At 41.0% G+C, this 288358-nt stretch overlaps 3 protein-coding genes, 1 long non-coding RNA gene and 2 pseudogenes across 10 annotated transcripts; 3 read left to right on the top strand and 3 right to left on the bottom strand.

The window, feature by feature from the left end:
- Positions 1-62542: 62542 nt before the first annotated feature.
- Positions 62543-67359, bottom strand: HMGB1 (high mobility group box 1). Of its 2 annotated transcripts, none has more exons than XM_081129732.1 (5): positions 67190-67359; positions 65246-65409; positions 64887-65032; positions 64244-64418; positions 62543-63177 (listed from the first exon to the last, which is right to left on the bottom strand). In XM_081129732.1, exons 2-5 carry the CDS (start codon positions 65393-65395, stop codon positions 63001-63003), a joined length of 648 nt encoding a protein of 215 aa, XP_080985858.1. In that variant the 5' UTR covers positions 65396-65409; positions 67190-67359; the 3' UTR covers positions 62543-63000. The 2 variants fall into 2 exon arrangements, with proteins under 2 accessions (XP_080985858.1, XP_080985859.1); XM_081129733.1 differs by lacking the exon at positions 67190-67359 and adding an exon at positions 66095-66419.
- Positions 67360-70782: 3423 nt separating this feature from the next.
- Positions 70783-178135, bottom strand: LOC308553664. Its single transcript, XR_013998265.1, has 3 exons — positions 177587-178135; positions 176038-176159; positions 70783-70858 (listed from the first exon to the last, which is right to left on the bottom strand). It is a non-coding gene; the product is annotated as an uncharacterized lncRNA (long non-coding RNA).
- LOC308553557 (NADH dehydrogenase [ubiquinone] 1 alpha subcomplex subunit 8 pseudogene) lies at positions 104009-119042 on the top strand (annotated as a pseudogene). Its single transcript has 2 exons — positions 104009-104488; positions 118709-119042. The product of its transcript is annotated as an NADH dehydrogenase [ubiquinone] 1 alpha subcomplex subunit 8 pseudogene (transcript).
- Positions 178136-178286: 151 nt separating the features above from the next.
- On the top strand, positions 178287-209862 carry USPL1 (ubiquitin specific peptidase like 1). Of its 4 annotated transcripts, none has more exons than XM_081130111.1 (10): positions 178287-178426; positions 181192-181297; positions 181757-181886; positions 182443-182571; positions 187994-188639; positions 191772-191885; positions 196680-196809; positions 200061-200186; positions 205850-206007; positions 207804-209862. In XM_081130111.1, exons 3-10 carry the CDS (start codon positions 181824-181826, stop codon positions 209678-209680), a joined length of 3243 nt encoding a protein of 1080 aa, XP_080986237.1. In that variant the 5' UTR covers positions 178287-178426; positions 181192-181297; positions 181757-181823; the 3' UTR covers positions 209681-209862. The 4 variants fall into 4 exon arrangements, with proteins under 4 accessions (XP_080986237.1, XP_080986235.1, XP_080986238.1 ...); XM_081130109.1 differs by having other exon boundaries at positions 181757-181922; XM_081130112.1 differs by lacking the exon at positions 181192-181297 and having other exon boundaries at positions 178316-178426.
- Positions 209863-211324: 1462 nt separating this feature from the next.
- On the bottom strand, positions 211325-211650 carry LOC308553799 (transcription elongation factor A protein-like 8 pseudogene; annotated as a pseudogene). Its single transcript has one exon. The product of its transcript is annotated as a transcription elongation factor A protein-like 8 pseudogene (transcript).
- A 47620-nt stretch (positions 211651-259270) lies between these two features.
- On the top strand, positions 259271-286824 carry ALOX5AP (arachidonate 5-lipoxygenase activating protein). Its single transcript, XM_081128472.1, has 5 exons — positions 259271-259523; positions 266290-266389; positions 271788-271858; positions 275940-276021; positions 286354-286824. The coding sequence occupies exons 1-5, from the start codon at positions 259454-259456 to the stop codon at positions 286514-286516; spliced, it is 486 nt and encodes a 161-aa protein (XP_080984598.1). The 5' UTR covers positions 259271-259453; the 3' UTR covers positions 286517-286824.
- The last annotated feature ends 1534 nt before the right edge of the window (positions 286825-288358 follow it).

Below are 288358 nucleotides of genomic sequence, written 5' to 3'. Positions count from 1 at the left end.
TAGCCAGATCATCCTACAGTGAAGCTCCGAGTCAGCCAGCCCTGCTTTGAGCTCGGAGCTCCCAGTTAGCTTTGGGGTCCTCAGTTCTTTATCATGAAGACAGATATAAAACAAACAAAAGGAAAAGCAACCTGGAGTCTATGCAGGGAGAAGAAAACTTCCCCCAAAATAATTAATGTCCTCAGAGACAACAGACAACCCATGCGAAAAGAATGTAATGGTATTTTAAAAAGAAACCTACAGAAAGTAACAACAAGAGCCTGTGGGAATTAAAAACATGAGCGCACAGATGACAAATTAGAGAGGCTGGAGAAAAAAGTTAATGGGAAATATCCCAGAAACTAGAGCAAAAAGACAGAGATAGATAATGAAAGAGAAAAGTAGTCTGACATTTAAATAATAGAAGGCACCCCAGAAAGAGAGAATACAGAAAGAGAAAGCAACAAAATTATTCAAGACGTTTTCCCAGAACAGAAGGACATGAGTTTCCCAAATGAAAGGGGCCACCAACACCCAACACAGTAGGTGAAATTAGACCAAGGACAAACACTGGGAAATTTCTAAACACTGGGTACCACAGGGACCAAGTGAAGATCCTATGGGTTACCATAAAGACAAAATAGGTCAATTATAAGGATCAGGAAATACACTGACTGCAGACTTTTAAAAGCAAAAAGGCAATGAACAGAGGCTCCCATTTGGGGTAAGCCGGCAAACATACTCTCCCCCTGGACTCTCCACTGACTGCCCTTATAACACCTGAACAGAGTGATATAGCAGCCGTTTTAGGGAGATAGTAGCAGGCAGATTGAGGAAGAAGACCAGGATCCAAAGTACCACCAAGCCAGCAGTGTGAGTATCATTTTTTCCTGTGGAATACCCAGCCTGACTCAAGGCAGTGTGACAGTGATGGCAGCAACAGCCCAAGGTGCCTAAAACATGGAATATTATTCAGCACTAAAAAGGAGCAAATTATTGATTCACACTATAGAATGGGTCACTCTTGGGTGCATTTTGCTAAATGAAATAAGCCAGATCGAAAAGACTATTATATGGTCACATTTATTTAACATTCTGGAAAAGGCCATAATATAGGAGCAAATCAGTGATTGCCCAGGGGACAGGAGACAGGAGACAGGAGACAGGAAGGGGCTAATTACAAAGGGACAGCATGAGAGAATTTTTGTGATAGAATTATTCTGTATCATGACTGTAATGATGCATACATAACTCTATGCATTTGTCAAAACCTATAAACCATGGAGAATGAAATTTGCTGTGTGTACATTAAAATAAACAGACAAGGATGTGAGGAGACCCAAAAAGGAACATAACTATAACAAATTAACTTAAGTGTATCACAAATGAAAACTATAACCATACCAAAAGGGAAGAAATGAACTTTGGAACTTTGAAAACACTATTTTAAAAGGATATGGGAAGGCTTAAGACAAAAAGAACTCTACACAAACACTGTAATTAGTAAATTTGTTTCTCAGAAGGCTATGGATTAGCAATTCTCAAATCACTTTATGTATATACTACAGTTGAACAAAACAGCAGATTCAGTGTAGATAATGAGGGCCAGGCCTCTGGCGGTCAGAAAAAGAAGTTACAAATGGGGAAGGCTAGAATGAACCCTGTGGTGTTGGGTGGAATCAGAGATACCAGTGTGAACCCATATTTTAAAAATATGTTTACAGATTGATAAAGAAGTAAATATAAAATGTATATATAATATACATGGGTTATTATACATACATATATTTCCTAGCACTGTCTGCTGAGATGGCCTAGAAGAAATGACACGCCAATCACCAAATGTTGGCTTATAAATACTCTGATCCATTACAGGGAATCAAGGCTCTTTTGGAGAAGCTGGGAAAGGGAAAATATAAGATAAGCCTGGAGGTTCTTGTGATGTGAGAAGCTAAGAAAGTGCTCAGAAATGATGGAGGCACAGGATTGAAAGGACACAGGAACCCAAACTGAAAAAGCTCCCAATGGCCAAAGTTAGAACAATGTGGCCTACAGCATAAATGACAATATAATTACATTGGAGCCCATGGGATAAAATAAATACCCATGAGTCCATACTGATATAAGTAAATAATGAAAGAAGGAGAGAAAGAAAGGGGGGGGAAGGGTAAGTTTTTCCTTACAGAAAAATCCCAATTAACAAATATAGGAAAAAATGAAGAAAGTACAGAATCACCATTAAACACCACAAAAGTAATTATTACAAGCAAGATTCACCAATGGGTGCTATAATTGGTGGGCAAAGTTTGAGGAGAAACAGGCTATTTGCATAAGTTAAGTCTCTCCCTCAAGATATTTATTAACTAAAAAAAGGAAAACAGTAACTACAGCAGAGAAATGCAGCCTCTTAGTCCAGTGATCAAGGTTAGCATCATCAGTAATAAGAATTATTGACATAATGAATCGCTTGATATTGTACACTGAGAGGGAAGGGCACATCCCTTCTGTGGTATTCTTGCTGAAATCCATGAGAAACCAACAAGCAAACCCAAATGGAGAGACAGCCTAACTGACTGGCATTTTTCAATAGTGACAAAATCATGATGGACAAAGGAAGACTGAGAGTTGGTCACAGATCAGAAAAGACAAGGAGAAATGACAACCAAATGCAATGTGAAATCCTGGATTAGACCCTGGGGCAGAAAAAGGACATTAGAGGAAAAACTGATAAACTCCACATAAACCTATTTTAGTTCATAGTATTGTACCAAAGTGACTTCTTGATTTTGTTCAATGGACTGTGATTATATAAGATGTCGATATTAGGGGAAGCTGGGTGAGGAATAGATAGAAATCCTCTGTACAATTTTTACTTCTCTGTAAGTCTAAACTTATTGCAAAATACAAAGCTTTTTCAAAGTACATACTATATTAAAATAAGTCATCTGACATCTTACGCTGACCTGTCACCACTAACGTGTAAGGGTTATTCAGTAACGATGCAGACTTACAAATGGAAACAGCAACGCTGAGTTGGTGCCTGGGCCAGCAGCACGGCTGCTTCTCTCCCCGCTCCTCTTCTACAGCAGCCAACAGGTTTGGCTCGAATTCCAAGGCCTTGGACTTCACTGGACTAGAAAAGGGAAGAGAAAAGGGAAGCCAATAGCCACAGGGATGGAAGCTGCTTTCCTATGCTCTTCTAAGCTGCTTTCGCCTCTGGCCCTGCGGAGCTCAGTCCTCTGAGGAAGCCACCCACTCTTTTATTGTGCCCAAAAGATTACAGGGTGATGTAGTCTGGGCTGGAACTATACCACCAGTTTGTACCTTCAGAATTCTAAAACTGATCCCCATGTTTACAAATCTGAGCTTACCTGTCACATTTGTGAGGAAATAACTATGTAGCTGCCAGGCAGTAGCAAGACTGTTCATGTTCAGAAGCTCCTCATGTAGGAGCAGGTTAGGTCCTGAAAGGCGGTTAGCACTTAAGCACATAGTCTGTCAGCCAGTTGCTGAGGATGATTTAGGCCTGCAGTCCAAAGATGGGCTCCGACCAAAGAGCAGCGTTTGAAAATCAAGCATATGCTCCTCCTCCTAACCAGTGTGTGTTCTCTCAGATGTATTTCCCCCACACATTGAAAATGCACTGAGAGAGAGAGTATCTGCAAGTATTGTAAGACTCTCCTTAGCAGCTTCATATCCACCACCCCACTGTACTTTGAAGTCAGGCAAATTCAAAGGGGCCCTGCACAGAGAAAATATCCATGGCTTGGAGCTACCATTTCATCACTCTAGCCTCTAAGTCTTCAAAGAAACCTTTGGCATGCTCCTGAAGGAGGCTGGTAGAGCCTTTGCTGATGCGGCACCTCCAAGCCATGACCCTTCAAATCCTTTCATTTTTGTCCATTCCTTGACCTGGCTGATTACTGTTGACTATAGAGCAAGGCAGCTTTTATACATGACACATGGCCTTTTGTCTTTTAGAACCTTGCCTAATGTGGAAGGATGGTCCATTCATTATTTTATTACTGTTGTCCATTTTTTAAAAATTATACCTTGTCTGTGACTGAATATATTAGTAAACCCTTTCATGGACAGGATGGAGTTGAAAATGTTAGTAAACTACCCCAGCTCACAATGAGCAGAGTAAGAACAGTGTGGGCCCATGTGGCCAGGAACCCTGCTGGGTTAGTGGTGGCGAGTACAGCTTTGCAGACAACCACGACGTTCTCAAAGCTGGGCATCTGTACCTCCCAGAAAGAGCAAGAAGGAGATTCTAAAGTTGGTGCTTGGTACACTGTTTCCAGAATCAACCAAGCAGGAGGTTGATACAATTATCTGGAGGGTTTGGGTGGAAATATACTTATCTACATAATTTTAAGAAAGAATCAAAGATTGGTCCAGAAATTTAAAAAATGGATTACACTGGTGAAGCACTTATTGTGAGTTGGGCACACGTATTTTCTCATTGAATTCTTAGAACAACTGTAAGATATAGATACAGGGGTGGGCAGAAGTAGGTTAAATTACCAGCCATCATTACCTAAAAGATAAATCATAAGTAAGGATCTGAAATAATAACAATAATAATAAGAAGACAAATTATACAATAATGAATAAATAATAATATAAAAATAAACTTTCGTGTACTTACAACTGTAAACCTACTTGTGCGCACCCCTGTATCATCCTGTTAGATTACATTACCCACAGATAGGTAAAGTAACTTGTCCAAAGTCACATAGCTAATCTGGGGCAAAGCCGGGATTCAAACCTGGGTCTCTGACTGCAGAACTCTTAATCTCCAAGCTAAACTTTTTAAAAATATATATGTTTTTATTGATTTTTAGGGAGCGAGGAAGGGAGAGGAATAGAGAAATAGGAACATCAATGAGAGAGAAACATCATCGATTGCCTGCCTCCTGCACTCCCTCTAAGCCTGCAACCCGGGCACATGCCCTGACCGGGAATCAAACTGTGACTTCTTGGTTCCTAGGAGGGCACTAAACCACTGTGCCACACCAGCTGGTCTTCAAGCTAAACTTTTAAGGCAACTACCTCAGCCTCCGGTTAACTCTGACTGTGGAGAAATAAGTATGCTTCTATACTCAAAGCTTTGTGTGACTTTTTCCTTCACAGTACTCTCATCCAAGGGCTGGCAAGGAGAACCTGTGTCTGCCTTGGAACACTCCCACTGTGAGGTCTCCTTCGTATGACAGCCCAGAGCCCCTCTTTCCTGACCCCACATCTTAAGAATCCCCACAACTGTGCTAGCCAGTTTGGTTGTGTGGTTAGACCACTGGCCTGAGAACTGAAGAGTCCTAGGTTTGATTCTAGCCAAGGGCATGTACCTTGGTTGCAGGCTCAGTCCCCAGCCCCTGTCAAGATACGTGTGGGAGGCAACCAATCTATGTCTCTCTCACACATCAATGTTTCTCTCTCTCTCTCTCTCTCTCTCTAAACAATGGAAAAATTATCCTTGGGTGAGGATTTAAAAAAAGAAAAAAAGAATCCCCACAACTGAAAGCTGATGGAAGCTGATGGTGGCTGACTGGGCTTATACAGTGGCTCTCAACCAAGGGTGATTTTGTACCACAGGGGACATTTGGCAATGTTTGAAGATTTTTTTTGATTACCACAATTTGGGGATGGAGAGCAATCAGGGATGCTATTAAACATTCTACAATGCACAGAGGTGCTCACTCCCTCACCCCAGTCTGGTCCAAAATGTCAATAATGTTGAAGCTGAGAAACCCTGAGCTAGGCCCTGAGAGAGTAGCTCAGTTGGTTAGAGCATTGTCCCTATACACCAAAGTTGCAGGTTCAATCCCGTCAAGGCACATATAAGAATCAACAAATTAATGCATAGATAAGTGAAACAATAAATCGTTCTCTCTCTTTCTAAAATCAATCAACAAAAAAATTAACAACAAAAACCCTGAGCTAAAGAAATCAGTAATGCTCTTGAGCTGTCTGCAGCCTGACCTGGGAGGAAGAATCCTAGCCGTCAAGGAAAAGGTATTAGATGGGATGGGATATCTCATCTGAGAGGGGAGATGCTGCTGCTTGCATTTGGACACTTTCCATCCAGCTAATTAGCATCTTTATGGATTGCCTGAACTGACAGACTCCTTTCCCCCTTTAAACAGCATGTTTGCAAGCCTTTCCACTTCAAAATACAGTCCTGACAAGCTAAGCAAGTGATTCAACAAGGTGACTCTTTCTGCTGTGCAGCATAAAGGAGGGTGGCATAATTTAGGGACATCAAGAGGGTGGTATGGTGAGAGTGAAGAGTCAGGTTGATAAGGTTAAAGGGGCATTGGCAGGTAAGGACAGAAGAGAACATTCCATCAGAGGGAGAGACAGGAATCTCTTTTAAGGAACCCTGTGGGTCCCACTCCCTAACTATCTGAGCAGGCAATGAGATCACACTGCTAGCATGGAGATAAGGAGGGGGACCAGCACCAGAAATACAGTGGGCACCACTCCAGAAACTGAACAAGATAGGTGTCACATTTACCTCACGAAAAGTGTAAGGTCTGAGCTGTGATCACCTTGAAGGAACCCGCTCTGGGGGCCCACAGAGACCTGGTTTTGAGTCCCAGCTTTGAAAGGATTCCACCCTGTGACTGTAGGCAGAACACCATCTCTCTGAACCTCAGTTTTTCACCTGTAGAACAGGACTGATTGTAACAACCACTCGGCAGGGGCTCCTGAGCCTTAAGGGTGTGACTGGGGAACCAAGCCACTTCCCTGCCCCTCCTCCTCCTCCCTTTACTGTGAGCACAGAGCAGGAGACTGGTTTCCCTGACAGCCTGGACTGGAGAAGGACACGCCTGAGGGGTTGAGTCAGAGCCCAACAGAGGCTTCTTATTAAATGGAATTTACCATGACCAATCATTCCATGATGTCCAAGGCTTACCAGCTTGCCTCAAACAAGTATTTCTGATTCAAGAACCCCAAAAAGGGACTCCTTGGATATACTTAGTATGCCCAAAGAGTCACCAAATTAGCAGATTGAAGCTAATGAGAACAAATCTCCAGGTATCCCAGTTACACATTCATGGTCATTTGCTTTTGTAAACTTGGCAGTGGTAACATACTATGCCTTTAATTGCTTAAGACTGCTGCTGTTTGGGTGACTTTGAAGTGGCCATGGGCATTTTGGGGATCTGAACCATGAGGAATCTGAGTTAGAGATATCTTTCCTGTGAGTTAGGATATAATGATAAATTTATAGTTAAGTGACTGCTGGCTGTTCTGTAGGGGAGGATTCCTATGGCCCACTGTGCCCACAGATTGGCATGGAGATGTGAGAACTCAGACCCAGAGGCCAGGTCACAGTATGAATGCATCCTGCACCTGAGGTATTATGGGCCAGGGCAGGGGACACAAGATGGGAAACAGAGCCAGAACAGACCAGTCAGAAGCTAGTCCAGGGAACCTTTTCCAATCATCAACCTTGGACAATTCTAGACACACTTACAATTGATAACTGGTCAAGATGAAAGTTCTCTCAAGAATATGAGACCATCAAAATTATGTGCCCCAAAATGCAGGATAAAAGGATTTTAGAAGTGTGCTAAGCAGGTAATAATTTTTTTTCTGAATTTTGTGAAACTTCAATACATAATTTTGTATATACAATGGTACCTTGGTTTTCCAGCGTCTCTGTTGAGGAACATTTAGGTTTCCGAATGCCGTAACCCCGGAAGCAAATGCTTCCGTTTCCGAACACGCCACACAGGGTCTGCTGAGGGCAAGATCCTGAGGCGGAACTGTCGGCTGTGGATCCCTCGGTTTTCAAACTTTTCAGACCTCGAACGGTCTTCCGGAGCGGATCACATTAAAAAACCTAGGTACCACTGTATAACTTATATCCTCTTCAAAAGGGCCTTCAAATTATATAAGCTTCAGGTTCTACAAAACCAGGATCCATCCCTTTAAGTCACATACTTTTATCTTTTTGAAGACAGAAGAATGGGGGAAAGGTGAGGAAGGAGACAAGTAAGCTCCCTAACTCAATTTCCTGAAATAATTATATTTCAGTGGCACAGTGAACCTAGAAAATTGGAAATTCTTTATGTATTTGTTCTTTCTGAAAGAGTTAAATGAAATATGAATTTCAGGTTTCAGACTCTGCAGGTGGCTTTTCTCGGAAGGCTGAGTCCATATTGCATAGTGTTTTGGGAAAGTACTTTTTCTATAATGTAAAATAAAACACACCTAGATTTTTTAAAAATGTTGTGAGTTTCTGCTAAGGCCTTTTATCTGTACTTTATCCCTCCCCTCTAGCAAAGATTCCCCTCCATTCACTCCCACTATTTTCTCTTCTATGCTAAAATCAAAGCAACTCTACTTGACAACTACTTTTGAAAGCATGGAGTACACTATATAAGTTGGAGAAAGTGAAAAAAACTCTTTCTAAATTCAAACGGCTGAACAAGGAAACATTCAGGTAGGCAGAGTCCTCCCACTTTCTGTTCTTAACCACAGAAGGACTTACAGGAGCCAAATGCTGAATGTTGGTTTTCGTTTTCGTGAAAACTCCAGAAGGACCCACAAGCTCAGTGTCTTTTGCACCCCTCACCCCATGGAACTTGATCGACCCAGACGCGTGGATTTCATAAAGAGACAATTTGCTTTCTGCTGATTTCAGAGTTCTGTCTCGCGTTTCCCAAGCCCCAGGGCCCAGTGCCAACTGACCTGCCCCTCCCTCAGCTCAAAGCCCCCAGGGCGCTGCAGCCCGGGGGCCCTCCAGGTTTGCAAACTCGGGCTCCTCTAGCAAGTTGGCAGCAGCACAAACCAGAGAATGGTTGCTGGCTCTTTTCCTTTCCTTGGAAAGCTCTTAGCAACATTAAGACACCCCACCCACTGGTATAACTTCTATGGCAGTCCCGGTTGTTTTACAAAAATAGAGCTCGTGTCTTTAAAACCTACATGTTCGCCCGGGAAGTCAGCATTAGTTAATGACTGCCAGGCGGTTTCTGTGTCTCCGCACCACGTGACGGGGACACGTGACTTGGAGCGGCTGCCGCTCTCCTTTGTATCTGAAGAAAAAGATCAAGCTTATTATTGCACTGAAAGCCTGCGCAGCCTGTCCGTGCAACGTGATTCAGGGCGAGTCACACCTCGCGCTGCGGCGCTGGGCCCTGCCCCCAGCGTCCAGCCTCCAACCTCCCCTTGGCCCGTGCAAGGAGCTGTTTTCTAAGCAACAGAAAACAAACATAGTTTCCTGTTTTCGAAAGTGAGAGTCCATTTCCCCCTTGGAAAATGTATGTTGACACCGAAAAATAAGAGAGTCGGTTTCTCCCAGCGGAGTTGGCCCTCTTGTTGGGATTAGGTAGGACTACTGAACAAACACAGATAAAGAAGGAAAGAGTGAATAACTCCACTCTCTTTTCCAGCTGAAGATTCAGGATTGATTAGACCCTTTCTCCCTCCCTGGAAAAAGTCTGCGAAATATGCTCTTTCCTACTTACAAAAAATGGAAACTAAAAATGACATTTTTAAATTTAAATTTTAAGGTGCATGTGCAGTTTGTTGGGGGTTTTTTTTCACCTAAGATTTCTAAAACATGAACAGTTAAATTTTGACTCAGCACATCCTGCAAAGGAGAGAGCAGAAGGATTGGGTGGGAAGAGCTGGGTGTCCCTTTGCAGGTTTGGGTGGTTTTGTGGATATGTAAATATGTGCAGATTTGCCTCAAAAAGCCCCCCCTTACTATGCATATTTCAATACGGTCTGTAGTTGTTCCCCCATACCCCCTCCCGCATTCAGGAGAAGCCTGGAACTTTTTTTTTTTTTTTTAATGTATCTTTATTGATTTCAGAGAGAGGAAAGGAGAGGGAGAGAGAGAGAGAGAAATATCAATGATGAAAGAGTCACTCATCGGCTGCCTTCTGCACGCCCCCGACTGGGGAACGGAAATCGAACCCCGATGGCCTGGATCCTAGGTGGATGCTCAACCACTGAGCCACTCCCAGCCAGGCTGGAACATTTTTTTGTTTTTGTTTTTGTTTGCTGTCTCCTTTCTCTAAGGTAGTATTCAGTGATGGCTCAGTTACAGGAGAAAGACAAGGGAAGAACAGCGCTGGTTATCTCTGCCCAAGGCCTCCTTTAAACAGAACTGCCAAGGGCTTCTCCATAGCAGTCACTTCCCAGCAGTGCCTGTCGCCTCTAGTAGAGAACAAGTAGGTGAGCCCATTCTCCAACCCAGGCCGGATTTCAACTGGTTATTCAGTTATTCCACAAATCTTGACGGAGTGCCTCCTCTGCCTGGCACTATTCCAGGTGAATGAGGGTGGGACCCCTGCTGCCACCAGAAGAGCCTCACTGTAGAGAAAGCAAGTGGTCTCCAAGAGGCCACGCACAGGAGGCCTGGCCAGGAGACTGGGATGGGGTCCTGCAACTTGAGACTCCCTTCTGCATCATGGCCATTGCTCAGATGATGGGGCCCTTGTCTCCAGGGCACTACAGCCTAATTAATTTGCGAGCTGATGCTTTGGAAACAAGAGGTACATCCTTGCTAGCAGATACAGGTGGGAACTTGTTTCTTAGAGACCTCTTAGGTCAGCACTGAGGAGTCAGCGCTCCCAGCTGCTGATCATGCACGACAAGAGTATGTAGCAAGCTGGGCTCCTGGCTCCCGGCAGCCTGACTAAAAATACATCAGAGCTCTTCAGAAGTGACCTCTGTGTAAGCTGTGACAAAGACATTGCACGACAGAGTTCCAGTCAGAGCATCAGCACCCTCCACTTCCCTGCTTCTCCAACAGCCCTCCTTCAGAGGACTCCTGAGCAACTCTGGCCAGAGCTGCCCAAAAGACTAGCCTCTCCTAGTGCCAGAGGGGCAAAGTGTGGCTTCAGGCAGCCTTCCAAAGGACAGGATGCCAATTTGCTTATATTCCTCAATGAGAGACAGGCGTGGGCCTTCTCTACTTTCACAGGGCCTAATGTGGATCAGAGAGAGAGTGTATGTTCTGAAATCAATGGTGCTTCTGACAGACTGGCCAGGATTGAGGAAGGGAGAGGCTGAGGGAAAGGAAGCAGCCATCACATTCTTAATAAAATCCTCATTAATGGACATTAATGAAGACTTCATTGATGGACATTCAGTAGACACTCTTCTCTCTAGAACTGTGTGCCACAACAAAGGAAAAGGAAGATGGCAAGCTGAAACAAAATTCGGAAACGCAGGCACAATGGTCTGATGGCTGAGAATGGTCCTTTATACAAGGCCCTCAGAGAAGATCCTTGATATCCATGTCTGATAAACAGGACAAATATCAGAACTTAGCTACCCAAATGTGGCCTCCAGTCATCCCCAACCCTGACCTGTGCATCGGCAGAAGGGGCAGCTCATGCTATAGGCAGGGAGGATATGGGCTCTGGCCCTGGGAACTCAGGGTATTTGAAACCACATTTCTTCTCCCAGCCTATCTCAACAACTTCCCATAGTCTCTGGTTTCCTGAGAGCAGCAGTAATTGCCATCTCCCCTCTATCGATGGGGAACCAAAGGCAGAAACTTGGTAACTCCCCGAGCATCAAGTCCTCAGACAATTAAAGAAGAACATTCATGCCTTCTCCAAGCTGGCCTCTTGCAAAGACCTGCACTACCAAGAGTGTCAGAGTGGTGTAGCCGCTATGGAAAACAATATGGCAGTTCCTCAAAAAATTAAACATAGAATGGGATCCAGCAATTTCACTTCTGGGAATATGCACACAAGAACTGTAAGCAGGGACCCAAACAGATATCTGTATATCCATGTTCATAGCAGCCAAAGGTGGAAGAAACCCAAGTGTCCATGGGTGAGTGAATAAACAAAATGGGATCTATACATACAATAGAATCTTTTTAGCCTTAAAAAAGCAGGTCAAATTTTTTTCAATACAAGGCTTTCATTGGGTCTTCAAAATATCACAAATAGGTCTTATCCAACATCTTGCCCTTTCTGTAGCTGGATAACTTAGATATTTATTATTAGCCCACTGAACTGTTCCTTTTTCAAAAACATGGATACCAGCCAAAATTTATCTGATATCCTGTTTTTTAGGGTTGTGTCTTGCTAAATGAAAGCAGGTGAATTTGATACAAGTTAATTGTCATTACGTTCAAGAATTAACTCATCTTGCCCTTGCCGGCCTGCTCAGTGGTTAGAGTGTCACCCCACAGACCTATGGGTCTCGGGTTTGATTTCTGGTCAAGGGCACATAACTGGGTTGCAGGTTCAGTCCCGGCCCCTGTAGGGGATGCGTGCGGAAGGCAACCAATCAATGTGTCTCTCTCACATCAGTGTTTCTCTCCCCCTCCCTCCCTTCCACTCTCTCTCTAAAAAAAAAAAAAAAAAAAAAAAATCAATGGAAAAGATATCCTCAGGTGAGGATTAACAACAACAAAAAAGAATTATCTTTCTGGGCTTGCAATACTGAACCCAGAAGATGTTTTTTTCACCCAAGAAATTTCAGATTTCCACAAGAGACCCATTTTCCTGGATAAGGACATTGATGAGGAAGTGAGCATATACAGACTTCATCTTGTAAGCCCAGTGTACTACCCTTGACCATGTTCTGTATATGACTAGAGATAGCTCCAACAGTAGCCAGTTCCTTTTTATTTCCCCACCATTTGTGAACCCAGAGCCTCTTCTTTTCCTGTTCAAAGAGACTGAGTTCTACATTGATGTGTTGAAGTCCTTCCATAGGGTTCCTCTGGGGCCCTTCACAATAACTGTGCATCCCTTCAGAGTGAGGTTTACATTTTCTGGAATGTCCACACACTGACTGATGAGAATGGTCTTCATTCTCATGGTAGATGTGGCAAAAAGAGAGGAAAGAAATTCTGACACGTGCTACCACACAGATGAACTTGAGGACATTGTGCTAAGTAAAATAAGCCAGTCACAAAAGGACAAATAATGTGCAATTCCACCTACATGAGGTTCCTAGAGTCAAATTCATAGAAGTAGAAAGTAGAATGGTGGGTGCCAGGGGTCAGGGAGAGGGGAAATGGTGAATTAGCATTTAATGGGGACAGGATTTCAGTTTGGGAAGGTCTGGAAGAAGTTCTGGAGATGGATGATGGTGGTTTACAACAGTGCAAATGTACTTAATGCCACCGAGCTGTACATTTAAAAATAATATTAAAATGGTAAATTTTATGTGATGTATATTTACCACTATAAGACACTTTTTTAAGCATGTCAGACGATCACATGGACATTTTTGGTTTCAAGTAACCCCAAACACCCTTTGCCCTAGAAGTCATGTCCTGTGTAGCAGCAGGGTTCCTGGGAATTACCCACCAATCCTATCCCTTCTGATGGATGTCCAAGGAGATGAAATTAAAAAGTGGCCATGTGGTCTGTGACACCTTTTCTCTTGGCCTTTAGCTTTTGTTCTGTGATGCCTGAAGCACAGAGAGGTGAGAACTCAGTCTTCATCAGGCTATTCTCACCTTCACCAGCCCTCCAGTCCCCTGATCTGATTCCCTAGCAAAAGAAATGGTAGCATATAAAAGTAAAATAAAGGATTAAACTCCACCTGCCTGACCTGTTTCCATTGCCTCCCATGGAAAATGTTACAGATTTGCAATAAATTGTGCCTGCACTTGTAAGTTTTCTGTTGCCTATTAATAGATTTTGCAGAAGGTCATGGGAAATGCCTGATGCAGTGTTAGCACCAGAGCTGGACTTCAAGGAATATGAGGAACCATGAGAGAAGAGATTGTACACAGCAAGTTGCAAATGTTCTCTGCCTGGGCTTTAGGACTTAACATACAATAGAACAGTGTGTGTTACCAGAAACCATAAAGAATATTCTGTACTTATATAAAGGGCTCATACTGTCAACTGATGATCATTGACACCAATTCAACGCCAATAGGAATCACCAATTTGGCGTGTGATGAAGAAAGAAACTTTATTCAGTGCAAATAGCTCAATTGTGATACAGCATGGCTGTGACACCACACGGCTATTAGGAGGCACTGGAGCAAGGTAGCCCTGGGGCCAGGAGGCCCTGGGGCCATTTCCCTCTCCTGCTAGACAGCTCTGCTCTGTGCCAGTCTGCTCTGCCCTGTGCTCGGCTGCTCGCAAGGTATCATCCATGTTTCAGCTCCAGCTGGGCAAACAGTCTTCAGTGGAAAGGGAAAGTGCTCTCCCAGAACCAGAAGGGGACTGACTTACATAGACAGAAGTCCCTGCCCCTGGTCCTTGATTGTCCATCCTCATGCAAATTTGATTGGTCCAAAAGGCACTGTCCTGATTAGTCAGAATGGAGACTCAGATTGGTTGGTGAAGATGCTGATGGGGATAAAGCTACACAGTTCCGATTGGAAGGGGAAAGCCTCAGTCCTATTGGCTGAAATAAAATATCAGAAACTCCTTTTTTAAAATATATCTTTATTGATTTCAGAGAGAGGAAGGAAGAGAGAGAGAGATAGAAACATCAATGATGAGAGAGTCATTGATCCGCTGCCTCTTGCACACCCCATAGCTGGTATGGAGCCCACAACCCCGGCATGTGCCCTGACCGGGAATCAAACCACAATCTCCTGGATCATAGGTTGATGCTCATCTGCTGAGCCACCCTGGCCGGGCAGGAACTCCTTTATAAGGACTGGCTCAGGTGGAAGAAATACAGTGCAGGCAGGTAGTTCAGTGAAGAAAGCAGGCAGCTTATGCAGACTTCTTCGTGAAGTGTAGTTTGTGTGAGAGGTCCCTGTATAGAAATGGCCGCTAAGTTCTGTTGTTTTTGTTTAGCCCAGTTAGCCACCAGGAACCCTTCTTAGTAGATATCATCCTTCTCAGGGTCCAGAGTACTGAATAATTCTAAGTAAACAGGGTCATTTGAGCAGCTAGAAAAGAAAGATAACTCTTACTTGGAAAAGCCACCAGCCTCCTTGAAAGAAGTTAAGCTGGTGGTTAGGATGGCCTCAAATTATTGTCTATGTTAAGAGCTGACAGTCGCCATGAGTAATCCATACACCCAAAAACAGGTCAGGTATGGGAGTCTGCTGTGACTCTCCAGCAAACTTGACCCCTGCCTCCTCCTTCATTGAGTCAGGCCTGTGCGGAGCCCACAATGAAGAAACCTCAGGTAGGCTGAAAAATCATTAGGAAAGACCTACTAATGACAAAGCCATAAGGAGACTACAAACTTCTCTCAACTACCTGCCTCATTTTGTGGTTATGCTTACTTAGCTCCATGCTTGTCATTAACAAATGTTTGGCTCATTGAGCATGGTTATTATTATTATTATTATTGTGATTCTGGATTCTCACAAATAAAGCAATCATATTTTCCAAGTCCCAAGATAGGAACTTCTGGTGTAAGATTTATACTCAGGCAGAGAGCAAGATATATTCTTTTGATCCAAGGCTGTCTGGAAAATTCCAGGTTGTGTACAGCCCTTCTCATGGCTTCACTATGGACAGACAACTCTGGCTTAACTATGAAACTTACCCAAGTTCCCATATCTTTTTGGTTTCTACAAGAGTGGTGTTCATCCAGCTAATACAAGTCCTAGTTGTATTCAATTCGATGCGCAAACACAGTGAGCACCTAGATGTAAAATATTACATCTAGTTGAGTGCTGTGCAGAATAGAAAAGTGAAAAGGAGACAGCCCTTTCCTCATGGAGATGAGGGAATGGGAAGGACTGCCCTCATGTTGAGCACAGGGGACTCGAGGGAACTCAGATTCACCCGTGTTAACCTTATAGAGCCTTTATGGCTGTGATGACATTTAAGGTATTTATACTTGATTAGGGCCCAGAAGGTGATGAGTAAGCATGGAGTGAAAGCTTCTCACTGGAAGATGGTTGAATATGGAAAGACAAATATAATTCCAGAGATGAAGAAAGAAAGGCATCCCAGGATGAGGGAACCACACAGATGAACCATGCAGAGGCATGAAATGCCTCCTACCTTAAATTCCCTCTGTCTCTTGCAGGTGTGGGCTTTCCAAGTTGGTAGTCTTGGGACCACAGCACCCATCGTAGTTTCTTTTCTAAGACTCAAATTTGCAACCTAGAGGAAGTAGGAAACCAGTCCTTGGAATTCTGAAATGTGGCCTTGACTTGCCTTGTCCCTCACCTGGAGTAAAGGGAGACAGGCCATCTGGTGTAGCTGCAGGGTAGAAAGTGACAGGTGCTAGAGCTACACATGAGTGGGGACCAATTTCAAAGGGCCTCATAGGCCACGCCAACAAGTTGCCATGTGTCTCATAAGTATAGAATTGTCTGTACCTTGTCAACTTGTTCCATTTCCAACTTGATGCAGGAGGGCTGTCTTAAAGCCAGAACAGACATCGTGGAAAGTGGCGATTTGCTAACCATTCTTGCCCTCCCCCACTGTGAATGAGTGGGGAGGCAGTGGGGGACATATGAGTACTAAAACTTCAAATAAATGATGGCTGTACTTTACCTCATCGGCTTTCATCCAAATTAATGGCTTCTTGCTCCCCTTTACTCTTAAAATTTACACTCAGCTCCTTATGTATCTGAGAGGTTGGACTCCCAGATGGGGAAGTGATATATCTCAGACCATGTTCAAAGGAGGAGCTCACTTTTCAAATCTCAGTTCCGAGATAAATATGCCCTTCCCGCCATGACCTAAACTTCCAAAAACACAGCTGAGTAAAATGTTTCGTGTAGTGCAAGGCCAGAGGTGTAATTAAACTTTAAAGGAGTGTCAATTGCATCGTGTTCAGGAAAAGTGTAGAAAAAGAAAACCTAAAACACTCCACCGCCTAAATTCATCTTGGACAAACAGAAAATAAACAAGTGATTTCTCAGGCACCATGTTTGCTCAAGTCAGCCTTCTGTGAATCTGGCACTGGGAAGGGAATATGTGTGATTGTGTCTCGCCATTTCCAAAGCTCATCTTTTTGAAGAGCCACCTTCCAGGATTGTAGTCATCATGGTGTCTCCTGAACAAAAGAGGTGATGAATGTGAAAATAACTTGAAACATTTTGAAAACAAACTATATATTTATCATATGCTAACATTACTCATGGTTTTTGTTTGTTTGTTTGGAACAGTCAATAGCAAGGGCTCTAGAGACAGATGGCTTGTTTCAAATTCCAGCAGAGTTTTTCTGTTCCATGACCTTGGGTAAAGTACCTGACCTCTCTAAGCCTCAGTTTCTTCAGCTGTAAAATAGAGGCTACCAGTAGCAACCACCTTAAAGACTTGTGGCAAGGCTTAAATGAGCATTGAACCTTGGACTCAGATTGGCACACACCTAACAAGAGTCAATAAATATTAACTCTTACTATGGTGTGATTCTTCCCCCCAGAGGCCAGGGTCTCAGGCTTTGTCTGGACACACCAGTTTGATTTGCAAGGACAGACTCTGTTCCATGGCTTAAATTTCTGCCTCTCATCTCAGCTAGCACCTTCAAAATATTCTTCAGGGGCTAGGTAAGAGGGTGAGGATGAGTCGGCTAGTAAAAAATCAAATTAAAGTCAGTGGTATCTTGTCCATATACAAAAGGCAGCACTCATACTATGAAATAATATGGATTTTTAAGGAAGACTCTAACAGGAGAGTCTCCATTCCGAACCTACCTAAAGAAAGACATGTCAAGCAGAGAAACAACATATGCCACCATTCACAATCCCAAAAGTCACACTTTGCCAAAATTCCAGGTTACTAAGGATGAGATGGATACTATCTATCTAAAGACAGAAATCCTAGGGAAAATAAACAAACCTAAAAAAACTTTTTTTTTAACCTTACAAAGGCAAAAAGAAAACCCAACCTGCTCCTTTTACACCTGTCTGTAGTTGCCCAGTCTTGTTTAACATTAAAATACTTGGAAATATAAAAACAAATAAGGTTTCACAAACTAATCTGTGTGGCTTATAGAAAGCCAATCATTTGGTTTGTCCATCAGTAGGAAGCCCAACTTCTGATTTTAAATTTTGTCACCCTAAATTATTGTAATCTTTAAATGTGAGGAAAGGGAGAGGTGAAGCCTTGTCCTGAACTTTTTCTGAGCTGTCTTGTTTGCTTGAGTAAGACATTATTTAATACCTTCAGAATTTGCTCTTGCCTTGAAGCAATAGGCAAGTATCTGCCGCTCTGCTCTAAATTTGGGAATAGTAAGTACAAATAGAAGATTGAAGATTTGCTTTGAAGCTGGGTGTTGCCAGTGCAGCCTCTCCCAAAGGCTGGGAGCAGGCACCAGGGCTGCAGAGCCTTTGCTCCCAGCTTTTAAAGGCTCACACATTAATTCTGGGCTGCATCTGGTTAGACAGAAGGTCAGGAATCTGATCTTGACCTTCGTACTAATGGTAGTCCTGTGGGAATCCTGAGAGTGGCTGGATGAGTGCTGAAATATTACTAATAATTAATAATGACGATAATGTCCTGAGTTTCTTGTTTTAGAGCTTTTTATCCCCCAAAGGTTTCAAATCACTTCATGACCAATCCTTTCACCCACTGTCGACTTGCAGCTGACTCAGGCATAGAATGTCACCCTGTTGTCAGGAATACAGCCACGCTGAGCCTGTATAAGCATGAACTGAAGAAAGATACCCGCTGAAAATGAAAGTGTAAATATTAGGTAGGCAAGTTATAATTATCCGCTTGAAATCAAGCCAAGAAGTTAAGTTTAATACCCTTGTTTTGTTAAAAGCACCCAGGCAACTCTCCTGACCCTAAACTGACTTCACATTTTTACCTCCTCTAACTCAGAGTTTCTCAACCTCAGCCCTATTGACAGTTGGGGCTGGTAATTTTCTGTTGTGGGGCAGGGGGCTGTCTTGTGCACTGTAGGATGTTCAGCAGCATCCCTGGCCTCTACCCATTAGATGCCAGTAACATGCTCATGCGTGTGCACGCGCACCCACACACACAGTTGTGACAAGTGAAAATGTCTATAGACATTGCCAAACTTCTCCTGGGGGACAAAGTCGCCCACAGTTGAGAATCACTGCTCTAACACAATACCTCTGCAAGGCAGGTTAGAAGCTACCGAATTACCAGAACCTTCCATTCCTCCAGGTTGCTTAAAGAATTTCTCATGAAAGAAGGACACTTATCTGGCTAGGGCTTTTAGGACTCAAAGAAACTTCGATTATGAAATAGGTCTTCAATCATAACTTTGATTGTAAAACAGATTGTGAAACAGACACCTCAAATTAGGTTCCCACTCCCCGCCCCCAAAAAATCAAAGAAATAACAATCTAGACTATCGAATGTTCCCCTCCCCTGCATGGCATGGGATCACTTTCTCAAATGGAACTTCTCCCAAAATGGATTCGTAGGTGATAACAAGATAGCCTTATGACAGCTTCAACATCCACAGGGCCCAACCACCTCTCAGACTTCCTGGGGTCAGAGTTCCTCCCCATCTGAAATCCACAGCCACTTCATCGAATCGCCTGAAGGTGCTGGGAAAACTTCAGCCCCTCACTGACCACAACCTGTGCTCTGCAGCTTCTCACTCTCCCCCACAGCACACACAAAATCCTCCAGGACCGAAGCTCCAGGACCTCCCCCTCTGCGTGGTCCACACCCAGACAGTGTGGCTCTCAAACATTTTCACCGCACCGTATTTTGCATCACAAACCACTGTCCACACCCAATTCACATATACAAAAATACATTTTGTTTGTAAACTTTTTATTTTGAACTAATTTTAGACTTACAGAGAGGTTGCAAAAATAGCACAGAGGATTTCCATATATCCCCTGCTTGTGTCTGATTGCTTGTGTCCGCCTAAGATTCATATGTTGAAATCCTAATAACCAATGTGACGATGTTAGGAGGTAGGGTGTTAGGAGGTGATTAGATCCTGAGGAGGGAGTACTCATGAATGGGATTAGTGACCTTATAAAAGAGCCTCAAGAGAGCTCCCTAGCTCCTAGGGCATAGCAAGAAGACACCATCTATGAACCAGGAAGTGGCCCTCACCAGACACAGAATCTGCTGGCACCATGATCTCAGACTTGCAACTTCCAGAACTATGAGAAATAAATTTCTGTTGTTTATAAGCCGTTCAGTCTATGGCATTTTGTTATGGCAGCCTCAAGGAAATAGGACACCCTCCTCTAGCTTCCCCTAGTGTTAACCATATAACTTATTAAAACCATAATGCAATTGTCAAAACCAGGAAATTAACATAGGTGCAACACTATTAACCAGACTAAAGACCCCAGTTTTGCACTAATGTCCCTTTTCTGTTTCAGGATCCTCTCCAGGATCTCACATTGCATTTAGCTATTTCTCCTTAGTCTCCTCAGTCTGTAACAGTTCCTCAGACTTCTCTTCACTTTTATGACCTCAACATTTTTGAAGACTATTGATCAGTTATTTGGCAAATGTTCCTCCACTTTGGTTTGTCAGCTGTTTTTTTCATGATTGCACTGGGCTTGTACATTTTTGGCAAGAATACCACAGATATGATGTTGTATTCCACCACGACCACCCCAAAATATATCTTAAACAAGTTTTATGAAACTATCTTTGCTATGTGATATACACTCTGACATTTTCTATTATTATTTTTAAAGCTGGTTTCACAACCATATTGCTTCACAGGCCTCTAATGGGTAAGAAAACACTGCCCCAGGCCAGCTGATGTCTGAGGCCTTCCCTTCTTTGCCACTGGCTCTTTCTTGAATCTCTTTAGCCCTTGTCTGCCTCAGTAGCAATGTGCTGACTGCATTTTCTTTCTTCCTCTGTGATCAGCTCTTCCCTGTAAGCTTCGGAGTTTATGTTTTCCTGTCTTCTGTCTGGTCATAACTCACTATACTTATTTCCTCAGTGAGGCGACCCACTTCCTTCATTCCCACCCCACACAGGTGACCCCATTCCTGATCACCCACCTGTGTTTCAGGCTCTGACTTCCAACTGCCTGAGAAATTCCTGTGTGGTTGCCCTGACATCGCACTAAACTAAACAGTACCAAATGACATTTATTTAGTGCTCTCCCCCTCACAAACTAGATGGCAATCCCCACATCTGACACCTATCAGTGCTACACCCTAAACACATGTGAAGCCTGGCTTTCACTGCCACACCTGGAATCCTCCCTGCCCCATCCCCATCCCCACTGACCCCTCTATTCTCCATTTTGTAATTCAGGGGTTCTCAAACTTTGGAGAACATCAGAACCACCTGGGTGGCTTAAAGACTGATCCTAAGGCACATCCCCAAAACTGATTCTGTCTGTCTAAGGTGGGGCCCCCAAATTTGCATTTCTAACAAGTTCCCAGGTAAGACTGATGCTGCTTTGAGAACCACAGTTCTAAGCATGCCACATACAAATTCTAGGCTCATCCTGCACTGTAGGGAACCAGTTGTGGTTCCCCATGGGCCATAGTGGCACTATTCCACACACCTTACTTAGCGGGTGGCATCTCACTTTAAGCCACTGTTTTCCCTGAGTGGAAATCCTGTGTCTTTCCAAGGACTCAAAACTCCTCCATTTTGAAGGGATTAGCTCCAGACCAGCAGCCCCAAGGCCTTTTGCTTCTCCAGCCTTCCTGGAGTCCTGTCTTCTAGTACCTGGTGGCAATGAAAGTCTGTGGTTACAACTGGAGGGTTAGTCCTGCCTCTGCAGCTGGACTGTGCTCCCCATGTCCCAGGCTCCTTTAAGTCATTCTCATGCACTTTGCTGGCTTCTTTCATTCTAGTGCATCCAGTTTTCACCTTGTACCACCCTCCCATACATGCGTGTACACACACACACACACACACACACACACACACACACACAGGGGTTTGAAGCAGAGCATGGGTGTTTGCCCAAGTGCAATCTGGCTGGCCTACCCGAACTTAAATCTAGCGAGGCTTTGCCCTCCTTTTCAAGGACCCTCTGAGTCTGGGGATCGGGTCTTGTGTTCTCTTATCCCAGCAGCTTGGAAAGTGACATATGGCTGAAGGTGTCCAGAAGGGCCAAGGCAGGGGACATTTGAACTCTCCTCTACTTGAACATTTGTCTGTTTTACAATCTCTCACAGAATGTGCAAAGATGAGATTACGTTGTGCACTTGGAAATGAAATCAAGAACCAGCTTGCAAAGTAGAACGTGGCGCGCCGCAGGCCCCTCCCCGCCCCGGGGCCGGGCCTCGCGTCGCCGCGGCCCAGGGGACCCGCACTGCCGCGCGCCACCGGCAGGTGTCTCTTTCCCGGCGCCGCGGCCGCTGGCGGAGTCGCTAAATGGAGGCCGGCGGGGGGCGGCGGGGGGCGGCGGCCGCTCCTCACCTTTGAGACACTTGGGGCGGCGCAGGCCGGGGGAGCGCGAAGAGTCCCCGAGTCACGTGGAGGAAACGCCCGCCTGCCGCCAGCCTGCCCGCTCGGGCTTCTGGGGCTCTCACCCTCTAAGCAGCCGGGTCGCGGCCACCCGGTCCCCGCCGGAACCCGGGCCGCGGGTCAGCGGAGGACCGCGACGCTGGGGAGTTCTGTGCCACGTTTTCCCTCACCCAGCTTCCCAGAAAGCGGTAGGCAAAAGGCCTGCTCCCCTCACGGCTTTTCCCTGTAGAGAATCCACTTTCCTAACGTGTCTTGTTTTGAAAGATGCCCATTTATTGGGCAAGACAGCAGGCCGCTGCGCGCAATTCGGGCCAATAGCCACCACTGATCTTTTCTTGAACAGCCGTTTATCGGTCATCTGCAGGGGCCTGGCACTGCAAGGGAGACGCAGGTGAGCAAGGAAGGACTCAGTCCCTGCTCTCATACCCAGCCCACCAAGAACTGAGTTTTCAGGTGACAAGATGCGCTGCTTGTGCCTTTCCTTGAAAATCCAAGGCAGTCTGGAGGAAGAAAACCCTGCTAGCATACCAAACCATACAGTCCATGCCATGGCTTAGAAGAGGGTTAATGTAGACTTGCGTTCCTTTGGAGCTTTTCACTTCACTTTACAGTAACGTTCAAGAACTGGGGCTGTGCTAGGTGCTGGGGATACAATGGTGAACAAGATGTGTCCCTGTCCTTAAGCAGCTGGCTGCCCAGTGGGGATGGTAGGCCAGTAAAACATAAACAAGAAATTGCAATGAAATTGCTTTTACTCTGGTGCATTAGTTGTCTTGATTCTACAGATTTACTCTGTAAGGCACAAGAGGAACCAGGTCAGACCCAAAGGCCAGTCCCATAGGAAAGTCACCATTTGGTGCTGACGTGCTGACACTCAGGGATGAACATCGGTTGTCCTGTATCCCAGGACAAAGTAATAAGAGCCTCCCAATTTCTGATCTTGTGTCTCTTCCGGCCTACAAATTCATCGCCTGGGAAGTTCCTAGGAACTAGTATCAAACAACTATGTACTTTCCTTCCCTTCTCATGAAACTATGTTCTAGAATCTGGCTGCTGCTGGGAGAGAGAAAGTTTAGCCTTTATGTAGCTTTCATGCAGCTCAGTTCCGGTTATTGTTGTTTTCATGTGCTGAAATTATGTTTGGGCTTTTTGTTTGCTTTTGGAAATAAGTTTTCAAAATTCAAAATTTCAGGAAAGACTTTCTACTTATTAGGTTACCAGAACACTGGCCGTGGGGTTCCAACCTCTGATGTTTCTAGGCAGCAAAAGTTTCATTGCATAGCCAGACAAACAGTCACAAATTCCCACGACATACTTTCAGGCCATATCTCTTCTCCTGGCCTGCTTCTGGACTGTGGGAGTAAGTCCACGCTGGAGATATTAGCTGGAAGGCATCTGGAGTCTCTCCACACTGATATTTTGTCTCTTTTCCTTTGAGTAAGAAACACAGAGTCCTCTACAAGCAATGTTGTTTTTTGTTTGCTTTAATTTATAAAAATACACTGACCTTTGTGTTCTCTGAGCTCTATGTTAATACTCAACAGTTAGTGCTCTTCTTGAAAAAGAAAACTTTTGCCTCATTGAAAAATCATACCAGAGTCTTGTTTACTCTTTTGAATGTCTGTCCATACTAGGATAATTCCTGGCTAATTACCTGAATTGATGACCATGGGATAATTCATCTGCTTTCTCAGCCCTTGAGTGCTAAAATCATTCTCCTTGGAATAGATATCATGTCTTACCTAGAAAGATACCCAGAAAGCAACATTTATAATTATTTATAAGGCTGGTAAGCACACTGGACATCTGAATAAGAATAATTAGGTACATTTCTACTCCTGTAAGGTGCTCTCAGAGAATGACACACAATACTCATGAAATCAAAGTCTCTCTAAATTCCACATATTCTAAACCATGTTTCAGAAAACAGACATTATTTCTACAGATTGAATCCCATTATCACATTCAGAACAGTGCAAATGTGTTCGCATCGAAAAACTGTTTCAGCAAACCAAATTAAAAACTGTTTAAACAAGAAAGAGGTGGCCCGACCTGTGACAATCTCATAAAATTATGAAACAGAAAAAGTCTTAAGTGCTCTCTAATTCAAGTTCCAAACAACATCCATCACAGGTAGCTTTCTCACATCCTCCTGGCCAGGATGTTCTGAGTGGCCACCTTTTCCAACTCAGAAACATCTCTTCACTCAGAGCCTAAGATTCCCAAGCTCTTTCTCAAGCACCCACTCGTTCTTGCCTGGTGGTGCGGGGAAAGCTTCTCTGGTGAAGTGGCTCCTCTAGTGTTTGACGTAGCTCTTAGAGACTTTACTTTGTGCTTTGCCGTCTGGCCTCTTTTTATTCATTGAGTCAATCACAGATTGCTCATTGAGTCCCTAAGGTATATGAGGAGCAAGGGGTGAAAGAGAAAACAAAACAGAGCTCCAGCCCTCCTAGACTTATATCCTATCAAGGAAGGCAGAAAATAAACAGTTAAACAAGTGAGTTTATAATGTAATGTCATGTAATGGTAAATACACTGTAGGAAAAGCAAGGTAAAGAGACTGGGAAATGGGACCGCTTCTAGGTCCTAATGAGGAGGTGACATTTCAGCAAACACTTGACTGAATATGTGGGGGGAAGAGCAGGAGCCCTACCATGATAAATGCTTGATGTCTGAGGAATATCAAGTAAGTCAGTATGGCTGAAGTGGAGACAGAAAGGGGAGAGGGCCAAAGTGAGCTTTGAGAGGTAGCCAGGAGTCATGTGGCCCTCAGAGGGCCACACACTGCAGGGTTGAGAGCAGGTATAGGACATGATTTCAAGACCCTTTCCATCTTAATTGCTGTCTTCTCTCCATATTCTAAATGTTCAGTCTCTGTAAAAGGGAGTAACAAGAATTGCCTCCAATAATGCTGGTGAGGCCAAACTCTTCTTCTCCTTTATTCTGGCCATAATACATCTGTTAATACAATCTGAGACTCCTCTTGTAGCATTTAAAGAAGCCATTTATTGAGTTTATTGTTTTGTTTTTGCATATTACACTCTTAAACCACACTCCTCACCTGAGTTTCTTCCCCAGCGTCACCCTGCTCACCCCTGGCCTAACACCTACTAATGTCATGGAGCTTCAGGAAACATCCCAGAAGCCAAGTGGTGGTCCCATCATAACAAAGTCTTTACAGATACATTTTTGTATTTGCCTCATCCTGGTTCCATTTACACATGACAGTTCCAAACAACCTGAACATGTTTGGGGCTTTTAGGGGCCCAATGGCAGATATTTCCCTGTTAAGTTCTATCCTGTTAGACTTGGCACATTGTTCCAGTCTTTACAAATATATTTGGTCCCTGATTCTAGCATCTTAATGTAAAAGCTAGTCTGTCCATCTTTGTCATAGCCAATTTCTTCAGGGTATCACTTATAACAATATTGTACTGAGTAAGGCTGAAGATAGAGTCCTGGGACAAGTCAATAGAGACCTCCACCAAAGTTGAAATGGATTCATTACCAAGACTTTTGGGAACTGACTGTTCAACCAGTTGCAAATCAATCTAATTTACCCTACACCTACCCTACATCTCTCCATTAATCAACAAGGACAGTATAAAAGATTTTTGTCTAATGTCATACTGAAATTTACATGTACTGCCTTGACCTTCTAGCCCAGTCATGCTGTCAAACAAAGAAATTAAGTTCTGCTTATCCCTTGCAGTTCATATTTTCTTGGATACCTCTCTTTTACCTGCTCTGGACTTTTCCTCCTGGCCTGAGGGTCACCTGACATCAGATACTGGCTACACCTAGAAGCTTGCTTTCTTGTTTTTTACTATAACTTGTACCAGACAATGTTGTCTTCCTAAATGCCTTACACATGTCACTATAAAATTGTGAGTCAATTGTGATTATTTCAGTCATGTTTTAAATCAGGGGTGGGGAATGTCTGGCCTGTGGGCCATGTACGGCCCTCGAAATCATTTGGTCTGGCCCTGCCAAGGCAACCACAGGAGGGACTGGAAATTCAATAAATCTAGGACCTTTTTTCATAGCTAATTTTTAAGTTGATAATTTTGTGTGGCCCTCGAATGACGTTATAAATATCCAAATGGCCCTTGACAGGAAAAAGTTTCCCCACCCATTTTAAATGAACTGTTCAGTCATTCAATCAGTAATTTTATTGATTACTTCCTTTATAGGTCCAGTGTTTCTAAAGTGAAAACCCTTTTGTAATACAAGTATAATACTTTCTAATGTAGATTTTTGTTTGCCTATATTAATTCCCCCCAAAACCTTTAAACAATAATTATAGAGGAGGGCTGTTGTAACTTAAATCACCAGTAAATCCAATACTTGGCACATGATGACTTCGTGCCAGGAAATTCTTTCACCTCAAATCTTCAGCATCAATAAAATTAATAGTATTTTTTATAGCTGGTAGCTTATGTGAAGATAAGCAAAAGAGGTTTCTGTCTAGTTTTACATTGATCCTGAATTATTATTATTATTATTATTTTACATCTTTATTGATTTCAGAGAGAGGAAAAGAGAGGGAGAGACAGATAGAAACATCAATGATGAGAGAGTCATTGATCGAGCCCTTAACCTGGGCATGTGCCCTGACCGGGAATCGAACCCCGATCGCCTGGATCCCAGGTTCCGCTGAGCCACGCCCAGCCAGGCGCCTGAATTACTTTTAAGTCTTTCTTATTCCTCCTTTGCAAACCAGAGCACAATCCCCACAAGGACAGGGATCAGTCTGTCCTGCCTTTCACTATATTCACAGAGTTGGCACAATACCTGGAATATATATAATAGGTGCCCAATAAATACTTCTTGAACAAATAAAATGAGGAATAAATGAATGTATGTGCACAAAATGACATTTTATCTAGTCACAAAATTTTTCTTTTGCATGTGATCAAATGTAGTCATGAACACTGCCTTCTAGAGAGGAACTTTTGGGGCAAAATCATGATCTGAGATGTATAAGTAATAGTAATGTTCTTGATCAGCAGTTCTCAAATATTTTGGTCTCAGGACCCATTTACACTCTTTAAAATAGTTGATAACCCCAAAGAGTTTTTACTTATATTGTATACATTCATTGATACCATATTAGAAATTAAAGCAAAAATTTAAATATTTATTAATTCGTTAAAAATAACAGCAATAAATCAACATAATTAATGTTTTATGAAAATACATTTTCCAAAACAATAGTGAGGAAGGTGACATTATTTAAAATTTTTGAAAATTTCTTGAATGTCTGACTTAGAAGTCAGCTGGATTCTCATATCTGTTTCTGTATTTGATCTATGGTCATATGACAGGCCATGTAGCTTCAAAAAATGCCTTGGTACATTCATGAGAGAATGACAGTGAAAGAGGTAAATTATGTCTTAGTATTATTATGAAAATAATTTTGATCTTTGGACTCCCTGAAAGGGTTGTGAAGACCCCAAGAGTCCCTAGACTGTATTTTGAGAACCACTATTCTAAATATTTATACTTTTTTAAAAATATGTCTTTATTGATTTCAGAGAGAAAAGGGAGAGGGAGAGAGACAGAAACATCAATGATGAGAGTAATTTCCTCCTGCACACCCCCCACTAGGGATCAAGCCCACTACCCGGGCCAGTGCCCTCACCAGGAATCAAACCGCGATCTCCTGGGTCATAGGTCAATGTTCAACCACTTAGCCACACCAGCTGGGCTAAATAGTTATACTTTTAAAATAATAATAGCTATTCAATTCATAACATTTTCTCCTTTAGCTTAAATATTAAAGTTCAGAGCTAAGTTTAGCAATCGGTTCAAACCAGGAATTATAGCCCATCCATCTTTTGTTACTCTGCTCAGTGGCTACCTGTTCCCTTTTTGGCTTTTATTTCTGTTTTAGTGTTACTAGTTTTTGGTCATATTTCTTCTGTATATCTCTATCTAAATAAAGATATACAGAAGAAATATGATCTACACAGCTATATAGATATATTGACATGCCTACCTATGTATACATCTCTCTCAACACACACAAGTTTAAAATTACACTTTTTTATTTTCAGTATCTAACTGGCTCAAAAGGATAAAAATATATGATAGTCACATAAAAGGTTAAGACACTTCTCAGGTTGTCTGAATGGGCTTTCTGAGCAGAGCCCAGAGAACAGGGGTTGAATTGCCAGAAAACTGCTATCTAAAAAAATATAGCTCTGTGACCCAATTTATCACTCAAGAAATTAGGCAAATAATAAAAATCTGCACAGCGTTTGAATTTTTCCTCAAATCCCCCACCTGGACCATCCACTTTTTCCATATCAAGAACTAATTTGATTGATGGATATGACAGTCACACTTCTAAAATGTCTGCACACTGCCCTTCTTTCTTTTCTTGGGAGCACTACCCTCAGTAATCATGAGGATGTGTGCCCCCAGCCACACCTGTCTCAGGTTACCCTACCCGGGAGCCTGATTGGATCCAATTGTGTCAATCATAGTCTCTCTCCTGGGAGTTTTGTATAGGCCTGAGCTTGTTCAATCACCAGGGTTGTCTCTTCAGTATCAGACATGGAATCGTGGTAGTTGTTGAAGAATCATAGAAAAGAAAGTTGATGGCAGAGAGAGAGTGGAAGCAGAGATGAGAGCTGGAGAAGGAGTCTGCCTAGAATCCCAGTAGCCATCTGTCCCTGGGCCCATGAAACACAGCTTTATGCACATAGTTCCCTTAAGCTCAAGTTGATTATCTGCAACCAAAGGGTCTTAACTAAGGTAAATACAAAGCCAGAATCACCTGTGAGTTTTTTTCTACAACTGTCCCTGAAAGGTCCTGAATCTGCATTACTAACTCTCTGAAGGCTACCAACGGGCCCAAACAGCTTCCCATCCAAGGCCAACTAAATGATGAAATGGCATTTCTTCCAGCTTTCCAACCCTGGAGGGCCAATGTTCAGGTGACTGGAGTTAGCAACTGACTCTGTGGGTTGGTATTTGCCGAGGGCACACACCCAGGGACTTGAATGACAGAGATCCCCAGGTGCCAGGGAAGAAGCTGGCGATTATGCCTTCAGTCACCTGCCTGTTTTCCACTTGTCTGTCAGCACTCCTCAGAGCACTGACCCTCCATGACTGGCAGTGCCACCACTTTCAAAAGTGCCGGTTTTTATCAGCTTTCAGAAACATGAAGATGAAGATGCTGGAGGACTGATCTCTCCTTAGATGTTTTTGAAAGTCAACAGATGCTATAGACAAGTGGGACAGAAAGGAGGTAGTGCCAGAGCCCTGGGAGGCTGATGCGACTCCCACCACGGAGCAGCTGTGTGATAGTCAGGTCATCAGCACACCTCCCAGGCCTCAGTCTTTACAGCAGCAGAATGAGAAGGTAGAACTGGATGGTCTTTGATATCCCTCTCACCTTCAACTTTCTATAATCTCTTCGAGCTGGCAAGATTTACACAGAACTTTATCTGATTTTATGACTTGCAGTTCATCTCTGGAGACAGAACCAGCAGCAGCCTGAGCGTGAGGAAGTAGGTGGCTCTGTCTGGGAATATTTAAGAGGTACTGAAAGGTCTGAGTGCCTCTCTCACTCTTCTGCCACAACCAAGGCCTGAGGGTGCCTGGTCCCAGATTCAGACCTGAGACCCACACAGTGTCTTTGTAGACGGGCTAGTCAGAAGGCAAACACGCACATTGCATTGTGTCTCATGGACCGGTCAGGGGCATGGCACATGATGGTGGTAGACACGACTGGCAGTTGAGTGTACTGGGTAGCCTGCAAGCAGCAAAGAGCTCCAAGGGCCAGATAAGGGATGTGCTCTGAGCCACTGCACTTGCTTAGGGAGGCAGGTGGGTTGTCAGCTTCAGGTGCTGCTTCATTTTGACTTACCTCATTCCCCTTTCCCCTTCAGGAGCCCTGCAGTGGGGTGGAAACTTTCCAGCCAACCTCCAGGGCTCCCCTGCTCCTCACGAGGAAAGCCTGGCTTAAGTACCTGAAGGAGGAGGAGGAATTCCTTAGAGGTAGCCTGGGTTTCAGCAGCTACCATCAGGCTGTCATGACAACAGGACTCTGGAGAAAGTTAGCCACCCTGAAAAAATGGCCCAGTTCTGTTGTGGAGAGGCTGCCTGGAACCCCTGAAGCCCCTTCTGTGGTAGATGTTTTCCTTTCTACTTGGTTGTCCACCTAAGGAGCCCCAGACCTGCTACATCACCCACCCACGCCAAAAAACAAGGCTCAGGTGTCAGGTTGTCCATCGTTAAGTCCCTTTTGGTGGCTTCAGCTCTTCACCTATAAAAATGGAGTAAGGATAACCAGGAGGATAACTTCCTAGTACTCGGGGGGGGGGGGGGGGGGGGATTTATCATTATGGTAGTTGTACAAGGTTTAGAAATAAATGAACCATCAGACAGCACTCTAATATTATCCACAACATAGCATCATAAACACCAATCTTCTGTACTCTGTACAAACGTGTGTGCAACATTGTATTTGAGAACTAGGCCTCCCACTGCCTTTCTCAGAAGGCTGAGCTTGTCAAATCTTTAATCTCATTTTTAGGAGACAATTAGGGTATGTTCTGGTGACTTAGTAGTGTAGATGTTAAGTAGTACTAAAAATAACTACTAAGCCAAAACATCCTTAGTGGTATCTTGAAAACTTCTGAAAAGAAATTATTAAAGGAGCCTAACAGTACCAAGTGTGCGTTTACGTTTGCTGGGAGTAAACAGGAAAGGTACACACATACATGCTGAACAGTCCCATCACCAGCACCACGGAGCACCCATCTCCTCAGTCTCCAGCGTGAACACCTTATAATACCACAGGGGCCAAGGATCCCAGTTTTTTCCAGTATTCTTCATAGTCCAGCAGAGATTTCTGGATTTGTTGCAAGGGTCCCATTAAACCTGCAACTTTAACGTGCCTTGTTGGTCTCCTCCTCCTCACACTATTCTATGTTCCTTTGTAGAAGAATGGGAATTTGGGGGACTTAAAAAAAATCCTATTGGATAGACCAGTACTTTTGGGCTACAAGCCTAGAGCCCTGGGGATTTCCCTAAGGAACCACTTTGGTTAACTAGAGACAATGCTTCCTTAGCTCCCACCCTGAAGTTCTAGGAATTCAGACTCCTGCTGATGAAAGGCCTCAGGATGCTACAACCTGAGGAGTAGAGTTGCTGATTATGTCCATTGTGAAATACAAGTCTAGGAGCACTCTGAGCACTTATGGTCATCAGCACCAATTCAATGCCAACAGGAACCTCCAATTTGGGGTGCTGGGAAGAAGAGAGCACAGTGGTGAGGTACCTCTGGGGGACCAGACCCCTCTGTTTAGACTGCTCTTCCCTGGCTAGGCAGCAGTCTGTCTTCACTACAAAGTAGCAGGCACTCTGCAAGCTAGAGGGGAGCGGCATATATGGGCAGGAGTCCCCACCCCTGGACCCTGATTGGTTCATCCTCATGCAAAAGAGGACTCCAAATCCTTGCAGTTTGATTGGTCCAAAAGGTACTGTCCTGATTGGTCAGAACAGAATCCTCCTGATTGATCAGAGCTGCACAGCTCTTATTGGATGTGTGGAAATAGGACTCCAGGAATCCTGTTATAAGGGCTGGCTCACATGGCAGAAACACAGGGCTGGCAGACAGTCCTGTGCAGATGTGGAGAGTTCAGCATAGAAGCAATTTAGCACAGAGGCTTCTCTGTGAAGGGCAATTGCATGAGAGGCCCCTGCGCAGAAATGACTGCTAGGCTCTGTTTTTTTTATTTGAGCCCAATTAGCCACCAGGAACCCTTGTTAGTAGGTATTTTTTTTCTTTTCCTCAGAGTTCACAAAATCTAACCTGCCTATCCTCCAAACAAGGTGTTAGTATCATCTGCTGAAGCTAAACCATTTTATCTTAACACCAGCAAATACTCAGACATAATATATGCTTTGGAGTCAGACAGATGTAGGTTAGAGTCATAGGCCTGCCACTAAGTATATGGTCATGGCCAACTCACTTAGCCTATCCATGCCTCAGTGTCCACATGTGTAAAATGAGAACCTGTCGATTGTTACAAGAATTAAATGCAACAAATCTGGCAACGTTCTTAGCACAATGCCTGACAAGTTAGTTTTTTATCAGGTACCTACTATGTGTTGGGCCTGTCCCCTATGGAAACAGATACTGTGTTCTCTGGCTGTGATGCTGGATCCACTGAATATTAAGTGGCCATCATTTCTGGCAGCAGAAATACCACACACTTCCTTCCCTGGGGCTCTGTTTTTCAGTTCTACCGTCACACCTACCTCCCCTGCTCCGAACCCAAGCTTGCCTGCTCCCCACCCAAGCTTGCCTGCTCCCCGATCCTTTTTGTGCCCTTGGAGAGGACTGAGCTGGGAGCCACCAGCCCTTGTATAAAGCCCAATTCCCTGGGCGCAAACCGGCTGCCGGCAAACTTTCTCATCTGAATTCTTGACCTTGCAACCACATTCAGCGCAAATCCGTATACAGCGTCCAGGCAGGATGCAGCCCTAAGCCTCGGGGCGGGGGCGGGAGAGGTGAGAGAGGGGAAGGGGCGGGAGTAGGGAAAGGAGGCAGTGGGGGCAGGAGGAGAAGGGAGGAAAAGAAGGTGTGGGGAGGAAGTTGGAGACTGGGGGGAAAGGGGAAGAGAAATGGGGGAAAGGAGGTAGGAGGTGGGGCAAGGTTGAAGGTGGGAAAGGAGAAGGTGGGGACATCAGAAGTAAAGGAGAGGAGGTGGGAGGTAAGCGAGGGAAGGAGGAGGTGGGAGACTGCGGGGAAGTGAGAAGTGGGGGAAGGGAGTTAGGAGGAGGTAGGGGAGGGGCGGAGGTGTGGGGGTAGGGAGCGGGTGTGGGAGATGGGAGGAAGCGGAGGTGGGGGAAATGTGAGGGGAGGAGGAGGTAGGAGATTGGGGGAGGAGTGTAGTGGGGTCAGGCAGGGAGGGGGTGTGGGGGTGGTAAGGAGGAAGTGGGGGAATTAGTAGTGAAGGGAGAGGGAGGGTTCAGAGCCCTCGGGGCGGCTGGAGGACCTGGTGGAGGCTGCGAACCCTGCTCGTAGAGAAGACGCTTTGGAGGTTATGCGCTGCGCGTTATAAGCAAGTTCTTTAGTTTCTCTGAAGCCCAGGAGCAGGCTGACGGGTTTGGTTACCCCCGGGAGCGTTCCTGAAACAACCAAAAACAAAAACGGAAGCCCGCCGGCTACCTCGGCCGGCCCCGCACAACCCTCCCAATCCCCCAACCCCCCCCAATCCCCCCAATCCCCCAATCCCACCTCCAAATCCCCCACCGCCCTCCCCCACCCCGGCGGCGTAGTGCGCGCGCGCGGGAAGCGGGGGGGGGGGGGGAGGGCGCTCTCGCCCGTGCTTAGGGCCGCGCAGCTCCCGGGGCTCCGCTCCGGCGCATTTCTGGGGGAGAGGACGCTCGTATTCTCAAAAATCCACCCTACTCCTTTGATGCGCTTTTGTCTTACAGTGGAAAACTACAATAAAAAACACAGCCATGAAAATAAGTGAGATTAGAATCTGCCGGCTTCACTTACTGGAGGCTTTTGGTTGGGGCTTGAAACTAGGAACCCCGGCCGCCCGTCCGTGCCGGTGCCCTTTGGGTCCCTCCACACCGATGCTGCTGCGTCGGCACTGTGCTGGGCAACGTCAGACTTGGGACGTTGCATTGTAGGAATTTGACTTAATGATTATTTCAGCTTTGGTCGGTTAACATTGCCTCCCTTGGTAACACGAAATAAATGCATACACGTTGCAAAAATAAAGGCACAGAGGGAGAGGGGTCTCTTTAGCCCTGCCATAAAGTAGACGTGAAAATGTCCCCTAAAGCACTGCTATACTGACACAATGGAGAATTATTTAAACGGTGTAATGTTAACTAAAACTCACGGGCTAGTTCTGGCACGTATATCATTATATCACATCAGGTCTTTTTGTGTGTCAGAGAGTTCTGTGCTGAAAGAGCAGCTTAACTCTTCAGCAGCAAGATGTCCCAGTTAGGAAATTTACTAATGCAGTTATCATAAAGCAGTATGCGGTGCTTAGTAAAACTGAAGTTCTTCACTCAGAGAGTTTACTCCATTTACCTTTAAAAAGAGCTGAAAGGCCAGGGAATCATACATTTTAAATTGGCCAATGCCAACTGAAGATCACTCCAAAACCTGAATGAGGCAACCCTACAGTTACAGAAAGGCCCAATTTACAAATTCTGATACATCTGTAGAAAATCAAAAGATAATGTGATGCATGTTTTATCAAATTAAACCAATAGTAGTGACAGACTATCTTCATGTAAGCAGGATGCAGACACACACACATCTCTGGTCTGCACCATTTTCACTAAACGATATCACAGTTACTCTATGTAGCTTAACTCCTGGGATTTGCACAGTCTAGACCAGAGGTTGCAGGTGGGATCCCCATGGGCCTGTCTTTGTTTTCCAGACCTGTTTGGCCTTCAAGGTGTGTTTTTAAACTTTTAAATTAGTTAACCTATATTTAAAAATCAGGATGTTTCACATGGGAGGCTGGACTTTTGACTTCCCTTTCAAATGTGCAAAGACCTGACTGCTGGGTGGGCCAGAGCAGAGCAGCAGTATTAAGATGTGACAGTCTGCACCTCCTCTATTGTCCTCTCCTCCCACCCCTGTGCACCTGAATTTTCTAGTTCTGCCCCAGACAAACCACATCACCCAGCCCTTGGCTTTTTGTATAGTATGGTTATTAGAGTGATAGATGATTTAGACACTGTAGGTCTAGGCCTGAGTAAGTACTCATAATTAAAACCTCAAATCTTGCCCGGCCGGGTGTGGCTCAGCGGTTGAGCGCCGACCTGGGATCCAGGCGGTTGGGGTTCGATTCCTGGTCAGGGTACATGCCCAGGTTGTGGGCTCAATCAATGACTCTCTCATCATTGATGTTTCTATCTCTCTCCCTCTCCTTTCCTCTCTCTGAAATCAATAAAGATATATTTTTAAAAAAAACAACAAAAAACCTCAAATCTTGATTTCCATAAAGTCATCTTCACAGATTCAATCAGAAAGTGACTCTGTGTACGTTTCCTGAAAACAAGTGCCACAAAAGGTCCCTGTTCTGGAGCACGTGGCCTCAGGACTTGACTTTATTGAATATTTAATTATGTATGAAATCATCTTCAACAGTACCCAGCCCACAGTAACCACCCTAAATATTAGCTTCCTTCGCCCTTGAGATTTTAGTTATTAATGTGAATACTTGAGAGAGAATTCCTTATTAGATCCTTTTACTTATCTACAAAACCCTGCTTTAATAGAATCCAATCTTTGGTATGCAGGAGACTTACCTGGATACTTGCTTAAAGTGCTTGTTTCTCGGTTTCTCACCCAGGATTTTGATTCAGGAAGTCCCAAATGGACCCCTGGGGTTTGACATTTACCATGTAATTCTCCTATCATCTTGCAGTCTGGTACAACAGTTACTTCCACATTACATATGAACACTTGGCATAACACTGCTTAGGTACTCATTCAATAGTTGTGGAATTTTATTTCCTTTGACAAACCTGTCTTCTGAAACTTAGTTTATGTTCCTTCACTCATCATATATTTATGGAGCAACTTCTCTGAGCCAGGCACTGTTCCAGAAGCTGGGGGTATGGCAGTGACCAAATTAAAATCCCTGCCCACGTGGAACTTCTATTCCAGTCAGGGAGGAAAGGCCATATAAACAACCTATTTTGAATTCCTGTGTATTTGATTGTTATCTGTACCCTGACATTTGCTGCAATCTTGTTTGCTTTGACTCTTACCTCAGTTCCCTGCCAGGTGGACTTCTTTCCCAACCCTGGTCTGCTCAACCCTTACTCAGTGGCAATTCTGTGGCTGGAGAGCTCTCCTGTTATCCAGATGCATTTTGAAACAAAACGTCTGCATCTCCTCTAGGCTTTAACCAAACTTAACCATTCATTTCCAAAAGCTGTAAGCTTCCACAATAGGCTAATTTTTAAAAATGCTGCATCTATTATCATGCTTAGGCTTTCCTTCTCCTTGGTGACATTACCATGCCCCCTGCCCTGACACCTCTCCAGTAAGATCTTTAACAAGCACACTGGGACTCCTGCTGGTCCCTTAGTAATTGGTGACAGGATTCCTCCCGTAGTACAGATACAGGCAAATTTGGTCACTCTTCTGCTTTTATGATATTATTTTAGAAACTGAGCTATTAAAGGTTTTGTTTGAACACATTTTTAAAACTAAGAACTTTAATTAGGGATCAAAAAACTTTAGCTTATGCTTTTTTCAAAAAAATGCAGTGTATTTTAATTTTTTTAAAAATATGTTTTTATTGATTTCAGGGAGAGGAAGGGAGAGGGAAAGATAGAAACATCAATGATGAGAGAGTCATTGATCAGCTTCCTCCTGCATACCCCCTACTGGGGCTCCAGCCTGCAACCTGAGCATGTGCCCTGACTTCGAATGGAACTATGACCTCTTGGTTCATAGGCTGACACTCAACCACTGAACCACATGGGCTGGGCTAGATTTTGCTTTCTAATAACTGGAACCAGTGTCTTTAATTTTTCATATCTAAAATCTACAGAAACTATTATCAGCCTGGCTTCTTTTATTTTGAACTTGTAAAGTTTCCTTCTTCTTAAATTCCCTTTTGTACATCCTGCAGTATGACCTCTTGTGACAGTCATCATTTAGAGGAAACACATGTATCCCAGTGAACAACATTAAATCATCATGTTGACAAGAATTCTAGGGGTTTCTTCTCTAGCCATGGTCACAGCCAATGTCTTCTTGAAAGATATGTTTTCATTTCATTACCATATTAGGTGGCTAAGACTTTCCTGGTCAATTTACTAAACTTTTGACTATCTAGAATTTAATTTGTTCAATAAAGTGGCCAAAGAAACCCACAGATGACTACATGTGCTAATACATATGACACAAATCACATATGTGACTGGGGAAGGTGAGCCACTCCTGTTAGTCTGGAGAATATGTGAGTTGTTTTGTTTTTGTTTGGAGGATGAGGGCCGGCTGGTGCGGGTAGATTTCCAAACTACGCAAGAGACTGTAATCAGGAAACTCAGCAGGCTCAGAGAAGACTCAGAAAGCTGGCCAGAGAGGGAGCTAGAAACAGATCCCATAGTTAAGGGAATTAGATTTGTTTAACCTGCAAAAGCTAAGGGGGGGGGCGGGGAACGACAAGATTATTTTATTCATTCAGAGAAAATATGAATTTCAATTATAGCTGAACATAAAAAGGGAAAACTTATAATTTAGAATCAATAATTGCCATGAGTTTATTAATAACCCTTATTCTCTAACATTTTGTCTACAGTACAGGCATTGAGGTAAAGACTGAAAAAGTGGCAACCAGGTATATGGAAAGTCAGCTTTCACCGAAACATAAGAAAATTTAAAGATGTCAGGTGGGCTTAGATGTTGGTCTTGACACCCTCAGGCTTTTTCTCACAGTGGCCCTGTGGGGGTGGGGATAGTTATGAGGGCAGAGACTTATTCCATGAAATCAACTTCAAAAGCCTGAGATATCTTTCAGATAGACTTTTCTAGCTTAATAATAACCAACTATAGATTTATCATGAAACAACTTTTCTACAAACTTTTTTAAAAAATATGTTTTAATTGACTTTAGAGAGAGGAAGATGGAGAGAGAGGGCGAAATATCAGTCTGCTGCCTCCTGCATGTACTCCAACCGGGGATGGAGCCTGAAACCCAGGTATGAGCCCTGACTGGGAATTGAACCTGGGACCCTTCAGTGCATTGGACAATGCTTTCACTTGGTTGACTTGGGGTAGTGAATACATTCTAAGTGGTTTGCCCCTTAATCTGGACATTGGCCATTTAGAAACACAATGTAAGAGACTTCCAAAATGAGTAAATTTCCCCTGCTGTTTAAATAGCCAAACTTCAGGTTGATTAAGAAAATGCCCAAGCAGGTCTTCTGAGTCATCGGTCACCGTATGATTCTAGACATGTTGCTAACCTCCCTTCAGGCTTAAGTGAAGTTAATATTTTTCCTCCCACCAATTCACAGTGGTTTGGGGATGGAATGGAAAATGAATGTGCAAAGTCCACTGCAGGGTTTTTAAATGCCATAGGAAAAAATCAAGTAAAAACACCTCTTCTGTGAAACGTAGCCACTGTGTGAAAGACACATGGCATGCAGTCTTCTTGGCGCAGAAACAAAAATATATGTCTTTTAGTAATTCAAAACAAAAGGTGGAGGATACCATGGAAGGTTTTAAGAAAGGACGTAGAGCATCCTTTTTAGCCCTATGAGGCAGGTCCGGTTCTTTTCTGATGCCTGTGGAAAGAAAATCTAATCACCATAAAGAAGTTTTATTGCTGATGCTGACGTAAAGGCACTTCAGCGCTCACATCTCCAAAACATGTCTTCAGATGTGATTTCAGACTCTAAAAGTGGGCAGGACTGAGCTTTTCCTCAAGAAAGAGTTGGGAGAAACAAGATGACGGCGTAGGTAACAGCTGCACCCGCCGCCACCCGCAACCACATCAAAATTACAACTAAAATACAGAACCACCATCACTCAGAGCCTCCTGAGATCTGGCTGAACAGAAGCCCCACAACCAGGGAGCCGAAGAAGCATCGAGACTGGTAGGAGGGGCGCAGACGCGGGCGGATGGGGCTGAATCGCAGAGAAGCAGCCGCGGGCCCACACCCGGTGCCGAGGTTGAAACCCGGGAGGGAATCTCAGCGGCAGAGTTTTCCCGGAGGAGGGAGGGGGTCCCAGCCCCACATCAGGCCCCCAGCCCAGGGCTCCAGGGCCAGAAGAGACGTCCCCACAACTCCCGGCTGTGAAACCAGCAGGGACTGTCCTGAGGGTCACGGAGGCTGCGGGAGCCCCAGCAGCTCCTCTAAAGGGCCCGGCACAGACTCACTCGGACGCTCCCTCTGGGCCCAGCGCCGGGCAGCAGCCTGAAAGGACCTGGGACACTCGGGGAGGAACTAACCTGCCTGAAATCTGGGGCGAGAGGTGGAGGGGCGGCTTCCTCCCAGGCAGAAGAGCTGGCAGAGGCCATTGCTCCTTTGGTGAGTCCTCCCCGCACAGCCCCAGGCAGGCGCCATATTTGAATCGCCAGCACCTGACTCACCGTTGGCCCCGCCCCGGTGATTCCCGGAGGCCCCGCCCCTCCCCACCTGCAGCTCATCCAGGCCGTTTCCAGGGGCTTTTCTCTGCAAGTGGCCTCTCGAGCCTCATGCTTAGGACTTTCCTAAAATCTCTCAAACAAGCAGCAGCGGGCCCCATACAGCTTGATAAGCGGCCCCAGGCCTGGCACTAGCGGCAGCCTGCATTGGCTCATCGCTTGGCCTCTCCTGGACACCTCCAAGCCCAGCACAAGTAGCAGCCAACTACGGTTTGCTGTGTAGCTCACGCTGGGTGGCCCTGGGCAAGGCACTGGCACAGGCTGACTTTACACCTCCCAGGAGGCCCCAGAGACAGTGCACCTAGTGGTCAGACTCGACCACGCTGGATTATAACCCTACCACATCCACGAGTGACACTCAAGGGGCGCACTTGGGGAACCAAAGCTCCACTGAAATAAGTCCTGCTCCATAGGGGTGTCTCCATCACAGCAGCTCTTTGGTTGTAGTTGCAGCTGGTCCTCACAGCTGATTGGCCTGGGGGTCAGTTCCTCCCAGGGACGCCAGCAGCAACCAAGGCTCAACTACAACAGGACAGTGCACACAGCCCACACAGGGGAGCACCTAGAAGGCCCAGCTCAGGTGACTGGGGAGGCTGAGGCACTGGACCCTACAGGACACCTACTACACAAAGCCACTCTACAAATTCCAGGAGACATAGCAGCTCTACCTAATACATAGAAACAAACACCTGGAAGCAGCCAAAATGTGGAGGCAAAGAAACATGTCACAAAGGAAAGAACAGAAGAAATCTCTAGAAGAGGAACTAAATGAAATACATCCAAGCAAGCTAACAGATAGAGAGTTCAGAATTTTGGTTATAAGGATGTTTAAGCAGATGGTTAGGGAAATAACTGAGAAAATCGATAACATAATAAAATACCAATTTGAAATGAAGGCTACAGGAACTGAAATGAATAATTTACAGGGGATCAACAGTAGAGTAGAGGACGCTGAGAATCAAATGAGCAATTTGGAACATGATGAAACAAAAAACACCCAACCAGAAGAGCAAAAAGGAAAAAGAATCCAGAAATATGAAAATAGTATAAGGAGCCTCTGGGACAACTTCAAGAGGCCCAACATTTGTATTATTGGGGTGCCAGAAGAGGAAGAAAGAGACCAAGGAATTGAAATCCTATTTGAAAAAATAATTACAGAAAACTTCCCCTACCTGGGGAAAGAAATCGACTTTCAAGTCCAGGAAGCACAGAGGGTCCCAAAGAAGAGGAACCCAAAGAGGCCCACAGCAAGACACATCATAATTAAAATGCCAAAGGTTAAAGACAAAGAGAGAATCTTAAAAGCAGCAAGAGAAAAGCACTTAGTTACCTACAAGGGAGCACCCATATGACTGTCAGCTGATTTCTCAACAGAAACCTTGCAGGCCAGAAGAGAGTGGCAAGAAATATTCAAAGTGATGAAAAACATGGAACTACAACCAAGATTGCTCTACCCAGCAAAGCTATCATTTAGAATTGACGGTCAAATAAAGAGCTTCACAGATAAGAAAAAGCTAAAGGAGTTCATCACCACCAGACCAGCACTATAGGAAATGTTGAAGGGTCTTCTTTAAGAAGCAGCAAATGAACAAAAGAATCTGATGAACTAAATAGATCCAGAGACATTGAGACATGCAACAGACGATCATATTTAAGAGGAAAGAGGGAAGGGGGGTGGAGGGTGGGAAGAGATTAACCAAAGAAGTTATATGCATATATGCATAACCCATGGACACAGTCAATAACAGGGTGAAGGCCTGGGGAGGGGGTGGGAGCGAAGTGGAGGGGGTCAGTTGTGGGGGAAAATGGTATACCTGTAATACTCTCAACAATAAAGATAAATTTAAAAAATAAATGAAGGGAAGGGAAGGGAAGGGAAGGGAAGGGAAGGGAAGGGAAGGGAAGGGAAGGGAGGGAGGGAGGGAGAGAGAGAGAGAGAGAGAGAAGAAGAAAGAAAAAGAAAGAAAGAAAGAAAGAAGGAAGGAAGGAAGGAAGGAAGGAAGGAAGGAAGGAAGGAAGGAAGGAAGGAAGGAAGGAAGGAAGGAAGGAAGGAAGAAAGAAGAAAGAAAGAAGAAAGAGTTGGTTACTGGTGTAATCACAGACATTGGGAGGGTGCCCTGGCTGTGTCTTTTGTCCATTCTCAACTGTTGCTCCTTCCTTGAAATATACATTCTCATTCCCTGCACGGTTTCTTGGTAGCACTGACACACACATACTCTGTGCTGGGATGCCTTTCCCTACTAGTGGGCCACAGGCACAAAGTAGTTTTACAACACATGGTTGTCTGAAGAGCCATCTTTTCAGCAGTGTACACTGAAGCATCTCCCACCCTTAATGGACAAATTTAATCAGAAGTCGGGCTGTCTAGGATTCTAATGGCAGGGAGGCAAGGCCTTCCTTCATTAAGGAGGAAATTGCCTAAAGTGTTATCAAGCAAACTTGTGTTAATTTTTTTCTTGATGGGAAACACCATACTACACACAATCCCACTAAGGCAAGAAACTTAGAAATGGGCTTTGCATTGGTGTGCCCAAAAGAGGTGAGGCGCCACAAACAGCTGGTCAACTGGCCCCTTAGTGAGCAAATGATGTAGGCTGGCATCTCTGAATAGCATAGCATTCTCTAGGAAGTAGGGGTGCACTCCTAACTCACCTACTAAAGGTCAAAGGATGCCCCTTCAGACATGGAAATAGGCTTTGCAGTGGCTACAAGAAATGGATGTAAAGTTTGAAAGAGCACTTGGGTTTTTGTTTGGCTGGTTGGTTGGTTTTCTGATCATGAAAGTAGCCCCCAGACCATCATGTTTGGGATACACAGCTTTAAAAAGCACAAATGCCTGCCTCCCAGATCAAAGTGCTCTTCTATTTCCATGGAAAGTTTGAAGAAGCAGAAATTCTGCTTGCTGCTTCTTTCATTAATTTGCCCAACAAACTACTCAGCACAAAGCACACTTAAAGGAGAGCCAAATCCTGCCTTTAGTTCTATAGCCCATGCCCCATTTTAAGTTCTGCAGATAGGGTTTTAGGGTAATTCACCCAGTTGGACCACTCATTCCAAACAGCAGAACCAGAGACAAGTGATTTCTTGAACTTACCAATAACCAATTCTTGCTAAAAAGGCTGTATCTGGATATAAGAAAGATTCCCATGACCTATTTCAAAGACTTCCTTTAAAAAATACACTTGGAAAGCAAAGGTAAAACAATGCCCTTTTTAAATTCTAAAATGAGATAATGTTGCTGGGCACTCCTAAGTTTTTGGATGTGTACAACAGCAGAACAGAAAAGGTGAGCATAAGGGGAGATTTGTTAGGCCCCTTCAGTTCAGCTATCTTAGAATCATAATCTCTCTTGTCTGTATTTGAGAGGCTTACAAGGTCATCACACACAAGAGGCCAAGGAGGCAAATCCAAGTGTAATGGCTTCACACAGACTCAGTGTAATCAGACAGACTTGTGTGTTGTTGTTTTTAAGAAGGGGAAAAAGCATTACAGATCATGAGACTGGGCAGAGCCTGGATATGGGGATGAAAGCCCAGTCTGGGAATAACCCCTCTGATACTTACTGTGTGCTCTGAACCAGTCACCTTACTTCTTTGGGCCCCAGTTTCCTCACTTGTAAAATGAGGCTTTGTATTAGATATCATCGGATGCTCCTGCTAATTCTCACATTCTATTATTCTGTGATAAGGGTGGCACTATGCAGTGTGTTTTGCAAAATTTTAATTCATTGACAGGTGTTTCATCAATGGCCAAAGTTACTGTAATGCTAGGTTTAGAATAATTGTGATGAGGCTTCTAGGTTAAAAATTAACTAAAATAGATAGGCTGTTTCACACCTCCAATAGTGCTCTCCTTTCCAACTCTCTTAACAGGAGAACAAATCAGCAGTAAACAGCAATGAATTACTTCACAGGCAAAAATGATTTTTGGCAATTAGGAAAGTTAGACACTTTTCTGTTTATACACACCCATTATATACATACATATGTGTATATGTTTATGACTATGTATATACATGCTACCATTTGTCATTAAATATTAATATTCCCAAATAATAAAATTACAATAGCTACCATTTATACTTATTGAGCACATACTATGTGCTAAGCACTGTTAAGACTTTATTTACATTATCAGTAACTTCTATTCATTAATTTCTTCTATTTCCAGTCTTAACACCTACAATTGATTTCTCAAAATGTGGAGGTTTACAAAGTTTATTGCAAACATCTTGTCTGGCAGGCACAACTATCAGAGTGTAGAAAAACAATATTTCATAAAAAGGGCTCTCAATTTACCTGAACTTTTGGTAAAGGCCTCCCTGAAAATGCATACATTTCATCATGTTTATGTCTGGGGGGTAGGAATTCTGCCTCAAACACTCTCTTTTTCTGGAGATGGAGGAAGAACGTTGGCATTTATGGCAAGTGAGAGACACTCCCATCTCTAGTGAGATCTGAGCGATCATCTCTGTAAGGCTCCAGGAAAATTTCCCTGGCAGTGAGGGTTCTATTTGGTAAGTTACTATGACATTTGAATTGCAAGTTCTAGAGACAGGCTATAGAATAAGTTTTCACAACTGAGACTTTAGGTGTGGCTTTCTGTGTGGACCATCCCAGAACCCATACTAGCTCTGTACTGGAGCATCATAGGATCACTAATTTGTATAGTCTTTGCTCGTGCAGCATTCCCGAAGCAGTGAGAAAACATTTCAGAGCATGAGGTATGTGTGTCATAGTATGATGATTCTAATTCCACGTTTTCCCCAAATGTACAAATATGAAATTTGCTGTGTTCGACTCATATCTTGCCTATGGAAAACAGAAATAAACATTGTTGACTTTGGCTACAACAAAAGTCATTCTCTTGTTTAGTGGCTTTTGAATATCCTTCGGCCAAACTAAACACGAAGCCTCTCTATATACAGAATCTGTATTTAATACAACAATGAGTTTCTCACTGCCAGCATCCCTTCTCTCTCTTTTTTATTGACACTATTGTTAAATAAGAAATGGATAATAATGTCAACTTCCCAACAGCACCAGTGTTTGTTGCTATTTCATAAGTAATTCAGGTAAGCAACTGAGGCTTAAAGAAACTAAATTATTTATTACTCTACTCTCCTAGACTGGAGGTCACTATAATCTTCAATATTAATGCCTTTCTTATGAGAGTAAGGTTGAAAAATTGAAGTCAGTGGGTTAAATGGATAAACAATTGTGACATTTTTCAGGTGAATAGTTGATTCCAATTTCATCATCAAACCAAAATAGTGCCTCGCTTAGTGCATGCATCATCTAAATATTTATCTAAGTATGTTGTTATACCTTCTTTAAATGATTGTCATTTAGGGTCATAAGCGGTTTGATTCAGTTCTCCTAAGTCAAGTGCAAGCTTACCAATCACCAATTCAGTGACTAGTGTGGTGTGGGCAAGACAGGCAGGACGGAGCAATGAAAACCAGTTGTCAGAATCCAACCTTGCCAGAGCTGCGAACTCAGACAACTTACAGGTTACCTCAAAGCCATGATCTGGAGAAGCTAGAGTTAGTAAAGAAGTGTCCAGTGTGGATGTCGTCCGAAGGTTTGTGCATTGAGCGCCAGAGTAAAGTCAGAGGAGACACTAGTTCTAATCTTTCTCTCCAGCCAAACTTTAAAGAAAATGAAAGTAAAAACAAAAAACAAAAAACAAACTAACAGAAAAACCCAGGAAACTCCTTGCCTTCAGTTATCATCTGCATAGAGAGTTCTACGTAAAATACACACAGCCCTGATCTCTCACCTGAGCTCGCCCACAGAACGTCTTTATTCCAGGAGCATAAAAATACCTGAAGCGTTTCCAGCTGAAACTTGAAATCCTCTTCCTAAATAATCATGACCTCTTCCCAGTTTTCCTGGAATTAGTGTTGCTACCAACACCCTCCTGATTCCTATGGAATTATTTTGAACCCTGTCCCTTACTGTTCATTTTGACTGCCACACGCTGGCCCAGCCTTCTAGGTTCAACCACCCTGGACACCAGTAGGACACCTGCCTAAAGTGCTGTTTTTATCACTGCACTTCTCCTGCTTGAGAACTAGTGGCTTTTGCCTGCTTTAACACGGGTGCCCTCCTTATGACCCCCACTGTCTCCAAAGGCTGTGTTTCTTCTGCTCCTGAGCTAATCTATTCATTGTCCCCTCTTGTGCTTGCCTCATTCCTGAGCCTAAGCCTTACCATTAGCTTTACCCCCAAATTTGCATTCCACCCCACAGTGTCCTCAAGCCACACCCAAGTTCCTTTTGCATTTGAGAATTTGAGAAGCTGTGTAGGCTCCTCCACTTTGGGGCATCTCTGTGATGGGGTACAGGGTCTGGAGTGCCCCCCACCTCCCGCTTCACCTCAAAGAGTGAATGCTCAGAGAGCACCCAGAGAATGGAGGAAGACACCCATAAATAAATGCTGGGATGGCAGAGGTGCTCTAGTGATAAAGGGCTGTTTGCTTTTCAATATAGAAAAATAATGTTTTATCAGCACACAATAAAGAAAATGCTGTATTAAAGCCATCGAATATCTCTTCAGTTTATGTAGAGTGCAATGGTGTTTGGAAATAAAAGAAGTGGTTGAAAAGGCAAGGGAGAAATGAGTGTGACTGATATCTCCCCACAGACAAGAAAGTGGATATAAATTTGCGATGGGAGATGTCATATGGCTGCCTTCACACCCCCAGACACTATGATTTGGGGTAAAGTCAAATTCCATAGCCCCCAAATATTAGAAAATAGTAGACACAGCTACCTGATGAATATGTTGGTCCAAAACATAGCTCCCAACTGCCCTCTGGTCCTATTCCAATTAAAGTAACTTCCAGAAATAATTTTTTTTCCAAAAATGCATTATCTATGCAGAGGATTCTTTATTAACCTACATCAGAATTTGGCAAACTATCCATGGGCCAAATTCAGTCCACTTACAGCTTGGGTAAATAAAATTTTCTTGGAGCACAGCCATACCCATTCATTTTTGTGTTGTCAATGGTTGCTTCCCACTACAATGATAGTAGTTGTGACAGAGACCCAATGACCCACAAAATCAAACATGGCCCTTCAGAGAAACAGTGTACTGATCCTTGACCTACATGATCTAAGGATATAGCAATTTGGCTAGAAGTGCCATTAACATGCTTTTTCCAGTGGGAGTGTGATATGGTTGGATATGTTATTTTCTGAAATAAATGTCCTTCCCACCAGGGGAGACCTAGGGCCTGGAATCTAGATGGCTAAGGGAGCAGCGGCTTCTGGTTATCAAGTAGAGTAACTAACTTGTTATGGTTCTCCAGGGATGGTTTTAAAACTGAGTTCCAATTTCCAGGAAATCCCTCAGTTCCTGGCAAACCAGGATGGTTGGTCCCTGACATGCAGTGAATAGTTCATGAGTTATTGGGGTAAACTGACTTGGGTTCAAATCCCACTTTTGTGATTGCATGCTCTGTAGCCCTGAGCAGGTTACTTAATCTCTCTGAACCTGTTACCCTATCTATAAATTGGGACTGATTCTATCTTGAGGGATTTTTGTAAGGATTAGGGAGATTGTGCACAGAAAAAACTTAGCACCCAATAGGCATGTACTATATACTACTTCCCTTCTGACCATTTTGACCATCATGAGCTTTTTTTTTTACCATCTTTAGCCATAATTCCTTTTTATTTATTTATTTATTTTTAATATGTCTTTATTGATTTCAGAGAGGAAGGGAGAGGGAGAGAGAGTTAGAAACATCAACGATGAGAGGGTCATTGATCGACTGCCTCCTACACGCCCCCTACTGGGGATCAAGCCTGCAACCCGGGCATGTGCCCTGACTGGGAATCGAACCTTGATCTCCTGGATTATAGGTCGATGCTCAACCACTGAGCCACACCTGCCCGGCTATAATTCCATTTATTTATTTATTTATTTATTTATTTATTTATTTATTTATTTATTTATTTATTATTTTTTAAATATATCTTTATTGATTTCAGAGAGAGGAAAGGAGAGGGAGAGAGAGAGATAGAAATATCAATGATGAGAGAGTCATTGATCGAGCCCACAGCCCGGGCATGTGCCCTGACCGGGAATCAAACCCCGATTGCCTGGATCCTAGGTCAATGCTCAACCGCTGAGCCACGCCCGGCCGGGCTATAATTCCTTTTTAAATACAACTATCAGAAGGGGAAAATGAAAATATCTTTCGTATACCCTCCATTTTCTGATATTATTTCTTTGCCTGTTACAAATAAATACCCTAATAAATAACTTCTACAGTGGAGGAAGTAGCCCATACACATAAAATTGCCTGGTTTTCAACTTGATAACTTTTATGTTTTAAACATAAGCACTTGGGGACAAGTGGTTGTTGAATTCTGATTATAGATATATCCCAGAAAGGTTTGCTCTGCCTAGCTAGTGAAAAGGGCTCATGATGGCCCAGGTCCATGGCCAGATGCAGAACTCCTGGGGTGCAGGGCCTTTTCTAATCTAGAATTTCATGCCTCTAATGGAAAATACTGACAGGAAGTTGATGGAGGTTGAGTGCTACCTCACTTGTGATTCATCCAATGGGTCAGTATGACCAAAGCACTAAGTGGACCAATGTGCTCATTAATTTTTAAAGAGGTTAATAACACACAGATGGTGGTGTACAAATCCAAAAGCTACCTGCATGCCTTCAAAGGTCCCCAGTATGAGATCGAAGGGATGAGATGACATTAATCCCACTCCAATGATCAGCATTTTAACATCCAGTTGGTTAGCAAATGTGCAGGATGGAATTAAGTGATGTGTACTCCTTTAGTCAGTTCTAATCTACGTTACACTTAAAATCCTAGTTGGTTCCCAACAAATTCAATTTCCTTTAGGCTGCAGCTATAGGAGCTTGAGAAATCACTTTTTTTACTAAATGAATTGGTTAAATCAATCCAAAAATGATCAGCATTTTTATTTAATATCCAGTTTAGCAAATGTATAGGATGGAATTAGGTAATGTGACTTCTGTGGTAATGTATCTAAAAGGTTTCAAATACCTGCACAATCAGAGCTGATTCCCAACAAATTCAATTCACTTGAGGCTGTGGCCATATGATTATACCAAATCAAACTCTTTACCTAATTAATTGGTTAAATCAGTCAAAACATAAATTCAGTGAAAAAATAAGTCCGACTGGCTGATTTGAATGGCTAATACAGCAAAGTGAGTCAGATGATGAGCTCGGAATACATACTGCTTTGATTTGATTTAAACTGTAGACATCTGTTTGCCTTTTGGGTAAGGACAACACCAAAAAGCATTGGTTTCCAAACTTCGCTGTCCACTAGAATCACCTGAGGAGCTTTCAGAACATCCAAAGCCCCACCCACAGCCCAGATCATTTAAATCAGAATCTCTGGGGTGAGACCCAGGTGATGAGAGTTTTCAAACAAGCTTGGGAACCACTGACATCAAGTTCAAATACTTAGGAATGAAGCCGCTATACTCTGTTCTACATTCAGGTGGAAGCCTAACTTGGAGAAAAAGAGACTTTGTAATAATGTAATAGTAATTATTATAAGCTAATTATTTCTTATATAATTTGTACTTTTATATTAAATAATACCTGACTATTGAGTCCTAACCAAGTGCCAAGCACTCTGCCAACATTTTACGTGAATTATTTTACTAAATTCTCACACATGCGATTATTGTACCCATTTTACAGATACGGAAACTGAGGCTCAGGAGGTTAAATGCTTGCCCAAGCACACCCAACCAGCAAGTGGTCAAGTGAGAGCTGTTACGAAGTAGTATGACCACAAAACCTGTGCTTGAGTTGTTTTTGAAAACCAGTGACTTAAAATTTAGTGCTGCTTTAGGTCTTTGCACTTCACTGTCTTCTGTCTATGGACCATTGGTTTCTCGTACTTTTGTTTCTGGATACCAAAGCCTCTCCAAATAGCGCACAAAAGCAATTTCTGATGCCCCGGGAAGAGAGGTAGGCCTGGCTTTATAGATATAATAGGCAGAGGAGTTAATATTCTCTGGGGAGGTCTGGCTGACTTAAAGCACTAAGCAAAAAGGCAGCCTGAGACAAGACACCCACCTGGAGGAAACAGACATATTTGCTAAAGTGTTGAAAATGTAGTTAAAAAAGAGTCATGATATAATTGTGCTTCCCATTCACTGCGAATCTTATTTTGTAAAATCTTCGGTGTTGACCTGTAAACATGTATGGATTTGTTTAAAAGGTGTGTTGTTGTTTAGGTAGGCCCCTTAAGTAACGTGTTAAACACCAGCAGAATTCTTAACATTTATATTATAAACATTAACCTTTTTGGTTGCATAGCAAAACAAAATAAAACAGAAAGATGATAACAAGATGAAAATACGATATAAAGTCAGTCATTTGCAGCAGTTACCTGTGACAGTTATGACTGTATACTCATTTGAGGATTGTGTCTTCTCTCCTTCACACATAAAAGCCGAGAGAGGAGCTAAACGGGCCCTGAGACCCTCCCTCAGGACAAAACCCACGACTGTCGCGGCAGATCTGGGCCAGCCCCAGCAGCCGTGTTTTTGTCGGCCCGCTTCCTTCAGGACGGCAGTTTTTCTCCTTCCTCGGCGCCCCTCACACCCGCACCCCGCCAGGCAATTGCCCATTTGAACCCGGACCTACGGCCACTCTGCCGGGCCACACGGGCCTTGAAAGGGACTGGAACTCCCCTCCAGCACCAGGCAGGGCTGCAGAAGAAACCAGTCTGTCTTCCTGGGAGAGCAGGTCCAGGAGGGTCATGCGACTGCCCCCAGCTCCGCGCTGCCGGGGGCGGGGCGGCTCGTCCCAGGCAGAGCTGCGCGCCCACGCGGGGAGCCAACCTTGAGAAGGGAGAAGCCCCGGACGGGCGCGCAATGTGTTGTTTCCCGAGGGTCACCTCTCCCCCTTTCCTTTGGGGAGCAGTGGCTGGGGCTGTGACGGCTTACCCCATTCCTGTTCTGTGTGTGGCTGGGTTTTAATCTCCTTTTGGGCTTTCTTCCTTAAAGACAAATTTCCCATGGTGCTCTATAAATAATAGTCATATTCTCAAGTGTGGAAATGTGGCCAAGGAGAATGTGAATCTTGCAACTAGCAGAAAGCTCAGGAGGAAAATATTTTAAGGAGATAAAGTAAAGGGACTAAACAAATGCTGAGGGAAAGACCATGCGCCAGGAATGCAGAGGGCTGGATTTGATTCCTGGTTCCCCATTAATCTGCTCTGCTCAGAGAGTCCTGTCCCCCCTTCACCTTGTACAAAAGAGGGGACTGGTGCTAAGCAAGCTCTGAGGCTGCTTGAAGATACGTAGAAAACACTTAAGAGCACACGTTCTTCTGCCTTCCATCATCATGTATGCACAAGTAACAAAATCAAAGCCAAAATTTGCACTAGTGCATTGGCCTAAGTCACCGAGGGTTCTGCTAGGCTGCTCCCAAGGGCTGGAGGAGGCCCATGGCCTGCCTGGCTCCTGCGGTGGCAGCAGCTGGCACGCTTCCTGGGCAGCCACCTCCAGCTGCAGCTGTTGGTGCTATTTGCAGCTCTCCACATCCTGAGAGCTGGATACAGAAGCGTCTCCTTGGAGGGTGAGTAAAGCACACACGCAGCCAGTGGGGATGACGGGGACATCAGTCTGGGCCTTCTGGATCATGGAAAGGGTCCTGAGGAACTTCTGTTGGGGCTGTCCCAGGGGGCTCCTAAACATTAGCTGGCCACCGCTGGTCCCAGCCAACTCAAATAGAGCAAGCAGGTGGAAGCACTAATAAAGTTGGAAAATGAATGAACTTTCTGTTATCTCCTCAGAGAGAGGTCTTTTGTGACTGCCTCAGTAGCCCGCCTCCATCTCTCACCCTGTCACGTTACTCTATTTTTTTGTCGTTTCATTTTTTAAAATTTACTGATTTTAGAGGGAGAGGAAGGGGGAGAGGGAGAGAAAGAGAGATCTATTTGTTGTTCCATTTAGTTACACGTTTGTTGCTTTATTCTTGTATGTGCCCTGACCTGGAATCGAACCTGCAACCTTGGCATGTTGGGCTGATGCTCTAACCAAATGGGCTACCTGGCCAGGGCATATTACTCTGCTTTATGTCTTCATGGCCCTTAGCAGCATCTGAAATTATCTTTCTTAGGTATTTGTTGATTTGTTCACTGTCTTCTCCATGAAACTGTAGGTTCATGGAAATGTCATGAGGGGCCCTTGGTCTGTATTATTTAGCTCTGGGTCTCCAGTGCTAAGCATGGTGCCTGGCTCATTTGTAAGTGAGTGAACGGATCCCAAACAAGCAGGCTGCCTACTCCTTGGATTGCTCAGCTTCACATCCACTTAACCTGTGGAGAGAAACCAGATTTGTTTGGGTTCATGAAGTTTATTCTCCCTAGGTTTATATATTTTCCAACCTACAGTGTAGAATCCGGCTTAAAAAACGTTGTGGCCTTTACGATTTCCCCATGTAATGTATGCCAGTTGTCGCTATTTAATGTAATAACCTCATGTCATTTAAAGAAGGTTAAATTACAGGGTAACTAGAAAGTCTCAATAATATAGTCTTAAGCACAATCATTTGGAGGATGATTTTCACCTAAAACTGAGTTAAAAAAACTTGGAAAAGACTCAGTTCAATTCAACAGATTTGACTTAGTGACAGATTCAATGTAGTCTGTTGTATTTAATAAGAATTGAGCCCATAAAGGAAGATTTAATAACATTAATGAAGCTACCTTTATGTATTAATGGAACTGAAGGAGTCTTAACTCTAAAAACAAATGTTCCCTAAACTTGAATATTTTATACTCAAGAAGAAAATCAGCTGAGAGAAAACGCTTGTCAAAAGTGACAATTATTTCTGATAATGATACACATCTGGTGACATTATGAAAAACGATGATATTCACTGGACATATTAATGTCCATTCTTCCCAAGATCTCAGAGTCCGTGACTTATTTCACTGTGATTATAATGAAATGTCCCCATGTTTTTGCTAGCATTACCCTAGGCAACTGAGTGATAGGAGTGATAGCATCAGCCCAATATGCCAAGGTTGCAGGTTTGATCCCAGGTCAGGGCACATACAAGAATAAAGCAACAAACGTGTAACTAAATGGAACAACAAATAGATCTCTCTTTCTCTCTCTCCCCCTTCCTCTCCCTCTAAAATCAGTAAATTCATTTTAAAAAATGAAAAGACAAAAAAATAGAGTAATGTGACAGGGTGAGAGATGGAGGCGGGCTACTGAGGCAGTCACAAAAGACCTCTCTCTGAGGAGATAACAGAAAGTTCATTCATTTTCCAACTTTATTAGTGCTTCCACCTGCTTGCTCTATTTGAGTTGGCTGGGAACAGTGGTGGCCAGCTAATGTTTAGGAGCCCCCTGGGACAGCCCCAACAGGAGATCCTCAGGACCCTTTCCATGATCCAGAAGGCCCAGACTGATGTCCCCGTCATCCCCACTGGCTGCCTAATTTTCTAGAATACTGTATCCTATTCAGTATCAGAACCAACATGTAAGAATTTGTAGTTTGCTGCAGAGTAGAAAATGAATTCGTTCCTGAAGCCCTTATGTATGAGCAGCTACACAGGTGATCCAGCTGTCACAGACAGGAGCAGTCCGAGCCCTTCTGGAACTGACAGCCCTACTAGAAAAACGTTACCAATCATTTGGACGGAGTTGCAAACAATCATGTAATTTGAATTGCATTTTGACTCCCTCCCTTAAAAGAAAGTAGAAAACAAATCTTGTGCCAAAGAACTTGGCTTGAAAATAATGTGCCTGGAGATAGGATACTGGGGATCCAGTGCCACTGCCTATGGCGTTTTGGACACTAGAAAAGAACTTGGGGGTGGGGCTGCCACAGCCCATTGGAGAGAGCTGTGGGGTGTGCACAGACCCTAGAAGTAGCTGAGGTTCTGACCGGCCCCTCAGTGGCTGCAGGCATCCTGTTTCACTGGAGGTTTGGGGTCAGGAGAGGAAGGATCTGGCGTGACCAGCAAAACCTACCTGAGAGAAAAGGAGAGGCTGGGGTTGGCCTCATCACAGAATTTATAGGTCAGGGAACATACTTGTTACCTGAGGGGTCCTTTCATAACTTGGACTCTCAAGGAAAAGACATTTGATTATTTGCCCTGTTTGATCATTTTCGTATGTTAGAAGTCATGCTAACCAGTTTAAGGTAGTGAGGGAACACCTACATACATTGAGTGGTACAGTATCACGTACCTGTAGCAATCACATTTTAATGAATAAAATTCCTTTAAAGCTGCTTTTATAAAACATTGAAAGACTTCTTCATACTTGGTGTAAACTTAGATTTCACCCATGATTTTGATGAGCTTGATTATGAGTATATTGGGCTACTTTATTCTTTAAAACTCTTCCTCAGACTTTCTCCTCTTAACTCTCAGAAGTGCTAACAGATGAGTATTATTTTATGTTTTTAGCTAAAATTGGGAAAGAATGCAGAGTAGATGATGAGATCACTGTCATCTGACAATGTGTCTTCCTCCCTAGAATTAAAGACACCAGAAATTTAAGGGGGTGCACATTCCTGAGCTCTTGAAAGGAAGAGTAACAGTTTTAGGAATTCCTTAGTATTTCTGAAAATTAGCAGAAGCTACTCCTTGGAAGTATACTACAGTGAAATTGTACCACTCCACACCTGCAGCAGGTTGCCTATCTCTAGAAAGAATGATTCCAGCTTCCCTTTCCTGGCATGATTCCAAAGGGACTGCTCCATTTAGAAGGAGGTGCTTTGATTGGGCACTCAGGTCCCGCCAATCAAGGAAATGTTAACAGTTGTAAAAAAAATCTTCCCCAAAGCAGGCCCTTCATCCCTAGTTATATGGGAGCTCCTGCTGGAGCTGAGGACCCGTTACTGTACTAGCTATTCTGACCATCCCTGGCCTCAGCGTTGTCCACACACTTCCCAAAGCGAGACTAGACTGTCCCCAAACTCATATAATATCACAGACTCCATGCATTCATCACACACCTTCCTCTTGGTCTACGGAAAAGTCAAGTACCATATTAAACTCTGGCGTGAGCATTCATTTATTCTTTTTTTTACCTTTCATCCTATTTGATGGTGGAGGCATGAACACTACTAAAGATATGTTTGGATTTTAATTTCTGTTTGAACCAGTGGCTTCTTAATAATGTTCCCATTTTAGAAAAGAGATATTTATAATAAAACAAACTGGGTATGTTCTTATGATTTTTTTTTAGTGAAGTTTTAAACATTATTATTAGCAATAGCCTACTAAGACTGCTCGGTCATAAAGATGAGAAAAAATTAGATTTGACCTAAAAATGAAGACAGCAAAATAAATAAATAAATAAATAAACAAACAAACTGCATCTCTGTTGGGTTTTTTCCAGACCACTTGATTTTTTTTTAAATCCTCACCCGAGGATATTTTTTCCATTGCTTTCTTAGGAAGAGTGGAAGGGAGGGAGAGAGAGAGAGAGAGAGAGAGAAACATTAATGTGAGAGAGACACACCAATGGGTTGTCTTCTGCACATACCCTTATGGGGGCCGAACCTGGAACTAGAGGTATGTGCCCTTGTCCGAACTCGAACCCAGGACCCTTCAGTCCACAGGCTGGTACTCTAACCACTGAACCAAACCAGCTAGGGCCAGGCCAGTTGATTTTTAACCACAAGTCTTTAAAATCCCTCAAGGCCTGCCCAGCCCGGCGTGGCTCAGTGGTTGAGCATCGACCTAGGATCCAGGCGATCGGGGTTCGATTCCCAGTCAGGGCACATGCCCCGGTTGTGGGCTTGATCAATGACTCTTTCATCATTGATGTTTCTATCTCTCTCTCCCTCTCCTTTCCTCTCTCTGAAATCAATAAAGATATAATTAAAAAAATAAAATAAAATCCCTCAAGGCCTTAACATTTAGTTTTTCAAAAACTTCAAGTAGTATAATAGATATAGATATAAATAGAACAGGTATCTATTATATATAATAGACATAGAATGTTATTATACAATAACATATCTCTAATTTCAAAAAGTAAAATCAATATTATTTCTAATGGTCTATTATAATTATCTGAGAAGCTCAACATATAAATTAATCACATAAAGTTTTGCAGTGTTGACTTCTAAATTTTAGGTTCTTTAACATAAAATTTACACTGCTTTTCAGGTTTGAGCTATATAGTGTAAAATCCAAGGTTATCAATAGATGAAATAGATTCCTATGGAATTGACTAGAAGATAAGTTTTTATACTTAATTCAATTTCATGTTGACTTGTTGGCCACCATTAAATAAAACATATACTCCCCAGAACTGTTGATCTGTGTCTTAGTCTTAAATTATATGTAAAAAATACAGCTAACTTTAAGAAAAAAATTCTGATAAAAACAACTAAATAGATTTTGAAAATTATGTAATTATTAAGAACAGTGATAACAATGAAATGAAAATCAAGAAAGCTGTAATGCCTTTGCAAAATTTTCAGTTTTTGCACCCATTCCTATTGATCTACATTTTCTTTTGAGGTCCTGCAATTACTTGAATATAAAAGCTCTTTTAATCTTCAACCTGAAAAGTAAAATAATAAAAGTATAAAGAGGAATGGACATTTCAACCCAATGGCTCTCCAGGTTTTTCAGACTTTTCATCTGCTTGTTTCTGAAGATTTATTCCTTTCACGATTTGCCTGACTTCTGTAGGCTTGAACCTCCATAAAATCTTAGAAACTGTGACCCTACTCTGAATCCCTTATAGGTAAAGTTGTCTGAATAGCCTTCTAGAAAGTTATCGTATTTGGGTGAAAACTTTCTGAAAGCAGTGTGAGAAAACCAAATTTGGATCATCCTTTGATTCAGCCATTTCACTTTAAGAAATACATTTCTAACCTAATGAAACAATTATGGGCACAAGGGTATGGGTAGAAGGATAGTCATCTTAGCCTTCTTCATATCATAATAGGAAAAACTCAGAACCTATGTAAATGTTTTATAAGGTGGGATGGTATTTTACGCTCCTTTAGTGGAGGCACGGAAAATTACGTAGTGCAGAATAAGAATATATGATGACATAAACTTGTTTAAGAAAGACTGTCAAGCAGAAAAAGTAGTTTACAATTAGAATGTTTATAAATGTATTGCCATTTTTGCAAAACAAATATGTATTCAACCAAAAGACAACCCTATTTAAAAATGTGCAACGGACTTGTATTAGGCAGTTCTCCAAAGAAGATATATACAAATGGCCAATAAGCACACGAAAAGATGTTCAACCTCACTAGGCCTTGGGGAAATGTAAATCAAAACCGCATGAAATACGCTTTATACACACTGGCATGGCTATTATTATTTTTTAAATGAAAATAGGAAGTGTTGGTGAGGTTGTGGAGAAATTGGAACATTTATACATTGCTGTGGAAATGTAGAATGTTGCAGCTGCCGTGAAAGATTTTGGTGGTCCTTCAAAATGTTAAAGATATTATTCTGTATGATCCAGCAATTCCATTCCTAGGTATATAAATGTGTGTACATGCGTGTTCATAGCAGCACTCGTCATAGTAGCTGAAAGGGGGTAACAGGCCAAGTGTCCATCAATGGATGAGTGGATAAATGAATTGTGATATATATATATACACTATGGAATATTATTCAGCCACAAAATGGAATGAAGTGCTGACACATGGTACAATGTAGACGAACCTTGAAAACAAGATGCTAAGTGAAAGAAGCCAGTCACAAAGGACCACATAGTATGCAACTCATTTGTGTGAAATACCCAAAATAGGTAAATCCATAGAGATGATGCAGATTGGTTGTTGCCAGGGCTAAGGGTGGGGGGAAATTAATGGGTATGGGATTGCCTTTGGGGGTGATGAAAATGTCTGAAAGATAGGTGGTGGTTGCACAACACTGTAAATATACTAAATGCCACTGAATTGCCATTTTAAAATGGTTAATTTTATACGAATTTTATGTTTTTAAAATGTTATATATTTATATTAAATATATTTTATATATTTATGATATATATAAAACTGAAGGGCACACAGTATTTTTAAGTCTTTCTGACTAGAATTGTAGATTTTTATTTGACTTGTTTTCTTTCAATAAGTGCAAATTTCATTCAGAATAAGGGTAAACAGTTTTCAAAAGTTATTGTAGTGTGTAGTGTGTCACAGTCCTTCCTTCCACCTTTGGAGTTTGTGCTGCTATTCTAAGGACAGGTAAGCAGCACAGTTCTCTAGTGCTTTGCAGCTCTTTACGATCTGTATGATTGGCAGTATTTTTGTCTTGTTTTGTCTGAGAGTGTCCTGAGTCCACGTTAGGAGGCGGGAGGCTGGAGAGGAATCAGTGATGGCAGTGTGCCGCTCTGCTCGCATTTCAACAACTGTAGTCATGGCATGAGAACCCAGGCATGAAAGTGAGGGGCTGGGAGGAAGCCTTTCCAAAGCCCCTTGTTACCATCCTTAAAAAGGAAAGAACTCATACTTTTTTTGCACCTGTGAGCTTGGCACTGCTAGACTGTTTTGATGCTTCTTTTGGTCCTTGAGCAGACTTCTGAGTCTCTGGGGGCCTCTGCCCTCTACTCTGTAAAAACCATAGACTGAACTGGCAGAGCCTTTTGCCTCTAACGTGCTATCCTGCTCCAACAGCCCCCAAAGCAGGAGCAGCTCTTGTTCCTTTTGTAAAAAGAGGCTGTGTGTCAGCCTTCCTGCTTCGCAGCCTGAGTGTGCCTAGCCCAGTCACTACACCCAACTACACCCAAGTCCCAGGCAGGCAAACTCCAGATGCACAGAAAGACCTGAGCTTCCCTGAAATTCAGGTTGGGGCGGGAGCTGCTGTGTCCTTGCCCAGTAGCCTCTAAGCTCCCTTCACACCTTCTGGGCATCACACTGGCACCTGAGGATGTGGTGACTGAGCTTCCTGTTTTTCTGTAGGAGTACTCTCACTCACCCTACAGACACTTATTATGCTTTAGGACCTTTTATTCTCTTGGTTATGTTCAGAACATTTTATAAGATGATCTGTAATTAAAATCCAATGAACGAAAATATGGTGAAGCCTGTAATTAGAGATTCTGTGTAACTCTAAGGAACAAAGTTTAATTCCACTTTAAGCCTGAATACAACTGTTTATAAATGCATTGGCATGTGTCCCATATCCTAAAGCCATCTCCAGCAAGGTGAAGCAGGGGTCTACTTTATCCCATGTAGGGCAGGTCCTCAGTATCCATTCCTTTTTTCCAAGTAACCAGTCACCTAGTGCCCAGAATCTGGCCTACAGTCCTTGACTACAATTTGCAACCAAACTTACTTTTCCAAAACTGTTGTTTGCAGCTTCTATAAAGATTGAGTCTCTGCTAGAAAAAGCTCTCCCCAGTTAGTATCAGATAAAAGTACCTGATACTTCCATTTAGGGCGGAGGAAGTCAAAATGGGAAGGAACTTTCTCGTTTTCACACAATAGATTAGTTATTGCAGTAACGTTTTAGAGAAATAATTTGTTCATTAGTTTAATCCTCACTCGAGGACATTTTTTCCATTGCTTTTCAGAGTAGGAGAGAAACAATGATGTGAGACACATCAATTGTTTGCCTCCTGCCTGTACCCGGATGGAGTCTGCAACTGAATGAAGTAGCTTCCAGGACCCTTGTCCTTGGGCTGACGCTCTAACCACTGAACCAACTGGCTAGGGCATGTTCAGTTGTTTAAATAATCAATAGCCAATCCAAGATTGTCTTTCAGTTCTGATTCTGTCTTCTTGTGTTTGGGTGGCTCTGAATAAATGACAACTTTCAGTATTTTAATTTTGCATTTTTAAAAATGAATAATTATTTCATGGAGCCAAAGAATAACCAGTAAAAACCTGATCGATCATAAAAATCATTGTTGAAATGTTTCACAGCAAGCTTAGCCTTTTGGGGAGCAACTTTTCAGTATCTGACGAAGTTGTAAATGCAAGAATCTTTTGACTCAGCAATTGTACTGAGGTAAAGACCTACATGTGCCTAGAGAAATGTAGAGTTCACTGTAGTATCATTAGAAATAGCATGAGTGAATAACCATCAGTAAAGGAATATCAATTACGGGGCATCATACTATGGAAAGTCACATGTCTGAATTGTGTGACTAAAGAAAAAAGTAAGTGCCTCATAATTTACAAGGATCTCTGCAACTCCCTTTCAGTGACTTTCTGACCATTACTGGCTTTCACTCTCCACATAACCCAACCCTCACCTACCATTCCTCATGTGGTCACCTACAGGTCTATCCTAATTCCAGATTGCTATTACTACTTCTTTTAGTGGGTGACCAGTAGTTCAACTATATAGAAGGTTCCAACCAGTGGACATGCCTAAAGGCACATGACTACATTCCTTCTGGTAGATACATTTTGGATTGAGACCCACTGGAAAATGGGTGTTATATATCCTGGAGTGTGGTGTGAGTTATGCTTGTCATTCTGTTGTGTGGTATTTCTGTGCCATGGTCTATCATTAAATTACAGCAGTCCTAGAGCAATACTTTGCATTACTCCAGGGAGCAACTTGGCTCAGACCCAGGGAATTTCCCAAGTTATAGCAAGCATTAGCAACTACTGTTCACGTTTGCTTGAAGAGGACAAGAAAACCAGCTCCCATCTTTCATTGCATAGATATCCAAACTGTTTTCTGGCTTTTATGTAGTTTTAACAGAATTTCAAGAGCCATTTGAAAATGACAAAGCACAAATATGAACATTTTAAAAAACCACAATCCCTTATTAAAACAGCCTAGTTACTAGCCAATGGTTCACACTTGGGCAACAATTAATTCCAATATTTGATTTCTGCCAATTTGCAGTGATATCATATGTGAATAGCGCCTAAAACTGAGCGCGCGCTACTTTGGGCCTTTAGGTGTGTTGTACCAATCCAACCTAGATTTGAGGCTTCCCCATACATTATGTGATGCCCAAGAAACTGGCCACAATTTTCATTTATTTTGTCTCTTGTGTAGTTTTTTATATAGATACTACCCTAACGCTTGAGTAATATTTACAATTCCGTAGGCAGTGAGGGACGTATTTGTCTAATGACTACTCTTATCACACACTTATCTTTATCATTTCTTACCAGTGAGGCACAGGACTCAAATTATCAACACCTTGACGAAAGATCATCAGATTACAACCCAGCAGGTTTTCAACCTTTGTACAGGAAAGTTAGGAAATTGGATTATATTAGTTTCCAATCAGTATACCAATTTTTTAAAATGCAAAAAATTGAATACTAAAACTTAAACCACTTAATCTTTTCTTGGTAATATCTTTATACTGCACAGTGCTGAAACTATTTCTAAACATTTAAGTTCCTATACATTAACTTTAAAAGAATCATTTGCAGTTTTACACTAAATCATCTATATTGCCTCCCACCTTCATTTACCTGAGTTTTGGCCGCGCACATTCCAGGGGTTACTGTTGAGACAGAGCAAAATGGTTTTCAGATTGAGGACTTTTGTCCACTTTTTTCCTGTTAAGATCTGAAGCCAGTTAGCCCAAAAATTTTATTCAGATTCTCAACATCTTAAAAATTGGTAGTTTTCATGACACACCCACTAAAATTAGCTGAATTCACTTTTAAAGGGATCATACTTGTTAGCAACTGATCTTGAAAACGTGGTTCTACAGCCATAGTAGAAAACTTCCATGTAAATCAGATACTAACTTGCTCCCTTTGACTATGAATTTGATAAATTTGGACACAATGTCAACCTGTTTGAGGTTCTTGTGGCTTAGAAAACTTTTAAGATTCTGAACACTTATAATCACTATCCTTTTTACTTAACATGTGCCTTGCTTTAAAAAAACTACCTTATCTAACCTAACATTCTGCAAGTAAAGCTAGTTTTTCCTCATTTATATATATTTAGCATCCAATCTGGAATCTGACAAAAACCTGCTTATCAGCCCATTAACCTATTTATAAGCATAAAGTATTTTTAAAGAAAAAACTTTGCCAGCCCTTATTTAAATGGTGTTGCTGAGTTATCAGAAACAAGATTAAAATATGTACGTACATAACAAAATCTTAAAATCTTAAGTGAAAGCCATTTAACTAATATTTAAAACCTCTGCAATTATTAGTTTATTAGTATCATCCAGGACTCAGATGTTCAGTATTCCTCCTGAAATTACATAAACAAATGCAAATGAAAAGATCCAAGTCAAAATTATATAACAAAACAGCACTCCATCACAAAAGCGTGTAAAATTACAAGAACGCTATTTTAAAACACTGGCACTGTAAGAGAATGTAAAAAACCACAAAATTGCCAAATTGTTTCCTAAACATCTAAGTGGATAAACATATGACCCTATCGAGTTTTGTAAAAATCAAGTTCAAATGAATTGGACAATTCAAACTGTGATACAAAGTTTGTCTTCTTCCTTCATGTCTATTTGATTCATAAAGGGGCAAACTATAATTTGGAAAATATACTTGATTTTTAAATGTGGCATACAATTTTAAAAGTTGGCCCAATTAATTAAAAATACCTTTAATGGAGTAGTTTCCTAAGCAATCCATATTTAGATGAAAAGAAGACAGTCAGCACTTTTTTTTTCAGAGCCTTTGCCAGGACTAATGTCAACAAAAAACTTCATATGGCAGTCTTGTATTTTAAGCTCACGCTTTTGGGGATACAATCTCAGGTCTTTTTAAATGTGGGAACTGCAAACATAACTGCCATTACATGGTAATGGGAGTTTAAAAAATGTAGAGTCCTCATGTAAAGATTAGAACATATTTTTCTTAGTCCTTCAAGGACAGACTTTCAGAATGTTTGATTCTAATAATCCCATGCTGTGAGTAGAGTGGTTACTTTTCACTTTGTAAATGTAACTGGGCTATGTGAATTTTTATATCAACTGATCAAGATTTTTGCCTTTCAGTTATGGATGAAAACAGTCTAAATTCAACTCTCATTACCCTCATCACGAGTATGTAGGGTGTGTAGACAAAAGGTTTTTATCAGCTAACTATATGAAAGATAAACACTGTAATAAATCATATGATCCAAAATGGGAAAAAGCAAGACTAGCTTCCCCTCAAGAAGAAAAATTTCAGACCTATGAAAAGGACAACAATACTAATAAAAAAAATTGTATTTACTTAGAAGCATTCAGAATGTCAACAAAACAGCTGTAACTTTTTTTTGCAATTACAGAGTGGTATTCAGTTAACAGAACAACAATTATTTTGTATAAGCTGCATCAGAGACAACTGAAGATGAAAAAACTACCATCCCCATATATAACTAATTTGTGCTGTGCACCAACAAGAACCTGCTTTAATTTCCATGCCAATTTACAACCCCCATACTGTACCAGGCAAGGTTAGTGGCTATTGAAAATACCACCAGGACAGGGCTATCTAAAGACACATTCGGTAGTGTGTTAACTATACAAAAAAAGACACTGTACAGTTTAAAAACAAATCTTACACAGCCTTACATTTCAATTTTTTTTTTCTTTAAAAGGAGTGAGTTGTGTACAGGGGGGTTAAATGCTTTATAGACAAGAAAAAAAAAAACTGCGCTAGAACCAACTTATTCATCATCATCATCTTCTTCTTCATCATCTTCTTCTTCATCTTCCTCCTCCTCCTCATCCTCTTCATCTTCCTCGTCTTCTTCCTCTTCCTTCTTTTTCTTGCTTTTTTCAGCCTTGACAACTCCCTTTTTGGCCGCATCGGGCTTTCCTTTAGCTCGGTATGCAGCAATATCCTTCCAAAATAAGAGGCAGGAGAAATTGGTAGGAAAGACAATACAGTTAAAGTAAGGGGAGAAATAAAAGTAACATGGGAAAACTTTATGAAAATCAAGATTCCAGTTATGCTAAAATACCACATATCTGAAAGACTCACTCTACCTCAACAAATAACCAAGATTTTGAAAAATGCATATAAAAACACGACAAGATGATTATAATTCATGGTCTAATATTTGCCATGTTATGGCTCACTGAAGTGAAATTATGCATCACATCCTAACTTTCCTTTATTGGAACTAGAATGTAGAGACTGATTAAAGGGTAGACACTGCCACCTTCTGAATGCAGAAAAGCACTCTACAGGTTTATTTTGCCAGACCCTAATCCATAGTAAGAAATTTTGTCTTTAAAAACAAAAAAAAGTAATTTGTCAAGTAAGCCATGCAATTAGATTAAGAAAACATCTAGAAATTAACACTTTTCCCCAGAATAGCTAAATAAGCTAAAATCTAACTTTAACATTTCAATTCAAAGTATAGGGGTTATAGATTTTTCTTCATATCAATTCATTATGCAGACATTACCTTTTTAACTTAAAATTGAGGTTTTTGGGGTTATCTAGAGAACATAAATGCTTCAAGGTATATTTATGAACACAATCTATATTATTTTGTCCATCCTATTTTTATGTTGTGTACCTGACCATTTAAAATAACTAATCATGACTCAAAGTAACTACCAAAATTTTAATATATTTGGAGATATTGGGGAATAACAAACCCAGACTAAATGTATGGCCTTTGCATGATAATACAAAGTAAAAAAAAAAAAAATTAAAAAAAATTACCACTATAATTAGATATTCTAGATAATTTGAAAGACAGAATAGGACTTAAGACAATAGCCAATGACACACTGAATATAGCTGTTATACTGAAATAAACAAAAACTACATTACACCTCAAACTTTTAGAAATCCCTAAGAAAATGGAAAATTAAGGTGAGGTACCAAGTATAATTTCCTAACACAAGGCATACCCTTTCTTTCCTCATTACACCAAGCAAATCCATACTCCTTACCTTTTCGTATTTCTCCTTCAGCTTAGCAGCCTTCTTTTCATAAGGCTGTTTGTCATCTGCAGCAGTGTTATTCCACATCTCTCCCAGCTTCTTTGCAACATCACCAATGGATAGGCCAGGATGCTCTCCTTTGATTTTTGGGCGATACTCAGAACAAAACAAGAAAAAGGCCGAACTACAAAGAGAAATTTCATTTTACAATTTTAAGTTTACTATCAAATATGTATTGTATTGCTATTTAAAACTGCTTCTAATTTCTAGTATGCATTGGATAGGGTGCAAATATAATATGCTAATTACCCTTCAAAACCAAAGCTTGATTTACAATTTCACTCATGATGCTACTAGTTGAAAAGACACTATTAACACTAAAGTTCCAAAAAGACATTCTGCAAATTACTCTAAGTATTACAGATAAATATTTCTCGAGAAAAGACTCAAAATTACATTTAGAAATACACTGGGTGAAGAAAGCAAATGTCAAATTCCCACAGGAATTTTTCTCATAACACTTAAATCTACCAATGTGAACTACTATCAGCTAAGAAACTTTGCTTATACACTCCAAACCCACAAGGTGGCTTGCTGAATTTCTGCTTCTATTGCAAAGCACTTCTTGAAAGAAAAATGGCAAGATACTTACGGAGGCCTCTTGGGTGCATTGGGATCCTTGAATTTCTTTTTTGTTTCCCCTTTAGGAGGGATATAAGTTTTCATTTCTCTCTCATAACGGGCCTTGTCCGCCTTTGCCATGTCTTCAAATTTTCCTTTCTCTTTAGCAGACATGGTCTACAAAAGAATTATTTGTAAACTTAAGCTGGCAACAAAATTTTAATAAATTGTTTGTAGAAGAACAATTTATTTATTAAAATGAATAAAACCAGTGTCCTTTGTTACTGAGTAGCCTGTTCTAACATTACCACTCACATTATGCAAATAGCAGAGCCTTTTTAAAACCCTAATTAGGAGGTGACTTTTTGGGTATGTTTTAAGCCCTCTTACCTTCCACCTCTCTGAGCACTTCTTAGAAAACTCTGAGAAGTTGACTGAAGCATCTGGGTGCTTCTTCTTGTGCTCCTCCCGGCAAGTTTGCACAAAGAAAGCATATGATGACATTTTGCCTCTCGGCTTCTTAGGATCTCCTTTGCCCATGTTTAATTACTTTCCTAAAAAAATAAATGTTTGATGTTAGCAATGAAACTATGACATTTCAGAGCACTTTAACTCCTTGGAGAGTGTATGAAAACTAACGTACCGATTATTTAACACAGGAGTGACACCAACCTCTCATAATACCAAACCAAAAAATGGTAGTAACAGCCAATTCCAAGAGGCAACACCAAGCAGAAAACGGTCCGTCGGTGTGATCTCAAAAAGTAGACACAATGGTATACAGTATTTGTCACTCATGTGTCTGTTCAGAATGAATACCCAAAAGGTCATTTAAATTTTTTAAAATACACAAACCGTTTTAAATCAACCGGACCAAATGTCAGAAAACTAACGTGCCGACTTGTGGATTTGAAGGACCTAAGAGCCTGAGTAGTAAGCAGGCCCTTCCCAATAACGGGCCGAAACCACTAAAGTTTAGTGATTGCTTGAAAAATATTCGCTTGGCAGAAAGTTTGCTGGGAGAAGGGCGGGTGAGAAAGCTGCCACGCTTGGACCCAGGCTGGGGGTGGCAGTAGTATTTGTGCGGCTGCCACCGCACAGCGAGGCAGCTTGTTTCCTATCGGTTTGGCCCCGAGATGTGTTTCAGTTCTGACTAAACACGTCCGGTCTGAAGTTTCTCTGAGTAAACAAGGATGAGGGACAAAAGCCACTCCTGCTCGGGTTGACCCCCGCCCTCACCGGAGTATTTTTTAATCCGCGAAAGTTGGGGCGCCGCTTGGAGAGGGCTCCCAGCGCCGGGGCTCTGCACACCTTCCCGCCACTTGGCCCCAGGAGTCCGGGAGAAGCAGGCAGCGCGGGGAGCGGCGGCGCGGGCCCGGGGCCGCCACGTGCGCCCGCCGCCCCCATTTTGTCGGGCTCGCCGAGGGAGAAGCCCCGCTCGAAATGGGGGCTGGCTCCGCCCGCGGCCGCCGGCCCGGCGCGCACGGAATGGCCGCTGCGCGTCTTCCCCGCCTGCGCCGCCGCGAGGGCGAGCGCGAACATGGCTCCTTCCCTTTGTGTGTATGTGTGTGAGTGTGTGAGTGCGAGCGCGGGCGGGCGGGGTGCGCGGCGCGCTCTGGCGCACGCTCGGCCATTGCGGCCGGGGGGAGGGGCGGGGGGCGCGCGGCCGGACCCTCCCCTCCCCTCCCCCGCCCGCAGCCGCCGCCGCGCCCGTCTCCCTCCGCGGCCCGCCACCCCCGCACGGGAAACGCGGGGCTGGGAGCGGAGCGAGAAAAAAAAGTTACCTCGGAACTGCGCGCCCCGCTCCCCCGCCCGCCCGCCGCCTTGTTTTCTCCCCGCCGGCAGCGCCGGGCGAGTCAGCCATGTTCCAGCGGGCGCAGGGCGCCGCTCCCCCCTCCGCCGCGCCGCCGCCCGGGCGCAGGCCGCCGGGCCCACCGCGCTGCCCGCCCGGCGCCCGGCTCTGCGGCGGCCGAAGCAGCCCGAGGAGGCGCCGCCGCCCCCCGCGCACGGCGGCCGCCCGAACACTCGGCCCGGGGGCTGAAAACACGTTAAAAATGTTTTTAATAAAAAATTTTTTTTTGCGCCAGTCAGCGCGGACGCCGGCGGGTGGGCGGCGCGGGCGCGGGGCTGCGGCGCTCGGTGGCCCGGGCCGGGGTCCGGCGCGGGGCAGGGCTCGGCGCCCCAGGCTCGCTCCGTGCGCAGTTCCCCCCCGTCCCCCCTCATCCGCCTTTGTGTGGATCCCGACCCACCGCTCCCGGCCGCCGGATCCCGCCGCCGCGCGAGTCGGGCGCTGCCGGAGGCGCCCTCCCCGCCGCAGCGCTGCCCCGGACTCACCCTCAGCGAGCACACAGTCACCCAGTGCCCGTCCGGCTCGCACTTGCCCCGGCGCTGTCTCTATGGAGCTCAATGTACTGCAATGGCTGTGAGAGCGGGAGCCAGACGCAGCCTCCTCACTCTCTCCGCTCTGTAACATTACTCTCCAGCCAGCGCGCCTCCTATTGGCTACCGCCAACTCACGGGGCCCGCTCATTGGCCCGCTCCCTCCCATTGTCCTGACCAGAGCCCGTCGGCTATTGGCTGTCTCCGGGGACACGTCATCAAGGATTGAAACAGCGCGCAAATCTGAATGTGTGTGGATGCCGGGCAAGGAGGCTGAGGCGGGAGAGGCAGAGGCAGAGGCAGCAGCTGCTACGGGAAAGCGAGCTCTATGGTGTGTGTGCATGTGTCTAACCCAAGCCGGCCCCACGCCGGAGCGGCCGCCGGAGCGGCGCGGGCCTGACTTCTCCACCGGAGTCTCCAACTCCTCAGGCAAAACAGACACCCACAGGCCTCCCCCCCCCTCCCTACCCCAAACTCACTTGCAAAGCCGTTGAGATAAGAGACCCCAGAATTTTAGCAGATCTTCAAAAGTGAGGGCGACAGTCTGAGGTCGCGCCCCCTAAAAACTGGGGCTCCTGCCAGTGCGGAGGGGCGAAGGCACCAAGATTGAGGCCCCTCAACAGCACGTGGTTGCATTACACTAGATCTCTGCAAAGGCAGGGCTTTTCCTGTAAGAAAGTGACATGATCCGGCCGGGCGGTTTTAAAATGCCCCTTTTTCTGGGCTCGTAAACCGTAACGTCAGGCTTGCTGAGCAGCTGAAATCTTGACTCACAGTATAGGCATTCGGTTTCACCCTTTTTGTTGGTTTGATCGAGTTTCACACCGTGTCTAGAACTTTTTATTTAAATACAAAGCACTGTCTTAACTTCCTGGAAATCGAATAATTATTCCATGTAATTAAAGCACAGCTATTTCGTTTTGATATGGGGCACTCCGGCAGGAAATGCTTGTGAGGGCCTGCTAGAATTAGCAAATTCATTAGAGACCACGTTTTTAACTGTTTGGCTATTTTATTTGACTTGGTGTGGATTACTGTTATAATCAAACGAATCCTTGTGATGCTATCTCCCCCTCCCATCACACCACTTAGTGCATCCATGTACCTGCTCTAGGATTACAGGAGCTGCAGGGATATGGTTACCTGAAGGACTAGATGGAGGCACAGAGTTGGTATGCCCAAATCCACAGACTGTGCTTTCCCTAGCTTACTAAACTGGCGTTTAGTAGTAAACCCATTTATTATGTCTGTAAAGAAAATGTGTTAGCTATATCAGCCAGTTTTGAAGACCATGCACATATATCAGTGCTTTATGAAACTATTATCTAGTCCTTAGTGGGAGCAGACCACACCCCTATTCAGTTATAACAGACTTCCCCTTTTTCACCCTCTAATGCCATGATCATACGTTTTTAAATCCATCAGCCAATTCCCCCTAATGTAATAGAGCAGTAATTTTCGACCTTTTTCATCTCAGGGCACACATAAACTAGTTACTAAAGTTCTGTAGCACACCAAAAAATATATTATCTTTTTTGCTAATCTGACAAAAAATAGACATAATTTCGATTCATTCAAACCAGATGGCTCTTGTTGTGTTAGCTGATGTCTTTTTTATTTGACATTCTAAGGAAAAAGAGGTCAGTGCCCCTGACTACAGTCAGGTATTGCATGTTTTAAAAATTCTTGCAGCACACCAGTTGAAAATTGATGTAATAGATCCAAGTTTAAATAATCACTTTATTATGATCTTTTTATTTCTTATATCCACTCTACACATCCATAACCCAAAGTATTTGCTTTAATTTATTAAGGTGTTTGAGAATCAGCTTAGATAACCTTCCCTGACCTATGATTTTAATGTTTATTCCTTTTTTAAAATACATGATTGGTCTCAGGGGTTATAGTGTTGATGAATGAATAATACACAACACATGCACACGAAAAAGTGTATATAATATCAAAGAATATATAAACTAGTATAATGCACACTCAGTGTAAAAAGTAAACATCTAAAGTTAATTCATATTCTTTTCATACGTATTTACCCTTATCTACTTCACTTTACTAATCATGCTTTATTTAAATCTAAATATTTATTTCATTTGTTTTACTATTTTGATGCCCATATTACAAAATATTCATGACACTGACTATTTTTATTTATCTTTGTTGTTGAAAGTATTACAGATGCCCCCTTTTTTCCCCCCACTGACCCTTTCCACCTCACTCCCACCCCCTCCTTAGGTCTTCACCTTACTATTGCCTGTGCTAATGGGTTATGGTGATGCATATATACATAAAAGTTCTTTGGTTAATCTCTTCCCACCCCTCCCCCTTCCCTCTGAGATTCGTTGGCTGACACTTTAAATGACATCAAAATTTGACTATTATTTAAAGATAGCACACTATCAATATTTTCCGCAAGCAGTGTTGGATTTGCACTGGCCCAACCACACACTTTTACCAATTATCTATAATAGCTTACTCCTGCCAGGGTAAGTTTATGGTCACAGAACAACATGAGAGCAGTGGACCCACACAGGTTTCTATTTCAGCAGGATAGTACGGTGAGTAATAGACAACTGGATTTAAATAGACCTGAGTTCAAATCCCAGCTCTGCTACTTACTAGCTGTATGATCTTAAGCAAGTTTTTTTAAGCCTCTTTGTGCTTCAGTTCTCCCAACTATAAAGTGGAGGCAATCACAGAGTTGTTGTAAAGATTAAACTTTTTTTTCAAAGGTTTAAAATTGTCATGCAGATCCCTTCAGACCCATGACTTAGAAAACCTCGGATGCAGTTAACATTGAGTTTTTCCTCATACTTTAATTTTATATGAGGGCAGTGGTTGCAACACTAATTAAACTTTTTTGTTTTTAAATTCTGGCCTCAAATAGCACTCATCTTCATCCAATCTAGTGATGGTGCTTTTATTTATTCCCAAGTGTAACAGAGGCCATGTCAGAGAGAATATAAAAACCTACACTTATAGGCACAATGTTTCTCATATTTGTTTTTCCAAGATATAGGCAAAGAGGGATATAAAAAGGAAAGAAACTTTTAAGTAAACCCAACAACTTCTAGCTCTAATCCTGCAACCTTGACATTCACTTATTTACATTAGACCCTTTTCTTCTTCACAATGAATCATTAGCCACAAATTTGGCATATATTTTACTTTAGAGTTATTGGATGTTTTATCCCAAATTACAGCGTTGTCTAATTCAAAAAGCCTGAACACTTTCTCCCATGCCCATTTTAGCCAAATGAATTACAAATCTTCATTAATAAAGTTTATGTCCTTCCTGAAGCCTGCCTTGAACCCCCTATGGGGTAGGTGAAGTGCCTCTCTTCTGTGATCCCATAATATTTTGTATATTGATTACTGTGTTCACAATTGTAATTATCCAGTTCTGTCTGCTTGTCCTACTGCACTGCACCCGTTATAGGCAGGGACCCTCTCTTATCTAGCAGGGTGCTTGGCCTATAGTGGGCACTTAATAAAGTCTTTTGAATAAATGAGTTAATAGCTGAAAAAGCACTTACAGAAAATTATTGTTTTAATCTTCCTCTTCCATCTTTGGAGATAAATATTTGGGTCTCTAAATCAAAAGGTAGGGACCTAGAATAATAATAAGTAATGTTAGGATGCTAAAGTTGAAGATAGATTCCAATTGCACCTCATTCTATATTTGAGAGGATCTCAAATATAGACAAACACTAAATTTTTAGAATTTACCAGTTCTCAACTAGGCCAAGGTTATTCCTTGTTGGATAGAGTGAACTACAGCAAGCCAAATACAAATTTATCACAAAAACTGCCAGAATGTCTGCCCAAAGGTTGCTTCCAACAGGCCATTGAAACTTAACTCTAACGTAAAACAATACAAAACACAGACAGGGGGCTGTAAGTCTTTGGCTGAAGGATACTGATTCCTCCCAGTACAATTAATTCTGAAGTCTAGCTATGTGAATTCTCTTGTTTCTCCTTCTCAAAAAGGGCCAGTTTCTGAAAAAGACAGAAACAGTAAACCAAAGTGTCTGATGAGGGAACTATACGTAAACCCTTTTCTCTTTCTTTCCTTCCTTCTCTTTCTTCTGTCTCTCTCTCTCCCTCCTCCACCCCCCTCCCTCCTTCCCTCCCTCCCTCCCTCCCTTTTTAGGGTGCTGAAAATAAAGGAGAGAGGAATTCAGGAAAAGAAAAGAGCACAGGTATGTGAACTCTGGACTACAAGGTAGGACACTGAGTTCCAACCCTCCGATCCACTACCCATGGACTTCTGGTAGCCACTAAGGTCAGTGCTCCTTGTCCCCAGCTCTTGGGGCTATGATACTTTATCTAACTTGCAAGGATATTACAGAACCAAATGGACAGGCGCCAGAGGTGGAGGGCAGAGAGGTGGTGTTCTACTTGTCAGTATGTGGAGAAGGGGAACTTTGTCCTGAGCTGCTTAAGAGCTTCTGATTGAGCCTCCGTTTTCTGTCTGAATGTGACTTACAGGTGGGCAAATAAGGGCCTTCAGCGGTGGGCAGCATTGATGATGGAGGCAGAGAAAATAGTACAGAAGCTATTTTATATCAATAATTTCTCTAGAATTGGAACATTTCACTGGTGAATAAAGAAGAAGTATCATACCCTTTCTTAATAAGATGCCTATTCTCTAGTTAGTCAAAGAATGATACAAAGAAGGGAAAACTCATTAGTAAAATATTTTATAAAACGATTTAAATTCAGAAAAGATGACTATTTTAGGTCTTGATCTCAAAAACCATATAACATACCTAATTCAACTGCCTTATTAAAAATGCCATAAACCTTAAAAATAAGTATCTAAACACACCTATGAGATTGGCTATAATAAAAAAGACATATAATGGCAAGTGTGGGCGAGGATATGGAGAAATCGGAACCATCGGGCACTGTTGATGGAAATGTAAGACGGTGCAGCCACTTTGGAAACCAGTTTGACAGTTCCTACAAACATTAAACATAGAGTTCCATATGAATTACCCAGCAACTCTACTGCTAGGTATGTACCCAAGAGAAACAGAAGCATGTCCACACAAAAACTTGTACATGAATGTTCATAGCAGCATTATTTGTAACAAACAGTGGAAACCACCCAAATGCCCACATTACAATGTGGATGAAGCTTTGAAACACTGTGCTAAGTGCAAGAAGCCAACCATAAAAGACCACATATTGTATGCTCCATTTGCATGAAATGTCCAGAACAGGAACATTTATAAAGTAGAAAGATATTAGTATTGGCCAGGGGGAGGGAGAGTGACTGCTAACGGGTGTGGGGCTTCCTTTAGGTGGACGAATGGTTGCACAACCCTGTGAACATACCAAACATCACTGAGTTGTATGTATGTGAAGTATATCTCAATAAAGCTGTTTTTAAAGAAAGGAATAAATATTTTACGTGTGGTTTTGATTAACCAAACAAACGGAAAGTGATGATAGAACATGACCTACCTGCCAGTTAAGCCCAATACTTTCTCGTGGTCCATGGTGTTTAACGCCATCTGAAAGTGATGGCATTCCTCTTCGCTAGGTGGACATTCCATGTATTATTGGAGTTACATATTCTGTGGTTAAAATGTATTAAAAGAGCACTTTCAACGGTACCTTGGGAGGTTTTTCTTGAGAGCCTGGGTTGGCTGTAGTAAGTCAGCTGAACCATGAAAGGTTAGGTCAGACAGTACTTACTGGCAGGACTCTGGCCTTATCTGACACAAAGATGTTTCACGTGGACAACACCATGTTTTTAAAAGTTGGAGTTTTTCACATTAAAAAAAATCCAGATATTTGGTTTTTGAAAAATCAGAAATTTAAAAACTTGAATCCACATTTTGGAGTGAACAGGTGCTACCTCCCTCAAAGGTGGTATTTGTTCTGTAATTTGCTGCAGTCCCCATCATTCCCTAGTCATTCTACCTGACTGACCCACTCGTGTCACCTGCCTGGATCCTGTAGTTGGGTCCTTAATATTTTGTAACTGTGACCTGTGATTCTGAGTTTTTTGTCATCAGAGATTCCTTTCATAGGAAACATGTATTATCACACAGAACACAGAGTGGGAAACTGAACTGGAAGGGTCCCTTAAATGAGCAGAACCATTTTGGTGACAGGTAGCATGTACTCTTGATGAGAAATAGAGAATCTGGCTGCGCTGCATAGGATGTCTTATGGCCCAGGCAAAAGACTAGAAAAGAAGCTTTATTTACCATGTGTCTCTTATGTGCTGAGCACTATATATAGATTATTTCATTTAATTTATACAGTGATCCTATTGGCCAGGATACTCTCTCTCTTTTACAAATAATGCTAAGGAGGCTCAGAGACACCAGTGAGATTGTCCAGGGTAACACAGCTAGTGTGAGAGAGCAAAAATATTGACCCAGTTCTGACTCTGAAGCTAAAGTTTTCTCCACTAGGCCACATCACCTTCCAGTTATTAGCCTTGCTAATAAAGCGAACACTGATGACATTTCCCACCTAAGCATACCTCATATTCTCGTGGGAGTCTTGACACAAGTTCACAGACTTGCTTCCAAGGTTTTAGAATATGACCCATACACGTTGCAGATATAAAATTTGAAAAAAGTTTCAGGAAACCATACATTATTGTGATGGGAATCTGATTTTTTCCCCCTTCAAATCAACCATAATTTTACTTCCAAACCCACCTATGGGCCCTGCCTTTAACAAAACACTACAGTAAATAAGCCCCGTTTCCCATTAAGGGTGATATCCACCCTAACTGACAAGTACTGGTGCTGCAGGCTGATTGGACAAGACTGAAGAGAGGAGCAGATCAGGAGAGGTGCCCAGCATCCAGGACCTGCAGCCAGATCTCCGCAGCACACCCAACGAGGTTGGTGCCAAGATTGTGGGACTGTCCCAGAGAAAGACTCTGGAGACAGGAAAGAAGAGTGACACTCTCTGCCACGGACACCTCAGAAAAAATGGGCATTCCAGCCGGAGACCCAGGAAATGTAAAGAAGATGCCTACAAATCCTGAGGCCTAGGAGAGAAATCCTAGCAGACTTTGTAAATACCTTCTTCGCCTAGGTAAGGCTCTCCCCACCTCAGATTTGCCAGTGTGGAGGTGGACCCATTGGGAAGACGGCCTCATATCCCAAGGGTCCAGGGCTTTTGTTTAAAAAACAACAACACTGAGCACCCAAAATGGCTTGTGGAGCTAAATAGAAGGGGACTGCCAACCCATACCTGCTGTTCAGAATAATAAAAAATCAACAACAAAGACCATTTAGGCTTTTTCTGAAAGGTTGCTGTTGATCCTTGTTCTAAGGTTTCCTTTTGACTTCCAAAGACAAAAATAAGGCACTAAGACGGAGATAGCAGGATTTAGTATATTAACATAAGCACTACCAGCAAATTGAGACTTCTATTTAGAAATGAACTCTGCTTTAGAAACATTCATGGCATTTGATCAGTGATTTTCCTTCTGGAAATATTTAGAAAATAATAACCAGAAATAAGTAAAAACACAAAGATTTGAATATTAATTGCAGCATTATCGATAATGTGGAAACAATCTAGATGTTCAATGAAAGGGGCTTGGTTAAATAAATTTTGGTCCATACTTATAATGCATTACTATTATGCAACTATCAAATTGTTATGAATACTAAATTTAATGCCATGTGAAAATATAATATCATGACCAAAACAATTTCAGAAGGATTCCCTGGTTTAAAAAAAAAAGTGTGTATGTGAATCCAAAAAGACTGGAAGGATATACTTGAAAATATTAATAGTATCATTTCTGCTGAAAAGTAATCGTTTACTCCTCATACTCTTCAATATTTCCTCAGTTTTGGACAATCAATTTATATTATTTCTATAATTAGAAAAAAACCCTCCAATTTGGGGGGGGGATGTAGCTATCATCTCTCTTGCACTTTTTTAAAAATTTAACTTATTGGGGTAATACTGGTTAATAAATGATATAAGTTTCAAGTGTACAATTCTATATAAAAAACTCAAATTTTTTAAGAGAAGAAATTTATTAATAAAAGACTCAAAGATTCAGATCATTTTTAAAAATTCAGACTTTAGCCCAGCCGGCATGGCCCATCAGTTGAATGTCGACCTATGATCTAGGAGATCTGAGTTTGATTCCTGGCCAGGGCACATGCCTGGATTTCGTGCTCAATCCCCAGTGGGGGGCATGTAGGAGGCAGCCAATCAATGACTCTATCTCATCACTGATGCTTCTATGTCTCTCTCCCTCTCCCTTCCTCTCTCTGAAATCAATAAAAATATATTTTTTTAAATCTTAAAAAAAATTCAGACTTTATTACTCTAGAAACTCTTCATCTATAAAGATCATGCATATTTATTCTAGCCCTAAAGTCACCAAGGCATTTCCAAGGTGACTGCCCTGATAACATAAATCAGAATCTAGTAACTGTCTGTTTGAAAACTTTTACCTCTCATCTCTACTGATGTGTCTTCTTTAATAGCTATTCCTTCTTTCCCCAGAATTCGGTCCCGAATCATCTTCTCTTTGCTTCTAGGCTCTCTTAGAGACCTCAGTGACCAACTCCCCGTGGAGTTTTCACCTTTGTCTCTATGTAAATGACCCTACGTTTCCCTTTCAGTCTTAGGCTCTATTCTGACCCCAACACTTACTAGTTTCTCTGTCTTGCCAGTTTGCTGTTAAACCACACCTCTTCCCAATTTCCTTCCTTGCCAGCTTCCCACACTGGCTCCAGTTCTAAGAGTCTGATTCCCCTTCTTTTCTCTAACATCAAATTTATAACACCTATGTCACACTACTTTTTAATCATTTTCTTTTATTGTTTTCCCCCATTTCTATTGCTCCCAACTCTATTCTGCTATTTATTATTTTGTGGTTTAGAATGAAGGCTTTGGAACGAGACATTCATAGGTTAGGATCCTGGCCCTGGCACTAGCTAGCTGTGACACCTTGGGCAAAGTGAATTAACTTCTCTGAGCCACAGCTGTTTCTGTAAAATGTATAGTACCCTTCCAAAGAGGAACTGTGAGTTTAAAGTAGCTCATAACAGAGCTGAACCTAGTATGTAAATTGCTTCAAACACTGTAAATGATCAACCAATGTTGGCTGTTTATTTTAGATTCCTTTAAAAATTGGTATTAATATTTTCTTAATGCACCAGAATCAACTACTTAAAAACTTGCCATATAATTTCAATGTTGTTCCAAATTAACTATAATATCCTTACCTGGCCTTCAGGACCCTCTGTAATAAGGCAAAATTTCTCTCTTGCTTTCCCTCCCCACCATTCTCCTAATTTCCAATCAAACTAGACCTTGTACTGTCCTATCTTCGAGCTTCTGGCCACACTGTTTCTTTTGGTTGTAGTGTCCTTCCCCCACCTCTGCTGCTAAAATCCAACCTATCCTTTAAAAACTTCCCAAACTTTATTAATTCTCCACTTGATGAGAATTCATTTTTGAATTCTGTTGCTTTAGGTTGTACCTTTCTAATGGCTTTTATAGTGTTATATGACAACAATATATTATTATGTATTTTATAGCCTATTTAAATATATTACATATTATATTGTCTCACTCATCTTTGTTTCTCCAGCACTCACTCATTACAGGTACTCAATGAATGTTAGTGGAACGTGAAGCTCACGTTCAATTTTCTGCCCACACCTATCACATTGTTGATACTCAGTTTTAATACCCTATGTCCAGAATTCCCTTCCTTTCATGGATTTAATTACATTCTAGTATGCTCACTTTAGGGACATGGAGCAAAACATATGGTCACGTTATCATTTTTGTTGGTCAAAATCAGTTGATACTGGCAACTTCATGTGGTTCAGTTCTGTTTAGGTTGGCCCCTGTCCTGTTGTCTTTGGGCAATGTTTTTATGATCAATTGTTTTAATAAATTTTCTTTATTGCTTTTTACTGTGTGAGGTTCAGAAGCTTGTCAACATATTTATGTTTTAATTCATGTATATTATTAAAAATCTTTAAAGTCAAAACAATAATGCCAAGTTTCTAAATGGCTGTATTTGTGTGGTGACAAAGATGTTCTTAGAGGTTAACACACATTATTTTTCCTCCTACATATTACCAAATATTGCAAAAGTTTTTAAACTCCCCAAATGTCATCATCCTTCTTGTGTAGACATTCAATCTAGGTTTTAGATTGAGATGAAAGCAGTTTGGATTTGCATGGAAGGACTCCCGGTGTGGTGCAGGGGACATGGCTTGTAGTGTGAAGCTGGAAAGTAGAGCAGGCTGACCTGCAAGGCCCCAGGAAGGATCTGCTCCCATGTAGCTGTCATCCCCACTCCCTGCTGTGGTTCCTGGTACCATCACTTTCCCTGCCTCCTCCTCTCTCCCTTCTCCTCTCCTCCCCCCTTTTCTCTCAACAATAGTTCCAGCTCCACAAACAGTGCGTAAAGTACCTCGTTCCTGGGATTTATACTTGCCAAGTGGCTTTGGGGAACAAGCTTTTCTCAAGCCCAGACATCAAAAGGCACTTATTTAAACACTTCAGGGAGAAATAGTAACTGAGGAAATTCGTAATCTCATCCCAAGCAGAAAAATGGATTTCATGAGGCTCTCTCTATGGTTTCCTGCCTTTTAAAAGGCAGTCTCTTGACCCTTTTCCCTCTTGTGTTTTCTTACCTTACCTAAAAGAATGTGAACTTCTTGCAGACAGAAACTATATCCTAACCTAAGTATCATAGGGTGACATGTCATCTTCAAAAGTTATGTGTTTATTAGTGACAATTGGAAGACTCAAAGAACATTTTTATGTGGCTATAAGTTCTTCAGTGGCTAAAACTGAACTTTATATCTTTTTCAAAGGGATTTTCGAGTGGAGCGAAAATAATGAGATTAGAAGAGGAACTGCTAGAGCAATGGAAGGAAAGGATGCCAGGAAGGGGAAGGGGAAGGGGAAGGGGAAGGGGAAAGGGAAAGGGAAAGGGAAGGGGAAGGGGGAGGCAGGACTGGAAGCCAGTGCCAAAGTGGAAACTCAGAAATGCTCCTTCAGTCTGCCCAACATCTGAGAAAGGCGCCCGAGGGAGATGGTGGGCCTTAATTGCAAGGGTTAGATGCTATGTACATTCAGAAAGACTTACTTGACTCTTTCCAAAAGCTGAAAGATTTGGACAGAACTCAAGGCAGAAAACCTGCATTTTTCTAAAGAGAGATGCCAATTACAACATCATAGCTTAGAACCGCAAGATTCAAGGACAGACAGGTCTACTCCAATGGTTTCAGACAACCTAATGTGACTGGCCTTAGCCTTAAAAAACTCCAAGTGATTGTCCTAAAGGAAATATGATAATATGACCATGATATTCCTCTACTTTAGAAATCCCTCTATGACTTCCCACTGCCTTCAAGAGAATGTTCAAATTTCTTAGCAGAAATTTCTAGGCCATTCATGGTCAGCACCTGCTTCTCTCTCCAGCTCCACGCTCCAAGCTCCCACAATCTTTAACTATTAGGAGGTCCTGAAGCGTATATACTTCCTCAGGTACTTGCCAGTCCTTCAGTCAGGAAAATCCTCCAGATATCCAACTCCTGCTTATCTTTCGGTTTGAGCCCAACCCTGGGTGGGTGCTCCCCTAAATGCTCCCAGGGCATCCTGAGCCCACTCCTGTCTTCGCATTCTCACCCAGGCCTGCAGCTGCCGGTGTATCTGTAGCCTTCTAGTCTGCAAACCCTTCAAGGGCAGGGTGTGCCTTAGTCACCATTTTTCTCAGCATCTAGCCTAGTGCCTGGCCTATAGAGGAGCCACTCAATTCATGAGTAAATACTTAAACATGATAAATTGGTAAAGTAATAAAGAAACCTGAATCTAATCATGACTTTGCCACCAAGTACTGTAGAACTTGCTACTGAAATTCACAGTAAAACCAAATGCTGAGTTTCCAGATTCTTCGAGAAAGATCTGTGCCTTGCTCCTCACTCACCATCCCACACTAGCTGCTACTCTCTCCCAAGGATCAGGATGAGCATGAGAGTTGTTCTGTTTTTGTTTTCCAACATTGAAAAAATGACATGGAGCCCAGCTGGGCGTGGCGCAGCGGTTGAGGGTCGACCTAGGATCCAGATCGGGGTTTGATTCCCAGTCAGGGCACATGTCGTGGTTTCAGGCTCGATGCCCAGTTGGGAGCGTGCAGGAGGCAGACGATCAATGACTCTCTCATCATTGATGTTTCTCTCTCTCTCTCTCTCTCTCTCTCTCTCTCTCCCTCTCCTTTCCTCTCTCTAAAATCAATAAAGATATATATTTTTAAAAAATGACATGGAAGTGGAAATACAGAGTGTAATCTTCAATTCTGCAGATGACTTTTGTTCCAGGTGATAAACAGCGTGGGGAATACACAGCCAAAAGTTCTCTCAGAGTTGTGTGAATGTGCGAAAAGTGGGAGACAGGTATTCATGTGGCAAAGAGTAATTTGGGAGAAAAGACTTCAAATGGACTTATAAGATGATGGACTCTGAACTCCTATTTATAACACAGGAAAGGCATCTCGGGAGACATGTGGGCAGCCCCAAAAGGCACCAACTCAGTGCGCTGTGCCATCACAAAGCCACCACACTGGGAGGGATCGTGAGGAAGCACGCAGAAAACACCCTAACCCTGACTTGAGTACACACTACTTTCTTCAGAGCTGCACCCCCACCCCCCATCCCAGAGATGGGTAATAAAAATAATTAGGAGCAATTTGAGACTTTCTAAATAAAAGTATATTTATAAAAGGAAAAAAAAAAGACAGATCTGCAGTCAGTAAAGCTCAAGAAAAAGGGGGACTATGATGAAGTTAATTCAGTTATGTAAAGCACGGACAGGGTAAAGCTACAAGACTAGAAACTGCAGTATTCCTTAAAGTGTGACCAAAGTAATTTAGGGACAACTGTGGGGAAAATACTATCCTACAATAGTATTTTAAATACTATTTCCTACTTACTATTATGTAGTAGTTTAAAGAGGATACATGGGATTTTAGAACAGTTATCAAACTGGTCCCCCCACCCCAATGTTTTAGATGAAGGAGCTAGGCCTGTAAATGTCTTGCCAGGGATCACCCGTCACCTTATGGCAGAGCTACAGACTCCTGACTCCTAGCCTAATGAATGCTCTTTCCTTTAGATTATTTAATGTAAATACACTGTGACAGATGATTGAAGCCCAAAATAGAGAAGCTGGATACAAGGCCAGATAAATAATGTTTTGTTAAGGAAAGCCAGAATGTTGTGTGGAGTAACCCTACAAGTTTGATGCCGACATGGTAGAGAGGAAAAATGTTTTCTCACAAAATCACCCTTAGTCCCACTGTCAGAGGCAGGAGACTGTCTGGGTGATCTGCTGATCTAAACTGATTTAAGCTTCTCACTTGGAGCACCTATTCCCTGAACTCGAATGAATGACCCACACTGTCTACATGGCAGAGAGTAGGCTGGTTCACTTTGCTGCATTCCCTTCAAGGTTGGATGTCCAAGCCAATTTCAGCCACCCTCGGAATGCTGAGGTCAATGGAATTCTACCAACACTTGCAGGGCGGGGAGGGGCGACAGCTGCCTCTAGAAGTGGTACAGGACGATGGGCGGGCATTCCATCCCAGAAAATTCTCCTGCTGCTTCTGCCGGGAGTCTGGTAATCAGAATGCTTGGTACCTAGGAAGACTGGGAATGGGAAATATCTTAAGTATTCTAGTCCTCCACTTTTGGCGCTGCAGAAGCAAGAGAAAATAAAGCCGGGGAACCTGTTGAACAAGACCGTCAAGGCTGCTCTCCTGTTGTTGGAGCCTCCCCCTGCTAGAAGCAGCCTGACTGTTCTTCCTGCCTAGCAGAGGAGGGCGAGGACCAAAGCCCTGAGCACGCAGGATGCCTCTTTGCCAAGATCTCTAGGGAAGTGCTGGGGAATGCTGTGTGAGGGAGCAAGCTTGCGCTCTGCCCTGGGCTGGGGTGACATGTGTAAGTGCCTAAACAACACAATCATGGGAAGAAAACGAAGCTGCTCAAACATTGTGCTGCAGAGGTGTGCAGCTCAGGGATCAGATGCCAAAACTTTGTCCCAAGAGGGGAAAAAGTCCCACATCACCTTTTCCTCACACTTGCCTTCTTTCCTCTGGGTTGTTTTAATGAAGATAGTTCTAATGGGAGAAAAAAAGGTACAAGGAATATGACAGTGAGAGATCTTAGCAATCTGAGCTCAGACCTGAAGGGCAAGATAAACGCAAGTGAGCGGGAGGCATGCGAGCTTGTTTCTGGGAGCGATCTTAGTGTCCTTCCCTCCAATACCCTGCAGAATGAGGAAGTGGCTATTTCCAACTATCTACAACCTCTGCACACTAATAACCTGTGCTCCACAGGGCCCAGTGTCCCTGCCTTGCTAGGCCTGAGTTTTGCGTTTAGCACTTTGCCTTGATGTTTTCATCTGCAAGGAAGGGGATGAAACATTCAGCAAAAAGCAGAGATGGCTTTGTTGGACACAGTGCTTTAAGTGGTGACCTATGAGACACCTTTTTTCACATTCTCCTCAGGAAGGGACCAAGGCTCATGTAAATTTATGCAGACATTTGCAGAAAAAATAAGCATCTGAACTGGATTCTGACTTGGTGATTTCTTTCAACCTGTATATAAAGTTTGTGTAGCTCAGTATCTAAGACATACAGTATTTATCTTTTCATTGTAGGAATGAAGCTAAATGACATTTTTCCTCCTTACCACTTCCCCCCTTCATCTTTCAAAAAGCTGCCATATCTTTTTTATTTTATGGTCTAAAAAAGGTTGCATTCGGGATTCCACAAAGGGGAAATGGAAAAAATTATTAAAAAAATACAGAAAAACAGTACGGCTTGCTTAGAAAATAAGATGCAGGAACTGTTAAGATGGGAAAACACCAGCTACTATGGCAGGGAGAAGACATTTTTGCCAAATTTAGAATCCACTTGAAAATCACAGTTCTAAGTTTAGAACTGAACTAAAAATCTTGAGCTCACATTGCATTTGGCATTGGTTAAAAAAAAATTCTAAGATACTAATTAAAGGAAAAAAATTTATTCTCTTAGTAGTTCTAGAGGCTGGGAATTGTTTTCAAACAAATTCTTTATTGGCTCAATGGACAGGCCTGCAGTTAGAAAAGAAACATTTTTTTCCAATCAAATTTTCCTGACAAAATAATGATTTAAAATTGAGGGGGAAAACATTTTGCCAAAGTCTTTAAGAGTTATAGAATTGTTGAGTAACTTTTGGATCTGACCAAATATACAAGGTGGTTGTACAAAGTTTGTTTATATACTAAATTGTGTCCAAAACAGACATATATCCTACTACTGGTAGACTTTAGAAAATAATAATACATTAACTTTGGGAACTATCACCCTAACAAAACTAAAAAACTCTTACCAGCATTATTTTTATTTTCTAATTTAGATGCTGAGATAGTTATTACGAAGTCATTAAGAAATGGATCAGAATTGCTGCTCTGGAACTAACTCTAAAAAATTTCAGACACGAAAGATCCAAAGTAGTGGGTCAAGAACTAGTATTTAATAGACCGTGCTCCTAATGCATCCAGGGGCTTTACCTGGTTCCAGACCACTAACAAGTTTTGCAATTATAGATGACATGATATTGTACATAGAGAATCCTAAAGACTTCACCAGAAAACTACTAGATTTAATAAATGAATTCAGCAAGGTAGCAAGATATAAAATTAACACTCAGAAATCGATGGCATTTTTATACACCAATAATGAACTCTCAGAAACAGAAACTAAAAAAAAAAATCTCATTTACCATTGCAACTAAAAAAATAAGATACCTAAGAATAAACTTAACCAAAGATGTAAAAGACCTTTACTCAGAAAACTACAGGACACTGAAAAAAGAAATAGAGGAAGATAGCCCGGCCGGGCATGGCTCAGCCGTTGAGCATCGACCTAGGATCCAGGAGATCGAGGTTCGATTCCCGGTCAGGGAACATGCCCGGGTTGCGGGCTCGATCCCCAATGACTCTCTCATCATCGGTGTTTCTCTCTCTCCCTCTGCTGCCTTCTCTCTGAAATCAATAATATATATAAAAAATTTTTAAAAAAAGAGAAAGAAATAGAGGAAGATATAAACAAATGGAAAAATATACCATGTTCGTGGATTGGAAGAATTAACATCATTAAAATGTCCATATTACCCAAAGCAATCTATAAATTCAATGCAATCCCTATTAAAATACCAATGGCATATTTCACAGATCTAGGAAAAACACTTTGAAAACTTATCTGGAACCAAAAACACCCCGAATAGCCACGGCAATCTTGAGAAAGAACAAAGTTGAAGGGATCACAATACCAGATATCAAGTTATACTACAAAGCCACTGTAACCAAAACAGCCTGGTACTGGCACAAGAACAGACATATTGATCAGTGGAACAGAAGAGAGAACTCAGAAACTGACCCATGCCATTATGGTCAATTAATATTTGACAAAGGAGGCAAGAACATACAATGGAGTAAAGACAGTCTTTTCAATAAATGGTGTTGGAAAAATTGGACAGATACATGCAAAAAAAAGAAACTGGACCACCAACTTACACCATACACAAAAGTAAATTCAAAATGGGTAAAAGACTTAAATGTAAGGCATGAAACCATAAAAATCCTACAGGAAAACATAGTAAAATCTCAGACATCTCTCATAGCAATATGTTTGCTGATACATCTCCTAGGGCAAGAGAAACTAAGGAGAAAATAAACAAATGGGACTGCATCAAAATAAAAAGCTTCTGTACAGTAAAGGAAACCATCAACAAAACGAAAAGGGAGCCCACTGTATGGGAGAACATATTTGCCAATGAAACATGGGATAAAGGATTAATATCCAAAATATATAAGGAACTTATACAACTTAACAAAAGGAAGGCAAACAATCCAATTAAAAAATGTGCAATGGACCTAAATAGACACTTCTCCAAAGAGGACATACAAATGGCTAAGAGACATATGAAAAAATGCTCAGTGTCCCTAATCATCAGAGAGATGCAAATTAAAACCACAATGAGGTATCACTTCACATCTGTCAGAATGGCTACCATCAACAAGACAACGAACTACAAGTGCTGGCGAGGATGTGGAGAAAAGGGCACCCAAGTACACTGCTGGTGGGAATGCAGACTGGTGCAGCCACTATGGAAAGCAGTCTGGAGTTTCCTCAAAAGATTAAAAATTGACCTGCCATTTGACCCAGTGATCCCACTTCTAGGAATGTATTCCAAGGAACCCCAAACATCAATCGCAAAGAACTTATGCACCCTATGTTCATAGCAGTGCAATTCACAATAGCTAAGATTTGGGAACAGCCCAAGTGCCCATCAGTAGATGAGTGGATAAAAAAGCTGTGGCACATTTACACCATGGAGTACTATGCGGCTGTGAAGAGGAAAGACCTTTTGGTCTTTGGCACAGCATGGAGGGAACTAGAGAGTATTATGCTAAGTGAAATGAGCCAATCAGAGAAGGAGAAGTACCAAATGATCTCACTTATATGTGGAATATAATAAACAAAATAAACTGATGAACAAAGTGGATCCACTAACATAGAAGCTTGCAACAAACTGAGGGATCTCAGAGGGAAGGCAGGGAGGGGTGTGTGGGTGGGGAGAGATTAATAAATAAAAAAAGATCTCTTATGCTGCCTTCCACATACCTAACACACACACACACACACACACACACACACACACACACACACGCCTAAGAAGACCTGAATTCAAATAAGTAGACAAAAGCTTAGACATCAACACTCAGTGCAAATATTCACCACAGCAAGCATTCAAAAACACAAATGTTGGGGAATTTTTTTTTTCCTTTCTCTTTACTGCTGTGGAGTCTAAATACATTTTTTAGTGACTTTGGAAAGCAGGCTTAACTACTGGTGGGTTTGACATTCTTTTTTCAGAAAGGTCACTAACTCAACAGTTCAAGACCCTAAGCTTCCATTTCCAGGCACTTTCAACCACCCTTGTTGAAGGACATAAATTAATTCCTGAATTGACTGACTTTTCTTACCAAGAAGATGAAGTTTGTACTGGTGGAAAGAGGTTCAAAATGTAAAGCTGTAAAAGCAAAAAACACTGCATATTTAAGTGGAAAATGATTTGTTGAGAATATATTTTTAAATTTACTTGTTATTAAATAAGCATAGGTAAGCAGTTATTATGTATTTCTTCTAATAGCATGTGTAGCTCTCATCAAAATGATAGAGGTTAACATTTCTAAGCTGTGTGCCAAAATCAAAATATAGCTCTGGCTGGGTAGCTCCGTTGGTTAGAGTGCTGTCACATGCACTCAAGAGGTTACAGGTTCGATTCTCAGTCTGGGCACATGCCTGGGTTTTGGGCTCAATCCCCAGTAGGAGGTATGCAGGAGGCAGCTGATCGATGGTTCTCTCTTATCGACGTTTCTCTCTCCCTTTCTCTTTCTCTCTAAAATCAATAAAAACATTAAAAAAAAGAATCAACCATGAATACATACATAAATAAGTGAAACAATGAATTGATGCTTCTCCCCGCCCCATTCTCCCTCCCTCCTTTCCTCTCTCTCTAAAATAAATAAATTAAAAAAAAAGAATTATCAAAATCAGAATATAAATGTAGATTCCCTGGGGCCACTGAGTCACATGCTTCTGCATACATATTCTTCAACATATTCATCTATCCTTTTAAATATAGTTGAACATCTCCCATCTTGAACAATTCTGTTGTCAACCAAATTGTTCATGGAAAAATGTCTCAAGTTGTTGAACAAAACTTTGGTTCTCCTCCCAACAACCCTTTCATGATACCTGTATGATTAGTTGTGTCTCCCAGGCAACAAATAAAGGAGAGAATGTGTGAGTACGAGTCAGTTTATCCCTAAACCTCAAGTGGTTAACATCTCAGGAAATTGTGCTGTCAATATTTTTGTGGGTTTTTTTGTGTCATTATTTTTTGCTCTTGTTGCTGCTTTTTATTATTAAATGCATACAGTAAGTCATCATGGGTTCTAAGAAGGTTAGTGATAACAGCGAAGTGAAAGAAAAGTTGTGAGAACAACATAATTGCAAAGTATGATAGAGATGTTCATATGTCTGATCTGGTTCCAAGAATGGCATGTTGAAATCAAAGACTAGTGCAATTTTAAAACATAAAGAGGTCATCAAGAGTGTTGATGTTGCTAAGGGTGTGAAAGCGCTCGCAAATCAACAATCACAAGCAATTGAGGAGGTAGAAAATTTTTGTGATTTGGATAAATGAAAAGCACTTGGCTGGTGATAGCATTTCTGAGGCAATGATATGTGAAAAAGCAAAGATGCTATATATTGACCTCCTGAAAAACATTCCTGGAATGAGCGCTGAAAGTGATTCCTTTAAGGCTAGTAAGGGATGGTTCAATAACTTTAAGAAATGGCATTCATAGTGTAGTGAGGCATGGGGAAGCTGCCAGTTCTAACAAAGTAGCTGCTGATAATTTCATGACAGAATTTCAAGAACACATAGAGGCTGAGAGATTTGTTCTTCAAGTGTTCAGTTGTAATGGGACAAGCCTCTTCTGGAAGAAAATGCCTGAAGACGACCTATGTCACACAGAAGGAGAAGACATTGCCAGGACACAAGCCAATGAAGGACAGGCTGATGTTACTGTTGTGTAGGAATGCGAGTGGGGATTTTAAATTGAAACCTATACTTGTCTACCATTCTGAAAACCTGAGAGTTTTCAAGAAAAATAATGTCATGAAAAACAAGTTTAATGTAATGTGGAGAGCTAGTAGCAAAGCTTGGGTAACCAGGCTATTTTTTATTGAGTGGATTCATGAAGTGTTTGCCCTAAGTGTGAAGAAATAGCTCTGGGAGACAATTGCCACTCAGGGCACTTCTTAAAATGGACAATGCTCCTGCCCACCCTCCAGGCTTGGAGGCTGAGTTGGTAGAGGAGTACTGCTTCATCATTGTTAGGTTCTTGGCCCCTAACACAACTCCTCTCATCCAGCCTGTGGACCAGCAAGTCATTTCTAATTATAAGAAACTCTACACGAATGCACTGTTTCAGAGGTGTTTTGAGGTGACCTCTGAAACTAATTTAACCTTAAGGGAGTTCTGGAAGGAACATTTTAATATCTTCACTTGTTTGAGGCTCATAGACAAAGCGTGGGGGGAAAGTGTCTTCCAGGACCATGCAATCAGCCTGGAAGAAATTGTAGCCTGAGGCTGTTGCTGAAAGAAGCTTTGAGGATGAACCAGTGTCTGCTGTGGAGGATACAGTATTGTGTCTCTGGGCAAGTTCCTGGGCGTGGAGGTGGAGGTGGAGGGTGAGGTGGAGGAGTTGGAGGGGACCACAGCACTAAGCTGACCACCGTGGAACTCCACACCTTCAGAGGAGGAGGGAAGGGAGGATACTCCTACCTCACTAATCAAGGAAATGCTTGGGAAATGGGGAGAAATGAAAAGTTTGATTGAGAAATATATATCACCCTGACAAGGAAGCAGCAAACAGTATGATAAATTTATTCAATGACAATGCAGTGTTTCACTTCAGGTAAGTGTTAAAATGCAGGCAAAAATAAACATCATTGGGTAGGTTTTTAGTGGGGCAGAGGCCCAGTGAGCCTGAAGCAAGTCCTAGTGGAGCAAAGAGACAAAAGAGAGAAAGGGCCCCAGAGGAACAGCCACCTGGCATTTCCATGGAAGAAGACACTCCTTCCAAACATAATATCCCTCCATCCCTCCATCTCTACTCTCCATATTCAGTCATCAGTACCTCTCAACATTAAAGGTAAGTTCTAGTGAGTATGTAAATTTTCATTTTTTTATTGTATATTTCATTTTTGTTAAATTTTCATTTACATTTCATGTCCTTATTTTTAAAGTGTTTATTTATAGATTAAACAGTACATTTGACATGTACTGTGTGCAAGAAAGGTCAAAACAGAATCATTTGGGGGTCTGGAACAGATTAATTTGAGGAAAAGTGGAAAAAAATGATTCCATTTTTGAATAAATCGCTTCTTGAACAGCCTTCCAGAAGGAATTAAGTTTGAGAACTGAGGTTCCACTGTAATCCACTAAAACTGAATTTCATATTTAGTCTTGTCTACTATTATGTCTTTAAAAGTGCTCTCATATTTATTTAAAATTCTAATTTATAATAAACAACTTTTTGGACCTGTTTCCTTCTTTTCTTGGGTCATAATATCTAGATAAATGGCAAGAAATTAGAAAGAATCTTTATGGTAACAAAAAGTACTTCTTGAACCTCTATGAGGTGGGACGGGCACTATTCTCAGATGGTGGTTAAATCCATTTTATGTGAAGCATTTGCTTTTCTTGGACTCTAGAGATAAAAGAAAGACTCACACATCTACCCAATGCCAGGAAAGCATGGCCAGTGATCCTGGTGCCCTGAAAGATGACTTTATGTGGCATGAATAGGAACAAAGAAAAAGCTGGGTAGTTTGCCAACATCCAGATTTCTGCTTATCTTTGCAGAGTTTTTGGATCCGTAAGCTGTCTTCCAGGCATTTTCAGTTCTTTATCCTGTAAATTATTCCACAGAAATAATACATGAATAAGTTTAGTGTTGCTAACAATTAGGTCCCCCAAATACTTTGTGCCATTGTGCATTTGACCAAATCTAAACCCAAGTTTTCCTATTTTCCACTGATTATAAATGTCTTGTCTGTAATTCTAGCCCATAAGAAATATGTATTTCAATTAATAATTTAGGAATTGATGAGCAAACTTGACAGTGGTAAGTAGGTCTTTCTGAAGAGAAATGCTTTTCTCTGTGAGCTGGGCAAAGATACACTGCTGATATTAAGCAAAAAAATAGCTCTAAGTTCCTATTTCAAACACTTCATTAGATACCTTCACCTGGAACAGAATAGAGACTCCAGAAATAGACCCACATGTAGATTTTCAAAAAGGATGGTAAGATGATTCATTGGGGAAGGGAAAACCTTTTCAACAAATTCTGTTGAAATTACATAGCCATATTGGGGGGCGGGGGGGAGATGAACATTGACCCTTACTTTACACTACACACAAAAATTAACTCAAAATGAATGATGGACCTAAATGCAAAACCTAAAATTAGAAAACTCCTAGAGTTACACAGAGGAGAATATCTATTCAATATTGAAGGAGGCAAAAATGTCTTAGATAGGATACAGAAACAAACTTTCATAAAAGAGAAAATTGATAAACTGAATTTTATCAAAATTTTTAAAATTTGCTCTTAGAAAGATACTATTAAGAAAATGTAAAGACAAGGTATAGTATGGAAAAATGTTTACAATACATAAATCTGATAAAGGGCAGGTATCCAGAATATATATAAAGAACTATTACAGCTCAATAAGAAGACAACAAATGCATTTTTTTAAATGACAAAGATTTAAACAGACACTCTACAAAGGAAGTTACATGAGTGGCTGATACACACATGAAAAGATGTTCAACATCATCAGTCATCAGGAAAATGCAAATTAAAACTTCAATGAGCTACCACTACACAACGATTAGAATGCCTAAAGTTTAAAAACTGACAATACCAACTGTTAGTGAAGATGTGAAACAATTGCTGGTGGGAATGTAAAATGGCACAGCCACTTTGGAAAACTGAGAATCTCTTAAAAAGTTAAACACACACATACGTACCATTCACCCTAGTCATTTCACTTGTAGGTATTTACTCAAGAGAAAAGAAAATAGATCTCCACATGAAGACTTTACTGGAATATTCACAGTTGTTTTATTTGTAATAGTCAAAAACTAGAAATAAACCAAGTGCCCAACAACACACAAATGGGTAAACAAGTTGTGGCATATCCATACATTAAAACATTAGTCAGTAGTAAAAAGGAATAAACTACACATAGGCACAACAACATGAACAGGTCTCAAAATGATTTTGCCAAGTGAAATAAGTCAGACACACAAAATCACATCTTGTAGAATTCCACTGATATAAAACTCTAGAAAATGTAAACTCATTTATAAGTGGCAGAAAGCAGCTCAGTCGTTGTCAGGGGCAGGGGTGAAAGAGGGTAAGGGAATGAGAAAACTTATGGACAACAGAAATATTTAGTATCTTAGATTGTGATGGATTCATGGGTGCATGCATCTGTCAAAACTCTTTCAACTGTATTTAAATTAAACAAAATTTTAAATCGTAGGTGCAATTTGTTGCATACAGTTCAATAAAGTTGTTATTTAAAAACATCTCCAACTGATATGTTCTTCAGGCCACTCAGTCTTCGTATGTCTAAAACAGCTCACAGTCTTCTCCCAAGGCTGTTGCTTGTTTTGGCTATTATTCTCTTTCTTGCCTAATGGCCTCATCGTCTACCTAGTCAGCTAAACTAGACAGCTTAGCAACTACCTTCAGTCCTCCTTCAAATTTAAACTATTTCTCAAATTTATGTTTCTCCCTTTTAAAAAAAATTCAGAAGAGTAATTTAAAAATTGTGGTAAAATACACATAACACAAGGCTTACCATTTTTAACCATTTTTAAGTATACAGCTCCATGGCATTAAGTACATTCATATTGCTGTGCAGCTATCACCACCATCCATCCCCAGAACTTTTTCATCTTCTCAAACTGAAACTCTGTCCTCATTAAACACTAACTCCTCACTCCCCTTTTCCCCCAGCCCCTGGCAACCACCATTCTGTTTTCTGTCTCCATGAATTTGACTGCTGTAGGTACCTCATATAAGTAGAGTCATGCAGTATTTGTCCTTTGGTGACTGGTTCATTTCACTTATCATAATGTCTTAAGGCTCATCCACGTTGTAGCATGTGTCAAAATTTCCTTCCTTTGTTAAGGCTGAATAATATTCCACTGTGTAGTAAGTCCTCACTTAATGTCAATAGATTCTGCTGCTTTAAGTGAAATGATGTATGACAAAACCAATTTTACCAGAAACTAATTGATATAAAGAGTTAAGTTCCTATAGCATCTCATCAATGTTATAACAAAATGATGCTGAACAAAATGATGTTATTTGGAAACCACATCTTGTTAGTCTATTCATCTGTCAATGGACAGCTGGATCATCTCTAACTGTGAATGCCCACTGTTACTACTCCAGCTTACGAGGTTCTCATCATTTCTTGCCTGGATTATGTCAATGGTCTATTAACTGGCCACTCTTAGTTATTTCTCTTATGCACCTTCTAACCTCCTGCTAGCATAGTTTTTCTGAACCAACAATCCTGTTCCTCTACTGCGGAAAGACCTTTGTGTATAATTTCTAACTATAATGGGATCTTATGTCTAATTCTGCTCTGCAGTTTACTTTTTTCCATTCCACTTTTCAACAACTCTGACTAGTAGAAATTTTTTTTTCATTAAAATTTTTTTCTAATTAATTTTTTTTAAAAATATATCTTTATTGATTTCAGAGAGAGGAAAGGAGAGGGAGAAAGAGAGATAGAAACATCAATGATGAGAGAGTCATTGATTGAGCCCACAACCGGGTATGTGCCCCGACCAGGAACCGAACCCCACTCACCTGGATCCTAGGTCGACGCTCAACTGCTGAGCCACGCCCGGCCGGGCTAAAAAATTTTTTAAAAAATCCTTACCTGAGGATATGTTTTTATTGATTTTAGAGAGAGAGGAAGGGAGAGAGAAACACTGATATGAGAGAGAAACATCGATTGGTTGCCTCCCGTACACACCCTCACAGGGGATTGAACCTGCAACCTAGGCATGTGCCCTGACCAGGAATTGAACCCACAGTCTTTTGGTGCACAGGATGATGCTCCAACCAACTGAGCCACCTGTCCAGGGCTCTTTTTCATTTTAACCAATATATACACCTGTTTGCTCCCTCCCATTTCTTCTAGTTCTGCCCTTCAGAACAACATTGAATAAGACTTCTCTCTTTCAGATGGTAGAAAACCCTTCAAATCTGAAGTGGTAGTTGGTTTTCTTTTTCCAGGCCTTTAGTCATTCCTCAGATAACATGGTGGCCCTAGCGATTCTCTGACTGTGATCTAAGTCGGTCAGTGTTCCTGTTGAATAAGACCTAAAACAGAACGTGGTCCTCCAGATGGAAGGTGGAATTATCATCTCCTCCCTTCTGCTGCTCTACTTCTGCAATGCGGTCTAATTTCCATTAACCTTTTTAGCTCCAAAACTGATGTATATTAACTTGAAGTAAATTTAAAAATTTAGGGTTTTTTCCCCAAATGAATTTTTATGACACCATTGGGTACCCTAAGAAAGGATGACCAAAGTAAGGAAGAGGGTGAGAGTTGAAGTTAGGAGAAAAATTTTTCCTTAGTGATTCTGCCTATTTATCAAATGTTTACTGCTTCTGATTAGCAAATGCAGGTCATCTCTGCACCCACTTCTCCCTTCAGGCCTCCTATCAGTTACTTATCAAACTCTAGTCCCTAATAAGTAATTGCCTTTTCAACAATCAGCTTAGACACACAATCTGAAACATGGGCCTCCTCTTTGCACCACCAGTTCTGTCCCTGATAGCTAATGGGCACCTGTGGCAAGCAGGCAATGTTGGCAATTGCCATAAAACACACATATCTAGGAAATGCATTTATCTAAAAGTAATTGGCATTTCAGACATTGAGCAATGAATAAGAGCCTTCCAAAAAAAATGTGCAGGGGAATTGACCCAGAATCCAGTCTTCCCACTTGCCTTCTTCTATGTAGTTAAAAAGTGAAGCTATCAAGAAGATTCTTGATAAAAGAGGTATGGCATCTTTGTTGTTGGATTTTCAAAAGTAGAGTACAATATATTCAATGGGCAAGTTGAAGGATTGCTTTTCCAGGCACTTTCCTGGAATCTTTGAGACATTTAAAGGAAAGACAATTGAACAAGTTTTGGTACTTTTTTCCTTTATGGCCAATTTCAGGCTGATGGTTATTTATTCCTCCACACAGATATTCCTTTCCCCTACCCTCCTAACACACACATTTCACCGATATTCTTGTCATCCCCAGAACTTCATATGTAATACCTTTTACTCCTCTTAGAAATTCAGTACTAATATTATTTTATTTTCTTGATTGCAGAGAGAGGAAGGTATGAGAGAGGGAGATAGAAACATCAATGATGAGAGAGTAATTGATCGGCTGCCTCTTGCATGCCACTGACTGGGGATGGAGACAGCAACCCGGGCATGTGCCCTGACTGGGAATGGAACTGTGATCTCCACGTTCATGGGTCGACACTTAACCACTGAGCCACATCAACCTGACAGTGCTAATATTCTTGTACACAGGGAAATCATGCTTTTCCCAGCCTTCTTTCCCTTCAGTCTGAGCAGAGACCTCAACGTCTGTAGTCATCTCTTCTTTCTCCAAAATTATCCCCTAGCTCTTTCCAGTGGCTCTTTCCTCTTCTCCTTTAAATAGGACCAGGATCCTCCAATGTGAAGATGTTTGTTCAGTACCACTGCACCAACCTACCTCTCTTTTTGCTCACAATCCCACACTTCAAATAATTATTCAACATTTATTCCATCCTTGAATCTACCACTTATTCCACTCTCATTAAACTACAAAAATATATCTTTCAAGGACTTTTGGTTGGACAAATTCAATGGTCTTCTGTAGTTTATCTTCTCATATACTTTTCCTTATCCCATTGGGATCCAGCAGAAGTGGGACAGACTGGAGAGGAGTTATAGCTGTTGGGGGCACAGGGGAAGATTGCTGGGTTTGGTTTCCTCTGCAAGATCATCATCACTCACTGTACTCCTTAGGGTTTTTTTCCCGAGTCTAGTTGTGTAGCAGGATACAATTCTAATAGTTCTCGCCCCAAATATCGCAAATCTAGAAAAGTTTCTTAGTGTAGAAAATTAGTAAATTCTTTGCCTTGAAAATGGGGTCAGAAATCACCCCAACCCCTACTCCCTTCCCACTAATTATAACTAAATGATAGGTTTGCTGAAGTCTGAAATGGGCCCATTTCATCCCTCATCTCCATATTGGGTGGCCTGTCAACAGAAAGTCTATCATCAGTTTTCAAGAAATGCAGCTCTCACCCATCCTTAGTCCTTAATTCAGGGCCTTCCTTGCTGCCCTTTGTTCTTGTTTTTTGTTATTGTTGCTGTTAATACTCACCTGAGGATATTTTTTCCATTGCTTTTCAGTGACAGTGAAAGGGAGGGAAGAAGGGGGAGAGAAAGAGGGAGAAAGAGAAACTTCAATGTGAGAAAGACACATCGATTGGTTGCCTTCTGCATGTGCCCCCACAGGGGTTGGGGAGTGAACCCACAACCCAGGTAAGTGCCCTTTACTGGGAACCGACCCTGCAATCCTTTGGTTGCGGGCTGACGTTTTAATCACTGAGCCACACTGGCCAGGGCCCCTTTGTTCTTGTTTTGAACTGAGTTTCCATCTTTCAAGAAGCTCGTAGTCTATCCCAACACATTCTCCAAACCACACTTTGAAACCACAATTCCCTTCTCTAGTTTGCACAGAAGCACAAAGTGTAAAAAATAGCCCGTTATGAACTGTAGACTCCCTTTCCCTTAAAAGCCACCATTGCTGGTCTTTTACTTCTTAAGATCTTAAGGCCCAAAAGATATCTTGAGAAATCAATCCTTCAGTTACATCACCTTTAAATAATTATGTAATGACTTTATTGAAAGAATGAAGAAAACTGCTGACTTGAGACAGGCTAGTAAGCCAGGACAAGTGAAATAGAGAAACTGAGACAGATAGTTAAAAGGCTAAGCAGGTTACAGTCATCTAGTAAATCACAAAATCCAGCCTTCCATAAAGCACCCATCAGTAGATGAGTGGATAAAAAAGATATGGTGCATTTACACCATGGAATACTATGCAGGTGTAAAAAAGAAGATATCTTACCCTTTGAGACAGCATGGAGGGACCTGGAGAGTATTATGCTAAGCAAAATAAGCCAGTCAGAGAAAAACAAGTATGACATGATCTCACTTATATATGGAATATAATGAACAAATTAAACTGATGGAAAAAATAGACCTAGAGACATGGAAGCATGGAACAGACTGAGGAATCTCAGAGGGAAATGGGGAGGGGAGGCAGGAAGAGATTAACCAAAGAACTTATATGCATATTTGCATAACCCATGGATATGGACAATGGTGTGGTAGGCCTGGGGGTGGTGGGGGTGAGGTGAAGGGGGTCAATTGGGGGGGGCACACTTGTAATACTTTCAACAATAAAGATAAATTTTTAAAAAAAGACTAAATGGTTTACATTTCTCCCCAACCAGAAGGTAAACAGCTTAAATTACCATAGTCAGGGAAAGACAGAACAGAAATCCAATTAGTGCCATTTGTGCCAACCACACCCAAGGGACAGATGAAGTTAAGGGAGTAAATCTCATTTTGGAGCATCAGAATAAAGCTGATGAATATTCTATTGTGCTGCTCCCCTAAGACCTCCCCTAAACGCCCAGCTTTTAAAACACTCAAGAGGGGAGCAATGGGCAGCAGCAGCTGTTCTTGGGCTAACCCCCTAAACCTGTCTCCAAGTCCTCTTTTGCTCTGACTTTCCAGTGAGTCAAAGCAGGCCCTCCTAGGCCCTCTCCTGTTGCTTCTTCTGTTCTAAGCCCTTCCTTGTTTCACTGTCCCCAGCTTTAATAAACGTACTCTCAAAATCACCTGGACTCGCCCAGCTAGCTTGGCTCAGTGATGGAGCATCAACCCATGAAACTGGAGGTCACGGTTCGATTCCTGGTCAGGGCAATGCCTGGGTTGTGGACTGGATCCCCAGTAGGGGAGGGGTACAGGAGGCAACCAATCAATGACTCTCTCTCAATGTTGTTTCTTTCTCTCTTTCTCTCTTTCTCTCTGTCCCTTCCTCTCTTAGAAATCAATAAAAACATTTTTTAAAAACTCACCTAGGCTCGTGTTGTGAAATTTTTCCTACATGAAGTCAAGAATCCAAACACTACTGGCCGGCCCTAGGCTGACCCACTCTGGGCTTGGTTCCTGTCCAGTAACAACTTGACTTAAAATTAAAGTCTGCCAAAAGCCACTGGGGTTTGGTTAATGTGAATCTGAAGTCAGTCTGCCAATCACTCAAGAGTCACTTACTATCTTTTACCTAGAGAAGTGAGTATGATATTCTAATAAAAGAACTTGATCACTTGAAGGGCTACAGGTTAAATGTGAAAGTTGCCATCAGTACAAAAGCTAGGAGCCTTAGTCAAATTACACGATTTTAAGTTAAGTATATATGTAAACTATGATTTGGAACAAGAATTATTAACTTGAGGATTTGGGATCATCTTCAAATGTGCATGTTTTTCTAGTGCAGATTCATCACTTTCATCAGATCTTTTGGGGTTTATGGCCAAAAGTTTTAAGAACCACTGTTTTAGAGGAAAGATAAGATTAAATTCAAGATATTATTATTTTATATATTTATGAATGCATTAAATAAAAATTGCAAGTAACTTCCATTTCAGCAAACAGCAAGATAAATAATGTCCACTATTATAAATAATTATAACATGATTAGTAAGCACGTTTAAACACTAATATAGCCGTGGCCAGTGTGGCTTGGTTAGAGCATCGTCCCATGCATCAGAAGATCGCAGTCAGGGCACAGGGTTTCGGGTTCAATGTCCAGTTGGGGTGAGTACCAGAGATAACTGATTGATGTTACTCACATCAATGTCTCTCTCTCCCCTCACCGTTTCCTCCTTCTCTAAAAAATCAATTAAAAAAAGCAAATACTAATATAGACAATCTTATGCCAGCATTTTAGACACCTATCTAAAATACAATTTACCTTAATATAAATAAAATAAGCTTATTAGGGAGGGGAAGTTCAAGCACAGACTTTAATCTAGATTGAAACCTACCAGTAGATTTACTTCCACTATTTTTTTTAATCCTCAGCTGAGGATATTTTTTCCATTGCTTTTCAGAGAGAGTGGAAGGGGGGAGAGAGATGCATTGATTTGTTGCCGCCTGGATGTGCCTCAGTCAGGGCCAGGGATTGAGCCTGCAACTGAATCGAACCTGGGACCCTTCAGTCCCCGGGCCGATGCTCTAACCATCGATTCAAATCAGCCAGAACATTACTTCCACTACTTTTTAAAAATACTTTAATCAGGTAATTTTGAGGCAATACCAAATATAAATAGAATTATCATTTAACATAGTTCCTCAGTTAGAGCATCTCATTTTCTTAGATAAGAAAAATAAATTATTCTATATGCTTTATAAGAGATTGAATAAAAGATATACTGTGGAAATTCCATTCATAGCCAAATTTTGCAGCCAAAAATCAACTTCAGAGCCTTAATTTTTTAAGCCAGGACCCATTCAGAGGATTCCAAGAATAGTTCTCAAATTGCTGAAAAGTATCACTTCCATAAATTTACTTTGGAAATGGATTTTAAAAGTTAGCAAGTTTGAGAGTGCCATACACAAACCTACCAAGTTATTGTGCACACTATTTGCGCACAATATTTATCCATTCATTTGACAAATATTTATTGAACCTGTGTTATATGCAGGAACCGAACTAGGTGCCAGGATTATGGCAGTAAACAAGACAGACCAAAATATATAATAATACAACAATCTTTGCTTATTGTAAAGCATTCAGGTATAGAAGCGTATAGAATAAAAAAATCAGTGACCCGCATGAAGCCCTGCCTGCATCTCAGGTCTCCCCTTACAGTAACTACTGTTGAAAGTTTAGTGTATTTTCTTCCAGACCTTTTCTGTTTATTTACATAAAATACCTTACATTGTAGTACTTTAAAAACAGCTTTATTGAGACATAATGCACATACTGTATGTGTGTGTGTGTACTTGTGTAAAAGCAGGTTTGTGCAACCTTCATCATAATCTATATAAGTGGGTTTTTAAATTATAAATACATATAGTATTACATGTGTAATTTAAAAATTCACTTATATAGACTATGGTGCTATATGGAGATATACGGTATGTACATAAAACTTTCATTTTTGGTTAGTACTTAACCTTGAAGGTGTTCTCTCAATGTCAGCATAGATTCGTGTTTACTTTCAGAGAGGAATGTGGCATAGCTCCTCTCCCTTGTCAGATTCCTTAGAAAAGGGTGCTGGAAGACAGAGATTCAGTAGGATTGATTATGGTAACCCTGTGATTTCAATAGACAAAGAGAAATTAGTTTATTTACAAAAAGTCTTAAGAGTCCAAAAATATAGAAAATATTTTAAAACACACAAAATCTGGCAAATTTGAGTTTCTTGAAATAATAACATCACTAATAGCTCACAGTTGTTTAACCTTTACTATATGCAAGGTGCTGTTCTAAAAGCTTAACATACAGTAACTTTGAGTCCTTATAACAATTTCATGAAGAATTTATGGTTATCATACCCATTTTACAGATGTGGGTTTACAGAGGTTTACCTCATTAATAAGCTAAAAAAAGGCAGGCTGGCTTCAGTGTCCATACTCTTACCTGATTTGATGGGATGTGGGTGGGGTAGGGTGAAGGACAGGGGGTGGTTCAGGATCAGAGTAAAGGAGGTGAAGTTGGTGAAGGGTCTAGCATAGTGGCCGCCAGCTCCTAGTGAGCACTCACTCACTCAATCAAATCATTGTATGCTGTCCCATACCTTTTAGGAAGAATGTGCCTCTACTATTAGAAAAGTAACATTTTTGTTGCCAGCCTAATGGTTTGTTTGATTAGCTGTCGTCATTTGGGGCTACCACCATTCTGCAGGGTAACTGATGGTGCTAGGCTTTCTTTGGGGAACCTACTAGGTGCTGAGCTCAAGTACTGCAAAGGCGAATAATGGATAAATCAATATGATTTTGACACCTCAAGTACAGCTTCCAGGAAGAGAACCTTGAGATACACATGCAGAAAGAGATGGAGCCCGGCCAGGCGTGGCTCAGTGGTTGAGCATCGACCTAGGATACAGTTGATCAGGGTTCGATTCCCGGCCAGGGCACATGCCCGGGTTGCAGGCTTGATCCCCAGTCGGGGGCGTGCGGGAGGCAGCCCATCAATGACTCTCTCATCATTGATGTTTCTATCTATCTCTCTCCCTCTCCTTTCCTCTCTCTGAAATCAATAAAGATATATTTTTAAAAAAAGAGAGAGAAAGAAGCGGAGTGAATCTCTGTGACCTTACATGCCCTTTAAGAAGGGTTTTTATCCAGAAGGAAATGCAGAACCACTAAGAGGGTAGAATGGAATGCCTGGAGGGGCCATTTAGGAAGCTGGGCGTGAATTGCTCCACCCCAAACATCTGCAGTTCTTGCTAGCGGTTTCTTATCTTTTGACTCAGAAAGTTATTTGTCTTCAAGTTTCTCAATCACAGTGGTCTCAACTGAAAATAATATTTTACATCTGAAACTTAGTTTTGCTTGCTTAGTTTCTCTAGCACTGAAAGGATGTTCAGCATCCTTTCAGTGCTAGAGATGTTCAGCATCCTTTCAGTGCTAGAGAATTTCTAGACACTTCTTTGTCAAACAACAGAGACCTGTGAGAAGGCTGGATAAAAAAAATGACTAAGTTGGAGACAACCAAGGGGAGAATTTAAGGACAAGAATGACAACCAGCAACTCCCTGTCACAGCACAGTCAGAGCTGGGGTGGAAAGAGAGCTGAGGCCAAGGAAAGGTTCCAGTTAGGTTTGAATGGCAAGTGCCTTACAACAAGGGTTACCCTTTCAAATTCGTAGCAGAGAGAAAGAAAGGTGCCTGTCTTGCAAACATGCTCTGACAGCAGGAAGGAAGTTGTAGAGTAATTCTGATTAAAACCAGGGGGGAAAAGTTCCAGATAACTCTTTCCAAGACTGGAATTGGCGGTGGCAAGGAAGGAGACCCAAACCAGCAATGTTCTCACCGAATAGTTCCTGCATTTTTTTCACATTGGTAAATAGTATGTGTTTACTCACATTAACTGGTGAAGATGGCAGTATTATTGTAAATTCACAGTATTTCTCAAATTCAAACTTTTTTTTTTTAAGATTTTTAAATTGATTTTTAGAGAGAGAGGAAGGGAGAGGAGGAGAGAGAAATATCGATGTGAGAATGAAACATCTATTGGCTGCCTCCTGCACACCCCCTACTGGGGGTGGAACCTGCAACCCGGGCATGTGCCCTGACTGGGAATTGAACCGGGAACCTTTCGTAGCACAGGGCGATGCCCAACCAACTGAGCCACACCGGCCAGGGCTCAAGCCTGTCTTTTTGATCCCACTTCTTTCTTCACTCAGTACCATCCTTTCAGGGAAGTAGTCCGAGGACAGGAAGGAGACAGACTAGAGGAGACAAGGACATACCAATGACATACCAAACTGGATGAAAGGGAGAGAGGAAAGCCATGGAAATCAGGGAAAGATAAGGAGGAATGGAGCAAAGCTGCACCCTGGGGCTTTGGCCCTTCCCTAGCCTTTTTCAGGTGGGAGCCTGGGGAACCCGACAGGCAGAAGTGGGGCCTTTGAGTGGTGAGGGATTCTAAGCCTTGGAAGCAGAGAGGGGAAAAGGGCAGCTACTGGGGTGGAAGCACTTAAGATCTGCTGCCAACTTTCATTCTGGCTCCTGACTGAAGGGCACGTTCTCCTCAGCCATGAAGAGCTGTGGAGGAGAGGTAGCAGGCACTGGCTGAGAAGACGCATTCCCAGATTCATCCATGTGTGGTGTGAAGATATACTATTATTTGATTGACCTGACCGTGAGTTGATTTACTGCAACCTGGTAAGCAAATTTCTAGAACCAGGTGATCCATCTGCCTCTCCTGTTTAACTTTTGAGATAAGGTGGCTACTTGCACAGTAGGACCCACCTATGTGGCCAGTCATCAATTAATAAAAGCCAGAAATGCCATGGGTTGACTGGATGGGCACTGAGCCATCGCTTCCATATCACACTATATTAAAAATTGAAAAACAAGCAGAAATGTGTTCCTCAATCCTTCTGGCTAGGTTCTAATCCATGGAGCTAGAAAGAGGAATCTAAGAAAGTTGTTTTTAAACCAGAACCTTATAAAGCCGAAAATGACAAAAAAAAAAAAAAAAGACCTTAAAAAAACCCCTCTTTGTCACCTATTTCATGCTTTCACTCAATCAAAACAGTGCTCCTAAATTTGGCATCTTCCAACTTTGCTTTGAATATTTTTCTAAAGGTATCCTGGCTTTCCCCCATGCCTTTCATTTTGATAATCAGGGGGTTTCCTGATCATAACTTGAATTTTTCTCTCAAATTTTTTCTAAATTTCCCCTCCCCTCACTTTTCAATGATGAGAATATCTGAAAAAATGTTTTCCTATTAATTTTAGAAGTCAAGCTGCACAAAAGCACAACCATCCTGCCTCTGTTCCTGTCACACACACCTTTCACATCTAAGGAACACTGATGAATTAGTCTAAAATTCTCAGTTTCTACTCAAAGCCTAGAGATTGAGACCTATTGCTATTTAGCTCTTGATCTCTTCCTGGGGAAGCAGGGAATGATGATGAGACAATGGAGGAATATTAATTTTGGTCTTTTTGAGGAATTTGCTAAGCTGTCTGGTTAGAGAAGATGCTAATACTATAGCAATGAAATATCAGTGATAGTATTTTCAGTTTATACAATGCTCTGCTGTTTTTCAGGTCTGCTCACATTCATTTGATCTAAGATAGTCTATGATGTAGATATCATCTTCATTTCCCACAGAAAGAAACTGAAGCTCGGGATTGTTTAAATGTCTTAACCAGGATCTTCCCAAGTCATCTAACCCACTCTAGGTCCTAACTTTCACCTATAGGCCAATCATTTCCAAATCTATTTCAGATCCCAGACCCCTGCCCTGCAAAAGCCAAACATTTCTGTAAAATTACCTAGGAGTCAATTTCACCTTGGTGTCCCGCAGGCAGGTGGGAATCTGAAGGACAGTCAGCACCAGTGTTCTTCCTCCACTGTTTCCTGTCGCAGGCAATGGCACTATGAGCTACTTGGTAGCTCCAGCCAGGAATGTGGAACCCTGGTGCCAGAGCACAGACAAGACACATAGAAGTATTTGCTATTCGGGTGATTTAATAAGTGAGTGAGTGAGTGGGGGCGAGTCATCCTCAACACTTCCCCCACCCTCAACCAGAAGATTAATTGGTCATAAAGTCCTGCTGTTTCAATATCATAAATCTCTCACAAATCCTTTCCCCCTTTATAATCCCCACCTTGCCTCCCTTGCTGGATTGTGTCAAGGCTAAAATGAAATTAATACACATAAAAGTGTTTTGCAAAGAATAAACCTCTGGGGAAAAAAGAAAGGATGAAGCTCTCTGGACTCTGACTAAACATACCAGTTCCAGTTTGCCTTTTTGCCTATATCATAGCCTTCAAGCAAAGAGATTTTTTTAAAATATGGTTTTATTGATTGTAGACAGAGGGGAAGGGAGAGGGGACAGAGAAATAGAAACATCGATGAGAGAGAAGCATTGATCGGCTGCCTCCTGCACACCCCCTACTGGGGATCCAACCAGCAACCCAAGCATGTGCCCTGACTGGGAATCGAACCAGGGACCTCTTCGTTCATGGGTTGATGCTCAACCACTGAGCAACACCAGCTGGGCCAAGCTAAGAGATTTTTGTTCTTTTCTCTGCAATGGCTTCCAGAGGCCCATGGCTCAGTTTGTGTGCAAATGCCACCCATCGCCATGGAACAGCCCAGCACCTGCTGGTAGTTTCTTACAGGAAAACCCAGCTCCTGAGAAAGCATTCAGGTCCTCTTAAAAGGAGCTGTTATACAGGTTTTATAGCCTCCACAGCACTATTGCAACCTTAGGCATATAGCAGGTGCTTAATAAATGCTTACTGATGGAGAGTTCAGGTCTCCCCATTAGCCTGAGTTTCTCTCAGGACTCTATTCCTTATTCTGCTTATATCAGGAACATTTCTTCCTAAGAGATCTGACAAAGGAAATTAGTATGGATTAGACTACAGGTTGGAATCTCTAAGTTGTCCATTCTATTAAATGTACCAAGTAAACCAGGGTAGGGGTGCGAGACTGAAATAGTCAACTTTTACAAATATATAGTGCTCATAGACATAAACCTAAAACAATGCATAATATTAAGGAAAATGCCTAAAGCACTGCCAATAGCAATCATAGAATAAAGAAAAAGAGCGTATCAATGTGTTCCTCATCTTTATCTGCTATAGCCATCAGTCACCAGGTCTTGTTGCTTCTCTCTAAAATGACTGTACAACAACATGTTTCCTTTCCACACTTTGTTACCATTTCAGTCCTGGCCTTGCATAGTCCATCTACTTCCACTTCCTCAGCTTCTTAAATGGACTCTTGGACCTGGTCAATCCTTACTCTAATGCAGTTGACCCTCAGTCCCAGATTAACTTCCCCAAACACGGATTTCATTGAGCCATCCCGCTGCCCCAAACCTACACCTCCAGGGCCTCCCTAGGATTCATATCCTCAGCCAGATTTGCAAGAAGTTTTAAATCTAGCCTATCCTCTTGTCCCGGCTCTCTGACTCTTCTTCACAGGGGGTGACTGTGGGCTGCCCCTTAAAACCTGGAAAGTTATCATTCACAATTTACATGGTTAAAGCTCTACCCATGGATGTAAGTGGTATGCGTAAATCAAGAAAAGATTTGCTCTGTAGACAGTGACTGAGGAGCTGCGGGTGACCCAACGCTCCAACCAAAACCTGGGAGCAATGTCAGGGAAGTAGGGTTTAAAAACTGATTGCGGGAGACAGGGGTGATGCAGCTGCAGGTGCCTCATCCTGGTTGCGGCCACTACCACTATGCCAGGGACAGTGGAGCTGCCCACTCTGGAAGATCTGAAAGTGCAGGAGGTAAAAGTCACTTTTGCTGGGCTTAAAGCTGTGCCCATCACTAAGGAACTCAGTGCGACAGAGGCAATAAGGAGTTCCGTAGGGAAAAGAAAGACCAGCAGCAGTGTTCAGAGGAAGGTAAGTTTGTCGGCAAGTGCTCACTGGATCCTTCAAGCAAATAAAATCACTGTGCAGAGTCTTTTACAGAACACTCGGCCTGCATCCATTATTTAGGCCTGGTGCTATTTCATTGCAGTGTGGTGAATGTGTGCTGGACAAACTGGGCTGGGTGTGACCTGACCTGAGAGAGCTGTCCAAGGTCACCAAAGTGAAAACAGATCGACCTTTACCAGATAATCCCTATTGCTCAAGATCAAGACCAGAGCCTCACTCTGAGGCAGGAGATCTGAAGCCTGCCAAACATGGTAGCGGCCTTTTCTTCTGGACCAGGTAAAGATGGGCCCATGGCTCACACTCAGTCATTTGCCCAGACAACGGTGCATGAAAACCCACATGTGGTTTGCATGGACTGATAAGAGTTCTTTCTGGGATCACAAACATTAACAAAAAAGTTAATTTATGTGACTTGACAGTTATTGTATACCATTTCCTTGACATTAACAAATTTAAAGGAGAAAAAGTCATTGTGATTTGGCAAGTAGAAGCAAACAAGGAAGCTGGTTTAGAGATAAAGTGTGACTAGAAGGGCTGGCAAAAGAAACCTAAGGAACAAGAAGCAGTGGACAACAGCTATCTGTTAAGTCAACCAGAATGTCTGTCCATGTCTGTTGATAGGGAAACTGACAGTCCGGCTCTGACACCAGTGAACATTGTAGTCATCTAGCAATCCCCTTCACTAGGTCATGAACCCAGAGCAGTCTCCTCACAGCTGTTTCCCAGGGAATGGGCCCTGATCAGCCAGGCCAGCTGCTATTGTAGTTTCCCCTGCAAGTCAATGTGTTTTCTACATGTGTGACTCAGTCTTGCTGAGCTTGGTTAAGGAGAGGCCACTGCTGAGAAACAAAGCCACTTCCACTCCAACAACAATAATAATTAACAAATAAAATAAATCAAATTCCTAAGCCTGAGGAAGAGCTTCAGGACCATGCTGATGTGACCTCACAGTAAACAGTGTGCTCACCTCTTGGGCACAGTCCCTGCATCACTCTGTGCTGAGGTCACCACTGTAAAACCACATGGCAACACTCTCTTCATCTGGATTCCATTTTCTCCCCAGCTGCCCCATCCTTTTGGGCTCTCTAGTCATTTTTCCCTTGTTCTAGAAAGTCTCTTCCACTGTCCATCCTGTTTTCCCCCTATCTCCCTAGAGTCCTCTGTTTTAGGAAGTCACCCCATACGAATGCTCTGGTATATTGGGCATGTGCCCATCGCACCATCTGCACGTGGGTTTGGATGTCTCCACTTGGACGTAATACAGATGACTCAAACTTAATTTGGGCAACACTGACTTTACTTTTCCCTCCTTAAGCCAGTCAATGGTGCCATCATCCAAACAAGCGGCTAAACCAGGCCCGGGAGTGATCCTAAATCCTCTCTCTTGTTCGCGCCCTCCACCTGACCAGTCACCAGACCTCCTCTCTCCGTGGGCCCCTCACATTTGTCTGCTTTGCCTCTCACCAGAGGACCTAGATATTGTTCCCCTAGGCTGCGATGTAGTCTCCGAACTGGTGTCCTGGCTCTACTCCCGTCCTTCTCAAATACACCTTCCAACGTTGATGCTAGAGGGACCTTTTTGAGGTACAACTCTGTCCATGTCATTCTCCTGCTTAAAACAACTTAGTGGGCTCCCTATCTACAGGGTAAAGCCCAACAAGCCATTATGTTGTGCAAATCCACTGACGACTGGACCCCTGGCTTATTTTGCAGCCTCACCTCTTATTTCTTCCCGTCACCCACGGTACACTAACCTTTTCCTAATTAGGTCACATGGCTTCATTCTTCCTGTCTTTGCCCATATCTGAAATTTCCCCTTGTCCATCCCAACCCTCCACATTCTCCTGGAGAATTATTCATTCTTCAGATCCAGCTCACATGTTGCCTCCTCTGAGCAGCCCTTGGTGACCCACTGACGTGGAATCGATCATGCTTTATTCTGTGAGGCCATTGTACGGTTACTCTACACATTCCGGGGCGATGGTTTGTTTTCTGGACCCTCTCTCTTATCGTGACTTCCCAGAAGCAGGAATTGGATCTTACTGTACCTAGCAAAGTGCCTGGTTCAGGGCAATGACACAACAAAGGTTTGTTACACTGAACAGTAACAAGGAACCCATTAGCTTGGCATTGCTCCTGGTTCTGCCACTTGCCAGCTTTCACCTCTCTACACTCCTATTTCCTCAACTGCAAAATGGGAATAACTGTAGTAGGATTTCTGTAAAGATCAAATGAGATAATATAAACAGCACAGTGCCCAGGACTTATAACTTAATAAATGCTAGCCACTGCTATTATTATCCCTCAGGACCTCAGCTTGGCCAACACCTGGATTTCAACTTCATGACACCTTGAAGAGAGACCTGGCTATGCCTAGTAGGAATTTGAACCTGCAGAACTGCAAGCTGACACATGGGTGATGTTTGAAGCCTCTGTTTGTGATAATTTTTGTTACACAGTAATAGAAAACTAATACTTTTTAATGCCTTTAGTATTGAGCAAAACATTAACATCATACTCAATAAATATTCATTGAGAAAACAATAACTGAAATGACTTTACCCAGTAAGATCAAAATGTCAATTGGCCTTCTCCTTTATCAAAATAAAAACAAAATTTTAACAAATATTTTAACTTGAACACCATTTGTCGTGTTCATATTATACATATTTATTAAATTGCTTACAACACAGTATATTCCAGAAGTAATGTTTTTATAAAACAGGAAAAGAATTACTTAAAGCAGAGATGCACCTAGACATATATCTCATATATTCAGGGGCTATATTTTAGTTTTAGGGCACCAAACATCAATTCGTAGGATATTTTACAAACTAAGGTAATCATGAAACAGACAGGCAAAACTTCTTTGCATAAAATGCCATTACAAAGAAGGACTATGTGTGGCAATATTTTCACATCAGTGCAGAAGGCCTTCACAAACAATGCTTTATTGGTTTGTTTCCAAAATTTTTTATTAGAAAAATATGGCAAATGCTCTGTAAGACATAGCCCTGTGGAGAGTCACAGTTCATCTTACCTACTAAAAACTCAAAAGAAGTCATGAAGTGAATCTATCCATTTAATTTTTTTAACATAGCATTTCCCTTATGTATTTACCCCAGAACATTTGCTTTGAGAAACAGGTTGACATCTTACAGGAATGCCATTTGGGAAATGCTGACCTGAACAAGCTCTTCACTTCCCCAGACCAAGAATCAAATAAAAATATTAGTACGGAAAGGGATGTTTCAGAAATTGAATTAATTAAAGATATTCAGGAGCCAGGAAAGTGTTCTCTCTTCTCCTACTGGCTACAGCAACTTTTTTACTATATTTTTTTGTCGATAAATTAGAAAACTGATATTTAACAACTATATAAACAAAATACTTATACAGCAAAATGAATAGCCCAAGGAAATATTTAGAATAGTTTTAGTGATATCACATATTAATTTGTACATTACTGATGTGTATATTTTTCCAAACAAGGTGGTTTCTGTCATCTAATACCTTACAATTTAATGTAGAGAACACTTTGGACTGACAAACTCTTAAAGAAAAAATATTTTTAGTCATCCAGCTGGGCGTGGCTCCAGGATCCAGGAGATCGAGGTTCAGTTCCCAGTCAGGGCACAAGCCTGTGTGCTGGAGGCAGCTGATCAATGATGACTCCTTCATCATTGAGAGTTTCTCTCTCCCTCTCTCTCTCTCTCTCTCTCTTTCTCTCTCTCCTTTCCTCTCTCTGAAATCAATAAAGACATATTTAAGTATACACACACATACACACACACACACACACACATATTTAGTCAAAGTTAATTGCTAAGGAGGCGAATAAAAGAATAGGATAAGATTTTTAGGCTAGGATTCTTGTGCTTTTAAATACTACAAATGCTAGAAGAAATTTCATGTATAAAATATGAAAGTAAATATTTTTAATTGAATTTGAAATAGAGCTGTGATGCAATTCCAAAAAGGAGGAATAGCCTCAGGATCCTATCAAAAAAAATTTTTTTAATGATTTTAGAGATGCAGAGAGGGAGGGAAACATAGATTTGTTTTTCCACTCATTTATGCATTCATTGGTTGCTTCTTGTATGTGCCCTGACTGGGGGCTGAACCTGCAACCTAAGCGTATGGGGATGATGCTCTAACCAAATGAGCTACTGGCCAGGGCCCCTATCCAAATTTTTTCTCTAGTTCAGTGGTTCTCAAACATTAGCAGGCTTTGCAAAGCAGATTGCAGGGTCCCAATCCCAGAGTCTCTGATGCAGAGGTCTGGGCTGGGGCCCAACAATCTGCATTTCTAGCAAGTTTCCAGGTGATGCTATTTTGAGAACCACTGAGAATCCAGTTCTTGGAAAAGTTTCAAAGGTGGTTTCCATGTGCACCAATCTCTGTGATCCTCTCTGGCTCTACAGTTCTGTGTTTTGGGATTTTGTTCTGGCTCTGCATCTCAAACCCTTTGTTGTTCTCTCTACATGCATCTCTGCACTCAGGAGCAAAATCAGAATGCTTGGAGAGTAAAGGTGGAAGACAGAAACTTAATTAGTTTTACAAATGATCAGCAGAATTTACAGGAGAAAGCTGGCACATGTAATTATAGGTTCTCACTCATCTTCGTTCCAACCTTCTCCCAGTAGCTGGAAAAATGCAGAGTTGACTGAGTTGACTTTAGTGTAAGTAGTGAATGCTCAGTAGTCTGCAACTACCATATAACTATATCCACCTTCTTTTCCCATTTCCCTCTTCATTGGTTTAATTGTCTGTGATTTTAAGACCCAATTTAGAATCAGCTATAAAAGGGTTCTGGTAGAACAGCCAAGAGCAGGATCTTCTGGAGTCAGATGGATTCGAGTCTTGCCCATGTCATTTAGTTGCTGAAGAATGCTGGGAGAGTTCTTTAATATTTCTTAACCTCAGTTCCCTTTTCTATAAAATAGGAAACAGTACCTTGTACATATCATTGTTGTTAGGCGCCAACAAGAAAATGCACAAAAAGCACTTAGCACAGTGCTGAGAACAGAGTAAGGGGTCAACAAATTGCATACAACTCTGACGGCTAACAAAAATGCCATGCAAGTCCTAAAACAAGTGTAAATTCATTTCAATGCTTGAGAAGCAAGAATTATACTATACTATTTGTCAATGAAACAGCTAGAGATGTCACATTAACTTAGATGCCACGCTCATGAACTACCTTTAATAAGTACCAAATACTATCAAATATGAGACCTCTGATTCTAAGATGCACTGAGAAAAAATGCTGCCAATTAAACTATGATGCTTTCTTATCACTCACAAGTTTTTAATTTATACTTTAAAAAATCACTTTTACACTTAGCTTTTTAAAACATTTATTACTTTTGCAAACATAAAAAGAGAAACATAGGCAAAATACATTGATTTAAAATATTCCTAAGTTGTATTCACATTCAGAGGCCCAGACTTTTGAATCTACCGTTTGACTCAGAGTCCTTGTCACTGCTTACTCACTCAGTGTCATCATTTGTCCCATCAAGGGCACTGGCGATGTAGTCGTTCTTAAGAGAATCCACAAATACGCAAGGCTCCTGGGACTGGGCTCTCTATTGTCGATTTTTTATTCTTGCTGTGAGACTATTTCTCAGCACGTAAGGACTTACCATCTTCTCCACTCCCTTTCCCATAAACACTTGGTTCCTAGGGGTTAAAAGAGTACTTTGCTCTTCCTTCTGGGATATTATTGTAAGCAACAGATAGCCATTTTCCAGGTCTAAACACTGGTGCATTTGATGTTCATGAACATGCAGGCAATGACAAGTGTGGCCTGGCCAGCAAATTACGGGACAGTCTCACTTAGATATATTTTGATCTCAGCTGCTGTTAATAAGCCAACCAAGCCCCAAAATGACCCTTGCTGGAGTTCAGCTCTGTTTGGTCATTTGCAGAAAACACAGTGTTATTATTAATAGCCTTTGCATTGTACTTATTTGTTTTCCATAACAGCTTGACATAAAATTCACATACCATACAATTTATAGTGTAAAATTCTATGGTTTTTAGTATATTCACAGAGAATTCCAATAAATCAATTTTAGAACTCCATTACCCCCAAAATAAATCCTGGACCCATTAGCATCCATTACTCCCCCAAACTCTTAGTCCGTCAAACAATTAATCTACTTTTCATCTTTACGGATTTGCCTATTCTGGATATTTCATGTAAATGGAATCACAATATGTGGCCTTTCATGACTGGCTTCTTTCACTTGCCACAATATTTTCATTCATGTTGCAGCGTGTATCATTTCTTCATGCACTTTTATTTTGAATAATAATCAATTGTATGGATATGCCACATTTTATCCATTTATCAGTTGATGGACACTTAAAATGTTTCCACTTTTTGACTATTATGAATAATGCTGCTGTGAACATTCATGTCCAAGTTTTTGAGCAGAGGTATGTTTTCATTTCACTTGGGCACATAGCTAGGAGCAGGACTGCTGGGTCATTTGACAACTGTGTTTAACTGAGGAACTGACAGTTTGTTTTCCAAAACAGCTGTACCATTTTAAAGTTCTGCCAGCAATATATGAGGTTTCCAATTTCTCCATGTCCTTGTCAACGTTTGTTATTATGTCTTTTTGATTATGGCCATCCAAGTGGGTGTAAACTGATAACTCATTGTGACCATTATATCTATTTTGAAAGTACTTTCATGCCCTGGCCAGTGTGGCTAAGTTGGTTGAGCGTTGTCTCATGCACCAAAAGGTCACTGGTTTGATTCCCAGTCAGGGCACAGGCTTGGGTTGTGGGCTGGATCCCAAGAAGGGGGTATTCAGGGGGTAGGTGATGGATGTTTCTCTCTCACATCAATGTTTCTCTCTCTCCCCTGCTCCCTTCTTCTCTCTTTAAAATCAATAAAAGCATATTTTTTATAAAAGAAAAGAAAGTGCTTTCACTTGAATTTTCTCATTTGATCTGACAACATCTGTCGATGTTCCTTATTCACAGTCAAGGAAGCAAACACAGACAGATCGACTAACTTGCTCAGGATAGCTGTTAGTGACAGCACGTCAACTAAAGTGCCTCTAGGTTCTGGGATCACTGCTCCTCACTGCACCAAGCTATTCTAACCTAAGCATAGCTACCACTACAGAGTGAGATCAAGAATGACGATTACGGGTAAGATGGGGAGGGTGGGAAGCTGGTGCAGAATATAGTCCTGGCATTCTACTTTAGAAATGCAGTGCTGGTACTGGCTTTCACAAGACAGCTTCAGCTAGTGAACTGTATTGACCTGCAATGGCTCAGTAAGATGAGTCTGATTTTAGGAAAAGGCCCAGGGATAGCTTGGGAGGTATAGAGGCAAAAAAGTCTACCGCTTGCAACAAAGTCTACAGTTTTGCCTTCACAGCCTATGTAGTAAAAGGCTGCACAATCCAGGTTAGTCTTTTTTCTGGCACATCTGTTCTTGGAATTATAACATTGAGGAAGAAGAATATTCTAGGTCGGACTACCTCCCAGTAGGTATAGTGGACATTAGCTTCAGTCAGTAAGTAGGATTCTTTACTTTTCGTGTTCATGAACTGAGATAATGAAATAATTTTTGCTTACACTTACATTTTCTATTCATAAACTATCTCCTTTATGTGAAAAAAAAAATCAGTATTTTATGAAATACTCTCCTGAGAGGTCAAGTGCTACAGTACTTTTTCTAATCAGAGAAAATCTGCATGCTAAATCTGCATGTTCCCAGCTGAGCAAGGGAAAAGGCCTTTAAAGGAAGCTTTCCTACCTCGCTAGTAAAGCCAACTTCTAATCACTGGACCAAGAAACTTTACTGGATTTACAGAGTGCAACAGGTTGACTGGCATGTGGTGTATCTATTGAAGCCAAACTTTTTTTCCAGGATGTCCCAAAGATGTGTTACATTCTCCGTATGAGAACAACAAAATGATGTTATTGATAAGCTAGTCTCTGCAAATACTGGTGTGGTTAAAAGGACTGGTGTTCTTTGCACATCTGAGACATTAGTTGTTATTCTAATCATGTTGACAGCAGCTGCCACATGCAGCACCTGGTACTGCTATTGTTTTTGTTGTGTTTTTTTTTCAAAAACTGTAAGGCAGTATATAACAATATTAAATAATCTATGTCTAACAATTCTTAATTATATTTTGCTTCCAAACCCTTGTCTACAAGTTAACTCATATAGTTGTAATCAATGTGTGTATACTATTTTGTATTTTTCCTTATTAATCTAGCATAATATTCTAAAACTTTCTACTTTTATGGTTTTCATAGATATTTTAGTGGCTGTATAAGAGTCTGTCCTAATCTGCTAAGCCTTTTCCTGGACACAAAGGTGGCTTCTAGGTGACATCCTCGAAATAAAGTCTTCTGCTCCTTTTCATGATTTCATTGGGGTCCATACTCATACAAGAAAATATAGTTATTGAATACCTATCGTATACCATGCACTTGATGTGAATGAGTCATTATTTCTCTAACTCTGTGACATAGTATTTTTTAAATTCCCATTGTGCAGATAAGAAATGAAGACTGGAGATTAAAGATGGCGGCAGACTAGGTGGAAGCTACACTGACACTCTCTGGGGACCAAACTGGATTTATAACTAAAATACAGAAAAACCATCATGAATAATCAACTGCAAATGAAGACAAGCTGGAGAGCAACCTCATAACCAAGGAGGAAAAGCAGAGAGTGCACAGAGACTGGTAGGAAGTGCGGAGGAGGGAGAGGGCTTGGTTGGGCTTCCATGGGCAGCAGCTGAAGGTCCAGAGGGATATCTCAGCTGTGGGGGGATCCTAAACCCAAAGTTGGGCTTCCCAGCCAAGAGCACCAGACCTGAGAAAGGTGTCCACATAACATCTGGCTGTGAAAAGTGCTGGGATTCTGTCTGCCAGGGAGAGGCAGCTGGAAATGCAGGCACCCGCTTAAAGAGCCTACACACAGTGTCGTGCAGCTACTCACCCTGGGCTCCAGAAGAGGGAGGGCAGAGTAGACTGGAGCTGTGTGAGGACAACCTAGGGTTGTGGGCTTTGGAGATTGAGATTAGAAGGCACGCATCTGGATTCCTGTACTGAGTCATTCCCTCATACAGCAGAAGACATCTTACTCAGGCAGATAATTTGCTACTTATGCCTGGGAGAGGAAGCAATTGCCCCACCCTGCTGGAAAACCTCTCACCATTCCCAGAGGACTTTCTACAGCCTGAGGCTCATAAAGAGAATCAGATTAATCAGCCTGCAGACAGAGGCAGACCTCAGAGTGCTTTGAGTCTTTGCCTGATCTGCTTTGGGACCCGGGCCTTGGAAAAGCAGACTTTGGTGTGCATATTGGTCTTGTCCAACCACACCCAGCCCAAGCATAGGAAACCTCAGGCCAAGGGTTGTTGAAAGCTCCAAATAGGGTACTCAGGGCCAGTCACAAACTATATCTGACACTGGCCTGCACCAGAGATCCTCCAAAAAGACTGAGAGTCCTAGGAGATCTAAATAATACATAGAAACAAACACAAACAGACACCCAAAATGGGGAGATAAAAAACAAGCCCCAAATGAAAGAACAAGAGAAGTCTCCAGAAAAAGAGCTAAATGAAATGGAGACAATCTATCAGATATAGAGTTCAGAATACTGATTGTTAGGATGCTCAACAGCATGAAAAAAAGATATGGAAACTATGAAGAAAATTAAGAATGACATAGCAGAAATAAAGAATACATTAGAAGGAATAAACAGCAGATTAGAGGAAGCTGAGGATCAGATCAGCAAATAAGAAGACAGGGTAGAAAAAAAATCACTCAATCAGAGACCCAAAAAGAAAAACAATTAAAAAACAGGAGGACAGTCTACAAAAGCTCTGGGACAACATGAAATGTAACAATATTCACATTATAAGAATGCCAGAAGAGTTTGAAAGTAAGCAAGGTTAGAGAACTTGTTTGAAGAAATAAAGGCAGAAAACTTCCTTAACCTGGTCAAGGAAAAAGCCACACAAGTTCAGGAGGCACAGAGAGTCCCAAGCAAGAAGAATCCAAAGAGGCCCACACTCAGACACATCATAATTAAAATGCCAAGAATTCTAGACAAAGAGAGAATCTTAAAGGAAGCTAGAGAAAAGCAAGCTGTTATCTACAAAGGAGCTCCCATAAGGCTGTCAGCTGACTTCTCATCAGAAACTCTACAGGCCAGGAGGGAATGGCATGAAGTATTCAAAGAAATGAAAAGCAAGGATCTGAAACCAAGACTACTCTATCCAGCAAGACTATCATTCAAGATAGATGGTGAAATAAAGAGCTTCCCAGACAAGAAAAGGCTAAAGGAGTTTATCACCACCAAACCAGCATTGCAGGAAATGTTAAAGGCACAGCTATAATTAGAAGTAGAAATAGAGAAAGAGAAACATAAGCACAACAAATTGAAATGAGAATAGATAAGTATCTATCAATAATAACCTTATATGTAAATGAATATTAAATGCTCCAATAAAAAGACAGGGTGGCTGAATGGATAAGAAAACATGACTCAAATATAAGCTGTCTACAAGGGACCCACCTCAAAACAAAAGACTCACACAGGATGAGAGTAAAGGTATGGAAAATAATTTTCCATGCAAATAGAAAAGAAGAGAAAAGCTGGGGTAGTAATACTCATATCAGACAAAATAGGCTTCAAAATGAAGACCATAATGAGAGAAAAGAAAGGTCACTACATAATACTAAAGGAATTGACACAACAAAAGGATATAACCCTTATAAACATATATGCACCCAATATAGGAGCACCTAAATTTATTAAAAAAAAAACTTCTAGAGGACTTTAAGGGAGAGATCAACAGCAATACAGTTATACTAGGGGAATTTAACACCCCACTGATTTCATGGGATAGGTCTTCCAGACAAAAAAATCAACAAGGAAACAGTTATCTTAAATGCCACACTAGATCAGATGGATTTAATTGATATTTACAGAACATTCCACCTGAAAGCTGCAGAATATACATTCTTTTCAAGTGCACATCAGTAGATGAGTGGATAAAAAAGCTGTGGTACATTTACGCATGGAATACTATGCAGCTATAAAAAAGAAGGATCACTTATCCTTTGGGACAGCATAGAGGAAACTGGAGAGTATTATGCTTAGCGAAACAAACCAGTCAGAGAAAGACAAGTATCACATGATGTCACTCATATGTGGAATGTAATAAACAAAATAAACTGATGAACAAAATAGATCCAGAGACATAGAAACATGGAACAGACTGTGGGATCTCAGAGGGAAGGTGGGGGTGGGGGAGTGGGTGGGGAGAGATTAATCAAGGAACTTGCATGTCTATAAGCATAACCCATGGACACAGACATTGTTATGGGGAAAGCCTGGGAGTGGGGTGGATGCAGGGTGGAGGGAATCAATGGGAGAAAAAAGGGGACATCTGTAATACTTTCAACAATAAAGATAAATTTAAACAATAAAAAATAAATAAGTAAATAAAATGTAAAATCTATCAAAAAAAGAAGAAAAAGAAATAAAGACTGAGAGAGGCTACACCATTGAATTTAAATATCTCAGATTTCTCATCTATAAAATAGAGGTAATAATAGTAACTACCTCACAGGGCTGTTGGGAGATAACAGCTGTAAAGCACCTAGTGGTGCTTGGTACATGGTAAGACCTCAATCCACATGAACAGGGAGAACGACCATCACTGCCAATCACTTTCCCCCAAAAAATAACCAGGAAGGGGAATGGTCCACCTGACACCAATTCTCATGCCTTGTCCATGACACCACAGGCTTTCTGTGGGAGGGAGGGCTAGGTCAAAGATATCTTTATTTTCTTGCTATTTTCCACAATTGTTCTAACAATTTAGCAGCACCTGGCACTGTTTTGTCTCAGCTGCTCAGAGCACAATCAGCCTGAATTCTTTGCCCCCACGAGCCACTAATTTATTATTTTGATGTTTTCAACACGTCCTGCTAATGGTCTTTTTCTTTGCATCCCACAGCCAGGCAGGATCCTTGGCCAGGTGGGTGAAGAAATGGGACAATAGCTTGCATTTTTCATAAGTGGCCTGGGTAGTTAGATGCTGGCAGCTCAAGGATCCCGATCAGAACAAGGTCCCCACTAATGAGCCTTCTCTCTCTCCAGGGAGGCAGGGGAGAAAGCTGGGAATAGGACCCTGACTGGAGAGGAAGTTGTTGGGACCCAGGAGTTAGGTCTGTTGGCTCCTATTGGCCAGAAGTGAAGCTTCAGTTCTGAGAGATGCTTCAGGGAGAAAAAGTGCTGGCCCGAGGCAGGAGAATGAAGAAAGCCTTCAACCTACTCTCACCTCCCCTTCAACTAATTGAGAATGGAACTGCTTCCCCTTCCCTCTCTCCCCTTCTCTCTCGGGGATGACAAGGGCCTTGGAGACCCTGTAACTGGATAGGTAAAACCTAGGGACTGGGTGAGAGCTCCCATAATACCTCTTCACACCTTCCTCAGATGTTTGCTAGCCTGCAATGACTGGGGGGCTTGCTTCCCCCACCCCGTGACTGTCAGAGTCAGTGTCACCTGGTAGCATGCAGGGCTCCCTTAAGTACAAATGAAATAGAGCTTGATTCACTATGATATAAAGAGATGGGAAAGGAGGTAGGTAAGCTGCCCTTTACTAAGCCAGACATGTGCTGCCTTTTCCATATTCATTCATTTTTAATTTTTTTAATAGATTTTTAAAAATCCTCACCTGAGAATATGTTTATTGATTTTAGAGAGAGGAAGAGAGAGAGGAGAGAGAGAAACATCGATTGGTTGTCTTCCCTACATGCCCTGCCAGGTATCGAACCTACAACCTAGGTATGTGACCTGACCAGGAATCGAACCCACAATCTTTTTGGTGTACAGGATTAGGCTCCAACCAAACCAACTGAGCCCCCAGCCTGGCCCATATGTTATTTCACGTTCACAACAAGACTGTAAGGCAGTATTCTCACTCACCCAAAAGCCAATCAAGACTTAAAAGTAACTTTCCCGAGGCCACATAGCCAAATATTTGGCGAAGCCAAGGTTCAAAGTCAAATATGTCTAATTATGAAAACTGTGTTCTTTCTCTTTTTTAGAATGCCGTCCATAGCCCCCAAACCTCCCCACTCTACCTGATACATAAAATATTTAAAAAAGCAAAGCAGGTGTTAATTATTTTAAAATTTTATTTAAAGTTGAGAACAACTGTTTAAAGAAGCCTGTCAGTGGATTTATGTGCTCTGGTAAAATTACACTGGAAAAGGCAGACACTTTTACTGCATGCTGTCCTCATGTGGTCTTAACAACCTGATCCCCACAGGGAACTCCATGTGCTGTAGCTCCAGTGACCAGCAGCTCATTTCCCAGACTGTTTTCTGCATAAAACTTTTGACTCAGGGCTCCTGTCACCAGCAAAATATGAATGTAAATTGTCTTTTCTCAGGTGTGGGGGATGGGTGAGGTGGGTGATCTTGAACCATTTGCTCTTTTTCATGGCCAACCACAAACTAATTAGGAAAGTCAGAAGGGTGGGATAAAGGAAATATGGGGTTTTCAGCTAAGAGTCCTTCCCTTTTTAGGAAAATAAAGAAGATAACTACTGTGGTGGGGGAGGGTAAGGTCACTTTTACTCATGAAGTACTGACTTATTACATCCTTGCTTTGTCAGAGTCTATACATAAACTCTAGAGGTAACACTCGTGCCACAGGTTGACCAAAAGGCTAAGTGCCTATGTTATATACATATTTGCTTGATTAAAAAAAGAGAAACTGAACTAGTTGTAAATGCAGGATGTCTGGAGTAGACATAAACTCCCAAGACATGAAGTCCACGGGGAAAAATCTGATAAGTATTTAAAAAAGTGAGAACCACCGGACCCACCTTCGAAACTGCAACAGAACCAGGGGAAATGTCCTCCACGGACATTTGTGTGAAGCTGACTTGTTTTTGGAAGCCCTGAGTGGTCAGGACTACTACTATTTCATAAGCAGGTGTCTCTGCATCGTGAGATGGAGATGACAGTAAAGCATCCTAAATGGTGAACAAGGCCATGGTGTACAAGTTCTTCGCACGGTCCCTGTCACAAGGCACCCTGGAAGCCAGTCTATCTGCCTCCCCAGGTGACAGTCCCTGCTCAGACAGGCTTGTGCTTCTATCAAGGCTCCTGGTTCTAAAAGAGGGAAATAATGTGTATTGGGACAAATGTTATAGTTCACATATGCTGGGGGACAGATGCCCTATGACAACTAAGGAGGCCAAATGTGACTGAACTATTACTGGTTGCAAAGATATCAGAACACTCTTTCTGCACTGCAGGCCCTAACTACATTTTCCCACATCTACAGTTTCTTTACAGAGGTTTGAAACATGGCCATTTCAAGCACTGAGTCTGAAACGGGGTTTCATGAAATCCCTTAGGTATAGGAGGCACTGTGAGGTGATGGATACAGTATTGATAAACTGGCACTGGCTTCTCCAGATGCCGAATCAACATCATGCCAGGTCTCTGTGGGAAGAAGTACACGGAGAATATGGACAAGATTTCCATGGTTTCCAAACAAGCTGAACTGGAAAAGGTGGCCCGTTTCAGCCAGATGAGGGCCTCAGGGATGCTGAATCAGCAGCCATACAAGTACTGGTTTCTGTGCATGGTGATGTACCAGCATCCGGCTCTCCCCTACCCTCCCACCATGATGGCCAAAAACAAAACCATAAATGTACTACATCACACCATCTCCTCTGTCCCTTCTTCTTCAATGCTCTCTCCTGGACCCCATTTCCAAACACATTCATACATCCCTCCTACCACTTAACCAAGGTTAAAATTCTAGGCCAGCCTTCCTGTTGGATCTGCAGAACGTGCATTAATTTCCAAACAGGCTGTGGCAATAAAGAGGTGCTCATGATCAGTCAATGAAAAATTCAGATGAAACAATGAGATCCATTTTTCATATATCAAATTGACAAACATTTTAAGAATAATAATTGCAATATAGGTGAAGGTGTGTGTGGGAAAGGAGCTCATACAATCACTGCTGGTAGGAATGTGAAGTAGTGCAGCAAGATAATTATTATCCATGTAGCTATCTTTTGACCAACTCTAATTCCACTTGTAAGAATTTAACCTACAGATCGCCTTAATGAAATGGGAAAAAAATATATGTAAAAATATTTTTGCAGCACTGAGAGCAATAGCAAAAATTATATTGATAGGGGAATAGTGAAATAAATTATGATATACCTATCAAGTAGAATATTATGTGTTTCTTAAAAAGGATGTAGTATATATAAACTATGGCATGAAGATATATTTATTGATATATATGATATGGTCTTATTTGTCTAACAAAAATACACATGCATATTTGCATACGCAGAGAAGTTTTAAAGACCATACACTGAACCATTTCCATTTTGGGGGAGTGGGAGTTGAGGGTAGGGGTCAGAATGGGGACTTTAAGTTTTTACTTTACAAACTTCATTATTGTTTGAATATTTTAGACCAGCTTAAATTGCTATTATAATTTTAAATATTACAATGAATGATGGCATATTCTATGAGGGGTGCCCTGAGCCCACTGGTTAAAGCTGATGATAAAGGGAAAAGGAGAACAGGTTTCAACTAAGATGAGTCTGTCAGGAAAGAAAAAGGTATATTTTCACACAGAAACCCCAGGTACAGTGGTTGTTCCACAGCTACAGGAACATATGGTTTGAAGATGCAGAGCACTTGCGCTGAAAGTGATTCTCATAACAATCACTAACTACCAAGAGGGTCTAGTAATGTGTCCACAATTACCGTGCTGGGTGATACACACACATGCATGTATGTATATATGGTTACATTTTTTTCCTGAATATAAAATTCACACATGCCCATCAGAAAAACAGAAAAATTTACAAAACAGAAATTTGAAGTCCATAATTCTGACTTCCAGAAGTAACTACTAGAGCCATCTTTATGCTACTACAGCATTTCTTTATGCATGTCCAAAATACTATATATTTTAAAATATGGAATCATGACTTTACAACTTGTTTTTTCCCCAATAATAGTATTCAAGTACCTTTCCATATCAGTTGATCTAGGTCCATCTGTTTTTTTTTAATAGCTGTGTAGTATTCTATACTATTGATACATAATTTTTTAAAAAAATCAAAAACTATGACTAAGAGTTCAATCAACTGCCCATGCACATAAATCTTTGCACATGTGTACTTAGAGAGATACATTCTTAGAAATAGAAGATAGCTTGATTGAAGGGACATATATAGGTATCCCCCACTTTTTGAAAGTTTGCTTTACATCACTTCACTTTTACAAAAGACCTACCTTAGTACCTGTTTTCCCTAGTTGAAAGACATCTAAAGAGGACTTTCGCTTTTATGACAAAAGGTACAAAGCGAAAACAGCGTGCAGCGTTCGTTTGGCAGGGAGTCACTGTTGTGGCATTGATTTCCTCTCAGGATACTAGGACTCAAACTTTTCCCCAACTTTTTCCTTACAACACACTTTTCTTTTCCTAACTTCCTAATATGAAGATTTTAAAAAACTGAGTCAGCATTCAGTATTTATATTAGCATATGAACATGTACATACTGTTCACTGTAGCAGACCATCATGACCTTTCCTTTCTTGTACATCTTTGTGTTGCTACAGTTAGTAGCTATCTTTTTTCTTTTCATTGGCTTAGATTTCTATGTGCCATCACCATTTATCACCCTACTATCCAAAAGCACTGTAAACCTCCTCTCACCCCTCAGGCTATTTCTCAGCAGTGTTCCTTTTGGACCCCTGGTCCTCCTTGGGCCCCTGTCCAGGCTGCACAGATTTATGGCTGGCATTCTGCATGGCCATGGTTTGGGACTTTGTACCATCATTTTGGAGATTGTCTTCTTTTCTGCTTCCTGGTACTCTGTCTTCCCTGTTCTCCTGTATATCTTCTAGAAACCTCCAGTGAAAGGGTGCATGGACAGTGAATTTTTTTTGAGACTGTTTTATGAAATATCTTTATTTTACCTCCTCACTTGGAAATAATTTTTCCTCAAAATGTTATGGGCGTTTCTCCATTGTACTGAGGGTTCCAACAGTACTTTTAAGAAGTCTTAAGTTATTTTCTAGCTTGATTCTTTTATCTTTCCACCTCACCCAGCCACACTCAAAGCTTTTAGGATCTCCTCTTTATCTCTGGTTCTAAGTTTCACTATAATGTATTTGGGTATGGAACTTTTAGAAATGTAAGCTTTTTATTAAAAAAAATATGCTATTCTTCAATAAATATATGCAAATCGTAAATATCATTTGCTGAACTTTACAAAATGAACATACTGGGTAATTAGTACCTAGGTTAAGAAACAGAATACTACCAAGAGCCTGCCTCCAGCCACTACCTGCCCCTAGTGGTAACCACTGTCCTAATTCCCAACATCGTAGCTCAATTTGCCTGGTTTTTAATTTTTATAGAAATGACACTGTATACTATGCACTTTTTTGCTACTGGTCTCTTTCAAGCACCATTAAGTTTGTGAGATTCACCCATGTCAATTGCATGTAAGGGTAATTCATTCATTTTCCTTCCACTATATTAACACATTACAATTAATTAATCCAACTCTAGTGCTGGTGGACTTGATTGTTTACAGTTTGGGGCTATTACAGACAGCGTTGTCACCAACATTTCTGCACAAGGCCTTTGCTGAGCAGACGTATCACTTCTGCTAGCTGCTGTGTGACACACTTTTTCAGCTTAAGACTCAGTGAGCCTTTTTGATCTGAATATTTACTTTTTTCAGTTTAGAGAAATTCTTGGATTTCTTCTTTTTTGTTGTTTCCATTTAGTCTTACTTTCTGGAATCTATTAATCACCAGTATTGATCCTCTAATGCTCCAAACTTCTCTCTCATATCTTCTTTTGGGTTATTTTCTGGAAGAGCATTTCAACTTTGTCTTTCGATACTTCTGCTTTTTAAAATCTTGTAATATTTTTAATCTCTAAGAGATTAAAACATTTTTCTCCTGATTTTTAAAATAGTATCTTGATCTTGTTTTATTGTTGCAATATCTTCTCGCATTTTTTAATGTTTTTCTTCTACTGTCTGTAATACCTTGGCCTCAGCTCCTTTTTCGTTTTTCTGTTTGTATTTTTCTCCCTTTCGGCCGGCAGCTTCCCTGAAATGTAGGGCGCCCCATGGCTGCCTCATCATGTTCGGAGCGAGGCACTGAAACCTGACTAAGAGGAGAGCTCATGTGGGGAGGGAGGGCTGCCTGTAGGCGACAGGCAGAGAGCCGGCAGCGCTACGGGGCGGTGGGGGGGTGGGGGTTGGCATTTATACGTCTCTCCTCTTTGACAGATCAGTTTCCTTAGAAATGAATCCTCCAAACTGGGTCCCAAGCAGTTGATAGGGTTGAGAGGTCTCACCGTTCAGCTTACTAAAGAAATTTATTTTTCTTGCTTTTCAGTAAGATAATCAAGGCCCTGTCTCAGCAGTGCCTGCTTTGCTGTCCCTGTGTCTAGAGCTGTACTGTCCAATATGGTACCCACAGACGCGTGGCCACCAAATTTAAATTACAATTAAATACAAAATGTAGTTCCTCGGTCACGTTGGTCACTCTGACTGCTGAGATGCTTGGTGATGGATGATGCTGGTCGAAACATTTCACCATCACGGGGAGTTCTATCAGCCAGTGCGGGGGAATAAACCTCCGCATTTCCGCTTGCGGAGGGCACTTTCTGGACTTTACTGTGGATAAGGGGATGTGAAAGTTTACTTACCACAAAGGAAGAAGAGAATGCCGTGTACTTATTACTTCTTGCGTAACCTTTAATTAATTCTTTAATTTTCAACCTTGCCCCAAATCCAACTTGAGAGGTACTCAAAGACCCCTGGTTCTTGAAATTTGACTTTTAACCCCCCCCCCCCCCATGCCACCAAACATACTTGTAGGCAGCAGGTTTCAGCTTAGGTTGTTAGTAAGCACCATCCATCTGTTTTCCAACTTCCAAAACGTGTTTATATCTATCCTATTCCTTTACTGTCCTTTTAATGGGTTTTAGGCAGGAAGCAGAGACAAACAAGTGTTCAATCTGCCACGTTAAGCCTGATGTCCATTTGAGAATGTTAACAAAGCTGATGACAAAGTGAACAGGTAAAAAGCAGTCTGAAGTTTAGCTTTGTCAAGCAGAAACTCCACAAGGTTTGCTCCTAAATGCTACAGTTTTCAGAAAATTTTATCGTCTCTGATTTTTTAAATATTCCATTGCTTTGTTCTTTTTCCAAATATTATTTGAGAACTTAGTGCAGGTAAGTCTCTGCTCTAGTTATAAGTTATTTTACTTTATCCTTTTGCGCGTGGAAAATACAGTGAAACCTTGGTTCTTGAACTTAATTTGTTCTGGATGACTGCTCAAGATTTGTTAAAAAACGGAATCACTTTTTCCCATTAGAAATAATATAAATTGAATTAATTTATTCCAGACCCCCAAATGATTCCCTGTTTTAACCTTTCTTATATGCAGTTCATGTCTAATGTACTGTTTAGTCTATAAACAAACTTCTTTCCTTAAATTTATTGAACCACCCCCTACTAGCCTTAAACGAATCACTTTTGGCACTAGTTTCACAGGTGCAGCATCTTTGCTTTTTCACATGTCACTGCCTTTGCATCCGAAATGCTGTAACCAGCTAACTGCTTTTCATTTATCCAAGTCAACAACAGTTATTCTACCTCTTCAATTGCCTGTGAGACTTGTTTCTTTCACACCCTTAGCAACATGAGCACTCTTGATGGCCTCCTTATGTTTTAAAATTGTACTAATCATCTATTTTGCCAGCAACAAAAGCAAAAAACACACACAAAAATATTCACAGCATTCTCTCCTTTGTTTGTGGCCTGAAGAGACACTTTTTATCATGCTGATGTTCAGCATGAAAGGGTTGTCAAGTTCAGAACCAAAATTTAGTTCAATAACCAAGACATTTTTTCCGTGAACAACTTGGTTTAGAACAGAACTGTTCCAGATGGGAGATGTTAGAGAACCAAGGTTTGACTGTACTGTTGGTAAACGTTTTTAGTGAAAGTTTATTAACTATGTATGGTGACAAAACCTGAAATAGGGCGAGGTTGTTTTTATTTGACTAAATATTAAGTGTCATTTATCCAGAGCCTGAAGCAGAGTGCGCAAGAAAGCCCATCCGACATAAGTGAATGCTCGTCAATTTTAAGACCCATGAGAATGAGAACAAACTGACGTCAGCCACTGCATTTGGGGCAATTTGTTACACAGCATTATTGTTGTAAGAGCAGTCTACTAGCATGGGATAGGGGTCTTTACAAACAGGACCCTAGCATTAAAAAAAATAAAGATCTGAGTTAGTCACCTATGTGTAGGAGAAATAAAAACTCTCACTCTACAATGGAAAGTTCTTTCTCATCATTTGTTGTCTTTTATCTAATGATGTTTTCCTAAGAGAACTTGCAATAGCAACATCATTATGTTTCAGATTTATTTATTTATTTTTATTTTTTGTTAATACTTACCCGAGGATATTTTTTCCATTGACTTTTAGAGACAGTGGAAGGGACGGAAGGAGGAAGGGTGGGGGGGGGAGGAGAGAGAAATATCAATGTAAGAGACACACAGCGATTGGTTGCCTCCCACACGTGCCCCAACCGGAGTCAGAGATAAAATCTGAAACCCAGGTACGTGCCCTTGACGGGGAATTGAACCTGCAACCCTCTGGTGCGAGGGCTGATGCTTTCCACCGAGCCACACCAGTCAGGGCAATGTTTCAGATTTTTAAATGGTGATATAAGCACCCATTGTGGCAAACCCTGATATCACAAATTTTTTTTACTTCCATAAAGAAGGATAGTTCAATAATAAGCAGTGACTAGCACACAAATTACATCAAGATCTGTGTGCCTCTTTCCCAAAAGATAAATTACATGAATTGTAACAAAATTAAAAGAATATGCATTGTTTGCAGAATTCTTATGAGAGAAGTCCCTCTTTGCCTAGAATTAAGCTTGCTTCTGTGTTTCCATTCAGTTATGATAAGATGTCACTCAGGTCCTACAGCCATTGCTCCAGAGGACCTATAAAGAGTCAGACCATCTCTGTCATGGCAGGAAATGCCCACAGAGCTGTGCTGTGAACTATGGACCAACTCCTCAGGGCTTGTCCCTGAGACCAAATGAATCACACCATTTGGAAGTGCTGGCCTTGGACGGCAAAGGCCCTCAGTGCAGAGCAAAGAGCTGGAAGCAGTCACTGTTAACAGTGTCCCTGACAGTAAATAAAGGAACAGCATGAGCTCCTTTTTGCTGCTTTCTTTCTTGGTGTCCTAAAATTTTAGTTTTATTGGAATCAAAAGAATTTAAGGAAGGTTGGGCCAGATTGGGGTAGCATTCTAAAACAGCACTTTAGTAATAAATACTAATTTTTAAAGTACAAGAGCTTGGATTTTTGTAAGTTTATATTCATATTTACTAGAAAGACTCTAACTGGAATGTGTGTGATATTAAAACAATCTCATGTTTTCTTTAAAACACGAAATTGAAACTCATTATAAAAAAAGTGTTGTTACTAGTCCTGTTATGACTATTGGGAGCTGTGATCCTTTTAGGAAGTCACGTGTGTTTATTTGTTCACATGTTCATTCATATATGTAAGAACTATGGAACACTGACCTTGTGCTAGGCCCCATGCTGAACACTAGGGATGAAATGGCAGGTGGCTTCCCTAGGGCCTGTGTAAGTCAGGGGAGGAAAGCAGACAGTTAGTTATAAGCTATTACAAGTCTGGTAAGTGCTGAGGGTGAGAGTGGGATGAGAGCACGTGGCCTCCCTAACATGGTGGGGGAGGGATGTCAAGGACAGAAAATCTAACTTGTGCCCGGACATCCATCACGTCTCTTTGACTTAGGGAGTGTCTCTTTGTATTATCAATTACTTGCCTTCTTTGTTCAGCTCACCACCCACCAAAGGAATCTTCTGATAACACACCAGGCCACCTCTTCTTGCACCAGAGCATTTGTGGTGGCTAGGTGAGCTCGGCTTCAGCACCTTATTTGTTCTGTCATTGCTACTCAAGCACAAGCATCACTCCCGAGAAGAAATTTCTACATTTGAAAATTAATGTTGCACCCTGGCTGGGTAGCTCAGTTGGTTAGAGTGTCATCCCGATACACCAAGGTTGCAGGTTTGATTCTGGGTCAGAGCACATCAACCAATGAATGCATAAATAAGTGCAACAACTAATTGATGTTTCACTTTCTCTCTCTCCCTTCCTCTTGCTCTCTCAAATCAATAAATAAAAAAATTAACAACAGAAAAGAAAATTCACGTTGCACAAAATATGCTTCCTACTTTGCAAGTTCTGCAAATGTACATTTCATGTATTAAGTTTACTAAGAAGTAGAAATACTTGTATTTTATAAACTGAGACAAACTAGTTGGTGGAAGGTGAAACAAATTCTAGACACATCTGACAGATTTTTAAAATTGCAGGTACTTTGAGTGGCACTAACCTGGCATGTGTTCACTTTAGATTGAATGTAAATCAGTCCAACAGGTGTCAGAAGACAGATGTTCGGCAAATGCTTAGCCCTCGGGGAGAGAACATTCACAAAATATAGAGCATTTTCCCCTGAGTATCAGCAACTGAAGAAAACATTTTACTATCCACTACCGTTATTTCTACAATTTTATAAAATTTATTGAACAACTACTTCATGCCAAGTGAGTAGGTGAAACAGTTTATTCTTGTAGTATTATTTATTATCATATTATTTTATGTACCAGATATGGTAACAAAAGATAAATAAAGCCCTGATTTATCAGTGATGGCTGAAAAGGTTCCATGATTTTATCCTTCCACACATCTCCCCTTCGGGTTTAAAAGACTCCTCAAACTGAACTGGACCAAGCTTCCCTTCTTAGGAATTCACTGAGTGAAACTGATTGCCGAGACCTGTTGATTTTTCTGCCCTATGTCATTTTAAAGCTGTTTGCTCCATTTTCTCTCGGGCACCATTTTCCTTTAGGTCTACATCTAACTACTGTAACATCATGTGAACTAATCTTTCTGCCATAATTTTGCCCCTTTCTATACCATGCTTGTTAAACTGCTGCTAATGCGATCATCCAAAATGCAAAAGATGCATGGAACCTTTCAATGTCACCCTGATGCCTACAGGAAACAGCCCAGACACTCCAGCGCAGCCCACTGCCTTCTCTCGCCTCACTTTTGTCACTGTCCTACCATAAGCATTTTATATTTCAGTCATACCTGACGACTTGGAATTTCTGAAAAGCCCCAAGCTTCCTCACACCTTGGTGTGTCTGTCAATCTCATCGGAGATAGCTTTTCCTCACCGTCTCCCAGTCCCTGCCCATGGCCCCAATTCACTAACTTTTTCCTCCATTTTTTTAATTTTGGAAAATTTCAAAAGTTTAAAATTAGTACAAGAAACATCCATATACTCTTCACCTACAGTCATCAGTTGCTAACATTTTGCCACACTTGTGTTCATATTTACTTTTGCTGAATTATTTGAAAGTAACTTGCAGACCTTATGATATTTTACTCTCAAATCCTGCAGCATGTATCTAACCATAGAGCTTTCTCTTACATCACCACAATACAATGATCACACTCAGGATATCTTGTATTGAAATATAATTGGAATACACAGTTAATATTCAAATTTGTCCCCAATTGGCTGTTACCTATCTTTCAAGGCTAAGCTCTAGTAAAATGACATGGCTATCTAATACACACACACACACACACACACACACACACACACTATGCATTAGGTGTCTCTTCTGTACAGGTTGGGGCAAAAGTAGGTTTACAGTTGTGAGTAGGTGGAACAGTTTATTCTTGTAGTATTATTTATTATTGTATTATTTTCCATATGAAAAAATATAAACCTATTTTTGCCCCAGCCTGTGTTTCTATACCTTTTGTAGTTCTATTGAAGCACGTACCACTTCTATCATATTGTCTTTTTCCTTTTCCGTAGTATCTGAAATTTAACTAGACTCACTTCAACCCCTCTTGCACTTCATACGCTGCCTGGTATTTGTTGTTGACTGAATAGATAAATGCGTACCACTCTCTCATTATAACTGTCTGGGTACCACTCAGGTCTTCTTGATTTCGCCTCATTTCAAAAGCTGCCACCGGTACCCAGTCCTGCATAGACTTGTACTGGCCTTGTGCAGGTGCAACCTGACAGTACCTTGCTCTAAGCCTGTGCTGTGAACTTCTGATTCTGGCCCCAGGGCCACACAGTGCGGTGGCAAAGGATTCCCACAGAACCACTTGGCTCTCAGGTACGCACACACCTCGGCTTGACCATTGAGGGACACAAGTTCATGAAAAAATGCTTCCCTCACTTTTGATCCCAGGGTGGCTAACTTTGAGACACATTTTGTAAGGTTCCTCAGAAGCTCCCACAGGATCAAGTAGCAGATGTTCATAATGGCTGCCAACTTGAAAGGGATCCTTGGAGATTAAACATGATGGTGGATTGAGTGGAACCAACACTGACACTCTCCCAGGACCAAACTGGATTTATAACTAAAATATAGAAAAACCACCCTGAATAATCAACTGCAACTGAAGACTAGCTGGAGAGCAACCTCATAACCAAGGAGGAAAAGTGGAGACCACATAGAGACTGGTAGGAAGTGTGGAGGCTTGAGAGGGCTGGCTGGGCTCCCACGGGCAGCAGCTGAAGGTCCAGAGGGATATCTCAGCTGTGGGGGGTTCCCACTGAGGACTCTGGGGCCTAAACCCCAGGCTGGGCTTCCAACCCAGAAGCACCAGAACTGAGAAAGGTGCCCACATAACATCTGGCTGTGAAAAGTGCCCGGGTTTCTGTCTGCCAGGGAGAGATGGCTGGTACTGCAGGCATCCTCTTAAGTGCCAACACACCAAGTTTCAGGTGTAGCCACTCACCTTGGGCTCCAGCAGAGAGAGGGCAGAGTAGACTGGAGCTGTGTGAAGAGTGAGCTCTGGAGAGTGAGATCAGAAGGTTCCTATCTGGTTCCTGTGAGCAGAGTCATTCCATTCCCCCAGACTGCAGAGGAAGTCTTACTCAGGCAGACAATTTGTTGCTTTTGCCTGAGGGGGAAAGCAATTGCGCCACCATGCTGGAAAACCTCTAGCCATACACAGAGTAGTTTTACAGCCTGAGGCTCATAAAGAGAATCAGATTAATCAGCCTGCAGACAGAGGCAGACCTCAGAGTGCTTTGAGTCTTTGCCTGATCTGCTTTGGGACCTGGGTCTTGGTGTGCATCTTGGTCCCGTCCAACCACACCCAGCCCAAGCATAGGAAACCTCAGGCCAAGGGTTGTTGAAAGCTCCAAATAGGGTACTCAGGGCCAGTCACAAACTATATCTGACATTGGTCTGCACCAGAGACCCTCCAAAAAGACTGAGAGTCCTAGGAGATCTAAATAATACATAGAAACAAACACAAACAGACACCCAAAATGGGGAGATAAAAAACAAGCCCCAAATGAAAGAACGAGAGAAGTCTCCAGAAAAAGAGCTAAATGAAATGGAGACAATCTATCAGATATAGAGTTCAGAATACTGATTGTTAGGATGCTCAACAGCATGAAAAAAAGATATGGAAACTATGAAGAAAATTAAGAATGTCATAGCAGAAATAAAGAATACATTAGAAGGAATAAACAGCAGATTAGAGGAAGCTGAGGATCAGATCAGCAAATAAGAAGACAGGGTAGAAAAAAATCATTCAATCAGAGACCCAAAAAGAAAAACAATTAAAAAACAGGAGGACAGTCTACGAAAGCTCTGGGACAACATGAAATGTAACAATATTCACATTATAAGAGTGCCAGAAGGGTTTGAAAGTAAGCAAGGTTAGAGAACTTGTTTGAAGAAATAAAGGCAGAAAACTTCCTTAACCTGGTCAAGGAAAAAGTCACACAAGTTCAGGAGGCACAGAGAGTCCCAAGCAAGAAGAATCCAAAGAGGCCCATACTCAGACACATCATAATTAAAATGCCAAGAATTCTAGACAAAGAGAGAATCTTAAAGGAAGCTAGAGAAAAGCAAGCTGTTATCTACAAAGGAGCTCCCATAAGGCTGTCAGCTGACTTCTCATCAGAAACTCTACAGGCCAGGAGGGAATAGCATGAAGTATTCAAAGAAATGAAAAGCAAGGATCTGAAACCAAGACTACTCTATCCAGCAAGACTATCATTCAAGATAGATGGTGAAATAAAGAGCTTCCCAAACAAGAGAAGGCTAAAGGAGTTTATCACCACCAAAGCAGCATTGAACAAAATACTAAAGGGACTGCTGTAATTAGAAGTAAAAATAGAGAGAGAGAGAAAAGAACATAGGCATAAAGAATTGAAATGGCAATAGATAAGTATCTATCAATAATAACCTTAAATGTAAATGGATTAAATGCCCCAATAAGAAGATATAGGGTGGCTGAATGGATAAGAAAACATGTCTCAAATATATGCTGTCTACAAGAGACCCACCTCAGAACAAAAGACTCAGGGTGAGAGTGAAAGGATGAAAAAATTTTTCCAAAAAAAATGGAAATGAAAAATAATAGCTGGATAGCAACACTCATATTGGACAAAACAGACTTCAAAATGAAGACCATAACAAGAGACAAGAAAGGTCACTACATAATACTAAAGGGATCAATCCAACAAGAGGATCTAACCCTGATAAACATATATGAACCCAACATAGGAGCACCTAAATTTATTAAAGAAACTTCTAGAGGACTTTGAGAGATCGACAGCAATACAGTCATAGTAGGGGACTTTAACACCCCACTGATTTCAATGGGTAGGTCTTCCAGACAAAAAAAAAATAAGGAAACAGTGACCCTAAATGGCACACTAGTTCAGATATTTAATTGACATTTACAGAACATTCCACCCCAAAGCTGCAGAATATATATTCTTCTCAAGTGCACATGGGACATTCTCAAAGATAGACCACATGCTAGGAAACAAAACAAGTCTCTACAAGTTCAAAAAGACTGAAATTATATCAAGCATCTTCTCGAATCACAATGGCATGAAATTAGAAATCAACTACAATAAAAACACTAAAAAACATGGATGCTAAATAGCATGTTTTAAAAGAATGAATGGGTTACCAAAAAGATCAAGAAAGAAATAAAAAACTTCCTGGAAACAAATGAAAATGAACACACAACTCCAAATCTATGGATCACAATGAAAGCAGTCCAGAGAGTGAAGTTCATAGTACAACAAGCTTACCTCAAAAAACAAGAAAAACTTTTAATAGACTCTCCAACCCTACAACTTAAAAACTTAGAGAACAATAAGAAAAGCCCAGCGTAAGTAGAAGGAAGAAAATAATAAAAATCAGAGCAGAATTAAATGACAGAGAGACTAAAAAAAATATAAAAGACCAATGAAACCAAGAGCTGGTTCTTTGAAAAGATAAACAAGATTGATACTCTTTTAGCCAGACTTATCAAGAAACAGAGAGAGAGGACCCAAATAAACAAAATCAGAAATGAAAGAGGTGAAGTAGCAACTGACCCAAAAGAAATATAAAGGATTACAAGAAAATACTATGAACAACTATATGCCACCAAGCTGGACAACCTGGATGAAATGGACAAACTCCTAGAAAAATACAACTTCCCAAAACTCAATCGGGAAGAGTCAGAAAACCTGAATAGGCTGATAACTGCTGATGAAGTTGAAGCAGTAATCTAAGGGCTCCCAGCACACAAAAGCCCTGGCCCAGATGGCTTCACAGGGGAGTTTAACCAAATATTCAAAGAAGAACTAACACCTACCCTCCTCAAATTATTTCAAAAAATCTAAGAGGAAGGAACACTTCCAAGCTCTTCTTACAAGGCCAGCATTAACCTAATTCCAAAACCAGATAAAGACACTACAAAGAAAGAGAATTACATGCCAATATCTCTGATGAACATAGATGCTAAAATCCTCAGCAAAATATTAGCAAATTGGATCCAGCAATATATTAAAAAGATCATACACCATGACCAAGTGGGATTTATTCCAGGGATGCAAGGCTGGTACAAGATTCGCAAATCAATAAATGTGATACACCACATAAACAAATTGAAAGACAAAAATCACATGATCATATCAATAGATGCAGAAAAAGCATTCAATAAAACCCAACACCCATTTTTGATAAAAACTCTCAGCAAAGTGGGAATAGAGGGATCATACCTCAACATAATAAAGGCCATATATGACACACCTACAGCCAACATCATATATTCAATGGGTAAAAACTAAAACCATTTCTCTTAAGAACAGGAATAAGACAGTGGTGTCCACTTTCACCACTCTTATTCAACATAGTACTGGAAGTCTTAGCCACTGGAAGTGGCTACTGGAAGTCTTAGCTACTGGAAGTCTTAGTCTTTTTGATCAGACAAAAAGAAAACATAAAAGGCATCCAAATTGGAAAGGAGGAAGTAAAGCTGTCATTTGTAGATGACATGATATTGTACATAGAAAAGCCTAAAGACTCCACCAAAAATCTACTAGATTTTATAAATGAATTCAGCAAGGTAGCAGCATACAAAATTAACACCCAGAAATCGATGGCATTTTATACACCAATAGTGAACTATTAGAAAGAGAAAATAAAAAAAACAATCCCCTTTACCATTGCAACAAAAAATTTTAGATATTTAGAATAAACTTAACCAAGAAGGTAAAAGATCTGTATTCGAAAATCTATAGGACGTTGCAAAAAGAGAAAGAGGAAGATATAAACAAGTGGAAGAATATATCGTGCTCATGGTTGGAAGAATTAACATCATTAAAATGTCCATACTACCCTAAGCAATCTATAGATTCAATGCAACCCCTACCAACAGAATATTTCACTGATCTAGAGCAAACATTTTGAAAATTTATATGGAATTTAAAAAGACCCCGAATAGCCACAGCAATCTTGAGAAAGAAGAACAAAGTTGGAGGGATCACAATACTAGATATCAAGTTATACTACAAAGCCACTGTAATCAAAACAGCCTGGTACTGGCATAAGAACAGACATATAGATCAGTCAAACAGAACAAACCCACAAATCGACCCATGCCATTATGGTCAATTAATATTTGACAAAGGAGACAAGAGCATACAATGGAGTAAAGATAGTCTCTTCAATAAATGGTGATGGGAAAATTGGACAAATACATGCAAAAAAATGAAACTAGACCACCAACTTACACCATATACAAAAATAAACTCAAAATGGATAAAAGACTTAAATGTAAGATGTGAAACCATAAAAATCCTAGAAGAAAACGTAGGCAGCAAAATCTCAGACATCTCTTGTAGCAATATGTTTGCCCCTACATCTCCTAGGGCAAGAGAAACTAAGGAGAAAATAAAGAAATGGGGCTACATCAAAATAAAAAACTTCTGCACAGCAAAAGAAACCATCAACAAAATGAAAAGGAAGCCCACTGTTTGGGAGAACATATTTGCTAATGACACATCTGATAAAGGGTTAATATCCAAAATATATAAGGAACTCATGCAACTTAACAAAAGGAAGACAATCCAATTAAAAAATGGGCAAAGGACCTAAATAGACACTTCTCCAAAGAGGACATACAGATAGATGGCCAAGAGACATGAAAAAATGCTCAAAGTCACTAATCATCAGAGAGGTGCAAATTAAAACCACAATGAGGTATCACTTCACACCTGTCAGAATGGCTGCCATCAACAAATCAACAAATGACAAGTGCTGGTGAGGATGTGGAGAAAAGGGGAACCCTAGTACACTACTGCTGGTGGGAATGCAGACTGGTGCAGCCACTATGGAAAACAGTGTAGAGTTTCCTCAAAAAATTAAAAATGGAACTGTCATTTGACTCAGTGATCCCACTTCTGGGGATATATCCTAAGAATACCGGAACACCAATGAGAAAGAATCTATGCACCTCCACGTTCATAGCATCGCAACTTACAATAGCTAAGATCTGGAAACAGCCCAAGTGCCTATCAGTAGATGAGTCGATAAAAAAGCTGCGGGACATTTACACCATGGAGTACTATGCAGCTATAAAAAAGAAGAATCTCTTACCCTTTGGGACAGCATGGATGGACCTGGAGATCATTATGCTAAGCAAAATAAGCCAGTCAGAGAAAGACAAGTACCATATGATCTCACTTATATATGGAATGTAATAAACAAAATAAACTGATGAACAAAATAGATCCAGAGATATAGTAGCATGCACAGACTGAGGGATGTCAGAGGGAAGGTGGGGAGGGGGGAATGGGCAGGGAGAGATTAATGAAAGAACTTATATGTTTATAAGCATAACCCATAGACACAGGCATTGGTATGGGGAAGGCCTGGGGGTAGGGTGGATGTGGGGTGGAGGGGATCAATGGGGGAAAAAGGGGAACATCTGTAATACTTTCAACAATAAAAAAGAAAGGATCCTTGGATTGGCTTCCCCCCCTTCCTGGGGTCATTCTTGTTTCTCAGTCTGCCCCCAAGGGTCATATTCTCAAACTACTTGCACCCAAGTCTTTGGTACAGTCTCTGCTTTCAGGATTGCCCAGACTAACTCAGGGTTGTAAAGCGAAAAGAATACAGGCTTGGGAGCTGGGCAGACTTGAATTTGAATCCATGTTTGGTCACCTACTAACTAGGATTTGGGGCTAGTAATTTACCTTCTTTCAGCCTCACTTTCCTCAGTTTATAATGAGGATAATAATATTTTGCAGGATTATGATAATTAGAAATCCTCCCCCCACATAATGACATACTGTGTGTGTGTGTGTGTGTGTGTGTGTGTGTGTGTGTGTGTGTAGATACAATATGCACATTCCTAGAGTAATACTTGACTACAATAAACCATGCTGGATGTCTGTCCAGCCTAAGGAGCTATCTGCCCCCTTCACATTTCTCTTAAAACCCGGTTCCCTGGGAGTGGGCTCATGTGCTTACATTTTTACTAGCAGACTTAGTGATCCTCCCCCTCTATCCATAGCTAGTTGGACCCTGAAGAGATTCTTTATCTTGGGAAATTGAACTTGAGTTCAGGAAATAGGCAGTTCAGCTCTCGTATGGCTTTAGCTATAACATGTAAATCCAGGATCTGTGGAGGGGATGAAGCAGCACAAAAATCTTATCTATAAAAAGAAGCAAATTCAAAGGACACTCCATCATTAAGGTACTTCATGAAGAAGCAGAGAACCGACAACAAGGGCAGGAGAAAGAGCTTCGTGAGTCCTAATGGCGTCTGGTTCCAGGGTCTACTCCCTTCTTGCAGCCCAACTTTATTCTTCTATCGGTCCACATCCCTTTTTGTGTACTGGCTAATTTTAGTTAGTCGCTTTGCTAGCAAACAAAGTTCTAACTAATGCACTGAATACACTAATACACTGAATGTCTAGAATTATTTTTTAAAATCCCCATCCTAAATTTAGGAAAAGACAAACCACATTTCACAGTATAATGTAATATATTAAATCTAAATTTCAGGGAGAAATTCTCAATTTGTAGATGAAAAACTTAAGAAAACAAGTAAGACATCAACATTTCAGAGGAATATGTTCTCTTTTTTCTACCTAAGATTTTTGAAGCTTTGGGACCTCAAAAGTAGCTTTAATTCAAAACCTCCAATTCATTACCATATCTCCAGGGTCAAACTAGAATGTATAAGGATTATTGTGCTTGAAATATTAATCTGTATGGACCTCACAAAATACCGCAGGTTGCTTATACAATTAGTGGGAAATTAGATTAAAACAAAAAAAGATTCTACTTTCTCAAGAGAAGTGTCAGAAAGAGGAAAGACCTAAGAAAAAGCAATTTATCAAATCCTTAAGATATTGACATTAATTTAATTTACTCCAAATTACTTCTTATGCTAATGTTTTTAATGTCCTAGCTTTTTATGATTTTAGGTAAATTTTTAAATTTTATTAATTAATTTATTTTTAGAGAGAGGAGGGAGAAACATCAATTTGTTGTTCCACTTATTTATGCATTCATTGGTTGATTCCTGTATGTGCCCTGACTGGGTATCAAACCTGCAACCTTAGTCTATCAGGATCACGCTCTAACCAGCTGAGGTACCCGGCCAGGGCCTTCTGTAAATATTTTAAATGTGTAAAGTGAGGAAGAACAATAATTGTATAATGTGTTTTTCTGTAGGCTGAAAAAAGTTACACTGAATCTCACATTTTTTTAGGGTTCTCTTTTTTCATTTTTTTATACAAGCAGTGTTCTAATATATGTCCCTCAATTCTAGCAAAAAATTCCTTAGTTGCTGCACACCAGTCTAAATAATGTAACTAAGAATTTAATTCTAAACATAATCATAGTGATCCTCAACACTATTGAGGGTATAACATACCCTAGTATATATAGTTTTGTGTTATTATTTGTGTATTTTTATGTGTATATATGTGTATGACTCTTGAGGGCAAAGACCAGGCTTATAGATTTCTTGTATATGCCCAATGCCCTGTGCAAAACTGGGCTCCAATAAATGTTGATGATGGAATCCTGGACTATAAAGTCACCTTAGAGTTAAAAGGGCTTTGAGGTCATCTAACCCACTTCTCTAACTACCAATCTACTTTACCCAGCCTTTGCAAAAACACTTCCAGGGAAAAGAATGCCTCTATGCCAAGTCAATTTCCTTAGCCATGATAATGCTGTTACATAAATATTTCTTAAATTGAGTCAAACTCTCTTTTTAGTCTTTCACCAACTGGTCCTCGTTCTAACCTAGGGAATTATATAGAATATGGTTATGGAAAGAACAGGGGACACTGGGGAGAGAGACAGGAAAAAAGTTATTCCTCCATACTTGGAGATGGACTTGAAACACAGGTCTACCAGTTGGTCTGGGTTGAAGTGGGTTGTGAGTCTGGTATGTTGTTACACCAGTGCCCCAGAGGTTCCTGTGCCTGGCTCCCTCCTCTTTTCACATGTCTGGCATATCTTGTCTATGCCTGAGAAGGAGCCATGCTAAAACCATAATAACATATATACCTGAATTAGCATCATATAGCTTCCAAAACTCGAGCCTATGCAAAAGCTATTAAAAAAGCATAATGGAGGAAGAAGGCTTTGAGTTGCTGCTGAGTTGCTGCTTCTTGCCTTTCCCGTGGAGCCTTTCCAGGCAAATGCTGAAGAGAAAACTCTCCTTGTCACTTTGGACTTATGGCAATCTGGAAATTTAACCCTTGCTACCTTGATCGCCTGACTACACTTTTCAATAGAAAGGGAAAAATGAAAAAATAAAATATTCTAGATACTCTATAATTTGATGCAATTCAGTTTATGCTCACTTGGCAAAAGTAAACAGTGCTGAATTTAAAGAACTAGTGTCTATATTTTGCATCTCATTGTGAGCCAAAATTGTGGAGTGTAAAACCATTTGCTCACTAAGACCTCAGGAGGAAAAAACAAAAATAATTGAAATGAATACATAATTCACATAGAAAAGAGATGGACATTTTTTAATTTAAAAAAAGATCAACTTGCCCTGGCTGGGTGGCTCAGTTGGTTGGAGCATTGTCCCCTACAACAAAAAGGTTTTGGGTTCGATTCCTGGTTAGGGCACATACCTAGGTTTTGGGTTTGATCCTCAGTTGGGGCAAGTATAGGAGGCAATCCATAGATGGACTGATTTTTTTTTTTCTCTCTCTCCCTTCCCCTCTTTCTAAAATCAATAAACAGATCCTTGGGTAAGGATTAAAAAAAAACAAAAAAAGAAAAAAGTTAAACCTTGCTGGCTTTAGGGCAATATAAGTTAAAACAGCTGGGCTTGCAGCAATAATACTAGCTCTCAGTGAAACACCAAGTCTATCTCTAGCAGCTTCAGACTCTGAGATTTTCAAAAGACATTCTGACTGATACAGTCAAATCTTTCAAGTGTCTAATAAGGACTGCAAATGTTAATCCTCAAAGCCTCTTTTAGCTTGGCTGCTATAACAAAGTACCACAGACTGGGGGACTTAAATAACAAATATTCATTTCTCACAGTTCTGAAGGACAAAAATCCAAGGTCACATGCCAGCCAGCATGGTATGTTTCTGGTGAGGGCTCTCTGGTTTACAGATGCCCATCTTGCTGTGTCCTTACAAGGTATAGCAGAGAGGAAGCAAGCTCTCTCATGGCTCTTCTTATAAAGACACTAATCCTATTACCAAAGGCTCCTCCCTGAGGGCCTAATCACCTCCCCAAAGGCCCACCTCCTAATACTATAACATTGGGGGTTAAGATTCCAACATATGAATTTTAGGTGGTGGTGGTGGGGACACAAACATTCAGTCCATAACAAAACCACAGGCGTTTCCTTTTGTTTCCCCTAGAACAATGGTTCTCAAAGTGTTATCCTGGGCCAGCCTCCTGGGTACTACCTGAGAACTTGTTAGAGATGCAAATTCTTGGACCCCACCCCAGCTGATACTTACCATATCAGAAACTGGTGTGGGGCCCAGCAATGGATTTTAAAAAGCCTCCAGGTGATTCTGATGGATGTTAAAGTTTAAAGACACCCATGGGTTATATCCTTGAGGGCAGGGACCAAAGCTTGCTGAAAGCCAAAACCCTGGAACATGGCCCATAGTAAAATGTGTTGAATGAATGACGAGCTTACACATTTGTCCAGAAAACTCTGAATCGATAATTATTTTTTAAAAATGAAAAGTACCTTTTAAGTACTTCACTAAAAATAGGTAAATCTGTTTCTTGCATCTATCTTCAAGCACAAAGTCACGAAATTAGTACATTTCCATTATCTCTTAGATTAGGATTTCTCACAAATGTCTCCCACATTACCAAATGTACGGGAATTGGGGGCAAAATCACTCCTGCTGAGAACCACTACCTCAGCTCATTCCTTATGGACAGAGATTAGGAACCTGCCTGGCTCCAAGGCTACCTGTTTTCTGTGCTTTTAGAATGGTGAGGGAAGGACATCATGGGAGAACTCTTTCTCGTCATGACAATGGTCACTCACAACACAATGGACTATTTTACAGGTTAAATCCCCAATCTCTGTCAGATTGCTGGAGTTTCAATGCTGATTTTTAATGCTTCCTTAAGCAGCAAATTCAAATAGTTTGTCATAGTTATGAAATGGTGGAGGTCAGATTCAAACCAACTGTGTACTGTCCCCACCTCTCCAAAAACATGGTGTGTCGGAAAGGAGTGTTCACATAATAGAACCTAATCACAGGAGTGATTTATATTCACAAGTCTCAGGGATTACACAGAGCTTGTACACCAGGGGGCAGGGATTTTAGGGGCCACTACAGAATTCTACCTACCACAGATTCAAAGTCCCTTGGGGGCAGGGATTGCATAGGAAATGCTTCAGAACTAAGCACAGTGCCTCGCCTAAGCACAGTAGAGAGAACTCAACAATTATTGTTGAGCTAAAGTACACCACTGACCATTCCATTAAAATCAGTCCTCATTCTGCCACTGAATGCCCCCTTACCTACATTATCTTTCTTAGTACTTGTCACCACCTGACATTATATACGTTTGTATTTATTTACATGTTACTTGTTTATTTTCTGCTCATGAAAGCCCCATTGAGGGATGGACATTTTCTAGCTTATTCACTCACCACTGTGTCCTCAATGCTTAAAACGAACAGTGTCTGGCATACTGTAGATACCCATTAATAAAAATTTGGTAAATGAAAAACAAACAAAAATAAAAATAAAAATTAAGAAAAGGAGTGTTCATGGGTGTGCTTGTAGTACGCTGCCTACTCTAACACATGAAATCTACATTTAGAGAGCTACAAGTGGAAAATGCAATTTTTGAGTAAGTGGATAGAATTCAGTTTTAGATAGATGGACACCTGGAATGCTGCGCTGCTCAAGTAAGACATAATTGAACTGGAGAAAATTTACAAAAATGTGCTTATGCCCAAGTCTCTACATAACTACTAAGAGGAGGCTGGGAAAAGACTAAAAATATAGAAAAAGTATAGAGAAAGGCTAAAAATATCTCTGCTTGGAGAGAGCAAATTGTGAAAGGATATGTAACTGACAGTTATTAAATAATTAAGGGTATCACTAAGATGAATATGCATTCATTCACCAAAATCCCACACTGAAAAAGTAAGAAGTAGTACAATATAATAAATGACTCCCACGTGTGTTCCAGGTCTCAGGTGCACCAAGATCCGGCCCTTAACCAACGCTCACACAGCGCTTAGCAGAAATGCAATGATTATCTGATCAGCTCTCTTTCCTTATATCTTGTAAACTCCATGAGGGCAGGAACTGTACTGTACGCACCACTGTAGCTCCAGGGTCTAGCACAATAAATATTTGGTGAATGAATCAAGAGGAGTCCCAAAGCTGCAGCAGAGGAAAAAGCTAGAAAGTTAGGAGGAGAAGTGCCAGGGAAAGTAGAATCATGTAAATCAAAGGAGAAAAGCTCCAAGAGGGAGGGTCAGCAGTGTAAGACCACAAAGGCACAGTGTAAGAAAAACCATCCACTGGTTTTGACAGCATGAAGCTCATTAGCAAGTTAGCTAGCAAGAACTATTTCATCAGAGTTTTGGGAACAGAAGTAACTGCAGTGGGTTGAGGAATCAAACAGGTAGGAGAAAGTGGGGATACCCAAATAAAGGAAACTCATTCAAGAAACTTGAATCTCAGGGACGTAGAGAGGGGTCAGTAGCTAAAAGGGAATATGAAGTCGGAGACTCTTTTTCCCAAGGAGGATAGGAGTATAACACTGGATACAAATTCAGCATCAACAGAGAAGTTAGAACACAGACCTGGAAAGTGGGAAGGGAGTGAACTGGCTTAGAGAAGTGGAAGCACATTTCTTCTCCTGGGACAGAAAGTAAGGAAGAGTGGGTAGGTCCTCATGGAGGTACATGTCTAAGTGTTAAGGAAGAGGCTGAGGAAATTCTGGCATGATGGCCTCATGTGCAAAGTCAACTGCCAGAAGGAGAGGGTAGTGGTAACAACACTAAGGGATTTGAAGAGTGGTGGAAATTTAGAAAAACCACTTAGACCAGCAGAGGTTGGAGTTCATGGATCAGAACTAGCTTCAGGTCATATAGTTATATACATGGAGCAAAAGACAAGACAGCTAGGTGTTTGGAGAAATGAAAGATCAATCAGATGAGGCTAGTGTGAGGTCGGAAGCATCTAGAGAAGAAGGGGGGAGCCAGATAACCCCTGGACTTGTAATTCACACTGAATTCAAATAACTGAAGTACTTGATTAAGCAGGAAAGTGACAGATTTAAGAAGACAGAAGTATTTGCAAAAGAAAGTAGGAAGAAAACAAAGGCCTTCTGGAATCAGGGAGCCCAAAAGAAGAGGATATTCACCAAGGTGGGAATGGTCAATGACTCCTTTGTCTGGAGCTCAGAATGAGGAGGCAATTCTCTCTGGTGGTATTACAATCATGGAGGCAGCTGAGGATTACCCGGCCTGTGTGTCATATGAGAAGAGAAAAAGCATAAGTTCCCAAGGAGCACAAACATTAGGTGGGGCAGTGGTAGGAATACAAGACAGGCTTGCAAAGGCTGAGCAGCTGTCAGCAGAGAGGTAGGTTGGTGGACTCAGAGAAGCCAAGGGGAGATAATGCATCCAGAAAGGACAAATGAGTAACAGTGAGATTGCTGCCACATATGGGTGACTGACTGGTGACAAGGACATCTCTAAAGACCCCGCTGAGAGCAGCCAATGCCGTAGTAGGACAGAAGACAGATGACATCTGATTGAGGACTGAGAAGAGCATGAGAAGCCTGTGAGTGGAAACAGAGGGTAGATAACTCTTCTAAGACATTTAAGTATAGTTACGAAAGGAAGGGGAGTAGCTAGAAAGGAACATGTGGCTGAGGAAGAATTTTTTATTAGAATATACTTAAGCATGTTTAAATGTTAGTGAGATCAAGTTCACAGATCCTGAAGACAGACCTCACTCTTGGAGACATGGGTCAGGAGATGGCCACATATTTAAAGACGATAGAATTACTCCCAGGTTGGCTGGAGGAGGTACTACTATTGTAATGGCAGGGGCTTGGTCTTAAAGACGGAGCAAAACAAGGAAAAAGTTTCTGGTTTTCCATATTAGTATCGAAACTAGAGGATTCCAAAAGGGTATGGTTAAGAGTGATCAGTAACCATGAGAGCTTAGCTCTGGAAGAGGAAAGGGAATAGGTTAAGCTTTAATGACCATACTGTCCAAGAGTTGGAGCGGGGATGAATGTTGTACACAGATTGGGGTATAAATCAGGTGTCAGCCTCCAGAGCTCAGTGTGTAAGGTCCACACAGCAATAAGAGCAGGAAGTGCACTTGCCCTGCCTTCTAAGGGCAATTGCTCCAGCAAAGTTTACTAGAACAAGGAAGATTTGCTTCAAGGTCAAAATCGATTTCTGCCATTTATAGAAGCAGCTACAAGTTCTCGTTTAAAGAATAGGGGAGTCTGGGTTTCATGCTGACTGGCTGTGGAGCCTGAGATTGGGTGTGAATGTGATTGTAGGTCTGTTGTTGCTGGACAAATAGAGAATTAAGGATACCATTAAAAAGAAAGAATAGGGGAAAATCTCCATGAATTTAATTTCTGATAGGGTGTCCCCCTACACTATCTGGCTAATATTAATAATATCATCTGGCTATTAATAATAAAACATTTTATTTATTTCACTAGGAACAAAAGCTTCAAAAGCTAGTAGGAGTTATTTTTTTTCCTGCAACTTTACATTTAAATTCTAGCCAAAAGTAACGTAGGACCTTCATGTTACAGGTGTCTTTGACAGAAGTGTTACATGGAAGAAATGGGTTAATCAACTGAGGATAAAGTGTTACATGGAAGAAATGGGTTAATCAACTGAGGATAAAGACATCTCACTGCCAACTGAGACAGGGTTTAAGGATTTGATGTATCCAGTTCATTTATTAACAACTTGTTTAAGCTTTATTTGCTGGTTTCCTACTCTATAACTGTGTTCTTTTTTAATTTACAAGGCAATGAAATTAAAATAGGAAATGGAAAACCTATCTTGCTTTTCAATAAAGAGTTTATTTTAATAATTTCAAGGGCATTGTGCCCAAAATGTTTTAGCTGTGGAAATAAATTCAATTCACATTTTTTAGGGTCAATTTTATTGAGGTGATAGATTCTCAAAGGAAATGCAGACAAATGATGAAGGATGGCACATGCTTAAGATACTGTCCTGTGCTTGCAGAGGTCTGTTTCTCTTCCATTCTAAAGCCTGTTGGAAATAAATTTTAGTAGGTTTATGGTAACTAAGAGTAGTCGTTTCTGTCCTACACAAAGGTTCTGCCGAGGTTTTCTATTGTGGTTAGTAGTGGCAATAACCCAGAAGTCATATTTAAAGAATACAATTAGAACACCAGTAGTTTTTAAAATACATACTTTTATGCCTCTAATATTCATGATTGCAATTAACAAATTGACCTGATGGTATGAATTGTACTCTATGATACCTCATGGTGACAGAAACTGGAGGCACAAACGGAAATTGAAGCCAAAAAAAAATCTGTAATCCTAAACTCAGCATAGGTCATTCAGCATTATAGTTGTAACAATTCTCTTTGCAAAACGAGTTGGTAAGCTGTCACACCTTGGTTAACTAAAGCATAAAGGACCATGGTCTCCTAAGTTCATAAATTAAAACATATAATGATACTATAATTAATGGAATACATAATTCTTTCTGGGCACTGTGGTATCTCTTTACACAGATTATCTTCCACATTCATATTCTTAACTCCATTTCAGAAATGAGAAAATTTTGGCTCAGGAAAGTTATGTAAAAATGACAAAATAAGTGACAGAGCTGAGACTTGAAGTATGACTGGGTTCATATTGAGCTTTTATATTAGGTTAAGAACTCACCTTTGGCCCTTTAAAATATTTGGCCCTGTGACCCATACAGGTCGGCCATCATTTTCAAACCACCCACATATTTAAATGCTGCTACACCACTGTCCACACACACTGTCAGGGCTCCTAGTGTGCTGCCACTAAAATGCTAACATTTGGGAGGTTTTAACTCTGAGGGTTTAGGAAAGGAAGAAACCAAAAGCAGGCAGAGCCTAGGGGAGTAGGTTCCCAGGCAGAGTTGTTATGTTTATGGACAACCTCCCAGGGAGAAAAATATATGCGCCGGAACTGCCTGAATATGCCTTTCACTTATTGCCTGAAGTCCTGCAAAACTAGGGCTTTATTTGGATCTCGTCACAATTTTCAATGTACATACAAATCACCTGAGGATCTCGTTAAAATTCGGAACCTGATTCCAGTCTGGGGATGGGCTGGAGAGGCCGGCTGCATTTTTAACATGCTCCCAGGTGCCGCAATGCTGCTGGTCCTACAACCACACTCCAGCAGCAAAGCATAGAAGGTGTTTGATTTATATTCTCTGGCTGCCCTTACAGGGCCACACTTTTGAAGGAAATCTCCTCTTTGTGCACCATAGTGGGAGGGATGAGTTGAAAATTAGCATTTAGAATTAGAATGAGTTGCCCAGCCGGCATGGCTCAGCCGTTGAGCATCGACCTATGATCCAGGAGATCGCAGTTCGATTCCCAGTCAGGGCACATGCCCGGGTTGTGGGCTCGATCCCCAGCGGGGGGTGTGTAGGAGGCAGCCGATCAATGACTCTCTTATCATTGATGTTCCTCTCTCTCTCTCCCTCTGAAATCAGTAAAGACATTAAAAAAAAAAAAAAGAATCGGAATGAGTTCTTCACTCCTTTGATTTAGTTAGAGTGAGTTCGAATGAGTGCCTGGCAAGTGGTCTAGGTCTGGCCAATTAGAAACTTCTTTCCAGGACCATGACCCTTGTGGCTACAGTGCAGAGAGGCAACAATAATTTAGAAACAGTTCCCAGCAGGGGTGGCATTGGGAGTTCAATGTCAGTAGTTCCAGAGGCAGTGCCCTGTTCAGACAGATTGTTCTTTGGCTTCCCTGCCCTGCTCTGTTTGGCCATTTTCTGAACACAGTGGAGTGTCTGCCTGGCTTATAGGTGCCTGTACACTGCCCTCAATCCCTAGGAGGGAAGTCTGGCAGTGATTTGATACAGGGCACCCCTATTTTTCTTGGGTCCAAAGACAGATTCAGGAGACAAACTCAAACTCTCAATATTCTGAAGTTCAAATATCAGCATTTTGATAAAGACTGCACTACAGCAGGCTTTTTCTATAATTAGCCAGCGAGTAAATGTTTTACGCTTTCTGGGCCACATATGGTCTCTGTCACAACTACTCAGCTCTTCCACTGTAGGGCAAAAGTAGACAATACATAGCGAATGAGCTATGTTGCAATCAAACTTTGTGGACCCTGAAATTTCTGAATTTCATATGCTTTTCATGTATCATAAAATATTCTTTTTCTTTTTATTTCTGTCCGCCCACTTAAAAAGGTAACAACCACTCTGGGCCTGCAGGCCATACACAAATAGTCAGTAGGCTGGATTTGGCTTAAGGGCCATATCGTTTGCTGACCTCTGTTCAGAAGCAGCAATACCTTGATTCGATTTATACTAAGAGATTTTTCTCATTGACACCAGGCATTTATTTCTTCTTACCAAGACAATCTAGCATTTAGTTCATGTCACTTACTTCTCAATATTTTGATCATTATGGAAATCAGTTATAGCATCTTAAAGTTGAGCAGTGATGGAATATTATAAAAAACTGGCTGACTAAACATCTACACAGGCACTGTGATAGGAACGACGAATGCGAAAAGTAGCGCAATAATTAACTTAATATCTAGAGACGTGATGAACAAATGAGTTTTGATTTTAAAAACTTGTGCAGTGCTCACTGTTTTCATAAGCAGCTCACTATGTGTATTGGTAGAAAATTTTATCATAGAGTTACAACTCTCTACCAACCTAAACTGTCTTCAACTAACTACCATTCCAAATCATTTTAGGAGAGCTACCAGGATCAAATTCTAAGTCTCTGGCAAAGGGCCCTGGTATTAGCACTGTCCTTTTTCTAGTCACAAGTCACACTATAGTGAAAAAAAATCAGTTATTTCCTTATCTTTCCTTATTCAGCCCTTGTAGCCAATTTCCAGTGCTCCATTCAAAGCAAAACCCAAAATGTCAATACTAACCCTCTCCACTTATTTACCTGTTAACCAAATTTCCATTAGGTGGTAAATTCCTGATGAAAGGGGTGATGGTGGTGATGTGACTGGAGGGGCTAACAAGTACTGGTAATGGTGGTGAAGTGCGTGGAGAGGCGGACAAACTCTGACAGCTACTTATACCTTCTTTAGCTGGTGCTGCTTAGAACATTCCATCATGACTCTCAAGCCCAACTACATGTATGTCCTTCTAGCTCCACTGCTTGTTCTTTACCCAGATAGAGCTAACAGGCTCCAGAAACTAGAGCGCATTGGCATAGTTCAGAAAGAAAACTGGACAACTCCCTTCGGCAGTTCACCTGCAGCTGAAGATGGACACTTGCCTGCTGGGCAGAGGTTTAATTGTATATAGAAAATTAACCTTTGGCAGTCCCATGACAACTGGTAGTGAAGCTCTAGTGCTGCACTGAGTGGAATTTTCCTTTACCAGTCTACCCTCCCATTCTCCTCAGATCTGGTTCTTTCTCTCGCACAGAATATAGTGGTTGAATGGGGGTCTTCCATGTCCCAATCCTGGAACTTGTGGATGGAAACATGGCTTTGCAGATATAATTAAATTCAGGCTCTTGAATGAGATCATCCTGGATACAGAGTGGGTCCTAAATCCCCTGACAGGTGTACTTATAAGAGAAATGCAGAGGGAGATTTGAGATGGACACAGAGGGGAAGGCCATGTGAAAAGAGAGGCAGAGACTGGAGTGATCAGCTACAACTCAAGGAATGCCAAGGAATGCTGGAAACCACCTGAAGCTGAGATACATGGAGCAGTTTCTCTTTCAGAGCTTCTAGCAGTAGCCTACCTTGCCAACACCTTGATTTTGGACTTCTGGCCTCCAGAATTGTAAAGAATAATAAATTTATGTTGTTTTAAGTCACCAAGCTTGTGGGTAATTTGTTACAGCAGTATTAGGAAACTAGTACAACAAAAATGGTGATCCTAGGACATAGCCAAGTCTTTTGTTGTTGTTGTTAATACTCACCTGAGGATGTTTTTTCCATTGATTTTTAGAGAGAAAGACAGAGAGAGGGAAACATAGACATGAGACACATCGATTGGTTGCCTTCCGCACATAACCTAACCAAGGGCCAGGGATCGAACCTGCAACCCAGGTACGTGCCCTTGACTTGGAATTGAACCCAGGACCCTTTGGTTCTGGGGCCAACGCTCTAACCACTGAACCACACTAGCCAGGGCCACAGCCAAGTCTTAGGTAGCAAAAATAGGTTGACAAAGGTCTGCGGTTCTGTATTCAGCAAGTAGAGCATGCGGCTATGAACACGGGTGCGGGATAAGCTCTGTTAAAGGAAAGCCTTTTCTACCAACTAACGGTATAGTATTCCAAATTTCATATTTAGAGCTTATGTCCTTAAACCCTGTTAAAAAGTGATTTTTTTCTGGGAAAAAATAACACCTTATCTAGTTAAGTTAAATGCATGAATCTTACCTCAAACAGGTCTAGTTCCATTTCCATCTCCAGCTATTTAGTCTGCATTTCTAGATGCTGGGCAGTGTACTAAGCACGTCAACACACTGCCTTGTTTAATCTCCGTAGGTTCTATGTGGCAGGCATCTCCTACTTTACAGATAAGGAAACTGAGCAAGCAATGCCATTAGCTGCCTCACTCACCTGAAATGACATATTCACTGAGGGCAGAGCTAGGTGATGAACTACTTTGAGTCTGATTCCCAAAGCCTCTGTTCTAAATTCCTGTAATGTCTTTCCTGTACTGCCTTTAGAGTGTGTTCTGATGGATACAGAGCAGAAAGCACAGGTTACAACATAGGGGGAGAATGGGGATGGAGGAGTGGGGGAAAAGATTTAAAAAAAAAGGCTTTAGGACACCAAAACCAAATTTATATGCTTTACAACTTGGATCAGTTCTTGTGTTAATGAGGCCAAAGGTTATGCATTTCATATTTCATGTTTGTTTATCCTTGCTCAAGTCTGGAGAAAACGAAGGTTGTCTAAACAGAGTCTATAGTCATCAAGTTCTCTAACAGCCTGCCAAGAAGTTTATAAATGCAAGTGCTGCAGTAAAAGATAGAATAAAGCAGACATATGATTAGGAAACTAGAGCATTCCCTGAGGGAGGGTGTTTGTCTTCCTCCCCATTCATATGTTGAAGCCCTAATCAGCAAGTGAATATCCTTCAAGGTAGGGCCTTTGGGGGTGATTAGGTCATGAGGGTGGAGCCCTCATGAATGGGATTAGTGCCCTTATAAGAAGAGATAATCAGATTTCCAGCCTCCAGAACTCTGAGAAATAAATGTCTATTAAGTCACCCAGTCTACGGTAATTTGTTAGAGCAGCCTGAGCAAACACTTCTCTCTGCATGTGGACAGCACACTAGTTTTGATGACTCACAAGCAGAGAAAATATAGTGAAACAGAAGCCTGAGGCTTTGTGTAGAACCAACCCTTCTGCTTAAATAAGTACACTAATAAAGCAAGCAATATATGAATCAAATTCTCATTCTTTAAAAAAATCACTTGTGAATTTCTAGATGTTAGTGAAAATTCTAAGTGTTGAAAAACTTTAGGGGATAATCAGGTCCTCCTCTTACTCTTAGTGAGTTTTATATACTTAAAAATAATTTAATGGCCTGGGCAGCGTGGCTCAGTGGTTGAGAGTCAACCCATGAACCAGAAGGTCAAGGTTTGATTCCTGGTCAAGGCACATGCCAGGGTTGTGGGCTTGATCCCTAGCAGGGAGCGTGCAGGAGGCAGCCCATCAGTGACTCTCTCATCACTGATGTTTCTCTCTCTCCTCCCTTCCTCTGAAATCAATTAAAAAAACATTTAAAAATTAATAGTTATTTAATGGACAACTGCTTATATTTGCTCTCAGTAAATTTAATGTATGCATCGTGAGAACACACCTGAGATTGTTTCTGTACTGACATTTATGTGAACAGCAAGTCTTACTTGGGAGAAATAAAATAGCTTCAGGCCTAGTTCTCCAAGCTTCTGATGTGAGAGGGAGCATGACTTCAAAGAACTGACTATGAGTTAAAACTTAAAGGGTGAATGTGATGTCAGCAGGTATGAAACAATTCTTCGACTGGGGAAGAGCTTCTGGGGTATGCTAATAAAGACTCCAATTAGGAAGTACCTTTCTTTCCTCATACAAGTCAGCAACAGACTGCAAGGATATATCAGAGATAAAGTGTTTATCTTGGCCTTCAGAGATCACCTGGTTACATTTTATAATGGCAAAAGAATTACTTAATTTTGAAGGAAATTCTAAATGCAAATTCTCCATTGATAAAAATTGGGCTATTTGTTTATTTTAAAAATTTTTTAATGAAGTAAAATATCTAATTAGCATTACAGTAGCAAAGGCAAAATTAAGAATTCAAGACTTCACAATCATGATTAAGATTTTAATGTCACTTTTAATTAACTAAAATTTCCTTTACCTTCACATCTTTTACTTCACAAAACATTTATTATTTCACCAGAGCAAGATATCAGAAGGATAAGTCTTGGATCAGTGAACTTTGCCAATTCTTTGTAACTCTGGTATGAATGAAATTTTCCATATACCTCTGCTTTTCCTAACTCCTAAGACCACTCTCTAGAATAACTATTTATAGATACTAAAGTTTTGGATTAAGAGAGACCATGATTGGTCCTGGCTGGGTATCTCAGGTGGTTAGAGTATTGTCCCGATAACGCCAAGGTTGCAGGTTCAATCCCTGGTCAGGGCACATACAATGAATCATTAAATAAGTGGAACAATTTTGATGTTTCTCTCTCTCCCCCCCCTCTAAAATCAATAAATAGAAAAAGAGAGATCATGATTCATAGGCCTCCCACACTCTTGATTTAATCTCACAAGTACCTAACTATCTATCAACAACACTCTAAGTAGTTAACTATAGATGCCAAGGGCTGACAGCTTCACTTTCAGTTTTCAGAATATCTATTGTTTCAGTGGTGTAAGATCATCATCAGAATTTCTACAAAATAATTAGTTATAATTGTACCTTCTATTAGATTGGCTCTAGAGAAATCAAGAAGGTACAATTCATTAATTATGGGAATGTAACTAAGAATTCTTCTGAGGGGGGGTCTGAATTTCAAATGAAGTCTTCTTTGCAAGTCAGACTCAACTCCTCACTACTCTGTGATGAAGGCTCCTCCAAATGGCGGCAGAAATGTATTACTGTTTAGAAATTCTAGAGTACTGCTGAAACTTACGGTTCTGTAGAGAGAAGAAAAAATTCATAGAAATGTATTCTTAGAAGAACATGAATACTGTCTTGACTGCATCCCAGGGCAGCTTTTCTACAATAGTAAGTTTGTTATGATTTTCTGCACATTATTTAGATATTAGAATATTTTTTCAATGTGGAAAAAATGAGTGACTTGTTTCAGATATGACATTTTATGTATAATTTAAGAAAATTTAAAATATGTAATAGACTGATATACTCAAATTTTTTATAAGCTTTGATTATACACTAAGTACATCAATTGTAAAAAACTGTCTACTCAAAATTTCATGTAATTATAGTTACCAAATTAATATTTGGGGGGAAAGAGGGAGCCAAATGATTCTAGCATTTCTCAACAGGAAGGATCCAGGCTATCAGACCTGGAGGTCTGGCACAGATGGAAGGGAAAAATAGTGAATATACCAATAGATACAGTGGATTTGAAATGCCTAAGATGCCAGTAGGATATTCTTTAAAGTTCAACTCAAAAGTCACTTTCTCTACCAACCTTCGCCAAATACTCCCACTTCCACCTGAAAAGAATTTCTCTTCTGGGCTTACACAACACTTTGCATTTTAATAACAGCATACCTATATTTTGTTTGTAGACACTTCTATGCCTGCATAGCTATTTTATAGTTACTTGTCACCACATTTCTCTAGCAACACCAATCTTCCTCATCACAGCTGTTTTACAAGTTTTTCCTTTCTCTCTTCTCTCTACTTTCCTCCAATCCCTCTGCTTGAAGGCCTGTCTTATTATCATTTCTGGTGCCAACAGTGTTGACACACTGATGGTGTTCATAGTGCTTTGATAATAGCACTATGTTAATGTGATCCCTAGTCAAAATTTCTTCTTAATGTTTTACTTAAGGGATAAAATGCATTCATTTAATAAACATTTACTGAGCACCTATTAACTTCCATGAACTATGATGGGAATATTAAATGAAAATTGTAAGCTTCCCATTCTATGGAAAAGTCTTGACTAGTGCAGTGTTATGGATCAAACTTTTCAAAAAATGCCTTTGGTGGTAAGATTTCTTATTTGGAATAACACATTACAGGCTCTGCCAAGATTCTGATATGCTCTGAAACTATGCTTTGCCTATTTCATAATTTTGCCGAGGGCTCTGCCTTATACCATACTACTATACCATACATGAAAATTCTTTTATGATACTATCTGAATGTTATCTACTCCTTTTATATGATGCTTGCATAAACCCAGCTTGGTTTATTTTCCACTATCCCTGGTAATATGCATATACCACATAAAAGGTCTGGTAATGGCCTAGTATAAGGTCATGTCCATTACTGAATCAGTTATTCTGCATAATTCTAACTTTTTTCATAAGGTTGCACAGGTAAATGCCACAAGAGGATTTTATTTAATTTTTATTGATTTTTAGAAAGAGGGGGAGGGAGAGAGGGAGAAACATTGATTAGCTGCCTCCGGAATGCCCCCCACGGGAGATCAAGCCTGCAACCCAGGTATGTGCCCTGACCAGCAATTGAATAGGCAACCTTTTGGTGCACAGGCTGATGCCCAACCAACTGAGCCACACCAGCAAGGGCTGTATAATTCTATCTTAATCAGTATATTAAAATCTACCAAAAATACAGAGCAAGAGTATCTTTACTGTGTGAATATATTTATTTTAAAGGTTAGCTTAAACATTTTCAAACTATAGCATTATAAAATGAAAAAGTCTTTTTATTGTGTTATTAAGTCAAATTCTTGCTTAGCTGGTTAAAAAACCAAGAAAGCATTTAATATACAAGCCAAGATGATAGTTAACCCTGCTTTAGTTTTTATTTGTTCTTTAAAATTTGAAAGTGATAAGTATAAGCAAAATCAGCTCACATATTTTTAATAAGTACTGAGGAGGACATGCTGGCACCCTTGACTACACTGACATCATCAGAGTATTTGTGTCTCAAGGTTCACAGGGCATTGTTCCTACTTGGAACAGGCTCTCCACATCTTACAGAGGGACTCTATTCACTAATACAATCTGAAGTGCTTAGCATAGTGCTTTATTTAAAATGGACACTCAATCTGTACTTCATTAATTGGATTATAAAATAAACCGTCTCTCTGTTGCTGACAGAAATTCTCACTTGGGGAGTCCGTGTGGCTGAAGGCAACTTTGAAATCTTGTAAAAGAGCTGTTCCTCTCCGTAAGTAATGAAGTTAGTTTCAAGTCTGTAAGATATTGACTTAAAATTAACTTTCTAACACAGTATTGCTATACACCTAATAGGGGGTTAGTCAATGATAGAAAAAACATAAGGAGTCACATTTAAAAGTGCGCGCCCAGGGGTTAACAGGTGATGTGCTGCTTCCACTCTAAACACAGTAAAGGCAGAAGCCCTGTCTCGAAGCCCTCTTCCGCTCGTCATTTTTCTTACCACTATTAACTGGCAATACTATTACCTCTCCTCTGTAAGTTTTAGACACTTTATATAGTAAGTCTTCCTTTCCCAAGTGCATATAATAAAATTCTTATGCTTCTTTCTCCATGTTAGTGTAATTTTTTACAACTTGGATCCAATTTTCAAATCCCACAATGATAGATTCAATTTGATATATACTGTGAAAAGCAATGGATTGATGTCAAGAGGCTTGGGAGACTTATATTCTGGTTCTGCCTGGACCATGAAGGAGACAAATTGTTGGGCCTTACATGGACTCAGCTTCCTTGTCTGTAGCATGAAGAGGATTGTAAAGGCATCTCTCTGGACCTTGTAGGCAATAAAATGCTATGATCCTGTGACTGTTTTCTTGTCACACCTAAGAACACAAATCTGACACACATGAAGCTGCAGGATTTGAGTGCTAACAATTCCTGTTGCTTGAAGTTCTTCCTTTGGATTCAGGGATGAAGGTCTCTTATTTCTTAAGTGTCCCTGTTTTTCCGTTTACCTCGTATTTTCCATGCTTGGCAGTACCACCTCTCACTTCCCTCCACATATTTTCTCTAGGTGATCAGACCCAAACTGTGGCTTCAACTGACATGTATATGCTTGATTCCTCATCTCACATCAGCAACTATCTCCTGAGTGCTTCTGATTTACTATAACCCCAACTGAGCTGTCATTCTCTCCAAATTGGCTCCTTTCTCTATGTCCTCTGTGAGAAACCCCAGAGCCATCCTATATTCTTCCTTCTCCCTTGCATTCCACATCGAATCAATCACTAACTTGTGCTGATTTTATCTCCTAAATATTTTCTGGAATTGATGCTGTTATGGACTGAATGTTTGTGTCCACCCTCAAGGAAGTAATTAAGGTTAAATGAGGTCACAGGGTGGGGCCCTAGGTTTTAGGATTAGTGTCCCTATGAAGCATCAGAGAGCCTGCTCTCTCTCTCTACATGCACACAACCAGGAAAGGCTATGTGAAGACCTAGGAAAAGGCAGCCATACACAAGCCAGAAATAGAGCTCTCACAGAACCCAACCCTGAACCTGACAGCACCTTGATCTTGGACTTTGAGCTTCCAGAGCTGTGAGAAAATAAATTTCTGTTGTTAGGCCACCCAGTTCACAGTATTTTGTTATGGCAGCCCAAGCAGACTTCTCTCCATCTGCTACCATTACCCCAAAGCACCTCATCATAATCCCTCACCCCCCCTCACCCACAATTACCTTGTAGCTTATCACTGTGGGTTAGAGTCAGATCACTGGAGACAGGGTTCTGGTTCTGACATAGATGGTGTAAATGTGAGAAACAAGGTGACTAATGTGAAATGTTAGAATAGTGCTGGGAACATTATAAGCACTCAATGAAAGTTAGCTGTTATTATCTTCTACATTAACACAGTAAGCCACCTGAGCCACAAAGCTGCCCTTGTCAACATGCTTTATAACGCTTCAAAGTCCAGCCTCCTTAGCATGACTTACGGGCTCCGAATAAATCTTCAAGTTCCACGGTAGGAGCTCATGGGAAACTCCTATTGGGGGCTCATTTACATCCTCCTTCAACACGTGATGGCCCACCGCTAGTAAACTCCACGTAGTTCCCGCTCTTCTTTAGTTTGGGGGATTGCTTCCTCTGCCCTAGGCCTGCAATGCCCCCAGTCCTTCGCTTCACCTGGCCAATTCCTACTTACGCTTCTAGATTCCACTTGGACGTTACTTCCCAGGAAGCCTTCATGACCTTCTCAGTCTGTGTTACGAACCCCTCATCTTGGCTCTTTTCATACTTTCTGCAAGCCTTTACTGTAACACTTTCCTCAAGTAATCTACTTGTGTCTTTGTTTCCCTCTAGACAGAAAACTCCTCAAGATCAGAGACTATTTTTTTTTAAACTTATCTTTATTGTTGAAAGTATTACAAATGTCCCATTCCCCCCCGCCCCCATTGATCCCTTCCACACTGCACCCCTCCCCTCAGGGACCACACTATTGCAGAGACCATTTCTTACTCTTTTTTTAATCACAGTATTTAACAACCTGACGTATAGTTAATGCAATAAGTGTTTGACAAACTGAATAAAACAGAACTCTGGAATCTAACCATCTTTCACAGCTCCACCATCATTATCTTAGTTCACATCTTCATTCCTCATTTGAAGCGACACAAAGGATCTTCTGCCTCAAATGTTTCTCTTCTCCATACCATTCTTTAAACCACCGAATTGTCGCCCTAAAGCCCAAATATCTTAGCTTACATATCTCAGATTCAAATCCTCTTTGGGTTTCTCACTACATAAGGAGAGAGTCTAATATCCTCAACAAGGCAACAGGTCCTTTGCCACATCATTCTCTTTACTCTCCTAAACTTGCTACACTGAACTTCTGTTGTAGAAGCAAGTTCCACCTTTTCAAACCTCCCTGCCTGTGCATGCTCAGGTCCCTTTGCCAGGAATGCCCTTCTCTCTTACACCAGGAAGATTCTCATTCATTCTATATGACTTGTTTATCAAAAGTCACCTCCTTTTTCAAGCCTTTCTTGGATTTCCATGGGAGAATTACAGGCACACCTTGTTTTATTGTGGCTCACAGATGTTGCATTTTTTACAAATTCAAGGCAAAACCCTTCATCAACAAAAAGATTATGACCTGCTGTACTGCGGGACTCCCAGTATTGTGGACCTGCTGTATACTGTGGTGCTCTAGAACCAAACCCACGCTATCTGTGAGGTATGCCTGTAGTTGCTTGCTCCTCTGTTCCCACTGCTCATAGTTCATGATAGTACTTACTAAAAGTTACAATTTTGTCTGTCTTACCCATTTGAGTCAAAGGTAAGGACTGAATCATACTCATATTTGTATATACTGGGACCTAGAACTTCACCTGACATTAAGTACCCAGTATGTCTGAATATATTTTAAAATAAATCAACAGGATAGCTAGAAAAAATAAGAAGAACCTCTGGCTTACTAAGTATTATACTGTCATACTACATGTGAGTAAAATCACATTAGAGCACTATTTTTTCAACCTATAGATCATGCTCCATTAAATAATTCGAATAATAAGAAACCTCAGAAGGTGTCACATACACTAAAGGTTGGGTACTAGTTTGCACAGTTTTTGTTTGTTATGTGTGTGTGTGCTGGGTTGAAATGTATAATGCTTTTCCCACTGTGGAGTATGGTATTTTTTAAAAAGCTGCTTGGAAAATACTGCATATGGTCACTTCTTAGTTTAGTATAATTTATTTTTTGTAGTGACCTCATCAATAATATTATGCCCACCACGCGGAATTGTGAGAACACTCACTGAGATGTGAAAATCTGTTAGGTAGACTGGGTCATACCGTTGCTTACTGTGACTGTAATACCAAACTTAATTGCCTTACCCAGAAGGTTCAGTTTTCTCACTGAAATCACCTGGAGGACAATAAAAGTACCCTCCACACAGAGTGACTATGAAGATGATATGAAATAATGTATGTAAAGTCTTTAGCATAGTGCTTGGTAACTAGTATTTACTCAGTAAATCATAGCAATGATGATGATGACAGCATGGTGCCTGGCACAGTAGACATTTAAAAATGTTAATTCCTTCCTTTGAGCAAATAAGCTTAAATCAACTGCTGACACTAAATTAGGGCAAGAGGTCACTGCTAGCACCTTGGAAAGATAGATTAAAATAACAAATGATGCGTTAAAGAAATGAATACTTATTAACAAAGTCAGGATCATCTGGTACAACAGTGGAGCCACTCAATTGGGAGGAAAAGTCTCCTAGACCAAGACTTTATTTCTTCTTCTTCTATTTTTTTGTTAATCCTAATTGTAGATATTTTTTCCATTGATTTTTATAGGGAGTGGAAGGGAGAGAGGGAGGGGAAAAAAGGCGAGCGAGAGAGAAGAGAGAGAGAGAGAAACTTAGATGAGAGAGAGACACACATCAATTGGTTACTTACTTCATGTGCCCCAACCGGGCTGGGGATACAACCTGCAACCCAGGCAAGTGCCCTTGACCAGGAATCGAACCTAAGACCCTTAGGTGTACAGGCTGATGCTCCAACCACTTAGCCACACCAGCCAGGGTGACCAAGATTTTATTTCTGACACAAAGAGACAGTGAGAAGTGAGGGTTTTCCTTACATTAACTACTTCATCTCTTTTGGATTCAGTTTTTCATCTGTAAAAACAATGACAATTTCACAGAGGTTTCCATGAAAAAAAGGTCCGAGTACAACACAAGAAACCAGAAACTTAGTAGGTGTCCAAAAAGAAATATATAAGTTCTGCTTTATTAGCCAGCAAATACCCAGCTGGTTCTAACACCCCCAAAGTAGCTCTTACTTTTTTTCATGAATGAGTCTATTGTATTTATTTATTCAGTCACTTCCTTTTACATATTTCAGTGCTGTATGTGGCATATGAGACAGGAAGAGCTATTTCAGTAATCCTGTTAATATCATTAGACATCACAGGCTATTTGGAATCACCCTGGGTTCACGTTTGGACATTAGCTTAGGCTTGTTTTATTTGTCAATTCATCCCGATTCATGTTAATTGAATCCATAAGAAAGTAATTTGCACAAGATCAGTTTATTGATGTATAATAGGAGATAATAATTGGGCAGCAAATATTTATTGAGCATCTCCTACATGTCAGACAATGAGCTATATACACAGAAAAGCAGGTACCAATCATTTATATTAGACATTTTTTTCCTAGAAGGACATTCTCAGGAGACATTGCCTAGCACCATACCTTGCACATAACAGACATTTAACAAATATTAGTTGGATAAAATCAGAGACTAGAATGACACCCAAAGAGGCAAGAAAGTAAAGTTGGATCTTTTAGAGAATTTCTATTGTTTTCCCCTTGAGTTGTCTTTATCGATTCCCCATATTTTTCCATGTATCTAACCACCACTGGTAATAATAACTTAGACACCCTTTTCCTGAAAACCACTGGCTATATGAGGGCATTCTTTCTCCTTGGCATTTCTACTATAGATGATGCAGACTTACAGCAGCATATCTGCCTGCCTAATGCAAAAAAACAAATAAATTTTAAAAACCCAAAACAAAAGAGAATCCAGTTCCAGAACTGAATCTTATGGTTTAGATTACTCAGAGGAGTGGATACATGATGGCTCCTTCTAATGACAACTCATAAATAGCACAGCCCAGCTTTTGATGATAGCTGAATAGGGTAACCAAGGCTTGGAGAACGGTTTAGAAAATAATGGCTCCTGGGCCAAATCCTGCCTGCAGCTGGTTTTTCTAAACAAAGTTTTCTTAGAACACAGCCATTGCCGCTTATTGTTCCATGATACAATAGCAGACTTGGGTAGTTGGCCTACAAAGACTAAGATATTTATCACCTCACCTTTTCTTAGCTTGGGCTGGTATAACAAGATACCATAAACTAGGTGGCTTATAAAGAACAAAAATTTGGTTCTCACAGTTCTGGAGGCTAGAAGTCTCAGATGAGGGTGCCAGCAGAGTTGGGTGGTGTAAGAGCCCTCTTTCAGGCTGCAGACTGCCAACTTCTTGCTGTGTCCTCACACAGCGAAGAGAGGACAGAGGAAGCACGCTCTCTTTTGACCCTTCATCTAATCCTAATTACTTTCCAAAGACCCTGCCTCCTAATACCATCACATTGCGGGGTATACTTTCAACATATGAATGTGGGTGACACAAATATTCAGTCTTTAACAGACCCTTAGAGACAGTTTGCTTAATCTTGGGTAGTACAAGTATTCATGTTGCTGATGAAGAGCAGAACCACATGTATTTGAGGCCAGACAAGCAGATGATATGGTGAATAATCTATAATGGAAACTGAGGTTCCTAATCAGGACTCTTGCTTTGAAAGAGGCCATCTTAACTCAGTAAAGAGGTAAGACACCTGCAGGCAGGCAGAATTTTCTGCAGGAAGTTTTGAGTTCATTTCAACAAGAACAAAGGCTCAGTTATTTATTATGTCTGTTCACGGAGCTTCCACAGATGATTCTCCTGGGCAAAGACTGCTTTCTTCAATAAACCCATGGCCAGGGAAGGTGGGAGAGATGGGAGAGAAAGTGTCTAAGGACTTGCTGAAGGGAGTGTTCTATAATTTTCAACAGAATCACCAAATCTTGCCAGAACAAGTGGGCATCAAAGCTGGAGCCAACAGCAAGGAAGTAGAGCAAAACAAGACAGGAGGAAGAGAGTGGGGGGTTCAGAACTATGGATGCTTTTATGTAGTATGTTTCAGTGTGCTAGGAGCTGGACACTTAAGACGACATATAGGAATGTTTATTAAACAATGGCCTCTACTGGAATTGGCATAACTTATCCTGTATCTTTCATTTTGCAATCAAAACCTTTAAGAAATTATAGTTATTATTTTTAATTTTTATCTTTAAAGATTTTTTAATTGATTTTTAGAGAGGAAGGGAGAGGGAGACAGAGAAACATTGATGTGAGAGTGAAACATCAATCAGCTGCCTACTGCAAGCCCCTTAGAGATGTGCTCTGACCAGGAATAAAACTGGCGATCTTTTGGTGTATGGGACGACACCCAACCAACTGAGCCACACCAGCCAGGGCTTATTATTTTTTAACTAGAAAGAAAATTACTTTTATGATATCATTTAGATCAGAAAAAGAAGCGATGAAGAATTATTGTCCAAGAAGGAAGAGACATAGCTGCTTAAATCATTTGTTTATCTGTTATCTAACATGGTACCACATCAGGACAGGCTCTTAATACATGATTCTGCTGAATATGATAATTCTCTTTCCCTCACAGCCCACATCCAATCCATCAGTACATCCTGAATCTAACCATGCTCCACCATCTCCACTGTTACAACCTTACTTAGTCTGAACTATCATAATCCCTCCATTGGGTGACTATAGATGCTTCATAATGAGTTTTCCTGTCTCTGTTCCAGTGTTCAGACTGATCTAAGCACAAATCCTTCTCTGATTAAAACCCTTCAATGAATTCCTATTAAGAAACCCAAATCCAAGTTCCTTACCCTAGCCAACAAAACTCAATTCCAACTGTATGAACAGATCCTACCATTCTATTCCAATTACTCCATATCCCAGTCTCACTAGCCTTCTTATTTCTTGTTCCAGCCAAACAATCCTGCCTCACAACATTTACCCTTGCTCCTTTCTCTGACTTGAACCTCCTTTACCAATTATTTGGTCTTAGCTCAAAGGGTCACCTCAAAGAGGCTATTCTTGACTACTTAGCGAAAGTAGTATCACAGTCACTATACTACATTATTCCATTTTATTCTTCATAGTACATGCTAGTACTATGCTAAGTACTAAGCAACAAAAATATATTTCTCATAGATCTGGAGGCTGGAAATCTAAGATTAGAGTCCCACATGGTCAAGTTCTGGTGACAGCCCTCTTCCAGCTGCAGACTGTCTTCCTGTTGTGTCTTCACTTGGTGAACAGAGAACTCTCTGAGATCTCTATTATAAGGGCACAAATCCCATTCCTGAGGGGGCTACACCCTCATGACCTAATCACCTTCCAAAGCCTCAACCTCCTAATACCATCACATTGGGGGGTAAGGATTTCAACACATGAAATTTTGAAAGCACACAAACATTCAGTTCATGACAACCTCTAATCATAATGTTGAATGCCTGGTTTACCGTTTTTATTTTATAGAGAAAACAAAGGCTCAGCAGGACTAAGCTAAGGTCACAGAGTAAGTGGAGGGGGCAGGATTCAAAATGAAATCTGTTTGAGTCCTAAGACTATGCTATTCCCACTATATTTAGAGTGAAGTAGATGGATTCAAGAAATATTTAGAAGGTGAAATATGACAAGTGTAGAGTATAGAAGGGAAGACATACATGTAAACCTAAATTTTTCACACAGTAGTGCCAAAAAGAAAGACAAAAATGCCAAAATAAAGGAGGACTCTAACCCAGAATCTAGGAATAAGCAGTACTGGTTGAAAATGTTTCTTGCATTGAATGACACAACATAGATTTTGAAGGATAGGTAGGCTTCAAATAGATTAGAAAGGAAACAAAGCAGTGGTGGGTAAAATAAAAGGCTCCAAAGAAGCACTGGTCTGTAATACTTTCTGTGATAATGTAAATATCTGATACCTGCACTGTCCAATAAGGTGGCTACTAGTCATATGTGGCTACTGAGCACTTGGTCTGTGGCTAGTGCAATAGGAACTGGAATTTTATTTAATTGTAATGAATTTAAACTTAAATTTAAATAGCTACATGCAGATAGTGGCTATCAGACTGGACAGTGTAATTCTAAATTGTTACAGTTATTTGTGAGCAAGGAAATGCCAAGTTGTTTAATGTTGTTAAAAGATCTAGTTCAAGGTGGACTGAGGCAGGATTCCTATCTAGAAAGGGAAGTAGAAATCATATTACAAAGAAACCCATTTTAAGGTTGAAGCACATAAAATTTCCCATATTAAAACAGTTTTGATTTTAAAAAGACTCACTAATTTTATATACTAGATTGTGCTAAGAATTAAAACACTTTGCATTCTGTTCTCTAAACTCTATGCAAAGCAATACGAATTTTTAAATTTAAGAAAAACTACTCAATTCTTAAACTATATTAACAATATAAATAAGAACTTCTAAGTCTGCTTCGTTTATAATGAGAATCAGAGCTTATTTTATGGTTCACAATACTGTCCTACTGTGGGCAGCCCAACTAAGGAAGTTTGAAAGATCAAGTTAAACTGCATAGGTGAAAAGTATCTGTATTCCTTTCCTCTCAATTTTAATAGAAGGAAAATTGTCAAAATTAGCTTATTTGAATCTCATATCACAGAATTATTTTTTATTAAAATACATATTTATCAATTAAATATCTCTCTTTGGTCAGTATTTACCAACATAAAAGCAACAACATATATACAGACACTTAAAAAAAAAATTCTCCGACCTTATGTTAGATTTATGGGTCTTCTTGAATTCCATTCTCTAGGTGCCTTTTAAAGTCATGTTTCTGACAGTATAAAATCACAGCTCCTTTGCTTTGGCCTGATATTTCATTATTGTATTAACAAAATACAGAATTAGCTATTATATTTCCTTTATTCTTATGTTGTGAATTACATGAAAATATCAATCTTCCCAGGTAATACAATTTTAGTTACAAATAAAGAATAGCACAGACACACTCATTCCCCTATGTTATGTTTGGAAAAAACAGAAATTATCTTTAATGGTACTCTTAATAGAAATAATCCCAGCTTCAGCATATTAGTATGTTATTTCCAAGTTCAAATCAGAATATTTTAGGCAGCCCATGCATGATGACATTTCTCTATTGAAACCAGAGTCACAACATTGAGTGGCTGAGCACGCGTTAGTCATCAGGTGAAATGAATTGTCTAGGATACTGCCACACTGCAAGAGTCAGGAATAAAACCACAACTAAGATCACAGCATCAGAAGATGCAAAATTGTTTTATCTTCAGACTAAAAAGACATCTTTCACCTTAAACTAATGTTAAACATTCACCTATGATACCAGACAGAGGACCTACATTTTAATACTAATTCTATTCCTAGATAGTTGTAGGACCTGAATGACTTCTCTACACTTTCTTGGCCTCTGTGTTCTTATCTGTAAAATAAAGGCTTAGAAAATGTTATTGGCTAAATTGTATTCTCCAAAAGGATGTTGAAGTCCCAACCCCCAGGAACTATGAATGTGACCTTATTTGAAAATAGGGTCTTAGGCAAATGATCAAGTTAAGATGAAATCTTTAGGGTGGACCCTACTCCAATATGACTGCCCATATAAAAGGGGAAATTTGGACACAGAAATTCACAGGGAAAATGCCATGTGAACATGAAGAGAGAGACTGGGGTGATAATGTCTACAAGGCAAGGAACACCAAAGTCTGCCAACATACCACCAGAAGCTAGGAAAAGACCTGGAACAGATGCTTTCTCACAGCCCTCACAATGAACCCACAATACTGACTGGCACAGTGATTTTGGACATCTAGTCACCAGAACTGTGAGGCAATAAATTTCTGTTGTTTAAACCACTCAGTCTGTAGCACTTTGTTACAGCAGCCCTAGCAAACTATTATAGGGAGATGATCTCAACATTCTATGAGGTCTAAAATTGAATAAGTCTATGAAATACTATAAATGTTCAGGAAGGTTTGTCATATTTTACTGTTTACAGTATACGATCAGTCTTTCAACAGGAAACTTAAAACAGATACTCTATAACTATATTCAAGGAATGGCAAACTTTTCTGCAGAGTCAGATAGTAAATATTTTAGGCTTTGTGGGCCATAGTCTCTGTCACATATTCTTATTTTCTTTAACAACTCTTTAAAAATGTAAAATCATTCTTAGCCCAAGGGACATAAAAGAACAGGCCTCAGTCCAAATTTGACCCACAGGCCAGTTTGCTGACTCTAGATGTTTAGGATTAACAAGCCTCTTTTTGCTTGAATTACTCTTTCTTCAGAATTACAAGCCCAATGAAAATTATTTCAGTAGTTTCACAGCCAGGTGGAAGATATTTTACACCAGATCAAGCATGCTTCCAGTGTCCTTAGAGATAGCTGTCCCTTTCTGATTACTATAGTTGAGTCACTCTCCAGGAAGGGGGAATGAACATGCAAGTTACTTATGACTGTCAATGACACACTCTCAGAAGCACCAGCAGCACCCCATGGTATTTCCAGGGCCTTTCCCCAAGGATATGCTGCTTTCACACCTCACAAAATGATTTAAATCTACGTATTTAAATAGTTAAGGTACTTTTCATAACCACCATATATTGTGGATCTGACAATGGCAGGGCTAAGTATATAAAAAGGAGGTCAATGGCCAAAGACTCTAAGTTCCAAAGTGATGCCACAAGGCAATTATATAGCTGTTCTTCTCTTTTTCTAAATAGGCCACAGCTGTTGTCTCATTAAAGGAGATGGTTTATGCAAAGTGAGGTAACATAGTGCCTAGCATGGTGTTCCATAAATGCTAAGGCCCTCTCTCCTTCTTCAATGGGGCTACTCATGTGTTTTTTACAAAGTGAACATTGAAAAACAACATGGAAGCTTTACCTGCTTAGGAAAAATAACTAAAGCTAGTTGAGAGACTATACCTGAAATTATAAGGACTGAAGTTGAAAGAGCCAGGTACTTGGTGAGCATGTGTGTTGTAATGGGACAGGGTTATCTCCAAATATAGTTACATTCTGAAATACTTGGGTTAAAGCTTCTACATATAAATCGGGGTGGGGAGGGTGGGAGCACAGTTCAGCCCGTAACAGACCCAAACTTTAATTTGTCAACACTACAGGTTGCATTTATAGTACAGTGACTGAATCTGTTTATCTAAATGTCACATATGCAAATGAAATAACATACTATGATGATCTGAATTTATTAAAAGGCATCTCCTCTTTTTTCTAGGAAACCCAAATCTATAAATTGTACACAAAGTGTGGTGAGTTACTTGGTAACATGCCAAAGCTGGCCCATGGCAGCAGGTAGACTACAAGGAACACCACGAAAAGATCCCTTTCCTAATCTTAGCCTCCTCACTGGCTTGCCACAAAACCCAAAATTCTATTTTATTCCTTCACTGGCATTTTATTTCCTCTGGAAATGTAAGCAATCTCCGGAAAAGTAATATATTAAGTGATCATCAGTCACTAACACCCTAGGGTAGAACAGCTAAGATTGCAGTCTTCAAATAACTAATTCCATTGGAATGGAATATTTTTTATTGCTGCTCTGCTATTGGAATGTTAATGCAGTCTCCTTTAACAGTAATTCTAGTCTAGGTCATTCACAATTTTTTTAAGATAATAAGACAAATAGCATGTATAAAAACACTTTCTCATCTAATAAAGAAACCTGAGAAGAGTAAGAGGAAGGTGGTGAAACTAGCATTTTTGAGCACCTGCTCTCCATCATACACTCTGTAAGGCACTGTAGCAATCAAATTATTCAGTCCTAAACATAATTCTGTATCGGAGTATTAACCCCATTTTACAGATGAGGAAATAGGCTCACATAAATTAATGTCACTGAACTTACTGATAGGTAAGGAAATTAAAACCCATGTCTGGTTCTGTGGCTTGGCTGTTGGGTACTCATGGGTCAAAATAGTGCTGAGTTTTAGTTTCATTTTTAAAATGAAAGTAATAATGGTACCTACTTTTAATAGCATAGTTATAAGGTTGAAATAAGTTAATCTGCATACATAAGTGTGGTAGAATGCAGAGAATTAACGTTTTGGATTCTGACAGTCTCAGAAGCCTTGAAGCCCTTTGTTTTTGCCCTCTTGGACACTTCTGCCATGTTAGAAAGTCTGAGGGGGACAATGAATGAGAAGAGACCATTGGGAGACACAGAGAGGCCCAGCTGACAAGCAGCACCTGGGCCCCGGCCACACAGTGCAGCCATGAGCGGGCTGACTGCAGCTGCCTGAGCAGATCCAGGTGAGACCAGCAGAACTTTACAGTCACCACCTACAGAATCATGAGAAATAAGACACTGCGTTTTAAAGCCCCAAAGTTTTGGAGTGGTTTGTTGTACAACAAATGACTATTTCAGTTATACTAAAACCATAGTTTACAATCCCAAATTAAAAGTTTAAGAATAAGATAAAAAGAACACATCATAATCCATACTTTAAAGTCCCCACCCCCAAAGATGTCCAAGTTTGAAAAAGTGATTTTTCTAATACATAGTTAAAGTAACCTTAGAATCTATGTAACTAATCATAGCCCGCAGGCTCTATTTGTCTGATGCAATCAACGCTTCGATAAGCCATGAGGAAAAACAATTATTTAGCTTAAACCCGGCTAAAGGAAGGGAAAAATTCTAAAGTACAGATAACCAAATGACCCTATGTCCTTTGTTTCCTGTGTCTTAAGAGAAACACATCAGCAGTCTCTCTCCTCCCCTACACCTTACATTTTCCTCTGTGGCATTTGGTTAAAGAATTTCTTTAGTTTATCATAGTAAATGTCAAGGCTTTCCTTCCAATTTTGACATGTAAACATTCTCTCATTTCTGCCTATTTATTACTTATTTCCAAACTGTTACCTACAGTCCTGACATTTCTCCTGAGATCAAGGCCCCTTTTTCCTAACTACCTAATGGAATAATCTCCTCATGGAGGTACCTTGGAGTCAGTTCAAAATTGAACTCATCGTTTGCTCCACACTTTCTCTTCCCCCTCTCTACTGTTAATAACTTTATCTTCTCTACACTACCAGACTAAGTCCTATTTAGGCATTGTTTCTTCTGGAGACCTTTCAAGAATCTCTGGGGCTAGGTTAGGTGCTAAGCCTTTCTTTAAATTTTAGCACTTATTTTGAAACATTATTGCAACTGTATATATTATTAAAATTGTAAATCTTGTGGACATTATTACCATTGTACTTCTCACCTTACCATTCATTCAACAAATATAACATGTAAGGTGGTGATCAATTATGCAGTAAAGAAAAATAAGGCAGGGTAAGAGGCTACATCCACCTAGTTGAAGGGGTACCCTTCCCTTGACAATTTGCAAGAAAAGAACAGTTCTGCACACAAGAAAAAAGTAATCTTCAACAGGGGGTGTGTGTGTGTGTGCATGTGCACAAACACGTGTGCAGGGAAGGAATCTGTAGGCATTTATAGATTTGATCCTGAGATGGAAAGCCATTGGAATGTTTTGAGCAAAGGCACGAAATGATCTGATTTATGTATTTGCATGACAATTTGGTTGCTGGATGGAGAATAAATGGTAGGGAGGCAAGGAAGAAAGCAGGGAGAACAGGAGGCTATGGCTATAATCTGCTGGCCCTCACCTGCAGGCAATTTTGCCTCCCAGGGTACATTTTAGCAACGTTTGGTGACATTTTTGGTTGTCACAGCTGTGGAAGAGGGGGTTGCTACTTGCGTCTAGCAGGTAGGGGCTAGGGATACTGCTAAAACATCCGATAATGTACAGAACAGCCTGCTCCCTCCAAAAGAATTAGTCCCCAAATGTCAATAGCATAGAGGTTGAGAAACTGTTATAATCTGTAATGGATGCCTGGATTCAGATGGTAGTGGTGAGAGATAGAGAAGTACTTAGATTCTGGATATATTTTAAAAGTAGAGCTGACCATATTTGCTGAGGGATTAAATGTATAATACGAAGAAAAAAAGGAATCAAAGATGATACCAAAGTTTCTCACTTGAGCAATCAGAATAATAAAGTGCCTCCTAGGGAGATGAGGAAGAATGTGGGAACACATCCTTTTGTTTTGTTTGGGGGTGAGCAGAAGTGACTAATAGGACTCAAACATTCAGTTTTGCACATTATTAAATTTAAAATTCTTTCTATATGGCATCAAGGGAATATACCAGGTGGGCAGATGGATTTATGAGTCTGAAGTTCAGGGGAGAGATGGGGGCTGGGGTTATAAACTTGGGAGTCTTAGCATCTACACAGTGTGTCAAGTTATAGGACAGGTAAAATTATCTAGGGATGAATGGACACTGAGAAGGGCTCTGAGCTCTGAGCCGTTCCAATGTTTAAAGTAGGAGACATACTGAAAAGGTAAAGGTGAAGACCTGAGGTAGGAGGAGAACCTACAGCAAGAATGAGTGATAAATGATATCTGGAAGGGAATATTTTCTCCCAACTTCTTGTTTTACATACTCAAACATACAGAAAAGCTTATAGTATGACAACCCCCCTCCTTATATTTACCACAGAGATTCAACACTTAACACTACGATAGTTATTTTTCCTATATGTACATATGCATACATACAGACACACATGCATATTGAAGGTAACTTTACCTCTAAATACACTTCAGATACATATATCCTAAAAAGAAAAAAAAGCAAAAAAAAAAAAAAAAGCCATTCTCCTAAATAACAGTAACAACCATTGACACACCTAGGAAAATAAAAAAATATATCCCCAAATATATTTTTATAGCTAGGCATATTCAAATTCCCTAATATGCGTTTTATAGCAGTTTTTTCAAATCAGGTTTTAATCAAAGTCTTTGCATTGCATTTAGTTACCACATTTCTTTGGTCTCTATTAATGACATTTTGAAAAGACCTGTCTTATAGAATAGATTTGACTAATTCTGTCATGCCATTTAACTTGTTCTGTCCTAGGAAGAAAGTTTTTGAAGGTAGTAAATATATTTATTATTCCTGGCACAATATCTCAAAATTAACACTTCCTAACTTTCCTATATCTCTCTCTACCCATTAACTTTCAGAAAATAATTTATTCCAAGATTTTTTTCATTTACTGTCAACTGAACAACTTTCAGGGTTTAAATACTCCATATTCAGAAAAAATATGCTACCACCTCTCATTTACTCTAAGAATTCATGGGAGATCTCATCTGAAGCTAATCAGTACCTAAACCAAAAATCATTACATTTGTGAAGTAAAATGAATTATCTGAAATTTCTTTCCTGACTAGCAAAATAGTGCCTCTTAATACTTAGAGGGGAAAGCTGCTGTCAAATACGCCTACATGACTGAAAATTGTAACAGCCAAATGAGCCCACTGATCTGGTGATAGGTCATAAGCTCTATATGCTCTTCTGTCTGTGCAGTTAACAGCTTAAATACACATAAATTTTTTGCTTATTACAGCTTCTACAACTGGTCTCTAATGTATAAATTCCTTAAACAACTTAATGAACATTCTTTAGCAACTTAAAATGCAAACTGGCCCAACAATATTTATGGCTAGAATTCCAAAGAACATTGAGGCAATGCCAGTTAAAACATTTTCTGTCATAATCTTCAAATTACTGTCTTTTCCACTGTTCGAAATAGTAAAAATAGAATTCTTTTTATACAAATGAATCTTATATTCTTTAATTCAATGAACATTTCAAGTTCCCTCTAACTTACATTGCTATTTTTTTTGCTATCTTACAAAGCCTAAAATTATTTAGTATATGAAATCTAAAGTACAATGAAATAAATGAATTCTTCATATTTATGAGTTCAAAATGAAATAAATGACTGAAATAGTGAAATAAAAGGGTTCATCTCATATGATGAAATAAATGAGTAAAATAAAATGATTATTATAATTTAAAAGTTTCTATTAAAGTATAGTTGGCAAACAATATTCTATTAGTTTCAGGTGTCCAACCTAGTGATTCTACATTTATATGCCTTAGATGTGATCAGCATGATAAGTCCAGTAACCATCTGTCACTGTACAAAGTTGCTACAATATTATTGATGATATTCCCTGCGCTGGAAACAATGTAAGTGTCCATCAATAGATGAATGGATAAACGTGGTATAAATACAACAAATATTACTCAGCAATAAAAAATAAAATCTTGCCATTTCCAACAACATGGATGGACCTAGTAGGTATTATGCTAAGTGAAAAAAGTCACACAGAAAAAGACAAATACCATGTGATTTCACTTATTTTTGAAATCTAAAAAAACAAACGTTACTTATTTTTGATCATTTTTATTTCATTTACTTGGACTTCTTTAGGTCTCTGGCATTAGAATTTTAATCAAACCACTGACGCTTACTTGAGTGATGATTTTTCATCTCCTTTGGGCCTATGGACTATCACTGCAGTGAGGTAAACGACCTTCACTGCTATCTAGTCCACCTAATCCTGATTACCACTGCAAAAAATCCTCACTTGAATAAACCAGATGCTGGAAATCAGACTTGATGAAGCACCTCCCAGGAGATCAGAAGTAAATTATTAATTTGTGCTAAAATCAAAATTGTATCTATCACCACTTTAGTATAAGGTGCCTGTATATAACCTGAACTTTCACAGACTATCTGGAAGACATGCAAACCAAAAGCAGTCCTGATCATACTATGTAAATTTCTGATTTAGACACAGAGCTAGATAGGAAGGAGGGAGCACTGGTAAAAATCATCCTCTCAACTTATTTTCCAGCTAGGAAATTATACAATAGATATAGAAAAATGCAATTATTTCACAGAACTACCATTAACATTTTAATAATTTTAATGGGATACTAAACATTATTATTTGAAGCAATGTGAGGTAACAAAAATCAAACCAACTTGTTATATAATTGTGGTAGCAGATCCATGATGGTCTCCAATGAGCACTGTCTCCTGGTATTCATCCCTTGTGTAGGTCCCTCCCACATTAGGTCAGGGTGGGTCTGTACAACAGAGTGATATGTCACTTCTGAGGCTAGAATAAAAGACACTGTGGTCTCTGCCCCTCTCAGATCACTTGCTCTGGTGGAAAGCCAGCTGCCATGCTGTGAGGTCACTTAAGCAGCCCTCAGATGAGACACCCTGAATTGGAAATACCCAGCTAAGCCATTCCCAGATTCCTGACCATCAGAAACTGTGTGAAATAATAAGTGTTTGTGTTTTAAGCTGTTTGGAAGCAATTTCTTATATAGTAAATGACAATACAATTATATATACTAATTTAGCTAAAGGTATAACTTTAGAACTTCTCATTTAGGTATTAATATTCACAGCATGTTGATACAATGCAAGCAAGGTATTAAAAAATCCACTAACAAATAACTACTCAGTACCTTCGAGAGCAAGAAAGCTCTTTCATACGCCACATGAAACTTCTTTAAAGTAATATTCATTGCTGATCTCACTAACTCCTTCCTCGAGTAGAAGGAAGTAAATGGTCTGATAAGTTTGAGAGAAGAAATTCTGAGGCTCAGCCACTTCCGCTCTCATTTCCATTTGGGATTTATCCACCTGAAGAGAGCCATTTGTTCTGGTCTGCTCTATGACACACAGTAAATGTAGCGCGACAAGCTCTATTCTGGTAGAAAGATAAACTTAAGGTTTACATCTGCCTAATTTTGGAGTGTAATACAAGTAAGCTCATTGTGGAAGCAAACCTTAGCCACATTTCCCAAACAACTTTCTCAGTAATTAAACTCACATTTGAATCTTTATCTATGTGACTTCTGCATCTTATTTCTTAACTGGATCCAAACTTCAGCAGGAAAAAAAAAGGACATTACTTATCCTTTAACCTCTAAACTAAGTACAAAATAAAGTACTATGAGTGGTATTTTGCACCCTTTGTGGGGTGCAAACTAAAACACCTGAAGGGTTATATAATAATGTAAAAACTACCTAACAAATATAAACTATAAGCAGCAAATAATTATTAACAAATAGATGAAAAATTATGATCACTAGTGATCATAATTATGATCACCAGAGCATCAGAAAACCTGAAGGAGAAAGGTAAAAACACTGATGCCTAGACTCTATGTTAAACCCACAGAACCACGAATAGGACCCAAGCAATTACATTTTTAGTATGTTTACAATATAATGTTGATCCATACTAATTTAAGAACCCAAGGTATACACGGTGAGTGCAATGACTTCAGAAAAAGGAGACTGATATGAACTAGCAAAGGAAAGATAAAAGCAGACAGAACTTGAAGTAAACTTTAAAGGACAGGTAGGGTTTAGATGAGATGGAAGAGGGTCGGGGAAACCAACAATTGCTGAGGGCTTATTAACTGCCAGACACTGTTCTACATATAACATCATTTAAGATAATTTCATTTCATATATGGAAAAATTGAGGCTCAGATAGATTAAATAATTGGCCTGAGCTCACAAAACTGGTTAAATGACAGGATGGGATTAGTAAATATTCTCATTTTATAGATGAAATCGAGCCTCGGGGAGGTTAAATATTTTGTCGGGAGTAACAATATTGGAAAATGGCAGAACTGTGATCAGTGAGTGGCCAAGTTGAAATCAGGTCTGTGAATATAAAGCCTATGCTGCTGCTGCTTCTTAATAAGAGGGAAAGGAGAAGGTCTATACTGCTTAGGAAATTACACAAAGGTAGAAAAACAAAAGTGAACTTAGAAAAGTCAAACTGGACCATCCAAAAAACAGTCTACATTTTAACCTGTGTGTGACACAGCCTGAGAATCAAACATTAAAGACCACCAGTCACTTAAAAATCACTTTTTTAAAAATGTTTTTAAAAATCACTCAACTTTTTGTCTTAATTCATTAGTTTACTAAATAATTACTAATTGAAATTAGCAATCAGTTAGAATCCAATTATTAGATTGAACCAATGACTTAGCAACTAGTTGGAAAGCACCAACCTAGTCAAAACAGTCAGGATGGTTTTCTGGTTAGTTTCAATTTTAGAAGTGTAATGTTTAAGGCCAGAGTAATTTTATTTAGAACTGAAATTTTAAAAGATTGCTTTATGACAATGCTTTGTAAGACTTCTTTGTGGTCAATATTACTATTTTAAGGACTTTTTAAAAAGGGAAGCCAAACATTTATTCCTTTCTATTCTGCATGTAGAGACTTCAGTTCTATTTTTCTATCTTTAAGACAAAAGTCAAAATTCAACTCCATGAGTTCCCCTCTGTAATTAAAATTAATAATTTCTTCATTAATGCTAAAGAGCATTGCTTGCACAACTCTATTTAGCATTTATTTCATTTTGCCTTATATGAAAGCTATCTGTTTACAAATGTTTCTACTTTTCTTTAGGGATAGGATTATTCATTATTCACCTTTGTATTTACCCAGCATTTAGCATACTGTCTTGCACATTCACAAATAAGTTAATATTTTTCTCAACAAGATGAGCACATAAGTTACATACACACCTTCCACTCAACCAACCATGAAGTAACAAATATAAGTACATGGGGTAATATACTGTTGAAAATCTTTCATTTTAAAAGTTTGGTCAGCCACATAAATTGGACCACCAAGAACATTCATTAACAAATATGTACTATGTACCAGGCAATGCATACATAATGGTGAACAAGACAGATGTAGTCCTTGAGCTCAGAGAGCTCGCAACCTAGTAGGGAGACAGAAAATAACAAATATATATGTATATATATATATAGGAAAAGAAAAAACAAAGCAGAAGAAAACAAAAAGCAGGTGGTAATAAGGAACTAGAGTGGGAGTGGAGGGCAGAGGGATGCTCATATAGAGTGGACAGACTGACAAGCCAGTATGGTTAAGGACCCAAAAGTGTGTTGGGAGCCTCAGGTGCTTTAATGCCAGCTTCAAGGGAATAGTTACTACAGTACATTCTCTATTCTATCACTTCTTTTCTGATGGTTTAGATTTTCCTGGCTAAGTTCAGCGATGGCATGAACTCCAGGGAATAAAAGACTATCCATTTCCAAGTAATTCTAATTTCCTTCCAGTCCTTATGACTGATAAAACTCCTCTGGAAGTGACAACTATGTCCTGATTAGGAGTGTTTCTCCATTCCAGTTTTAATTTTATTGTTTTGGAGCCCTCCTGATTGCTAATTAACATGTGTGAATACTTCAATAATTACTTATAGAATGTTATTTTGTCACCAGAAGAAAGCACTGCTGCTTTCTGAACTCGATTGCTTTAAGGCTAGAGCTTAAGCGGAGTAAATACATCTAAAGCAGTCCCTAATCATTGGGCATTCTCAGATCTACTGCTGGAGCCACATGTTAAATGATGAGAGCATTTGATATACTGGAAAAAGTCCTGGATTAGAAATTATAGGTAGATTCTAGTTCCAGATCTGCCACTAGTCATGCAAATCTGGGTAAATTGTTTACTTCTTTTAGGCTTAGTTTTCTTATTGGTAAAGGGGGAATACATAGGAATTACATCTTACACAAATTCAACTACAGGTATACGTGCTTGGCAAAAAATCAAAAAGAAAAATATCAATTTAAGTAGCATTCAATGAGCATATGCCATGAAGTGAGCATGAGCTGGCAAGTGCAAACCTGTTGTTACATCAATCAGTCTCAGTTCTTACATGCTCCTCATTGAAAGTCTTGCTGTGCTATATGATTTGAGTGTTTAAATATCAATGTATTTGTTTGCTTAGGACAAGGTGCCTAAACATATACACTTGCTTCATCTAAGGCTTAAATAAAGAGATAGCCGTTCAGGTGATATGTTTACTTTAGAAACACGTAGGGTGTTGACTCCACTATACCATTTTATTATACTGGCATAGGGAACACGTACATCAAAGTTGATATAACCCTAAAAACACATTGTTGAGACCCTGATTTACCAATTTATGTTACTGGTTATTAAATAACATTTTATCATTTATGTCTCTATCCCAACTGAGCTATGCCACTGTTTTGGGGACAAACATATACACATATGTGGAAAGTGATGATTGTACAGTTATTCATTGCACAATACTTTTAAAAAGGATCAGACACATCTGTAAGACTTTAAACAAAAATAAAAATTATAAAAAGTTAAAAAAAATAAATAAATAAAATAAAATGGATCAGAAAAAAAATTAAATGTCTAAAAAAGGATGATGAAATGATACATATATAATGGAATATTATGCAGCCATAAAAATGAAGAAACATATAATGATATAGAACTTCTAAAACCAGTGAAAAATTAAACTATGCACAGTATGTACCATTTATGTAAAAAAGGGGGGGGATAAAAAAATGTATAGTACTTATTTGCATAAATTTTTTTAAAAAAACCACATAAACTGTTGGCATTAGTTGCTCCTTACACAAGGAACTGGATGGTTGAGGAACAAGTGTGGAAGGAAGACCTTTTTTTTCCCTCATCCGAGGATGTTTTTTCCATTGCTTTTCAGAGTGGAAGGGGTGGGGGGAAGAAAGAGAAAGAGCTAGAGCAAGCAAGCGAGAGAGCACGCAAGTGACGGGGGGGGGGGGGGGGGGACGGGGACACGGGACACACGGACGGAGGGAGGGAGGGAGGGGGCGCACCTATGTGAGAGAGGCATCTATGTGAGAGACACACATGGATCAGTTGCCTCCTGTATGCACCCTGACCAGTGCTGGGGATCGAGCCTGCAACGGAGGTACATGCTCGTGGCCGGAATTAAATCTGGGACCCTTCAGTCCGTGGGCCAATGCTCTAACCACTGAGCCAAACTGGCTAGGACAGGAAGACTTTTAACTGCATATCTTTTCTACGTTTTGAATTTTGAACCATGTGAATGTATTACCTAATCTAAAAGGAAACACAAAGTTTAGATTAGCAAGAAAGTAGTTTGAGATGAAACAGGATCATGTTCTTAATGGAAAACATTTATAAAAAGTAGGTATAGTTCTAAGGGTAAATGCCTGTAGGTAGAATGTTGGGATTATATGTAAGGTACCTTCCTTAAGAGACCCATCTATTTCAAGCTTCTCATAGATCTGTAAACCGATGCCTTGAAAATTAAGTGATTTGTATAAGGTCACATAGCAGAAGTGTTAGGATTAAAAATCAGATATTCCAGTATCTACTCTAGGACTCTTCTTTATCATACCATCTTCTCATTTTGCGTGGGCAAAACAGGGCCAGGTAAGTTTAGGCTAAATAAGGTTGTAATGTTTATCTAAATTTTAGAGCCTAAAGTACAAAATAATCTTAAACCTTTGGATTACCAATTTCTTGTGTGCTTTCCACATGACTACACTAATAGGCTGTGCACATCTCTATGAACAAACATATTACAGAATGATAAATGTACTTTTTTCTATCCTTCTTACACAAGTGAATTCACTGAGGTAAAGAACTGAACTATATTATGCGATTTTAATTTTTTAAATATACAAATGCCTAGCACAACTGTATTGCCCAAAATATTAATATATGTTTGCACTCCTTAACCAAAACCCCAGGGATGGATATGTTTTAGAAGTAATAATTTCTTGGAACTTTAACAACGTTATAAGGTACACAAACCATTATGCAAAACCTAACATACCAGTCAGTGGCCATGGGCCAAGCCATATAAATCAAACACAGTATTTCTTCAATAAATCATAAGTGATAAATAAAGACTATATATCACTTCTTCTTAGTTCAGGTCATATTTTGCTACCAAATGAATTTTGCCTCCAAGTTTAAAAGGTTTTTGGTTTTTCAAAGCCTTCTGATGTTGGAATCAGGTAAGAGATTATAGACTGTACTCACAAAGATGCTGCTAGAAAATACGGTCACTTCAATCCTCATCTTTTTGATGAGACCAGAACAAGAAGGCAGTTTTTACACTTCCAGGTTTGGCCAAAGGCTTGTTCGCCATTAAGGAATCCAACCTAGCAGAGGGGTAAAAGCTGGCATCATCAGAAAAATGAAAAAACAAAATCCTAATTGTAAAACACTGTATTCCTATTATAGCTACTCATTGGTTATTAATTTAATAAAAACTCCCTTTGATTAGATGTTAGTTTTTAAATGTAAATAGATAAATAAAACTCTGTTCCACATTGCTGAAAGCAGATAGAGGCAATGAACTTTAACCCTACTGGAAGGTAACCGGGTTCTTTTGGGGACCAGCGTAGTTCACAGAAAGTGGCATTCTAAATACACACATAAAGAATAAGCAGAAATGTACAGTTTTTTGAACATGATATCATTCTTCTAACATTAATGAAAGAAGAATTTTGTAGTTAACTTCTCCTGATTGACTTTTCTATATTAATATCTTTGCTTCTATCTTATAAAGCCTTATATGACTTTTTCTACCTTTTACAAGGGGGAAAGCTCTGGAACATATACTAAAATCCCTTCAATTTTTTTTACAACCCAAGCTCCACTTCCATTTTGTTATGATTACATATTTTTACCTGGAAAAAATAAACCAAATTTGCACTAAAAGACTACAAATCAACTTTGCAGACAACAATGTTTGACTGATATAATTCAGTTTGGGAATGTTGATTTTTCAATCTTACAGTTTTAGCTACTTTTCAAACCAATTATTTTGTTCGATTTATTAAGTTCATGTTCAGCAAGTGTAATCACAAAAAATGGTAACAGCAATGTTTAACAAGAAAAACTCTTGAGTTTCAGCTACTATTTCAGGAGGAAATACTACGTTCTCATATTTTCATCATATTTCATTAAAAAAACCTAACTAGTGAGAATAAAAAATATATCAGCACATTAATAATCTTGTACAACAAAAAAGGTAAACAAAAACTAACGAGGCTATATTTCAGTCTGGAGAAAAGCAAAACAACAAACTCCCTGCTGGATTTCTTGACTATTTGCATTCAGAAGAACCCAAAACTAAAATCCTTTTTACTTAAGAACTTCTTAGTACACAGGACTTGTTTTCCTCTGTACTACCCTACCAAAATGATCAGCATTATTCCACAATATGATCATTCAGTTTGAGACCACTGAAAAAACAACAGTCCAAATTGCTAATGGTTTACCTGCAAATAACTGGTTAGAAACTACGTATTGTTATTTTAGGACTAGAACCAATCGAACCAAAGGACTACGCTGCCCCCAAGATCCAGAATGCAGATTACGAAATAGCACACGCGGTCACGGTGTCCCTTAAACCACATGACCTTCCTAGGAAAGCAGAGCCTTAAACTTACAAACTAAATGAGAACTCCCCCTTTCTCTTAAAACAAGGTAGGAGCCACAAGTCGCGGCAGGGGCAGATTGGAGGCTGACTAGTTAGTACCGGCCATGAACAGAGTCCCTGTGCTTTGGCTACTGCCCTTACCGTTAGATCTGGGAGGGAGGGAAGGAGGAGAAACACCCCAGAATCCGGGCAGAAAAGCCTCTGGCCTCGAAGATGAGGTTTGGGGTGATAGGGAGGGGCAGCTCCGTGTGTGGTGACCCTTCGTGAACACGCACTCGGGCAGCTCGACTCTCACTGAGGCTTTAGGTCGGTGGCCTATGGAGGCCTCGCGCGGCCCACAGTCGCCGAGAAGGTGGCGCCGCGGCGACGCAACAGCCGACAGCCTCCATGGCACCCTTCGCCGGCTCGGGAGCCGGCCCCTTGCCCGCCCACCAGGTCACTCGAGGGCGCGTCAGCTTCCAACTCGGGGTCGCGCGGGCCAGACAGCAGCAAGACACGTGCCAGTCTCTTTCCTCAGCGTAATCCCTCCGCTGCCGGCCGCGAACTCGTTTTAATCACGCCCCACCCCCGCTGGCGTCACCTACGCCACTGGAGCGCTTTCCAGCAGCTTCCAGAACCGTCACCTCCCCCAACCCAGCCATTCTCAGGAGGGCGGCTCTACAGCCCCCGGCTCCGCCCCTAGTCGTCGTCGAGGACGAAACTGCGGCTGCGGCAGCCAGGCGGACGGCCACGCCTCTGCGGAGGCCTGAGCGGAAGTGCTCCCACCCTCGCCTTCCGCCTCGCTCACGGACGTAATCCTTTCGGGCCCAGCGCGGATAAGGAAGGGGAACTCTTTTGCGGCGGACCGAAACCGGAAACTGCTTTCCTAGCGGGGAGGTCGGTGGGGGAGGCAGGCTGAGGTTGAACGTGGGGTGGACGTTGCACCGTGCAGTGGAAGAGGAATTCAGATCGAACCTGTGCGAAAAAGAGTGCCCGCTGAAGGTAAGGGAGAAGTAGTGTCTTTCAGCTCCCGAAATAGGGAAAGGGGACAGAACCGGGTTGATCTGTGGAGCAGCGTGCGCGCTGAAAGGATGGGCTGGGCTGGGTGAGGGAGGGGCTGGGACGTGGTTCAGATGGCCGGGGTTGAGGTTAAGGTGTAGAGATTGAGGTATAGATTCGTTTGGGCTCAGAGAGGTAAATGCTGAAGAGAAACCAGAGTTGTTCTCCCCTTTCCCGTGGAGCGTGGGGATGGGGAGGGTGTACGGAACCCTGCGCCTCCTCGGGTTTCCAGGGTTGGGGTATCCGTCTCTGATTCACGTGGGCTGGGTTTCGCACCCGGCCCGGTTCGACCCGAAAGCAGACCCTATTCCTCGGCTTCAAGTCTGTGGTGGCTTCAGCTTTGACAGTTCACGTGCGGCGCCCACTTGGCCTTGGAGCGCAAGCTCAGCGAGGCTTGAGGCTCCTCTTGGAACTGTGTGTTCGCTGGGTTTTCCCAGTTCGCGTGCGGGACTGTGAATTAAGCTGAATTGCATCTTTTCCGCTATTCCCAGGGCCAGCTTGACACATTCATTGCGCTGTAACTGGGTCCATACTGGGCTAGTAATTCACACTCGGGCTTCTGGAGTATCCGTGGCTTACAAAAGTAATGAGAAAGGGGGACGTCAGAAGGAAGACGCTGGGGGTGGAGAGTAGAGGAGGTCAGGCTGGGATGTCACAATACAGCCATACTACTACCTCTAGGTCACACTGCCCTGGTTGGACTTTCCTGTGATCAGGCTGGTGCTGAGGTGATTTTTAAGCTCAGACTTGTTTTGTAGAAGCCTCACTTTGGCAGTGATCCGGGGTGTATGTAGATGGCCTGGAAAGAGGTGGGGATTTGAGACGCTTCCAAAGAACTATCCAGAGAATTTAGCTACTTATACTGGGTGAAGAAGAGGGAAGTGAAAGAGTAGAGAACCACTCAAATTTTCTGGTATCTGTGTTTGGAAGGATGGCGATGCCAAAATACAGATGAAATACAAGAGAGAGGAACTGTAGTTTTTGAAGGGAGGACAAAGGAAGTTGTATTGGGAAGCCCTGAATAGCCCGCTCCTGGTATTTTATTAAGTGAGGCTTTTTGGGGGAGGGGAGAGGTTCTGCATATTTAGCATTTCAACCGCCAGTCTACCTGCTTTTTTCATTGAAATGGTGGAGGTGGGATCAGAGGAGCAGATTTGAAGCCTCCTTCTATTTCACTTTTATAATTGAGGGAGAGCCTATGAGAATCAGTGGGAAAAGTTTTCTTGATCCCTCAAGCAAATGGAAATTTTCACTAAAAAACGTTTACTCAACATACATAGATTACCTATTTTTCTTTTGAGAGTGATACAAGATGGGTTGGATATTTTCTACAGAGTGAAAGATTATCACCAAATATGTAGCAGTTAAAATTTACTGTGTCAGATGCTAAGCATTTTACATGTATTAGTGCATTTAATTCTTAGAACAACCAATTTTACAAAGAAATTGCTGAACCCAGATGTAAAACCCATGCCTTTAGCCACTCTGAAACCATAGAAGTTTGACTCTTTCCTATATAGTTTCCTTTTGTAAGCAGATTATAAATAGAACCAGCCGAAGATAATAAATTGGTATTGTCTGTGAGCAGCTTAAAAAGAAAAACATTTAGCACCAAACTAGTTTTTACCCTTTTGGCACTGGTTCTTGATAGGGCGATTTTTGCCTCCCAGGAGACGTGGCAGTGCCTGGAGACATGTTTGATTTTCACAACTGAGGGGTGAGTGCCATTGGCATCTACTAAGTAGAGGTCATAGATGCTGCTAAACATCATGTACAACACACATGGCAGCCCTCACAACAAAGAATGAGCTGGTCCAAGACATCTATAATGCTGTAGTTGAGAAGTCCTGCCCTGTGGATATTTCTTCAGGTATAGGAAATTGAGATTCACTGATACTTTCTAAAAAACATTCATTTTTTAAATTAATGTTTGGCTTGAAAGTGCATAAAATGTAAACAGCTGGAACAGAATAGCATAATTAGTTTTTCTTTTTTAATGTTTTTATTGATGTTTAGAGAGAGAGAGGGAGGGAGAGAGAGAAACATCGATTGGTTGCCTCCCACACTCACCCCGACCAGGAATCAACCCAGGTATGTGCCCTGACAGGGAATCGAACCTGCATCCTTTTGGTGCATGGGACGACATGCCAACCAACCGAGCCATCCAGCCAGGGCACATAACTAGTTTTTCAAGTGAACCTGTGAGCTGCAATTTCCTAGGAGCTAGTTGTTATAGAATCATGGATTCTTAGATTTGGGAAAGACTTTTGCTTGAAATTATTTTACAACATCCCTGCTATGTTATGATTCACTCTGCTGATAAGTTTCCTGAGTCTGGTTTCCCTGTATTTTAAATCCATATCTACTCTACTTTTAATAATCACTTTCCTTACACTGAACTCCAGTCTCATAGAGTTGACTTTCCTGAATGTGATCCTAGGCCTTGGGACTTAACACTCAGAACAGGCTTGTTACATGTGTAGTTTGTACTGTAACAGTGTTTATATTTTTTTGTTTTGGTACAGATCATTTACTTTAATATGAAATAGTATTTTGTTGGCAGCTTTAAAAAAATAACATTAAACTCAATTGCTGAAGTGTTCTTGGTGGTTGAAAGCACTGGGAATGTATGGGGTTCTTTGGTCCCTGTCAAGTAATGTCACAATGGATCTAAGATTTGTTTTTTTGTTTGTTTTAATTGATTTTAGAGAGAGGAAGGGAGAGAGAGAGAGAGAGAAACATCAATGTGAGAGAGAAACATCGGCCGGCTGCCTCTCGTACGCACCCCAACCAGGGACGGAACCAGCAACCTAGGTATGTGCCCTGACCCGGAATCAAACCCACAATCTTTTAGTGTATGGGAGGGTGTTCTAACCAACTGAACCACACTGGCCAGTATGGATCTGAGGTTTTTAAAGTACTTTCTTAATGTAATGCTGATATATTTGTTTCAAATTGTGCATAGACTCTGAAAACTTAGGCTTTCGAACACTCGTCAATAAAAATTGGCTTTAATAGTTAATGTCTGTTCCAAGTTTTAATAAATTTGCTTACAAACGAGTCTATGAAAACCAGTCCTATTGCCAGTCTTCACCCTCTCCCCACAAATTTTCTAGATTTATAAAATGTATTTAGGTATTTTTCCACTTCCAGATTACAACTTCAGAATATGTTTATGCTAGGACATATAGTGTATCTCTTGTAAAATAGTGTAGCTCTATTTCAGATTAAATAGGATTTTTGTTTAATTGTCTATTGACTTTTATTTTTCAGGGTTCATTGAAAAATCCTTAGTGATATTGACATGTTTCAAGTGACATAAATTAGCCAATGACTCGGAATGATGGATTCCCCGAAGACTGGAAATGGTTTGCCAGTGATTGGACCAGGGACTGATATAGGGGTATCTTCACTCCACATGGTGGGGTATTTGGGAAAAGTTAGTGAACTTATTTTTGCCTCAAGGCAAAGTTGGTTTTTTCCCCCCCTCCTATTTTTGAGACTTGAATTCAGTTTTAATTTTACCAGTTAACTTATAAATAAATTGTATCATCTTCCACGGAAATCTTACAGTATTGGCGAAAGATTGTTTTAATGCATTTACCTCTCTGTGTTTTATTAACATGTGAAAGTAGAAATAAAACATTTCTTACTCTTTGAAAATATGGAACATGCACTTTCCCTGACAATTAACATTACCTTTTTTTCTTGCGAATAAACCTGATGTTATTTTTAACACTTAAAACTTAGTATTTAAAACTACAATATATTCTTTTTGGATTAATAGATATATTTAAGGCCTATATGCATTTTTTTTATTTGCCATGTTGAAAATATCTTGCCAGGATACTTAGAGGTGAAAGCTGTAATTCTTTTCTGGTTGCTTTTCCATTTAACATTTTATAATTTGGTACAATCTAGGAATGTCTATATTTTAATTTACTTTATTTCTCTTTTAGAATTATGATTCTGCTAACATCCTGTCAGATGGGTATTGCCCTGCATGTAGAGAGAAGGGAAAGTTAAAAACCTTAAAGATTTACCGAATTAGTTTTCAAGAATCTATCTATTTGTGTGAGGATCTACAGGTAAAGTATTAATTTTAGATAGTATCGAGGTTTTGGCCTTTTGCTTTTTTTCTTCAGTGTTTAAGTTTGTGCTCGTTTTGCATTTTTATGACTGTACATTTTTAATACTTAGATAATCAAGAGTTTCTAGATCTGTCTGGTATACTGTTAAATATTTTCCATTTTTCCACCTGGTTTCCTGAGTTATGCAAGAAGGTGTTTGTTTTTATTGTCATTAAACTTTTGAGAGGAAAAAATACATTTCAAGATTTATTTATTTTTTTTAACCTAGGGGGAGGACTTACTAGCTTTTGGTATGTAGTAGGTAATCTCTTTTCTCTGGTTTATTAACTTTGGGAACTTATTGGAAAAGTTATTAATCTCTACATGTTATGTACTTAAGGTTCTAAATATCTTTTAGGATTAATTACAGTAATTTGTATCTGTGGTACACATTTGAACTCGTTAAACTCCATAATACTGTATGTTTTATTACTTGACAGTTATGAAACTGTTATATACACACTTAATTCTCAAAATTTTGCAAGGTAGGTATTCCTGTTTTGTGAATAAGAAAACAGATGCAGAGAGTTTAGGAACTCAAGATCTCCCTGAAGTGGCAAAACTTTGATTGGAACAGAGCCTTATAATTTCAGATACTTTTATTCCAGGTAAACTAGCAGTTCATCAGGATCACCTGGAGTGCTTTTTAGAAATTCCTGGGCCTCACGTAGATGCTGATAAAGCAGACTTGACCCAGAATTCTGTAGTTTTGTAACTTTTGAGGGTGAGTCTAATGATTAGCCAACTTTGAAAATACTAGTCTAAATTCCTCTGTTGTTGGTAGATAATTTGCTGGGCATAACTTGAAGAAAATCCCAGGCATTCTTACAATTAGGAATAAATTGGTTTTGCCTTTATTTGATAAAATATTTTTTCGAGCATCACCATGTTGGCACTGTTTCATATGCTAGGATACAATGAATAAAACAGTTTTTTGCTCTCAAGAAGGTTATGTTCTAGAGTGGGGGAAAAAATAAGTAAAGTATATATTTTTGTGTGAAGTGATGAAAAGTGCTACGAAGAAGCCCCAGCTGGGTGGCTCGGTTGGAGCCCTGTCCTGTGCACCAAAAAGATTGCAGGTTGGATTCCAGTCAGGGCACATACCTAGGTTGCAGGTTTAGTCAACAGTCAGGCTGTGTATGAGAGGCAACTGGTCGATGTTTCTCATATCAATGTTTTCTCTCTCCCCCCCACTCCCTCTCCCCATCTCCCTTCTCCTTCCTTCTTCCTTCCTCTCCCTTCTGCTCTCTCTAAAATCAATAAATAAGCACATCCTCAGTGAGGTTTATTTTTTAAAAAAAGAAGAAAAGTGCTGTGGAAAAAAAGTAAAGCCACAGGGACTGAATTTCAGGGAATGGGGAGATCACAGTTTTAAATGGCGTGGTGAAGGGAACTCTTCATGGAGAAAGTAACATTTGAGCAAAGCCCTGAAGGAGATGAAGAGGAACAAGCTTCCTAGGCAGGGAGAGTCACAGGTATAAGGCTCTAAGAGTAGAGGCTGCCTGTCCATATTTGTGCCACTGCAAGGAAGCATCAGAGTTGGATCTGAGTACATGAGCAGAGTCATAGAAGATTGATCAGAAAAACAATGGGGAGGGGGCTGGACCAAGTAAGGTCTTTATAGGCCATTTTAAGGTCTCTGGATGACATAATCTGACATGTTAAAAGGATTACAGTGGCAGCTGTGTTGAAAATAATAGGTCATGGGCAAGGTCTGAAGTCAGGAGACTGGTTTGAAGGCAGGTGCAATATTCCAGGGGTAGCAAGTATGAGCAAGGTGATAAGGAATGATTGGATTCTGTATATATTTTTAATGTAGAGCCAAAAGGAAGGAATTGCTGAAAGGTTGGGATACATGGTAGGAGAGGGAGAAATCATGGATGATTCCCAGGATTTTGGCTTGAGTGATTGGAATAATGGAATTGCCAATTAACTGAGATGAGAAGGTTTGGGGAAGAGGAACATTGAGGGGAAGACCAGGAGGTTGGGACCAACCAAGCCTGAAACGTCTATGTGGATCAAACAGTTGTATCTGTGTGTGGCATTAGGTGAAGAGTTTGGGATTGGAGATACACACTTGGGAGCCGTCATCATACAGATGATTGAACCACAAGACGGGTAGTTGACCTAGGAGTATGGATAAAAAACTAAACTATAAAGGGGCCTAGTTTATTGGTCTTTTTATTAAGTAGGGGTGCTGACTGTGAGACTGGTAAAGATTGTTTTGCCTCTTAAAAATTATTTTTAAATTTTTAATTGTAAAAAAGTAAAACTTACCATCTTAACCATTTTTAAATGTACAGTTCAGGAGTGTTAGCTATATTAACATTGTTGTACAACAGATCTCCAGAACTCTTTCATCTTGCACAACTAAAACTCTGTCCCCATTAAACAACTCCCCATTTCCCTCCCTCAGCCCTGGCAACCATCATTCTTTCTGTCTCTGGATTTGACTACTTTAGGTACCTCATACAGGTCAAATTATACAGGACATAAACCCTAGATTTTTGGGACCTTGACTTAACGGACTTCTGATTTAACAGACAAAATTTCCAGTTCGTATGTTGTATGTGAAAATTAACACACTGTTAATTTTAAAATGCTTTTAACCAAGATTTGCTTATCATTAAATTAACATTATTTTTTGTTATTTATTCACTAGTTTTTTTTTGAACAAATTTTAATAGGCCGTGTGTTGGAAAAAACACTGTAGTACTTTCCCCAACATAATTAAATATTACATATCTATAACTATAGTCAACATATTTAAATCCAAGAACCACCGTTTATAAACAATGTTCAGCAAATGATTAGCGCATGATCACACTGCATCGCTCAAAGTAATTGGTTTTGTTGTCTTGTGGTATGACTTTCTGCAGCAGTTTTAACTTGAGCCAGCAGATGTTCCAACACGCAGTAAGCCACGTCCCAGCCATGGCATTTGTTTCCTCGCTGTGACTGGTAAATGCATGCATTTACTAGACTTATTCGCCATAAATTTAAAATTACAGTAATGTAGAAGACTTTTCTGTGAAATTAAACTTTTCATACGTACTTAATTTTAATTAGACAAATGTGCCTACATAAGTAAACATAGGTAAACTAATGTGTCAATTTTTTAACATATGCGTTTGGAAAACCTACTTTATTATATAATAAACTAAGACTTTCGGCTTTAACTGACACCCCCTTGCCTGAATTATTCTGTTACATTGTGGTTTTCTTGTGTTTGTCTTTTTCGTGATGGGTTTATTTCACTTAGCATAATGTCCTCAAGGTTTATCCATGTTGCATCATGTAACAGGATTGTTTTACTTTTTAAAGGTTGAATAATATTCCATTTTGTGTATATACCACATTTTCTTTATCTTTCTGTTCATGAACATATGGGCTGCTTCTGCTCTTAACTGTTGTGAATAATGCTACAGTGAACATGGGCGTCCTTTGAGGGCTATCTCTTTGAGGTCCTGCTTTCAATTTTGAGGGGTATATACTTTTTATGACTCTTTGAATACAAAGTTATTGCTATTAATTTTAAAGTTCTCTGTTTATTGACATGTGGTAGGATTTGGGAAGTAAAGGTGTAAAGTTGAGGGTCAAGTTGCTGTTTCATGGTGACTCAACAACTAGTTGCTAACAGAAGGATCTGAAACTTGTTTTCTGTTAGAGAATCTCATAATAAATGCAGTATTATGAGTATCATGTTCACTTGTATTGAAGAAGCTGTATTTTAAATGAGGATTTAGTGCATTTCAGTAATCTGTTGCTGTGAAATGAACCACCTCAAAACTTAGTGACTGAAATAACATAATGGTTTCACTTATTATTCCTCATGATTCTGTAGGTTGGCCAGGCAGTCCTTACACATCAGATGCTGTTGGCTGGGACGACTGAAATGTCTGCATGGCTGACAGTTGGTGCTAGCTGCTATTTGGAAACTCAGCTCAGACAGTCAGCCATGGTCTCAGGTCTTTTCCACAAGGGCCTCCCTGTGAGGCTTATTGGGCTCCTCACAGTATGATGGCTGGGACTGAGAAGGAGTGCTCCAGAAGGAGGGCTCCAAGAGACAAGCCCAATGAGCCAGTGCTTATCACGCCTTCATGTACATCATGCTTGCTAATGTCCTGCCAGAGCTAGTCACATGGCCTGGCCCAGAATTGTGTAACAGGCTGATTCTTCGAGGGTATGAATACCAGGAGGTGTGGTTCTTAAGTTCACTAGAGGCCATTGAAGGAGCAGCCTGCCATACTTTGTAGAAGGTGGCACATTTTATTTTAATTATTTATTTATTTAATTTTTTTAAGTTTATTTTTTATTGTTGACATTATTACAGATGTTCCCTATTTCCCCCCACTTTCCCCCTTCACCCAGCCCCTGCCCCACCCCAGGCCTTCACCACATTATATTTATTTATTTCAATTACAGTTTATATTCAATATTATTCTGTATTAGTTTCAGAAGTACAATATAGTAGTTAGTCATGTGCTTTATGAAGTGGTCTCCCTCTTATTTCAGGTACCCACCTGGTGCCATACACAGTTATCACGATATTGACTATATTCCCTGTGCTGTAATTTACATCTCTGTGACTATCTGTACCTACCAATTTGTACTTCTCAGTTCCTTCACCTTTTTCACCCAACCTAGCTCCCCTCTGTCAACTGTTAGTCTGTTGAAGGTGGCATGTTTTAAATGAGGGCACATAGAATATATATTTCTTGAATTTGTCTTGTAAAATATTTTGCTAGTTTTCAAACTTAGGGAAAATTCATTGATTAGCAATATTTTACACTGTTGATATTAGACTGAAATTGTATTAATGTACATCATTAATGTACATTAATGATGAAGTCATTAAAATTCACCAAATTTGACCCTTAAACCCAATAAGGATATAAAATTGATGTTCTGATTATTCTCAGATTAGTATTCAGTTTTAAAATTAAGAAACAAATTACTCCATGCAACTTTTTTTATTTGAAAATACTTTTCTTATTTTTAGTGTTATGCAGTTTACCTGTCCCAAAATCAGTAACACTTATCATAAAATGTTTCTTTACACTGTTGAAAATTTTAAATTCACTTGACATTAACTTTTTATTGAGACAAAAGTATGTATGTTTTCCTTGTTAGCTTAACCTAGTGTGATTCAGATTAAAGCCTTGGTCAAATTAACTGGGAAAAGTTATTCTTTTGGGAACCGAATTTTTAATTAAGTAGTTGTTTATCCCTAGTGTCTTCAAATTTAGATTGGTAATATACTCTCTCATGTCAAATTAATGCTAAAATTTTATACATATTTTTCATGACTTAGAAAGAGTAAAGTAATATTTGAGCTTTGAATTTTTGTAGTTTTTATCATTTTATTTTTTCTTCCTAGTGCATCTATCCTTTGGGCTCTAAATCACTTAACTTAATTTCTCCTGATTTGGAAGATCATCACACTCCAAATAAGCCTCAAAAAAGAAAGCTCTTGGAAACCAACTATAAAGATTCACCTTCTTTAGCAAATTCCAAAAAGATTAAAAGTCATATTGCTATTGATGGTGAACAGGCTTTGAGCAGCAAACATAATGAAGAAGCATATAATGAAACCTCATCAGACTTACCTGATTCACTGCACAGTGGTCAGCAGAGTCCAGTCAGGACCTCTGATTTCCTGGGGCAGGATAAGATTTTGGAAGCAGCTGTCATTGATGTGGCTGCTGAAGAAGATGCTACTGCAGTCAATGTTTCTGGAACTGGAGAGACTGATCTTCAGAATGAAGGAAGCATGTCTGAACTGGAAATGCCACTGGAGAGCAGATACATACAGTTTTGCCAGACTTCATGTGTTCAGTGGAAAAATTCTCATGCCCTCTGTTGGTTAGACTGTATCCTGTCAGTATTGGTGCATTTGGAAGTGGTAAAAAATGCGGTGATGACTGACCTGTGCCCTAAAGAGGAATCTGTGTTCTGGCAGTTGTTGACAAAGTATAATCAAGCCAGTGAGCTGCTGCACACCAGCCACTTGGATGCAGTTAAAGGTTGGTAATAATATTTCCCTTTAATTTGTAAAGAGATAAAAGTTGAGTTTTGTCTCACAGATGTGGAAAAGATGCCATCATTAGCCTCTGTTTTACATGGAGGCCTGGGAGCAAGGAGCCCTGGGAGTGTCATGAAGCTTGAGATAACACCAGTTGCATTATCCTGACTGGTGAAAAAGACGTCTTTTTAAAAAACTGAGTGAAGATAAAAGAGGGTATAGTGTATCTTTGCTGTCAGGGTAATGGTGATCATCATAGAGCCCATCAGTGTAAAATTTGAAGTTTTTAAATTTCCATAAAGCAGAATAAAAAAGTAAATACAAATCACGCACAGTTTATCAGTTCCCCCCAAATCTCTCTTCATAGTGAGGGATATATTTTTTTTAGTTTCTATAAAATAGGATACCCATGAAACCACCTCCCAACCCAAGAAAACTTAAAATATTCCCAGTAACTTAACATCTACCTATGTGTTCCTCCCCATCTCACCCTCTACCCCCCCCCCCCCCGGTAGGTAATCATCATCCTGGAATGTTTTATTCCTTCTTAATAGTTTTTGCTACAAATGTATGTTCTAAATAATATATTGTCTATTTTGTTTTCAACTTTATACAAAGGATATACAGTATGTCTTCTGGGACCATTTTTCATAAAGATTTATCTATAAAGCTGCTTGTATTTGTGATTTATTGATTTTCATTGCTATAGAACATTTCCATATTGTAAATATATCGACATATTTATTCATCTGTCAGTGGGGTTTTTTTTGCCATTATAAATACTGCTGGTCATCCCATGCAATGAAAGGTCGCTCGTTCAATTCCCGGTCAGCGCACATGTCTAGGTTGCAGGTTCCATCCCCAGTTGGGGCACGTGTAAGAAGCAACCAATTGATGTTTCTCTCTCCCCCCCTCCTCTCTCTAAAAAATCAATAAACATGTCCTTGGGTGAAGATTAAAAAAAATAAAAACATACTCCTGCTGTGACTTCTCAGGCAAGTCTCCTGGTATACAAAGAGCATTGCCCTTGGATATACCATAGGAATGAAATTGCCAGATCATAGGCTCTGAGTTCAGTTTACAGTATAATGGTGAATTGTTTTCCAAAGTGTTTGTATCAGTCAGTATTCCCATTAGCAGTGTATGAGAGATCTTGACTCATATATTCTCCCTTGGCTGTTTTCATGCTTGGAGATTTTGCTATGTGAATGATGTAAAATAAAATAGTCTGTGGTCTTGGTTTGCCTTCCCCAGACTTTAAACAGATTCAATAGCTTTTCATGTATATGCTTCCTCCTTTGTAAAATGCCTGTTTGTGCTTTATCCCTATTGTCATGTTCTTATTGGTTTGTATGAGTTAAGTGTTTTTATATTTATTGGACATATATTTTTATGTCCGATATGTGTTGCTAAATCTCCCAACTTTTATTTTGTACATTTACTTTTTTAAAGGTATCTTTTGATGACAGAAATCATCTTTCCTTTTACAGCTAGTAATGTGGTTTTTAAAATAAATCTTTCCCCCAAATTAGAAAGTCCTCGTGTACTTTCACTGAAAACTCAAAAGTTTTGCTTTTGACATTGATATTAGTTCTGCTGGAGTTAATTTTTGTGTGTGGTGTGTGGTAAGGACACATTCCCCCCCCCCCCCCGGCATAGCCAGTTTTTCTAGCTCTACTTTTTGTTGCAATTGATCTTCCACTTTTATCATGTAGCATTCCACATGTGTGTGCAGCTGTTTCTTAACTCTTGTTCTCTTGGTCACTTTATCTGTCTCTGAACCAGTACCACACAATTTCAATTATTAGGACATTGGCCCGGCTGGGCGTGGCTCAGCGGTTGAGCATCTACCTAGGATCCAGGCAATCGGGGTTCAATTCCCGGTCAGGGCACATGCCTGGGTTGCGGGCTCAATCAGTGACTCTCTCATCATTGATGTTCCTGTCTTTCTCTCTCCCTCTCCTTTCCTCTCTCTGAAATCAATAAAGATATATTCAAAAAAAAAAAAAATTATTAGGACTTTTTAGGTCTTTTTTTCTGGTAGTATAAGAATTCTTACATTTATTAACTTGACTTCGGTCATGCAATCTTTTTTATCCTCACCTGGGGATATTTTTTCCATTGCTTTTCAGAGAGTGGAAGGGAAAGAGAGAGAGAGAAACACTGATGTGAAAGGGACACATTGATTGGTTGCCTCCTGCACACATGCCGACCGGGGCCAGCCGTGCATCTAGCCTGCAGTGGAGGCACATGCCCTTGGCCAGAATGGCATCCAGGACCCTTCAGTCCGTAGGCCGACGCTCTATCCACTGAGCCAAACAGGCCAGGGCATGTAGTCTTTTATATAAATCTTACCCACTGTTTCCACATTGGTGACCATTCACGCTGCTTACTGTTTTTTGCTCTGAGGAATAAGCACTATGACAAGTATCTATATATTCTTTGAATCCATTGCTGAGTATATCCTAGAAGGGATATTAAAATATGAACATAAAGAGTTTTTCTGAATGGCTTTCCAGAAGGCTTACACCAACATACAATTTTATTTGCATATGTAAAATAAATGTCCCAGAGCACTCTGATCACTTCTGGGTGTAAACGTTTAAAAACTTAAAATTTTCGTTAGTTAGGAAATATTTCCATTTCACTTTCTTTGAGATTTCAGAAGTTATTTTTGCAATTCTTAAAATTCAATTTTTCACAAGCATTTTTGCTTTTGTCTTTTCTCTATTCCAGTTTTCTGTTGTTACAGGGACTCCAATACTGAGTCAGTAATGATTGTTCAGTTGATTGTTGCAGAAGAGCATATCTCTTGTTCAAGTTTTGACTTAAATATTAAATTAGTTTTATTTTTGTATTTTAATCTTATAATATTTTACAGGATAATTGCAGTTTTTATAATATGGTTGTAATTAATTTGTTTGAGCTGCATTACTTTGAATTGTAAGTGTTTGAGGAACTATATGGTATAACCACGGAGAGGGTAGGAAGAATTAAGAAAATTTTGTGTTTTACATTTTGTCTTTGCAAACTTTATTGCCTGATAAACTTTCACTCTTGGCAGTGTCTTACTTTTTTTTGGAAAAGATATAGATTGATGAGAAATTGATAATGTTCTGTACTTTATTTTTAGATAGAGATTATAAAAAACTTACCTCAGAAATATTTGCAAAGATAGAGACCTGTCTGAATGAAGTCAGAAATAACATTTTCATCAGGCTTCAGCCTCAGCTTAGATGCACATTAGGTAAGTAATTTGTATAATTTAACTGTGTAACTCATCTGCCATAAAGAAAAACTTAGATCATAAGGAAATATAATACTGTTTTATTACTTTGATGATCCAGATATTGGGGGAGAAAATCTGGTGGTTTCACTTAGGAATTGACCACTGGTTAAATCATCGGTGGGCAGACCTGGTCCATGTAAATAATGCGAGCAGTGTTCCACCACTAGAGTGGATGCTGGTCTTAGAAACAGGTTGAAGACTCAGGGATACCCTTGTTGCTTTTCCAGTACTTTTCCCCAGCATTTTCAGCATTGTTTGTGCATTCAAAAACACCTAAGGAATTTAAAAGTAAACAATAGTGCCAGGGGCCAATTAAATAAGAATCTCAGGATGGAGCTCAGGTATTAGGAATTTTAGAATTCCCATGTGACTTATTTTTTTGAATCATTTCTGTCCATCAGTTTATTAAGTTCTTTAGATTCCACATATAAGTGAGATCATGTGATGTTTGTCTTTCTCTGCCTGGCTTATTTCGCTTAGCATAATACTCTCCAGGTCCATGACATGTGACTCTTAACAGGTGGACAAGGTTGAGAATCTCTGGTTTAAACCAGCCAGAGTAATTCTACTTTGCCTGCTGGTGATTGGTTTAGAAATGGATGGATGGTACGAATTTTGCCAGTGGGATATGAGGAGAAATATGCTGATGACCTTTTGGGGACACTTTCTTACCTTTAAAATGGGGTACAAGAATAAGACCTGCTTTGTCTTCTATTGGCTTTTGGCCTCTGGGAGCAGTGTGGAGCAAGGGCACTACATCTCTATCTGGGCCTTTCTAAATGTTTCTAGTATTGCAAAGAGGAGCTGTAATGATTAGTTTGTTTGAGGGGGATGTCTATTTTATTTCTATTTATCCTTGTATTAACTCTTCTATTAATATTGTATTGTAGAAGCAGAATATATGGTACTCTTATTAGTATATTACCCATTATTAAATTATGTGAAATATCAATGCCTTCAAGTTTTTCTCTCAACAAGTGCATTTATTTTATCAGAACCAGATATTGTATCTGAATCTGTGCTGCTTTTGCATGGTAGTATCTCCTACTTTGTTTCAGTTTTGTCCCCTAGTTTTACTATCTTATTTTTCATGAACTCCTACAGATAAAAGTTTACTCTGTTATAATAATAAACTGATTTTCCATATGCCAAGTCTTTCACATTGCCTCCTCTAGATCTAAAGAGGCCTTGTCTAATTTATCATTAGGTGGGATCTCAGATGGGATGAATATTATTCTCAAAGTGTAATTAACATATAGTAAAACCCCTTTTAGATGTATACGGTTGTGTAACCATTACCATAATCAAGGTATGGAATGTTTTATCACCCAAAAATTTTTTCCCAGGCTCCTTAGTAGTCAGCCCCCTTCCTTACCCAACCACTGATCTGTTGGGTGAACACTCATTTCAAGGAGTTTTTTTCTAAGTTCACCAGAGTATAGACTTGATTGGCTCCCATTTTGCATTTTGCAAGTATCATTTCCCTCCTAGCATGACCTGAGATGTTTTATTCAGGTTCCAGACTCCAGGTTTCAGTTGAATTAGAGTTACTTCTCGCCCTGGCCGATTTGGCTCAATGGTTAGAGCATTGACTCATGGACTGAAGGGTCCTGGGTTCGATTTTGACCAAGGGTACGAACCTCGGTAGCAGGCTCATCCCCAGCCCTGGTTGGTGCATGTGCAGGAGGCAACCAATCGATGTGTCTCTCTCACATCGGCGTTTCTCTCTCCCACTCTCTCTGAAAAGCAATGGAAAAAATATCCTCCAGTGAGGATTGAAAAAAAAAAAAAAGTGACTTCTCCCCCAATCTGAATCAGCACCCTTATCCCTGGTAATTATGTTTGGAACAAGGTTGAATCTTGCTCACTGCCACCTTGGGCCTGATTTTCTTTGTAACAGAGAAGGGAATTTTAAATGATTATTTGTTTAATCATAGCAATTAGGCGAGCACTCGGCTCTCCTAAGACAGTAGAATGAACCCTTCTCATTTGTGTTCCTACCACTCAATCATTCAGCAATCCTAGGTGCTGTATTAGAGCTTAAGATCTTACTAATGAAATCTGATCTTTGCTTCAGAGAACAGTGTAAAATCTTACCATGTGTGTGTTCTCGTTCAGAATATTAACATGTATTTTAAAGTACCAAATAAAGAGAAGTAGAATCTGTACTGACCCTGAATTTTGGTTAAATTTTTTAAGATCAGCCACTTTTTCATTGTCATTATTGTTTTTGAAAAACACTTCATAAACTATCCTCTCTGTTCTCCCTCCCCACAGTTTAAGAAATATAACATTACAAATACAACTCAGATCCCCCTGTACTCTTCCCCAATTCTTCCTTACCTCTCCATAAAGGTAACTACTATCTTCAGTTTAGTATTTTCTTTTCCTCTGATGTCTATATTCCTTTTTTTTTTTTAAAGAAAAAGCTAACATTATGGCTTTTACTTATTTATGTGTAAGTCAAAAGAGTAATTTAGTCTGAGTGTTGTGTACCAGCGTATGGACAGACAGATAAGTAGAACAGAATAGCCCAGATCAGGACCCCCCCCTTTTGATTACTTTATGCTGTGATGGAGGTGGCAGATACCTAAGAAAGAAATGGCATCAATTGGTTCCTGATACAGGGGAAAAATTGGATCCCTACTTGACACCAAAATCAGAAATAAACTTCAGAATGTTTAAAGACCTAAACATGAAAAGCAGAGTTGTAAAACTTTGGAAGAAAATATAGGTGAATACTTTATCATTCATTGGGGAAGAATTTCTTAAATAAGTTACATAAAAGATTGGTAAGTATGATTACATTCAAGTTTAAAGCCTCTGGGAAATGATTGAGCAAAGAAGCAGTATCTGGCATATCTTATAAAGAACTCTTGTATGTCAGTTAAAAAAGGCAACCCGATAGAAAAGTGGTCAGAAGACATTAATGAACAATTAACAGAAGAGAAAACTTGAATCATTAGACAGCAAAGAGTCACTGAAAGGTTTGCATCATGGAAAATGAAGATAGTTGGGTAGGAGTGGGGGTTAGGTTACTAAAGGCAAAGAAACCACTTAACTAATTTAGGCAGGAGATTATAAAAATCGGAAATAGTCACTGGTGGTATATGTTTTCTAGTAGATTGCTTTATATTTCATTCCCATAAAATTTATAATCAAAGGAAAAATAATTTAGATAAATTTAGGAGCTATATAAATTACCTAAAATGATCTGTAATCACACAACTTATTTAAAAGTATGTTTTGAGTTCTTTCATATTTTGATTCATTGAGAACTTTATGTATTTTTAGGCCTGAAGATTCTGTGTTGTCATTATGAAATGTAAATTATTTCCTTTTTCAATTAATATTTAGTTAAAATAAAGTAAACACTTAAAGGCTGAGAACTAATTACAGATTCATGCTATACTACATCCTGTTTACCCGTGGTATTGCATATGTTCATTTTAGGAGACTGATTTGTATTTATTTTTGTTTATTAAAAAGATTTTGTTTTGATTTTATGTTTTTGTACAAAAATAACAGCAGGACTATACCACAAAGCTGCCTATTAATATAGCCTTTGTAAATACTGATATTAGAGTATGTTTAGGCAATAACAGCTACTACTGTTCTGCCTTTTGGTCCTGCTAAAGTGACTCCTCCAGGTGGTGTTCCTGGCAACTATGGTTCCAGGCTGGGAGGAAACTGGACCATAGATGTAAGACTATACCAGGGGAGGAAAGGATGGAAGGACTCAGATTTTCCCTAGCACCTAAGCTCCCTTGAAGACAGGAAGGAGAGAAACCCATTGGAAAAGGAATGTAAGGGGAAATATAAATCCTCTTTAACTTGCTTGCTGATCTCCACACTGGAAGACAGTATTCATGTCAGTTTTTGTTTTAATGACAACAAAATTCAGATCTTTGCTAGTCTTAAAGTTTTGAAGTTGGGCTTTAATTGTTAAAAGATTAAGAAGAGTGAGCAGTGAGGAGATTTGAGGCTGGTCCTTTCTCCCATGTGTGTCATGCTCTTGCCACGTGGAGAATGAGAGTCAGAATAGAAATGGCTTCTTAATGCTTTTGTCCAACTCTGACATTATTCTACCATGTTTCACCAGTTATATTATTTTCAATATCTGTAGCAAACCATACATATATTTATTTTGTTTTTATAATACTCTAGTGTTGTTATATGGAGTATATTTTTTTCCTGAGAAAAGCTAAGATGATCTGAGATGATAGTGTGGGTCGTTTGCCTTAAGGAGTTTTCACACATGTCCAAGAAAAAGGAAAGATAGAGACTGAAGTGATAATTAAATCTTTATTGTGGACATTTATTATTTGTTTATTTAATTTCTTGATTTTGGTTAATCCTTACCCGAGGATATTTTTTCCATTGACTTTTTGGGGTGGGGGGGAGACATTGATGTGGGAGAGACACATCTCCCGAGTGCCTCGGGCTGGGGATGGAACCTGTGACCCAAGTACATGCCCATGACCCAGAAATCGAACCGAAGACCCTTTGGTTTGAGGGTCGATGCTCTAACCACTGAGCAACACCGGCCAGGGCTATTATGGACTTTTTTTTAGAAAAAAGCTTTAAAAACTTTTTCTTGCTTAACTATGAATAAACTGCTCAGTCATATATTCATATTCACATGTATTCATACCACAGTGTGAGTATAGTGAGAAAAGACAACAGGTTCATAATTTGGGTTTACCTTTTTCGGTTCTTCATGAGCAACCATTTTTCCTTTTCTTTTTGAAGGTGACATGGAAAGCCCGGTGTTTGCATTTCCCCTGCTCCTAAAAATTGAAGCCCGCATTGAAAAGCTCTTCACGTACTCTTTTTCTTGGAACTTTGAATGTTCACAGTGTGGACACAAGTATCAAAACAGGTTCGTTTTTCTATTTTTTAAAATGGATTCATTCTATCGAAAGTGGTTGAGTAATCAAATTTGAATAAAGCTTGTTTCCACTTATAACACTGCTCTCTGGATGGCTCCTTCCACCCTTGATTAAACTTCCCATCCTATCTTGAAGTCTCTTCACCATTAAAAGGAAGAATTTGAGCCCCAGAAACTGCAGTTTGCTTGCTGCTTTAAACTGGAAGAATACCCATGGTTTGAGAGATTACCAGTGGGAAGTTTAAGTTTTCAGTGGTAAGTGGGACAAATGGGAAAAGTAGAACATTCCTTTCTACCCCCTTGTGGATTCCCTGCTGGGTAATAACACCTCTCAGAACTTCTTGAAACTGTGTGTTTTGTTTACTCTTCTGTTATAGACCAGGTTTTTGTTTGTTTTTAATATCATGGAAACTGATTTTGGTCTCCTGGAGTTTGGCAGCAGCTCTCAAAGGTGTATGCTTTCTTGTACCTAACCTTAGTTTCTGAAAGACCAGCTACCCCCAGCATCCCCCATGTGCACTGTCAGCCATAGTTTCCACTTCCCTGCCTCCTATTGGAGGCGTCATGGAAACTGCAGGTTTCTTTTGCTTCCACGCACCTGCCGGTAACATGAGAGAGATTAGGTTTTAGAAGAGGTGGTGTAGGGAGAGAAAGTTTCCATCAGACAGGATACCTCACTTTGTCAATATATGAGAAAGTTGCTAACTAAAGGTTGAAAAGATTACCAGACTGGTTCTGTTAGTCATTTATTCAAATTTTTATAATAGAGATAAATCCTTTTCTCATTTCTTAAACTTGCCTCTACTAAATTAGAAAATTTGAAATCTTTCGAAGTTATTTTTTAAAATGTGAGAAAAATGTTACTTATATATTTATTATCTAAATTGCGGTTATTTTTAGTTATTTGGGGATCAGTCGAGAGTCAAGTCTATGAGAGAATGCCTTAGGGAATGCAAGCAACAGATCCAGAAAACAGAAAACTTTTTTTTTTTAACCAGTTAGCTGGGAAGTATTAGAACAGAACAAGAATGAACATTTCACTCATACCTATGGCTTACATAATTTTGTGAGTGTAAGAACAAATATTTGTTTCCTGATCTTCTATCATTGATTTATATAAATTATCTGATTTTCTTCTCACTTGGCAAATGTGGAAGGTGAATCTTGGAAGAGGTTAAATAGATGTCCAAGGGGACACACTAGCCAGTAAGTGGCAGAATTTAGGGTTAGGTTTCCTGGCCTCTAAGACTTTCTTGCTCACTGTGGTATACTCCCTAATCACCACCTGGATTTTACATAATATAAACAAGCTTGATGATAACATCAGCTCAATTCTAGCTCTTCTAAAATCTGCATCTCAGTTTGACAGTTTTTCTTTGAATATGTTCTGTGTGCCAGGAACTTAACCTGGCTTGGCCTAATTGAGACTAGTTAGCTAGGGAGATAACAGCTAAATATGTAAGAGAGGGTCAGTGACTTCATAATTATTTTGAGCTGTTGGCTGCTTTAAGTTACTTTGTACATGAGGCGATAAGTGCATTTGGAGGTGTATAGAGAAAATACTTGAGAGTTCAAGGGAAAGAAGCCACCAGCCATGTGGATTTGCTTTTCTTTTTTTAATTCCTTTGTTTTAAAAATAAATGTAGATACAGAGGAAAAGCTAAAGTGAAATGATATTTCATTAAATAAATTTTAATATATCATGGGTTAAAACTTCACTTCCATTTAATCTGTTGGAAGAATATCCTGTTTTTAGTGCTGGTTTAAGAGCTTTATCTTGTTTTAGAAGGTATATTCTGGAGTTAAACTTGTGGTCTGCAGAGTCAGACTCCTGGATTCTGATCTCAGGTCTGTCATTTACCATGTGATGTGCATTTCACTTTTCTCATCTGTACAATGGGGATAAGAATAGTACCTGCCATGTAGGGTTGTTTGAAAGAGGAGTGTTGGCACAGTGCCCTGCCCTGCACACCACCAGTGCTCAGAAACGTTAGGTCTCATATGGGGCATTAACACTTCTTCACTGAGACAAACTCACTTTTATAAGCTAAGAAATGAGAGCCTTTACTTGACAGTTATCTTCGAGAACCAAAAATTTAGCAGAAATATAATCGATGCTTTTGTTGATCCCTTTGTGCTGCTTTGCTTTTAAAGTGTTAGCTTCCATGAGAGCTGATACTGTTTTAGCAGCCTGTGCTTATCTTTATCTCTTATGATTTATCAATGTTTGCTATTGTTTGAACAGAGGCTGGTGTCCCTTAGGTAATAAATAATTGTTCTTTTGAAGATAATTTTTATTAAAGTGATTGCAGGTGAGGTGCAGTGTACATCTTTAAAGATCATTGTTTTAGATTCCTGTTGTTCTCAAGTATTCAGACTGAAGTGTGCATTTAGAACTTGTATGACCATTAAAAACAAAATTCTTTCACAACTAATGTTCTAACTTTTTAAGGATCAAGAAAATTAAGTTGTGTATACTCCTGATTTTGTATTTGGAAATGCACCTTTTGTTTTTGACTGTTAGTGGGTAGCCAGATTGTGAATTTTTTGAGTATGGTGTAAGCTCTTAACAAATTTGAAATCCTTAGGACAGTGGTTCTCAACGAGGGATGACTTTGTGTGCTGTGGGTGGGACATTTGGCAATGTTGGGGTATCCTTGAGGCTGTACCTGGGGGCTGTTGCTGGCATGTAGTGTGCAGAGGCATGGTCCTAACATCCTGCCATGCACAGGATGGTCCCCACGACAAGTGTGCACAATGTCAGTGGTACTGCTCTTGAGAAACCCCCCCGCCTCTAACATTTTCTTTGTTTCATAGATGGAAAACTATAGGTAATTCACGTGGAGAGTCTTCACAGAGAGTTTTACCAGGGTTAGGAAGCAACATTGGCCTATTTGTTATATGTTTTGGGGGATAGGTTAAATATGAATAAACAAATGAAGGAAAGTACCTTCTATTTTAATAAATTTTTTAAAATCTTCACTCAAGGATATGTTTTTATTTATTTTAGAGGAAGAGGAAGGGGGAGAAAGAGAGAGCAATGTTGATGTGAGAGAGACATTGATTGGTTGCCTCCTGTATGTACCCTGACAGGGAATTGAACCCACAACTTTTTGGTGTATGGGATGATGCCCCAACCAACTGAGCCACTTGGCCAGGGCAGTACCTTCTATTTTAGACATTGATTTAAATTAACATGAATAAATTTAATTTAAATGAATTTATGTCTTTTTATTTTATAGATGTGTGAAGAATCTCGTCACCTTTACAAATGTCATTCCGGAGTGGCACCCACTTAATGCTGCCCATTTTGGTCCTTGTAACAATTGCAACACTAAGTCACAAATAAGAAAAATGGTATTAAAAAAGTGAGTTAAAATTGACTTACTAATTTTAAAACAAAATGAAGGTTGAGATATATATATATATATATATATATATTTTTTTTAATGTGTAGCATTGAAGGTGATGACAGCAAACTACTTTTCAGGCATTTGAATTAACACATATTTTAAGAATTGCCAAAATGCTTTTCTATCAGGAACTCTGTCCAACAAGCAAGCAAGCAGTCTCCTAGGTGAAATGCCACTGAAGAGTGGACGGACTTAGGGTGATTATCTGACCCCTTTCTCCTAGTGTCTTTTATTCTTTTGCCTTTTCTCTCCCTTTAAGGATATTAAACTTCAATTTTTCTCTCCTCTGCCAAGTACCTGAAGTCACTAGAATCCTGAAATTTCCTTAATCTAATTTCAAGAACTCATGATTCAGAGATGAGCCATAGGCTCATCAGTCTGAATTTCCATCTCCCAGGCCTCTCAGCCTGCTGATTCCTCATCCTCTTGTAAGCTTTCTGCTGCCCTTGAGCAGATGTCTCTTTATTATGTTCTGCCAGCCTTTCTATTTGTCTTCAGTGGGAGGACTGGTCAGAATTACTTTTCCAGTGGTACCAGAAGCCCCATGTCTTTAAACTCACAGGTCAATTCCATTTTAGGTAGTTTGTTTTGTCAATACGCTCACACGTGAACATTCTCTTTAAGCTTTGTTTTCTGTTGCCCTTATCTGTATCTCTACAATAAGTAGATGTTTTGAGGTATAATTTGATGTCATAAAGAACCAGTGATATTCTTACCTTTTCTGATGCCCTTGGATGTGCCAAGAAACCCCTCAGAATCTTTTCTAAAGGTTTTTAAAAAATGTATTGATTGATTTTAGAGAGAAAGGGGGGGAGAGAGAGAGAGAAACATTGATTTGTCATTCCACTTATTTATGCATTCATTGGTTGATTCTTATATGTGTCCTGACCGGATATTGAACCCACAACCTTGGAGTATCGGGATGATGCTCTAGACAACTGAGCTACCCTGTCAGGGCCTCTAAAGGTTTGTTTTCATCCAAGTAATAAATTCCCAATCAGATAGTGCCAAGACTTAAAAAGGAAAAAAAGAGCAGGGCCCCTCGTACCCCATCTCCAGGTATCTACTTTAAACCTTTTAGGAAGTATTTAGTTTGACTTTTCAAAACATTGTGCTTATTCCACCAATGTGCTTATTCCTCCTAAAAGAAGGCTACCATCTTCTTTTACAGTAGTTGAGTATTAGGGCTCTTAACCAACATCTGGGCCCATCTCTTCTCCCTTCATATATGATTGCATTTTGGGTTAAATCTGTACTCATTGTTTATTATGAATATGCATATATTCCCTCCCTAGCCAAGCAGTGTACGTGGTTCTGTTTTATTTCTTTTACAACTCTTTATTTTTTCTGGTATTATTAATTGCCTTGTGTTTTTATTTGCTTTAAGTATACATTGTGATTTTCTAAACACCTATTAATACTTTTCTAAACACTCAAATGCTTCACAGTTTTTTAGTCTTCCTTCCCTACTTTTTTCCTGGAAACCTCTCTTCTGCCTTTCACCCTTCTGCTCCAGTGTTTCAGTCTATACTGATTCCTCTCTGGGCGTGGGGCATGAGAGTGCTTTGTACACACTTCCTGTCACTGTCCCAGTTTTCAGCCCAGCACCTTACCACCACTCTTACACATTGAGTCTTATAGGGCTTCTCTTCTCATCAGTGTGCCCATAGCTCTGTTGCACTCAATGTCATCACTTCGTCCATTCTGTTGAGTCACCACTTTCCTGTTTGCTTTTTGCTGTCTAAATATTTATTGTCTCTTTCTTGTTTTCTCATGTCTCCTTTTTCTTTTTTTGTCCTTTCAGTTAATTACCTTTTTTTTTGTCCTTCACCATCATATGGTAGCATTCACATGGGAGGGCAGAGTGGGAAAGAAGAGGCGATGTCTTCAACCAGCAGGCCATAGTCTGTCTTGGCTGCCTGCAGTCCAAGCTTTGAAATCTTAAGTGCTTCTTTTTTTTTTTTTAAAAGCCCTTTCTTTGATATGGAGGTAGAAGGGCTGCAGGTGTGGGTGTGTGTGCCAACCTGCACTGGACCATTGAAGTGCTTGAGGCTTCTGGGGTATATAAGTTCATCTAAGAGTTTATACCTGCTTTTCCTCGAGCCCCAGCATTGAGGATAAACTCATACTGCTATTTTGTTTGATCTATTAATTGGTCGCATTGCAACATGATTTTTAATTATACAAATATGTTGCTTTACTTACATTAAAGATTCATGTTCTGACCTGGAAATGTATCTGCAGAGAGTAATGGTGTTTGAGCAGGAAATGTGTTTAGAGTTCTAATGGGTCAATTTATAAGCAGAATTTATAATTTGGACATTTACTGTATTCAAAAATAAATTGAACTAATATGTAAAATTTCACTTAAAATTTAAGTGACGAGGTCTTTATAAAATCCTTTGTAGTTTTTTACTTTGAAATTTGTATAACTTGATTTTGGGTTTAATGGAATTGAGAAACAAATTTAATACAATTTTTAGGCATAACTTAAAATTAGGTCTATCATGATATCATGCATAATTCAGTCTTACAGCATTTTAAAAACTAATAGTGTTATAAGTTCCCTGACACTTTGTCTCTGGTAATTCACATCTCTAATATATTCCCATTAGAAAAAGAGTCCATTGGTAAATCAGATGAATATTTAGTGGGTCCACATCTGCCACTTTTCTTCTAAGTAATGTGTTTGGGATTTGCATTCAGAGCATGGTGGTGACATGGAGCACCAACTTAGAATCTGATTTAATTTGGTTTCTCCAACTCTTGAAACGACCGTCCCATTCTCATTACTGCCACAATCTTCTTTAGGAGTTTGGTCATACACTATCCTGGATTCTCATTTAAAAAGCATATTTACTTAAGCTTCAATTTTAACACAGATTTTTTTTTTTAACTATTTGTAAGAGATAGAGGAGTGGTAGGAAGAGAAATAAGACATTTCTGTTCGAAGCTTATAGAGCTTATTAAAGTGTCTAATACAATAATTTTGAGACTTTTTAAAGCAGATAAACTACACTTTCCTCTACAAAACTTTGGATAGAATACTGATATGTTAAATAGTTAAAATTTTATGTTTCTTAATTTAAATTTTCATTGGTAGAAAATGCTTTATTATTTGTATGAAATCCTTGAAGTACCTCCAAAGAACATGTTTGAAAACGTTTATTGAACAGTTGAAATTTTCTAAAGATGTATTTTCTTGTTTACAATTAACATGAACCAATTCTGATTATTTGAATTACACCTAATTTTACTCATATTTTTTTTGGTCTGTCTGAAATAGCTCAATGATGTAATATATCTAAAATGTAATGAGGTTTCAAAATTACATTTACAGATTTTTTTTCCGCCTAAAGCCTACATTATCACAGTTCAGAAGTAATATATACACAGTGTTAAATTTGCATTTTCTAACATGAATTGTTATATTACACTAGTTGGGATGAAAGTTAAAAACTTGTACTGCAGGCCGTTAGCACAAGACCATGGCTGCTCTGTGAGGGTCAGAGGTTCAGTGTCTCTCCTGTCTTTGGTAACAGGGCAGGTAACACACAGGGATTGTGCTTCCTTTCTCTCTTTTCTATTTTCTCTTCCTAAGGGTATATCCTTATAGTAGGCGGAGTTGAACCTCAGGTTAAGGAGATGAAAGCAAATGGATTTTAGCTTGCAATCTCCTGGTTCCAGTTCCATTAACCCTCCCCATCCAATTTTCTTATGCTTGACTCAGAACCTGACTTGCTTTCCTCAACTCTGAGCATCGTCTTTTACACTCCAGGCATTGTGGATAGAAAGGAGCCTGAGAACAAAATCTGTTGCTGGTTAGGGGTAAACTTCTGCCCTTACCTGAGAGACTAGAAATGAGACAAGCTAAAATTATGGGTAGGAGAATACTGTGACTTTCAGGAGACACTGGAGTCTAGTGGACCCACAAGGAAAATAAACTAGAAAAGGGGGAGGAGGCATGTGCTCTATTTTACTGACTCCAAGATGCCATCATTTATAAGTTGCACTATTTTTTAAATGTACTACCATTAAGAAAGAAATGCTGCCTATTTAACATTTTCCATGTGTAAACTCATACTACTGAGATTGTGAAGTCTAGGGATCAACAATAGAATGCTATAGTAACTAGCCTCAGAAGATATCTTGAAAAGGTATCATGAGACCAAGAGAGAACTAAATATTAGTACTTAAAAGAGTCAGGCAGGTGCCTACAGCCTGCCTTTCCAGCTATGAGAAAATATATCTAGCTTTACTGTGGATGGTTGATTCAAAGATAGACTCTTCATATTTTAACATACTTGAAATGGGAATACATCTAAAAATTGCTGGCATGGTATAGTTTAATTGGCAGCATTATTTCATAGTGGTACATTTTACAATCTGGCATTTTTAGATTGATGAAATAGGTATGGTAAAAACAAATGGGAGTCAAGTGTTATGGAGAGTTTTGCAGGACTTTATTTGTAGGTACCTAAACTTTGGAGACTTCATTGTTCTCTAATAGAATGATTGAGGACAGATAATTTACAAATTGTCCTTGTCAGTCTGAATAACCTGTATTTTGGACATTGATTCAAGTTAATTTTCAGCTGAAAAATTTTCATAAACTAAGTTTTGACAGCTGTTTAAATATTGGGAGAGAGATATTCAACATTTTCCTTAAATCCTGAGAGCTTTGTTAAATTTAGTTACTTGAAGCTCATCTTTGGGTTCTGTTTTCTAGTTAGCCACGTTTCTGTAATTTTGTATTTTTGAAATTATGCATATCTTGAAGTTTATAGTAAATTAACCAGTATGTTGTATTTTCTCCTCTACTTAGTTACAAATTAAATTTTTTCTAAATGGAAATTTTAATTTGATGTTCCTCTCTACCTCCTGAGATAACTTAGAGAAAAAGGCCAAATTGTTAGCATGTTGGGGGGTTTTAATGTTTATTTGAACATCTTGGGCTTGTTACTTTGTTTCACGTATTGCCTATCCTCCCTAACAAAAGCATTTCATTTGGGCACTTGATGCCCAGAAAATTCTAACAGGTCTGGATTTTTCCTTTGAGTCTACAAAGTAGTTACCAAGAGATTTTTATTTTTTTAAAGATTTTTTAAATTGATTTTTAGAGAGAGAGGAAGGAGTAAAGAGAGAGAAACATTGATGTGAGAATGAAACATCAATTGGCTGTCTCCTGCATGCCCCGTACTGGAGATGGAGCCTGCACCCTGGGCATGTGCCCTGACCGGGAATCGAAACCTCAACCTTTTGGTGCAAGGGACTACGGTACGCCCAGCCAACTGAGCCATATTGGCCAGGGCCCAAGAAATCTTTAAGCCGAAGCACCACCATGACTTACAGAGCAATTTTTGTTTAGTGGTCTGTGTTGGAGCCTTATTGCATGATGGCTTCTGTCAGTCATCCCGTTCTGAGAAGGGTTTAAATGTTACAGATGTCTTAAAGTGAGTTCTCCATTTCTAATTAAGGCATACACTAGAGGTGCTCAAGAAGAATTAGTGTGGTTAGCCTTAAAACACTGTGTGACTTAGTCACTCCAGACTGTCTTTCGTATTACCGGGAACATGGTATTCAATTCATTTGACCTCTCTTGCCTTTCTCTCTGACAGAGTGTCTCCCGTATTCATGTTGCACTTTGTAGAAGGCTTACCACATAACGACTTGCAACACTACTCATTTTATTTTGAAGGCTGTCTTTACCAAATAACTTCTGTAATTCAGTACCAGGCAAATAATCATTTTATAACATGGATTTTAGACACTGATGGTAAGTGTTAAAACATTTTTTTTTTTTAATGATAATGGACATAGAGACTAAACTCTATTGTTTTAAAAAGACAAACTTTGCCTTCACTCTTTTTTCTCTTTCTTCTTGCCCTGGCCTTTAATTTTTCTGCCCTTTCCTCTGTCACTATGGTTTAGAACCAGTCCTAACTTTTCCCTTTGCTTATGTCAGCATATTTATGTGCATACCTATGCATAAGCATGTTTCTTTTTTAGACAATGAGATCATATACTACTGGTGGTTTACAGTTTGCTATTTTCTACTTAATATCTTTGTTTTTATTTTTCTTACATGAGTAATATATGTTTGGTATAGAAAAATGAATGGTGGTAATTTGATTTTTTTAGGTACATAACCTTGTACCTGTAAAGAAAGTGCATGGTGCTGAAGGGTTTTAATTGAGAAGTAACAGGCTTTACATACTTTGCAATTGTTAGTAATAATAAGTAAAAGTAAACACCTATTTCTGAAACTGTTAGACATTACAGACTATGTAGTCTTCTCTCACTGTGAAATAGTTTGCTAAATAGCTACAGTCAAGGTAAAGCCTTTATTTATTTAAATAATTAAGCTTTATTTAAATAATTAAGCTTTTGAATAGAAGGATAAATAGAGCGCATAGATTTTGCTAATTTCCCCTTTCCATTTGAGTTTGTTTTCCTCATAACATTCACTTTGTCTTAGACAAGACAACTCAATCCCCTTAAAGTGTTCTATCAGGCCATTGATATCTTTTATTTTTCTATTTTTTATTGTTTGGACATTGTTTAATCAAAAATATTTGATATTTTCCTTCTGGGGGTGGTTTGAATGGATGACACTATAATGTGTTATAAAAGTACTTTGCAAACTAAAACTTGCATTATCAATGTAATGGTTACTTTTAAGGTTTACCCTACTTCAGAATTTGGGGGGAGTAGCTCTCAGTAGCAAACAATAACTAAAAAAACCACTTAATTTTTTATTGTATTCCAGGAAATGAAAACCTTCTTTAGGTAAAAGAGGTTAGATGGTTTCCAGCCCTGACAGCATATAAAAATCATGGTTAGCTTATTAAAATTAAAAATGTCCTGGTTCTCCTAGGCCAGTGGTCTGTCTCTGGGGATTGGGCCCAAATGTTAATCAGTTGTTTCTAATGTGCACGTGTGGTAGGGAACCATTGACCCAGGAAGCAAAAGATTCTCAAAGTTGTAATGGGTATAGATTACGAAGTAGTGTGTTCAGGTAGTTTCTGAGGGTGTATCCACATAAACTTACTGAATGGTTTTGTGTGGAGTGTATTTGTATGTAGAGGATTGTATCCATCATCCCATTCCCAGTTGACAAATGAGAAAACAGGTTCAGAAATAAAAAATAAACACCTAACTACCTAAGCTCTTTTTTTTTTTGGTTTAAAAAAAAAGAGCAATAAAATAAGAATTGAAACAAATGTTGCTACTTGAGGTAACAGCTTTATTTATCTTGAGAATTCATATATATGGAGAAAATCTGTTTTCTGATGTTGTTGGATAAACTAGGTGTTACTGTATTCTAAGTCCCAAAAGTTAAATATTCTTCTGTCTTGATTTTTGTGTTTTAAAAAAGAGTAAGAACTCTTTCAAATTTCTGGATGTTAGTCCATAACTTTCATTATCCAAATAAGGACTTTAAGACTTGGTGTAGAAAAGTGGTGACTTGAGAGTACGGTCCTGTTTGTTACCCTCAGTGGTAGTCAGTAAGGCAGCAGTTTATGGTGCCTTTGAACGTCTGACCTGATCTACTTCCTCCCTCATCCCCAGGAGGTTGGCTGGAATGTGATGACCTAAAAGGCCCATGTTCTGAAAGGCGTGAGAAATTTGAAGTTCCTGCTTCAGAAATACATATTATTATTTGGGAAAGAAAAACGGCGCAAATGACAGATAAAGCATCTGCCTGTGTTCCACTTCCAAAGCCTAATGATCGGCATGCTTTCAGTGATGAGAAACAAGTACCTCCAGCATTGTGTTTTGTGGGTGATGCCTCAGCTGAAATACCCTCAGGAACATGCCCCTCAAATGCATCAGTTGCTCCTGATACTCTTTCCCAGGATGAAGCTCATCAACCTCATTTACTTTCAGTTCCGAAAGCTTTGGTTGAAAATGATATTATACCTTTGACACTTGAAAAAATACAGGTTAACTCTGAAGGTTTCCTATTAGAAAATATACCTGTGGCAGAAAGTGGAGTGGTTGTCAAAACAAATACTTTGCAACCACAAGAGTTGCTAATGGCTTCTTTAGTATCAGCTCCATGTAAGGAAAAGTTTACCCAAGACCAATGCGGGGATTTAAGCTTTCCGTCGCAGATTGTAAATACAAGTATGCAGTCAGCACAGCCGAATTCAGAAAATACTATAATTACTAAACCTGTGACTAATATTCATGCTACTGGTCCTATACAGGGAGTAAAGTCAGCAGAAGTTGAGGGTACAGTTGTCCTAGAGAAGGATGTTCTGTTAAAACATTCTCTTTCACCGAAAACTGAGAAATTAAAAGCAGAACAACACCCTACACCTCAGGTGTCTAATTTGAAGAGAAAATTTTCTCAAGCCAAAGCAGCTGAGTCATCACAGAATCCATCTCTGAGAGAAAATCTGAAGAAACCATTTGTGGGAAGTTGGGTTAAAGGCTTATTAAGCAAGGGTGCTTCTTTTATGCCACCTTGTGTTTCAGCTCATAATAGAAACGCTATAACTGATCTGCAGCCTTCGGTTAAGGGGGCAAGTAATTTTGGTGGCTTTAAAACTAAAGGTATGAACCAGAAGGCTCAGCGGGCGTCCAAGAAAACTCGTAGGTGTGCGAGTAAGCCTCCTCCAGCCAGTAACCCTCCACCAAGTCTTCCATCTTCAGGCAGTGTGGCTTCTCCACAAGCTAATGTTAATGCTGACCTGGAAGTTTTGAAGAAACATGAAAATGGCTCATATGGAACCCACCTCAACCACAGATCTTGTGGGAATGAAAATGGTGTTTCTTCAGCAAACCATGAAGACTCCACTGAGGGTCAGATTCATAAACTTCGTCTAAAACTTCTTAAAAAACTTAAGGCAAAAAAGAAGAAATTAGCTGCTCTTATGTCTTCCCCCCCAAATGGAAAACTTTCAAGTGAAAATTTAGAACACGTGTCCCATTGTGGGTCTCCAAGTGATGATCAGTCAATAGAAGGCTTGTTGAAAGAACTGCAATGTCAAATTGATATTGTTGATAATAAATCTGGAGGAGCCACCGTTCCCAGTGTTTCTCCATACAGTGGTCAAACTCATGAAGAAATTTTAGCAGAATTATTGTCTCCTACAACTGTTGTTTCAACAGAGCTCTCAGAAAATGGGGAGGCCGACGTTAGGTATTTAGAAATGGGAGATAACCATATCCCAGCACCAGTACTTAGTGAATTAAATGGTATTCCCCATAACACACACCTGAGACAGGACCATAATTATTGCAGCCCCACCAAAAAAAATCAGTGCCAGGTTCAGCCAGACCCACTAACAAATAATGCCTGTGTTAGAACGTTGAACTTGGAAAGTTCCCTGAAGACTGATGTTTTTGATGAGTTTTTTTCCACTTCAGCATTAAATTCTTTAGCAAACGACACATTAGACTTACCTTTTTTTGATGAATATCTGTTTGAGAGCTGTTGAATGCTTATTAACTCTTTAGTTTAATATTTATTATTGTCTTGGAAAAACTTATGTTCTTGGGTAGTGTTTATACACTGGCCTTCTCATGAACAAAATGTAAGCTGCTGAAGGTTCTACCTTTGGTTCTGCCCATAAAGCATGTAATTTGTTATACAAATTAAAATGACCAGGAATCTGTTCTCCTTGTCGGCTTCATTTTGTATTTATTGGACAATGAGGATTTCAAAACGTTAAAAATGAAAAGCGGTATCTAGTTTCTGGCAATTTGTACAGTTTGGGTACATTAAATTTCCACATTTTAAATTTTGGTTACATTGGCTCGGGAAAAACACTAGTTTATACAAACTTAAATCACTGTATATGCATATGACTGCATGACTGTTTTGCTCTTGGTTCTGTGGTCTTATATAAGAGCCTGAGCCTCTTTCTTACACCATTAGAGTAGAGTGTGAACTTCCCCCCATACAGCTGATCTTTTTTCTCTCCTTACAAAGGGTGGCAGGAAACCTGTTACTTAGATATTTAAGTAATGGTAGTGATCAATAAGTGATCTATAACAGGAAAAAGTAATCTATTTTTGCATTGATGGGAAAAGAGTTACATTTATCATAAATATCTTTCTCCCCGAGAGATTTATTTCTGTAACCAAAGTAGGGCACTATCCAACAGTTCTGTTTTGGGAGAAAGTAACCAGTGCTTACAAAGCTTGCTATGCGCTGGCTTCTGTTATTTATGAAACATTAATACATTTAAACCTTGACATTCCTATCAGCAAGATACCTTTATCACATTTAGCACTTAAGGAAACAGCACAGAAAGTTGTAGAGCTAGGACTGTGAAGCATGGTTACTACAGCAGTTGAAAGTACTTAACTTGCCAATATAGGTTCCCCCTTTCGAGTTTCATTTAAAGTCTTGGGTGCCCAGCAGCACCCCTGCTGTAGTGACTTGATAGTAGCAGTAGTTACTAAGGCTTAAGGGTGGCAGTCTTGGGGTAGAAGATTTTTCCAGGGACTCAGTACTTTATAATTGATTTGTCAAGTTTACTCCCAAACCTCCCTCTCGTTTTTTTTCTGTAATTGCCAGATTTGTTCCTCTGGCTAAGAGATGCAGAGGTGACTTGAGTTTTACATTTTGATAGTTATTTCATCAAGAGTTTGGGTGCCCCCATTGCCCTTAAAAGCAGGTTGCAAATTATTTGATTCTCTTTTTAAGAAATTATAATTCTGTTATACGAGTTCATTAAAATGTACATGTAAGCAAAAAGAAAACTCGCACAACACAGAAATAAGCACAGTTAAGTTTTTGATGTATGTATGTATACACACATGCACACGCACACACACAATTTGGGGTTTTTATCCTACATATCTGAGCTGATACTGAATATACTTCGTAACTTACGTTACTTTACAATATGGGATGAACATATTTTCATGCATTTGTGTGAAACTTCCCAATTGAAAAATAGACCTAGAGAATGGGTTAAAAAAAAAATCCAGTAAGATGCTGGTTAACAAGAAAACTGTCTAAAAATTCTGCCAGATGATTACAGGTAAAATAAAGGTACAAGATACATCAGAAAGTGCTAACAGAAAGAAAGCAAGGGCCATATTTTACTATCAGATTAAAAAATAAAAAGAATTCAGGGCTTAAAGCACACGGGGATAAGGTCGCCTGTGTGAATGTCTTTGCTTCCAGTGCATCATCACATACTTGTTTCTTACTCTTATTTCTTCTTTAAGCCTTTCCAACTCATCTCTGAGCATTTCTTCAAGGTCCAAATGCCTAACCGGAGCTCTTTAAATCCCTGGACAGGTTAGTCGCCCGCTTCTAGGGTTTCCTGCTTCCTGGCTTACACCTTCAGAAGGTTGAGGATTTCCTTCTGCCTCCTGTGGTGCACCTGAAGGGTGGTCTTTCTCAGTCTTTGGCATGTTTTGTGGTTTTTCTTTCTTCACAAGACTTTTGCATGTTGAGTATTTTTCTATTATTTCCTCTTCTAATAAATTAATCCTGCAGGGATTTGGGGGATTTTTTCCTCCTTCCCTCACTGGATTTGTGTTGTGACCAAAAGTCCTGAAAGGATCCGGGGCACTTTTCTTCTCCAGCAATCAGAAGCTGCTACAGGGAGCAGGTCCCGGACTATAAGGACTTCTGCACACATCAACTCCTGGTCATGTGAAGCTCTTTTTTTTAAAGTACAAAAGTAATGCATGCTTATTGTAAGGAAAAAATAGGAAAATACAGAAACACTCAGAAGACTTTGTTTGGATCATCCATTTTCATACTGGGTGGTAACTACAAACATTTTCATATTTTTATGCATATGGACTAAGAAAAGTGGGATTCTGTTGTGCCTCTTTGATCTGTTTTTACTTAATGTTTAGTGAACCTTTTTTCCATCTTACAGTTTTTGACAACTTTTGGATAGCTATGTAATACTACGTTGTGTGGATTACTGTTCATTGTCTCATCAGTCTTTAGATGTTGAGGTGATTTGTAATTTTTTTTGTTGTTAATTGCACTACAGGGATTATTCTTGTTGATAAATTTGTGCACAGATCCAGGCCTTATTTCCTGGGAGTGGAATTGTTGGGTAAATGGATATGTACTTTTAAAAGGTCTTAATAATTGCACAATTGACTTTAAAACTTTTTCAAAAACTTAAACTAGTAAAGGTTTTTACATTTGGTTCTGCTTGAGAGCTGTCGAATGTTTTGTTAACTCTTCTTAGTTTAATATTTATTTTTGTCTTAGAAAAACTTACTATGTTTTAGGTAGTGTTTATAATACACTGGCCTTGTCAAGAACAAAATGTTCTTGAACTCTCACTAACGTTTCCCCCATTGATGGGGGAAACCCCTTAGCTGTTTTTGTTTACATTTCCATGATTACTAGTGAGATTGGATATTTTCTATAACTTTATTGGCCAGTTGAGTTTCTCTGAGGAATTGCTTATCCATCCTTTACTTGTTATTGTTCATTCAAGGATTTCTAGATTTTTGCTAAGTGCCAATGCACTGTTGTAAACATTTCCCAGAGATAAGGCAGTGAAAAAAGTAAATTAAAAAAAGAAATGTTTGCCCTTTAGGAGTTTTACCTTCTAAACAAGGAGGTGTTTTTATAATGTTAGGTGGTAATAGGAGATACGTACGGTCAGTTTTTGTTATTTGTGGTAGTGCTGTTAAATTCACCGTGAATGCTGAATTCACAAATACTGAACCATTGCTCCTAGGGGAAAAGAAAGTTAGGTTTCATCACAACATTTTTGTCAACCGGTCAACAAATGATCTTGTTATTTGTGTGTTTCTGTTTAAAGATAACTTATGGAATACAATGAGTGGTTCTTTATCTATATTCTAAGACCCCAACCTACAGATAGTACCAACCCCTATATAGACTGTTTTTTCCTATAGATACATACCTGTGGTCAAGTTCACGACTTCTCTGGCATTTCTGAATTGCAGCATCAGCGCTCTTGCACTTTGGGGCCATTATTAAGTAGAAGTTTCCTTGAACACAAACTGAGATACCAAAACAGTTGGTCTGATACTGAGAATAGCTAGTAAGTGACTGATGGGTGGGAACGTCTACAGCATGGAGACGCTAGATAGAGGGGGGATTTATATCCTGAGCAGGATGGAGCAGGACCATGCAAGATTTCATCAAGATATCAGAACAGCGCGCAATTTAAAACTTACAAACTTTTTTTCTGGAATTTTCTATTTAATATTTTTGGACTACAGGTAACAACTAACTGCAGAAAGTAAAACCACAGATAAGGTGCGGTGTGTGTGTGTGTGTGTGTGTGTGTGTGTGTGTGGATGAGATTATCATGAACATTGACACAAAGCCAACAGCACTGTAACTAATGTGTGAACAAAGCTTGTCTAACACGTTTTTTCTGTTTTCTCTGTCAGGCACATCACACCTTGCATTTAGGATCACTACACAGCACTTTAGCACTACACTTGGGAGCCATTTTAAACAGTGAAATCACCAACAAAACACAAAAAAGTGAAAAATGTGACAAAATATACTGTAAAAAGAAAAGTGTAAGAATTGAAACAAAGGCAGTGTTGACTTAGACCTCAGCTGGGAACATGAGTGTTGAGTGACTCAAATTTTTCACTGTTCTGTGCATGCCCATAAATGACTACAAAAGCACTGCAAGTATTGATTTTTAGGGTTACAATACATTTTAGAAAGTAGGCAAATTCACATATATAGAATCTGTGAATAATGAGGATTGACTATATGATGTCACATGGCCTAAAAGCTATGGAGGAGAAAAGTGGATGGTGAACGGGAGGACTGTTTTAGACTGAGTGGACTTGGAAGTATTCTTGGAGGTGGGGAGTTTGAACAGGGACTTCAGTTAAGTTAGGGAGTTAGCTGCCTGTGGATGAGAGAAGAACAAATGTCCTGAGGAGTGAGGGTACTTAGGCTGACTAAGGACAGGGAAGAGGTCAGTGTAGCTGAGGAGAGTGAACAAGGGAAGAAGATGATGGAAGCCAGATCTTATATGGCCCTGTGGGCCTAGTGAGGCCCTATCTGCACAGGAGGATAATGGGAAGCCACTGGTGGTTTCAGGCAAGGGAGTAACATGATCTAGTCAGAGCTTTAAAAGGATCACTGAAGATGGGAATGAGATTACACTTGGTCAGAGTAGAAGTGCTGGTCTGTTCCAGTCTCCTTAGAGTTCAGGGTGTTGATAGCTGTGGAGATGTGAAAAAGTAGTTGGATTACTTTTCATTTGCATTTCAAAAAGCCAACAGGGTGTGTTAGGTTGGATTTGGGGTAGAAAGTGCAAAGATCAGTCTCAGGTATTGTTGCCTGACCAGATGGGTTGTAATGTTTCCTGAGATGGGACAGACTTGGGAAGGAAAAAATTTAAAGGAAAGAATTCTGAGTATGTTAAGTGTAAGATTCCTATTAGACTTCCAAATGGAGATAATTTCATAGAAAGATAGAGCTGCAACACTGAGGCCCAGGAGAGAGGCGAGATACTCTTTTAGGAATTAGGAATGCATGGATCATATTTAATGCCATGATATAGGATGGGGTCATTTAGAGGGTTAAGACAGCTCTGGGGAACAAAAGGGACAGTAGGATGAAAACCAGGTGAGTGAGATGTCCTGAAAATAAGGGAAGAAAGTTTTTTATTTTTTAAGGACGGACTGTCAGATGCTGATCTCTCAGATGCTGCTGAGAGATAGAGTGATATGAAGACTGGGAAGTGACCATTGGCTTTGGTAACAGGGAAGTCTTTGATGACTTAGCAAGGACAGTTCAGTGGAACTGTGAGGGCAAGTGAGTGGGTTTAGGAGCATAGGGATAGTGAGAAAGTGCAGATAAAGACTCATTCTTTCAAAACATTTATCTGGTACCTGGTGAGGGCATGGAAGGTCAAGGTTTTTGTTAATGTTTTTAACAAACAATATGTTTATGTGTCAAACTGAATGTTCCTTGGAGAGACAAAGGGATGTTGTAGATGTGAAAAGGGACAGTGTCGGGAGGAAATTTCTCCAGGGATGGGATCCAGTATATAAGGGGAGGAGGGTGTGACCTTAAGAGCTAGAAGAGTTTACCCATTTTAATACTAGGTACAGATACTAGGAGATTTGTTGATTAGAGAATGAGAAAGGTCTAGTGATTATTTTCTCAGGGATATAGCAGAATTACCAGCTGAGGATGTGAGGGGAGCTGGAGCTAAAGATTGGGGAAGAGAGGTTTGGATTATTAGTTTCGAGAGCTAACTGAATAGGGACATGCAGTAGTCTGGCTAAGTGTCCTGAGAGCCCACCAGAGGTTTACGGTCGTAAGTTTAGAGAAGACCAGCTAAAATAGTTTACTTTTCTCCAATCATGTTTGCTACTAAGGTATAGGACAGGGAAAAAGTGGGAAGTTGGATTCAGCCAAAGTTAGAGGTATTGTCAGGTGAATGGGACCGAAAGAGAAAAGGAATTAAGGTTTTATGCAAGGAAAATATAGTAGTGGATACAGAGGAAAGTAAGGAATGGGGCAGGTGATAGTCATTTAAAAAGTGGTGGCAGATCTCAGATTAGAGGTGAGTTCAAAGACTGCTGGAGTGAGACTTAGTGGACAAAGTAAGCTGGTTTGAAAGAGGTGTGCTTGAAATTGGGCTTTTGGAAGCAGTGCGGTTATTGGTGTTAACCAGGTCTGAGGTATTACAAGGAGAATGCCTGGCCAAGGCTCGGGGAGAAGTCCATGAAAAGTAAGGAGAAAAAGGAACCAAGGGACCAGGATAGTATATGGATAGACTTTATGGACGTCAAAGTCGTCTAAATGGCAGAAGGAGTCCTGGTGGAAAGAAATACACAGTAATCCGGGAGCTAAAATCCTCAAGGAAAGGCAGAATACCATGAAAATGACAGATGACAGCAAAAGGTGCAGTAAGGGTGGGCCCTTCAGTCTACTGGTTTGTGCTTCAAAGGCACTGGAGTGTTATAAGGAAGATGGGGGAGGAGGAAGGGCTGGTTGAAATAGCAACAGGGACCAGGAAGACGGGTCTGCATAGGAAGCTGTTTCTTCAGGGGATATTCAGATTTCATGTAGCTCAAGGGCAGGGAAGACAATGTTTTCACTGAAGTGGAGGACACGGGAGGTCCTGTCATTCCAGAGGGCACTGTGGAGAACAAGGTGTGTTGGATAGGAATGTGAGAGATTAGATCTAGAGTTTAATGTCCCAGGAGGCTGAGTTCATAAGGTGATAGAGATAAACAAGAATGCAGATTAGGATGGGATTTGGGGAAGAGGAGATCGGGAGGTTCACCATTTCTAATTACAGCATTTCACTTGGGATGGTGTCTGAACAGGGAGCATGAGGAGCTCTGGGCCATCCTTCAGACCTGCAGTGGTTGAACTGCAGTCTTACTAATTTATATCTGCTCTTTAAGTATAAAGGTATTAAACTTTGTCACATGGCAGTTTTGGATTCCAGGTGACCATCATTTTTATGATTTGACTGAAGTTTTACATTATTTTGTCTTTTTCCTTTTGGTATTATTATGTTTTAGCAAGGTGATTTCTACCCCCAAAATATATAAATATTTACAAATATCATCTAATGAAACTAGGTTTCTTTTCTTTCCCTTCTCTCTCTTTTTGTCCTAAGTCTTTAATTCTTTTGGAATATATTCTGATATGTTGCATTGAGGTCTGTTTTCCCCCCATTAGCAACTTGGAATACCATTTATTGAATCACCTCCCTGTTCTTTAACCATTCAAAATATATCATTCACGTATTTTTCATGTTAAATTTATTAATAAATATTCAATTCTTGTTGCAGGTTGAGGTTTTGTGGGAAAAAATTTAGTGACCAATTGTAGAATACCAGTTAAATACCAATTTTCCAGAAGAAAAAAAAAGGCTAGGAGGAAAGTCTATTAAATTTTAGCTTATTTTTCTTCCAGTTAACATTATCATATTAATGCCCTCTCCAAGTCAGAGAAAGTGTTTGAAAAGAGGAAGATGCGATTTATTCAAGTTTTGTTGTTTTTTTCCTCCCCACTGTTGTTGAGATATAACTGATATGTATCCTGTGTAGTTTAAGGTATCCAGAATAATTGTTTGATTTACATACAGTGTGAAATGATTACTGTATTACGTTTAGTTAATTTAAAGTTTTGCTGGGTACTGCGAATAGAAATAACACAAAATGGACCGCCTTCTCCAAACTTAGAGTCTGGGGGCCAAAAGTGGAGTTAATCAGCTGGATTAGAGAAAGCATCCCAAAGAAGTGACATTCAACTAAAGACTTCATACTGAGCAGTGTCCACAGCCAACTCCCGTGGGCACCCTGCCACAGGCTGTGAAAGAGGCTGCTTAGTGAACTTATCTGTGACAGCCTTGCTCGCCCTTTTCCCCTTTTCACCACCAGGAGCTCCACACCCCTGTGCCCCACTGGTGTCCTCTCAAGAAGCCACAGAATAGGCAAGTGAGGCTGGAAGGCACACCAGAATGCTTCTCAGTAAAGCAGATCCATGAAAAAGGTGCTTATTCTACAAAATAGCAAGAGAGCTATAGACAGCAAATCTGATCCTGGAGAAGTTTAAAACATTCAGGAAAGTAAATAAAATCACAGAAGCAAGAGGTCATCAGGAGAAAAAGAACACCTGTGAAATACTTCAAATGTCTCAATGAAAATGCATTTTGTTTTGTTACTGCAGGCACTTAATAGCTTGGGAAAGCACCCTTCTTGCTAGCCTTCTCTTTATTACAACCTTCCCACTGGGCTTGGAGGCAGAGGCTACCTAAGTGTGCTAGGAGGTTCAAGTGTCTCCACAACCCGCCTGATAGTTGATGCTCCCCAACCCTAAGGTACCATAGAACAGGCCTTTTCAGCAGGATGGCAAAATGTTCGCTGTTGCAAACTGAGGTCCCACTGGCCATGGGTCTCGTAGTTACTGTAAAGAATCCATGTGCTTAGTAATTAATGGAGAAATTCTATATTTAAAACTTTCATTCTAGCCTGGCCAGGCGTGCCTCAGCGGTTGAGCATCAATCTAGGACCTATGGAATCGCAGTTCGATTCCCGATCAGGGCATATGCCCGGGTTGCAGGCTAGATCCCCAGTTGGGGGCGTGCAGGAGTCAGCCAATCAATGACCCTCTCATCACTGATGTTTCTTTCTCTCTCCCTCCCTCTCCCTTCCTCTCTCTGAAATCAATAAAGATATGTTTTAAAAAGAACCAAAAAACTTTCATTCTATATTGTCTCATCCATTGTAGGTTTTCACCTATGTAGTACTTATTATAGTGAATTCCAATGATCAAACTAGCCTATACTCTAGTATAAGTGAATATATGTGCCCTTAAGTATAAATAAACCATCACTCATACATACATGTGATAATCTCTGATAATCTACTTCTCCTTTTATTACTGAAGTAGTTGAACTCCTTATTTTAAAGTGCGTATCTGAAGCCCTGGTCAGGTAGCTTAGTTGGTAGAGCATCACCCCAATAAGCCAAGGCTATGGATTCAATCCCTGGTCAGGGCACATACAAGAATCCACTAATGAATGCATAAATAAATGGAACAACAAGTCAATGTTTTTCTCTCTCTCTCTAAAAAAAAAACAAAAAGGGAAAAAAAGGTCTGAATTTAATTTACCTGTTTGGGAAAAAATAGTTTGAGTCATCTTTGTGAGACAATAGTTTTTGATGTGGTGTTTTTGCTACAAAAAAAAAAAAAAAAAAAAAAGGCAATAAAAAGTGACTCGGTTTCTATGAGTAGCTAACTAAAACATGACAGTTTGCTGGATGTCATTACATAACTCGAAAGGAAAGAAATACATACTGGTTTCTACCGATGGTATAGATCCCTATGACAGTGACCCTGAAAGGATGGCTATATTAAAGCCCTTTACATCCAGTCATTCCAGATTGTGACAAGCATTGTGTTAAAAACTCAAGAAGATATTTTTGTCTCAAGTTCTTAATTATTAGTTTTATGTATCTACTTAATTGCTCAGCAAAAAAAATAAATAAATAAATGGGAAAAAGAAACTGGTTTTTCTTTGTGACTTGTCAATAATATTAGACATTTCTAGTTCTTTGTGTTACCTTAAAATCTTCAGTTTAGTCATTTTCCACACCTAAACACTTTGGATTTGACACACTTTATGACCTTTATACAAATTGAATAAATGAAATACAAAGCTGGGCCTTCAGAATCTGGGGGCTAAGAACATTTCTCCAGACGGTCTGTGACTCCCTTGGACATTGTAAATAAAGTATTATCTGTGAATATGTACATTCTGGAGAAGGGGTCCTTGGCTTCCCATTCAGGTTTTCACAGGGTTCCATGGACCTCCTAAGTTGTCTCTTGGGAAGTTTATCTTAAATAAATGTTTACTTTAAAATGCAGTTAAACATTTTAACAAATGAAGGTTGTTTCTTGGACTAGAAACTTTTTAAAAAATGAAGGTTTTTTTTTTTCTTTTTTTAAAAAACAAGGTTCTAGATGAATTCCATGGTGTAGAATCAGCCACAAGTAGGATAGTCTTTCAAAGCTTCTTCAAGACCCCTCCAAATTTCCAATATCAAGCAATGTTATCACCAGTTTCTGAGTTACCAAGGCTCTAAATGTAGGTATCACCCTCACAGTCCTTCCTGTTTTAGTCCCTAGGTCCTGTCCAATTCCCTTGAATTATAGCCATGCCTTCTTTTCTGTATCCACCATAGCCCAGAGCCTCATTGCTCCTTTCAAATATAATAGACTCTTAACTTCTTTTTAACAGGATCAGGAAACACTTTGTGTGCTAAACTCAAGAATTTGAACCATATATGAAGGAAATCCTTTGGAACATAAAATGATCATTAATAACAGAAAATGGTCTATTCTCTCAAGGGACTTAGAATCTAGTGTACATATACTCACCTTCAAAGTTAAAGGACATGCTTTCCAAGTCCTCATAGCTTCTCTAGTGACAATATTATGCCTTCTTCATCTTGGAATGTTAGACTCAATGGAAATAGTGTGTGGGTGATTGTATGGCCTAATTTCCCCCCATTTTCTTGTGTCTACTGTAAGTGATCCTTAAGTGTCAGTGGAAAATTTAGAATTTTGAGGAGCATCAGAAAGACCCCTACTGGAGGTCTTTCTGGGGGGGGGTCGTTTTGGGGGCTACCTGTTACTCTGCCAGGAATTCCACCCTAAGTGCCAATGGTATCCCCTCTTTTAGGGCTCCTAACTAGGCAACAGTGGATAATTATCAGCCAGCCTTTGCCAAGGCTTTCTAAGAGACAGCCTAGTGAAACAGTTCTTCCTTCTTCTAGGTCTCTAAATTCTATCCGTGAATAGTCCATTTCAGAGACACAGCACCTACCACGTGACCTCAGTCTCAGCAGAAATGAGTTCTATTATCACGTTATCATAGTATCATGTGGTTTTCCATCTGCACAGCAAAAGTCTTATGTGATCATATGCTTGAAAAATATGAGTCTTCTGAGAGACCAGAGTTGAAATTAAGCCATGCAGACCTTTCAGCGGGAACCTATGCTATTTTTGCCTGAGTGTAGTATCCTGTAGAATTGTCACAGTCTGCAGTAAACATTGACGCCTTTGCCTGGGATCAGGTCCGCCGCACACCAGCTGCAGCAGGGCTTCATTGAGCAGACAGTGTCTTAGGGTGCCTGTGCCCCCGCATGCTTCTCGGTACTTCCTGCAGGGCTCTCCAAGTCCTTTTGGCAGATGAGGCGACAGCGAGTACCTACATTTGCTTTTAGTGGTGTCAGGTTTTCTGAGAAAAACCACGGGCATTGAAGTCACTCTCCTGTGCAAGGGCAAAGTGTCTTGCTTCCTTTACGGAGACCACTGTTGGTTGACAGCCTTGGGCAGCCCTCCCGAGCCTGCGTGCAAATTCCCCCTGGGCGCACTGTAGGAATAGAAGCACCGCGGCTCCGGCCGCCGCCGGATGCCCTTCCTCCGAGACGCCCCGCAGCATCGCACTCCCATCGCACTCCCATTCGAGGAGGCGATCAAAAATCTCCCGCTGGCCCGCTTAAAATGCTGTCACGTAGAGGCGGTCTCAGGAAAATTTACGCCTCGTCCCTGGGTGGGCTCGAACCACCAACCTTTCGGTTAACAGCCGAACGCGCTAACCGATTGCGCCACAGAGACCAGCCTGCCCGGGCTTTGCTGCAGTACGTACAGATTCCCGCGGCCACACCTCTGACCGCCGTGGGCGTCGCCCAGCCGGCTTGCGGAAGCGCGGGCGGAGAGGCGGGCGGGAGGGAGGCGCGGGGCTGCGGGCAGGCGCTCGGAAGCCGGGGTGTCCGGGACCTGGGGGACAGGAGGGGCCCACTGTGCCCGCCTCTACCAGGGGGGCCGCCTCCGGCTGCAGGTTTCCTTCTGGGTGGCCGCCCACTAGGGCTCAGTCGGACGCCTTCTCTTTTTTGCTCGGCAAGAGGGGGGTGCGCGCCACACCGTGACTCCATTCGGGTCGACCTGCGACGGACACACCCCACCCCCGTCCTTTCCCATGCCCCATCCTCCTAGTTCCTTTTCTCACCATTTTAACCCACATTATTTTCAAAGACCACATTCCAGGGTATTAAGTACATTCACATTGCGGTGCAGCCATCACCACCACCCATCTCCAGAACTTTTTCATCTTTCTAAACTGAAACTCTGTCCCCATTAAACAACAGCTTCCCATTTCCCTCCCCCAGGGCTGGTGCCCAGCATTCTACTTTCTGTGTCTATGAACTGGGCCATCCTATGTACTTCATGTAAGTGGAGTCATACCAAGTTTGTCCTTTTGTGACTATCTGGCATTCACTGAGCATAATGTCCTCAAAGTTCATCCGTGTTGTAGCATGTGTCAGAATTTCGCTCCTTTTTAAGGTGAATCATATCCCATTATATGGATGGACCACATTTTCTTTACCCATTAATCTATCTGTCCTTGGACACTTGGGATGCTTCTGCCTTTTGGTTATTGTGAATAATGCTGCAGTGAACGTGGGCGTGCAAGTATCTTTTTAAGGCCTTGCTCGTGACTCTTTTGGGTATGTACTCAGAAGTACAAATGATGAAACATATGGTGATTCTAGTTTTAATTTTTTGAGGAACCATCATATCATTTTCCACAGCAGCTACACCATTTCACATTCCCACCAACAGGGCACAAGGCTTTTCTTTCCTTTTCTTCACATCCTGGCTAACACTTTTCCTTCCCTTCTCCTCCCCTCCCCTTCCCTGTTCTTTCTTTCCCTTCTTTTTTTCTCTTTCTTTTAAAAATAGTTCCCATTCTAATGGGTGTGAAGTGTTACTTTATTGTACTACTTTTGATTTGCATTTCCCTAAGGATTAGTGATGTTGAGTATCTTTGCTTAACATTTTTTGCATCTGCATTCTAAGGGTTCTAAGACCCTTCCTCTACTTTGCCTCCTCCTAGCCAGAGCCAGCTCTGCTTCAGTGAGGAGAAAGTTGGGAGTGATGGAGGCAGCTTCTGATAAACGGTGGAGGGAAAGGGCTAAGGGGGCCTGCAGAATTGAGCATGTGCCATGCAAGAGAGATGGAGGAATCTTCTGAGGAGGACCATCTAGAGATCCTGTTGTCATGAAAGGTACTTGCTCGTCTGTGCTGGGCAACAGTTGGAGTTGGTTCTGTTTATCCCAGCTCTATAGGGATATTTGTGTAAGTGTACCTGTGAGTGGCCCCTGTGGGAAGAAGGAATGATGACTTTCACCTTGGAAATATTGGAACAGATAATGTTTTCCAAACTGCATTTGTAAAAGTTAATTTAAAAGTATGCTAATTTAATGGAATTTTTCTTTTGCATCTTCTTAAGGACTGTGAGAATTTCTTTTTAAGTGTTTAAATAATGATCCTTTTTATGTGTGATTCCTCCTAAAAACTCAATGAGATCTTTCAGGTGTATAAGAAATAGAACCTTTTCTATAACTCCATTCAATTTCTATTTTAAGTCCCTGTTCTGCTGCTGCCAAAAGGACAATGTCAGTCAATTCAGGATTCCCTCTATCTCCTTTCCTAGAACTGTTTCTAAGTGCTGAGGCTTCAGAGGGCAGTCATCCATCTGGTTCTTGAGCCACATGTGCACGCAGTTTGCTGAAGAGGCGATTTTGTTCCTGTTGCAGATCCCACGGCTCTCCCAGGTCTCCACTGAGAGAAAGAAATCTCTAGTGAAATTGGGTTTGTTTCATCAGCCATTCCACAAAGTCATTCCTGGCACAGTCCCCTCTACTTATGGGACCTGTTATGGACTGAATGTTCACATGTTGAACCCCAAAGTTCACATGTTGAAATCTAATCTCCAATGTAATGTTGTTTGGAGGTGGGCCTTTAGGGAAATTTAGGTGGAGCCCTCGTGAAGGGTATTAGTGTCTTTTTATGAAGACTCCAGAGAGTTAGTTCATCTCTTTCCACCATGTGATGGTATAAGGAGAGGTCGGCAGTCTGCAGCCCAAAAGAGGGTGACTATGCTGGCACCCTGATTTTGGACTTCTAGCCTCCAAAATGGTGAGAAATAAATGTCTGTAGTTTATAAGCCACCCAGTTCATGGTACTTTGTTATAGCAGCCAGAGCTGACTAAGCTAGGACTCCAGAGTTTTTTATTCTCATCAACCTCCCCACTGCACTTCCCGTTTCTCCAGCCCCAGACTGTGGGATGTACAAATGGTTGCCAGGTTTTAGAGGCACTTTTGTGGAAGGCATAAAAGGAAATAACCACTAAGTGTGTTCTTGGTGCCTCAGGTCCCATTTGAAAGTTTAAGGGTGTCCTTTCAGTCATTCTTTTTTGGAAATATTATCAGATTTCTCTATTAGGCTGAGTTCTGGAGTCTCTCTTCCTCCACATGCATGTGGGTGCCATGGTTTTCTGCAAATAAGATGGCATTAATAGGCCAATTACGTTTAAGTAATTATAGGAACTTATCAAACTATAAAACAGGCACTCCAGGAACCAGATGGTCCTGTGCATTGAAATTACAGTCTCCACTGGAAGCTCCCACTAAAATGTAAGCTCTCCAAGGATAAAGGTTTTAGTTGGCTTTGCTCCCTACTGAATTGCCAGCACCTACAACCTTGCCTGACACACAGCAGATGCTCCATAAATACACACTAAATCAATGAGTAAAAAACCCTGCAAGCCATAAAGTAAACTGGAAAATTAAAATGTGACAGAAAAATTAATTTCCTAATATATAAGGAGCACTTATCAATTAATATGAAAAAAAACACACCCCTCTTTACAACTCAACTTAAAAAAAATCAAGCAAACAAGAAAATTGGGGACATGAGCAGAATATTCTCAAAAGAAGAAATATGTGTACACATGATCAAGATAATCATAAAAGTTTAGCCTCACTAGTAATCAAAATTAAGGTTAAGTGAAATAAAAATTTTCCTTTTCCCAAATAGCAAAGCAGAAAAAGAGATAACGCTAAAATGCTGTCAAGGGCATAGTTAAAGGCCACTCTCACACAGAACTGATGGAAATAAAATTGGTATGTTATTTCTGGATAGTAATTTGATAATATGAACATTAAACAATATCTATACCCTTTCATTTTAGAAATTCTAGTTAGAAATGTCTTCTAAGAAAGTAACCAGAGATGTGACCAAAATTTTAAGTATATCATCACAGTATTATTTACAACAGAGATAAATGGGAAGCAACCTAAATGTCCAGCAACAGGAGAAAATGATGAATTATGTTATCTTTAGGAAATAGAGTGTTAATTACATAGACATCAAAAATAATTTTTTCAAAGAATATTTAAAAACACACAGTCATGATAACGTGTTAAGTATAAAAGGCAGGCTACAGAACCATATAATTATTAAAATAATATCTTCAAATAATATTTGACACTACGGTCATGATAAAATGTTAAGTTAAAAGGTAGGATGGTGAGCTGTATAGTTGTGATAACTATTACTTGCACAGTTCTTTCCCTGTGTGCTCACACTACTGGAAACACTTTACACATATCACCTTATTGAAGCTCATAGTGACCCTATGAAGCAATACTATTACTATCATTCTTACTTCACAGGTGAGGGAATATGTGCATAGAGCACTTTGTTCAGGCTACAGAGCTTGTAAGTGGAAGGGCCCAGTTTCGAACTGGGATCAGGCTCCAGCAGCCACTCCTTTAACCTTGACCCACACAGCCTCTCACATAGCATATCCAGTATAATGAGCCCAAATGTGGTGTGTGTGTGTGTGTGTGTGTGTGTGTGTGTGTGTGTGTATGCATGCATGTGTAGTATTGAAAAATTCTCTGAAACATAATTAGTGGTTATCTCTGCATGGTGGTTTTTATTTTCTTCTTTATCCCATTTCACTAATTTCTCAAGCATTTGCAGCAAGCAGCACTTATAAGGGGCCAGTGATGACAGGCGGCAGCAGCAGTTTCCCTAAATTACAGATAGAGGGTGGTAGGTGGTTATTCTTGTTCTGGATCTTCTCCTTCTGGGGCAGAGGCCTGCCAGTCTGTGACGTGGTAACTTGGTCAGCCCAGTCTGTGCACACATGGGTCTTTGCCAAGCACAGTACAGCTATCACATTGGTCTCCACTCTGCCACCCACCTTGAAGAAAGGGTGCCTGAGGAAGATGTAAACCACTTCTGTGTGTGAGTGACTTTATAATGTGTGACCCTTCAGTAATAAATATGCTTTCATTTAAAAAGAATTGGAGAACCTGAGATTTTAGGTGACTTGTCTACTCTTTTAAAACACCTCTTTGCACTATTTTTTCTTTTTTCACAATGATTTGTTTTCATTTGAATGAAACGTACTGCTGGAAGTTGTTTTAAACATTTGTAAATATACTAAGGAATAGTTAATACAATTTTGGCTAAATGGCAGTCAGATGTTTATTGAGTCTCTTGAGAACCTGGGCTAGATGCTTCAGGAATGTTCCTTCCACCCAAGACTCTGAGACATCATTTCCGCCTACAGATCACTTTAATCTACTTCACGAACAAGGAGATGTATAAAAAAGTTTTAAGGCAGTAAGTGTCCACTGCAATCTGAGGCAACAACAAGCACTGCCCAGTCAGTGGAGGAAGTGGGTGTGGGGCTGATCCTTGGCAGGATCCTTAGGTGGTAAGGAGAAGGAACAGAGGCACAGACATAAGGTCAGCCCAGAGGAATGCAGAGGACTTACATGGAGTGTGGTGGGACATAAAGAAAACTAACTGGTAACAGAGTATGGATGACCTTAAATACCTGGCTAGAAAATTTGCATTATGAACGTATTGTTCATATAGTGGAAAAATTTAAATGACTTAAATGCTCATCAAAGAGACAATGTATCAATTACTGTGGTATATATACAATGTGGTGAGGATGCACTGAACATTTTGAATGGAAGAGAGACTTGATAAAAGCAAAGTTTGGGGGAAGGCTAATGAAGCATGTGAAGGATGGGTATGAAGACGAGAGAGTTGACTATTTCAATAAACCAGATGTGAAATGAAGAGGCCATATTAGAATGGGGGCTGGAATAGAAATAGTGACTCTAGAATAGAGAATGGAGGAACAACATGACGATGTCCCCATACCTGGTTTAACATTCACATCTCAGATTAAAAGATTTTTAAACTTCCTGTTAGATGTTGCCAGGTGGGGTTCCAAAAATCTTGAACCAGATGACGGCACCCCTCCAATGCTGTATAAGCACACACTTTTCTATAATTATTCCCTCAAAGCGTTTTGTCATTTTTATTGGTTTGTCTTCATTTAATACATGTACAAGAATATCTGCCAGCCCTGGCTGATTTGGCTCAGTGGTTAAAGCATTGGACTGCAGACTGAAGGGTCCCAGGTTCAATTATGGCCAAGGGCACGTACCTCAGTTGCAGGCTTGATCCCTGACTGGGGCCCCTGTGGGAGGCAAACAACTGTTCACATCTATGTTTCTATCTCTCTCCCTTCTGCTCTCTCTGAAAAGCAATGGAAAAAATATTCTCGGGTGAGGCTTTAAAAAAGAAGAATATCTTCCATTTTTAAAAATTTGCATTTCTTTAATTGCTTTGGAGGCTGTGCAGTTTTGTGGTGATCTATTCTGCCAATAAACATGTGATCCTACCATGGGCATATTTTATTTGTATCATAAACCAAAATAAAAAATAAAAAAGGATCCACTGGCTATGAGTTAGATATGTTGATCAGTATACCAGTGTTACAGAGACGAATGAAATGCAGTCCAGGTTCTTGAGCAACTGGCATTTGGTTGGAGAGATTATTCACGTCCATGAATACTGGAGGTGTGCCACAGGACACCAGTGGAGTGCCATGCAGGGAGGCATCAAGACTAGCACAGGTGGTAAGAGTTGATAAACGTATCACATTCATTTAAAAGTTCACTGCTTGCATAGTGGGATGTGTCATTGAGGGTGGTGGGGAGGAGTTCTGATTGGCGGGTGCTTCTCGGGTTTATTCTCAGGGAGATTTAAGAAGGTGGGGTCATGGAGAGGAGGAGCAGGGGGACTGAATGGAGAAAATGATGGGATGCAGGAGGGGTAGGCTTCCATGAATACCTGAGTCTCCATAGGCAGTTTCCACTCCCTTATCAGCCATTCCAAACTGTGGTATTCATGAGGGTTCTTTTAGGAGCTACTTTAGGAGAATAAAGGTAGGGAGGAAGTTTCGGACAAAAAGATTCAAAGAGAAATGTATTTTGCATGCATAGTATTGTTGTACCATCTTTCCATATGGAGTGTATCCTAAAAAAGAAGGCCATTTCTCTGACCTTGGTTCTAAAAGGAGGCAGTGTTCAGAACTTGCAGTCAAGATGGCAGCATAGGTAAATGCGGTTCTCAAAGCCTCCCACAACCACATCAAAATTACAACAAACTACAGAACAACAATCATTCGGAACTGCCTGAAATCTAGCTGAATGGAAATCCTACAACTAGGGATTTAAAGGAGAAGCCACAACAAGACTGGTAGGAGAGGTGGAGACATGGAACGGGCTGGTCCCCCACCCATGTGTGGTGGTTTAAAATCAGGAGGGTTGTCTCAACTGTGAAGGAGCAAGTTTTCCCAGCCCCACACCAGGCCTCCTGCTCAAGGTTCCAGAGCCAAGAAGAGAAGTTCCCATAATTTCTGGGTATAAAAACCAGTGGGGATTGTGGCTGAGTTAGACAGAGGGCTGCTAGAGTCCCAGGCAATTCCTCTTAAAGGGCCCGCACATGGACTTACTTGGACTCATTCCTTCTGAGCTCCAGTGCGGGGTCATCGGTTTGAAAGGAACCAGAGACATACGAGGAGGAACTGAATTATCTGGCATCAGGGCGAGAACTGGAAGGGTGGGGCAGTTTTCTGCCTGACAAAAGTGCTGGCAGAAGCCATTGTTCCTTTTCTGAGACCAACTCTGACAGAGCTAGCAGGCAGGTGCCATATCTGAATATCTATCAACCTGGCTCACACTGTTCACCCTGCCCTGGTGATTCCCTGAGACCCTGCCCCACCCAACTTGGAAGCCCACCCAAGCCATTTCCAGTGGCTTTTCCATACAAATGGCCTTTCTTGGCTCATGCTTCAGATTTTCCTAACATCTCTCAAACAAGCAGCATCTGACCTCTGTGTACCCCATACCTCTTGCTAAGTGTCCCCAGGCCTGGCATTATCAGCAGCTGGCCTTGGTACTCAGCTTGGCCTCTCCTGGGCACCTCCAAGCCCAGCACAATTAGCAACTATCTACAGATCACTCTGTAGCTTGTGCCTGGTGGTCCCAGGCAGGGTATAGGCAGTGATTGACTTTGCAACTCTTGGGAGGCTCCAGAGCCAGTGCACCCAGTGGACAGCTTCAGACTATGCTGGATTACAACCCTAACACCTCCAAGAGCAACACACTCAAGGGTTGGACTTGATGAGCACCATAGCCCCACTGAAGCAAGTCCTGCTGCAGAGGGTTAACTCCTGTACAGCAGCTCTTCCACTGTAGTCATGGCTGGTTCTTGCAGCCTATCAGCCTGGGGGTCAATCCCTCCCAGTGACACCAACAACAATCAAGGCGTAACTACGTGGTGGTTGCACAAAGCCCACATCAGGGTGGGGAGGCATACCTGCAGTATCCAGCTTGTATAACTGGGGAGGCTGTGCCACTGGGCCCTACAGGACACTTACTACACAAGGTCATTCTACCAAGTCTGGGAGACACAGCAGCTCTAACTAGTATATAGAAACAGACATAGGGAAACAGACAAAATGCGGAGACAAAGAAATAGGCCCCAAATGAAAGAACAGGAGAAATCTCCAGAAAAAGAACTAAAGGAAATGGAGGCAAGCAAACTACTAGATACAGGGTTCAAAACAATGGTTATAAAAATACTCAAGAAACTTAGTGAGAACTTCAACACCATGAAAAAGGACATAGAAACCATAAGAAAGAATCAGTCTGAAATGAAGGATAGATGAACTGAAATGGAGAATAATTTACACGAAATCAACAGTACAGTACATGAAGTTAAGAATCAAATCAACAATTTGGAATATAAGGAAGCAAAAAACACCAATTAGAACAGCAAAAAGTAAAAGAATCCAAAATAATTTGAAGACAGTGTAAGGAGCCTCTGGGACAATTTAAAGCATACCAACATTCTCATCATGGGGATACATGAAGGAGAAGAGAGAGCAAGGAACTGAAAACATATTTGAAAAAATAATGATAGAAAACTTTCCTAATCTGGTTAAGGAAATAGATATATAAGTCCAGGAAGCACAGAGTCCCAAACAAGATGAACCCAAAGAAGTCCATACCAAGATGCATCATAATTAAAATGCAAAAGGTTAAAGACAAAGAGAGAAGCTTAAAAGCAGCAAGAGAAAGCAGTTAGTTACCTACAAGGGAGCACCCATAAGACTGTCAGCTGATTTCTCAACAGAAACATTTCAGGCCAGAAGAGAGTGGCAAGAAATATTCAAAGTGATGAAAAGCAAGAACCTACAACCAAGATTACTCTACCCAACAAAGCTATCATTTAGAATTGAAGGGTATATAAAGAGCTTCCCAAAAAAGTTAAAGGAATGAATCACCACCAAATCAGTATTACATGTAATGTTAAAGGGACTTTTTGAAGGAGGAGGAGGAGGAGGAGGAGGAGAAATATGAACAATAAAATGGCAATAAATACATATCTATCAACAATTGAATCTAAAAAACAAAATAAACAACCAAGCAGAACAGAAACAGACTCATAGATATAGAAAACATTCTGAAGGTTGTGCAATGGGAAGGGGGTTAGAGGGTGGGTGAAAAAGGTGAAGGGATTAGAAGTACAAATTGGTAGTTACAGAATAGTCATGGGGATGTAAAGTACAGCATAGGGAATATAGTCAATAATACTCTTATTACTATGTATGGTGTCAGATGGGTATGAGATTTATTGGGGTAATCACTTAGTAAGTTATGTCATGTCTAATCACTGAGCTGTACACCAGAAGCTAATGTAATATTGTATGTCAAATGTAATTGAAAAATAAAAGATGATTTGAAAAATAAACAAAAGGAGGCAGTGTTCTTTGCAACAGAATCATTCACTCTGTCATTTACCAACTACTGATGGTGTACTAGTGTCAGACCCTACTCTTGGTGCTACTTGGAGGGACCCTTGCTTCTGGGTTGCAAGCCTTGCAGAGATTCTAAATTCCTTTTTGTAAGTCAGGCTGGGGTTAATGGCTCTTTCTTGTAGCCACTGAGACATCTGTGGGCTCACCCACAAGTGCTGAACAGACAGTTGGGAGGTGCCACTTCCTGTCACTGTGTGGTAAGTGCCCACTGAGAGCCATTGGAGGAAGGAGAGAAACCTCAGAAGAGCCGGTCCCAAAGTGACGGCACCGTAGTCAACCCTGTCTGTCTGCTTACAGTGGCAAATCCCAGGTGGGGAGAGAGAAAAAGGAAAGCTTTGAGAAAAAATGAGTAAAGGGAGGGGACCAAGACAAGGAGCGTGAGCAGGGTGTGAGGAAGGAAAGTGAGAGAGCTCAAGTTACAAGGATGAATGGTAAGCAGATGGTGAGAAGTGTCCTCTAGGAACTGGGAAACAGTCTTATCTTGTTGGAAGAGAAAGATACACTGATGGAGAAGAGGAAGGAAAGAGAAAATAGCATGTCAAGTCAGAACTGGCCAACTGTCTTAGTTTACGGATGAGGAAACTGAGGCCCAGAGAGGGGAAGTGATTGGATCAAGGGCAGATTCTTGGAAGAATCATCTGCTTTCTCTCTCTCCACTTCCTCACCTTCCCTCGTCATTAGTCAGTACTGGAGGACAGGTTGGTCGGAAGCCCTACCTGGATGGGCCTGGGTGGGCATAAAACACAGGAGGGTTGTGGGTCAGGGAAGGGAAGATCTTTAAGATCTCTGCTCTCCTTCAGAGCTACAGATGGATGGATGTCTGGGGTGGCTGTTGCACCTCTAGGCAAACATTCCAGAGAAGGAAAGCTGGCTGTGAGCTGGTGCCCAGTCAGTTGTGTGATTCTGTACAGAGCGCAGGGCTCCTGCAGCTCAGCCAGTGGGTGCTGACACTCTCCACAGCTCTCCTCTTTTTCCCCAGCATTGGGAAGGCATGCCTCTTTGAAAACCTGTGGGTCTGTTCTCCACATTTTGTATTTAGAGTTCTCACATGAGACTTCAGAAGCAAGAAAAGAAGGCCTCTGCACTGTCTCCACTTCCTCCAGGCACACCCCCTTCCCCTGCTGTGGGTTCCTTGCTCACTGTACTTTTACCTCTGTCTTGTAGAATTTGCCTTTGCCCTCTCAGCCTGGATTTTAGTTACAGCACCTCTGTTTGCTTCCCTCTCTAGATTGGATGTTGTCTGAGGCCAGGAGGACTCAGCCCTATTGATATACATACCTTGCTCCTGTCTATGTCAGGGCATGAATGTGTGCCATGCTTTGGAGTTTGGAACTATTGGTCAGAGCAGGAATGTTAGTTACATGTTTACGCTGAGAGTTCTGAAAAGTGGAAAGAAGAGAGATTTTTGTGCTGGAAAGAGAAGGTTATTCTAAGAACGGGTGTGGCAGGAAAGACAAGTATAGCTCATGGAGTGGAGAGTGAGTGGGAGGAAAGGAAGTGGATGTCAGAAGAGAAGGGGTGGGGAGTGAGGGTGGATACATCAGGAAAGGGGAAGGGAGAGCCTGGGCAGACTCGGAGCCCCAGTGCAGCACAAACTTCCCTGTCACCCTCATACTCTGCTTACCTGATGGGAACTCACAGAACCTTAGCCTCAGACTTCCCTGGTCCTTGTCTGCCATTCTTAAGCTGGATTATTTAGAGTTATCATTTGCTTTACTTCCACCAATACTCTGATTTGGGACATTTAGCAAAAAGAGGTCATGGCCCCTTGCATGCTGCCTTAATAAGATGAAAATAAATATACCAATCAAGACTATTTTTTCTTAATAGTTATTTGTAGAAAGAAAAATTCCCATGATCATTCTGGCTTTAACATCATTTTTGGTTCTTTGAGGATAAAATTTACAGTTTGATGCATAATAACCATGATGCATATGTGTGTATGTGAGAAATAGATTTTCATCATTTCATCTCCTGTCCTGTGTTTCTGCCGGTACATCGTTTAAATTTGCTGGAGTTCAGACACCATAACCTAGATCTCAGGAGTTTTTATGTAGGAATGAGCCACTAGTTTTTTCTTGGCTGTGTGACAGGGCCCTGGGCTCTCTCACTGGGAAAACGTTGCTGCCTCCACTGGGCCAGAGGTGCTTGCAGCATGAGCTGCCGTCACTGCCTCTTCCCTCGGTTTGAAACCCATCTAGAATCCTGAACAAACATTTTCTTTGACATTTTATAAAGTCACATATTCTCATTTGTCAAAATATGTCCCAAGAAAGATTTATTGAAAGTGAAAAAAGTCCATAACCTCTTCCTCTCAGAGACCCAATAGAAGTGTGTGGCCATCTCCAGCCAGCCAGGCTGGGCTCTCACCTCCCTGAGTTCTCCTATAGGTGGCCCTGGTGACTAGGTGCTGGCTCACACAGTGGTCTACAGCCCCCTGGATGCTAGCAGAGGAGCTTCCCTCTCTTGTTCTGGTGGGGACTCTTGTTCCCCAGTGCCTGTTTCAGATGAGCTTCCCTCTTCTTCTGGGCTCATCCTCCCTGTGTACAGTCAGTGGTTTCTGCATCTCCGGAGAGCCCCTCATCACAGAGGAATGCAGCTCATTACTGAGAACCAGTGTGGATCCTATAGGCCTCCTGCAATAATGAGGACATCATTTCCCTATGCAAATGTTCCTGCTAGTCCCCGAGTTATCAAGACAGAAGACCTGATGGGTCAGATAACCTAGGAGCGCGCTCTCTCCTCTATTCCCTGCCTAGGGCTTCCCAAGTGGCCCTGGGTGGGGAAGGAGGCCTGAATTCAGAATATTTGCTCTCACAAACCCATTGTCACACTGGATTGTGACCTGAATGCTAATTATTAGGATGCTCTTGACTATTCTAGGAACTGAAGTATTTGACTTTTTTCCATTAAGATGATTTCTGCAAGGAGAGGAACTGAGAAAACCAAATTCCTTGAAAAATAAACAATCAGTCATTGGAAGGGGGCATGTTAAAGAAGAATCAGCTTGAATACCTAGTTTACATCCAGATGTGCTTCGGTGGAATGGCAGTATTATTGAACCACAGTGTGTTACATTCTATAAGCCAGTATACCGAGGCCCTTGGCCACATTGCCAGTCATCCTGGAACTGTGGAAGTCCTTTGGTTCTCATGTCTTGGCGAAGGAAAGCATGATGCTTGATCATTTGCAAAGAGAAGGGTGTTGTGAGGAACTGAGGAGACAGAAGTATTCAAAAGGCTTTTGGGGGTAACTTTTACAGGTTTTTCAAACTAGTGAACATTGATCTTATCCGAACAATTGGGGCATCAGTGGAGCGATCATGAAAGGAAAGGAAGACTGTATGCTATGCGTCCACTCATGTTCAAATTCCTCTCCTCTGTGGGCTACAGAACCTGAACTACATGTTTTCTCTGCACACACCCTCCTGCCCCTGCTACCTCCTCTCCTTCTATGTTCCTCAGCTCACTTCATTCAGCATTTTCTCCTGGTTCTATCCCAAACTCACCCTCTGTGTAAGAGTGGGAGTCAGTGGAGGAATTTGGTTTATAGACAAAATTTTATTTTATGGCCATTTTGCCCCAATATTCTGTACAACAAAGGGTTTCTACATAATGGAGTGATTAAAAGTGTGGGCTCCAGAGTCAGATGGTCTCAGTTTCCATCCCAGCTCAACCACTTACTCTCTATGTCCTCAGGAAAACTCCTCATTGTGGTTTGTTACCCTATTTGTGAAATGGTGACAGTGAGGGTTGTTGTGGGGGGTCCATCAGATTATATATACAAAGTGCTTAAAACAGTGCCTGGCACATAATAAGTGCTCAGAAAATATGAATTCTTCTTATTAATAAGAAACTGTCATCTGTTTCTTGAGCAGTGTGGTAGGTGTACATGGTGTTCATTTTACTAAACTTTACACTCTACATATATCTTACAAATCCTTTTTTTGTGCTGGTGTATTTCACATGCATTAAAAATACATGAACATTTACGAGTTTTGCTTCAGCAATCCAATGTCCCAGTATTCCATGATAGCATTGAAGTAAAAGATCCCATCCCATTATCGGACCCATGAGCCCAATGGTAAGACTGCGGGTATTCTTCATGGTGCAAAAAAATATGGTGACTATCCTGACAGTACTGATTCCCTGGGAATTAATATCTGAGCATATTTTCATTTTTTTTCTCCTTCATAGAACATCATCAGGTTCTAGATACATTAGAGAATGCTGGTAGTCTCCAAACTGGCGATCCTGGCCTATAGAGGGGATGGATGGCACTGGGACAGTCTTGGGGGTGGTCTGGTCCATTTCTGAGTGAAGGCACACTACAGAGACTTCTCCACACATTCCCATTCCCAATGCTTTTCTTGGCTCTCAATTCCTTGTATAAAAAGAGGGAGTGGCTGGCAAGAATGTTTTGTTCTGGGGACCAGCGGAAGTTGTCTATATCTTGCTGTACAAAAAGACACAGCTGTTTATCCCTGGTGAATTTTGTGCTGGTTAGAGTTGCTCTCAGCAGCTTCTACAGCTTCTGCCTGCCCCCACGGCCTATGCCGGCCCAGGAGAATCTTTTGAATCACTGTTGGAACCTGTTGCTGTAATGCTAGTCCCTTTCTTTGTGCTACCAGTTGCATTATAGTTATTGGTGTACCTGTGTATCTCCTCCACTGGGTTTCAAACGTCTTAAAAAGAGAAACTTCACCTTGTTTATCTTTGAATCTCCACAGTGACTCGCTCAGTGTTGAGTGTATGAATGAATGAATGGAAATCATCACAAAGCACAGATCATTCCCTGTGTTTAGAGCTCAGCAGAGGGCTGGGCACCAGGCTCACTCACAGATTGGGCTGCTTGAGAGATCTTCCCCTGAAAGACAGGCTGCCTCACTTCACAGCGCTTCTTCCTCACTGCCAAGTGCTCCCTGGTGACAGCCTCTCCATCAGTATTTTTAGCATGTGGCCTTTCCGAACCCTAAGAACAGCATCCACTTCCTGGAACTTGTTCTGTAGCTGACAGCCAGTGACCCAGAGGAGGGAACTTGGGCTGGGTTTGACAAGCCAGAGTCTGTTGCAGTGCCAATCTGTTGGGGGAAAGGAAGTCAGACTGAGTTTTACAGAAAGCCTCTGTCTCACTCTTCCTATCCTGCTGTTGAGGCCACCAACTTCAGCATAAAATAGAAGCTGAAAGTTAAAAATCCTGTTCATAAATCCCAAGAGGAAGGAAGTCTCTCATATCATTGCCTATATAACAGTTACATCATGGTTGGCCAGGTGATGTTAGAACACCACCAGGACATAAATATAACTTTTATAGATCCTAGGATAGGCCTGAGCAAACCTCTTTGGGATCATAACATCCTTTGTCACACCAAATGGAATCTGACTGGGGGCCAAGCAAAAAAGCCCTGAGGGAAACTTGAATAAGGGTGAAGTGTTTCTCAAATGGGATCCATAGTCCCTAACCTGGGCTGGGGTGGGAGAAGACATGTGACTGCTGTCTCAGACCTGTGAGAGTTCTCTGGCAGGATCTCAAAATTATGTGTTTTTATGTTTATGATAATCTAAAGAGATTGAGATAAGCATATTCTGTGCTGTCCAGATGACTCCTTAGGTAGGAGTACGGCAGGTCCTCAGATAACATCTTTTCATTCAACAGTGTCTCATCATAATGTGGGTGAGGTGCCTGTGGTAAAATTGGTTTTGTTATACGTTGCTTTGCTACATTGAAGAACCTATCCATGGTGTTAAGTGAGGACTTAGTGTACTCTTTTGCCACCTCAAGACCCATATCTACAGATGTGGTTATAATCATTTTGATGCCAAGTGGCATTTCTTAAGTGGTTGTTTACTAATGAAAACGATGAGAGATGAATTTAGTATATAACAAAGCATTTGTGTTCAGTCAAGGCTAAGCGACAGAGTTCGGTTGAACAAACAAGAATGCCAGGGAAGCTGGGCTAGGACAAGCAGGGCCACCTTCATGGTTTGGGGGCAATTAGAGTTCAGTAAAAACATATATCATCTGTCACTCTGAACTACTGTGGTTCCTCAGAATTTGGGGGTTTTGGAGCGTTGCTTTTCATTTGTGGCTGAGCATGCGACAGAAAGAGCAGATGAGATGCGCCTTCAGGAATGGGCTGCTCCAAGGAGAAGCCACAAGTGCTGAGTGCAGTTGCCCAGGTATTCTCCAGGCTTTCCACAGGAAGCCACATCTGCTTCCAAAGTCAGAGTGTGGGAGGGAGCAGGAAAAGAAGCCAGAAGTCTCCTTCGGCACATTTCTATAAAAGAATGAAAATTGGAAATTTCTCTCCCCTCCACCTGAAGGGGACCTGGAGAGCCTAGGGTAAGAATTACCCCAACCAGAGCCATTAATTCCACCCCCCGAAATATCACAATCACTGTTACTGCTGAGCTGGAGTTTGATGAGCACAATTTCTTTTGCTTTCTAAAGGAAAGCTTGTGACTCCACTAAAAAAAAAGAAGAAAGAAAAAGAACCACTGTTTGGGGAAATAGCGTCATAACAATCATCACCATCATGACCATCACTACCACCACCATCAGTACTTAGCTGGTGTCTGTCCCAGGAACTGCAGTAGGTATTAGCAATAGAATGTTGTTGCTGCTTTTCCACTGGAACCTCATGGATGCTGGAGTATTACCTGGGATCAGAACACAGGTCTTGATGCTAATGATGTGAAGGCCCTACATACACCTACCCTGGACAGTGTGGTTCAGATGGGTGAATGCAGGACTTTGTTTCTTAGTTGGGCTGGGCTGGGGGTATAGAAAAGGATTTGGGGAGAATGTCTGCTGTGGAGCCAGAAGACAAGACAATGTATGTTGAATAGTAACAAATGGTCAAGGGAAGAGATCCTTCACCACAGGGTCCCATACTGCTGCGAGCAAAACTGCTTTGAGCTAAAACCAAATCACTACAGTAGGTGATACCTGGAAATGAGACTGGGGACAAACACCAGCAGGACCTCAAGAGCACTCAAAGAATCAGGTATGCTTCCCGCCTCTCTCCCCTTAGGAAATCTACCCCATATGTTAGTTTGAACTTCTTGAAACTTCAAAGATTTAGGTGCATTTGGTTCACACACCCAACTTCCTGGATGTGAGTTTCTGAAGCTTGTCCCATGATGTTTGGGATGTCCAGTGCCTCACTTGCCCTTAGCCCTTGAGTGTCCCATCAGGAATAAGCACATGCACTCTTTCTCCACCCAACACCACCTGCTCACAAAACTCTGTCTTTTCAGTAGTCTTCCACCCACCTGCACAAGAAATCAAATCAAACCATGTTAATGTAATGAATGTATTGATTTTACTATGCTTCTGAAGATGGAAGGGCTTTGGAGGTCACACTGTGTTCCATACTCCTTTCTCTTGTGTCTTCATTTCACCTTTATTATCTTTATTTTTCACCCTGTTTTTTCCCTTCTTGAATCAGTGAGGGATTGCATTTGGCTGCATTAACAGAAACCTGACTGCAGGGGCATAGCCATATAAATAGGATAATTTCTTTCAGAGGTACTGTTTACATGATGCAAATTCCACACATTTTAAGTGTATAGTTTAATGAGTTTTGACAAATGTACTGGAGATCTATATAAAATCACCTATCAAAATAGAAAACATTTTTATCACCCTAGAAAATGATCTCATGTCCTTTTCTTGTCATTCCTGACCATCCCACCCCCCATATCAGGCAACCACTGTTCTGATTTCTCTCACTACAGCTTAATTTTGCATGCTTCTAAAATTTTGTATAAATAAAATAATATAGAATTATTCTTTTATGTCTGACTTTTTTGTTCAACATAATGTTCATAAGATTCATTCATGTTGTTGAATGGGTCAATAGTCTTTTTAATTTTTATGGCTGAATACATACAATACAATTTGCTTACTTATTTACTTGATAAATAGTTGGACTGTTTTTAATTTTTGCTTATTATAAATAAAGCAATTAAAAATATACTTGTATAAGTCTTTTATTTATATATTTTCATTTTTCTGGGGTAAATAGCCAGAAGTAAAAATTTGAGTAATAAATAGGTGCATATTGAATATTATAAGAAACCACCTGCACTATTTTGCACTCCCAATGGCAATGCTGAGGGTTCCAGGTGCCCTGTATGCTTTCTGACATTTATTGTTACCAGTTTTGAATATTATAGCCATTTTAATGGATGTGAAATTTCATTGTGGTTGTAACCCCATTTCTCTGATGAGTTGAGCATCTTTTCACGTGCTTATTGGCCATTTCTATGGCTTCCCGTGATGTGCTTGTTAAAGCTGTTTGCTCATTCTTTGAAAACATTGGGTTATCTTTTTCTTTGTTTTCTCTTTTTTTTTTCATGGATAGCAGTGTATATATTCTGGATACAGCCCTTTGTCAGATAAGTGGATTGTGGTGATTTTCTCCCAGTTTGTGGTTTGCCTTTACATATACTCATGCCTTTTGATGAGTGGAAACTTTAAAGTTTGATGATGCTCTGTAGACCACATTTTAATTTTGTGGCCAGCATGGACCTATTTCTGGGCTCCCTATTTTGTTATATTGATCTATTTTTTTTTTACCCTTATGACACTTTCCACTCTCCTGACTCAGATAGTGTTTTTTCCCCCCCAGAGATAGGTGAACAGGGCTGGTGAACCTGTCCAAGGGAGCCATCTGTTCAGAGCCAGGCTCCATCCGTAGCAGGCGGACTTTGTTTCCCAGACAGCAGGATGGTTGCTTCTTCACTGGCCCCGCTTTCTAGTTCCTGGCAGGAGGAGGAGGACAAACAGGTCAAGGGGCCGGCCAAGTCTGCCTCCTTTTACCAGAAGTGAAAACCAGCAAACCCTCAAAACCAAGCATCATAGAAACCTTCCCAAAGCCCCAGCTAGAATTCATGGACCAGAACTGGCCGCATGGCTGCCCCTGAGTGGCAGTGGGGACCGTGCCCCGCCAGCATTAGTGAGCCGGGAACTGGGCGCGGAGTGGGCAGAGCAGAACCTGTCCTCGGAGCTGGAAGGGGTCAATCGTGCCTGAGCTGTGAGGAGGCTACAAAACATCTTCTTGAGATATGAGTGAAGAGTGAGGACAAAGAGAAACATCCAGAATATATATATATATATATATATATATATATATATATATATATATATGTATATTAATCCTCACCCGAGGATATTTTTTCCATTGCTTTTTCAGAGAGAGTGGAAGGAGAGACACACACAAACACACACACACACATCAATTGGTTGCCTCCCCCATGTGCCCTGACTGGGGCCAGGGATTGAGCCTAAAACTGAGGTATGTTCCTTTGGCTGGAATTGAACCCAGGACCCTTCAGTCCATAGGCTGACTCTCTAAACACTGAGCCAAACCGGCTAAGGACAGAATATATTTTTTTTATTGTGTTTTACTTCTCCAGTTAATTCTATATCAGTGCCAGCAAGGGGGTACACAAGAGGGTGTAAAATTCATGAGGGGGTTTTTTCAAATGACTCAGCTTCCCATTCACAGGCTACCCAATCTGCAACGAAAAACAGTAATCTCTTAATTCAGATCATCAATTAAATTTGCAAAGTTTAAATCATTGAACAACACCTGCCTCATTAATACCTTAAACTAATCAAGTCGAGCACAGCTTACTTGTGTTTAGAACCTACTCTTTGTTCACTTAGTGACCAAGTGAAGGGCTTTTGTAGTGTGGCTGTCCTACCATGTCCCAGAGCAGACATTGCTCACAGGGCCAGCTTGTCTAGTGGACCATTTCTTGCCTGTAGTACTGGTAAATCCCTTTCCACTGCTAGATGTTGAGTCATTTGTTTGGTCTGTAGTAGTATTGCCTCCTTGTTCTTGGAAGATATGGAGTTGAGTGACCTAACCAGCCAAAAACATAGCAGGTAGCAACCCAAACACTCTTCCATTTGGTGAGATGAATTGAGACAGAAGTGTCTCCTATCATGGGAAGATTTGGGGATCATAAAGAATCCATTGAGCTGGTATCGCCCATATTGACTGCTGTATTAGTTTCCTAGAGATGCTGTAACAAAGGGCCATAAACTAGGAGGCTTTATCCAACAGAATTTGTTCTCACAGTTCTGAAGCCTAGCACTTTAAAGTCAAGGGGTCTACAGGGCCATGTGTTCTCTAAAAGCTCTAAAAAAATGTGTTCCATGGCTTTTTCTTAGCTTCTGGTAATGTTGGCAATTCTTGGAGTTCTTTGGCTTGTAGATATACCTCTCTAATCTCTGTCTCCATTGTCACATGGCCTTCTCCATCATGTGTCTGTCTCTCTCTTCTCCTTTTCTTATCAGGATACCAGTCATATTGAATAAGGGCCCACTCAACTCCAGGATGACTTCATCTAAACTAATTACATCTGCAAATAAAATCACATTCTGAGGTTCCAGGGGTTAGGACTGGAACATATCTTTTGGGGGGACACAATTCAACTTGCAATGGCTGCTAAGACATGTCATGGAGTTTGTAAGGTGAGCCAGAACCAAATGCCAGGATTACTATTTTCTAAGGTCTAGGAACAAAGCCATTTTTAGAGGAAGAACGTGTTTTCTTCATGTCAGGCTAGACTGGGTGCTTCTCTAGATAACTCTGGAGGCTGAACTGGAATGAAACATCCACCACCGCACTGCTCTTGCCCCAGAGCCCAGCTCTAGTTGGAGAGGAAGAAGCCAACCCATAGAGACACAGAGCGGGAGGCAGGGAGCATCCTGAGGACATTTGAGTCCTGGTTCTGGATGTGTCTAAGGCCAACTTCCTTCCAGCCAGGCCAAGGTATATGAGCTCACAAAGCTTCCTTTTTGCCTTTTATTTTCTCCAATCCTGAATCGGCAAAGGTTGGGCAGACGAGAGGCTCCGTGTGCATTTGACCAAAACCTGAGGTGCTGAATTTTCCAAGACACCAGAGGGGACACTTTCTGGGGATGGGGGACAGGGGATGGGAAATGGGGTGCTTGTGGTGGTGGCGGGGAAAGCTAACTTCCTAAAGAGGAGCAGTGTCTAGGATACAAGGCTGCAGGAGCACGATAAAAGATTAAGTGGAGTGACAGAGAGGTTGGGAAAGAGGAAGTGACACTGAGGGACACGAGACTTCCTCCCTGCAAGGTGCAAGGAAATGAGTAAATGAGGTAATATTGCAACCTTACAGTAAAAATTGTACCTACCCCCCACCCTGGTCTGGGGAAGGCTTGTGAGCCAAGAGATACCCAGAAAAGGGCCAGAAGTCACTTCTCTTCACAACTTTGGCAGGGCTGGGATGAAGCAGCACTGGCTCCAGCTGTGGGTAGCTCTCCAGTTTGATTCCCCTGCCCCAAGTCTGGACCCTCTCTCCCCTCCCATCCCAGAGCCCTGGAAAAAGGAAGTGTCCTGACATGGCTTGATCATCCTACAAGAACTGTGCAGACCTACCTTCACTGTGAACCTCGGGGTTGTACAATATAGGAAGTCAAAAGAAACAAAAAATACTGGCATTTAACCACAGCTCTCATGGTGTACACGGGAGAATCTGAAAACCTCTGAATTGGGAAATCTTTAGATACCTTGGGGAACATATAAGGCGTTGGCTGTCTCTAGTGCTAGTACAGGGTGTGTGTGTGAAAGGCAGAGAGAGAGTTGGGGACATCTCGTGAACTTCCCCTGAAGATCCACCTGGGCCTCAGGGCCTCATGCAGTGGTTTTAAGGACATAAGCTCTCAAAAGCAGTGTTGAGAGCTGAGTGGTCCCAGGATGTACTTTCAACTCCATTGACTTCTGAACCAAGTTACTTCTGAAGTTCTGTTCCATAAATCTGAATCATGGGTCACATTCCTAGCACAGAGCTAAGGGAGGCTTACCTGCCAATGCCTTGAATAGCTGGGATCTCCCTGAAAGGAGCCCCATGAAGGTTAATTCCCAACCCTTGCTCTTTATAAATGGTACTGAATAAGCGTTAGGGTGAGTGATGAACCTATTAACCTTAAAAGACAAGACTTGAGCTGAGTGTTCAGAGATCGACTAAGCTTGGAACATGTTTCTGTTTTTTTGATGGGAGAAGCCAGGTGATCTTTTCTACTATCTCCTGAGAGAGACACTTGGGCAGGGGAGAGCTAAATTCCCTCCTCACAGAGAGACTTTTCCTGCTCCAAGGGTGAGGGGGTGGGACAGGGAAAGGCCAATTTGAAGAATACATGTGGAGTTTCACCCACGTGCATGGAAACTAGTGTGGTGAGGTATTTTGTCATCATTCAGAGTGAGTGGTCCATTTTGGGGGACTTCATTCATTCTTCCTGCTCTCCTGCCTCTCTGGCTCCTGCTTGGGAGAGAAGCGGGCTGGTGAGGGGGCTTGGGGGAAGGAGCGCTCCTGGGACCCAGCACATGGTTTGCTGCCTGGTAACAGGTTCTCAATGACACTCCGGAGGATACAGTCCTTGACTTGGGAACCACTGGTAGGTGGTTCTAAAATGTTTCTAAGTGGTCAAGAAGTCTAGGTTGCCTTTGAGAAGACTGCTTGCCACTGGGCCCTGGGCACTTGGCAGAATGTCTTCACTTAGCTCATAGTCCCTGGTTCCTGTTAGGAACCTCAGGGTTTGTTGACGTGTTCATTTTACTGTGTGAGCAATGCCATTCCTAACAATCTTGTTACTCACTATACTATTACTCACTCCCTTCCTGAGCTGGTGTCAGGCTACTGGAACTATCCCTTGGCTGGAAAGAGAGGGGACACCTCTGTGGTCAGATAGGTTCTGGATTGGTTATAGCACACCACAAGCTATAGAAAGGCTGTCCTCTTCCTTGGGTTTTCCACCTTGCTCTTTCTCCAGGTTGACATGTGACCTTGGACTGGTCACCAAAGCCCCCTGGGCCTCCATAGAACCACTCTGTTTCACTGGCTTTAGAGTCTAACAGGCCTGACTTTGATTTCCATGTTTTAACTTGTTCTGTGACCACAGCCAAGTCACTCACTCTCCTCATCTGTAAAGAGCAATAATCACACTCTTCTGCCCTTATTAAGTGAGACATTGGCTACCAAGCACGTGGCACAGTGCCTGGAGCATTTGTCACACTTGCTGTATGTTAGCTTTTTTTCTAACCAATGTTCTGTGACTATGAGTTTGGTTGTTCCACATTGCACTGGACAAGGTGAAGGTGCTGAGTGCCTTCTCGGGTATGTGGGCAGAGAGTATCTCCACATTTATTTTCCTTTGTTCCTAAACCTGGATCCTCAGCACCATGCAGGGAGAGGGGCAGCAGTAACTGCTGAGCTTAGAGTGGAATGGGAGGCAGGAACATCATTTACTTAGAAGCAGCCCAGGCTGCCAGCTGCTGCCCTGCCCCAGTGGCTCCTCCTGGCTTTGCCCTGCATTGAGCCCCATGGAAGCCACCCTAGTGCTGGGAAGGCCCCATCCATCAGGATGTGTTCAGAGGTCTGGGCTGGTTTAAAAAGCTTCCAATTGAGTTTCTTTCTGTGACACATTAACACCCCTTTGGGCTCCTGGGCCTCTTTTCAGGAACTTATGTTCAGCAATAGCCCTTTAATTTTATAATATTCCACACTATCAGATGTTATAGATTACCTAAACCCCCTGGCCACCTAAATAAATCTCTAAGTGGTTTTCCACAACCTTCAAATACAATGTAAATTGAAATATATCCCTGGATATGTAAGAACATCTGTTTTTCTTCAAATGAAGTTAAACATAGAAGGGTTTCTTGGGATAACTTTAAAATGGACTTAATATGCCCTGGTCTGTGTGGCTCAGTGGTTAGAGCATCAGTCTGTGCACTGGAGGGTCTCGGGTTCAGTTCTCTATCAAGGGCACCTATCTGGATTGCAGGTCTGATCCCCATCCCTCACCGGGGTGAATGTGGGAGGCACCAATTGATGTATCTTTGCCATTTCAATGTTTCTCTCTCTCTCTCCTCTCTCCCCCTCCCTACTCCCTCCCACTCTCTCTAAAAATCAATGAAAAAAATATCCTCACTCCTTGGGTGAGGATTAAAAATAAATAGACTTAATACAACATCCAGGAATGATGAGCAAAACCTAATCACAATCAAAAGGGAATGTGAGCATTTTATATTAATGACATTGGGATCTTATGTTTAATTCAGTGTTAAAAGTTGACAGTTAAGCTTGTGGGAGTCAGGAAATTCAATTAAAATTATCACAGTAATATAAATTTAGCCACATTCTGAATTAGTTATGAAATCCATTTAACACCACAAACAATAATATTTTCAGCTAGTTTATTCAAAAGGAAAACAGAACCCAAAACATGTTAATACTATATATTCTCTGTTCCTGTGGTCAGGCTAATTTTGCCAGGGGAAGAAATTTAACTTTCAAGTCTTTGAATGCCTAGTCATTTAATGAGTTACTTGCTTGTTGTATAATTTCTGACAATAAAACATAGAAAAACAAGCAAAGGAGCTTTTCTCTCTCCTCCCTGCTGATCCCTAAGAGACCGAGCTGTCTGCACCGAGGGTGTTCTCAGGTGCACGTGACCAGCTCTCTAATTTCTCCCCCCACTCTCCTGTGTCAGGAATGCTCTTTGATTGCAGGGGTTGTAATTCAGTGAGGATGTAGAACCTCAAATCTAGAGCTGGGAGTCCCCTGTGGCCATTTATTTGGGGGAAAATGAAGCTTGTAATTCAATTCTCCACTCATTGAGTCTACTCCATGTGCCTTCCTCCTAGCAGACCACATCTGCCTCTGCTCCTTCTCCTATCAGGAGGCCATAGAAGACGGGCACTCATTTTTCACACGCATACACATGCATCGAGTCTCATTTTCCACATCTCAATAGTACTGCCAAGTGGGTTGTCTGGGAGCTGTGGTGCTTATCAAACATTCCCTCAGGAACAGCCAAAGTGAACCAAGCACTGGGAACTTCAGCTCCGTGCCCGAGTGGTCCCTGATGAAGTACTGTAACAATGATTTGAGTGAAAGGAAGTTCCCAGGGAGTGGCACTGGCATTTATCAGCATGTTGTCAGGAATCTGAGAATTACTCTTGATCCCTCTTCTTATCCCTGACCTCACACTAAGCCTTGTAGTGACTATTTAATAAGCAGCCCTCAAATCTGCCAATTTCTGGCCAATGCCATTGCTACCCACCAGCCATAACCTACCATTGTTTCTCCACAGATCTCTGGAATGGACCCCCAGCTGCTCTTCCTTCTCTGTGCTGGCTTCTCCAATCTGTTCACATTGTAGCCAGAGTGGTCTTCTAAAGTGCAAATCCAGTTGCCAGACTCTTCCTCTTAAATCCTTCAGTTGCTTCTCTTTGCCCCCAGAATCATTTCAAAATTCCTTGATGGTGGTGATGGGGGTGGGGGTGGGGTGGGGGTGGAGGTGGAAGAGGGCATAGAGAGAATAAATGGTGATGGGGAAAAAATAAAAATAATAAAAACAAAAAAATAAAAAACTCCTTGATGGGACTGGCAGGCCCTTTGTAACATGGCTCCCCAGGCCTCTCCCATACCTCCTCTTCAATCTAGTTTCCAGCTAAGTGTAAGTTTTTCAGTTCCTCAACTGCATTGTGATCTTTCTCTTGCTCAGGATCTTTGAACATGTAATTTTCCCTTTTCTCATCTCTTTGCCAAGCTAATATATACTCATCTTTCACGTCTCATCTTAGATGTCACCTCCTCTGGGAAGATTTTCCCAACATCCTCTGTAAAAAAGACTGAAAATAGTTGTCTATTCTATTATCCATTCTCCTTTCATCCCAGACTCTACCAGGGCAGTAATGTGCCTGGTTGAAAGACTACATTTCTAGTCTCTTCTGAAGTGAGGAATGGCCATGTGACAGCATTTAGCCAATGAGATGGAAGTTGAAATTTCAGGGTAGAATTTCCAGGAAAGCTCTTTGAAAGGGTGATTCCTCTTTTTTCTTCTCATCCTTTCTCTTTCTTGCTTCCTAAAGTGAAGAACAGATGGCAGAAGCACCAGAAGCCACCTTGGACAATCAAGTGACAATGAGATGGCAGCCACATGTTATGATGATAGAGCAGAAGGAGAATTGGCACATGGGTCCTTGATGACCTTGGAGTTGCCACACTGGCTCTTGTTTGCCTACCACCAGAATTCCTTTATATATGAGAGAAAAATAAACTTTAATGTGTAAGCTATTGCTATTTTGGTTTTCCTGCTTATATGCAGATAAACTTAATCCTGATGAATATTACCACTGACTGCATCTATTTCTCTTAGTACCAAATCAGGGGTAAGTATACTCAATAAATATTTGTTGAATGATCATTCATTCAATGAGAGAAGATAGAAACATTTAGTCCTGCTGCCTACCTGTCATCTGATCCCTTTTAGGACGTGGGTACTGTGTGTAATTCCACGATTCCTTTAATAGGTCAGTTGAAGATCATTCTTTAACAAATTACTTAGGATTCTAGTCACCACACATCTCTAAAAACAATTGCTCTGTTGAAGATCCTTTAAGATCATGATTTGTTTCAGACCCACTGATTCATTGCTAAAGGGATACAAGAAGCAGAAAATGCAAAAACACTAATGTGTTGGTAATTTTGTGAAGGGTGTAAGGTTTGTGTCTAGATTCATTGTTTTGCACACAGATGTCCAGTTGTTCCAGCACCATATCTTGAAAAGATGATCTTTTCTCCATTTTAGTGCCTTTGCTTCTTTGTCAAAGATCAGTTGACTGCATTTCATATTGTAATAACTATATGTGGTGCCAGGTGAATGCTAAAATATTGGGGGGATCATTTTGCAAATTAGATAATTATCTAACCACTATACTGTACACCTGAGACTAATGTAAAATAATATTGAATGTTATCGGTAATTAAGAAATAAAAATAAATAAATAAAAAGTAAGTCATGAGGATGTAATATAAAGATGCTGACTATAGTTAATAATACTTTATCTTATATTTGGAAGTTGTTAAGGGACTAAATCTTAAAAGTTCTGATCACAAGAACAAAAATTATAACTATGTGTGTGTTGGATGTTAACTAGACCTATTATTATGATCATTTTGCAATTATACAAATATCAAATCATTATATTGTATACCTGAAACTAATATAATATTATATATGTTATATCTCAACAAAAATACAAAAAAGAATGAAGTTAAAAAAATCAGTTGACCATAACCCTGGCTGGTTTGGCTCAGTGGTTAGAGGATCAGCCCATGAACTGAAGGGTCCCAGGTTTGATTGCAGTGAAGGGCTTGCATGTACCTTCGTTGCAGGCTCAATCCCTGCGGTGTGTGTTTCTCTCTCTCTCCCTTCCACTCTCTGAAAAGCAATGGAAAAAATATCTTCAGGTGAGGATTAAAAATAAAAAATGAAAACCAGCTGACTATATTTATTTGGGTTGATTTCTGGGCTCTATATTCTGTTCCATTGATTTATTTCTCTGTTCTTTTTTTATTTCTTTTTTATTTTTTAAAAATATATATCTTTATTGATTTCAGAGAGAGGAAAGGAGGGGGAGAGAGAGAGATAGAAACATCAATGATGAGAGAGTCATTGATTGAGCCCACAACCGGGCATGTGCCCAGACCGGGAATCGAACCCTGATCGCCTGGATCCTAGGTAGATGCTCAACCGCTGAACCACGCCCGGCCTGGCTCTGTTGTTTTTTAAATATGTTTTTATTGATTTTTAGCAAGAGAGGAAGGGAGAGGGATAGAGAGAGAGAAACATCGATGAAAGAGAAACTTTGATCTGCTGCTTCCTGCATGCCCCCTACTCAACCTGGGCATATACCCTGACCTGGAATTTAACTGGTGACCTCTTGGTTCCTGGGCTGACGCTCAACCACTGAGCAACACTGGCCCAGCCTATTTGTCTATTCTTTTGCCAAAGAATAGAAACTGTGTTAATTACTGTAGTTTTATAGTTAGGTCTTCAAGTCAGGCAGTGTCTGAATTTGTTTTTCTCCTTCAGTATTGAGTTGGTTATTGTGGATCTTTTGTCTCTCCATGTAAGTTTTAGAATTTAATTTGTCAGCACCCACAAAATAACTTGGTAGAATTTTGATTGAAATTGCATTGAATCTATAGATCAAGTTGGGAGGAACTGACATCTTGACAATATTGAGTTCAAGAACATGAGGTATCTCTCCATTTATTGCCTTATCTTTTATTTAATTCATCAGAGTTTTGTAGTTTTCCTCACATAAATCTTGTACATATTTTCTTAGATTTATGCTTAAATATTGTATTTTGGGGGAGAGGTGCTAATGTAAATGGTAGTATGTTTTAATTTCAAATCCCACTTGCTCGATTCTGGTATATAAGAAAGTGATCGATTTTTGTATGTTGACCTTGCTCCTGCAACCTTGCTGTAATTGCTTGTTAGTTCCAAGTTTATTTGGTTGATTGATTCTTTCAGATTTGTACATAGACAGTCGTGTCATCTATGAGCAAAGGCAGTTTTATTTATTCCTTCCCAATCTATATATCTTTTCATGTCTTGCTTGCTGCATTAGCTAGGACGTCCAGTATTGGAAAAGAGTGGTATCTCTTTCCTATCTTTAGCAGGAAAATTTCTAGTTTCTCACCATTAAGTAAGATGTCAGCTATAGGTTTTTCATGGATGTTCTCTATCAAGTTGAGGAACTTTCCCTCAATTTCTAGTTTGCTGAGAATGTGTTGATAATTGAAAGTATCCATGTTTCATACCAGCCAATTGAGAATTTAGGAGAGGAGCAGAACTTGTGGCAGAGCTCATAAAAGGTAGAAACTAGACCAGAAAAAGGGCTCAATTCTTCCATTTACTAGCTTAAATCTTGAGCAAGTAAGTTACTGTGAGTCTTAGTTTCTACCTTGGTAAAACGGACCAAATAAAATAACACACATAGAATGTTTAGCACCATCCTGAGTACAAGGTGAGCCCTCAGTAAATGTTAGCTAATACTACTTGTTCTCTAATGGAGCTCCTGTATCTGTATGTCCTCTCCCAGTGTTCTAAGATCCAGGCTTAAGTAGAACCATTCCATTTTCTCTTGGTTTAGGGTAGTTGGTCCCTAGGACTTTACTTGGGATTGGTTACACAGTGACTTACTTTTGTGAAGCCTTTTCTAATCAATTTCTAACAGACAAAGGAAAACTCCTGTTAACTGATTTGCTCCTTCTTTGAGCTAATTTGTAGTTAATTCCTTCCTTTAGCTTCTAGATGCCTTTTTTTCTCCCTCTCCCTCTGGGATTAAGCAGGTAATCCAGTCTCATAGTTGGGTGGCCTTTTGCTGAAGAACTGTAGCAATTTACAGCTATTTCATTGTGTGTGGGTTTTTTTCCTATAGAAGTGTTGTTTGGGCCAGTTCAAGACATCTGGACCCTGACCTTAAAATCTCAGACAGGTGATCATACCACCTATCTACTTAAAATAGAGGCCAAAGCAAACGGTGGGACAAGGGGCATATAATAAGATGTTAGTGTTCCTGGCTTTGTTCTTCAGGCAGCTTAGCTGGTTTGTGAAGGAAGAATAAATTATGGAAATTTCCACCACCTGATATTTCTAACCTATTTGAAATGCAAAGCTAGAAGATCCTTTAATCTATACAGTTCATAGTTTAGTTAATATAAACTCCTTTGTTGAACCTTTATCAAATAAAGTAATTGTGTAATTCTATGCAACTTACTTTAACCTTTATGTGAAAAACACTACTGAGCTACTAAACCCGAAATTTTTAGAAATGCTCTTTTAATATCAATTTTATTGAAGTACAATTTGCATACAATAAAACATACCCATTTTAAGTGCACAATTTGACAAGTTTTGATAAATGTGTACATCCATGTAACAGTCATCAAAATCAAGATATAGAAGGTTTCCATCACCCCATAAGGTTCCCCAGTGTTCCTTCCAGTCCCTGTCCAGCCCAGCCTCAGCTCCAGGCAACCATTAATCCGCTTTCTGTCACTATAGATTATGCTGTTTATCTTTTCTAGAGCTTCATGTAAATGGAATCATACAGCATGCATTCCATTGTGTCTATCTTTTTCTGCTCTGCATTATGGTTTTGATATTCATCTATGTTGTGTGCATCAGTAGTTTGTCCCTTTTTATTACTGAATAATTTCATTGTAAGAATATACCACAATTTGTTTATTCCATTCCCCTGCTGATGGACATTTGGGTGGTTTCCAGTTTTCAGCTATTTTGAATAAAGCTGCTCCAAATATTACAATACAGGCTGTGTGTCTACATGTGGTGAATTTGTATTCCACAAAAATTCTGGGGTCTGTTCTTGCTGTGAAATTTCTCAGGAATCCAGTAGTCTGAGCCATGGCAAATTATATATTCCAAGGTGAAGGACAAGTTCTTACATCTGGCCCCTCCTTCCACTAAGAAAGAGTCAGAATGCCCAGAAGATCTATGTGGATCTTAGAAGCAACACGTATTTCATTTGGAAATGTTAGTCCAACCCATTCACTGAATAACCTTAAAAGCTGCCAGTATTGAGTGAGACTGTATAATAAGAGAAGGCTCTGCATACAAATTCAGGCTACTGTGCAAGTTGCTCTGCCACTTGGGCCTTAAGACTCAGTGGGTATTAAAGGTGCTTGAAGTGTCAGTGGCAGATAGGAATGCTGTTTGGAGCCTTTGGTAGTCACTATAGGTGAACCCGAGAGTAACTTCTTAGGGTTTTGGAGCAAGGCTATATTACCCTCTGAAGATAACTATTTTCCTTTGGAGAAACACCTGGCTTACTACTGATAATAAACATTGAGCACTGTACCATGAGCCATTATGTTGTCTTGTGACCTGAGTTGTCCATCATGAACAGTGTCATCTGATCCAAGCCAGGAAGTTGGGTTCACACAGCAGCAACATCAAGGGGAAGGGGTGGATAAAGGAGACTGGGTTCCAGCAGATCCTGAAGACACACAAAAACTGCACAAGCAAGAAGCTCATGCCCTTGGCCAGCACTGTTGTCAAGCTGACTGCTCCCCTCAGTCTGAACCCATGTCTTTGTGAGGACATAGATTCTCAATGACCATTCGACGGAGGAAGAAAAAAATTGAGGTGTGGTTTATAGGTGTCTGCACAGTATGTTGGTACTACCCCAAAGTGGCTAGCTGCAGACTATAGCTTCACTCTGGGACAGTGCTAAAGGATACTCTCCTTGGTGGGTGAACGCTGAGCAGTGAAAGTGAATGTTCCTTTTGCCCAGAGGAAAAAACATGGCCCTCAGCACAAATCTGCATTAACTCCTGGAGAGTGACCGATGGTTTAACTGGATAGTCAGGAATTTAGAAGGGATGTAATTGGAAACTGGTGGCAAGGAGGCCTGGGGGAGATGCGTATAGATCGATTTCTCTGCATGCACAGAAAATGTGAGAATATGTGTCACATGTGAATGCTTACAAAAGCAACTGAGGCAGAAGAGGGAGGAGCTTAATAGGCAGACAAGATGATCCCTTTTGGTGGCATCAGTTAGCCTCTTTCCCCAGCTACCCTGGTTCTGGCCCAACGGGGCAGGGTTATGTTGACAGAGCAATGTGATTTTCACTCATCAAGGATAATTTAGCTCTAGCTACTACTGAGTACTCTACCTACCATGCATGAAAATCTCTATCAATATGGTGCCATTCCCTGGGTTAGAGCCTGTGAATAGAAAGCCACCTGGTATAGTGTGGTTCTAATGGACCACTCCCATCAGGGCAGGGGTAGTGCTTTGTCTTCAGCAGAATAAACACTTGCTCTGGAAAATGACTTGCCTTCCCTGACTACAGTGCTTCTGCAAACCCACCATCTCTGGACTTAATCCCATTGTCATGGAATTCTATCCAGCATTGCTTCTGACCAAAGAAGTAATTTTATAGCAAAGGAAATCAAGCAATGGGCGCATGGTCATGGCCTTCATTGGCATTGCAATGAAGCAGTTGGCCTGATTAGAACTCTGGAATGGACTTTTAGAGGCTTACTTATAACACCAGCTGGATGGCAACACCTTATAGGGTTATGTCCATCAGGATTCAGTATGTGCTCAAATCAGTGACCCATAAATGATGCAATTTCTCCCACGGCCAGGACTCAGGGGTCTGGGAATCACCGGTTGAAAATGAGAGTGGCTTTTCTCACTGCCACCCCTGGTATTCCAGTAGTGATTTTGCTTCTCATCTTTGCCACTTTCAGAGATTTATATCATTTTTCAAGGGAGAGGATTAGTGCATTTTTCGTTTTATGAGGAAGTTTTGTTGTGTTAGATGGAAGCATGATTTTGCCATTGTCTTTTTTAGAAGTTAACTTCTGTTTGGTTTGGCTGAGGAATGGACAAAGGGTGGACTGTGTGTATTGTGTCTATTTGCCTAGGCTGGAGCCATGCTCTCCTCAGTTCACTTCCCTGAATACTTCCAGGTTAGGGTGTGCTACAGGAGGCATTTTCACGAGGTCAGGAAGGTAGGAGTGAAGTGGCAGCCACCTGTCTCTGTTGAGCTGGGCGGGCAGGGGGCACGCTCTGTTGCACACACATGGTTGCTTACTGCTGGCTCACCTGGTGGGTAGAGCCCTCAGCTCTCCCAGCCTCGGTTGGCTGGAAACTCCTTCAATTTTTCTGACTGCTCTGTGGTGAGGGCACCAGGTTTTTCTGCAGAAAGCCCTGGTCATTGAAGTTTGGGCTTAAAGTCAGTGAGTGACAGACATGGGCTCCAACCTGTCCTTATGGTTTCCTCACAGATTTTAGTCTCAGCTCGTTCTTGTAGGTTCAGGTTTTCCCTTGCTTTCCTCACTTCATGCCCCTCCTCCCTTCCTGACAGCCTGCCCTTTACAGTTTAGGCACCAGCACCAGTTGCAGAAACAGCAGCTTCACTGCTTTGGGTTGAACTGTGTCCTCCAAAAAGACATGTTGAATTTCTAACCCCTGTACCTCAGAATGTGACCTTATTTGTAAATAAGGCAATTGCAAATATAATTCATTAAGAAAAGTTATCCTGGGATAGGATGGCCTAATCCAACATGACTCTTGTCCTTGCAAGAAGATGGCTTTGTGAAGACAGAGGCATGGGGGTGAATACCACATGACCATGGAGACAGAGTGGAAGTGGTTCAGCTGCAGCTAAGGAAAACCAGGGACTGTTGGCCACCATCAGGAATGGGACAAGGCAAGGACAGATCCTTTACTAACAGGTTTTAACATCAGTGTGGCTCTGCTGACACCTTGATTTCAGACCTCGACTCTCCGGAACTGTGAAACAATCAGTTTCTGTTTTTTTAAGGCACCCGTTTGTAGTACTTTGTTATAACATCCCTAGAAAACACATACAACACAGAGACTATTTAGCCAGCTCCCACAATTGTGTTGGGTCATCCCTATTAAAATTTTTATATACATATAACCTTTTAGTGGTTCTGTGTCTCTGGTCAAACCCTGAGTGATACAGGACATGTGTTTTCATTTCTTTTGGGAAAAAATGTTTAGGAGAGGAATTGCTAGTAAAAGGTGTATTTAGCTAAGAAACAGCCAAAGTTCTTTTTAAGTATTTTTATTTATATTTTGCCATCTTTACACTGTCACCAGCAACAGATAGAGTTCCACTTGCTGTTCACTCTTGCTGACCATGCCCAAAGGTGTACAGTGGGCTTTCACTCACTGTCTTTTAGTTGGCACCTCCCTGCTGACTAATGATGGTGAACATATTTTCACGCACTTATTGGCCATTTGTATATCTTCTTTTGTGAAATGTTTGTTTAAATCATTTACCCATTTTAAAAATGAGGTTGTCTTCTTATCATGACTGGAAATAAGTTCTTTATATATTCGGCGCAGAGGTCCTTTGTCAGATTTATATATTACAAATATATTCTCCCTGTCTGTGGCTTGCCTTTGTATTTTCTTAATGGTGTCTTTTAAAGTGCAGAAGTTTTAAATTTTGATGGAGTCTCACCCTAGCTAGTTTGGCTCAGATTTAAAGCGTCGGCCCGTGGACTGAAGGGTCTCAGGTTTGATTCTGGCCAAGGGCACATACCTTGGTTGCAGGCTCGATCCCTTGGGTATGTGCAGGAGACAACAAATCTATGTTTCTCCCTCTCTCTCTCTTTGTCTCTCTCTCTCCCCTTCCACTCTCCCTGAAAAAGTAATGTAAAAAATATCCTTGGGTGAAGATTAAAAAAAAAATTTGATGGAGTCTAATTTATTGATTTTTTTCTTTACAAACTTTGTGTCTTATCTAAGAAATTTTTGCCTTCCTCATAGTCACAAAGTCTTCCTCCTATGTTTTCTTCTAGCAGCTTTATAGTTTTAGTATTTATGTTTAAGACCCATTTCTAGTTATAGTTCATGTGATTCTTAACTGCCCTCCCCCACATATGAATCCAGTTGTTCAAACATTTTCTGTTGAAAAGCTTTCCTTTCCTCATTCAATTTGTCAAAAATCAGCTGAGCATATATGAGCATCATGATTTTTAATCTTATTAAAACTAAATGTTCCCAGGTCAGGTTGTGCCCATTGCCAACCCGCTCTCCTTAGAGAGTCTGTAAAACAGATCAAGCTGATATTCGGGCAGAGGAACCTGTGTCTAATCTCTGTTGTTGTACTCAATACACAGCATGATGTTTTCTGCACTTCTGGGTTACTTGCTTTATTTTTCTGCAAACTCATAACAATACACTGTGCTGTGTGTATCTGTGATAGAAGATGGAAGAGGCTTTCTGTATACCATTGTGGTTTCTTGCAATCTGTGTGACTGTCTGTGGACCTCTGCTTATATTTTCTTACTATCAGCTTCTAGCTTGAGATTCTAGGGAACGAAGGTCATATCTGCAAAAGTCATTTAGATTTGTAAAGCACCTAACTCAGGGTCCTGAGCATGCATGGAATTTAATCAACAGCTTTGAGGTTACAGCAAATTCACCCTCCCTCAGTTTCCTTATTTGTATAATGACATGAGGGCTCCTCTCTATTTAGTTCAATTCAATTCAGCCATGGCTGTTCATATAAAGAAAGGCCATCTGATTGTGGCCAGAGAAGGAGACCTGACACTCAACCAGGCTAATTTGGTTCTCTTGGAGACTATCAACGTGTGACATCTAGAACAGACCATGGCCTGGCATTTGTTCATATCACTTACTTTTCAGTTCAATATTGGTCTGAATAGTCTTTTGATTGACTGAAATTAAAGGAACTGCTTTGTGGCCATCTAAGATTTGCACCTATAGACCTGGGCTATATCTTTATGCCCAGTCTAGTGTTGACACTCCAACCCTGGAGAATTCTGTCCCCTCCCTTACTCCCAACGTTCTGTACAGGGAAATCCTTGTCCTAGTGAGCACTGAGGGTGACAGTGAACCGAGAGCGAAGGGAAGAGAAGTCATAAAGTGGCAATGCACAGTGGAGGTGAGATGGAAGATATGTGGATGTTGTTGCCTGACAACCCAGCGAAGGGGCCCCATGTTGCCATGGTGATGGAGGCTCGCTGCCGCTAAGTGCATGAGCAGCTCCCATGTTTCAAATAGCCGCTCGTTAGTGCCATTGCCTTCTCTGAATTGCTGCCCCCTTGAGTCTCTGCTTGGCCCCAGCTGTCCTGATCTCTATTGACAAATGGTTGTCCTTCACAGAGAAATTACTAAGAGCACTCTAATTAATGAATGTGCTAATTATTCTTCCCCATGCCCAGCACATTTGTCTAACTGGCTTGTCACACTAAATAAGTGCAGCCTACACATAAGCACCTATGGCTCTGGAGCAAGGGTCTGGGAGGGGCAGGGGCTCCTGGCCTTGTAGCTGTGGGATAGTTTTTGTTAAATTACCTTTACTGATGGTCAGGTGTCTGAGGAATATGTTATTTTCTGTGAAATGTATGTTTTCCTTTCTTTTCTTTTACAAAAAAATTTCTCTTTAGGGGCTGAGGGACCATCGCTCAATTCACAAGCCACTGAGGGGGCTGACTGCCCAGCATAGGTGCAGAAGGACAGGAGAATCCCCAGTTCTGAAAATTGGTCTGGAAGCAGTATTCATGGGGATTAAAACCCAGACTTTGAAGCTAGACAAGCCTGGGTTTGAGTCCCAGTTCTACTCCTTACTACATGTTTGGGTGTGTGGCCTAATCCATCTGAACCTCAGTTTCACCTTTTGGGCAATGGGAGGAATAATTTGTACCCAGTGGGTTGTGTTGAAGAACAAATACACAAGCAGGGTTCCCAGGACTCAGAGGCTCAGAACTCCAGATCCCAGGCTTTGTCTGGTTTGGTCCTGCCTACAGAAGGGCCACAAGGCTAGTGAAACTTTTGTTTGTTAGGGATCCAAGATCTGGTGCAGGCCTGGTGCTCTCTCCCTTCCCTTTCCCGTGTAATTGTGCCTTTTTTTTCTGTCTCAGCAGCTTTCTATTGAGATGAATGCCATTTCCAGAGGTTTCACCTCTGATAAGTGTTCCTCTGCACTGCAGCCAGAATCTTAATGTGCGCATTGGGATTTAATGGCCAACTCGGCTGACTATTAAAACACTCTTCCCTGGGGAAGTAAGCTCATTCTACCACACGTGCTGTCTGCCTGGTGGGTGGCTCCAGGGAGCCCAGCTGTGGGTGTCCCACCACAGGAGGGGGCACAGCTACTGACCTCCTGCCAGATGCTGCTACCAGACGCTAAAGTGGGAATGGCTGGGCCCCCCTTGCTTCCCCTTTGTGGAGCTCCTGTGGGCTTGGTAAACAGCAGGAGGCTGCCCCTTCCTGGTTTCCTGAGTTCCACAGAGCTGGCAAGATTTCCAAAGGCATCTGGGCAGACCATGTTGGATTCTGAAGATGTATTTTCCGTGTACCTGCAGAGTTTAGCCCACATGCACACACCATGAACATAAACAGGAGGGAGACTAGGGTGAGCCTTAAAGACACAAGACTGCAGGACAGAGAAACTTCTTTAAAAACTGGGCACTTTAATCTGGGATTATAAGTAGTGGACAGTCACAGCATGATAGTAGATGTACCCAGTAGTCCCCCTGATCCCCCAATCTCTGTTTAGGGAATGATCTCCTTCAACCATATGACAACTATAGAAACTACCAGGTTCTTTCATTTTCCTTCCATCAGGTTGTCCGAGGAATGGTTATCTGACTCCCAAGGCCAGTGAGATGGTCCTAAGAATTAGATGAGCGAAGTCAGTCCTTTATAGGTGACAGAAGCTATAAGACGTAAAACTCTAGAGTTGGGGGTGGATATATTTCCCACAGTGTGAAGAAAACTGGTCAGTAGAGAGAAAAAGGCTGACAAGCTAAAGAAAGCTGACAGTGAGAGAGTGAAAGAGAGAGGGAGAGAGAGAGGGAAGGAGAGAGAGAGGGAGAGAGAAAGAGAGGAAGAGAGAGAGAAGGAGGAAGAGAGAAAGAGGGAGAGAGGGAGGGAGGGGGGAGAGGGAGAGAAGGAGAGAGAAGGGGAGAGACAGAGGGAGGGAGAGAGATTGAGATAGAGATCTCATGAGAGAGAGAATTCCTTGGCGCCAAGGCCCAACTACATCTCTGCTCTTTTCAACTTTTGGCTGTTCAGATCCTTGGGTTCTTTGAGCCAAAAAATTTCCCTTTTTGCCCGTTAGTTTGAGCTATGATTCTATTGTTTGCAATCAGCCCTTTTAAGGGGACTGGCCTTCACTTTGAACACATTGTCACTAAGTTATGATAACTGTTGGTAGGCTAACTATTTGTGGGGGTCAGACTCCTTGTTTACTGGGACCTAAGCATACCTGAGACTTACTAAACTTTCATAAAAATGAGATCTCCTTAAGGAGAACGCAAAACTCTTGCTAGTGCAGAGGCACTCAGAGGGAGCTCAGGTGTCATGACCAGCCTGGACTGCCCGGCACCTCGTTCTCTCTAAGTCGAACTGAGGACACTCAAGCTGGCATCTGCTGCTCTCCCTGTGAGGGGTGTGTGATTACTTCCCCATGCTGGCCTCTCGCACACCAAGAGGCAGCTAGCTCCCTGCTACCACCCAAGTATATCGGTCAAAGTTCTCTTTCCAAGTGAAGTTTTGCTAAAAGCTCCTCTTAATCAGTGCCAAAGAGTTGTTGAATCTGGGATGAAGATTGCAGGAATCTTGCATTTTCTCTGCAACTGCCGAGGGGTTGCCATTTACCAGGGAAAGTTGCTGTGTAAACTGCCAGGTGACCACCTGCCCCAACCAGCAGGTCTACCCTCACACCTTCTCTGTACGCTTATCTTTACGTTGAGAAGACTCCAGGGAAGGTGTCTCCACAATTACCTCTGTGGGACCAGCTGCAGTGTTTAATAACTCTTCCTGTTTGGAAGTTTTCCTTAGGGGTCAGCTCCCCTTTATCTCAATTCTTTGGTTGAGTTTTAATTCTCTTGTTGCTTTCAGCTGCTCCTCCTCACTCATCCAGCCACCTGTCCATTCATTTATCCAGGCTTATTACCTGGCTGCTACTGCAGCCCCTGCCATGTGTTAAGTATTCCTTTCCCCTACTAGGAATTCAAGAAAAGAAAGGCAGCACTCAGGACACAGATCTTTCTGGTGCTCTATAAATAAAAAACAAGTTTTATTTTTCTTTCCTCCCTGATCCTCCCCCCGAGCTCTGCTTCTCCTGGTAGGTCACACTGAGCCAGGGCACTTGGTGGCTGGTGAAGGAGGGAGAGGGGGAAGCACTGTGTAATTGTGCTGGGACCTTCAGAAATTCTAATAATGAAAGACAGAGTGCAGGCCCTCACTTCCCCTTCCTGCACAGTGCAGGCGTGTGTGCCACGGAACAGTCCTCGCTGGTGAGCCTGAAGCAAACATGGACCAAGAAACTCTGAGCAATATTGTCCTGTTGGCCATCGTCACCCTCATCAGCGTGGTCCAGAACGGTAAGGGAAGCCTCTCACTTGGGAGGGAAAACAAGGGGAAATTTTATTTGTTAGTTGTTTGAAAGTCAGACTTACACAGTTCTCTGAGTTCTCTCTCTCTGTCTCCTCTCTCTGTGTACTTTTGCTTTATCTATATTTGTTTCTTTTTATTTGAGTATATAGAGATGTGTGTATACTTCTGCATGGATTGGGTGTTTTGCTTGTCCTGGTCTTTCTTTCACTTTAGTGGTGATGGCTAACCAGGTTTGCAGTGCCAGGGCAGCCACCTGAAGGCTTTACAGAGTCCCTCACCGAGGGGCCCGCAATCCGCATTTAACTATGATTAGTTAGTGGGGCCAGAGAGGAGAGCAAGAAGCTTGGAAAGGGAAAATGAGGCATGTTCACTCAGACACTAGACTTTACTCTGTGCAGCTGGGCTGACTTCAGTGCATCTGAGGTTACTGTCAAGTGCAGGCTAAAAAAAGTGAATTTGGGGATTTGTGAAAGGAAAATCACCTTATCATTATTTTACCTGTGTTGCTTTTTTTTTTTTCTTTTGAAGAAACATGTCTTTTGTAATACTTTTTTCCCCTCTAGCAACGTATAATTTTTGAAGTATTTCCCATATGCATTATATACTTACATAAAGAGAGAGAGAGGGTAAATTTTTTTTTGTTTGGGGTTGCACACCCATTAGTCCTGCTATCAGTTTTTAAAGAAACAAGTAAAATACCCAGACCTGAGAAAGCTAGGACTATGTAGGATTCTCTCTTTAAGGGTCTGAGTTAGGATTGCATCAAACTCTTTTTATAAGTATCCAGGGGCTTTGTATTATGCAATTTACTAAGACAGAGAAAAAAGGAGAGTACTTACTAAGGACAGCACTATAACTTAATGGTAATGAATGTTCACACACCATCACACTTTAGAAATTTGAGTATTTCATCAATTTGGGATATTCTGATATTTTCTCCCAATTTGAATATGGACAGAAGATGGTGATTAACCTTCTGGACACAGAGTGAGGCTTCCCCGTGGCCCCTACACCAGAGGCCCAACTCTGCACACTCTGAGGAGTTTTCTTATATGGGACAGCATTTTGTAACTTTATGACCCAAACATTTTCATACGAAATCACATGGCAGTGGAGTTGCAGCTCGGGAGGGAACAGCTGGATTGTTTAGGTTGCCATTTCCTCAAGCCACTGCTGTTTCATGTGGGCACTGTGCCCAGCCTCTCTCAGCTTGTAAATGAGCAAGGGGCTCATTCATCCCTTAGCACCCTACATGGACCCTGCTCTATGCTAGGCAGTGTCCTATCCCCCAGGGAGGGAAAGATCAGTGGGAACAGATGAGCAGACTAGGTCGGCAGGAAGCCTTCAAGGACCTCTCTGGGAGGCAGTAGTATGGGTGGAAGGCAGGCAGTGCCCATTTAGCTATGTGCAGGATCTTTGCTCCAGCCTCTCCCCATAGACCCATCAACACAGCTGACAAGTGTTCCGGTCAGGCAGCCAGTGCCCTCTCACTGCCTGTGAAGACAGGGCTGAGCTCAGTATGGAGGTTGGCCTTCACTCTGAGCTGCTTCCTCTCAGTTCAGACCTGGGGGACGGGGAGCTGAGGGGGTTGCTGCAGTGTCTCCAGTTATAAGAACAGTCTCTTCATCTCTCCTAAGGGAGATGCACCAAGACCTGGCCCTGGACTGTCGAGTGGGTGCTGGGCTTCTCTGTAATGGCTTAGGGAACCCTGAGCAGAGATGGTGAGATTTTAATTATTTTTGGCAGATGCTATTAAGAAGAAGTTCTTTGGTACAGTGGGGGAGGAGGGATTATAGATGGCCAAATGTCTAAGTTTTAACCACAATCTAAAGGCCATTTTAGATAGATAAAGATATTATCTTTATGATCTCACAGAGTTCCACCAACCGATGAGTGGAATGGAGGCTTCCTGGTGAGAGAGATACAAGTATGAACAAGCACAGAGCTATTTTTGGGGGCTGGAGACTTTTTCATGCTGGGCAGACCCCACGTGACCCCCCCCCCCAGTCTCTGTCCCTCCCCAGCCCCCTGTGAGCAGCTCCAGCAACATGGGGGCATAGTGGCCTTGTACAGTGCTGCCCCACCTAGTGCTTGGGAAGGGACAAACTGAAGCCACAGAAAGAGCCCTTGCCACCACCTCTGGGTGGCTCAGGACAAGCGTGCACCCCTGTTGGGCACAGACCTGAACTCCCATGCAGTGCAGAGCTTACTGTGTGAGGCCTTTTCGTTCATAACTGTTAAACGTGCCATGTAGTGGAACAAGAAAAATCCCCATGACTTAGGAAACAGCACCTCTGCTTGTTTTCTCCATGAGTTTCTAGGCAAACACAAAAGCCCAAATGTATGTCCAGAGCTTCTCTTTGCAATTCTAATCAACCTCAATGTAGCAGCCACAGATCTACCTTACAGGGTTTGGAAAATATGCAAAAACTATGCTTTCCCTCCCTTGCCCACAAAACGTCATTCCAAACCTTTCTTGTTTGTTTTAAGAAATATTTACATGTTGTTGCCAGGCACTGCACACTTTGTCTTTGTCCCAAGACAAGTCCGTGTGTGTCTACTCCAGTGTCTGGGGCTCTGTGCCTTGCTACACCTCAATATGTGGGAGCTCATATTCCGGAGAGGCTGGGGCCCAGCCACCTGGTGGAACTTCCTCCTCTGCCTCCCAAACGTTCTCTAGTCATCAAGATCTTTGAACATATGGCCCTCTTCCAGCTTGATCCAGCAGAACGTAGGCATGGAAATGCAGAACAAGCCTGAAATATATCATTCTAAGAAAGCTAAGCCAGAATCACCAGAGCTTGGTCTCCTAGGGAAGACAGAGAGAGACCTTCCCTGTGAAAAGCACCCAGAGGACCTACATTTTCTCCTTCCCAAGTGCCAGCAGCTTTGACATGGAGCAAAGGTGGGACACAGATTTGGAGAAAGTGATTTCCAGTGTAAGCCAAACTAATTAGATTGGGAGGAGAGAGCAAGTCTAACTGGTGACAGCAGGGAAAAGGTGTCTTCCAGCAGGAGAACTGTTACCTCAGCCACTCTGGTGGTAGGGGAGGTTGCAGGAGTTAGCATCATCCTCTCTCCTCTAAGAGCAACAACCTCCTCAAGTCTCTTCTTACTTTGAAGCCAAGAAGTGGGACATGATGGCCCCTGCAGTCATAAGGGTTTGTGAGAACTGTGATAGGAGGGAAATAGAGCCGGTAGGGTCTACCTATCTCTCCATGCCTTCCCTGCTACGTCCAACTCACGCACTCACACAGTGAGTCTCATGAGCCTCCATATCGGAAGACCTCACAAACCTAGCCTGGGGTTTGATGGGCTTTAGAAACAGGATCAGGGACTTATGAAGTTCCCCGGTGCAGAAATCTTCACACATCCTCAACAGCTCCTACAGGAATACTGTTGTAGTGGAGAGTCTCGACCCACTGAATGTGCCCTGCCCTTTGTCATATGTAATGAGAGTTTGCTCTGTGTCAAGTACAGTCCTTTGTGCTGGGCATAATATTATCTCATTTAATCCTTCTATCCTATGAAATATATTATTAGTATTCCTATTTTACAGATAAGAGAAGTGGGGCTTAGAGAGGGTAGACCATTGGTTGAAGGTCCTAGAGTCAGCAGTGGTGAAGCTGGGATTCAAACTTCCTCCAAAGTGTAGATGCTTACACTATGTATATCGCCTCAAATTCATTTATTCAAGAACTCATAACCCAGGAAGTTCTTTCTAAATTTTTTATTTATTGATTGATTTGAGAGAGGAAGAAAGGGAGAGAGAGAGAAACATTGATTTGTTGTTCCACTTATTTTTGCATTCATTGGTTGATACCTGTATTTACTCTGACTGGGGATTGAACCTGCAGCCTTGGCGTACTGGGACCAACTGAGCTACCCGGCCAGGGCAGGAAGTTCTTTCTAATACTGAGGTGAAATCTGCCCTATAACTTCTATCCACTGGTCCTGTTTTTGTCCTCTGGAAAAGCTTAGACTGTTCCTGCTGCTTCTGTGTTTACAAAATCAGCTGTAATATTCTTTCTTCAACACATCATTTCTCATAGGTCTTGATTTCCAGAGTCCCTTGTCATTGCCTGCTCTTTCCATCTTGCCATGTCCTTTCTAAAATACAGATAGGTGTCTCCTGTGCAGGCAAACTGTTCCTGAGACCCAGACAGCAATTCTGTTAAAATAATCTATGTATGAGATATTCTTTTGAAGATTTGTATGACACTGCTCGCTCATATTAACTTTGCAGTTAACTAAAATCTCATGATTTTTAAATGAGATCCTGAAAAAGTTATTTAACTTCTCTCACCCTCAGTTTCCTCAACTGAGAAGCAGACTTATTAATAACTACCATGTGTGGAGGTTGAAGGTATTGCATGAAATAACATAGGTGAGGCAGCTAGCAGTGCCCAGTGTGTGGTTGATTCTCAGGAGTGGTCTGCAGGCTTCTGTCTCTGATCTCTATCTCTATTTCTCTCTAGCTTGGCCTGATGTTAGCAGCTGGCCAAGATAAGTGTGTTAATGGTCTTTGCACTCACAGTTTCTGCAACATAGTTGAGGATAACAAGGGGCTGGAGTTAGAGTGAGCAAAGGTAGCCCAACTCTTTCAAGTCTAGCTTAGAAAGAAAGAGAGATAGATCTAGTGAATACTGGATAGAGACAGACTTGTTTTCATTTTGTTTTAAGAATAGGAAAGATTTGAGTGTGTTTCCAAGGTAAAGAGAAGGAGGGGGGAAAAAAGCTTGAAGGTTCAGAAAATAAGCAAAACACCAATGCAACAAAGACCTGAAGAAGTAGCAAGAATGGGGTCAAGGTCAAGTCTTGGGAAACAGGAAAGGGTTTGTCCTCTGAGCAAGGAGAGGAAGAAGGGCTGACTCAGGGAAGTACAGTCAAGTTGTGATGCTGGTTGCAGAAATAACCTCTGACTTTCTTAATACTGTCCCAGTTTACATGTTCAGAGGTCAAGATGTCCCCTTGGGTTCTGGAAAGACAATGATTAGAATTTTCTACTGGATTTTGTGCTAAGAAGAGACATTCAGAATGGATAAATGTGTGTTTAAACCCTGTGTAGCTGAGAGGCGCCTTGTAGTGAGCATCAGTGAGACAGTGAGAGGAAAACATGCCCTCAAAGGCCCAGCTGGATCTGATCTCCAGCTTTACTGCGCCCCAAGAGAGTGACTCTGACATCATTATTTAGCCTCCCTGAGCCATAGTGTCCTTATCTACAAAGTGGGAACAACATTGGCCCAATAAGGGATTCTGTCATGTGCCTACCAAAGAGCTCGCAGTATGGTAGATCCTCCTTCATACAAGCTGGCCCTGGAGATGGGCTCAAAATGAGCCCATTTTGGGGGAAGAAATGCACTTTTGCCAGACAGAAAACCATGAAAGGCTTTTATTCCAATATAAGGCATCTTTTCCATGTCTTTCTGAGGAGGTTAATAAGAAGTTGATGAAAGGGAACCTTGTGGATGGATCCCTGACGATTTCACTTTCCTTTGCCCTTTTGACTCTTGAAATAGGAGTAAAGGAATAAAATGAGGGGAAGGGAGAGAAAGAGAGAGAGAGACCTTTACTCCCCAGGGCCAACGTCCAATCTATAGAAAACCCTCTGGATTCTTGTCTCCTCCACAACATCTCTTACATCCCACAGCCATTATTCTAATCAGCTCCCTCCCATTTTCTCCCCTGTCCTGGTCTCATTCCTCTCCATGGTCCCCACACTAAAAACAGGGTGGCTTTCTGATTACACCATGGCTTAGCTTACACTTGTCAATGACTCCTTTTTGCTCTTGAGATGGAAATAAATTCCAAATTTATTAACATGGCTCACATCAAGGTCTCAGTCACACTGTTAAATCCAGTGGACACTTCTCAATCATCATCTTCAAGCCTTGGTTTGCTTATTGCTTCCTCACTGAGGCTCACTCTGTCCAACCTGTAGGGCACTTCCAATGGCCCCATACTATGCTCCGCTTTCTCTTTGCCCATAGCTCTGCACACTGTATAATTGTAATTGATTTGTTTGGTTTCCTGTGTGTGGTCTGTCTCCTCCTTTTCTGTCCTTGCCAGAACATAAGCTCCCCATGCCAAAGCTCTTTGTGTGTTTTGTTCTCAGATGCAAGCTAAGTGTCTGGCACATGACAAGTGATAATAGATAAACATCATTGAAAGAACAATTTACCACCTATCTCTCTGGCTTCATTTGTAATTCAACCTCCCAACTCTCCACTCCCAACTCTCCACTCCCCATCATAAGCTAGACATACTGAACCAAAGACAATTCTTGCCTCTAGACCTTTGCATATTCCATTCTACTTCGGTAGAGTGATCTTTTCTGTTGTCTCCTGCCCCTCCACCTGCTTAGCTAATTCATATTTGTTCTTCAGATTTTACTCTAAGTGTCACTTCCTCTAGGAATTCTTCTGTAACCTGAACAATGAATTAGGTTGCCTCCTTTGCCCCACTATAGCATTGTGTTCTCACTCAATCTCATCTTAGTGTGAATTGCTATAGACTAATTTCTGCTTTACTTCTTCATTTATTTCCTTCAACTGTAAGGTCCTTGAAAGAGGGCTATGTCTTGCTTATGGTTGCACCACCAACAGCAAATACAGTGATAAGGGGAGAGTAGCTGCTGAATAAATTTTGCTAAATGACATTTGATGGAGGACATTTTTTTCTTAACATTTGATATGAGATGGCAGGTTCAAGAGTATGCTGATTATAACCCAAATGTAAACCTTTCCCTGGCAGGGTTCTTCGCCCACAAGGTGGAGCATGAAAGCAAGACCCATACTGGGCGGAGCTTCCAGAGGACAGGGACACTTGCCTTTGAACGGGTCTATACTGCCAAGTGAGTCCAAATCCTGACATTGTTGACTAACAAATTGGGGGCAGGGGCACCAGGGCCTTTCTACTGGACTGATAGCCACCCTCAAGGCCATATGTTTGTCTGGCCCAACCTTCAGAATGCCAGGGAGGCAGGGTTCCCAGGAGAGGTAGAACTCCCCCTGGGAGGCTTTGTGGAAACCCCTCACCATCTCAGTAAGTGAGTTAAGAGAAAGGAAGTGGGAACCCTGGGGGTGAGATCTCCACAACTCCCCCTTGTTCCAGAGCCTTATTCCAGTCATTTAGTTACATAGTTAACCAGTTTCTTGTGTGGTTAGTGCAGAGGTAATACCATGAAAACCAGCTGCTCCTCACCTTCCACCTGCAGAAGCAACAAGCAGGACTTGCTGGCAGCAGCCTGCCACTCATGGACTCTGCGGTCCCCTCAGTGGAAGTCTGGGGGTGAGGCAGTACATTTCATAATGCTGCTCAGCTTGAGCAATCAGAACAAAAACAGAAAAATGGGGGAATTATGCAATGGCTTTCCTACCTTTCATTCTTTGCTTTTGAATATAAAAGGTGTTTGAAAACACCTGAACAGTCCAGTGAAGGAGCCGTTGCTACCTGGGATGCAATGGATTTTATTCAAACCCTCATTTTCCCTCTGTGCAAAATGCATTTAAACAGAGGGCTCAGCCAAATGTGTCTGCTGCTCCTCTGGGCCTATATTTAGAGGCCTGAAAGAAAGGAAGGCTTTGACTGTGAACTGGAGGGTCATAGAAGGTGCTGGGGATCAATGCAAAAGGCCCGGGCATGTTGGCAAAAGCCACAGCCCCCAAGTCTGCATGCCTCTTGTAAGCTACAGGGCCTGGGTGATGTGTTAGTCCAGTAGAAAGCCAACCCCAGCAAGAACTTCTCCAGGGACCTCCAAAAGCACCAAAGAAAGGTGAGTCCTGGGGGTGCAAGAAGAAGACAACATGTCTTTAACCTTGCTATCTAAAAAAATAAAAGCTTAAGATTTACTCATTTTTAATATACAAATGGACAGTAGTAGGTGTATATAATTTATGTAAAACGTATCTGTTAGAGGGTTGCATGATCAAAACTTTTGGTTGATGGGGTGCATGATCATAAATGTTTAAAGACTGGTTATGAAGGAAAAGTAGCAGGAAAGATAAATGATGCTGATAATTAAAAAGCTCAATGCATATTTTTCAGTATAAGATATGATTGTTGACTGATACAGATAGTTCAAGATCATGGGGCAATTGATAAACAGACATCACAGCCAAGTGTGGCCCATCAGCTCAGATTTTGCCTCCATAATGGTCTGCCCCACCCCCAGCCCCATGAGGGCAGAACTGAGCCAGCATTTGAGAGAGAAAAGGAATCTCAGCTTTGACTCTCTGTTCGTGGGTATAAATTATAGTTCAAAGCCCTGTTCACAGCAGATGAACACAGGTAGAGCAGCCAAAGTTTGGTTTTTGGAGAAAAATCTCAGTTAATGGACCTAAGACCCTTCCCCATTAGTGCAGGTAAGCACAGGTTGCAGAGAGGAGATGTCTAATTTCCTAGTACATGTTTCATAGATGAGAAGTTTGTGGGATGTTGACAGGTGTTACAAGAAGAACAAGTTCTGCACAGCAAGACTTTTTGAGAGCCTTCAATGTGCTAAGGGACACTGTGATTCTTGGTTCTCCAAGAAGGGGAGGTGTTTCACAAAATGCGTTTTGGGAAATACCACCCTCATGTTCCTTCTTCCCTGCACCCCTCAGAATCCACTCTAGACTCACTTAAAATCACTTGAAGGTGATAGATCTACATTGAGTCTATTAATTAGTATTGATACAATTACTATTATGTACTTATTTTAAATTAACCTATACTAACTAACTAACAAAACACTAAGTGCTTCCATATCTTATTCCAAAAGGTGGAGAAAAGTGAAAAGTGAAAGGGAAAGTAGCAACGAGTTCTTTTCTCCATCAAAATGTTGGCACAGCAGAATGAACGTGTGGCACAGCAAACTGAGTGTAGTCTGGTGAGCTGTTGCAAGATCTGCTGAGTAGCTCATAGTTAGACCTAAGGCGATGAAATAAAAAATGGGGTTGTCAGTTTTGTCTTGCAGAAAAAAATGGCACAAAAGTCTCCACAAAAGAAAACTTGGAATAATAAATATTTGTCAATAGGAAAGACAAATTTCACTGGGGATTCTAACAAGGAAGACACTGGGGCAAGAATAGCCACCATTTCTTGAATGCTGCCTGTGAGCAAGACACTGCTTTATCTCATGTTATTCCCACAACAATCCAGGAAAGGAATTACTGATGTCTTCATTCACTTCCAATAGATGAGAAAATTGAGGTTTCGTGAGGCCAGGAGATGCATTCACTTTCACACAGCCACTAAGTGGTATTCCCACGTTGGACCCAGTCTTTGTGACTTTGAAGACCACAAGAATGCCCACGAGGCACTACATCACTGACCAAAGTTACTTGAATTCATCCTGGCAGTGGCTCTCTGTCAAGAAGGCCCATGTGTGCATGGGGCTTCGTTCAGGTGGAGACATGTCAAAGAATCCTGGATGGGGGAAGGTACGGGCTTGAGCCAGAGTGAGGGACAGGATTGGGGCATATTCTGAAAATCCACAGGAGGAATCCTTTCTCTTACAGCTGGGAGAGTTTCATTTGACTCTGCAGACTGTTTTATTAGGGAACACAGTGACTTAAGACAATAGGCAGGAATGACTGAATGGCTGATCCAGTGTCAAATCACTAGACATTCTGTCTAATGAGCAAATCCTTTGGTCAATGCAGAATTTTTAGGAATGTGGCGTCACCCAGACAAAATCCGTACTTTAAAACCACCAAATAACCAGCCAACCAACCAAAGCAGAAGCATGAGACTGAGGCAGAAGCAAGGACGATCTTCAGTATTAATAAACTTTCCAACTGTGGGAGCGTCAGATATTAGATCCATCAGATACAAGACGTTATTCAACTATATAAAAAAGGATGTTCACTCTAATTTCCTTGAACTTGGAAGTGGGTCACATTCTCAGTCCTCAAGCTGCAGCTTTGTCCTCTCATAACATATGAGTAGAGGTCATGTTCACGCGAATAGCTGCTGCAGGTATCACTCTGGGACCTGTTTATTCTCCATGCCCTTCACCCCAGGTGGTATTTGTAAGGAGCTCCTGCCCGTCCTCTAGGTAAGTGACAATGAGATCAGCGGGGCTCTACTCTCTCCTGTGTCTGTATCCCAGCGTAAGACACACTGGTTTCTTAACTTTTACATTCATTGATTCCTCCAATAAAGGCTGCTTTGATCATCAGAAGGACAGAAAGGCCCCTGTGGCCAGGAACATTGCCTGCCTCTCTGGGTTCTCTGCAGGGGACGGCCCCAGGGCTGGTAATTCTAGAATTCCCTGTGGTCCCCCTGAGGCCCAGGGCCCTATTAGTTTGAACAGGTGTTCATAGCTGATCCGGGAGGAAAATCGTGAGAACCAGATCAAGAGGGATCCAGATGAAGGAATCCAAGGAAAGAATTTGGATAAAAAGCCAAATATATTTTAAAAATTGCCTCTGGCTTTTACCTGCACAGTTTGAATTACATGAGACCAATACTTCTCAAACCTGAACATGCACCAGGATCACTTTTGTTAAAATACAGACTGCTGGAGGTCCGAGGTGGACATTAACATCTGCATTTCTCAAGAGTTCCCCGAGGGGATTGTGCTGGTCCAAGACTAGACCCTGAGAGCCACCAGTTAGACCACCAACTCTTGGAGCTTAAATGGATCTTAGAGTTATTCATTATCAGTCTCTTAGTTTTACAGGTAAGGAGACTAAGTTTAGAGAGATTGCTGGGCCAGTGACCAACAGCTGGTCAATATCAGGTCAGGGACTCAATCCTAATTCCATACCCTTTCACCCTATTGTGTTACGCCTCTCCTTCTGGGCTTCCTTTACAAGGGTTGTTTTTCCATGGATATGGGTATTGGTTGTCTTGACCTAGACTATAAATTTCTCAACAGGACACTCGCTATTTAATTTCTTAGAGTCAAAGTTATAACATACCTGGTTTAGAGTTAGACTGACCAGTGTGTGAATCCTGGCTGGGTGAACCTGGGCAACTTACTCAACTTCCCCCAACCTCTGTTTCTCATCTGAAATGTGAGAGGAGTTGTGAGAAGAGTCACGGCCCCTCAAGGATTATAGCCCCTATCCTAGCCCTGGGCACCTATGAATATGTTATATTACATGGCAAGGGGAAGCCAAGGTGAGTAACCAGTTGACTTTAAGGTAAAGAGATTGTTCTGGATTATCTGGGTAGGACCCAATGTAATTGAAAGGGCCCTTTAATTGTGGAGGAAGGAGGCAAAAGATTTGGTGTCAGAGCAATTTCAGTGTAAAAAATACTTGATCACCCATTGCTGGTTTTGAGGTTGTAAGGGGCCACCAGCAAGGAATACAGGTGATCTCCAGAAGCTGAAAAAGTCAAGGAAACAAATTCTGCCCTGATCCTCTGAAAGGAATGCAGACATGCTGACACCTGGATTTTAGCCCAATGAGACCTATTTTGGCCTTGTGACTTTCAGATAATAAATTTGTCCTGTTTAAGGTAGTAAGTTTATGGCTACTTGTTACAGCCGCCATCGAAAACTCATGCAGTCACCATATGTACTCACAGGTTCGTGGTGAGCTTAAGTGAGATGAAGGTGTAAAACACTGGTACAGTGCCTGGTGTAGAGCGAGAGCCCCTTGGTGGCAGTGAGAACTGAGCCCTGCACACAGCAATCACACAATCAGCAAGAAAATTTTCTGAACATCAGCTTTTCTGAACCCACCCTGGTTTCTTTAATGTGTGACCTCACCTTTCCTTCCTCAGCCTTGGCAAGGGGAAGCCAAGGTGAGTAACCAGTTGACTTTAAGGTAAAAAGATTGTTCTGGATTATCTGGGTAGGACCCAATGTAATTGAAAGGGCCCTTTAATTGTGGAGGAAGGAGGCCTGTGGGTCTGAGCTGACTGTGTGTCTGCCATAAAGGTCTCTTTAGCTGGGCTCTTCTCCCTGCCACCCTACCCTGACTGCTGCCACTGCGTTGCTCACTGTCAATTCCAGAAGCACTTTGGCAAAGCCAGGAGCAGGAACTCTGCCAAAGCCAATCCATCAAGAAACTGAGTCACCAATGGGCTTCAGTGAGGAAGAGAGTGAATGGGTTCTGAACATGTGTTGCTTTACACCACTGTCAGTTTCTGATGTGGCGACTGGTGCCAGTCTTCAAGGGTATACATGGCATTATGAATGGGCGTGCGCTCCACGTGTGATGGTGCTTATTAATCTGAGGTTTCAGGTATTTTTCAGATGACACTGTGGTGACATGTTTGTTGATTTCTTTTCTTCATATTTGTTTATTCTACAGCCAAAACTGTGTTGATGCGTACCCCACTTTCCTTGTCGTGCTCTGGACTGCAGGGCTACTATGCAGCCAAGGTAATGCAGCAGCTTCTCTCTGTGTTCTCTTTAAAATGTGCTTGAGGAGGCTTCAGTTCAGGTTCTTTGTTGAAAAGACTTTGCCTGACCTCCAGCTCTGATCTGTGAAGCCCTGGAGAGGTGAGACCCCCACCAGCCCAGGCTGTGTTTCCCACTTGCTCTGTGCCTGTGGATTGGTGTGATAATGCATTGCTAATGCTGGCTCCCTGGGGGCTGGTTGAGAGTGACTGCACTGACAAGGGTGGTTTAAGGCTAAATGTGACTCAGAATCCTTAAGCAGTGTTAGCTCAGATACAAGGGCATTATAAATGAGAGTGCCAGAGGGATCTATTCTGGGACTACTGTCACTTGGCTCTCCTGCTAATAAGCTTCCAGCCTGGCAGTCCTCCCTCGGGCCAAGTCTGCAGTCATGGGCTGGATTCCAGGTCTCTAGCCTTCCCTGGTTATCAGCAGCCCACAGTCTTGACTTCAGAAAGTTGACTCCCAGAGTGGATTTAAAATTAAATGGAAACCAGAGTAATATTTTTTGGTCCCCTTTGGAGACTGGCACTGTGTCAGGTGGAGGAGTGGCATGAGATGGCCAGCATCCATGCTGTGGCCCAGCAGGGTGTATCAGGAGAGGCTACTAGTGTTCTCTGCTGAATATTTAATCCTAATCACCTCCTCCCACTTTGTAAAGTAGGCAGAGTGCATATTATTCCCCCTACCGTCTTTGAGGACACTGTGGTTCAGACAGATGGGGTCATTTGCTCAAGGTTACTCAGCTGGTGAATAGCAAACCACACTGAGGGCCCAGGTCTCTTGGGCTATAGCCTGCATTTTTCACAAGTAGCCTTTTACTTTATTCATTTATATAACACACGTACGTAGAACACCTACTCTGTGACAAGCCCTTTGCTTGGATATACCGTGACCAATAAAGAGATGGTGGAGAAACCCATAGTAATTGGCAAGATGAACCACAGAAAATCAGTGAGTGGGTAAATTATTGCCAAGAGTGAGAGATGCTGCGAAGGCAAAGAATAGGGCAATGATAGAGAAGAGAGGCGAGGGATGGCAGAGAAGCCATTTCAGGGACGCCCTGTGGCCTTTTTCTGTGCTCCACAAGGCTATCACCAAGCTCACTATTGATTTTTCACTTTCTATCCCGAGTTAAATAAGGAACATGTCCAGGAGGACTTGAAAAACTAGGTCAAAATATGCTTAGACTAGGAGTTCTGATTTCTTTTCTGTTTTCGATGATACTCGATGAAGAATATAGAGTTGTTCCAGCTAGACAAATACAAAGGGAGTCTACAGGTGTGTCGGAGTCTGTGACTATGTGTTCCCTGGCGAAACATGTGTTGGCATTGCCAGGGGATGAAATGTCAGTAAATCCTTGTTCGTATCAATTAATAGATGGTAGAATTTCTTAGCTGAAAGGAACCTTGGGATCATTATAGCCCAAATCCTTTACTTTACAGAGAAGGAGCCCAAGCTCCAGAGGGACAAGTGGCTTGCTCAAACTTTAGAATTGTAGAACCCAGATTTGCACCCACTGTGCCTCTCCCGCTGTTCCAGGCAGCCCAGGTGCAGAGAGGTCCATACCATTCCTGGCATGAGGGCAACAAGTGAGACCATTTCCCACCCTGACTCCTATTATCGTTCAATGTAGTTGAAGAGATGGGCTACTAAGTTAACTCCGAGCCTAAATAGTGAATGAACCAGGAAAAACTTTGTCTAGAGCAAATTGTGAGTTGTGACAATTTTGTGATATTTGGAGAACAGGATGAACTTCACAAGCAGTTCCTTCTGTGCTTTTGTTTCCTCATTTGTCATATAACAATAGTATTTTGGGAAGCAAGGCAGAGTTGTGGAAAGGACATGGGTCTGGGAGACTGACAGACTGGGGATTATTCTGAGGACACCTTTTGCTGCTGCTGTGACCCTGGGCTGTTACTCTGCTTTCCTAAGCCTCAGTTTCCTCATGTGTAAAACAGGGTGATTGTGTGAAATAATGTGCATTCAGCCCGACACAGTGCTTGGCACATTGGGTTGAACCATATAAAATTGCAGCTATTATTAATGGTGCTGGTGGTGGTAATACTGTTTTGAACTCAGACCTGTTTTCAAATTCCACCTCTTCCTTGGCCCACCTATCTGATATTTATTCATTCATTTGAGAAATATAGAAAGCCAATATGTGCCAGGCATGAGGCCAGGCACAGAGATGATGGCTGGCAAAGCATGGCTGTCCTCATGAGTCTTTTGGTTTGGTAGGTGACTCTGGGTAAACCGACTTTCCAGAGCCTAAATTTCTTTATCTGCCAAATGGTGACAGTAATGTGCTCCTTACCAGGTAGCTGAGAGGACTGGAGACCCATGTACCCAAAGAACCTTGACAGTGCTGACATATAAAAAGTGCTTGGTCAGCACAATAAATCTGGCCGGTTTTCCAAGTGCTTGCATACCCATGCTTCTCTTTGACTCTCAATTATTCCTGATAGGTAGGAAAGCTGTAATCAGCCCTTTGACCAGATGTAGATCGAATTAAGTATCTGCTCCAGCTGATGGCAGTCTTAGTGGGGCTGGGCTTTCTGACTCAGCCCCAAGTGTCATGACTGCAGGATTATTTGGGTGCTGCTTGTGGCTGCTCGTCACAGGCTAGAATACAAATGGAATCTCCTCCTCCAGAGACCTTTTCTGAACTGTAGCAATTGTTCAGAGAAGTTTGAACATTACGCTGCCTGGAAGCCCAGAGGTGAAGGGTATACTTTTAAGAGAACTAGGTTCAGAATTGGGCTTGGGGTCTGCCTCCCTCCCCACAGACACATCTACCACCTGGCAGTCATACACAAGCCTCTTGACCACTCAATACCAAGTGTCCCACATCTGGAAACAGAAAAGATGATACTGGTCATGTGGAAAGGATTCAAATTAGATGGTGGATATGAAAATACTTGATAAATAATCCCATGATGCCAATATAAAGTAACATCACTATTATTATTTTTAATCTTAATTTTTCAATTATAGTTTACATTCAATATTATATTAGTTCCAGGCATACAACATAGTGATTAGACATTTATGTATTTTACAAAGTGGTTCCTCTAATAAGTCTAGTACCCACCTGGCACCATTCGTAGTTATTACAATATTATTAACTACATTCCTTATGCTGTACTTTACATCTCTGTGACTATTTTGTGACTACCAATTTGTACTTGTTAATTCCCTTACCTTTTTAACCTAGCTTCCCAAATCCTCTCCCATCTGGCAACCATCAGTCTGTCTTCTGTGTCTATGAGTCTGTTTCAATTTTGTTTATTCATTAATTTTGTTCTTTAGATTCCACATATAAGTGAAATCATATGGTATTTGTCTTTCTCTGTCTGAATTACTTCACTTAGCATAATACCACCTTGATTCATCCATGATGTTGCAAGATTTCATTCTTTTTTTGTGGCTGAGTAATATTCCATTGTATGTATGTACTACCTCTTCTTTATCCATTCTCCTATTTATGGACACTTAGGTTGGCTATTGTTAACAATGCTGCAATCAACATAGGGGTGCATATATCTTTTCAAATTAGTGTTTTGGATTGCATTTGGATATATGCCCAGAAGTGCGATTGCTGGGTCATATGGCAGTTCTATTTTTAGTTTTGTGAAGAACCTCCATACTGTTTTTCACAGTGGCTGCACCAGTCTGCCTTCCCACCAATAGTGCACGAGTATTCCTTTTTCTCCACACCCTCATCAACATGTTACTTATTGATTTACTTATGATAGCCACTCTGACAGGTGGAGGTGAAATCTCATTGTGGTTTTAATTTGCATCTCTGTGATGATTAGTGATGTTGAGCATCTTTTTATATGTCTATTGGCCACCTCTAACATCACTATTATTAAAATTCCTAGATTTCTTCTAGGCGTAGGCTGTTTGCTGAAGTTTACATCAGCCCAGACTGTCAGAACCTGAAGCCTCTGCTAGATTTTGTGATGAGAAGTAATTGCACAATGACTGTATTAAAATTATGTTAACTTAGCCTGTTTTGGCATCTATGAAACTAAGGTGTTTTTCTTTCTCCACTTAGTTCCTGCTGCCTTTGCTGGGCTGATGTACCTGTTCGTGAGGCAAAAGTACTTCGTTGGCTACCTAGGAGAGAGAACTCAGAGGTAGGCACTGGGAATGTTTCAGAACCATGGAGCAGTCACACTTATTGAACAGGGAGCGTGGTAATTCACAACCATATTCTGCATAGCATTTGAGGGCCTGGGGGACCACTTGAGGTGGAATGGCCAAGGCTGACTAGGAGCTCTCCTACTGTTCCCCCTGAACTTTGTGAGCTCTGAAAATACAGCTGGGGAAATTGAACAGTGAACAATTCCTTCCCTTGGTATTGGGCTCACAAAAGGTGCTTTAACACCATGTGCTGCACATTTTTTGCAACTTCATACTCTCTACCCCCACCCTTCACAGTCTGAGGCTTGATTGATGTTCTATGTCTAGCTTTCCGGGCCTCTGGTGAGTGGAACATTTCATTGTTTGCTTAGAGAAATGAGAACTAAAACTTGCACAATGTGATAAGTCTCTTGAATAACAGACCTTCCGGAGGCCACCAGAACGAATGTTGAGACCATAAGGTACAATCACAGGCAGAGGATGGGGACTGAGAATGCAGTCCCCATTGCTTCGCTTATAGATGGTGCTAACGCTGCTGTGACACCCCCACTCCACCTGGTTTGGAAAATCTGATACTAGTAAAACAAATGATGGCACTTACAGAACATTTGAGTGACAGTACACCTAAGAGAACAGGATTCCTAATGTAGCAGAGCCAGGAATTTGTTCTGGGAGGTCGAGCCCAGCCTTCCCCTCCATTTTTCTTCCTTGTCTAGTTTCACACCCCTCCCAGCCTTTTACAATAGCACTCTTCTCTAGTGGCTAATGGGCTCTCTGTTTAGATAGCATCCTTCAGCGGCAACAAAGGCAGTGACATCCCAGGAGGTCAGCAGGTGAAAGCATTACTTCTGGGGAACTGGGAGCTGCAAAGCTAAATGACTTGGTGGTTCAGTGGCGAGCGGCAGCCGGAGAATAATGGCTTTAGCCAGCAGTTCTTTCCTGGTGCTCATGTCTTCTTCACTCCTCTCTAGTGGCACTCCTGGTTATATTCTAAAACCACAATTCCATTATCTCTCTTATCCTTACCAACACTGTCCCAAATAATGTTCTTTATTCTCTTTTACCTGGGAAAGCCTCTATTCTGCCTTCCCCAGGAGATTATCTGCTGTCAGGAGTTGGGGTGTGTGTCTATCAAAATAAAATAAGAGGGTTCTGCTCTCCTGGTTTGGCTTCCGATGCAGCCCTGTCTTTCTCCCCTAAGTCCCAAGGATTTGGCCAGGTCACAATTTTTCTCTTTATCTGTCACCACTTGACTGAGGTCTTAAAGTTGCTTTAAATCTAAGACAATCTGTACTCATGACAAAATTAGTCCATTTACCCACAGGCTTTTCTTATTTTAAAGATAATTAGTACTAGGAAATGGACAGAACAGCAAAAATAAACAATAAAATATGGACTTAAAATCTGAAAAGTATTTGATTTCTCCAGACCTCATTGAAATATAAATGGCCTAACCTCTTCTTTTTAAATCATTCACAAAATTTTTCAGTTACATTTGATATACATTATTATATTAGTTTGAAGTGTACATGCCAGTGATTAGACATTACATAACTTATTAAATGATCATACTGATAAATCTTGCACCATCTGACACCATACATAGTAATTAGAGTATTGACTATATTCCCTATTCTGTACTTTACATCCCCATGACTATTCTGTAACTACCAATTTATGCTTCTTAAACCCTTCACCTTTTTTAACCATCCCCCCAATGCCTCTCCCATCTGGCAACCATCAAAATGTTCTCGTATCTATGAGTCTATTTCAGTTCTGCTTGTTCATTTATTTTTTTTTTTTAGATTCAATTGTTGATAGAAATATATTTATTGCCATTTTATTGTTCATATTTTTTAACATCATCCTTCTTCCTCCTCTTCCTCCTCTTCCTCCTCTTCCTCCTCCTCCTCCTCCTCCTCCTCCTTCTTCTTCTCCTTCTCCTTCTCCTTCTCCTTCTCCTTCTCCTTCTCCTTCTCCTTCTCCTTCTCCTTCTCCTTCTCCTTCTCCTTCTCCTTCTCCTTCTTCTTCCAGACCCTGTAACATTTCATGTAATAGTGACTCAGTGGTGATGAACTCCTTTAGCTTTTTCTTATCTGGGAAGCTCTTTATATGTCTTCCAATTCTAAATGATAGCTTTGCTGAGTAGAGTAATATTGGTTGTAGTTCCTTGCTTTTCAGCACTTTGAATATTTCTTGCCAAGCCTGAAATGTTTCTGTTGAGAAATCAGCTGACAGTCGTATGGGTGCTCCCTTGTAGGTAACTAACTGCTTTTCTCTTGCTGCTTTTAAGATTCTCTCTTTGTCTTTAACCTTTGGCATTTTAATTATGATGTGTCTTGCTGTGGGCCTCTTTGGGTTCCTCTTGTTTGGGACCCTCTGTGCTTCCTGGATTTGTAAGTCTATTTCCTTCACCAGGTAAGGGAAGTTTTCTACTATTATTTTTTCAAATAGGTTTTCAATTTTCTTGCGCTCTCTCTTCTCCTTCTGGTACCGCCATGATGTTGATATGCTTGAAGTTGTCCCAGAGGTTCCTTACACTAGCCTCATTTGGATTCTTTTTTCTTTTTGCTGTTCTGATTGGGTATTTTTTGCTTCCTTCTATTCCAAACCACTGATTTGATTCTCAGCTTCATCTACTCTACAGTTGATTCACTGTAAATTATTTTTCATTTCATTTAGTATATCCTTCATTTCTGACTGGTCCTTATTTATGCTGTTGAAGTTCTCATTAAATTCATGGGGCATCCTAATAACCAGTGTTTTGAACTCTGCATCTAGTAAATTGCTTGTCTCTGTTTTATTTAGTTCTTTTTCTGGAGTTCTGTTCTGTTCTTTTATTTAGGACATGTTTCTTTGTCTCATCATTTTGGCACCCTCTCTGTGTTTGTTGCTATGTATTAGGTAGAGCTGCTACATCTCTCAGGCTTGGTAGTGTGGTGGAATATAGTAGGTGTTCTGTAGGGTCAGTGGCACAGCCTCCTGATCACCCAAGCTGGGCCTTCAAGGTGCACAGTTTGTGTGGGCTGTGTACTCCCTTCTCTTGCAGTTGAACCTTGACTGCTGTTGGCACACCAATGGGAGGGGTTTACCCCCAGGCTGATCAGCTGTAAGGACTGGCTGTGACCACTGACCTCCAACCACAGTGGATGATCAGCTGAGTAAGGGCCCACCTCACAGAGCAGGACTTACTTTAGTAGGGCTCTGGTGCCTGCTGAGTCTGCCCCTTGAATGTGTCGTTTGTGGAGGTAGTTGGGTGGTGGTGCTTCCACATTGGCTCTGGGGCCTGCCAGGAGGTGCAGGCCAAGGTTATCCACTGTCCCTGTTCTGCCTGGGACTACCCGGCATGAGCTACAAAGAGCTCTGCAGATGGCTGCTACTTGTGCTGGGCTTGACAGTGCCCAGAAAATGCCAAGCTGTGAACCAAGGTGGCTGCCTCTAGTGTTAGGACTGGGCCAGATGCTGCTTGTTTGAGAGATTTTAGGAAAATCTGAAGCATGAGCCAAGGCAGGCCATTCATATGGAAAAACCACTGGAATCAGCTTGGGTGGGCCTGAAAGCTAGGTGCAGTGGGGCCTACCAGAATCACCAGGGCAGGAGAAACAGTGTGAGCCAGGTTGATGGAGTCTCAGATATGGCACCCACCTGCTGGCTCTGCGGGGGAAGCTCATCAAAGGAACAATTGTATCTGCCTGCACTTTTGCCTGGAAGAAAGCTACCCCTAGCTCTTGCCCTAATGCTGGACAATTCAGCTCCTCCCTGTGTGTCTCTGGTGACCTTCTAGCTGCTGCCTCAGCACTGTAGCTCAGACGGAGTGAGTCTGAGTAAGCCCAAGCATGAGTCCTTTAAGAAGAACTGCCTGCAACTCCAGCAGCACTCTGTGTGCCTCAGCCTCAATTCCTGCTGGTTTTTACAGCCATAAGTTATGGGGACTTCTCTTCCTGGGACTGAAACCCTGGGCTGGGGGGCCCGATGTGGGGCTGCAACCCTCTTGTTCCTCAAGGGAGACCTCTGCAGCTGAGATATTTCTCCCAATTGTTTTTTGTTAATCTTTACCTGAGGATATTTTTTCCATTGATTTTTAGAGAAAGTGGAAGGGAGGAAGAGTGAAAGAGAGAGAGAGAGAGAGAGAGAGAGAGAGTGAGAGCGCCATCAATTGGTTGCCTCCCACATGGGCCCTGACCAGGGCGAGGATCAAACCTGCAACCCAGGTACGTGCCCTTGACCAGAAATCAAACCCATGACCCTTTGGTGCACAGGAAGATGCTCTAACCACTAAGCCAAACCAGCCAGGGCTCTCTCAATTTTTATCTGCCACACATGGGTGTGGGACCAGCTTGTTCCATGTATCTGCCCCTCATACCAGTCTCACTGTGGCTTCTTCTTTAATTCCCTAGTTGTAGGACTTCCATTCAGCCAGGTTTCAGGTGGTTCTGAATGATGGTTGTTTTGTAGTTTAGTTGTAATTTTTGTAGTTTAGTGGTTGAGGGAGGAGGTGAGTACCATGTTTACCTACTCTGCCACCTTGACTGGAAGTTTGATGGCCTAACTTCTTAAATCCCTCTGTGGTCTCTGTCATAATACATGGTATAAGAAGATTCCACTAGCCCCTTTCCCCATGATCTGTGATGGCAGACATTACTTAACAATCATGGTGTTCTTTCCTGCTGAGACCAAATGTGGCCTCACAGTGCTTCTTAACACAGAGTTTTGAGCAGTTGTCTTCAACAGAAGTGATACGCTGTGTACTGGACAAGATGTTCAGTCCTAATCTAGACCAAAATGTAGCCTGAGGTAGATGTTAGCCTGAGAGTCTCAGTGCCTAGGTCCAAAGGGATTTTCAATTCTGCCTTCCAGAAACTATTTGCTAACACCCTCGTACATTGGGGACCTCCCTCTTTTGTTCATCTGTATCTGTCTGTGGGATGTGTCACACTTAGTCTCTGTGGACACCTTAATGCCCTAATGCCTCCAGGATCTGCTTCAGTTCTTGGCCTCACCCACAGAGGAAGGTCCTACTCAGTGAGATCCTTCCCCAGAAATTTCTCCCTTGGGCTCTAGATCATCTTTGCTTTTCTCCAAAAGTTACTTCAGCCCTGTCCCCTTCAGAAGTTCCAATGTCATTTTTAGTCCAGTGGGTAGTGAAGACATTCCTTGATGTATCTATTTCCTCTACCAAATCTGCTTCTTCCAAGGATTTTGTAGCTCTTGCCTTTAGTCCTCCTAGAAATTTATGTCTCTTATTCTCAGTCCTATATCCTATTCTCCAAGCCCTTTCTCCCTGTTCTGATTGGGTCATCTGTAGCTTCCTTAACCACACAGCAGTTAAGGATGAATCTTAGTTTCTTCCTTGTTCATTCTAAGCTACTATCTGGGTCCAAACTCAATGGCAGTTGGCATTATATTACAAGACTATCTGACTTTTATCACCCACTTTCAACAGCTTGCACTGGCCTAGTCTCTCTTCCTGTCCTTTTGTTGGAGCTCCCACTAAATTCTTCTGCAATTTAAGGTTCTCAGCTCAGTGGTAGGTGGGAAAAGATTGGCAACTCTCAAGGCCAATAAGCTCAGGTTACTCAGCTCCATCTTCTCCTCATTGCTTGCTCACTCCTCATTTATTCAGCATTTGTTTGGTAAATATTTAATGATCACCTGCTCTGAGCTGGGAACTGTAGAACCATTCCCCAAGGAGACCCTGGAGATCAGGGGCATGGGGCAAATTCAGAAATATTAAACTACCAACATACTAATGGGCACAATTTTCATAAGATTGATCCCTCCCAGTCAATTTCCCTTTTAGTGTCAATATTTTATCAATTAATTAATTTATTATTATTATTATTTAATCCTCACCCAAGGACATGCTTAGAAAGAAGAAGGGAGAGAGAGAGAGAGAAACATAGATGTGAAATTGAATCCTCAACCCAGGTATGTGCCCTGACCGGGAATCCAACCGGCAACCCTTTGGTGCACAGGATGTGGCTCAACCAATTGAGCCACTGCTGCCAGGGAGTGTCAATATTTTAGAGTCTCTGCCTCGCCTCCCAAATATGGACCGTCGGTTATTTCACCAGAGCTGGAGAATGAACTTGCTTCTTTTGGAATTCCTGGGTGAGCATATGGGTATCAAAGCTGGCGTCCTCAAAGTGAAACCCACCAACTAACTGCAGCACATTCCTGGGGTGCTTATTCAAAATACAGCTTCCCAGGCCCCTCTGGGGTATAGGCTCAAGGATCTGCATTTTAACAACTTCTTCAGGAGAGTCTTACATACTTGGAACTTGGGAAACACAGAAGGTTGCTCATTCTTCTTTTCTGAGAATGGTTCATTCATATGACATACACTTATGGAAGGCCTAATTTACTGGAGATAAGTGGGTAAACAAAGGAGACAGTATCCTGTTCTCATGGATCTTACTTTTTTTTCCTTTTAGAAGTTACCAGGTTTAAAGTGATATTTCCTTATTGAAAAGAACAGAATTTTAAAGCCAGAGGAACCATAAAATTTTCTTTTTCTACCCACATTTTGTGTATATTTCTGTGTGAGGTGAGAGAAGAGTGGTGAGTCACCCAAGGCCATACTGCAGAGAGCTGGGGCTGGAACTTGGGTCTCCAAATGCCTGGGTTCACCTCTCTTCCACCACATCTCTGTTTCTTGGAAGTTTTAGGCATGTTTGAGATGGGAATTGTTTGGTACAATGCCTATTTTATATTTTCCTGTAGATGTTATACAGTGTGTGTGTGTTTTGGGGAGGGGCACATTTATTTCAAAACTAATAAACAATTCCTAGTCTCTGGAATCTGAAGGAGTCCTCAGGAAGTCAATTTGGCAAACAGAGCAGGACTCTGGCCTTTCACAGACAAGTGTGGATTTACATTCTGCCTCTTCCTGGCTGTGTGATCTTAGGCAAATTGTTCAACCTGTCTGTTTCCAGTTTCCCCACCTGGAAAATAGGTTAATCATACCTCGCAGAGTGGTTCTGAGAGTTAAAGGAAATCACAGGTATAAAACTTCTGGTTTCTACACATGCTTAATTATTTCATTCTGACCTTCCCCACTTCATTTAGAGAGAACTACGTTATCTTAACCCTAACCCTAATTTTTATTATTTAAAAACAATTTCAATTATGGTTGACATTTAATGTTACATTAATTTCAGGCATGCAGCATAGTGGTTAGACATTTACATAACTTAAGAAATAATCCCTTGATAAGTCTAGAACCTACCTGGCACCATAGTTATTACAATATTATTGACTATATTCCCTATGCTGTACTTTACATCCCCGTGACTATTTTGTAACTGCTAATTTGTACTTTTTAATCCCTTCATCTTTTTTACTACCCAATCCCTCTCCCATCTGACAATCATCAGTTTGCTCTCTATCTATGAGTCTGTTTCTGTTTTTGTTTGTTCATTTATATCTTTTTTTTAGATTCCACATATAAGTGAAATCATATGGTATTTGTCTTTCTCTGACTTATTTCACTTAGCATAATACTTTCTAGGTTCATCTGTGTCATTGCAAATGGTAAGATTTCATTCTTTTTATGGCCCAGGAATATCCCATTGGATATGGGTACCACATCTTCTTTATCCATTTGTCTCTCCATGGACCCTCAGGTTGTTTTCATGTCTTGGCTGTTGTATATGAAACGTTCTTCTTTGTCTCTTGTTATAACCTTCGTTTTAAAGTCTATTTTGTCTAACATAAGTATTGCTACCACAGCTTTAAAAAATTTTCCATTTGCATGAAATATCTTTTTTCATCCCTTTACTTTCAGTGTGTGTGGGTCTCTTGTACACAGCGTGGTCTCTTGTATGGGCCTTGCTTTCTTAGCCATTCAGCCACCTTATGTCTTTTGATTAGAGCATTTAATCCATTTATCTTTAAAGTAATTATTAATAGGTATGTAGTTATTATTATTTTGATCTTTTTTTTCTTCTTAAACAAGTCCCTTTAATATTTCTTATAATACTGATTTGGTAGTAATGAACTCCTTTAGCTTTTTCTTGTCTGGAATATGCATTAACTTTTAGAAACAATAATAGAGACGTCTTGATGGTTTGGTCTGACATGCAGTATGTGCCTTGTTGGGGCCCCTCGATCTTCCTCTGTGTTCTGCTTCATTGCAGTTTCTGTAGCTTTGCCTGAGCCTGGGGCAAGTCTTCATCTGTCCACCTCCAGGGTTGTAGCCCATCTCCAAGCTTGAGAGACTTAAGTTGCATCAGTGAAGTGCCTGGCTGAGGACCCCATTCACACTTGGCCCTGCACATGATGGGCGTGTGCTAAATTCTCTTTGCACTGTCTGAGAAGAGTTAAAGCACCAAGGACACATCTCATTTGGGGGTAGTATTCCTTGAGACCTTTGCAAAATCCTGCCCAAATTCAACAAGACTGCTATTCTATTAGGAGGCATCACCTTTTCATTCCTTACCACAGATTTATCTTGAATGTGTTCTGAACAGCTTCACAAATCCTTTTTGTTTTTGCTTCTGTAATGAGCATATGGTGGCCTCATTCATGTGATAAATTGGAGCCACCACAATATTTGACTTTTCACAATTTAATACCTCTACACCTTCCGTCTGCTGTCTGAAAAATAAACTCCTTTACATTCTTTTCTCTTCCTTATCAGCATTAGCAGGTAACTCAGCATTCATCTGCTAGGGCCACCACAACAAAGTGACACAGACTAGGTGGCTCAAACAACAGAAATTTAGTATCTCACAGTTGGAGATGTTGTTTTCTTCTGAGGCCTCTTTCCTTGTCGTGTAATGGTCATCTTCTCCCTGTGTCTTCACATGGTCATCCCTCTGTCAGACTGAATCAGGGTCCACTCCAGTGCCCTCATTTTATCTTCAGCACCTCTTGACCCTGTCTCCAAATACAGCCATATTCTGAGGTGCCAAGGTTTAGGACTTCAGTGTATGAATTTGGGCAGGACACAATTCAGCCTATAACCCTCTCTTTTGGGACCCCATCCCACCCCCAATATGGAAATAGAACTTCTCACTTCATGAGCATGACTGTGAATCAGTAAAACCAAGGAGAGAAGAGCACAGCTGGTCAAGGAGCAGGGTTCCACAGCTAGCAGTGCTTCCAATATGTGAATGTGCCCAGAGTCACCGAGAGAGCTTGTCAAAATGCAGATTCTGATCCCATAGACCCAAGAAGGGTCTGGGATTCTGCGTTTCTAACAAACTCCATGCTGCTGGTCCAAGGATCACACTTTGAGAAGCAGGAAGGTTTATAATTGCTGAATGGTTTTCAAACTCTTGACATGGGAAAATTATGGGTTACATTGTGAACCTTTGGGGTACCTTTCAAAAGGATAAAATTTCTAACATTAAATTTGTGGACACCAAATTTTGCTCTCTGATTATAGCAAGAATCAGACTCAGCTGCATTAACTCACCTATTCAGCTGAGCTAGCTGTTCTTGTTGAGGAGTCCTGGTTGCCAAAAGATCCCTCACCAGGGTCCATCCTAACAGCTTTAATGAGCCATTTGGCTGGACTTTGCTAATGCCACAAAGATGGACCCAGCCACAGCAGTGACAAGATTCTGCAGACAGAGAGGAAGCCAAGGTGGCTGCTGTGAACAACCAGGCGGTCACATATCCCTGGGGAAATGGATCTTGACCCAAGCTGATGATATGCCTCAGCAGTTCAGGATTAGAACCTTTGATAGGGGGTATAAATGTATAAAAAGCCTCTTTCCCTCCATTCACTTAAAATACCTGTCTTGCCTTGCTGGGGACCCAGCTCTCATTACAATGAACATGAGTTATTCCCAGGGAGATTGAAGCCTCAGATACCAAAACACCTTTTAGATTCTACCAGCCTTGTTAGCTTATTTAAACAATCACTTCTCTCCTGGAGGCCCTTAAAGGCTGCATGATACACAGCTGCCAGCAAGGCTCTTGTAGGTGCTCCCAGAGAGGAGCAGGGTAGAGAGGGTCTGGATGAGTCGATGGGGTTCTTAACCCCCAGTCAGAATGCCAGATGACCAGCAGAGCCTGCTACCTTCACGCCGTCAAGGACCTAGAATTCAAAGGAGACCAGGAGAACACAGAACAGCTGCACGCTGAGCTTTATCAATGAGGGGTTTGAGATCTGGGCTCTTTAGCTGGGTTTTGAAATATGTTCAATGACTAGTAATAGCTGAGAGACTTCCATCCTTCATATGAAGTAAATGGAGCATTCTTGAGTGAAAGGAGCTATAATTTAAACCCCATGTATTTCAAAGTGATAACTTTTTTGTGTGTGTGAAGTGGGTGTCATTTGTGCAGCTTCTACAGGTTTCTCTCTCCTTTTCCAGCACACCTGGCTACATATTTGGGAAGCGTATCATACTGTTCCTGTTCCTCATGTCCCTTGCTGGCATATTCAACTATTACCTCATCCTAATTTTCGGAAGTGACTTTGAAAACTACATAAAGACGATCACCACCACCATCTCCCCTCTGCTTCTCATTCCCTAGCTTTATGCTGAATACAGGGTTGGTGCTCTCATCTGATCAATACCTAGGCGTCATCATTGCTTAGCCCTTGAGAGATGCAGGCCCTCTTAGGAAATAAATCTAATGACCATCCGGGCTTCACAGCTTGAGTTCACCTTGCTTTTTCTGGAAGAAAATAATTCTCTGTCAGCTCCGCCCCTTGAAAATGACAGAGGCCCCAAATTTGTTACTCAGACCCACTCTGTATGTTCCTTGATTTATCCTGCTTCCTGAAGATGTTTTGGGATCAGATTTGTGTTTTCCTAAAATAAAATGCAGACACGTTTGAAGCTGGTAGTTGAATTTTGTGTGTCTGTTGCTACAGTTGAATGACTAGTTTGTTTTCCTCAACCTAAATGATGATAATAAGATATACACTATCTTTACACACACACACACACACACACACACACACACACGGAAAGGTATCCATCAAAATATCAACTGTGATTATCTCTGGGTGAAGAGGTTTAGGGTAAGTTTTACTCTCTTGTTTACATTTTCATGTATTATTTGAAATTTCTTAATGAGCAAATACCATTAAACAAAGAAACAGAAGAGACACAACTGAAGCCTCGCCTCTTCCAAGAAGACTGTCTTAGCTCCAGGTTGGTCTATGTTGCCTGCTGACGTCCCACAGCGCCCTATGCACATCTCAAGTACAGCAAATCCACATCACCATGTAAAGGTATTATTAGGATGTGCCACTCTGCCCCACTAAGTCATCAGCTCTTGAATATCCCCAATGTCCTGTGTGTGTTTTTTCCTGTGCTACACTTACGGACAGGCCCATAGCAGGTACCAATGACTCAAACTATTTGGAAACTTGAACAAATGTCCTGTAAAGTGTTATATTGGAGGGGACTGTAAGTGTGAGTTTTATGAGATTAAGATGTGTATTTTTAAAAAGATTTTAATGGGATAAATTGTAGATAAATGCCAAAAAAGAAAAGAAAAGAAAAACCACTATCCTTCCTACAGATAAACAGACTACCGTAAGAATTGTTTGTTGACTGTGCACCCTGCTGGCCCCCAATAAGAACTAGGTTGCACTCATTATATTATTTCGTTTGAGATGTTCTGTAACTCAGTGTCAGCACGTATGATAAGGCCAGGCCCATCACAGGTGCCCCCAAATAGTGGCTGAACAAGTGAATAAATGAATGACTGAGCTCATATATTGCTGCCTAGCAGTATTTAATAAAATATGTGTTGAGCCATTTCCCATATTGTGGACAGACTCATGGTGGTCCAACCACTGTCACACCTGGTGTCCCTTGACACAAAGAACACAATTTGGAAGATGGCTGGGTATGGTCAAGAGTCTGGGACACCCAACAGAGAGAAGCTAACGTCTACAGAAGAGTCAACTCATCAGGGCTGAGCTCTCAGTTGAGGTGACCAGCAGTAGGTGAGTACACTTAATCCCCAGCTGAGTCTTGTAAGGATCCCCATTTAAGCAGGAAGAGGCAAATCCAGGGGTCAAACCTCTCCCAACATTCCCTGAGTTGCCTGGTTGGGGAGTGGAGCAGATGAAGATATGGAGTCTGGCCTGTGTGGGTCAATGTGCCTCATGTGTGATGCTCAAGGAAGCAGACCTCTAGACTCAGAGGAAAAGTCCCCATGTGGGCAGTTTCCCAGGCCTGTCTGATGGTCCTGGATGAACCTCCTGTGCTTTCCCTGCTGAACCCCGTCCAGCAGAAGCTTCTTAGCGTCCATTGCTTTTGCAGAGTTGCTTCTGCTTTTAGCTTGATGTTGAGAATAGGAATCAAGTGTCCTAGCTGGGCATTTCTGTTCTTGGTGACAGGAAAGATCATGGCTAGC

The sequence above is a fragment of the Miniopterus schreibersii genome, assembly GCF_964146895.1.
Source record: "Miniopterus schreibersii genome assembly, chromosome: 2".
NCBI classification, from domain to species: domain Eukaryota; kingdom Metazoa; phylum Chordata; class Mammalia; order Chiroptera; family Miniopteridae; genus Miniopterus; species Miniopterus schreibersii.
Note: the sequence above shows the minus strand (reverse complement) of the source record. Positions and strands in the feature narration are given on the sequence as shown.

Bases quoted from the DNA above. Each gene is read 5' to 3' on its own strand.
- HMGB1 (XM_081129732.1), bottom strand. From the start codon at position 65,395: ATGGGCAAAGGAGATCCTAAGAAGCCGAGAGGCAAAATGTCATCATAT. The intron at 65,033-65,245 runs GTAAGAGGGCTT...ATTCTTTTGTAG, and splicing joins AGTGCTCAGAGAGGTGGAAG to ACCATGTCTGCTAAAGAGAA. The intron at 64,419-64,886 runs GTAAGTATCTTG...TTCTCTTTGTAG, and splicing joins AATGCACCCAAGAGGCCTCC to TTCGGCCTTTTTCTTGTTTT.
- USPL1 (XM_081130109.1), top strand. From the start codon at position 181,824: ATGATGGATTCCCCGAAGACTGGAAATGGTTTGCCAGTGATTGGACCA. The intron at 181,923-182,442 runs GTTAGTGAACTT...TTTCTCTTTTAG, and splicing joins TGGTGGGGTATTTGGGAAAA to AATTATGATTCTGCTAACAT. The intron at 196,810-200,060 runs GTTCGTTTTTCT...TTTATTTTATAG, and splicing joins GGACACAAGTATCAAAACAG to ATGTGTGAAGAATCTCGTCA.
- ALOX5AP (XM_081128472.1), top strand. From the start codon at position 259,454: ATGGACCAAGAAACTCTGAGCAATATTGTCCTGTTGGCCATCGTCACC. The intron at 259,524-266,289 runs GTAAGGGAAGCC...TTTCCCTGGCAG, and splicing joins CATCAGCGTGGTCCAGAACG to GGTTCTTCGCCCACAAGGTG. The intron at 271,859-275,939 runs GTAATGCAGCAG...TTCTCCACTTAG, and splicing joins AGGGCTACTATGCAGCCAAG to TTCCTGCTGCCTTTGCTGGG.